General features: G+C 38.6%; 9 protein-coding genes and 1 pseudogene across 17 annotated transcripts in view; 5 read left to right on the top strand and 5 right to left on the bottom strand.

Moving 5' to 3' along the window:
* Window positions 1–36,733: 36,733 nt before the first annotated feature.
* dicer1 (dicer 1, ribonuclease type III) lies at window positions 36,734–58,001 on the bottom strand. 3 transcript variants are annotated; one of them, XM_055053336.1, is made up of 31 exons: window positions 57,872–58,001; window positions 56,561–56,600; window positions 56,106–56,161; window positions 54,913–55,018; window positions 54,613–54,822; window positions 53,782–53,944; window positions 53,556–53,680; window positions 52,461–52,595; window positions 52,220–52,380; window positions 51,910–52,078; window positions 51,184–51,656; window positions 50,486–50,618; window positions 49,775–50,017; window positions 49,551–49,705; window positions 49,332–49,464; window positions 49,175–49,250; window positions 48,414–48,553; window positions 48,154–48,333; window positions 47,855–48,068; window positions 47,307–47,460; window positions 47,045–47,227; window positions 46,181–46,286; window positions 45,931–46,106; window positions 45,008–45,641; window positions 44,781–44,933; window positions 43,721–44,341; window positions 42,272–42,527; window positions 41,713–41,981; window positions 40,348–40,510; window positions 40,192–40,267; window positions 36,734–39,484 (listed from the first exon to the last, which is right to left on the bottom strand). In XM_055053336.1, the coding sequence occupies exons 5-31, from the start codon at window positions 54,724–54,726 to the stop codon at window positions 39,319–39,321; spliced, it is 5,571 nt and encodes a 1,856-aa protein (XP_054909311.1). In that variant the 5' UTR covers window positions 54,727–54,822; window positions 54,913–55,018; window positions 56,106–56,161; window positions 56,561–56,600; window positions 57,872–58,001; the 3' UTR covers window positions 36,734–39,318. The 3 variants fall into 3 exon arrangements, with proteins under 3 accessions (XP_054909311.1, XP_054909312.1, XP_054909310.1); XM_055053337.1 differs by lacking the exon at window positions 56,561–56,600 and having other exon boundaries at window positions 54,613–54,843; XM_055053335.1 differs by lacking the exon at window positions 56,561–56,600.
* A 2,361-nt stretch (window positions 58,002–60,362) lies between these two features.
* On the bottom strand, window positions 60,363–88,317 carry clmna (calmin a). Its single transcript, XM_055053401.1, has 13 exons — window positions 88,077–88,317; window positions 75,353–75,414; window positions 71,006–71,101; window positions 70,835–70,918; window positions 70,655–70,747; window positions 70,328–70,524; window positions 70,056–70,249; window positions 68,739–68,821; window positions 66,729–68,657; window positions 65,875–65,987; window positions 64,723–64,804; window positions 64,587–64,639; window positions 60,363–63,558 (listed from the first exon to the last, which is right to left on the bottom strand). Exons 1-13 carry the CDS (start codon window positions 88,159–88,161, stop codon window positions 63,441–63,443), a joined length of 3,189 nt encoding a protein of 1,062 aa, XP_054909376.1. The 5' UTR covers window positions 88,162–88,317; the 3' UTR covers window positions 60,363–63,440.
* Window positions 88,318–101,095: 12,778 nt separating this feature from the next.
* Window positions 101,096–113,700, top strand: LOC129374661 (NACHT, LRR and PYD domains-containing protein 4E-like). The gene is given in 17 exon segments (XM_055053179.1): window positions 101,096–101,118; window positions 101,396–101,542; window positions 102,123–102,224; window positions 105,239–105,352; window positions 106,383–106,496; window positions 107,025–107,103; window positions 107,257–107,485; window positions 107,837–109,553; window positions 109,555–109,635; window positions 110,407–110,580; window positions 112,283–112,356; window positions 112,359–112,446; window positions 112,993–113,039; window positions 113,156–113,216; window positions 113,218–113,489; window positions 113,492–113,535; window positions 113,537–113,700. Coding segments are annotated over 17 exon segments (3,507 nt in total). The 3' UTR covers window positions 113,678–113,700.
* An 8,195-nt stretch (window positions 113,701–121,895) lies between these two features.
* On the top strand, window positions 121,896–129,063 carry LOC129374682 (protein NLRC3-like; annotated as a pseudogene).
* A 7,216-nt stretch (window positions 129,064–136,279) lies between these two features.
* LOC129374683 (NLR family CARD domain-containing protein 3-like) lies at window positions 136,280–143,785 on the top strand. Its single transcript, XM_055053222.1, is given in 7 exon segments — window positions 136,280–136,439; window positions 136,793–138,428; window positions 138,430–138,591; window positions 139,366–139,539; window positions 141,249–141,416; window positions 141,972–142,018; window positions 142,137–143,785. Coding segments are annotated over 7 exon segments (2,748 nt in total). The 5' UTR covers window positions 136,280–136,402; the 3' UTR covers window positions 142,661–143,785.
* Window positions 143,786–144,272: 487 nt separating this feature from the next.
* syne3 (spectrin repeat containing, nuclear envelope family member 3) lies at window positions 144,273–164,047 on the bottom strand. 3 transcript variants are annotated; one of them, XM_055053535.1, is made up of 18 exons: window positions 163,699–164,047; window positions 161,866–162,023; window positions 159,227–159,399; window positions 156,977–157,286; window positions 156,757–156,912; window positions 156,004–156,363; window positions 155,446–155,582; window positions 152,719–152,893; window positions 151,423–151,605; window positions 149,957–150,100; window positions 149,556–149,690; window positions 148,920–149,081; window positions 147,739–147,911; window positions 147,474–147,663; window positions 146,682–146,825; window positions 145,593–145,778; window positions 144,894–144,944; window positions 144,273–144,783 (listed from the first exon to the last, which is right to left on the bottom strand). In XM_055053535.1, the coding sequence occupies exons 2-18, from the start codon at window positions 162,007–162,009 to the stop codon at window positions 144,601–144,603; spliced, it is 3,006 nt and encodes a 1,001-aa protein (XP_054909510.1). In that variant the 5' UTR covers window positions 162,010–162,023; window positions 163,699–164,047; the 3' UTR covers window positions 144,273–144,600. The 3 variants fall into 3 exon arrangements, with proteins under 3 accessions (XP_054909510.1, XP_054909507.1, XP_054909508.1); XM_055053532.1 differs by lacking the exon at window positions 163,699–164,047 and adding an exon at window positions 162,111–162,302; XM_055053533.1 differs by lacking the exon at window positions 163,699–164,047 and adding an exon at window positions 162,111–162,302 and having other exon boundaries at window positions 147,739–147,908.
* Window positions 164,048–165,258: 1,211 nt separating this feature from the next.
* gabrr2a (gamma-aminobutyric acid type A receptor subunit rho2a) lies at window positions 165,259–201,197 on the bottom strand. Its single transcript, XM_055053139.1, has 9 exons — window positions 200,918–201,197; window positions 196,967–197,073; window positions 184,649–184,716; window positions 183,921–184,144; window positions 176,819–176,901; window positions 170,035–170,175; window positions 168,510–168,662; window positions 168,125–168,333; window positions 165,259–167,333 (listed from the first exon to the last, which is right to left on the bottom strand). The coding sequence occupies exons 1-9, from the start codon at window positions 201,079–201,081 to the stop codon at window positions 166,998–167,000; spliced, it is 1,485 nt and encodes a 494-aa protein (XP_054909114.1). The 5' UTR covers window positions 201,082–201,197; the 3' UTR covers window positions 165,259–166,997.
* ankrd6a (ankyrin repeat domain 6a) lies at window positions 200,971–223,638 on the top strand. Of its 3 annotated transcripts, XM_055053137.1 has the most exons (18): window positions 200,971–201,057; window positions 203,855–203,953; window positions 214,683–214,773; window positions 215,584–215,655; window positions 216,056–216,160; window positions 216,237–216,335; window positions 216,813–216,911; window positions 217,345–217,443; window positions 217,778–217,876; window positions 218,270–218,347; window positions 218,418–218,483; window positions 218,564–218,611; window positions 219,325–219,456; window positions 219,528–219,680; window positions 220,157–220,270; window positions 220,348–220,618; window positions 220,911–221,062; window positions 222,130–223,638. In XM_055053137.1, the coding sequence occupies exons 3-18, from the start codon at window positions 214,696–214,698 to the stop codon at window positions 222,343–222,345; spliced, it is 1,881 nt and encodes a 626-aa protein (XP_054909112.1). In that variant the 5' UTR covers window positions 200,971–201,057; window positions 203,855–203,953; window positions 214,683–214,695; the 3' UTR covers window positions 222,346–223,638. The 3 variants fall into 3 exon arrangements, with proteins under 3 accessions (XP_054909112.1, XP_054909113.1, XP_054909111.1); XM_055053136.1 differs by lacking the exons at window positions 200,971–201,057; window positions 203,855–203,953 and adding an exon at window positions 213,528–213,787; XM_055053138.1 differs by lacking the exons at window positions 200,971–201,057; window positions 203,855–203,953; window positions 219,325–219,456 and adding an exon at window positions 213,527–213,787.
* A 6,806-nt stretch (window positions 223,639–230,444) lies between these two features.
* gja10a (gap junction protein alpha 10 a) lies at window positions 230,445–233,526 on the top strand. The gene is made up of 2 exons (XM_055053141.1): window positions 230,445–231,951; window positions 233,252–233,526. Exons 1-2 carry the CDS (start codon window positions 230,545–230,547, stop codon window positions 233,288–233,290), a joined length of 1,446 nt encoding a protein of 481 aa, XP_054909116.1. The 5' UTR covers window positions 230,445–230,544; the 3' UTR covers window positions 233,291–233,526.
* An 81-nt stretch (window positions 233,527–233,607) lies between these two features.
* Window positions 233,608–240,000, bottom strand: part of bach2a (BTB and CNC homology 1, basic leucine zipper transcription factor 2a) — a 36,554-nt gene continuing 30,161 nt past the window's right edge. For all 3 annotated transcript variants that reach the window (XM_055053131.1, XM_055053134.1, XM_055053133.1), the window contains one exon: window positions 233,608–238,518. In XM_055053131.1, the coding sequence (XP_054909106.1) occupies window positions 238,123–238,518 (396 nt within the window). In that variant the 3' untranslated portion in view covers window positions 233,608–238,122. The remainder of the gene's footprint in view (window positions 238,519–240,000) is intronic.

Raw genomic sequence — 240,000 nt, 5'->3', positions numbered from 1 at the left:
AGCACCAAATGAAATGATATTTTTGCATGTAATGGTTGGATTTAAACATTTTAGTGGAATTGGACAGGTCTCCTGTCAATCACATTAGCAGAGAAAAAACATAACAACCCAAACATTCACTAAAGCAAGATACCAAAAGCAAAACTTAAATCATTCACGCAAGGAAAAGACATGCAAACACCTCACAGAGGGGCTTAGATGTGAAGATCTTATCTAGAAATAAATCCCTCTTAAACAATTTTTCCCTCGTGTTAAAGGTATAGATATTTGTGGGTTTTTTGAACTGATTTAAAACCTACTACAGTTATTTCAGGCCTAATCCTGGCTGGGGGGAAAAAACGCAGCGTAAACATCCAAAAACAGGAGGTGGAGTGTAAAAAGTGTCCACATCAATGACAGGGGATTGCAGAGTTAAAACCTGGCTGTGGGCTGCACACATGAAAACAGTCCAAACAAATCAAAATGCTCTTTAGACATTAAAGTGTGTTTTTCTTCTCTGGGCCTCAGCAGCAGCTCAGGTTTCACTCAGGCTATTCAAAGGAGGCTGAATGTAGACGTCCACTTTTCAAATGGCAGCACGGTACCTGCTATTGAGCCTTTCCTGTGTCCAGTCATTTTCTACTTAAATGGTTTCAATTCAGAGCTAACATCAGGCTGTCAGAGGACAGAAATGGCCCGGGCGCGCTCTTTCAGCGCTCATCAATCATTCATTATAACTAGAATCCATCAGCCAATCCTGGTAATTACTGATTACAGGCAGGATCAGGGAAACACACACACACTCACAGCCCTCTGACTGCATGTCAAGTCAGGAATCAAAAACACATTTTCACATTAGAAGGTCTGAAACGGGCTCTCCGCCTCCCCCTCTTTTCACAGAGGTGCTACTTAACACACTTTGGATTTATAAGAAATTCAAATGAGCTCTGCAGGCTGGCAGCAACATAATGAAACCTGGAATTATTCTATCAAAACAAGGCAGCAGTGTAGAATTTAGACCTCAGCTCTGTCTCTGCACAACACGGCACTTTAACATGTCTTTAACTTGTGCACACACATGTCACAGCTGTGTGTGGAGCCCTCGCTCAGAATGATTTAACACAAGGCCCCATCACTGCTAATAACTCACAGAGCAGATCCACATTCTGGTGGGATCAAGCTCAAAGTTTCAGTGTGGAAATGTGTAACTTCTCTGAATATTTAGAACAGAACTAAACAACAGAGTTAAACAAAGTTAAAATCATCACTGCAGCGAGACAAACTATCTGAATGTTTGTTAATGGTCAGAAGTAACTGCATGTGGATATTTTTCAGGAACAGAAACCAGATCTAAACTGATGAAATCTTATGTTTTGCGAGAAGTCTTTTTCAATGTTTCAAACTTGAATGTCTCAGGCAAACTCAAAGAGAAACAAAACAATGTGGAAATGATAACTTTGAGGAAAATGGAAAATAGCAAGGAAGAGGATTAAAATTTAATTAGTGGCAACTTATAGCCAATGAACACAGAAATCATATACTTCTGCCAAGATGATGATTTTATTAATTGGATCCATGCGAATTATGAAAAGAACTGGTTCAAGCATGGAGCCCTGTGGTACTCCACAGGAAACCCTGCACTGTGAAGATTCATTGTTCAGATGAACAAAGTTTAAACTGCCTGACGAAGGAGAATTAAATGAACTCTGTGCTGTTTTGATTCCTACGATGTGTTAAAGTTTTTCTAATTAAGTATTGTGATCAATTAAAAGCGGTACTGATATATTTCATGTCTTTATATCACATTATTTTTTGACTGTATTGTGTCATAGGGTATTGAATTACATTGTATCGTTTATAATTGCATCATATTGTATTATTGTATGTTAGGATGTATGGAAAAAAAATTTTCAAATGAAATAAAGTTGATTGTATGAGTTTTAGTTATACATTTGTATGTTATCACCACATTCATTTATTTAAATAAATGTTTAAATATTTATTTATCTATGATTGTTTTATGCTGTAACTCTGTTGTGCAAAACCATTTCATGTTATAATATTGTGTTGTATGATATTGTATTACTTTGTATCAAATGATGTCATTGCATTGGTCAGATTTTATGTTTAGGTTTATGTTTTTATTTTGCATTTTGTTGTTCTACACAATTTTGTATCATGTTGTATGATGAAACATTTTGTTTCACTGGGTGAATAAACTGTAGTAGTAATTTCTGCTTTGATTCAGGCCAGAAAGTCAAACTACAGGCCTGGAGAAACGTCAAACATCGTTAATTTGTTCTTGGTCATCAGTTCAGCCTCAGCTGAAAATATGCAACAGAAACATTAGTCTACACTTTCAAACCCATTAATGAATGGGAAATGACAATGAAATGTCTGGTTGAATAAAAGAAAAAACACAAACTATTATATTTTTCATTCCAAAGATGAAGTGAAACAGTTCACAACATTCTTTCTCCTTTTTTGACATCTTTTAAAAAATGCCTCAGCATTATGGCAGCAGTGACTATGATAATCAAACTCCACAGCAACTTTTTGTTTCACTGAATGATGGATGATCTGGAGAGCAGGTGAATGTGACAAATCTTGGTTCTTCCTCCATATTGTGTTGTATGAACCTCCGGTGTCACGACGGACCCCAGCAGCAGCAGAAGCAGCAGCAGCATGGGAAGGAGAGCTCAGCCGCATACAAACAGAACCAGATTGTTGAAACCTGGGAGGTTTTTCCCCGGCCAGCACCTGGTCTGCGTGGGTCCCACCCCTCTCTGAAACTCAATCCAGCAGCTTAACTCTGTGGAGCTACTGGCAGAGGCTCCCCATTAATCCAGTACAGGTGCCAGAGATCCCAGTTTACCCTCTGCAGGGGGGAGAAGACTTCAAATCCCGTTCATGTGGATTTCTGCAGATATGTTGCGTGTTTTCCTACATGGGAGGATTTTAATGTAACCGTACAGTCAGGCAGCAGAAGGTGAGCCGATCCTTTCAGCAAAATCATGTAAATCCCTTAAAAAGCCAGACTCTGGATGAGACTTAAACTCCCCGATCACTTCTTGCCCCTGGAAATTAAACCGGATTTTAACAGTGCTGCCATTGTGATTTACAAATAATTTGACATAGCAGCTAAAAACTTTAATATCCACTGTTGACAGAATGGAATTAGCCACATATTTCCCTCCAAACTTTCAATTTTCTCCTTAGTCGTGTGAGCCAAGCTCTTAATCCGGTCTTTATGTGTCCGAGCATTAACCTTCGTCAGAAACGGGCTGCCAGCCGGCTCCAAGGACCCCACTGAGAGCTTTTCCTGGGCCTCAACGTGGCCTTTGTTGGGGCAGCTGAGGAGGGGCCCCGGGGTACAAGCAGTGTGCCAGCATAAGGGGTTATCCAGGAGCCTGAGAATCAATCCTGTATTACAGTTAAGCCTTGTAATAATTACCATCATTAGGAGTAACTGGAGCATGCAGATGACCAGGCTGCGCTCATAAAGCTGCAGCATTCCTCCAGACGCTTGTCATATACATAATTCAGTAATCCTGGAAATACATATTAACATTCCCCTGCAGCTGAAAACTGTCAGAGCTCGGCCCCACGACTCCCTGGAGTTTCCAGGGTCAACTTCCATATTTCCCCCTTCCTCTCCGTGCCTCAGAGGGAGCCTCGGCATAAAATTTAATATCTGAGCCGGGTTCAGATAATCAATGTGTCTTAATCACACAGAAAAATGTTTGGAGGAAGTCAAAAGAAAACTCAACATTTTGCACATACCAACTGCTTCAGGATAAGGGCATTTAACAGCTCCCTTCAGATGCGTTTTAAAGCTCTCCATGTCTTAAATCGACAGAACACTTCATTACAGCGAGCGTATCTGCTGCGGTAAACAATGCCTGGTAATGCTTTAAAACCTTTACTGAACCCTGACTGCAGCCTCTTCAATTAGAGCGCTCTCAGTGTGTTGTTATTGGCACATAACTGCTGCAGATTTCTATCGCAGGTCGGGTAATTCAATAAGCACAGCCTGGAAGCAGCTCACTGGGTTATGTTCTGGTTAATGTCATACTGTTTTAATGTGCATTTATGGGAAAAATCTGGAAGATACAACAATAAACACAACTTGGAGTCAACAACGGATTTTCTTTTTTTTTGGACAGGGAAAGGAAACGAGAGAGATGTGCAGCAAACGTAAACCACAAACTTCAACCCATGTCCTTCACAATCAGATGCTGTAATGCAAAACAGCATCGGTGGAGGCAAACAGAAAGTTCAGTCTGAACTTATACTCAATCAACAAAGCGAAGGAGAAACGTTTGATAACTTAGAAAAATCTTGTTTTCTTTTATTAGTAAAATAAATTTGTGAGTGAAAGAGGGATCAATCTTTAGCAGCAGTAACTCTCAATAATTATTTTAAAGGATGTTTTTCTTAATGGCATTGCTTCAACTTATTAATGTTTGGAGTCATTTGTTTCTGTTGAGCTCTTCTAAAGCCTTCCTCCATCCTTTCCTATCAAGTTTATGTCAATTTTAGGTCTGGACTTTAATTACTTTCTGTTTCAGTTGTTCTGTTGTGTGATGGCTGCTTTTCCTGATGATGAATCAGGCCAGAAGGGATGCAAATCCTGAAGCAACAGCAGCAGAATCCCGAATCATCATCATCCGTCTCCGTGCTTAACAGTTTGATTGTGCTGTTTATTACAACAAAATATCTCTAGTCACATCTTTTTCAGCTGTGACTAAAATTAAAGTCACATCCTAGATGAGGGACGTAGAGTCTATGATGGAGGTCTTAATCTTTTGTGACTTCTGTGAAAATTGTTTTCACTGATCTTGGGGGGATTTGTAGCGATATTTACCTCAGGAAAAAAAGCTGTTTTAAAAGTTTTTAACTTTACTTTTGAATGTTTTTTCTCCACAGAGGGATCGCCTTAATATAGTTTGAAAATGGACAGTTCAAAGGGCAACCACAATTGATTTTCATTTCATCATAATTTTATCAAAAAAGCAAGGAGAGAGAAAAAAAAGAAGAAAATCAGGCTGAACTAGAATCAAATCTGGGAAAAACCATATCCATCTAGATCAAAACAGAAAATGAATTTGAATGGATGTGTCCACCGAAGCTAAGTAAAAGCAGAACAAGTCCAGAAATAACAGGAAAACAATAATAAAAGGATAAAATTAGGATAATATCAGGATTAAAGCAGGACAAAGCCAGAAGAAACTTAAAAAAAATCCAAATAATATCAGAATAAATCAAAGTGTTTTAAAGACAAAATAACAAATTCTGGAAGTGAAATCCCTGGTGAATTTTTGGTGAAAGAATATTTGTTCTTCATTCCACACTCTGAGTAGAGTACTTGAAGATTTTACTCAAGTATGAGTAGCAATACTTCAAAATAACATTACGTTGTTTTAGTAAGGCTGACAAGTACAATTTAGTAAAGCAACTCTTAAAAGTAATTTATTTCCAAAAAGTTACTCAAGTAAATGTAACTGAGTAAATGTAAATACTTGCTACTCACCTCTCTGGAAGAAACAAGGATAAACTTGAATTAAAAGTAGGACAAACTGGTATCAAACCATAAAGAGCCGATCCTTTCGGAAGGAAAGGAAGGAAAGGAAGGAAATCAGAATAAAACTGTCATGAAATCAGGATTATGTTGTGTCACCTTCCATAATAAAAAATACATAAATAAAACATCACAAAATGTTTTGCATTACACCAAGAAGGAACTTGGATAAATCAGGATTTAACTATTTGCTCCAAAAGCAGGTCAGTGCATTTGATTTCACCTGGATATATTTAGACTCAATAAGTGGAAGCAGGGTTGACCTGGATGGTGTTTCACAACTTCTGCATTTTGATCTAATGTTACTTAAAAAAACTTGACCTAGTGTAATATTGGGTCATTTTTGCATATTTATGAGACCTGTGGAGCTGTTAATGTCTGGTTGGGTATAAACTTTGTTCACACACAACACAAAATGCTTTTAGTGTTATCACTAAAAACTGGTTTAAAGCCCTCAGCTCATGTTTACACCTGCAGCCGAATACACATCCAGCAGCAGGGATCAGTCAGGAATTCAGCACATTAATGAGATCCTAATGGGCAGAATGGATCCTGGCTGGCTTTAGACTGAGAAAGAATGAAAAGAGGAGGAAGAAATGCATGTTTTCAAGTCCATTCACTTTAATTTCCTCTGCAATGAAATAGGAGACTGATACATAAAATATCCATCCTGTTTTGCTTCTATTAAATCAGGGGTGAAATCCGAGCATCCTGCTTCGTAGAGGAGGGGGAATCCTGGGATAGAGTTTCTGTGGCTGTTAAAGAGATTCGGTCTGCTTTGTTGCAGAAACTGTCAATATTCTAGAAAATCAACAATTGGTAAGGCCTGAGTATCAGATCTCCCTCTTATTGGTTTGTGTTGTTTCTCTGTGCTGTTTTCCATCACTCTTCGGGTTTGTGTATCCGGTCGCTAACTCCTGAAGCTGTTCTGTTGCGTATCTTTACAGATGCAAACACATGCAGACTCCAGGCAGAAACACAGAGGCGAGCCGGTTGACTTAAAGCCCATGCAGCGGTTTGACCAAATCTCAATGAGGAGGAACTAATGAGCTGCTGTGTCACTAATCTGACAATAGAGGAGGCTGTAGAACAAACAACACGAAGAGCTTAAACGATTGCAGCTGCATAAGGGGGCGGCACAGCAGATAATGAAGTATTTAAGCTGTAGACGTCAGGGCTTTGTTATAGAAGGCTGGGTTTGTGAAGGATCCATTAATTTAGCATTTAAAGTCTATTTATGTGATGTATAGAAGTTGAATTTAACAACAAAAGTCAAGAAAAAAAGGAAACATGATGATAAATTAACTAACATTTACCAGAGAAACATGTTCAACAGATAACCAATCATCAATTAGATACTTTTTAAAAAGAGCAGCAACATCTGCAGGGTTCTTCTGAGCAGCACCACTGCATTTAATGTTTTTTATTGCACGTAGTGCAAACCTGCTCACTGTTATTAATAAAGCTAATCTAATGTCATGTGAAGTTTGGAAAAAATCACACTCTTCCGCCTCCTCTTAGTGCCTCTGAAGAAATGTGCAGCTCTCAGTCAAAAACAACGAATCAGAGCCAGGGGGAAGGGCTTAGCACTAACAATCAAGCTCGTGTATTCACTGCTTCATCGGCTAATGGCGGAGGAATAACTTACTGTTCCAGAAAAACTATTTTGTGAATGGTAAGGCCATTTCAAGAGGGACTCAGGAAACACCAGAATGGCCTTACCATTCACAACAGGCTCTGCTGATGAGGAGAAACCGTAGCGTAGCAGAGAGGAAAGCACAAGCATCTCATGGGCTTCTCTTCTGAGGTTTTTTCAGGCATGTCCAACTGAGAGGACATTCTGAGGACACTCACAGAACACACTGGAAGGACTATGCATGCTGTCTGTCCTGGGAACTCCTTGTGATTCCCTTTAATGGCATAAAGACTTTGAGATGTCTGAGTTTCCTGCTTTGACCTGTGACTATCTCAAAATGATTTTGGATTAGAGGAAAACGATGGTTGGGCAGATGAAAAGTTTGTAGGGTTGAGCAAACAGTCTTTACAAGCTTGACTTCCAATGCTGTTTTTACCAAATTTGGGTGTGTGGGTGAACTAAAATTCGAAAAAGAAAATATTTCCAGTGTTTTCAGGGAACACCAGAATGAGAGCTTCACGTTGCTTATAATGAATCAAATTGTTGGTTTTTAACTCCGACAGCTCTCCCTCAACAAAGAGATTTAATCTCGAGGAACTCTCTGATAAAATAATATTTAATTTAACTTTGCTATTAGTAATATGTTCTTTGCTACTGATTACATTAATTCTTCCTGGTCTGTGTTTGTAGGGTGTTTTATTGGAAAATGTATGTTGGTTGATCAAATTTATTATTTTGTCACTTATTACAAAATCCCTCCAAGATGGCTATGTTTTAGCAAATTGAAAACCTTTCTGTATTTTATTCTCGCAGTTATATTACGTGTGTGTGTGTGGGTGTGTGTGTGTGTGTGGGTGAGTGCGTGTGTGGGTGTGTGTGGGTGCGTGTGGGTGCGTGCGTGCGTGCGTGTGTGGGAGAGTGTTTGTGGTTGAAAATTACCCATCAAGTTGAGGACAGTTAGGCGATTGGAAAGACTAAACCTCAGAGGCATTTAAAGCTCATAAAGCTGCTGATCTGCAGGATTCAGACTCTCTGCTGTTTCTCCTCTGGCAGCGATTGCACTCACAACACATCACACACTCCGCTCTTCTCCAGCAATCACCACAACATTTGGTTCTGGTAGGTAGGAGATCTGGATCAGGGCTGCAGCGCCATCATCAGCTGCAGCTTTGTCGTTGCTCTGCAAAGATAATAAACAAGAATAAAAAAAACCCTGCAAAAATCTGGTAGTGTGTGTGCGTGTCTTCGTGTCTGTGTGTCTACTTGTGTGTGTGTGATTAGAGCCAGGGCAAACTCTAAAACATATCTGATCATTTTGGGTGGTCCGAGTCACTCTGCCATCTCAGAGATTATGTGTTTTCTGATCCAACTTGCTGCCCTGGCAGCACCCGACCTGCAGGGGGCGATGGTACAGTCCAGAACTGAGGGCCCCGTTTGAAATGGATCTGAAATACGTGAGGACCTGGCGTGAACTGACAGAAATCACACATAGAGCATAATATTTAGCATTTTTCTTATCTGAACACGGTGTAAAACAATCAGGTTCTGCTGGGTCTTATTAGGATTAACTCACATGTTGCAAATTTTACAAAGAGGATTAATGAGCAGAAGCATACACAACAAAAAAAGATTTTTTTCATCTTAAAATTTACATGGAAACAATAAAAAGCTAGAAACATCCAACTATTCATCCATCAATGCTTTTAGGAAATAATTTATTTTCCCTCCTGTGGGTTCCAGGCTCCTCCAGTGGAATGTGATTAGAAAACATCAATAGGAAAATTTTCTGATGAGCAGGAATGACCTCAACTTGCTTATCTGAATGTGGATCAGCAGGAACTCAGCATCACCTGCGGAGAATCACTAAATATGATGTCAGGAACCAGTTACCCCAAAATAAATTTAAAGGTTTCAGAACATCAAACAAAAACTAATATCAAGCAAAGATGACATGAATAAGAAAAAAAGTAGAAAAAATTATTTAATTTTGTGAGCAAGAAAACGTTTTTGAACCAACTTGGTTCTATAAGTTACATTTTGAATTATTGTAATTAATTTAAATTTTGGGAAAGTTGCATTTCTAGATCATTTGAGTATCCAATGAAAAACTGACAACCTTTAAGAAAGTAGCTAAAGCTAAATTTTTGTATCCATTATTTAATGGCCTGTTTTAATTTTCTAATTTTAAATGTCAAGTTTGTATTAACTTTAACTGAAATATCATCACAGTTAGACAAAAAAGAGGTTCAATCTGAGGTTCACTCAGATTAACTGCATCTGAGTGCAGTTAATCCACATAATGTGTTTCAATTAGTGACAAATTTCATAAAATAAATAAATAATATTCTAGTTTTTATTTTATTAGCACTCAAAATTAATCTGAAATTCTTTTTGTCGCCTCTGAAAGAGCAACACATTTTTCGGAAAAGTTACACCTTTAATTGACTTAAATGACCTGTTGACCATTTTATTCTTTTTTATAAGTAAAGCTCTGATTATGTTTCTTTCTGTAGAACAGAATTATGCATGAATAAAAATAAATATATTCTTATTTCATCCACGATTTTCTCCAGGTGGTTTTTCTAATCCAGCTTCATTAAAGTATAATTAACTTGTGTGATGCTTGATGTTTAATTTGATTGTTCAAGGAAGCATTCATTGACAGATTTTGAGACTGATTCATTTACGTACAATGACATAAAGCTCATTCTGATCAATAAGTTGATCAGTTGATCAGAACTGATCCAACATGTATCGCATTTCTGAGTGGCTCTAACAGCAGCTTATAGTTTTGTTTATTTTCCCCCTAAATAAATCCATGTGGCCTGCAGACCGTTCCTATTAATTGAGCAGTAGCTTCGGGTTTTTCACCAGCTTCATCATCTGTGCCCTGCAGGAGTGTGAAGGCGCTTTGACGGCAGCAGCTCCAGCACAACGCTCAGAGATCTGCAGGAAACTGGTCAGGTCTTTGCAGTGAACCCTGCTGGCTTCGTGTACAAACTTCGAGTGGCTGCAGCTGAAATGTTCATGAGCGTGAATAACCCCCCCCCCCCCCAACACACACACACACACATACACACGCACACACACGATCTCACACACACCTCTACCTCCACCCCCTCTGAAAGGTGACAGACGATAGCGGCTGATGAAACCTGCACTTTAACAGCTTCGACCAGATGAAAATAATTATAGAGAGGGAAAGAGCTGGCTTTGATGAGGAGGGAGAGGTCTGAGGCGACCTAATACATAATCAATACAAACATTACCATTCATACATGTCAGTTTATGGAAATGAGCAGTGAAACTCAAACTGTGCTCAGTGTCACTGAAATATAAAGTTGTATTCCAAAGATTCCTATTCTTTTATCATAACTTATTTTTTTAATTCTACACAAAATGTATAAATTACTTATGTTAATGTTCTTTGATTAAATTTATATCATCTTTGTTTAAAAGCAAATAGACTCACTTGAGTAAAAATATATTAACACAACAAAAAATCTGTCTTGATTAAGAAGAATCCAAGACAGATTTAATAAAAGCAGACACCGCATTAACTTTGATAATCTGCAAAACACAAAATCTTTTAAAGTATTTTCTTTCGAGACCTAATTACATTTTATTTCGCTAGATTAAGGGTAAAACGGCTTTTTCGATTCCAAAAGATGCAGGTATAGTCTCAGTGCAAGGATCTGTGATAAAAAAATTTTTCTGCTGCAAGTTAATAAAAAAAAAAACACTTTGCAAAACAATAAACGGAAATAAGCTTATACCCAGAACAATATTATTGTCACTCTGAAAAGAGCCAATCAGTAAAAGTTGTAGCAGTCAGCCACATGTGGAAGCCAGCTACATGGGGCTTTGTCATTCCCACCTCCATCTTCCTCCATAAAGCACCAAATGCATTACAGCTCTGACTTCAGGTCAGCTCAGACATCAGAATTTAATAACAGCATGTCAGCAGTAGATGTAGAAATCTACTCATTTATCGTGTGAACACAGACGTGCACGGCCGTGCTCTCGCCGCACAGCTCTGGGCTTGGGCCTCGGCTGGATTAGATTGTACTGCAGATAGGGAATTACACGGACATGCCTCCTGCCAGACGCCATCGTTTGGTTCATTTTCGTCACATGTGGTCCCAGTTACTGCGTTTGCATTTTCCCTGTGCCACACTTTCATTCACTTTGTTTGCACTGAGCGTGATCGTCAGAGCAGCGAGGAGAAATAAAACACACAAACCTGCGAGCAGAAGAATTTCTCTGCAACCTCACATGTTCGGGAGAAATTATTTCTCAGAGCTTTAAACTTTGGGGAGGCCTCAGATGTCAACACAGATGAAATAGTGAATAGGAATGAATGTTTGAGCAGTGAAAGAATGCTTTAAAAGCATTCCTTTTAGACTGTTTAGACTTTAAAACCAGAGTTTTATTTACCTAAAATCGTTCTCTTTTGAAATCTGAGGAGGCTTGTAATAAATTACACATGCAAGTATTAAAACAAACTTGTATGACATGGATTTATGAATTTTGTCAGAATAAGTTTTTCTATTTTAAAGCTGAACTGAGTAATCCGTCAAAAACCTGTTGATCATTGCCGTATATTAAAAAAAAACACCATAGAGAAACACAATTGTGAGTTTAAAAAGTCGTCCATCAATTGGTTCATGAGCCTGTGTCCTGTTTTGGCTTAAAAAACTCAATGTGAATCAATAAGGAGTGCAATGTTTTTCACTGGAAGAATAAAATCTCTTGAAATAAACTGGAGGGATTTCAATAGCACAGCAAATAAATTCAGGTCAGTTTAGTCCAGTTCAGTTTTTTTAATTTAATTTCAATCTCTGTCAGTTTGCACAATTTAGATTGTTTCATTGTCTTGGCCAAATCAGGAAAAATCAGGAGGAGTCAAAAATTTTTGTTAATTAAGCACCATTTTAAAAAATGCAAGATAAACTCAAGCTTTAAAAGTGGAGCTATACCTTTATGGATGTGTTTACAAGAACGTTGCATGTCCAACATATATCTTGTCTTTAATTTAACAGATTCAATCACAAAATGCTAAACACATTTCAGAGGGCGGCAGATTCCTGAGATTGTTGAGATATTTAGGTTTGATCACAAAACCATCGGAGGGTTTTGTTGCAAAATACTCAACAGGGTGAGAAGAAATTTATTCAGAAAAGAAAATAGAAGCTGTTGTTAATGACTATGCGGTGGTATGAGGAGTTTTACTTATTCACAACCTTCATCCCGGCCTTCCTGCTACGTTTCTGGAACTTCATGATGCTGTTTGTTTTCGACTAAACCTCTCAGGTCACAAAATATGGATTCATTTTGAGATTGAAATGTACTTATTAAGAAACTTCTACGATTGGTTTGGGTGCTGAATACGTACGCACACATTTATGGTTTTTATTTGCCTAAATAAATGGAAAACCAGCTATCCACTCACTGGATTCAGTCATTTTGCTGTCTATCGATGTTTAAAATAAGATGGACTATTTACATGAGCAGCACTTCACCTGGTGATGAATCCGTCAGATCTGACAGAGACGCTGTCACCTTCTGAGTTTTCCATGCCAATAAACATGTTACCTTCACCTCTCAGGGTTGTGTTTTCTCCTCCAGTCAGGCTGTAAGTGCAGGTCTGAATTTCTGGAGTGAAATCAGACTAAATAAATTTTGATTTGTGGAGCTGGCTGCACAGCTGTAAAACCTCCAGCTGTGCAGTGATCTCACAGGTTGATCTCATCAGCTTCTGCGATAAGACGCAACGTTCAGCCTCACTCCGCTCGCTGGGAGACTCTGAACTGAGCTGAGCCTGAAATGATGTGGAGATGATTGGACAGAGGCCTGCCAACTGCAGCCGGCCACACGGAGAGTTGATGGTAGACTGGAGCAGAGCGGCCACATGCTGACTGCAGCAGGGAAGCGCCCTGCTTCTGAAACCGAAGACGAAACGCGGTTCTCCTGAGCTAGAAACCAACCACCCACCACACAGGAAGAGCCCACTCATCATATTTATTATCTTGCACCACTCCGCTTCAGCTGAAGCTTTGGATCACGTCGTATAACCGTCCAACATATTTCTGGGTGAAAACCTTCCAGTGAAATCCGTGTGAATGTACTTTTTTTTTCCCACAGTGACAACCTGATGATGGTGGCCCTCCGCAGGAGACACTCTGCGCCTGCAAAGTTTCCTTGTTGCCAACTTATTTACTCTGCACAACTTTAAGTGGCAGCTGTGAAAAAAGCAGGAAACAAAGAGTCATTCTCAGACCGTGTGGGAACGTATTTTCCACACTGAGTGGGAAAATGGAGCCCACTTTAAGGCTTTTCATATTTCAAGGAGTCAGAGTGGAGAAACTGCAGATACATCATCCTCATAATGACTGTCGGCTTGAGTCAGATGCTTCTCTCTGAGAATTTAAGACGAAGTGAGACTCTTCTACCTCACCTCGACATGGGTTGTTTCCATCTGGGTTTCATCGTCATTTAGACATCTGTCACTGCTAAATGTTCAACCTAGCATTTAAAAATGTTTCTCTTCTGTACTTAAGATGTTTTATTGCATTTATCTATTGCAAGTGTGTTTATTTTTAGAAGCAGGGCATAGATTATTTGGACTTTGTGAACGGCTTGATCAGTCATTTCTACTTATAGAGCAAAAATATATCGCTTGAAAAACCCAAAACAGTTTCTCGACCTCATTCTCCATCCATCCATGAAGCTCCAGTCGGTTACAGTGACTCACTGACTGCAACTGCAGCTTTTCCACTAAATAAGAAACGCAATTAAAATCACATGAGAGTAAGCTTGTTTTTAAATAAATGATCCTCCAGCTACTTTCTGTTGTCTTCATCTTTGTGGTTTGTGCCAGTGGCAACATCCCTTTCTTGCTCATGTGACTCGTGTGAAGCGAAAAAAGTCTTTCTATTGCATTTTTGCTAAATAAACCAATAAACGAAACCAAATAAACACCTCATCCGCTTCAAAACCTTTTATGGAAAGACGAGAGTTTCTTCAAACTTGGCAATTTTCCATTAAGCAAACTTATTTTCAAAATTGTACAATTATATGGCCAATGAAAGCACAGCTGTTGGAATCACAGGTGTGTCTAAAAGGTCCAGAACGCTGCTGTACCGCTGATCCAGAACGCTGCTGATCACACAAGCTTTAAGACATCACGCCATTTATGATGCCCTCAAATCTTTAGACTTAAAAATACTTTTGTTGGTTTGTAAATCACAGAATGCTGTTATTGTGTCAAACTTCCAGACCACTCAGGTCTGGTTCTGCTCTGCATCCCCAGAACCAGAACCAAACACAGAGAAGCAGCATTCAGTTTCTGGAACAAACTTCATAAAAACTGAAAAACTGCTGAAACGCTGAATTCCTTTAAATCACTTTAATTAACGACAGCTGGAGCACAGATTAGTTACAACTTTTTGTTACTTCTCCTTAGAAAACATTTTATGTGTAATGTCTATTGTGTTGTATTTGTATCATATTAAGCTCTTTGAACTGCGTTACTGCTGAAGTGTGCTCAACAAACAATCTTGACTTGACTGAAAAGGTTGCAGGTTTTCAACCTTTTGAGCCATTAAACATAAACTGAATTCCTTGAAGCTGATTTTCTTTTTCATCCCAGTTAAGTTCAGCTCACTAATTGTTGCAGCTGACTCACTGTGCAGCAGTCCAGCAGCTCTGAACTCTCCCTCTCCTCCCACTTCCTCTGGATTAGTCCTGTTTTCTCAACATCATGTTTAGCAGCACATTAGGAGGAGAGCTTGTCATGCAAAGACAACAGTTTTATTTGTGTGGACTAATTAACGCGTGATTAATTAAAGCGTGTCAGGCTGACCGCGGCTGTTGTAATGAGGGGGCAGCTCCCATTACATCATTTCCCCCCCAACTCTCGCAGTGATGTCACTCAGTTTACTCAGCCTCCAGCTCATTTGTTTTCCTATGAGTGACTCTTTTGTTTATTTTGCTCTCCGTGAGCATCACTCGGTGCCAGCTTCACCTCGCCTCTAAAACTCAATTAGCTTAATGTGTTCTGAACGTTGTAGCGGCTCCCACAAAGTGGCCATTAAAACACTGTTTCTGACACGTTGTTTGCTTTGCACGGCTCAATTATCAATGCAGCAGCACCTTTTACTGGACCCCCGGCTGCAACGTTTTAGGAGCTCCAGCTGAAGTCAGATCTGTGATTTTTCAAGGACTTTCCAGGAGAAACCCTGGGGGGCGCTAAACACCTTGGCTGGTGCCAGTTTGAGAGTATCCCAGAACTTTGTGTTTCTGTTAGGCCCCAAAGGAGGCGGCGCAAAGTGATTCTGCTCATGTGTTTCAGATACGGTGTCGTGACCTACCTCCGGGGGCGCTGCTGCGGCAGATGGATTGGACGCAAATTATCTGGCTGTCTTGGCGACTCAGGACGTCAAACTGATAAGATACCGAGTCTGTGTCCACACAACACGATCCGCAATAACACGGCATAATCAAGCAAAGCGGGGAAAACGTGCACTTCCTCAATTACCTCAGAGAGGTAATCATTAAACTCTGCAGGGACGCTGTGTGAGTGAAGGCATCAGCATCATTCTATAAATTCTGCCGAGGGAGGAGAGGAGAGGAAAGGCCAGGTTCAGGGAGAGTGCACGCTGACGCACACGCCTGCAGCCACTTCTGGGTTTCATCTGCTCTGCGGTGGCAGTAAAAAGGCCACATGCCGGTCAGCTCCGACGGCTCGCTCGCAGAAAATAGGATTAATGTGCTGAAGTGTGATTAGAACGCTTAAACACTATTAATTGGAGGGAATCTGGTTGCGGTGCACGTCTGCGTGCTCACCGGGGTGTTCCTGGACAGCTTCCAGCTTAACTGTGCATGCTAACTGTCCAGGATTTTCCAGCTTTCTCCATGGATATGTGTGAGTGCGTGTGTCTGTGTGTGCCATTTTCCCCTTCGCATTTTCTCATAGCCGGCTCGTCTGAGAGCAGATTAAACCCAGCTGAGAATGTTGGTGTAGGCCTGCAGCGCAGCATCCTGGGGGAATAGGCAGGAACCGTGAGGCTGGACTTGGCTCGGCCTGCGACGGCTGAAAACTGCCATGCACTCAGGGCAGGGGTTCAGGTGGATCGGCAGGGGAGAGCGGAGCAATTTGGGGGTTATTTAAAATGATCTATTAAAGCCCTGAACTTTAATCAGGGTTGCTACTACACTGACAGCCATGATTTACCTACAAATCAGCAGAACGGGGATGGGAGGGGACGGATCAGCTCAAAGTGGAACCACTTCATCTGAATTATTTTCCAGGGCACAAAGGTTGAGGCATTAGCATTGATGAGGCCTGAGAAGAGACAAACATGCATTCCGACTTAAACGCCGCAGCTCAGGATCATCTTCATCCGATTTCATTGCAATCCGCATGAGAGAGTTCTCCTTGTCTCTCTAGATTTGGATCAAGAGATGATGAAAATATCTCATCCCAGGATCGGAGCGCCACATGTTAGAGTTCTAACATACAGATAACAAAACAACAAACTGGTTCTGTAACAGCATCCAGCTCCTACAGGTCATTACTGGTGTGTTTCTGTCATTGAGCTAATCAGAAAACCACTGAGAGTGATGCAATCGCCCACCGACTCACTGGCAGGTACAAACACAAATATACAATCATCACGGCTCAGAAGATTGGAGGAAGCGAAAAACTCTCAACTGTCATCCAGAAAGAGATCTTTGTGATCAAAAACAGTCAGGAGGTCTTCACTCTGACCGTTGCGTTCGGATAAACTATTGTTGGGGCAACAAAAACTGCCAGGAAACTGGTTCAAAAGATCGGAACAATAATCATCTCAGATGTGGATAGTGACAGAAAGAACAAGGTCTTCCAGCTGAAATGAGCTTCCTCTGTGGCCAGGAGGGCAATTCAGGGTACAGGTGTTGCATTTACCCTGAAGGGAGCCAGTTGAGGCGGTGCGTCTGTTCCTGCATGGTACAGAACTGCATTTGAAGGATTGTTTACCCCATCGGACTTGGCAACAATTTGGGATGCTCAATGAGAAGCTGCACTGCAAAATCATAAAATCTTGGAAATAAGACATTACTAACTTACATGTAACTTTTCAGCAAGATACAAAAGCTTGTTTTGAGTCAGTAGTTCTTGAATATTGATGAAAAGTACTGGTTCCACTGAGATATTTTCACTTGAAATATAAGAAAACAGTTTTGTTGCTAGAGAAATATGTCTCTGTCCAACTTTTGCTTAACAGAAGATATAGATTATGATGGCAGATGGCAAAAACAAAAGTTTTACAACCACAAATATTATATTGACCCATCAAATAAAAACAAAAAACGATAACACTTTATTTGATGAGCTGAGCAAAAGGTTGAAATGACACTATTATAAACATGACATAATACCTGACATAAAGTGTCATTCTGTAAACGCAAAGTTGACCATTTCAATGGACTTTTAAAGCAAGTTTTAATGCAACTTTACATTAAAAGTGTCACTATTTACCTTATAATGCAAAGTCGCAGCTTTTAATTAATTAAAAGTGCGTTAAAAGGCAATTATTCTTGCCTAAAAGGTAAGAGTCATTATTAGGAGTCTGTATACTGACTGTAATGTCATCTCTCTATGAAACTGAATGAAATTCTATTTAATATAGAGGAGTCACATCTCCTTGATTGTATTCCTTTAGCAGGTCTGAGAATGTAGCCTTGAGGAACCCCACACTTGATGTACACTCACTCAGCTTTATTACAGCTTTCTCACAAGAACATCTTAAACAATGGATCAGAGTCATAACGTCCCATCTAATTTTCAATCACTTATGTTGTTTTTAATATAGTTTAGCGGCAGATCATTAATATTTTGTTCTGATTCAAAAGCTGCTCCTATGTTTCTGATATGCTCTGTTGTCATTAGATGATTGCTAACCTTTTTTTTTTATAATACTGACTGTTGTAATTATCAATACCTTAAATGACTGTTGGGGACACAGATATATACAGTTGTGTGTCATCAGCATAAAGTAGATATTGAACAGAAATGACTCAACAATGGAGCCTTGAGGAATCCCATGAATAACTGGCAAAATACAAGAAGTGTCAATTAACGTTTAGAGCAGCAGAAGAGTCTTTTCTACTTTTCTAAGCCATTAATCGGCTTGTAATAATCAACCAAACACAAAACCATTTCAGTGGAGAGTTTAACATTTTCTCTAGCCGTTTCCTGTGCACTAACTCATGTTGCGCTTTTCCAGAGTCAGTTTCTCCTCTGATTGATCTGTGTGTCTCTGCATCCTTGCAGGATCTGCGGTGTGTCTGGATAACTGGACATTTGAGCTGCTCAGTTTCTGGCAACATGCTGTGTAATTCGACTTGTCTCTGTTGGATTCCTACCTCTGAACAAAGAATTACAGCAGGTCTCATTACAGCCGTTACTGCAGAAGTGAGTTCACCATTGCAGATGTAATACGACAGTTAGGGGAAGAAGATCCTTACCATCCCATAAAAGAATATGGAGTTAGGCAGCTGGAGATAATAAACAGCTGCTGAACACCGTAAAACCTACAGGTTCCAGTAAAAAACATGAAGGGTACCGATAAATATACCCGGATTAATCCTGAAAACTCAGATCATCTGTTTACTGTCAGTCTGAATCAGTCTTGTCTTCTGTCAAGAGGTTGGACGTGGACGGTGTCAACAGAACAAACTACCCACGCAGAACCTCACGGCTCAGAGAGAAAAAACCTTTCAGCCTGTTACTGCAGGCTCAAAGTGCTCCCATCAGAAAATAAGTGGCTGTAATGGCAGAAAAGAAGAAACTAGAGCAGCACTTGGTGGAGCGTTCCAATCCAAATACCCACCATCGATTTGGCAAACACCTTCTGAGTGAAAGAGCTTTACGAGAATGTGAGCTGAATTAACAAAACGAGAAACATGCCTGGAGGTGAGAACAAGCTTTCCAGGCAGAGTTCAAACCTATCCCAGTCTGATTTATAAAGTTCAGATTGAGGATTTGCCCTGACACCGGACTGACAGGCGAGATCAGCTGAAGAGTGTGTTTCTGTTACATTTACAATGATCAGCTAGCAAATTAGCTGTACATGTGGGCTCTTTGCTCTCCTTCAGGACAGACAGGTGGGATCGTGTTCAGCTTGTGGCTTCGCCCTGAGCCAGGACTTACAGGCAGAGAGAACTGAGTGTTTGGTTCTGTTAGATTTGTAACGTTCAGTTCCCTCACTCAGGTCTGACAGGAAGGATCAGCTGATGTGACGTTTCTATTTGATCCGAAATCCTTGTTTCAAAAGCCAGATAAATGTGTTCCTCAGTTGGCCCTCAGTCAAGTCTGACAGGCAGTTTTGGTTGATGCCTGAGGTCACAGTCATCACCTCGCTCCAAAAAGACACTCCTCATAAAACCAACAGCCAACCTCAGGCTGCCGGGGCCTGGACTGTGTCAGTAGTCCCCTCCTGACTCCGCTCCTCTCTGCCTTTACTCCTCCCTCAATGGGTCACGTTTTAATTCCCAGCAAAAGAAGTTTTCATGTGAGGTAGAGCAGATCCCGTGGTGAAGAGTGATGGCTCGGCCCAGACATTGGTGTGTTTTTTGATCCACAGACAACCTGACTGATGCCTGAATATGATTCTGTCTGCTCTCTCTCAGTCATCCGGCTGTCAGAAACAGCCAAGAGTTGGCCTCTTCAGCGTCCGCGTTGAGGTTTTAACCCTGACAGCATTAACGCTGCTGCTTTCTGCTTCTTCCAGGACACCTCTCTTAAAAATTTGCTGCTTAACGGGAAGCTGAAGCTAACAAATCATGCAGAGACTAATTCATAAAACACATGTGAACAAGTGAAAATGTCCCGAAGACGGAGGGATCTTAATGAGGTATTTGGAAGTGACCATGAGGAGAAAGTCGGCCGCCATCTGATGAATGCTGCCTGCGAATGACCCCTCCTGCCACTCTGCGTACGAGCATGATGTGTGGACTATCACTGATAACTCTGCTTGTTGAAAAGCTTTGCTTAAGTGGATAAAAAAATCCCAGAGAGAGCTATCACATGTCTGCTGGAAACCAGAGCTCAGGTTTTTTCATGCAACACTAAATCCCTTTTTCCATCATGAACTTAATGCACGCAGTTTTTTATCTCAGGAAAATATAGAGCGACTGTGATTTGTGACCAGAGAAATAAAAGCGCAGCAGGGAATTAATAAAAGAAATGCTGTTTTTGTAAAAGGACCGTTTCCAGAAGAGTTAGAAATAAAAACACAAAGCAACCATTTCCAAATCATTAAAGTACATTTTTAACTGGACTCGGTTCAAACAAAACTGATGGAGCTGAGAATTATTTCTGCTTGACTTTCTACAGAAGACTGGAAGTTCTGCAGCTTTTTGCAGCAAAAGAGGATTTTATTCTCCTTTAATATATATATATATATATATATATATATATATATATATATATATATATATATATATATATATATATATATATATAGTCTTTTATATTTTTATATGTTTTTTTGAAATTGAAACCAAACTTTTATACTGTAATAATGTTAGTGTGTGTTTAAAAGCTCCACAATGTTTGACAAAAGCTTATTTCCTTGATTTAAACCTAAACAAACTAGCAGAATAGATTTTCCACTAAAGGAAATTGCAAAACACAAAAAGAAACTGCATTTGCAGCCACAAAGTCGGTTTCTCTTACACTGCATTTTGATCCTGAAATAATTTTTAAAAAGTTATTAAAAGTCAAATTTCCAACTCTTCTCAAAAACTATTTAATTGAATTGTGTAAATGCTTTTCATAAACTCTTTTAAATCCTTTTATAAAGTCTTAGTTCTACATTTTATTCTTGGTAGTCTTTAATTCAGTGAGTTTTACTGTGTTTTAACTGTCTGTACCTTTTAATTATTGTATATAATTTTGTATGCTATTCACCATTGTACTTCTTTGCCAGGTCTCCCTAAAAAAGAAATTTTTATCTCAAGAAACTTGAGATGAATAAAAGAAATGTATAAGAGAAAATGTAATGTAGTATTTTACAAAAATAAAGATGTCAACATTTTATTATTTTTCTTCAGAGGCCTTATTAAAAAAACATTTTAACTTTAAAGCCTACTTTTAACTCTACCTTGATCTAACTTCATATTCCTTAATCTGTGGCTGCTGGTATAAACACATCGTTTGTCCAAAAGACAAACTAATTCTTGAAAAGTGAAATCTATCTAATGGAAATTTATTATATCCAATTAAAGTTTTTTCTTTCCACTCCACAAAGTCTGTCTTGGGGTCTCCAAATTCTAAGGAAAGCTCTGGAGTCTGGAGCAGATCAACCACACCAGCTGACTCAATGTAGAAAAGCAGAAACTCTGCGGCGAGCTGATCACCTGATTTCCAAATAAAACCTGACCTGCCATCAGAGGATGCTAATTTTCAGTGATTGTATCTGGATCCTCACTCTTTCAGTCAATTTTCACATCTTAAAACAATCTGTAAGGGTTGGATGGTGGATGGATCCAGAATTTTAGCATTCACTGATCCGATCACTAAAAAATAAATGTAAAAGCATACAAAGGTGAAAATGTTCGCCAAAAAAGAAAAACACATATATTTATTTATAGATTTTGTAGCTCTATTGGCTTCTGTGGACAGATTTAGACAGAAAATGGGTAGAGAGACATGCGGTAAAGGTTCAAAGGTCAGGACTCCAAACTGTCTGCCTACCAGAGGTGCTGGCGCTACCATGTGCTTCCCCACACATCCTGATCACATGTTCATCAATCTGCATTGATTTTACTCCACCAACTCTGTCACCTCCCACAGCGATCCGGTCAGTTCTCCAAGGTTCTGTTATGAATCAGAAAAATTTGTTTTTTAGGCTTATTTTATGTAAATGATTGTGATTAAACTGAATATATGTTTCTCCATTTTAATGGAAAAATATGTTTTTGTGTTGCAGGGTTGTGTTTGTGCTGCAGTCCCACATTTCAGCCTGTATTATGGAAGCTGGAATATTTAGGCTTCAGATAAACAGTCGTCCATTCGCTGCTTTCATGTGTCTCTGCTCCTTTTAAAGCCTTCTGAGCTGTAAGGCCTCATCATCCCTCTAATGCATAGGTAATCACATGGATGTCACTCCCAGCCGCTGACAGGCCAATCGCACGGCCACTCCGGGATCAAAAACATCCGTTTTCACCATGTTTTTCTCCTCTCAGGTTTTATTCTCGCTCCCGTAAAGCCGCTGATGGATGCCAAGAGAGCCTGATGTGACACTGATGGCGGTGGAGGACCGTCATTTCCATGAGTAAAATGTCAGGCCTCCTGTCACAGCTGTCAGCTCACAATCACAGTACCCACTCAGGAAGAAAGCAGCCGAGCTTCTGCAGGTTTATCCTTCCCTTAAAAGGATCAGAAAGCCCCGGGATTCATGTGTGGCCCCTCAGAGGCTGGAGCAGAAGCAGCTCCGTCTGCACGGGGCCCCTGCTCAACTCTGCAGACGTTTCGGAGTCGAGACAAAAATGAAAAGTCATCTTCTACCACCAGAGAACGGATATGCATACATAGAAAGAAAAGACTAAAAATTTAATTTTACCTAACAGATGTAAAATTAATTAAAAAAACATTTTTAGGTTTTATAGGTTTTTGTTTTAATGGCACTGCCTTTATGAAAAGAACAAACTCTTATTTTTGTATGTCCCTGTTTTTACACATTTATATTATAAATATCTTTATTGAGGGTAAAATGGGAAGCTGAGTTAGATTTCTGTTTTGAAGAGACAAACAGTGAATAGCGTTGGATTTAATTCAGATTATAATTGTGGGTTTACGATGTTTTCATGTTTTTCTTACTTTTTCTATTGACTTATTTGTGTAGCGATAAATTAATACTCAATAAATGCATTTGAAACCAGAATGCTACACACAGAAAATAAAAATACAAAAATAGTTGGAGGGCTTCCTCATTGTCTGAAGTTAAATAAAACCAAATTTATCATTTTTGGTCAGTCAAAATTACCCAAATTATTTCTATTTGCTAAATATTAGAAAAACTTTTGGAGAACAGTTTTTGCAGATATTTAAAAAAAATTCATGATTGCCTAAATACAGTTTTGTCCTTCTTGTGTACATATATTTAAAAACAAAAATACCTACAGAAATATATTTTACCTGGATAAACAAAGGGTTTAATATAAAATAAGTCAATATCAGTTGTGTGTAGTTTTATATTTTGTTCTGCACTGTTTCAGATATTTCTGTCATGTTTCTGAGTCGTTGTTTTTCTACTGGTTTTGAATGGGAGAGCAGAAACCTTCCCCCTCCCCGTCCCCTCTCGCTCCGCTGTCTGTGCCATCCTTCACTCACAGAGGACAAATCCTCGGCTGACTGCTACTTGTAATTTTCTTTAGAGTGAAAACAGGGAGCTCAGATTCAAAGGGCCTCCTGTCAGGCAGCATGCTCTTCACTTACCCTTTTTTTTGCATTTCTGCCATAATGTAACACTTCTGCTAAGTGACACATGATTGATGATGGGGAGGAAGGTGGCTTTTCTAACCCCTGTAAGTGCTCTAAAAACAAATTAATGCTTTCATCAGCACAGCTCGTCTGTTACAAGATGTGCTAATAGCTCCTCGTTGGATCAAATTATTTGTGTGTCTAAATAATTTTCAGAAATTAAACTATTAATCATCCCCCGGAGCGGCTGACAAAAGATGGGGCCAGATCGAGCTGGGCCTGCTCTCTGTGCACACCGAGGTGTTTATGGCTTACTTTGTCAAATGGCTCTAATTGCTTAATTGCTCATCTGCTGGTGGCTGCAGCTAAAAGTCGGACTTGAGTTTCACAGGAATTATCCAAAGTAAAACCAAATGTTGCCTTTGAGCTTGATTTTTCTCTTTTTTTTCTCATACACATTTACACTTAGCAGAAAAGTAGCGTAAACTTCCAGCACAGCAGCTCTGCACCATCAGTCACCTGACAGAGGGTCAGCGTGGATCCTGGTTTGGATATTTTTAGTTTCTTCCTGCTGAAGCAGACAGGGATCCACCTCTGTGAGCAACACAAAGGCATCCTGTGTTTTTGGGAAAAATGCAGGAACCTGCTTGGAGGACGAAAGCTCACCTTAAACGCATCGAGTCAGACAGCACAAGATTTATGACGATGGCTGCAGAAATTATGCTTTTCTTCCCCCCAAAGGCACTTTAATTATGTAATTATTTCCAGCTGCTTTTCATTTGCGCCCTCAGTTAATTAGGGCCCAGGGTCCGTGGTTCAAGTGCTCGGCTTCCCTCTCTCCCCGCCTCTTCTGTTCGATGTGTCCAGTTGTCCCAGGGCAGCGGCGGCCCGAGATGATTAGCCAAATCCTCAGAATAACTCATTTGTTATTCTGCCTCCTGCCAGGTCGCTGAGAGAGGCCCCCCCTTCTCCAGGCCCATTTCCTCTGCTCCTTATCCCTCCTCCTCATCAGCAACAAAGCAGCTGAAATATCTCTGTTTGCTTTCCTTATTAGGCCCCAAACGCAGTGAAAACATGAGGAGCGGGAGCCGAGGGGCCCCGACACCTGATAATCGGAATTAATCTCCCCATCATGTTTACAGTCGGCTCCTACCAGCAGCGGCAGGGGAGATAACTGAGTCTCCTCATCACTAAGTGCCAGATTGATATTCAGGTTGAAGTCTGCCGAATCTAACAAATGAAGCCTCGCAGTCGGCCTGATGTCGGTCAGCCACTCAGGGTCTGATTTGAGGGGGAATAAATGGCTTTGAAATGATCTCAGAGGAACGAGTTTTTGTCCGTTTCATCATGGACCTGAAACAGGATCAGATGCAGACTCATGCCGTGGCATTTTCTACGCTGTGCAATGAGAACATGATGTCCAAAGAACTGCATCAATGAAAAACACAGGGTTTCCAGTATCCTTATGTCCTTAGAGCCACAATTTTCAATGGATGACTGACAAACACACACATACTATTAAAATTCAATCAACTACACCAATTACAAAAAATACCATGCCAGTTAAAATAACATGAAATTTGAAACATAAGTGGACATCAGAATATCACATTTTAATACGACTTTAAATTATACATTTTACAAAGCAAAAAAAAATTCTGCAGATGTTACCCTCCTTCATACAGCAGAACTTTTCTTGAATTGAGAGAAATTTTAAGTCAAACGGTGCCTAAAAACAACCAAAATCCGATAATATGCAGATGACAGCCTGCTTTGTTTCATAGAACCTGATTTGAACCGAGACACTTCTACACTGATGACACCCTCTTTCACAAAGCAGAACTACATTTTATTTGAGAAACAATTGAGCAACCCTTTGTAGAGTATTGATGCAAATTCACTTCAAACCACAAATATCTATTAATACATATTCAGTACAAACCCAGGATCATAGTGGAAGTACTTTGCTGCCGACTTTGTGGTTGTTCTACTCAACTAACTGTCTTTGTCCAAAGGGTGGAAAAATCAGTTGTCAATTTTCTATTTCTGTTGATAAGACTTTTAAGTAGAATCAAAGCCTAGATTGGGACGAAGCTGGAAAATCTTAGATTGCTTAAGTTTGGAACGATCTTCAAAAACAGCTCTGTTTCAGACCTTCGTGCCATCCTGAAGTTAAACCTTTTTAGGTTTTTAACTGAAGGTGAAATGTGTTTCTGAATATCTCTCTGTGGTGTTTTAATCTGCACAAACAAGTGAAGTCTATGGTTTCTGTGAAGCTGTTGGTGGCTTTCTGCCACCATGCTGAAAGAAAAGCTCTCAAAGGACCCTTGGTGGTGAAATAAAGGAAGAATAAATAAATCGCCTGTACTTTACAGAAAACAGAAGCAGAGTTCTGAGGTCTGTTTATGCTGCAGGCAGCTGGACACACACATGATGTTTAGGGTTAAAGTTCAGCTCCTAAATGTGGCAAGAGAATTGACTGAAGATGAGTTTTTTGGTAAATTCCTGCTTAAATCACTGATCTGAGATTAGCTTTTCTCTCCACAGCCAGAGATGATGTTGTGTGAAGCATGAAGCTGCAGGATGAATCTCTGCATCAGAGTTTCTGTTTCCCTGACACATCAGCGCGCTGCCACACAAACGCAGCCCTGATTGGGACCATTTCAGGCCTCCTGACAGACTTCAGGGTTAAGATGTTCTGAATTAGATTTGAATTACAACCACTAAATGCCCCTGTCAAAGCTAATTATGGCTGACACTGCCCATGTGTGCTCGACTGGCTCTCAGCTCCAACAAAGAGAGATTGGCCCAGAAATTGTCGCAGTGTTTGGGAGTAATCGGGGGTATTTCTCAGCTCATGATGCTAATCCAGGCTCAGTCTGCAGCTCAGTGTGGAAAAGGCTGGGAGATAAAAACCAGAGTAGAAAACAAGGAAAAACAAGAGGGTTTTCTTCTTGTTTTCAGTCACGTATCAGAGGCCTTTTTTACACAGCGCCATTCTGATCAGCTAAATCTCCCTGAAGGGGCCACAGATGTTTAAGCTCACTCTTCCTGACACAATAATTGCCCAGGGAGCCCAAGTATCCTTAAACAACGCTCAGCGTCCCCAGAAAAATGAGCGGACGATGAAATATATGAAAATTCCTGTGTGAAGCGGTGAAAATAAACAGCATGTCTGAAGTGGCACCAACAGTCCACAGAGAGGGGCTCTGGGCTTTTTCAGGGGTCTGCAACATGAAGGCCGGTGTCGTGTCCAAGCCCCCTGACCTCTCGGCTCCTTGACAGCTCAGGTGTGAAACTTTCACCTTTCTGCTCCGCCTCACATCACACATGCTCGTCTGAAAGGGGTCAGAGTTCATGCTCCGCATCACATGCAGATTTCTGTTGGGTTCAGAGAATGGAGACTCGGCAAACAACAAAAAGTTTCCAGACGCGTTAGAGGTCCAAACACCTGTCACTCAGTGTCACAGGTGAATCATAATGTCAGCTCATCAGTCTCAAAAACTGAAAACTCTGACTGAAATCTGTGGCCCCTGAAGGAAGAGAAACTCTGTACTTTAAAACATTTAGCTTTTTGGCCAGCAGAGGGCGTCAGTTGTACAACTCCCTAAAACTGTTTTGGTAAATCATCGGTTTGAATCCAACAATCAGGAGTTTGTCAAAAACTTATTTATGAAACAACTAAATCCTCTGTTACTGGATGTAAGCAGCTTTACTATTTATTTTAAAGTCTGGTTTAACTTTAGTTATCTGTATTGAATTTTTATTTCTTATTTTGTCTCTAATTTTCTCCATTGGATGGTTTTTTTCTGTTTCGTATTAAATTATATCCATTGGTTGATCTCATAAATCACAAAGACAAACATGTTTTTGGAAAAAAAAAATGCAACACAATGAAACACATCGGAAAGGAAAACAAATGATAAAATACTTCTCTAAAATTTCACCTGCAGAATCATTCCCAAAGACAAGATTAAGTTATTATAAGTTCAGTAAATGAATAGAGACCAATTGATCCTTACTTGGTGGAGTGTTTAGCAAGAGAGTGGTTGTTTGGAGGTTAGAGGGTCAGAGTTATTGAAAGGTGGAGAGTTTAATCAGCTGAAAAGATAGATGTGATGTAGGACAGTTGACTGGTTCAAGGATTAAAGAATGAGTTAGAGGATCGCTTGATGCATTAGTCTAACGCTTGGAAGGTTGGTTTGTGGGAGGAAAGAGGATTGGCTGCAAGATGATTTGGTTGTTTGAAAGACTGAATGGTTGGGAAAAGCAGTTATTGTTTCTGAAGTCTGAAAAAAAAGAAAAGTTGGTTGCAACGTTGGAGGTGCGGTTGGTTGGAAGATGAGCTAAAGAGTTGGTCGGTTGTTTCAAGGTTAGGAAAGTTGTTTGCTTGGAGATAAAGAGTTTGGTAGTAGGCCGCATGGCTGGATGGAGTTACTGTTTCTAGAGTCTATGAGCTGGAAAGTTGGTTCCAAGTCTGGTGGGAGTGTTGGTTGCCAAAATGTTTATTGTGGACTTGTTCTCCCATTATGTTTTACTCACTGATTTCTCTTTTATATAGACAGAACTGTAGAATTGCTGATCCACAAAATCACAAGCAGATGTTAGATTTTTCAGGTCTATTAAAACATTCAGTGGTTTCTCTTTAAAGCAAATTACATTAGAAGATTAAAAACCTGACAATTTATGTCTTACATGGATTTTAATCTTTTAATTTAACTTGTACTTAATGGCGGTTTATGGAAGAAACCTCTGTTAATCCTTTTGACATTTTGACAAATATTACCCATTTTCTTATGAAGGCTCTCGATGTGGATTCTCTATGAGTGTTGAATATTTTAACAAACTACTGTTGTTTTCCTGATCAATTTATTGATGCATAATAATTCTCAGACTCAAACATTGCTTTGGGGATGTACTAAAATATGACTTTATAGCATATTTCCATCAGACTGAGTCCTTTCCTCACTTCCGTTACCAACTTCACCTTCTTCAACAGTCTCTCCTCGTTGCAGTTTAACTACTTTTTTCTGCTTCATATCTGCTTTGCGACTTCTGGCTGTTTGGACACATTTATGTTCATTATATTCGGTTTATAGCAGAGAATAAAATGTTAAATCAGCTCCCTCTGTGCCAACAGAAATTTCTGACTGTTTTTCAAACATTAATGCCTTTACGTCATGTGTTCCAGCCGTGTTATTGTTTGCTCTCAGATATCAGTTAATTCTCGGTTTCGCCGTGTTTACGACGCCTCTCAGGAGTTTGGATGGAATTGGACTCCAACAACACCTCGTTACCCGCTCAGGTACAGTAGCTCTGCTGTTGGTTCTCCCCTTGAACTCCTCAGATGCCCATTTGGTGACGCACTCTGGACCTCCACCGCTTAGATTCAACCCTCCTACTCCGCCCTCACTCCCCAACATGCAGCAGCCTGCCACTGACCTGTGCAGCCCCTCCCTGTGCACGCTGGTGTGTGTTACATACAGCAAGTGCAAATTGGGTTAGTGAGTAATATCCAAGGAACAGGCAGGAAAACAGTTCCAGAGCTGGTCAGGGTGGGATTAGAGCAGCCATAAATATCTCTCAGCTTCATTAAACATGGACAGGACTGGGGGGGTAGCGAGGCTTAGCTAATTTTTTTTTTTACTTTTTTGGTGGAGTTGTTGATTTGGAACGGTTGAGGTGGAGGCTTATTTTGGAGCACTTGCCTCCTCATCACAGGGAGGGATCTCGTCTTACACTGCTGTGGTGCTGTCACCAAAAATCCAGCTCTGTTCTAGACCCTGAAGCAAACAATGAACAGAAAGTTACCAGGGAGTTTTTTTTTCAAAAACAATTGGGACCTACAACTATCCAAAACAATCCCAGTTGCCAACCGTTTCTGCCTAGTTTGTTAGTTTACATCCACCTATTCATACTATAAGTTTCAAACTGCAACTCAGTACATTAAACACTTAAGGCTGATCCAGGGGGTCAACACATAGGGCAGGAGTGGGTACCACCTTCAATAGTTATAGGATAGAATAGAATATGTACTTTGTCAAGTCCTTGTGGGAAATTGTTGAGTTGCAACAGCAAAGATATTTAGAATAAGACAGAATAACTCAAAGTAGTGAACATCAGTGGCATTTGTAACATTGGTTGCAAAAGCTGTAGAAGCAGAACAGATGCTCCATAATTTATCCATAGTCAGCATAATGTACATAAAATACAGAGATGAATGAATGAGTGAAATTTCAAGATAACTATTGTTTGCCAAAGAGCCACAAGCAAGTCTGAGTCATTTTCATCAATAAATTTATAAATAAATAAAATTTACAGGGTAATGCAGCCGACTGACCCACAAAATATTAAAAAAGGTAAGCAGAAATCCATAAAGCAAGCTCTACACAAGAAAAAAGTGCATCTATGAAAAGCATAATATCCAAAGTCTAAATTTATACACAGAAAGAGAAAAGATACAAATACAAAACTGCCAGAGCAACCATTAGCGCAAGATGAAAGTTTTCATGTGTGCAGCTTGAAACGACTGCTTGGATGATGGAATATTTGAAAGGTTGTCATATTTCTAGTATCATGGATTCACAGTCTCTGTATATCAGTCACATATTGTGCAGCTCTAATGACACAGCAAGTGTCATAGAGAGGGGTGGAGACATTCTGTAATGGCACAAAGAAAATAAAAGTGTCTGCAAAATGAGGGTTAATAGTAATGGATATCTTTACTTCAATTTACTGTAATATCTCAGTTACATTTGTTCCTGGAATAATGCACCCCTCAAAAAATTTACCATTCATCAGATATTTCAGTGCAACTTTTTTTTTCAGTATCATGGATACATTTCAAATGGTTGGAGAAGAAGAGGAAGAAGAGCAGGAGTCCTGCAGTCCACGCGGTGGGAAATTGTGTGTTAGTTTAGTCGCAGTATAATAAGTTCAACATGTCTCAATCGTAAGCTAATGCTCACTTTTGTCATATTTTTGTCTGAGAGTTTAACCTCTTGTCCAAGCCATTACTCAGAGTTACCACAGCTCAGAAAGTCACCAGCAACAAGCCAAACAAGTGAACAGAAAGTTGAAGAGATTAGACGGAGCAGCTGTAACAGGCTGCATGTGCACATGAAGGAGGGTTAAAAAGCCTCCTAATAACAGTGTAATATTAGACTCAGACTCTCATTTTTCTTTCAAGAAGTGCATGTGTCATTCTGGGCTCTCTCCTACAAATAGGAATTGAGGGCATTGCACCGCAGTATTTCTCTCTGGCTGCTGAACAGACGGCCCAAATGGAAGCCAGCTTCAATTCGACCGCACCGAAATACCACGAAGAGAAGGAAAAACACAGAGAGCCGAGTTTTGCATATCAGATTATCATCAAGTTGTACCCCATCCCCTGGTATTTAGACGAAGATTTGGGTATTAAATCTCCGCTTCAAAGTGCCTAATTACAGTAAGTCCTGATTTCATGGTCGCAGCTGCAGTTTGTCTGGACCAGGAGATGCTGAGGCTCATCGATGCTCGTATCGATGTCGCTGCAACATCTGGACAGATGGCTTCCTCTGAGCATCATCAGCCACACCGACAGCCTCCAGACTCCAGAGGTTTACCTTCGACGTTCATGTTTGAGCCCAGATCTGCACCTCCTCTCATCCCTCTCTCCTCCTGATCCAATTCATGACTCATGTTAAAGGGACAGTCTGTACCAAATACTGCCATCTGGTGGATGGGTTAAACACAACAGCTGTGTTGAAAACCAGAAATCAACCTGTGCCCAAAGTTTTCAGCCTCCCTCATTGAGCCAGATAGGTTTGATCTGAATATTTTATTTAAAATAATAATAATTTCCGAGAGTCATTTCTGAAACTGAATATAAAAGATAGACCTCATAAAGAGGAGCTATCATCTCGCTTCCTGCTGTCAATTTAAGCCACTGACATTCTAATTGAGAATCAAACCAAAATAGCAAGTTCATTTGGAAATGGAAATGTTGGATTTTTTTATACCAAGAGAAATTAAAAATGCTCTACAAGTACAGAAAGGAGCAGATTCTACATAATAAAAATGAACTCTTGAAGCATCGCTACCTTCCAGCAAGAAGGTTCTGGGTGTCATTCCCAGCCTGGGATCTTTTTGCATAAAGTTTGGGTTTCATGTGTGGGTTTTCTCTGGGTTCTGGCTTCTTCTCACAGTCCAAAACGTGACTGCTGTGTTAACTGGTCTCTAAATTGACGTGTGTGTGTCCTTTGACTGGCTACCTGACTAGGGTGTATCCTCCCAAAACACTCACTAGGGAAGATACCGTATCAAACAGAAGTTCCCCAAGAACGGACCCTTGAGGAACTCCATGTGTAGTTCTTTTTTTCCCTTTTAAGGTTTATAATTGACAAAATCACATTGAAAAAAGATCTAAAAAAATATCAGTAAAATTTCTCCTCCACTGATCTGAAATAATATTTCATTTTAAATATTTTCTCAGTCAAAAGTGAACTGGAAGTAAACTGTTGACTGCAATAGAGGCAAGGAAGATGAATTTTACCATTTCCTTATTATGATTTAGTTTATCTTTAAACAAATGTCACAGAAACGACATCTCTGTGACATATGTTCTGTATTATTGATCATATCTACCTCAAATTAGAACCTGCTGAGGAACAGATGATTTTTATTTTGCCCTGATGAATAAAACCGCAGAACAGGAGGAGGAAAAACCAACTTTCTTCACTTTTCAGACGAAGCTGTTACCGCACGATTGGTGGTCTGAGCTGTTAAACAGAACCAGAAGAGTGTCTTCAGTAGAAGGAAAAAAAAAAATAAAAAATAAACTTATGGATACATATTTCTGTGTAATGGATGTCTGAGTTGTGAGATGAGGCCGGTCCGGTGGGAGGAGATCACATTTGGCTTCTGTGAAACACCTAATTAGCTGCGATGCAGTGACAGCCTGCAGTCTAACACCAAGGCTGAGATGTTCTTCCTATATTATTATCTGCATAATAAGGTTTTTTTCTGACTCCTGTGATGGAGCGTCTCTGCCCATCAGTCCACCTAATATCATACTTTTACACTGTGATTCACCCCCTCCAGTTCGGACTGGCCCCCCACCACTGATGGCATATTTCTCATTATGGTTAAATCAGAGAGATGTGGTGTGGGGCCTAACCACAGCTTATTACCATCATGGCGGGAGTACAGCCACCAATTTACCTGCAGACGAGGTAATGCAGAGGAGAAATAGGCCGACAGGAGCTGAAATGATATTTCTAATTACGAAGCTCCTCTCCCACTGTTTTCCTCGCTGCCTCCGGCGCCCAAACCTCATTTCAATATTTGTTTCTCATCAAACGGAGAGGAAGAGGGCTGAGGCCGAAGAGGAGGACGAGGAAGGTGATACCTGCAAACAAATCAACAGCAGCAGCGGCAAGATGAGGAGGGTGCGTCGTGTTAATCATCTGCTCAAAAGCTGCAGCTTGATTCTAATTTCCTCCTCAACAAAAAACAGAATCAGACAAATAAAAGACATTAAAACCAGCTCAGCCCAGAAGAAATCGGACAAAAGACTGAACAGAAATAAAACCCCACGCTCAGAGCATTTACTCAGACATTAGAGAAACTCAGAAGCTTGAAAATAACCAGAGGAGGAAGTCTATAAAACATCAGCAAAGACACAAATAGGAGGAGAAAACATGAAAAGTAATTTAGATCAGGAGGATGAATGCATTACCAAGGCTATGACACTGATTCTAATCAACACTGGAAAATATTTCATCAGAGGAGAATTAAAAAGTAAATATAAAGCATCTGAACTGTGCTCAGTTAAACACGGGAGGAAAATAAATCTGAGGGTTCCTGCTGGTTTTAATCAAACTGGAAAAAAAGTTTAAAGAAACAGGAAATAAAAACTCAGGATGCAAGTTCACTAATGATATCAAAGTGTTGCAAAGCATAAATGTGATAATTTTTTTTAAAAAAACAGGCCAGAAACTTTGATTCAGATTATTGATCAACACCCAGCAGCATCGTCATGTTGGTGCTCAGGTGGAATTTGTTTTATCCTAAAATAACGGAAAATAAAAAATATTTTAAAAATAAAAATGCAGGTTTGGTGAGGAATTGAGTTTAGAATTTAAAAGTAAAGAGTCAACTTAATTTTCATCAGGACCACGATGAAAGTAACTATGTCCATAAAACAGTTATATGGAAACAAAAACAGAGTTAACTTGAGTCTGCTAGCAGAAACGTTCATGCTAACTCTGCAAAGTGTTTTTCTTTCTTTTAAATTGCAGCTGGTTGATAAATAAAGGTTTTCAGTCTCCTTGAGAATAAATTGTCCAGGCTGACCTGAACAAATCTGACTCTATTATATTGCAAGTTAAAAATAATTGCAATGTGTAATAATTTAAACAGGTAAAAATGCCTTTTTCATTTTTCAGTTACAGATGAGTTGTATTAGTGAGTCTTTAAAAGTTTGTTTTTCTGATCAAACTGTTCAACCAGCGTCGTTTTAAAGCTGGTTGGATTTTGATGCAGATTATATGCTGGAAAATATAATCTGACGGAATTGTTTTTTTATAAGGGCAGATAAAATCTTTAAAGCAAAAGTTGAAAAATATCAAATCTGTTCAAATCTCTGTCTGGAAGCTCAGAAACAGTGAATATAAACATAAATATTATCATAATATAATATTAAAATTCAGTTTTTTAAATATGAAAAAACTGAATATTGAGAAACAGAAAATAGATTTGGAAATAAAGGTGGAGGGGTGAAAAGACAAAATGAAAAGAAGGACTCGGGTAGTTCGAAGAGAAATGCTGAAGCTCTGAACATTTTGACATAAAATCTGCTGCTGCTCGTATCTGTCAAAACGACAAAGTTCTGACTGAAACGGGTCGCAGTCAAACCAGTTTGGTTTCTTGTCCCTCCCCACCTCTTGGGTTCATGGTCTCCTTTGTTTTTCCAGCTCAGAATAAATGACTCATGTGACACAGCAGCAGTCTGCACATCATCAGCACAGGTAATAAGTCACCATTAAGCCTCCCCAGTGTGACCCACCCAGCTCCAGTTTAAACCCCCTCGCCGCTCCAGTTTGACCCTGTTTACTTTCAGTTTACAGTCAAACTTTGCGTCTCCAAGCTCTGCTCACCTCAACGCTCCTCGTTCAAACAGTCGGTGTGAAGAAACTTTCAGCGTTCGTTGGCAGAGAGGGCACTGCCGGGACAGAGGCTGGAAAATCCAGGGAATAATCTTGGAAAACCAATGACGAATTTTAGAATTGTCAAAAGAAATTCCATTTTGTATGTAACAAATACATGATACATGTACACAGGTTTACAAATTTAATTAATACTTCCTTTATTTTACCAGAATCAATCTCCCTGAATGTCCCGACTTCAGATCTGAAGTGAGATAGTCGAATGAGCCACTAAATGAGAGAAAAAGAGAATAAGACATAAAAAAGACAGATTGGATTAATTGAAAATGATTATCAAATCATCACTTCTTGTTCAAAAGACAGCAGGTCCCAAACAGAGCCCTGAGGGACACCATGACCATAACTCTGAAGGTCAACTCAAAACTCCAACATGGAGAGAAAACTGTTCAACTGAAGGCAGATTAAACCCTCTGCAAAGCTTAATCATTCCTGATTATTTCCAATTTTATTACATTTACTGGAATAAAATGAGTGTTTATTACTTATGTGAGATAAATATTACAAGGTTATTTGAGACGATGTTGTTAATCTGAGTAACAAAGACAAAGAAATTCTACATGAGATAAATGTTTATAAAAGTACCAGGTCTGACTCAAGAATTTTTAAAATGAAAATCGTAAGCTAAAAACCCTAAGCCAAGAAAAATTTGTCAAAGCTGTAAAATTTCACAAAAAGTGAAGGAAAAAAATGAATAAATGTTACTAAATGACTGAAGACGGTCTTCAGTGAGTCACTGCTGCTCATTGTGAACAGGTGTTTCAGTCCACTTCCTCTGCAGTTCTTGTTTTCTCCCCAGAAACAGCATGTTTGATTTCCCAATATAACTTCACAATTAAGTCACAGTCGAGGTTCGGATGGCGTCTCGCTAACATTAATTCTGTTGGTCTGGATCCAAGGTGTTGGTGTTTGGGGTTGTCATTTTGCTAAAGCTTTAATTTAAAGCATAACGCGTCTAAGTTTGATGAATTCAGACGATGTCGTTTTGCTCCAGAAATGAGACTGCATTATGGACTTTGTCCTTTTGGTGCTGATCCCTAACAAATGGCCACAGGTAAGAACATTTTACACCAGTAAAATGTTTTATATTTGTTTATACATTTCTCCTTCCCTCAAATCAAATTTTGAGCGAAGGACTCAGAATAATTTCCAATAATTCAACCCTCATTATATTAGCATGAATAAATAATGACCTCATTAGCCAGACTGTCATTAATAATTAAGCTAAATTTCATGGCTGTTTGGTTTCTTTTACTTTACCACACCTGCTAAAAAACTTTTTCTCCTCAGCAATACAATATAAAATTATTTTTCATTACTCCTAAATAAAAACATTTTAAATAAATTAACATAACAACCATAAAATCAACTTCTTTATTCAAGAATCAATAGAAACAGGTTTGGACAAGAGGTTGTGAGGTCTTTCATTCATAACTGATACATTCAGTCTAAGAGTTGCTGTTTGGATAAACTGAACAATCAGATTCTTTTCTTCCTCTTTCCATGGACCTGAGATCAGCAGCTAAGCTCCTCATCTTCGTTCAGACCGTGACCAGCTGACCTGCGGTCAGTCGGTGACCACATCGGAGTCGTTTAAAACACCAGCTTAACGACGCACAAGAATACGTGGGAAGTGACTGAGTTCAGAGCATGAACCTGCTGCCGGGGCCGCTCTGCGTTCGGTCCCCGGGGCCCGATAAACGTGCTGTGAAGCCCCGGCCTGCTGCTCGCTCCGAGGCAATAAACCTGGTGCTGCTGACGAGCCTCAGAGCCGAGCGAGGAGGTGGAGGAGGAGACGACGGGCGGCCGCCTGAGAGTAAACAGGCCTCCAGTAGAGAATAATCAATTCAGAGAGACCGAGCTGATGATCAGGACTTTATTGGAGATATAGAGAGCTACACAAACAGAAACATCCAAAGGAAACAACAAGGTACAGGTCTCTGTGCTCCATAAGGTGCAGACTGTACACCACTGCAGATCGCTGTTACGTTAACGTTCCTGACGGTCCCGCGAACCGACCCCGGATCAGCCCACAACACGGCGCAGACACCCAGCTCTGCTAGAACTGACCTCAGACCAGCCTCTGCATTCACAACAGTCCATAAAACCAAACCTCTGGAACTGAAGCGGATCCGTTCAGTTACACATCGCAGGCCACCACTGCCCTCTGCTGGAGCTCAGTCACTCAACTTTTCCATCATTCTTGTAAATCCTGCAGCTGGAACATTTAGAGGAGATGGAGCTTCATGGGCACTTTTCTCCAGAACATCAGAACCGAAACCACAAAACAATAATCAGAGTCAGTGATTCCTCAATACTGATAAAAAAAAAAAAACAGTACTTGTTCACTTATAAAAATAAACTTTTCTCACGTTGTAAGAGAAATAATAGTAGTTTCTCCATCAGCATTAAGAAATTATCGACTTAAAACAAAGTTAGACGTCTTAATACAAGTATAGTAAAATATTTGCAAATCAAAGTGACTTGGTAAGATTTAGTGTTTGTGCAGTGAGATGTACGTTTGCTCAGTGAGGTCCAGGAACGCAGCCCAGCGCTGGGCTGAACTGATAAAAACATTCAGGTTCTACTGAAGCTGAAACAACAACCACCATCAGATCTCTTCAGATCAGGAAGAAACTGGAGTTAACCGAGGCAGCTAACTAACCAAACAGGAAATTAACTCGGATCTAACCGGAAAGCATGAGCTGGGTGGAGACCTGATCCAAACAGAAACAGGATCTGACATGAGCTCTCAGCAGTTCTCTGTGGTTGGACTGATGGGAGGACAGCAGATCGGCTTGTTCCAGTGCGGGGTCAGGTGGCGACCTGCAGGAACGTTCACCGGCGGTCCCCTCTTCTCCTTCGCCTGCTCCCTTCCGCTCTGACATGAGGTAAAATATGGTGCCAAGTGCAATGCTCTTTGTGCTACATGTTTAACAAAGAAAAAGGAAACGATGAGAGCCAGGAGGAGGAGGAAGAGGAGGATGCAGAGACGTTTCACTCTCTAGCGTCTTGAGTTTGCAGCGGATCCGACAGGCGACCGCAGGCTGCACTCCGCCGGACCGGGCCGAGCCGACGAGCGGGCAGGAGATGCAGAGACAGAGCGAGGTTACCGCGATGACACATGAGCGGCTTTGAAAACTGAGCGGATCAACGCGCTGAAACGGACAGATCCGTCCAGATTGCTAACCGCCTGTCGCTGGATTCAGAGGCGTTTTCTCCATCACTTCTTCTGTTGGTTCAACTTTTTAAAAATGGAAATATACTGGGAAAATATCTGCCTTTAAATATACAGGAAGTGGAAACTAACCGATTTCCAGCTGCTGATCATCTGTGCAGCCTTACCCTTCAGTGGGTTGAATGCTGGTACACTGTACAAACGTGTCCAGCTGAAATGTCGATGAGTGGAGGATTCCCGCTGGAAGGCACTGAGGAACACGGCTGCAGTGGGCGTCGCAGTCACGGAGCTGAGGTAGAAACCACACGGACCCCAGAGTGCAGCCTGATGACCCCCCGACCCTTCCGCAGCAACACTGATGATGCGTCTGCATGGAGCCAATCACTAACAGCTAACCGGCCCTGCGCCCTCTTCCAACGAGTGAAAAGAGGCGGGGCTTCATGGCGACAGATCAACAAAAGGTCAAACAGGGAGGTATTGTAGTTACAGTGCAAAAAAGATGAGAAGTTCAAGCTTAATACAAAAACATAGCACCAAACAAACAGAAAGGAGACGAGAGATGCATGCAGTTAACTGAGGTATTCATGTAAAAAAACAAAAACAAACAGGGCTTATCGACCACATTTAGCAGGAAGCAATATCAATCAGAGGGAATAAAATCCGAAGCTCCGCAGGAATCATTCGGCCTCAGAACGTCGTCGCTTGTTGGCTCAGCTTTGGTAGATCCGTTGCCAAAACGACCGCGCGTTTCCACAAAAGCCACATGGGACCAACTACAGTAACTGGGAATGTTGGGATTCCTATTTCAGGATATGAGGGCGGGCCTTGGCGTCCGAGGCCGCATCATCATCATCGTGGAGTTCTTGTTTACAGATATATTCTTTTGCTTTGCTACGAAAGGGGATTTTGGTGTCAGAGTGACTGTTCAGGAAACGGGTGACATAAGTGCAAACCGATGAGGAGGCGGAGACGGCGAGCCGAGTTTCGCTCCAACAGAGCTTCGTCCGTTCCGGGGTCGAAGCTTGAGGCTCGTCTCACGGACACAGCAGTACACCAGACCTCTTCAGCCGGGACGATGAAGCACTCGTGATCACACAAAGCACAAAGAAAAGATTGTGTCTGCGCAAACAAACAAAAAAAAAAAAAGTTAAAAAAAAGGGAAAAAAAAAGAAACCGGGATGCGACCTCAGAGTGCTCTGCTGTGGCATCTCTACGGAAACACCGCGCCGTTCTCTCCACTAGGTGCTGATGCTTCGATCTACTGGCAGCTCAGTTGGTTTGGACCTGAGGTTGATTGGCTTTGAGACTGCGCAGAGCTCGGCGGGCCGCCGCCGACTTGGCGATCCGGTAGCTGCGGCCCACTCCTTTGAACTTCCCCTTCCCAACAACTTCCACCGTCACGCGCACCTTCCCGTCGTAGGTTCGCTCTGCTGGGCTGTGAACAGGAACAGAACAAATCCACGCTCACTTTATAACATTAACAACATCTGTTTTTACATACATTTTGTAGTTTCAACATACATTTGATACTTGCATTAAACATTAAAACCATCAATGAAGTACAATTTGAGATGTTTGTTAAAATGTACTTCATTTTATAAAATTTAAAAAGCTGCTTCTGTAGGAGACGTAAACAGTGGAAGTAAGGGGGCGTGGCCTAAATGTACCCTGTACATGTAATAAAGGTTTATTTTCTTACTTCTTAAAGGAATATATCCTTGTTCTAATGTTTAAAGAATAGAATTTGGGTCAATTTGTTTTAAAATGCAACATTTAGTCAAAATCAATAAATTCAACAAAGCTGGCGTTTCAGTTGAAGTCTGCAGATTGACGTCGTCGTACTTTTTATGAAAGCTTGGTTATAAAAAGACGAATACTTTGAGTTCACTGAACATTTCCCATTGTAGAAATATTATTTTACTCAAATTACAAATAAAAAAATCTCCATATGCATCAACCATCAGTTCCAGACAGGACACATTGGTGTCTGTCTTGAACTGCTTTTGGGGGCCACACAGAATCAGTCCAAGGGCCACTAACGGCTCCTAATCCACAGAGTACAAAAATCAATTCATGAATATACTATATAAATATGCTTTTCCCATAAATCTCAGAAGATCCCAGATTTTGGGATTTTCTTACCTAAACTTGGCAGTTTCTGGTTCCATCTCCAGGAGTTCCCGGACTGGAGAGCGAGGAACGTTAGCGGAGAATTTCTCTGGAGGGGAACATTTTCCAGTGATGAGAAACGCGGACAGAAACGAGCCGAAGTATCGAAGACAAACTCAGCAGACTCACCGATGAGAGGCCTCATCATTGGATAGTAGACCTGCCACACCGTCTCGAGAGACATCCTGCTGTCCATGTAGATGGCTCCAGCCAGAGACTCAAAGATGTCCCCCATGGCCTTGGGCACCTCGATGTCCTCCTCCTTCTCTTCGTCTTCTTCGGAGCGTCGCAGCTTCAGGGAAACACAAGCAGCTGTTCAGCCCACAAAACCAGAAAAAACAGGAACTACAGACATTTGAAGGCATAATTAGTACTAATAATGCCTCTGATTAACAAGCCTGATAACAGCAAAATCTATCATAATGTAATAAAGTGGGCTTTAAAACAAAACAAAAAAAAGACTAACTCTGCATTTTATAATAAAATAATATTACATAATGTGGCAGAAAGTAACAAAATTAAAAGATTTCATAAAAATTTTCAAGCGATTATTACATTAACGTGGTTTTAATAATGTTTTATTACATTTTGACACACATTGTGCTGGTACAAAGCTGAAGCTGTTGTTACCGTCACTAAGTCATGTAACTCAGAAGAGTAGATGGCCAAAATCATGAGAAAAGACATTACTAAAATATATAAACTACATAGTGTAATATGAACAGAAGATGTGGGTTTAAACTCGCTCTTTGGAAAATTCAATGACAAAATTCACATTTTTATGCGCCTGTGCTGGGAGATATATGTTTGCGAAAGGCTGTTTTTAAACCTGAAAAGTCTGAAACATAATTTTAATTCAAGATGAACTTCTCAACGTATAAATTAAACAATTCAAATGTTAACAAAACATTACATAATTGAAGAATTCACATTTTTTGCCAAATGTGAAAGGAGAGCGTAGCTCCGGGGATTTACAATCCAGTCTCGAATGACAGCACAGAGTATTTTGATTCCAGAGGTGAAATTGGATGACAACATTTGATGCTACAATTTTAAATGAACATCAAATTTATGCCAAAACTTCATCAGCACCAAATAGAAATTATTATAAAAATGCTAGTGTAAGTTAGCAGCTAACCTCTGGACGTTTTGATCTGGATGATAAATAAATTTCAAATTAATGCAGAAACAGAATTAACATGTCCCTCAACTTTGTGATTTAAACTTCTCAGTCATTAAAACAGTCAATCAACAACATAAAGCAGAGTTTCTACATTTTTTTTACCCTGTCTTATATGTTTGTGTTGTTCCTGAGGCAGAAAACTCCTTCCCAGGAACAACCGGAGCAGATCTGGTGCCAAGTTACTGATTTCCAGGCAAATTAAATCCAAATGCTGGCTTGTTGTCGGTCCTGAACCCTCTGGAACATGAAACGGGTTCCTGTATCGGGTTTCTGGCTGGAGGCCTCCGCTGTTCTCAGTAAAGCGGACTCACCTCAGAGTCCATGCCCTGCATCTCGTCCTTCTCCAGCTGGAACTGCACAAAGTCGTCGATGACGTGGAACAGCTCTGGAGAGATGGCCTTAAAGAACTTGTGGTAGTCGTATTTGACGGCGAGCGAGGCGAAGATGGTGTTGTTGACTAGCGCTGAGCGCAGGTCCGTCAGCACGCCGGGCGAGTGCTGCCGAGGGTCTTCGTAAAGGTGCTTCGTTATGAGGTAGTCCAAGATAGCGTCGCCAAGAAACTCCAGCCGCTGGTAGCAATCTGAGGACAAAGACAAGAGAGCTGGAGTTAGGGCTGAGTGAGATAGATTAGAAATAAAACATCTGACTTTTTTCATACCAGATCTGACTTCTAATTTTAATAATTTTTTTTGTCCACTTTCTTTTCTAAAAACAAAATTACAAGAAATATTTTCAAACAGTTTTTGAGGAGAACAGTGATATCAGGAGAAAAATAGACTATTCTACCAGAAATTAACATTTCTACACTCTTCAAAACAATCTATTTATTCCCCAGCTGAAGTCAGAGTCACCCAGTGACCCCAGTCTGACCTGTGATGGTGTTGTAATGGTAGGAGGCGTGGGTGAAGGCCTGCAGCAGGTAAGCCTTGTTCTGAAACGTGTAGTTGATTTTCCTCTCAAAGTTCTCGAACCCCGAGATGAGGTGCTGCAGCGTGCGCTCTGCGTCAGGATGGTCCAGCATGCAGCGGGGCGGGATCTTCAGCCAGCCGTACATCAGCTCCACGGCTGGAGTCAGAACGGCCGGTACCAGCAGCGCTGTGCGAGACCCCCTCTGCACCGGCAGCACCTGCACACAACAGCAACACCAGAGACAGACAAAGTTTTGCCACACTGATCTGGTTTATGCAGGGGTTCAAACTTTTTCACATGAGCAAACATCGCCATGTCAAACTGATTTACAGCGGAAAAATGTTTAAGGGAATAAAAAGAAACAAAATACAATAAACCAAGTTGCAATACTTGAATTAAATGAGTAAAATAGTCGATTCTTTTGTTGGAAAGAGATGTGTAAATAATCTTAGATCCAAAATACAGGAGGGTTTCAAGGTTTGCTTCATTAATAGAAAGAGAGTCCGCTTTGCAAATTTTTAAAGATCTCTGAAAAATAATAAAACATTATTTAATTCTGAGAAATTAAAAATGCATTAAGCCAAGCCTAATACATTTATTATTAGTCTGCTGGAGTGATGTAGTCCTAAGAGGACAACAAAAGCAGGGTATTGAATACTTTGCAGGAAGAAAACAACTAATTGGATTAATTGATTATTGAAATAATTGTCAACTTTAATAATTGATTAATTGCTAAGTGGAGAATACAGACTAAAACAAGGACAGTTTCTGAAAGAACATACTCAGACCAGTAATTAAGCTAAAATATTTTTTCATCTAAGATATTTAAAAAAAAAAACGGAACTTGGTTTAAATTCTGTACAAAAACAAAACTTCTATTAAGCTCTTTTGTACTGATGTCAAGTCAAGCTTTCCACATGTGGCTGTTGGACGTACCAAACAAACGATTGAGAGTACACTAAAGGAACGCCAAGTTATTGCATTTCAGGCAATAAAGGTTTATTTTCTTACTTATTAAAGGAATGCAATTGTTTTAATGTACGTTTAATATTGCATAAAAAGGTCAAATAAATGTGCAGAATGGGCACATCTTTATTTCTATTTGATTAATCATCAGAATAATCGATTATTTCAATAGCCGTTAGACGCAGCCCTGACACTTTGTGACACTAGCCAACATTTCTCTTGTAAGATTTTAATTTGTCTCTAACATTTTTAGCCTGATTAACAGCAAATATTCTCCATCTGTATCACACACCATCACTGCAGAAGCCGCACTTTGGACACCCCCAACTTAGTCTGTTTAACTCCAGAGTTTCTTCAGGATTATGAAGACCCTGAGGCATAGCCCAGTGTTTCCATATTTTCCTTCACTGATTCCTCAGGTGTGATGCTTATTCCCCGTCTCACCTTGAGGCCCAGCGAGCAGAGGAACATCTGGGCGGCCCGCTCTCCACAGCTGGTCAGGTAACAGCCCAGCAGAGCCTCCACACAGTCGGCGATGCTCTTGTCTGCGATGCACTGCTCCGTGTGCAGGTCGTAGGAGATGGACTGCTTCCCGAGCTCGGTGCCGCAGTTCTCCTCCGACGGGTTCCAGAATCCCACCACGAAGTCGTCCTCCTCACCCGCCTTGCTGGGGTCCAGGTAGCACATGGCGTCCCACGAGCTGTAGTCAAACTCCTCAGCCGCCGTGCCGCAGTGCGCCTGCTCAGAGTGCTGGGCGGGCTTCTTGGGGGCCTTCCAATCATAGGAGGAGTCCACGGAGGGGGAGGAGCCTGGGGCCGGGCTGAGCGGCGGACCGAAGCCGCTGATGGAGATCTTCTTCCCGAACGCACCGGACCCCAGCAGCATGTTGTCGATGAATCGGATGTGCTCCTTGTAGTATTCCAAGTCGTCCTCCATGTTGACTTCGTCCTTCGGTTCGTCCTTCAGCATCAGCTCGTCTTCGTCCACGTCTTCACCATCGTCGTCCCTGTCCTCGTCGTCGAAGTCGTTCCCAGACCGCCCATTGGATACCAGCTCCTCTCTCGCCTGGATGGACAGGAAGCGTCAACCAGGCGGTCAACAAGAGGGTTTCCACAAAAACACAAAATCTCACCAAGGACTTTTGATCAAGTTTCTACTTCAGATATCTTGAAATGACACTAAAACAAACATGCATTCTTCAAGCAAGATAAGAGCTTTTTTAAAGCAAATAATTCCTTAATGTTGATGAAAAAGTACAAGTTCCCCAGGCAGGTTATTTCACTTATCACATGGGAAAAATATCTCGTTTTTATAATAAAAATATCTGCCATGAATATTAAGAAATTACTTCAATCAAGCATCTATATCTTGCTGAAAACCTACTGGTAAGTTAATTTTGTCTAAAATCAGGTGTACTAAGGTATTTGCACAAGAAAGTAGACCAAAAATTCTTGGTGAGACTTTGGGTTTTTGCAGTGCATCGCAGCAGGAAAAAGGCTCCAACCTCCTCCGAGTCCACTCTGTCTGAGCTGCTCTTGTCCTGGTTCACCACGTATCCAGGCGGCAACCAGTTGACCGGAGGGTCAAAGATGGACACCACCATCCGGCTGGGAAGCCCTTTTTTCTTCCCCAGACGGTACAGGTTACAGTTGCTCACCTGTAGAACACAAAGAATGTGAACTGCTCTGATTCCTGGAATCCAACACAGCAGCTGACCTCAGTGTGTCTCACCTTCTTGCTGCGCATGTAGCTGAGCCTCCCTTCGTGTGCATCGGGGTAGGTGCAGAACAGATAGGTGGTGATGGCGTGTTTCAGGAAGGAGTCGCCGAGCATCTCAAGCCGCTCCAGGTTGAAGCCGTCGCTGGCGTTGGACAGAGTCAAGGCCTGCAGGATGAGGCCAGGGTTGGGGCCCAGGTTCCTGGGCGAGTCCGCAGCCCGGGACCCGGCTGTGAGGTCAGGGGAAGGTGCTGTACGAGTGCAGTCTGAGGTAGCTTCATTACTGTGGTGTGAGGTCCTCCCAGAGGTACATTCATGGCTGGGCTGACTGGAGCTGAGGGGCGTCTGCGCAGGAACTGAGGTAGCGTCGTGTTTCCATTCAGAGCTGCCGCCGCAGCCTTGGCAACTGTCATGTTGGTGAAGGTGCTCGTCTCTGTGGCCGTCGTCTGTCACGGTAGTGCCGTTAGTTAGGTTCCCCGCGCAGGGCCCCTGTGCAGGGGCTAGGAGGGGCCCCTGGTGACTGCTGGGAAGTGCTAAGAAGGTGAGATTTTGGTGCTTACAATCAACTTCTTCACTGCAGGATTCAGGACAAGGGCAGAGCGTTTTTATGTCGATGGATCTCTTCCAGCCAAAGTCCAGGTTTGGATACCTGCAGACGGAGCAACCTGGCGTTACAGAGATCAGGAGCAGCTGAAATAATCTCGTAAAGAACTCTTAACACTGAATTGTGTGTTAAATAACACACAAAAAAAAAAAAAAAACACGACCCTCATGCCGTTGATACGGGAGGAAAATGTGCAAATTATTTTTTCCTTTTAGTATTTATAAAGAATGAACACCAGGAGGCGCCAGTTTCCTTTTCACCGGTGCAGATAGAGATCACTGATATTCCTATCAAACGTAAGTGAAGTTCTATGGAGGCGGGTCTGCCGGGTCACCTGAAGTCGGGGGGGAGGGTCTGCACCCCAACTCCAGCTTCGGTGGCAGTCTGGGCTCGCAGCTCCTCGGCTGTTAGCAGGCAGTGGAGGCGGTACAGGATGCTGGGCAGACACACGGCTTTCCTCCAAAGGGAGGCGGGAATGGGATGGATGGCACACAGCTCTGGAACCAGAATCTAACACCAGAACAGTAATGAATCAGGGTGAGCAGCTTTCAAAACACAAACGATGAACACACTGCAGATTCTACCTGTTTGTTCTGCAGGCTCTCCCACTTGGCCTTCCTCTTCTCGGCGCTGCTCAGTGGCAAAGCCTTCCCCTTCTGGTTCAGGTGTCGGGGAGTCAACAGGTTGAGTCTAAGGACAGCAGAGATCCGGTCAACTGGAGCGCAGCAGAAACCAGGCTGAAGAGTTTCTACTTTCAAATAGTATTTTGATAAAGTGGATGATGTCAATATTCCCTGATAGCTGCAACTTTTCTCAGCAGAAAGATTGCTACATGTTGTTGAAAAATGTAAAGCAGGGTTAGGTTATAAAACTATATGCCAAGTAAAGACGCTGATGCAGATTATCAATTAAAGAGATAATCTAAAATCGATTAATCTTACAGATCAAGTAACAAATCACTGATATCTGTTGTATTAAAAGGTCTGATCTTCTTTCCTTAACATAAATGCCTAAACCTTTCATAATATACTGAATTTAAAATAACAATTTTGTGTCAGTTTTATTAAATGCTAAAGAGAAAATTGTGGTTTTCTCACATTATAAAACAAAGATGCATTTATAAAATATAACAAAACAGGAACCTCTTAAGTTTATGAGTAGAAAACTAAAATTTGAAAAGAATAAATTCCCTAGGAATAGAGAGATGTTCATACAGATATACCATGTGTGGTTCCTGTTGAGGGAATATTAAAGCTACACTGGGGGAAAGAAGGAATCACTTATTGAAAGAAAACCATAAATTCTGTTTGTAGTTTATAACAAGCCATAAAAGACAATAAAAAGAAGGCACTTTTTCCAGTGTCGATACTGGTAGTGTGTCAGAAATGGGAACGTTAAAGATCAGAACGCAAATGAAGTAAACATGAACAGCTGCAGGAGAGCTTCACCTGGACGAGGTGTGGTCGACATCCAGGAGCGGCTGGTTCAGGTTGGACAGGTCCAGGTTGTATTTTGTTTTGTAATACTCGGCAAAGGTCTCGTACTCCGGCGATGGGAACTTGCTGAGCGGCGTCAGGTCGGTGTAGACGTCAGCGACGTAGAAACGATGTGGCTGGTCGAAGTTCCGATACCTGAGGAGGAAACGACGGACAGCTGTTCAGCGTTTCACGTCGGCTCGGTGTGAAACGTTCAGAGAAAAGCTGGGCGTACCTTGGAATGATCACAGCATCCTGGTAGTCCTCCAGCTTGAAGATGAAGGGGTTCTGCTTGGTGTACTTAGTGGTAGGAATGCCTGTTCGGGCCTCAGACTTCTCAATGTCCTCCATGAACATAAAGTCCATATCCAGAGTGTCGGAGTCTCCAACTGAAGCAAAAGAGGTGGGATGAGGTCAGGTGATAAAAGCAAAATCTCAGATTTTTTTCCAAGTCAAATACAATTTAAGACTGATTTTTTTCCTAGCTTTCTTTACTAAAAAAAAGAAATTATAAATGAAAATGTTTTGAAAAACTGCGTTTCTGCAGGTTTCACAAACTCAAATTTAAGACTTTTTAAGATCATTTTAAGACCATTAGCAACAGAATTTAAAATGTTTGCACTAACCCATGATAGACACAAAAAAGCTAGCTAGCAGTCGTCTCAAGTCACTGAATGTAATGAATGCAATGAATGATTTCTGAGTGCGACTCAAATGTCTGACATTAAAACTATTCAAATGATTAATCGATTAAATGAATTTATCGAGCGAAGGAGCACTCACCAACATTCAGAGGTAGAACGCAATAAGCTGAGTCAGCCAGCGTGGGTTTGAACTCCAGTGCAGGTTTCTCCAGGCGGAGGATGTGGGAGAAGATGTACTGATGCATGCGAGTGATGAGGTCCAGCTGGACAGAGCTGAGCGTGAAGCCCGACTTCTGCAGTTCGATGGAGATTGTCACCTCACCCGAGCGGGTGTACACCGGGAAATGAGGAATCTGCAAAAGCCATGGACACACAAATCATCAGGATCCCAGATGGGAGGATAGAATATTTCCAGGATCGGTGCAGATGGAGACGTACTCGAGGTATGGGTTTGGCAGTCAGGATGCCGAAGCACCGAGTCGTGTCCTCAGGGGGGTACAGCTTTCTCCTGCGGAAGTTCAGCTCATCGGGCAGCGGCGTGGTAAGGACCATCCCGATCACATATAGGAAGTAGGTCTGCTCCGGCAGGGCATAGCTGTCCTGCAGACACTCGGGTATCTGCAGAGGAACAGGGAGTGTCACTGTTTATAATCCAGATCTGATTTACGACGAACCCAACGGAAAGCAGAGGAACGTACGGCTTTAGGGTAGCACTGCCTCCTCTTGGTGGAGCCAGGTCGACCCGGGACATTGGTCTCCTCCTCATCATGGAGGTCTAGCTCCTCCTCGTACTTCACCGTTTCTTTCCCAACAGGCATCAGGTGGTCATCCAGCTCACCTGCAATACAGTACAGAACAGGATGAGCCGACTGATCCAAATCCGCTTTTCTGACTAGGGACGTATCCAAATCAATGGGATATTAGATTAAAATTAGTTCCAATCGATTTACTAATAACATCCACCTAGATCTTTGAGGGACTTCGTGTTGTAGTTTGGCCACCATTGATAAACAACTTTGATTTCAAGGGCTGTCGTGGTGTCAATGCTCTTCATGGAGCGAAGCTTTAACATTCCTTAAAGAGCTAACTGATGGTACTTATGCGTGAACATTTCTCTCTTCTTGTTTCACATATTCTATTCGTTTCATCTTTTATTTTTCTATTCTGCAAACTAGGAGGTTCCTGTTTTGTTATATTTTATAAAAATGTTTTATAATGTGAGAAAACCACAATTTTCTGTTCATTCAGTCTGTATTTAAAACAGCAGACAATGTTAGTTTTCAGTTGTTTAAGTTAAAATAGTGTAATTTTTTTCATTCATCAGAAAAATAACATGTTTTTACTGTTAATCCTATTTGTGACTTGAAAGACAGTTGACCCTCTTGATTCAAATTCATTGTTAGTCGATCGACAAGATCAATCCCCTTTTGCTTAACTCATTAATCAATAACTTGTTTACCTATTTTATGGAGTTTTTCACAGCAGAGCAGTGCAACAGCTTTCTCAGCCAGCCGGGCGCAGTTCATGATGGGACCCTGAACACACACAGACGCGTCAATATGACCAAGAGGTGGAGCTAAAGTTCAGCAGAAGAACCTGCAGGGAAGCAGCTGCACCTTGACGGGGACTCTCAGAGGAGAGTTTATGGGTAAGAAGAGGGTGGACTGGAAGCGTCCATCGCCCGTCTCCACAGTTTTACATTTGGGAGCGAGGTGTGTGAACGGGTCGCTGGGCAGCCGAGCGCAATACCTGAGAACCAGAGGAAAAAAACAAAACACTTTAGCACGAGTTCTTTGTTCAGAACCAACATAACTGTGGAGACCTGAGGGAAGGACCTGTTGATGTGTCCGATGGCCGTGTTGATGGTGACCCGAGGGCCTCCGTCTTCAGACCGCAGGACATATGGAGGGAGGAGGTTATCGTCGTCCAGACTCTGGTCTGCCTCAAACTCTCCTGCCTCCACGGACTTGGAGCATTTATTCCTCAGGATCTGCTCAGGGGAAAGTCACAATACCGTCAAGTTTTCCTCCTCATCGTTTTAAAATCAGATGTAAACTACCTTCTCGATGGCCTTGTAAGTGGTCAGATCCTCCTCAAAGCTCTTGGTCCTTTCAGAGTCGGCCAGCATGATGTAATTGGAGACAGGGGCCCGGGCTCGGCCCTTGGACTGGACGTAGGACCTGTACTCTGTAGGCAGGTCAAAGCGGACCACAAGGTTGCACTTTGGAATATCCACACCTTCTTCTACGATGCTGGTGGCGATCAGCAGGTTGGTTTCGTGAGCTCTGAACTTTCTGAGAACCTGCAAGGAGAAGATGGTGGATGGGATTATTTGTAAATAAGTTAACAACGGTAGATTTAGTTGATTTATTTTCCCCCGGTTTTAGTCAGTCACCAAAATAATTTAGAAAAGTTGTTCTTTATTTTGCTTTAAAAATCAACCATGTCATGTAGTTGGGGTATCTACCTCCAGTGAATCAAAGTCCAAACAACAGTAAACTGTCAACATCTACATAAATACTATATTTTCTTTAAAAAATTGACCTATTTTTTATTATTTAAAAACATTTTCCTCCACCACTCTGGATGCAGTCTGCAGCTTTAATGTGCGTCTCTGCATGTGTGCGGTTGGTACACCTGCAGAGTGCAGCTCCACTCAACTTTCTAAATAACCAACCAAACATTGTTGATCAAAAGCTAATTTCCACCTGCTGCTCTGCTGATTTCAGAGCAGAATCAAGAACCAACATGGCGTGAGACACTGGTTTACCTCCTCCTGTTTCCTGAACTCCACCTCCATCTGCTTGTTCCTCGGCTGGTTCTTCCCGATGCTGTGGCCGGTGATGAAGTTGCTGCTGATGTAAGCCAGCTCCGGGTCCTGCTTCCCTGCCTCTTTGATTAGACTACAAACACAGACTTATATGTTGGTCCTCAACGAGTTTTACAGCAAAAGAAAAATATCAACTTATCCATTCATTTTCTGAAAATCGATAAAAAACTGAATTTTAAATACATTAACAGATGCAAATAAACAACTCGATTGATCATTTAGATAAAAAAATAAACAATTCATTGCTTAAAATTGAGGAAATCTGAACCAGGTGAAGCTTAAATTATGCCACTTGAGGAGTTCTGACTAAAAAAGGTGGTTTTTATCCTAAATCACAAAATCTATTTTACATTTTTGTCCTTATTACAGGTGTGAATATGTTGAGGTTTTTTGTTTTGTTTTGTTTTCAGAAAAAGGCCTTTTTTTGAGTCTGTGTCCTCCAGTCAGCAATTAATGGATTTCAAATTTTTTCACAATTATTTCAATATTTGATTAATCACAATTGATAATTTCAGCCCAAGTAAGGGCTGTTCAGCTGATCAAATAAACCCACTGAGTCTCATTCAGTAAATGAAAAAGCAAATGAAGAGAATCACTAATGAAAACTATTAAAAAATTTAAAGTCTGGATCATCGTACCGGTTCAGAACGACAGCTGTGTAGCGCCGCTCCACGAAGATGATCCCACACAGGATGTTGGTGAACGGGGAGGGAAAGTTGGCCTCTGGCCTCTCTTTGGCCTCCACCTCCTCATCCTCGTCCTCATCCTCCGAGTCGCTCCACGACACATAATTGTCCTGGTTGCGGTTGTTGTACCACTCCACACTCTCAAACTGCTGGCGCTCCAGCGGCTTGTACTCGTGCAGGATCTCAAGCAAGCGCAGCACCTTCGGCGTGACAAACTTGAGGTCCAGGGAGGCGGGGGAGAAGTGCTCCTCGCACAGAGCGTGCACCTTCCGCAGGATGGTGTCGGTGAAGAGCAGGAACTTTCTGTTGAGCTCCTCCTGTTCATGTTTGATGTACTTCTGCAGCTCTCGCACCATGATACCTGCAGCCTTGTCTGCACACCAAGGACCCAGAACCAGCAACACGGCCCGGCAGTCGCTTAGGATCTGCAGAGAAATGGTCAGTTTATACAAAAAGAACCAGAAAAACAAAAAAGTAGTGTTGCAAATAAAAATTATTTTAATAATCGATTAATCTGATAAAAAAAAAGGCACATTCTGCACATTTTTTTATTTAACTACTTAATTTAAATGATACTTTCATCACAATTAATCTGATCATTTGTTCCAGAACTACAAAGAGCTGCTCGTTTCTCATTTTCAGAACCAAAACTAGGATCAGAAACGTCTTTGGTCTGACCTGTTTGGAGATGAACGTGGGATCTCTGTCCTCTCTGGAAAACGGGATGTTGCAGTCGTTGAGGAAGAGGAGCGCTTCATCCAGCTCCGCTTGCAAATGGGATGAAAGGCCGCTCCTGTCCACGTAGGGGCCGCAGTCCAACACCACCTCCCTCGGCTGAGACGTGTACCTGAAACATGCAGCGAATGTTAGATTTTAAAGATTTGGCTGTAAGTTCTGTTTGAGCCTAAAGCATTCAGTATAACTAAACCTCAGTTCTGATGAGGCCCAATCCCACTCAGCAAAACTGTTCAATTAATATAATTCCCACCTGTCGAGGACCACCAGGTCAGTCGCCGTTTCAGCATTGCTTTTCAGGATTCTCTCAAGATTCTGAATCTTCTGCTCCAGTTCGGATGGGTCACACTTCCCATTGAGGATGGAAGCAGTGAGGCCCAGTATTCGTGGTCCACAAGTGCATTCCTCAAACAGCTGCACCCACACACAGAAAGAACAACCATGTTGGCACAGAGTTCCCCGTGAGTGGCTAAGCTTACTGGGAGAAGCCTCACCTTCATGATGTCACAGTAAGGGTGCTCTGTGATCGCCAGGTGACAATCATCGAACACCACCAGGTTGATTTTAGACAGAGGTAAGATCTTGCTCCTTAGAACATGAAGGAAGATGTGGCATGTCATCACCAGCACCTGAGGAAGGAGAAAACTGTTCAGAGGACAGAATCTGAGCAGCATGAACGGAAACAACTTTGCAGCCCAGGCAAAGAATATAGTAATACAACTATGGCTGAAGGATAAATTGTTTTTATCAATTAATCAAATTCTTCGTTTTTGAATTTCACTTTTGGAAAATCTGGAGTTTTTCCTCCATAGTTCAGAGTGATGCCAGCACACCCAGAGCCGCCATTTTGTTTGGCAAAGCTTCTGTTTATTTGGACCTTGAATTCTGGTCGACTCTATGACAGACTATTAGGGCCACACTATGATTTTTAATTACGAGAATAAAGTCAAAATGATGCAAGAATAAATATGCAATATCACACAAATAAAGTTATTTTTTGAGTACTAGAACACAAAAAATAAAAAATTCAAAAGAGTAATATTGAGCATCTTGTTAATTTATACTTTGGTATAAATCTTACAAATAACATTTTGTACAAATACTTCCATTTTTTAAAGCATAGGCATCACATTATTATCAAAAGCAGGACTTTGAGAAAATTGTACAACTGAGTCCATTTTGAAAAAAGAACCACATGAACTCAGGTGCTCATGTCAGATCCTAATAATTTTATTGAAGCTTTCTTATCAACTAAACTTTGCATTTAATTTAAAGAAGACTTTTTTCTGGCAGCTAATTTTCTGAATATAATAAACAAAAACTCTCAGAGGCCCTAATACTCTGTTCTACAACAAACAGAAGAGATGATTGAAATAAACGGCACTTTTTGAAAATACTTTGTCATTTCTTTTTTAGAGAAGAAAGCAAGAAAAAATGTTTTTATTAAAATTGGAAATCGGATCTGGTATGAAAATATTTGAGATTTTATTTTAAAGTCATATCACTCAGCCCTAAATATGTGTGATGTTCATAATAGCCCACTGTGAAACTATCTTGGAGCTGATTTTCCTACAGTAAAAGACGAGCACCTGATTTGTGGATATCTCCTGACTCCATCTCTGATCCGACCAAGCTGACGCCTCCTTCCAGTACTCCCCCACCTGGAGGTCCGAGTGAGTTCTGACAGCAGCCGCTTGCTGAATTACAGACGACACTATATAAAAAAAAATTTCATAAATAAAAAAGTCATTCTCTGTTAACCAACCAATCAGATTTTAACCTTAAAACAAGTGAAACAGGTGTTTTTCGGTTTACCTGAATTCACCAGGAAAACTGTCCTTTTGGCATTTTCCTCGTAGCTCCCTCGGATTTGGTGGGAGAGCTCTTTAGTTAGGAGTACTGCAATAAATGTCTTCCCTGAGTCTGTGTTCAAGCAGACGATAGTGTTGCGTTCAAGAGCTGCTTCGAGAAGTTCGACCTACAGACAACAATCCAATCAGGTAAAAAGGTCATGAATGCTGAACATACACTTTTCCCACATTAAGATTCAAGCACTTTTCAAAGTGGGTTTTTAAACTTCTTCATTACCACACTTTGGAGAATAAACTAAAAAAAGACGGTTTCAATTCACTTTTTACTGTTAATCTCTCGTGACAGTGCTGACATTCTAAAGCATGTTTAGAAATAACTCACACACACCATACACACCTGACTGATCAGAGAACAAAACACTAACAAAATCCTCCAATTTCAAAATGATTGTTTAACATATAAAACGTAGGAAATGTTTAGCAAAACAGATCAATAAGCCATTAGGAATAATTAAACAATCCAAACAAATTGTGTTAAGGTAAATTACCATCCTGCTCAAATTAAACTCTTAAGTACAACATAAAAATAATCTTCTTGCTTAGTTTTCTGGTTTTTAAGAAATAGAAATCATTTTGGTAATTCTAACCAACCTAAGACAAGAAAGGTTTGGTCTGATTTAAATTCAGACATTGAGATAAAAATGTACCTGTGTATTTTTATAAGGTGTAAAAAAATACTTCAAAATGAAAGCGCCCAAACAAAAATTAAGGCATCGAAACGAAGCCTGGAGTTTCACTGCATTACGGGAAATTCAGGAAGGAGCAGAGGGCTTGCCTGATATTTCCTGGGCGTGTAGATGTTGTCATGGATGGCCTCCTGCTGCCACGGCAGACCAAAGAAGGGCCCCATGGGTGAAGTAGCAGGGGTGACGAGCTGCAGGCCTGCCATGCTTCACTGAGCTGAGCTGGAGGTGGAGGTGAAGGGGCTGCGCTCCTCCAGACGTCCACTTATCTCATTTCATCTTCCCCTCTTGACTGAAGATCACTAACAGGACAGAGGAGAACACTGATGAAAACCTAAGGAAAATCTTATTCCAGATTAATCCAGACCAGATTAAACAAGGAAGATACTCACAGGTAACAGCTGAGTTTATCGACGGGCAGAGAACAGCTAATCTGGGCTTCATGGTAACATTTCCGTTCAACTCCTGATTCTCTCCTTCATTTAGGTGGAAACAGACCTAACAGAATCACAGTGCAGAGTTATCCTCATATATTCCATACGCTCACAGGGACAGCCACACTAAGCCTGGAAACATTTAGCTCTTTCAAAAGTGATACAACTGCATGTCCACACATTAAAACTTCCAATCTTAAATGTTTTAGAACAGGGAAGGAGCAGAGGGCTTGCTCCTGGTCCTCGAGGACCGGACTCCTACAACTTTTAGATGTATCTCTACTTCAACACACCTGAGTCAAATAATGAGATCTTTAGCAGGACTCTGGAGAACTTGACTGCATTTAGGAGGTGATTCAGCTGTTGGATTCAGGTGGGTTGGACCAGGGAGACATCCAAAAGATGTCTCCCTGGTTTAGACGATATAAGAATAGTATTCATAATATTTTCTGCAGTCTTATTTCCATGAGTGATCATAAATTACTTATATGAAGAGCAGAAGCAATGTCATGCTAGTTTTATATGGACCGTTCACTGTTCTTTTTTTAATACAACACAATTTACGACTACTATTTAAAAACTGTTCAAGCAAGAAACTGGCAGAAAGGAAAAAATGGTAAAATATGCAGCAAAGATGCTCAGAGAATAAGCTGAACCCAACAATAAGCAGAAAATATGGAACGTATGCGTTACTACAACACAGTCAGTAACATTTGCAAAGACTCCTATACAAGTTTTGCCTCCAGGACTTCAGACTGATGATCGACCTGGTTTAAGGTCAACAATCCAGTTCAATTAGAATTAAAAATGGTCCAAAATGGTAAAATATAAAAGATAAAACATGGGGTTACAGTTATTAATAATAGCCATAATTAATAGGTCAACAGAAATATTTCACATCTGTCCAGATGTTGAAATGATAAGACAAAGTCCCATTATTTTCAAGACAGTGAAGTATCCAGGTTGACGTCACAATGAGTGTTGCCGTCAACCTGGTTCTCCTCAACTTTGGTGCGTTTACTGATCAGAGAAAAAAATGTGACTGACAATTTTTGATCAGGCGGTCTCTGGTGAAGCAGATTAAGCAGAAAAATTGCCTGACCTTGAACACAAGACAGTATTTTAGTGATTTTCTAGAGCGAACGACTCACCGGTCAGAATGGTTCACAAGACAGCAGTCAGACTGAATCCTGCAGGTCTGCACTAACTGCAAAGAAAGAGGAGTTGTGAGAAGAACATTTCAGGTTACTTCTAAAACAACGACACTAAAGGACCTGATGAAATTGACTCCATCAATAACCTATAAACTCGTCGTTTTGTTTTGCAATGAAGAAGGTTAGAGCACAGCCGTGTTAGATCGACCAGCTCTCAGGGGTTCTGGCAGCTCGGTCAGAACCAGATTATTTCTGTCCTGTCAGTTAATTATTTACAAGCTTTTTTTATGTAACGATGAGAATCAGCAGCCAGATTTAATCAACATTGAACTGATGATGTTCTGTTAGTCAAATCGCAATCCTACAGCGATTCTAAAGATCTTCACAGTCCTGATGTGTGGAAACATTATTCTGACACAGTTTGGTTTATTTCTGTTTTTTTTTTTTTTTACCTTTTTTTCCAAGTTGAACTAACGACCCATGCATCCCTGACTGCAGAAACAAAAGTTTCACAATTAATAAGACAGAAAATTCAGAGCAGATCAGAATCAGAAGACCTGGGAGGTCTGGAAGGTTGCTGCTGGACATCAAATGTTCTTCAGGCGATAGAAGACCGACTTTGTAACTGTCTTTATGTGACTCTGGATGTTCATCTCTGAATCCATCAATACACCCAGAGTTCAAGCCTTATCTGTAGTTTCTGGCTGTAATAACTGAAGCTGCCAGATGACTAAATCGTTACACTTTGGGTCCAAAGATAATAACTTCAGTTTTGTTTCAGTCCAGCTGGAGAAAGTTACAGCACATTGATTTGTCCTAAGCATCTGTTCAGTCTCCTAATGACACACTAATGTAGAGCTGTGGATCGCCTGCGTAGTTCTGGAAACCGGATGTCCCTGCCAAAATAAGTGGGAATAGACAAAAGATAAGCCAAAACTGAACTATATGGTGTATCCCTCCTGGAAGGACATATCCTGTGACCCAATAGGAGGAGCTGGAGAGAGTTATTTGGATAATGTTACTGGGCAAATCTGTTACATGGGCACCTAAATAACAACGTGTTGGTTCATTTAGATCTCAAGAAACTGGGTCAATATGGGGAAAAGTGCAGAATATTTCTGATCTATCTGATGCATCTGGATTTAAATAAAATCCCCTATTATTATTGATCACTAACAGATGAATGGAACTTGAGTTTCAGTTCCTATTCACCTGGTTTAAGTAATGTGTTTACCTGCTGATGTCACCTGTCAGTGATGTTCAGGCAGGAAAGAATTGATTTATATCTGTGGGTGAAAGCAGATATAAATCAGACTGGCCCGGGATCAGAACCAGGGGTTCCGCCGAACCTAAAATAACGCTATGGCCCCCCAGCCGGTCTGGGACTCAAACCATGAGTCCCTCGATAAACCGGGAACAGAACCAGGACTCGAACTGGGATCTGCGATAATAGCTTATAGCCTAAACTGAACCAGAACCCCTCAACCGAACCTGGTCAAGAATGTTAGCAATGCTAGCAGGTTAAAATGTTTTTGACCCCGTCTGGTTCCGACCCGGTTCGTGTTGGTGCTTTTTTGTCGACTAGACGTGCCTGTGTGACTGGACCAGAAGCAGGCCCCGAGTCCCCCAGCGTGGGGACGGCCCCGCACCGCCACGCTCCTCCATCATCATCATCATCCTCATGTCAGTGGGCTAACAGCTAGCAGGGCCGCTGTGTAGCGCAGAATATTCCAGAAACACCGAACAGACACGCAGAAACTCACCCGTGGAGTTAAATCCTTCTGATTGTCCCAATAAAAAAACATTTGAACTGGCTCCGTGGAAATCCTCGTTGTCATCCAGGCTCGGTGTCCCGGTTTGTGGCTAGTTGTCCACGGGGGACCACTTCCTTTGCCTGGGCCTCTGCTGCGCTAAATTATTTACGCTATCTGCGCAGCCGTAGTTGTTCAGCCCGAACGCTAAACTACGTAAGTGGACCAGAATAGGCTTCCTGCGTACGGAGTTCACCCGCCTCAGACGGAAACTGCACATTCCAGAGGTGTAGAGAGATTATTTAGGGCCCAGGGAGGCCCCTAAAACACTGAAAATATCTCGGAAATAAAAACGAAGGTTCTGAAAACAACAATGATAATAAGTAACAGAGATTAAACGAGGATGACACAATTATTTTTTTTGCTCCTTTAAAAATGAAATATTTTGAAAAGTAGTTTTTCCCCCCAATATATAAACTGTGCTAATTAAATATTTAAATTATAATGAATTACATTAAATTAAATTAAAGAATAATTAAATAACTTTAAAAAAGGACCATAATCACAAAATAAAAATAAGTGGTTTAAATAGAAGTGTTAATTATATTAGTATTGCTGTCAAGAGCAAATATACATAATTTAAAGTATTATAATTAATAGCAGTTAATATTTACAGAAGTAAAAAAAAACTATGGAGGCACCATCCATCCATTGAGTATACCCACTTCATCTTGCAAGATTGCCAGGGGCCTATTGCCAGCAGGCATTGCCCTGCAATGGTCACCAGTCCATTGCAGGGCAAAACACAAAGACACACAGACATATTATAAGGACAGTTCAGAGAGACCAATGAACTTAACTTGAACTGTGGGACTAAGCTGGTGTACCCTGAGACTAGTAAAAAAGACTCCAGGCTGTGATTCAATGTCACAGCCTTGTACAACTCCTCCAAGGTAAACTTTATAGATCTGGATTAAAAACCATAACATCCAAATTAAGATGAGAAGATGCATTGTTGTTTAATTTGACAAATTCAAACAAAATTACATTAAAATTGACTCCTCTGTGGAACAGATGTTAGCACTATTCAGTACACAAAAATCTGTTTTGTGCCATCCTCAGTATATTTTTTTTAACATGTGATTCTTTACCTTGACACATTTCTTATATCAGACAGACATTGTCACCTTTTAGGGGATCCAGGTGCCTCTGGTGTTGCTGTTTTTTTTTGTTGTTTTTTTGTTTTCCATCACATCACTGCTTCAAACTGGTTCCACAACCCTTTCTTACTTTAGCATTGTGATTATGGCCTGTGACTGCATCCCAAAATGGAGCAAGGGCGTAACATTTCTGGGTTAACTTCATTGCCTCTCCTGCTGATTGCCACATATAAAGAACAAGTAAATTACAGATTAAGAAAACGATATAAAGGAGGCTTGACATCATTTTGTACATTCAGTAGTTTTGTTCAATTGTCAGTAGATGGCACCATCAAACTAATAAAACAATTTTTATTTTCATTTCAGACAAAAAATAAACTATGAGCAGTGGAACTCCCATCAGAAAGCAGCTGCATTTGACACAAAGAGGAGGAGAGACTCAGTTTTTATATTGCTAGTGTACACTAAAAATCATGGAAAATGTTTGCTGGAACATAAATCATCTTTGTGATTGAATACGCTATGCATTGCTCCTAATAACTAACCTGCATATTCTCTCTGTATTTTTAAGCATCCCATATCTCCAAATGTTTGATGGTGTTATGTTGGCTCCCAGTCTCAATCCATCCCCATTATTTTGTTTCTTTGTTGTAGATTCAACAAGTTCCTTATTGGCCAGACGCAGATTTGCTGCAGATTGTTCGACTTCTCATTTCATGTTTTGAATCTCCCATTCCGTCACTTCCCAAAGACGCTCTGCTGGATTGAAATCTGGTGACTGTGGAGGCAATGCATTACAATTAACTCATTCAAGAAACCAGCGAGAGATGATTGGAGCTTTGTGGCATAATGCACTAATGTTTGTGACAATATTCAAGTAGCCTGTGGGGTTTCAACCATGTTTGTGTCGGTACTAAAGTATCCCAAGAAATCATTCGTCACACATTATGCTACCACCATCAACCTGAACCATTGTTGGATGGAGTCATGCTTTTATGTTGTTTACAACAAAATACTGATCAGCAGTTTCCTAGCTACTCAGACCACCTAGTCCTGCACCGATGCACCTTTAAAGTCACCTTAACCCCATTTCTTCTCCCATCCTGATGTTTACCAAACTATTTTCATCACGTCTAGACAGCTGAATATTTTGAGATGTTGCCATGTGATTGCTTGATTGAGTAATTGTGTCAGCAAACAATTGAAATATAATTTTAACTGCTAGTTCATATTTTTAGTTAATATGTTCCTCTAGTGCTCCACCTAGCACCTTTCAAACTTTCAAAATGTGCTAAAGAAATATGAAAATATTTCAGTGGACCAAAAGAAAAAGGACAAATCTGTTGATATCCATATTAGGGGTACTTTAATGCATCAGAAACAACCTAATAAGGTAAATAATATACATAAAATATACTCAAATCACTCACACTGACTGGTTTCTGCTGGATTAAAATGCAAATAAAACAGGATATTAAATGCAGAACTTCAGTGATTTCTGACAATTTTACAAAATCCTTACATATATTTCTTATAATAATAACAGTGCAACAAACAGCCAGAAGATTAAAACCAGTTTGTTTGTGTCATGTTCAGCAGGTCAAAGAGTATGAAAACAAGACATATGTGGGTTATTGGCTGTGCATGTTGCGGGTCCTGAGGGTTGTTGAGTTGGTGTCTCTGATCGGATCGGTCTGTTTTCGTTCCTGAGCAGGAGTCGTGTTGGAGCCGGGTCATGGGGGTTCTGGAGGGATATCAAGGTTTGACCCTTCCTCTGAGTAGAAGTGTAACATTTCTCCTCCAAGTGGTTCTAATGTTGAGGCTGATCACAAACTTCAGTCAGTAATAAGTGTACAATTAGCACGAAGGTGTGTAAATAGTAAATCCAGAGCAGGCACACAGTAGTGATGAAGACAAACTGTAATGAGTAGCCTCTCTGCTGCCCCCCAGTGGACGGAGGACATGCTGCAGGGAGAAGCTTGGTGAGCATAAGAAGAAAGTTCAGTGTTTGGTGGTGGTTTCACACAGAAATGATTAAAATAAAGTAATAATAATAATAATAATAAGTGTTCCAAACATCAAAAATCCATCCCCTCTGTCTTATGATCCACAAACATTCCCACTCAGTCTCCTAAAACACTCCATGCGAAATCCTGCTGAAATCATCTGCTGGTGGAGTTAATGTATCCAACATGATCTTTGGCAGTTTGTTTCTTCAGATTTCCTCTTTACAAAGTGCAGCACCATCAGAAAAGCTCCATCAAACTTCACAAACATACAAAAATCTAGAACTGATCATCTACATTCTGCTCCAGTCTTTTATATGATAGTTTAGTCTCAATGTGTAACAGGAATGTTTGTCCAAAATGTCCAGAGTCAGAGTAAAGGAGCAAAAACTGTAACATGTTCCAGATTTAATAAACAGGGTGCCATTCTCGGTCCATCAATGAGGTTGTGATACAAATATTTTCCTGTATGAAATCAAGATTTGATTCCTTTTTATTTTTTTTATGTGAATAAACTTTTAAATGAATCACATTCACATTATTCACATTCTGAACATGAGGTAAATTCTAGTTCCTGATTAACAAACTGAGCATGCTCAGACTGTTGTTTGCTGCAGGTCAGATACTGAACCCAAACAGCCACAAGGTATATTACCAAAAAATATTTGCTCCCTTTTGACATTTTCAGATTTTATACGATTACACCCACAAACTTCAGTGCATTTCATTGGGATACAACATAAAATCATCCATAATACTGGAGTATTAGAATTGAAAAAGTGACTTGGACGTGGACTATAAACACACAAGCAGGATTACAATGGAACAGTTCAGTTCACAGTATAGTCAGGTGCTAGAATGGCCTAGTCAAAGGTCAAAACTAAATCAGATTGAGAATCAGTGACAAGACTTAAAAACAGATGTTCACAGACCCTCTCTATCCAATCTGACTTGCTTGACATAAATGTCAGCCTCTGGATGTGAAAAGCTGGTATAAACCCAAACATATATCCTTAAGTGCAGTGAAAAGAGAGTCTGCAAACTATTAACTCAGATAATGGTGACATTTACATAATTTTTTTCTATAAAACCTTTGAAAACCAAGTGTAATCTTACTTCCAATGCACAATAATGCGTGATCCATGTTGCACATAATGAAGTTTGTGTTTGTAATGTGACATAACACGGAAAATGTCGAGGAGTGTGAATATCTGTAAGACCCTTTAGAATGTTCTCCGGACAAACTGGAATACATTACTGGTTTAGATGTGGGTGAAAAATCACAGCCAACTTTTACCAACTTTTAACATTCTTTGTCTTCATACATCTTCAGTAATTGTGTTTTATTTACAGATCAGAGATCTGTCAGTGTTACAGCCCGTGAAACACACCTGCTTTGATTCAGTCTGAAAGCATGATTTATTTCCTGGTTCAAGCTTTGCAAAAAAAACCCTAAAACTTTAAACAGGACTTCAAATGTATATATGTTTTCTTAAAGTTTAAATTTCCTGCAAATGCAACAGAAACTTATCACAGTTCACGGCGTTGTGATTCTGCACATTAGCATGCAGACGTAGACCTTCAGAGTGAACAAGCTGATCGATCAGCTGCTAGACAAAATGTCACTGAGTCTGTGCAGAGTGTTAGAGAACCAGTGGAGAATAAATGATGCTCCAAGACGGAATAAAGAAGGAAAAAACCCAAACTTCTGTTAATCTGCTCATGTCTGCAAAGGAGCATTTCAAAACCAGACTTAAAAATGAAATGAGACTGAAGCAGCAGATTTATAGGATGAAAAAATAATGATAAAGCAACTACGCCTAAAATGACCCAAAAAATTACTTTGTAATAATTCATGTTTATGGGGCTATAACAGTCAAAAAAATTACTAACTCAAGTTTAAATGTCTGTCTTACATAAGAAAATGAATATTTATTGATAATTTTTTTTTTGTTTCTTTTGGGTTTTTTATTTGTTTTTGTTTTTTTACAAAATGTTGGCGGCATGTTTTCTCGGCAGTTACACAGAAACCTTTCATAATTTCCATAAAATTATTTTCTCTCTTTGATGATTAGATCTATGTGAGTGATTGAAATTTAAAGCAGCAGGTTTAGTAATTCTCCTAACTTTATGAATCTGTAAATTTACAGTTGTAGACTTCATTGTTTACATAAAAGCAGAACATTTTCTCTTAAAATAACATCATATATATATATGTATATATGTTTTTACAAAAGTAAATCAAAAACAAAATGAATTCAGTCAGAAAGAAAGAATAAAAAGCCTTCATTTAAGCTGGAGTGCAGTCAGTGATGAAGAGGAGAGTGGCAGCTAAGCTCTGACTCAGTGTCAGAGTGTTTAATGTGTGTATGTGTGTGTGCGTGTGTGTGCGTGCGTGCGTGCGTGTGTGTGTGTTTATCGGTTGAGCAGCAGGCTAGGCAGCGTCTTCAGGTCCATCTGTGGGAGAACCATGAAGGAGTAGACCAGCAGCCACAGCAGCAGCAGCACACACAGCTCCCAGTTCTCCCTCCACCTGAAAAACACGTACAGAAACGCTTCCCTCGGATCAGACGGCTCAGGGTTCAGACTAAAACAGGCAGAAGACGTTTGAAAAACAAAATCAACACAGATTCCCGGAGGACTTGTTAAAAATGTCTAAATTTGGAGATAAAAGATTTTGCAGGCAGAGCTTTACAGAAAACACCTTTTGCAGACTGAAGCAACTTGAGACGCAGCAGAAGGTTTCGAAGTGTCACGCGGAAGCACATTTCAACCAGTAACACTGATTCATAGCCGTTTTCCTAATATTTCTAAGTGGTAAGGGTTCCCACTGGTTTTTGTAGATTAGAGTAAAGCCTGAGGATGTTCTTTTCTTTTCAGAGGAAGTCTTGAAACAAGGAAGAAGCAGCTGTGTTGGCAAATACACTTATAAATATAAAGATTTTCACAGCTAATTTATTTTTATTACCACAATAATGCAAAGTTTTCCAATATATTACAGATTGAGTATATAAACAGTAGTTCATTGTTGCTTGGTGGTTCATTTATTTGTTTTACTTCTCCCATTTGTAATCTTTTTCTCTTTTTGTTGCAATACGCTTCATAAGTCGTTTTTAATGTTAAAAGTCAGTTAAAAACTAGGTGGAAATGTAGAAGTATATCTATCCCATCATCATCTTTAATTTTTTTCCCCATCATAAAGAGAAAATAATTGTTTAAGCACATCAGAAGGCTTAGGGTTTGGAACATGAAGATGAAACTGGACCACAGGGTGATTAAATTGAGACTTAGGATCAAGTGAATTGAAGGGGTCCATTTTTATCCCCAGGTATTTTTGTCTTTGAATTCAGTCCAAATGAAGTCAGCAGTTCTGATCCATAATCCAAAATAAATTTGATGATTACAGAATTGGACAAAAACATTCCACAACTCCCTTTCTCCTGCAACATTTCTGCTCCTTCTGTATTTTGTGCAACATGCTCAACGCCACTCTGAGCTTACATCTCTTTAAATAGCTGCAGATAAACAGAGTGGTGCAGAATGTAAAAGAGGTGTCCTCACCATAAATCAGAGTCTTCCGCTTCAGCTCTTCTGGGCGCAGCTCTTGGTTTGTCCTGTCAGACGTAAATAATTATTGTTATTTACTATCAATAAGGCACCAGCGCCCACAGAGGAGAAGCCGGAGGATTGAACTCACCGTGGAGTCTGAGAGGCGACCGCCTTTTCTGTGTCGGAGCACCGGAGGGATGTGGATCTCATCTGGTCTGATGGAGACCGTCCTAAAAATCAAAATCCATCAGTTCAGGTCGCAGAGCGAGACACACCATAGTGCCAGGAAATCCTGACACGTTTAATTTGAAGTCTGTTTTATTGACTTCAACGCCCGACGTGTTTATTTCTCTTCAGAGCTACAGCAGTTCTCATTCATTTCACTTTGGCTCAGTTTCAATTAGACCGGTGATACTGGGAAATTCAGTTCAGTGTTGTTTCATGTGACAGCTGAATGGAAGTTTTCAATAAAATCCTCATTCCCCCTGATATATGGATAGTTTTTCAAAAAATTGCAGATATGGATCATATATCATTCTTCTTCTGATTTTAAATCCCCCACACTGCAAAAACATAAAATTTTATCAAATATTTTTAGTTAAATTTCTAGTGCAAATATCTCATTATATTTGAAAGAAGACAAAACTAACTTAAAAGTAAATTTTCAGCAAGATACAGGAGCTTGTTTTAAGACAATAATTCCTTATTATCTGTGATTGATGTCCCAAATAATAAAAAGACACATTTACTGTCATAAATAAACACAAATATCAAACAATTTCTAAATTAGATCTTAAAAAACTTAGGTCGTACTTAGATCTTTAAAAAAATCTGTGAAGTACTCATCAAATGCAGTTTGTTAATGGGTTTTATTAATACATTCTGGAGCAACCAGTCCTTTGAGGACATTCATGATCTTGATATGGCCCAAATTGCATATTTTTATTCTTGCAGTATATTCATGCATTCTGATGCAGACTGAATTTTTTTCAACAATTGCAAAACCCAAAAAGCTGAAACACGACGGAGTCAGAAAAAGAGGACAGCTTGCAGGCTTACAAACATGAATCCAACTGAAGAACAGGAACCCAGTTAATCTATGATGTAAGAATTAATTGAAGCACATTAGCGTCTATAATCCTCGCCTCCTGCCTTTAAGCTGCACTGGTTCATTCCTGCAGCCCTCTCAGATACATTTCTGGGAACTTGTGAGCAGACAGAGAGGATTTGGGTCAGAACGGTCCCACTGCTGTCCCTCGGGTCTGGTTTGGTTCTCACAGTACCAGAATAGAAGCCCTACCTCAGAGAGCTTGCTTTGCTGTCTGCTTCTGAAACATCAGCGGCCTGCGGAGCCCCGATCGTCACTCCGCACATCACACACTGCTCCTGGGATAGAGGCGAGTCAGGAGGCGTCTGATTGGTTAAAAAAAAGTTAAGATAGCTTTAGCAAAACAATAAAACAGTCAGAAGGAATCATAGAGCAAATCAGAACAAATTATAGGCAATAACTTCTATTTGAAATCTTCTAAATAATAAATAATACCAGAAATACGGTTGTTTTACTTCTTTTTTGCTTTTTGTCAGGCTCAGTAAATTCATTGTTATCAAACAGAGTTCCCTGTGCAACACCACCACACCCACACAGAGTCATTTGCAACATTTGAATTTTGTCCATCAGCTAAACAAACTGTAAAGCTGACTTGATCATTTACATCAGATCGTTCCATCCCTTTCACTATGGCTAAAGCGATCAATCTGATTCAAAGTGATGAATCAATTAAAAAGTATTTTTTTTAACTGCAGATGCATCTTTTGCTAAAAATGATAAAACATTCACTGCAAGGATTCTATTGAATTTTAGGCAAACATTTATTTTCTTAGTTAAAAAAGCAAAAGGTTTATGTTTATTTGCATCTTTTAGTGTCTTTCTAATAATTTATATGAAAAAAGCATAGTAAGAAATCTGCAGAGTGTGACAATTATTTCAGTATTTATCCAATTAATTAAACCAATTAATTGTCAGAATAACTGATAACTATTTATTCACTGCAGCCTTAAACATTTATTTTCTTTGAATGTTTCTGACATCCAGAATCTCTTTAAGGAACGTCATGATCCAGACTCTGAACCCATCAAAAATGAAGGAAATCTTACACAATCCTGCTCTCCTCCACTCAGGAAGTCCATCTGAAGGTCCTCCAGTCTGTCTGAAGGTGGCGCTGGTTGGAGCGCAGAGACGCTCAGAACCGAAGGCCACCTCTGCATGTCTGAGTCAGGAAGATCTGGAGGAACAGACTCCTCTTTGTCTGGGTAGAACAGATCCATGGGTTCAATCCGGTCACCGACCAGCTCCTCTATGGGAGAACGTCTGTCGAAGTGAGACGACAGCTGCTCCAGGTTTCTGGGTAAATCTGCTGATGGAGAACACGGCGCCCCTATCTGACCGTTCAGCTTCTGAGGATCTGCGTCCAGAACCTTCGGGAAGCCGTCAAACGAGTCCAGGAGGTTCTGTGGGCTGTCCTCCATCTCCCTTTCAGTCGGAGTGTCCCGGTGTCCATCAGACGGACTCTTCCTGCCTCCACTAAGATTCTCATGCTGGTTGTCACGTCCATCTTCCTGGGAATTGCTCCCAGGAAGCCCTTCCTCCTGTCTCCTGTTATCGTAGTCACCTTCTGGGTGTGTCTCATCCTGGACACCTGGTTCATTTAAAGACACAGTTTCTGGGTCTGACATTGGTTTATTGTTCTCAGGTATCAAACTGGACGGGATCTCTGGAGGTTCTTGTCCATCAGCCTCACTGAAAACAATGCTTGGTGGATCCGGATCTTGAGAACTCTGAACTTCTGAGTTTCTCTGCTGATCTTTGTGTTCGTCCTGATCAAGTATTCCTGGGTGAGGTTCTGTCTCTTCATCCGGTTCCTCTGGCTCACTGGTAATGGAGATCAGAGGAATGTTCAGACTTGGTTTCACTGAAGGTTTATTTAATGTTTCTGAGCTGCTGGTCTCTTCACACTGTGAGAAGTCTCTTAAATTATCTTGGCATTCAACAGATGAGTCATTCCCTTCATTAAAACTCTTTGACGTATCGTGCAGCTCCTCTAATTCATCCTGTGGAGTTGAATCAGTTTCCTCCTGAGGCAATTGCTCACCATCCAGGTGACTTCCTTCTCCTTCCTGTTTAATCAGAGGAATTTCTTCAGGTGGTTCAGTGGAAAAGAAAGGCTCGAACTCGTTCAATTTATCTAATTTCGCAAGATCTCCAGCATCAAAGCGGTCCAGTCTGGTTTCACACAACCTATCCAAAGGTTCTTGTATTTTGGGAACTGCATCCTGTTGCACAGGAATTTCATCCGCACCCTTAAGTTTGGTTTCTTCAACATCAGCTGGCAAGTTTGGTTCCTGGTTTAGAGTCTCAGTGTTCTCTGATTTCTCTTCTTCTTGGTTTCTCTCAGTCTCCATATCGATTCTGTCCAGAGAGCTCATCCCTTCGTCAATGTATGTCTCAATAATAAATTCATCAGGAGCTCGGTCCTCAACGGAGGAGATAAATCCCTCATCGTACGGCGTTACCTCCACCGGCGTGGCCCGGTAAACATCCCAGGCCGACCCAACATCACATAAAGAGCTGTCACTGCGACTCTCACAGAACCGGTCCGGATTCAGCTCCCCCTCCATCCAGGAGTCTGGAGAGTTGATGGCAGAATCTCCAATCAGCGACTCTGGTACCGATGAGGGTGAGTGAGTGAAGGACTGCTGAGGGGAACCAAAGTCCTGCAGAACGTCGCTGCCGCTCTCTCTGATGGAGACGTCTTCGGCGTGGGGGGGGTCTGACAAAATGTCGTCGCTTGACCACGATCGAGCTGCAGCCACCCTGAAACGCGGCTCCAAGACGCTTCTGTCCTCCGACACTGAGGAGATCAGGAGTTTAGGTGGAGGTTGGCTGGAGTCCTTCTGGAACATGTAGGAACGCTGCTTCACTCTGCTGTGATGGGCTCCGTTCCTCATGTGCTCCGAGTTGATGTCACGGAAGTTGAGTCTGCCCATGGAGACGCTTCGTTCAATCACCTGGGAGGGTTCCTCGGACTGTGAGGGAAACACAGATATTCATAAGTTTTGTTCTGTCAGAGTCAGAACCTGTAAAAGTCTAGAGTAACATTTTGTTACCTCTTGTGTGCCGGGAAAGTGCTCCAGGAACTGGGAAACATATATGATGATGGACTGCTCATCTGGAGCATTTATAGTCACATCTACACAGGAAAAAAAATCAGAATCAGTTTTATCCTCTAAATTTATCCACACAACAGGGAATCTAAATTATTACAAAGAATCTACTTAAAAACCATTAAAATCAAACAATTAGCGAAGCTCAATTATTTAAAGTACTGGACACATTAATGGTGCTGTACATTACTAATTACCAGGAATTTACTCTCAGGTACTGAAAGAGTGTGGAAACCTTTAAAGAATATTTGCATATATAACATATGCACCATCTAATCTCTCATCAAACTTCCTGATCTAACTGGTCTTTTGATGCACCAGTAAAACATTCCTGCTTCTGTATCAGCAGATAGAGACACAACAGCACAAAGGTTAAAATAGGAGCAAACTGGTTTTGTTTCCAGTGAAGAATAAACTGATAAAGCTACAAATAATATCAATACAACACCAGGATGCAGGTTTGGCTGAAGTTTGACCTTTTCAGTCGATGGTTCCACTTTTCTTACTTGACTGCTTTGACAGGTTACATTTCCTTAAAGCTGTGACCAATCATGCAACAGTTTCAACCTTTTGTTTTCTGCTCTTTTTTAAGTACTTCTATGGAGGTGTTTTACTGAAGCTAGTCTAGTGAAAAGTGGAAATCTGGATGTTTGCCTTTTGAATATTTTGAGTAAATAACTCCTCAATATGAATAATACAAATTTCACTGATAATAAGACACTTTTCCCATGTTATAAATGAAAAAAATTGTCAGTGAAACTTTTTAAATCAATATTAAGGAATCGTTTACTTGAAACAAGCACCTTTAACTTCCTGAAAAGTTACCTGTATGTTAGTTTTGTCTTTATTTAAGACGTTTGCACTAGAAACTACACTAAAAACACTTAACATTTTGTGTTTTTGCAGTGTTGTCTGACTGGTCAACAAGATGATGGATTCAAGCATTTTCTATTTAGTTGTTATCATGTAAATCTCATAAACACAGATCTGCTTCGGTAAGTTAAACCTGTTTCCTTATCCTTTTCACACTAAATTAAACCATGAATGGAAACGCTTTCTGACTGGTTTTAGTTGCCTTCAGTGAGACGGACCAACGGGTTTAAAACATGAGTAAACTCTGCGGGTGTATTGCGACTGAGCCTGTTTTCATCCTTGTTTGGTGTTTGATTCCATCTCATCAGAACATCAGGAATGAGTCACAGCGTCAGCAGCAAACAGCGGCTGAGTCACGGATCAAATATGTGAAGCTGTGATTTTTACCCTCAGGCTCCAGCAGTCGCGGTATTCCCAAACTGTAGTGAGCTATCCTGAAGGCGTCCTCCAGGTTCTCTCTGGGAGTCCTCAGCAGGGCCTTCCTCATGTCCACCAGGCTGGAGTCGATGGACTTAATGACGGCCAGGAAGGCCAAACCACTGGTCCAGCTTTTCCCAAAGTCCTGCACGGCCACGCCGTACCTACAAGACCACAAGAGATCAGATCAGATTCAGTTTCATCATCGGTCTGGGTTTTATTCTGTTCTACAGCCAACACACTTCCGGGTTCTCCTCTGGATCCACTGCAGCAGCTTCTTTATGGCCTTGCTGTTCTCCCTCATGGTGGTGGCAGCAGACTGTCGCTCCTCTGACGGCGTGCTGCTGAAGGATGTGTCGGAGTCGGAGCTGGTGGGGATGGATGACAAGCTGGACGAGGAGGGGAACTGGCTCCGGATGTTTCCTGTTAGCTCCTTGATCTTGGTGGAGATGGAGAAGTTCGATTAGACTTTTTTTAAAAGTCAAAAATGTCTGTCACCCCTACATAACTGGGAACAACAGGTCAAAGGAGGGGAATGTAATGAAGATGCTGAGGGAGACAGGAAGTACCTGGAAGAAGAGGATAATATTCCAGATGAGTCCAAGGATGATGGAGGAGTTTCCATCAGCGATGTCGACTGCATCGATGCTGACCAGCTTCACCTGGAAAAACACATGAATCCAGCTTTAACAAACTGGCAGATCAGACAGGAATCAGCTCAACCACAGCCAACCCTCTGAGAAACTCACGTTTCTCTCCTCCAGGAAGGATAGCACCTTGGCAATGTTGTTGAGTCGGAAAATCCGGTGGGCGGACTTCTTGAAGCCGTGGAGCTACGAGACGGAAAAAGAGAGCGGTTACATGGCTGCCCAGGATGTCATGAGTTTACATGTAAATGATTCAAAACATTAAAGTCTGACCAGTTTGCAGCCGGACAGCTCCTCAAGCAGAGCCATGAGGACGTATCCATCCTGGATGTCCTGGAACAGATCCTGGATCTGCAGCGGCGGGTCACACTGTGGACAGACAAATTTTTATTCAGGATTTAAGGTCAAATCTGAACATCTCATATAAAATCTACCCTCATCTTTTTCCAAAACATTTCAAGTGGAAAACCATCTCAACTGTTGCTTGGCTTTATGTTTTATATTCAGGTTGAATCTTTGAAGGTTTTGTTGTGATTTTGCCTATGCAGGGTTGATTACTTACAAGCTTCCCTTAGTTAATAAAGCAGCATATTAACAGATGAGAGTAAAAAAAGGCTATTTGCAGAAAGAACAACACCTTTGTTTGTAAGTATGTTCCACCCAGAACAGTTTTTGCTTTAGCCACTGCAAATTCTGTTTTAAAAAATCCCTTATCAAGCACCTTTAAATACCAATCATTAACTAGTTAATCCAAAAAATAATTAACAGATCAGCTTTCAACTGTTTTGACAGAAGTCAGACAAAAAGAAATTAACTTTTCACATGTTGATGTTAGACATTTTTTTAAGTTGCAGATGCATTCTTTGCTACAAATTATCAAATGTACACTGAAAGAATGCTTTGTTGTTGCATTTTAGAATAAGAAAATAATTTATTTGAAATTTCAAAAATAATAGAGTGGATGGTCTAATGCATATATTATGTGACTGAGGAACTATGGTGATGTGGTTTTGACTTGTCTAAGCTGCAGGTCACAACTATGCCAACTGAAATCCTCCATTAGTCTGGTTTTAAGACTGAATAATTAAACATCGTAGCTGCAGATGGGTCAGGTTCCATAAATCTTCCTGCTCAGAAACATCCAGATGTATCTACTGCAGCAGCTCTGAACACAAACAAGGTAAGGTGATGATGGATGCAGATTATCACTGCACCAGAGAGTGGAGTCTGAGAAACTGAACCCTGACATGAACCTGCTGGGACATGGACGTTGTTCAGGATTGGGGGAGTTGAGGAGCTGGAACGTTCCAAGATGGCTGAAAACAAGTGTTTGATTGTTTAATTAGTGGGTCAGAGCTCTGACAGCAGGCCAGATACACAGAGGGAGAGAAGAGAGGATTATTGTGTCACGGGAGACAAAAGAGACAATCAGACGCTGAGACTCACTGTTCACAAACTAAACTGAGGACAGAGACTGCAGAGGCTGGAGCTGCAGTAATAATAGCAACAGAGCATAATGCAAAACAAAACAACACAACAAATGCACCCAAAAGAGACAGACACTAACTGTGGATGGTGGCTGCAGAGGATCAATACAGCAAACAGTTCATAACTTCATGGCTTGTCAGCAGGCAGCATTGCTTTCACTTCACTGATTCTGTTTCCTCTGAATATTTATTCAGAGCAGAACTGAGTGCTTCTCTGTATGATGCAAGAAAATGTGGTGGTAGCTCTTCCAACTGATCATGTCTGTTTATTACTTATTGAATTGTTTGATTTACTGTTTTATCCTTTTAATCCATTTCATTAAATTTTACTGCTGCAATCTGTTTAATGCAGGAGTTTCCAGGATCAACTTGCATTCATGTGAAAATGGGAAGACTGTGGGAACCGGTCTTTGTTTGCATGGCTGAATATCTCACTTTTTATTGTGATTTATTGATTTTTACATTATAGCTGGGTTGCAATCTTATGACAGTTTACACTTACAACAACATAAAACCCCAACGTATAAGAAACCAATTATTTTATTGATAATCAAGATTACATTGCAAAACAAAGTAACGAAAAATATTAAATAAAAGAACAAAGTACTTGTAATAAAATAAAAATAAAAAATGTGATTCAGCATCAGCTCTGCTGGCCAAGATTGTTTGCACAAACCAGGAGTTTTACATATTAACACAAAATGTATAAACTTCAGAAGAACGAAAGGGTAAAGAAAGAGTATGGGTATGTATATTTATTTATCTTTATAGAGAAAAAGAAAAGGCAGGTTCTGGCAGTGCAAATATGCTTATGTTGTCTGACAGCGGAGTATCTAACAATTCAGGCTGTAAAGTGTTCATTGTTTTCATCAGAGAAATTATGATATGTGTACAAAAATTACAAAATAACAAAAATTACACTTTCTCCATTTTCCCACAAATGAGTTCAAAATGCACAAATCCATATAAACTCCAGATCAATAGGTGTAATGATTCTTTTGCAGTTAAATGGATATTTTAAGAAAAAGGTTCAAAAAAGGAACAAAAAAATGTAACAAAGGATGTGAGCTGAGCTGTAGAAAGTTTTCATAGTAGCAATTCCAACAGTTTTTATCACATTAAGCCGACACAGAACTGCACACGTTCTTTTTTTAAGACTATTCCTTCTCCGTTTGAACACACAGAAATATGTTGCAATTTTCCTGTAATGCTCACAGCCGCCGTTCACAGATCAACGATTAAATCCTGCTGGTTTTCTGGCTCAAAATAGGAAGTGATGTCATTCCAAGACCCAAGTTCTGACCTCAGTTCATCTGAATTCAGACAACATGCCACCTGAGGACATTTTGAAAGACAAACTGATCCAAATTATGTACAGAAATCAAATCAGTTAAATTATATAAACTTTCCAATTATTGTCTAGTTATAATAAAATACTGTAATTTATATATTATAGTAAAATTTAACACAGAAGTGTCCAAACTGTGGCCCCTGCACTGTCTTTGTGACAGCAATTCAAGAAAGATACAAATTTGCATTCTCTTTGCACAGAATGTAGATGGAGACTTTCTATTTTTATTCAGGGCAAAATTGTTATAAACATATTAAAGCCTTACAATAAAAAAGTTGTTGTCCACATCTATATTTAGCAGACTTTTGTGCAACTAGATCTGCTTTTAATGACTCAAACTTAATTCCTCGTTCTAAACAATAAATCCTACTTTTTAAACAAGAAGAAACCTCCATAAGGATGAATATGAAAGGCCACCCACCACAGCCAGCCGAGGGTTTCAGAAGACAGACACAAAAAACACACAGATGCACTGATTTATGAGAATCCTGAGGCAAGTCAAGCCCAGCATAAAAGTTTGGACTTTGTTAAATAAACAAGACAGAGCCAATTTATTTGGACCAATTCGGGACAATGTTGCAGTGTTAAATGAATAACACTGCCCACATCTCTGCTCCCCTATAACTCCTGCCTCCATCCAGACAGTCATTGTTCAGTTCTGGGTCAGAAACAATGTTCTGCAGTGACTCTATCGGACTCTGTGCTTACAGTTAAAATAAAAGGTCAAACTCGGCCAGTATAAATGATTAAAGTCTCCAGAATGATGGAGGTTTAAACAACCTAACATGTCGTTAGTATCTGAATCTATAGACATAATCTGATTATTGATTATCCTGAATATGAGGAAGTTAATGATGTCTGAACAGCAGAAATAGATTTTTACTTTCTTATTGTCAACATGTAAACAGTCATACAGCTGATAAGAAAACAGAGAGTTATTTTGTTTAACCCTCAGTTACCGGCTACAAAATGCAAACTTTACAATCATTTTTTCCCCCAGTAGTTAATTCTCTATTTTACCTGTTTGTGTTTATTTCAGTTTATTGTCTAAAGCTCTAAAATTTGCCTCTCTCAGCACAGGTGTTGATGTAAATGGAGACTTTCTATTTTTATCTGGAGTGAAATTATCACAGATGACGTAAAAAAGAAAAACAGAAATATTACCAACAACAGCAGTTATTTGTCTTTAAATAACCGTACTTTTTAACATCTGTCCAAAAACATTTTCTCAAAAACTGACTTTGCTGCAACCTAATCTGTTTCTAATTAATTTATTAAACTTGGCTAAATACATGAAGTGTTTTCAACCTAAATCCTGATTTTATTGGGCAAAATCAACAAAATGGATCTACAACAACAAATCTAATTACTTCATGTGTTTAAATAAAATACTGCACACTTTATTGGTGAGTAAGCAAAATATTATATTGATGACTGTTATTGATGTGGTGATTTTCATATGCGTGGTAAAAAGTTTGGACCGTCTGCTTTTCCCGCTGATGCCTGCAGCCTGTAACCTGCAGCCGATCTCACTTTGCATGTTTGCATATTCACATTTTCAAAGATCAGACCATAAAACACAAATGGGCTGCAGGTGTCGAGTTACAGCTGACACAGCATGAATGGGTCATGTTCAGCAGTTTCTCATTATGATATCCATACAGGAGCTTCGGGGTCCCACGCCCCCACTTGAGCAGAGAGGGGGCGCTCTCACATAAACGCTGAAGTTTCGGGACAGTTGAACATAAAACAAACTTTCCCTGAGGTGGAAATGGAACAGACCTTTTCTAAATGCAGGTTCATCCATCGAGTGAAGGTCCTCTTCTGCACCACCTCTCTTTCCACTGAAACACACAAACAGGGAGAGCATAAGATGCAGCAGTAATGTGAAGACGACACGGAGATTGTAACATTAAGCAGAATTATTATCGATTCTTGTTCCGCTCCAGTCTTTGAAAGAAACATACAAATTGGATCATTTCCCTGCATCACTCAGAGACAGGATGTTTACAACTGTAGCCACTCGCTGACTCATTTTTATGACATTATTAGAGATAAATTGGTCGGTTTCTATTCATAGCTCACTGTTACACACTAAACATAAACACTTATTAAATATAACAGAAGAGGTGGATTCATGCAGCAACTAATAAATGTTGCATTTGAGAGAAGAACATTTTATTTATTTGATGTTTTTTAAAGATAAAATCAAACTTCCAGTGACTTTTCTTAAATAAACACCTTCGGACCTGATGCACTTAAGCACTGTGTAGCAAGGTAATTAAATTATTTATTTATAACTTCAGACAAAAGCAGGAGAAGCATTTCAGAGGATTTTAATGTCATGTTTCTTGAGAGAAACTGAAAGTTTCAGTGGTTTTTAACAGCAGAAGGTGCAAACGTATTAACATGTTTGTGCGTCAGTGGGTTGTCACATTTAATAATGCCAGATGCTCACACACTTCAAACCAGAATAACTAACTCCAGCTCTGGGAGCAAGAATGGGTAGAAAAAAACTTTCCCAATCATAACTGACCTTGAAAAATATAATATTAGTCTGATTTAAAGTCAGAGAGTGATTTAAAAAAGATGCTATGTGTCCCTTTATGTAGTTTATGTGAGTATCTGGCATACCACATGCGTTTTATCAAATCAGTTCAAATTTGAGCTTCCTTCAAACAGCAGCTGATGTGATCAGAAACAGTCGTCCTCTTTCTTCTCTGCTGCTGACGGATTCGCTTCAAGACAAACTGCATAATCACAGCAAAGTTTATGTTTCAGCTCTAATGTAAAATCTGTGTTTATGGATCCTGGGAGATACAGGATGCTTTTTTTTTATTCTCTCTCAAAGCAGGGAACCTGATGCTGAACAGAGCAGGAAGTGATGGGAGGAGCTCTGAAGCGTTACCCTGGCAGCAGTCAGCTGTTACTCATTTTTATGTCCTGAATGACTCGGCCCCACCCCCCTCGGCACACAACAGGTAATGAGAGCTGGGGTTGCTGTGATGATGTTAGCAGCATCCTGAACAGAAGAGGATCTACTCCAGTGTGAAAACGTGAGGACGGCGCAGCAGGGCAGCCGACGAATGTCACCGATGAAATCAGGAGCAACTTCAGTGATTCTGCTTCCTTTGACACCAGAAACAAGCAACACAGAACCTGAACAGATCCAGGTTTTTAACTGGAAGAATCTAAATATCCAACAATTTGCAGGAAGAGATCCAACTTCCTGGTTTTGTTGAAATGTCCATCAGTTTTTACTGCGAGAACATTCAGAGATGATCCTTTTTTCAACTTGAGATCTTTCACAACCAAACCACTTTTCACTAATCTGACCTGAATTCAACTCCAGTTTCGCCTCAAAGTTCAGAAAGAAATCGGTCGCATCACAATAACAGAAAGAAAAACAAATCAGGGTAACATTCAAAAGTTTAAAAAAAAAACACTGCACAGAGTTTGAAATTACATGTGGAAAAACTCATGGATGGCTTCTTGAAAATATTTCTGTTTGTCACACAGTTAAGCCCTAAATTTACATAATCTGTAACATTGTGACATTTTACTTCCAATCTCAATCACTGAGGTTTTATATTAATTCAGTAATAAAAATCTGAACTTGTTGAGGTCAAATGTAATTTTTTTCTTCATTCATAAACTCAGACAGGAGCCCATCCTTTGCAACACAAACATAAAGACTGGAATGTGTGACTCCACCGACTTTCCCTTTAAGCTGCAGATTAAAACACGGCTGGACAGAAATGCAACCATGTCTGGATTAAAAGATCTTTTAGAAATTTTCTACTAAAGTTTTGTTAACATTTTGTGATAGATGTTATGTAGAAAGATGTTAGCACTTGTATGTAGGTATCTTAAAACAAACTTACATAGTTTTTGTTTGCTGCTTTTATAGTTTTTATGACATTATATTAATAATGTGGTTTTGTGTGTTGTGTTTGTTTCATGGGACTATTGATAGAAATTAGCATTTTGCTAAATTTTGTGTATTTACTTTACTATTGCATGCTTATTAATGTTCACTGATCTATTCTAATAAAAATCAATTAAATTCAGAAAGTTCAGAAAATAATGACTTTGTATTTAGGCTGCAGATTTCTAATTAATGGTGTTCGTGTAGAGACAGGAACAGATTAGACCTTTACATTTTTCAGAGGGAATAAATAATTTATTATAAACAATCTTGACGAAACAACATCTTAGCAGATCAGATTTATATGAAATGCAACTCTATGCTGATTCTGCAGAAACCAGGTGCATAAAGTTTCCTAAAGCAGCAGGTTACCTGAGCCTCCGCTGAGCAAGTTTTTGATTAAAACAGGACACAGTGAGATCAAATGTAATGTTCCTGCTCAGAAACACGTGACGTATCTACTTCATCTCACAGATAAGGCTTAGTGTGAACCTGAGAGCTGCTGCTGCTCATTTGTTTGCCATGCAAACATCAGAGAGCACATTTCTTTACAGCGCAGCTTTTACAGCTCTGAAACCGAGCAAAACAGCGTGAGTAGGAGACAAACCAGGAGCAGCTCAAACATTAACAGGAGCAGAAAAAGATCCAGAGGTTCAGACATCTGCACATCCTGACCTATGGGTTAGTCAGAGTTAATACAACAAACATTTCAGGCCCTACAGAGGCTGCACTCTATGCTTGTTTGTATTATCAGATCCGATAATGGAGGTTATTTATTAGCCTCGGGCAGGAACAGGTGCAGCTCTGCAGCATTACAGCATGAAGTTAGACAGCAGATCAGAGCCATCAGTCACATCAACAACCTGATCCTGATCAGTTTAAATGAATGAATTCTTTCTTTAATCTGATAAAACATGAGTTCATGTAATTAAACAGCATCAGAAATCCAGCCAGCTGTTCCCTAACAGACTGTTTAATGAGTCTGACTGCGAGCTAACGAGACGAGTCGGAGTTTTCCTAACGTCATTAACCTTCAAAGAGCAAACTGCAAAAACACTAAATCTAAACAATGTGTGTTTGGTCTAGTTTTACTGAAAATGTCTTTGTACACTTGAATTAAGACTTAACTACCTTACAAGTAAGGAGATATAGGAGCAAGTAACTTTTTTCAGCAAGATACAAAACTTTTTTAAGTAAAAAGTTTCTCAAAAATGATGAAAGAGCTAAATCCACTGGCAGATTATTTCATTTATAACAAGACATTTTTCACATGTTATAAGTGAAATACTCTGCCAGTTGAACTAGTATTTTTTCATCAACATTAAGAAATGACTTACTTTAAATAAGCTTCTATATCTTGCTGGAAAGATACTTGTAAGTTAGTTTTGCCTTATTTCAAGAGTACAAAGATATCTTCACTAGACACTAGACAAAAATACTTGCCGATATTTTGTGTTTTTGCAGTGTAAACATCTGATTCTGGTCTAAACACAACCATGTCCAGTGATTTCAGTTTATGCAGTGCTGAGGTGTGATTTCTCCCTAAATACAGTCTCTGTGTGAGCCACGTTTCACCCTGACGTCTCTGATTACAGGGCTCTTCCTCCTCGTTCCTGCCTACACGAGGACAATCTGACTCCCAGCCGCAGAGTTTCTCCTCCCGGGTGCCAATTAGAGCCGAGCAGTCGACTTCTTCCTGACGTCCTCCCACACGGAGACAAACCGAGCCTGAACACTGACTCAGAGATGAAAGATGACGGGCGACACCGCTGAGAAACGATCAGAGCGGAGGTGTGAATGTGGCTGCAGGAGTCGCAGGACGAGCTGCGGCGACGGTGAAATATTCATGAGGGATGGGGTGGTGGTGGTGGGGTGGGGGTGTTCCTGAACACCGCAGTGCTGCGTCGCCTCGGTTATGTAAGATCACAGTTCATAGGGAGGCTGAGAGTCTTCATCACTCCATCTGCTCACATGTTCCACCGAGTTTCATAAACGGCTGTTAGAGAACAAGTTTCACTGAAATAATTATGTTATAAACATGATCAGTTGCTACTGCCCTCCCATCACTCCCACGTCTCATACTGGTTTCTAACTCCACGGCTCGTCACTTCATTCATTATTACACTGTGTGATGCTCCTGAGTCAGACTCTCTGTATCTGCAGAATATATGAATGCAAAGCTGGTATTTCTAATCAGATCTACTTTATTATATCGTTTGCCGAAGCCTTGATTTGTAAATATCTCCAAACTGAGTAGTTATACTGATCCACTGCTGGTGATCAATCAATTCAATTTATTTGCCTGGTTTCAGAGAGCTTTACAGAATTTCTTCAAAGTGGAGAACCTTCACTGCAAAAACACAAAATCTTACCAAGTATTTGTCTAATTTCTAGTGTAAATATATTACTACACTTAAAATAAGACAAAAATTGCTTATGAATAACTTTTCAGCAAGTCTCAGGAGATTATTTTACATCAGTAATTTTTTTAATATTAATAAAAAGTTCCATGAATGTAACGGTGCTTAAGAATTAAGGAAAAGTTGGGAAGATGTACAGATGATGACGGATAAACAGACAGAAAGATGAACGGATATGAAACTGATCAGAGTCGGACGGAGCCGGTTTCACTCCTGCAGCCGCTCAGACATTAACAGAATCTATCAGCCGCTTCCATCGCGGTGCACTCCCATCCACATAAACACTTTTCGGTGCGGAAACATTGATGTGACACACTTTTAGCTCTTTAACCTCAGCTGATCAAATGGGTTCAGATCAGTTTGTGTCAATCAGAACATCTACGGAAACCACAGAGAAACATCTGGAGCTGTATCTTCCTCACTAGTTTAAAACCAGACTCGTGTTCTCTGTATCGCTGCTCAGAGTTCAGTGAGCTGATGACACAAACTGTGCTGGAGGTCTTTGACATGCCGTTCCTTCTCAGGGTCTCTGAAGGAGCATTTTTTGTGGAGGTCAGGTTGTGGCTCCATCCTGTCAGAGCCTCGCTCTGTAGCTGCACGCTCCAAGTTAATCCTGATTGTGTTTTAATGGATCCTTATCAGCACCATAAACCGGCTCAGGAGTCCTGCAGCAGAACCACAAATACCTGAAGCATCAGCTGGAAGCAGAGCTGAACGCCGGACAGATAACAGAAGCTTCCAGAGTCATAATTAGAAGCAGCATGTGGGAGAAATGTTTATGTTTCAGTTTTATCTCACAGAGATGTGGCAATTAAAAACCGCATATAATTCATCAAACGCTGAGATCAAAAACCAAGACAACTTTCAGATTTAACTGAAGTATGAAAGACTCTCATCTTGCAGAAATAATCTGAAAATAAAATCTAAAGATCAGACTGAACCTTCAGGAAAATCCTGGACTTTCCTCCCTCTGCTGATGTTCTTTCACTTTTTCTGAAAGGAACTGATAAAGTGAAATTTTATTCACTTTATCTGAGAGATCAAACAGGAAACAAACCTAAAGTGTCTCCATGAAGCAGCACAGAAACAAAGCCGAGCCGTTTCAGCCCAATTTCAGTCACCCTGAGGAGACCGTTTGATCTGTCACATCAGATCAGGTCAGATCAGAGTGAGAGCTCCACGGCTAAAATCATTCTGCAGATTATCAAAAAGCAGCTGCAGCAGCTCGTTACAGCGATTAAACGGAGAAACTCCGGAAGCTCCAGACGCTCGCAGGTGAACTTCCTCTGCAGACACAATATGAGCGGTTCAGGATGAGATAAAGCAGAGCAGGTAGTGAAGGTTTATTTAAGCTGCAGGTCAGACTCAGAGCATTTCCTCAAAAACACAGCAAGGGAAGAAATCACTTCAGTTATCTGGAAAAAAAATCTAAAAGTTCAGTTTCAGAGTCTGTATACGGGCGCACTGATCAATCTTTCGACAAACAAATAGAAATTTCTGGTTTCCTTCAAGGTCTCATCATTTTGACTAAGTAGGTATATATGAAGAGAAGAAAATGCTGATATCTCCTTAACAAGTTTGTACTTAAAAAAAAGAAATTATAAGATTACAGAATCAAAAGGAAATTGGCCTCGAGTCACTATTAAGGCTGGGTGGCAGAGTCGATTTATTGAGCTTTGCTCTACATGTATAAAGTTAACCATTAATTTCTATTGCAACTATTGTCCATCTGCATCCAATTTGTTTAGTTTCTGTGTGTTTTGCAAATAATTTTGTGGCCTTGTCTCAGCTTAGCATTTGTGGGGTCTGATTATTGGTCAGAGGGGTTTGCATTTGCATTATGACTTGCATTTGCAGATATATTTGTGAGTATAAACAGCACAAATTCACAGCTCAAATTGATATAGATCATGTTTCACAATGACAACATACTATGTCAGGATATTAATTTCAAATGCAAGTTCCAACTTAAAGCAGCTACATTATGAAAACGATAAAAAACACAGTTCATCTCACACGCAGCTGAAACCCAGTTAAACATTGAGCTGCATAAATAGTCTTCCAGAAAAGTGTGAACCTGACCATATGCCTTTCCCTTTTTTATCCCACAGCACCTGAACTCACCAGCTACACACCGGCACAAACACAGCAGAGCCGACACAGAAGGTTTTCATTTGTTTTTGGCTTTTAACCGAACTGAAAAAATACAATTCAAAGCCTAAACGGAAATTAAATTTCAACTGAGGACAAACAGTGTTTACAAAAAAAGCACAATGCCATAAAATGTTACTTCTAACAAAAAAGAAAATCTTCACCTGAAGACTCAGCGCTTCCTCGTAGTGTTGGGTTTTTTTTCTGTCAGAGACACACAGTGATGGACAGACAGCAGAAGAGGAGTGAAGCTCAATAAAAGAACAATTAAGACGTCTTGTCAAGATGTTGCTGTCAAAGTATGAAACATTGGTAAGAAGTGCTCAGCGACGCTCTGCCATGTATTTTCAAAAACTATGGCCTCACAGAGCTTTAAGTGTGTGGGTGTACGTGTGTGTGTGTGTGTGTGTGTGTGTGTGTGTGTGTGTGTGTGTGTGTGTGTGTGTGTGTGTGTGTGTGTGTGTGTGTGTGTGTGTGTGTGTGTGCACTCAGGCCTTATTGAAACCACCTGCTTCTCATAAAAAGCAGCATTCCAGTCCAGCCGTGAGCTCAGCGTCCTGACATCAGACACAGAGAGACCAGTGACCTTTCTGAGAGGGCCGAGGTATTTTTAGGGCAGGAAATCGGGAAATGAAGTCACCGTCACAAACTCAGCACACTTTACTCCCTTGAAGGTCCACAAGGCCGCAGCAGTTCGGGTCAGTTTTTTCTGCACATGCTCAGATAGTCCTGTCATGTTTCTGCTTGGACACGGCAGACGGGCGGAGTGTGCACACGGAGAGCAGAAACAAAAGCAAAACTCAGTGTTCCTGCCTCTGAACCTGATGAACACGATCTTCCTTTTCAGAGGAACAGGCCACCAACCGAGGCTCCACATGGCGGATCGGGTTCTGAACGATACAAAGCTAAGAAGAAACAAACTCAAAGAGCTGCAGGAGAATTTCAAATCAGAGGAAATATGTCTGCTTTATTGCACAGTTAACTGCCCAGCCTATTCATCACTGTGTTGCACTTATCCAAAGGTTGGTGCAGTCTTAAATGACTGTTATTCATCCAAACAAAGATAAATAGCAATGAGACTCGTAACAGCACAATGTTAATCAAAATCTGAATGAAGTGTTCGTTCTACAGAGAGGAAGAGGAGCAGATGATGAAGTAATGAGTGTGAGATCTTCTGCTTCAAGGTTATTTTTACCACCATCAGTGAAATTCTTCTAAACAGGAGAAAATTTCAGCTAAAAAGAGCCTTTTATGAAGCATAAACAATTTAAGGAGGCAATGTCAAATTAAAAAACGTATCTGAAAAAGCAGCATAACAACTCCTCTAAGGAAACACTATCACAATGTCTAAACTTCTATAAAAATGTAACATAATCCCCCCTATGGATATAGTGTAACTGATGTAACAACTTCTGATGATACAATGTAAATATATAATAACTCTTCTGGGGACAATGTAGCAAATCCTTTAAGAAGAAACTAAAAATGTAACAATTGCTCTAAGAACGCAGTGTAACAATGTAACAACACCTCTAAAAATGTAAGAACTTCTCTACAGTAGGAATAAAATTATGTAACAACTTCTCCAAACAAAGCTTTTACATAACTGTTACATTGTAACCCTCCTTTCTAGACGGTGAATTATTTATTCAAAAAGCAAATAAAATTTTATTTGTATAGCACATTTCAGCCGCAAGGCATTTCAATTACAGTCTCTAAAGAACTAAACAAGCAATGTAAGAACGCCTCAATGCTGAAAATCTATCTTTTTAAAAAAATAATGTATCAAAGTTTAAAAAAATAGAAAACATTTCAACATCCTGTTTTATAAAGTATTACACCAACTTCTCAAAAGAAAATGAAACATACAATAGTGACAACTCCTCTAAGGAGACAATGCAAGAATCTGACAGAATAACTTCTCAAGAATTACTTTGACAAATTCTTTACGAAACAGTGTGATATATCCTTTTTGACAACAATGCAACAACTCATCTACATAAATAAAGCAAAAAAAAACAATTTTTAAAGGAACAAAATGTAATGGCATCCATGCTATAGTGACACTAAACTTTAAACACAATACAGACAATAAGTCACTTAGAGATGACTTGAAAATTAACACGCAACTGAACTCATGGATCAGATTCACTGTACTGATAAAAGTAATAACAAAAACAGGTCAAAAGATACAGATCAGTATCAGACAAAGAAAAAAAATCAAACCAGTCTGAGTTCATGAAGTTCAGCAGAAACATGAGGAGCAACGCGCTCAGAAGCCACAGTCTGCTCACGCTCCACTGTCCACATCCATTGCATCATGTTTTGGGTTTCCTTTCTAATTATGTTTTGCGTTTTTATTTCAGTATTGTTTCCTCCTACCTAAGTAATTAGCATCAGGCAGTCATTAAAGCGGTTTCATACACCATCGCTTAGCTCACAGAGAAACGAGGCAGCAAGTAGCTGGTATGAGATCCACACTTTAACTGCCTGCTTAAAAGGAAAAAACAACGCTGTTTATCCCTGTGATTAGTTGCAGACTGGAAACTTGTAGTTATTTTTTCTCCTAGATAATAATCTCCAAGCAAAACAAGGTGAAGCTGTACGCATCAAATTATTCATGAATGGCTCTAAAATCTTGATGAAAAAATGTTATAATGTACAAACGTTTCTCCTGATAGTTCTTATCTGAATATTACGCAGTGTGAGCCTCGGTTTGGATACTGATCGCTCCTCCGGTTCCTGCAGCTTCGGAGGTGGGAGGCAGATCTGTGTGGGATGTGTGATGTGTTCAGCTCTGATCTTTTCCTCGACTCGTTGTGTTATGCAACAATCCCCCGGTCAGTGTTCTCACTGCTTCCACTCATCAGATGCTTCAGCCCACAGAGCTGCAGTGACTGGAGTCGTCAAAACCCGAGTTTGCAGGAACAGATCAGGGATGTTTGGATCAAACGGGCCTGGAATCTGATGCCTTTCCATTGAAAAACACTGATTACAAACAGGGCTGACACATCCAAAGCTCAACCTGAAACAAACTGCAGCATCTATTTACTTCAGCACTTGATGAAACCAACCAAGCCATCAAACCAGATCCAGGTTTTCACCAGATAATGAGTAACCAGTCAAACCCTCAATTTACAGGTTGACGCTATAAAAATTATATACAGTCATAACCTAACAGTACTGACCAATAAAAGGTGTCGCTTCGTCGCTTCATGGTGTTGTTTAACACATCACTGTGCAGAGAAAACACAAGTGATGAGATCAATATACAGATTCCTGCACCGTCAACCAGTCAATAACCCAATACTGCAGAAAAACTAAAGCTTTGTTAGAGAACCTGCACAAAGAATCAAATCCACATTTAAAGCATTGTAAAGGTACACTCTGGTTCTTTATTTATGAAGTAACACCCACACAACATAATGTCTGGAAGTAATCTGGATTTTAATAAGATATTGGAAAAGTCTTTGTTCATAACTACTGGGACGTGATCTTTATTCTGCGGGTGCTGAATAAACCAGGAGATGAACAACAGACTGAACACTGACTGGACTACTGAAGAGTTGCGGCACAATAAACACAGGATCTGCTGGCTGATTAACGGATGACGCAGAGCGAGTTCGGCTCAGAAGAACAGCTTTGGTCATATAATACAGATGTTGGACTTGCAGCTAAATCTGACTAGATATGTCAGATATTACACACCTGACAAAAAGTCTTTGCACACCTTGACTGCGCTTTTCCTTTTTGTCATGCTACAAACACAAACTTCAAAACATTTTATTCAAATTTTATGTGAATGTAAAATATTTTATGTAAAAATATTTTAGAAGAAAGTCAAAAAGTTGAGACACCTTACAGTAAAATCCACTGAAACCAGTAAGTCAACCAATTAGGTCCACTCTAATTATTCCGTATCTTTATAGAACTACATAGGATCACAATCCTGTAAGGTACACAGAGCTTTATGATTGTAACATTATTGAAATGTTAAATGTGGTTTTCTGCTGCGTTATCAGGCTGCTACATCCAGATCTCACAACTCAGATTTTTTTTTTTATTCTTGTGTTTCATACTTTGCTCTCTGGTGATCCAGCATGAAAGAACAGCAGGCATAGCAGTGCAGACAATATCTATAAGTTATATAAATTGGACACTCTTCAGCTGATTTAGTTTCAAATTCAATAATTTTTAAAGCTGATGTTTCAGCCTGAATTTCCTACTGTTTTTTTTTTTTTTTTTTTTTTAGTTCTGACGACTAAAATAGGAAGATTTATGAATGAGAAACCCTTAATTAGGAAATTGGCCAAATTCCAAATTATGCAAAATGATGTAATATCAATTGGCTGACACTAGATTGCAGCAAATAGGACATTATGACCTACACAGAGATAAAAAATAAAAAAAACAGTTTTTGATAGAAAAAATAAGGAGTCTTATTTTGGAGAGACAGAAACTCACCAAACATGTTCTTCATGTTTGTTCTGCAGATTTTCTGCACAGTTTGAACTTTGAGGAGGTGTTGGGTGCAACTCCAGCCTTCAACAAGCGGCATGGCTAAAGTAAGGTCCACAAACAAGACAGCGGATCAAAGAAAGCTCTTTGTTATGCCGTCTGACTCCAGATTGTTCTCTAAGACGATCCAACTTTCTATGATTCAGGACTGTGTGAAAGCTCAGTTTGTATGTTTCCACAGCAACAGTTGCTCAGCGTAACCCTCATCAAAGCACGTTGTGTTTTCTCTGAAGCAAACTTCATCCCTGCCAACGTTGGAGTGTTATTTTTTAATAAAGAAATCAGATTCCTGAGGTTTTCCCCCCTCCTAACTCAGGATGGAGTCTCTGCAGGTTGAACACGTCTAAAATTATCAGGATTTATTTGTAGTCGAGATAAACCTGGATTCCAATTAAAGATTCAAATCAGTTTGTGTTTGTTGAGCTGCTTTAACCGCTGTGACAAAAACAAGGCGGTTCAGTCATTCAGTGAGCCAGAAACAAACCTGTCAGCTGCACCTGACAGCTGTGAACCCTGAGCACCGAAATATAAAGTCTCTGAAAATCAGATCACCAGACAAATATTTTACACCGAAAGCACCACAGCTTTATTTTGAAGGAACCTCATTGTTTATTAAATTAATGAGGCATAGATTAAATACTTACTCTGATATAAATAAGATTTTAGCAAAAATACACTGCTCAAAAAAATGAAGGGAACAGTCAAATAACAATCTGAATGAATGAAATAAATATGAAAATAATTTCCACCTGTTGTCTATTCCATTTGCACAACAGCAGGTGATATTGATTGTCAATCAGTGTTGCTTTCTAAGTGGACAGTTTGATTTACTTGGAGTTATATTGTGTTGTTTGAGTGTTCCCTTTATTTTTTTTTAGCAGTATACTATAATAAATACATTTTACAAAAGTATTAACCTGTTTGGTCAATTACATAACATTATTTTTAAAATGAATATGAATAATGATGTTTAATTTTATATATTCCAGCTTCTGCTGCTTCTTTAACTGTTAAATTATTATTTTATTATAAATATTGAATTATTTTTGTTTGCTGAGCTTTTATTTTATTTTTCTAAAACTAAACCTGATGTAAATATAGTCCCTCCGCCCATGCGCTGCGGAAGGATACCTTCAGTCCACACTGGTGGTCGCATATCGATCTATAGCTTATAAATTAGTAAGCAGGTCACGTGCAGCGGATTATTGTTGTGGGACCCTGGTGGTTTATGTTGGCCCTGGTCCCGGCCTGGTTCTCTGATCTGGGCCCGCGGGGGAAGGAAGGTCAGTCTGTAAGAATGACCAGAACTCCTCCATCACTGGGCCGAACCTCCAAACTTTGTCACGCACGGTGCACGGGGAGCTGCGCGCTCCTCGGGAGGAGGAGGAGGCTCCTGGAGCTCCTCTTGTTTGGTCCCCCTGCTCCATCCTGAACTAAACTTCCCCATGCACGCTTTCCACTGTCCTGGTACCGACCCAGATCCTCCTACCTTGCAGGTTCTGCACTCGGATGTCGCTGATCTGTCCGATAAACTCCTCCCGCTCGAACCAGTCCTCCCAGCGGTGTCCAGCCATCCGGACAGCGCTTTCGGGATCCGCGAGGGACACGGAGCTCTGCGGCCGCAGGAGGCTGCAGTCTGGTATCCGGCCGGCCCACAGAGACACAGCGGACCGCTCGCATCAGCACACCCTCATCCCTGCTCCACACTGCGGCTTCTTCCGTCTCTGCACCGCGCTCAGAGCCACCGAGCTCCGGGAGGAGGAGGAGGAGGAAGGAGCCGCTGCACCTGGTTGGTGTTCCCGAGGTGGGATGGAGCTGATCCAGGCCCCGCCCCCCAGATCCACCTCCGCCTTCCTGCACCCACACACACTGGAAGCATGAGCCACACGTACACATGCATTGAACCATAAGATGCTCTCTCTCTCTTACACACAGTGCTAACCCTGCAGTTATAGTTGATAAATTATCTGCAGCAGGTGATGGATATTTATCAGTCTAAAAGTCCAAAACCAAACATTCAGCTGCAGCATCAGATCAGCAAATATTATAATTAATACATTAATCAACAATAAAACGTTGTTTGAGACTCAGCATAAATACATTTCTGGAAAATCAATAGCTCAATTATGCATTTATGGATAATAAATAAGAATTTTAATGACCCTGCAACAACACAGGGGCCAACAGTGAGAACTTAAAAGTCTAACAGTGCAAAATGGGTTTAATGATCTTCACACAACAAGGGCTGTAATTATGGAGTTATTGTGAAGCTCTGGTTTAATATTACAACGTGAAAGCAGACAAACAGGACGGGAATACAAATCCAAAAAACACCATTTATTCCCTGAGTGACAATTTTATCATATTATTCAACAATACAGCAGGATATTAAAACAAATATATGCACTGCAGGGAATGACAGTAATGCGTGAATGAAGAACAAGACAGAATAAGATCTTCAACAGTAAAGGAAAACACGAACAATTTCTGTCATGTTTCTGGAAGATTGGTCTGTCCTAACCTACGATCCTATCACAAATCTATGTTCTGTTGTCAAGAGAGGAGAAAACCAGAGCCAACGATCCAGATGAGCTAAAAGCCATGAAAGCAAACTGAGCTTGTGTCACACCTCAGTGGAGAAACAGAGTGATTGCATCCATGCCATGCTGCACTGATGCAGTAATTCATGTAGAAGGAGGCCACACTAAAGTACTGAGCTCACATACTGCACAGTTCATGGACATAATTTTCAGTAGTGCTTTAAAAATCCCTTTTTATTGGTTTTATTGTTCTAATATTCTGATAAATTATGATAACCATCAAAATGAACATAACTACTCAATCATTCTAAGAAAAAAATAAATGATAAACAGTATGAAAGTTTCACTTTCTTGATTCAGTGACTCACATCTATTGAGTGTGATCTATGAAATGTTTTCCATCCCAGCAGAAGTAGAAATATGATTCCATTGGCTTTAAATAACTTTAAAATATGTAGGCTTAACTTTGTACGTGTGCCTCCGGATTTGTCAGTCTGAATCATAAATGTTTGATTTTTCTTTCAGGCCGCTGACCACACACAGGTCACAAAGTTTGTTTGTATCTCAGTTGATGTGCATAAAACCTCATTATGTCTCTAAAAACCTTCTGCTGCCAGGGTTTGGTCACAATGTGTTCCTCTACATTTGTAGGTCTTTCATTGCCACAGATTAACCAGTTTGGTTTGAACTTCATCTGATAAAAAGTTAGCTATCACTATATTAAGAGCTACTGTTCAGGTTCAGTTAAATGACGTCAGGCTCTGATGCTTTTATGTTTTACATCTGGATGCAGCCTCAGAATATGCAAGCAAGTAAACAATAAACATTAAACCTTAAATATTAAAACAAATTCTAAGGATTAGATTAATTACAAAGACTAACCTCATTATTAACCACGCCTTGTGTTCATTCTACCAGTAAAGGTCCTGCAAAAGAAAAATAATGCAGATAAGATTTAGACAATGCATGCAGAAAACCAAGGTTTTGGCAGAAAACTGAGTCATTGTCTTGGTCTGTGGTTTTGTCTGAAGCAAAGAGAACAGTTTGTGTCAGATTACAGTGTGTAAAACGCCGATAAACTTGTTACACATCTTGTTTCAATATAGAGGAATGAAGTAAAAAAAAAAAGACCAAATGAAACAAAAAATATTTTCCATCTTTCAATATGTGCTGCTGAAAAACAAAGAACTGATATTGGTGGGACAGAAGGATTAAGTTAAAACACTGTTCTTGTGAGTTCTCCACATCATTTTTCTTCATCTTAATGCTTTAAAGGTGTTTTAAATAAAATCTTTAAGCTGTTCTGAAAATGACACATTAGTGATAATAAAAAATAAAGCTTCAGTTAACATTCAGGTCAACGAGATTCAAAATATTTAAGTCTAGGATGAAGCTACCATCAGGCAATTCAGCTCATCTGAGAGGGTTTGACATTTCTGTCTGTTTCACCCACACCAGCCATCAGACTCCGAATGAACCAGATCAGAAGGAGGTTCTGCAGCTTGTTGACTCATATCCACACTCATCAACCTCCAGGTCCTCCTGGACAGCGTTCTGTTTTAGAACTGGATCCGGTTCAGCTGAGCCCACACAGCCGCAAGCAGAGGAGGAAGATACAGATCAGATTCACCAGAACAATCTGGTACCGCCACAGGGGTGCAAAATCACCAAAATCAGTCTAAATCACTTCAACATATGAAACAAAATGTGTTTTCACCTTTTTAACACTGAGTTCCCTTAAATCAAGGCTAAAAACCCACCTGTTTAGATTTGCTTTCAACTCATAATCACTGCAACACTGACCAAAATATTTCATGTAATTTTGATGATCTTTTGTTTTAAAGCATTTTAAACTGACATGTTGCAAAAATGTGCTAAACAAATAGACTTGATTCATTGATTCCCAGTTAATTTTACATCCAGTCAACTTTAGACAATCTCTTAATGTTAACAGGTAAAATGTTATTAAAGGAGGGTTGATTAGTTGCACAAAGACATCTTTTCTCCTGAGGAAGCATGTGAATGAGAGAATTTAGTCCTTTCTAACAGGAAACAACCTCCAGCAGAACCAGAACCAGAGTCAGGAAACGGGACTATAAGCCATGATGGGATGGATTTTTCAGAAGACAAACCCAAAAAACAGGCATCATCTTTACCAGAGATAATCTATTTAAAGCCATCTGATGCTTTTGGTCCAGAAAATAATCAGATTTAAGTGCAAAAGGTTGAATTTCATAAAGATTTCAGTCCCTAAGAATCAAGTGGATCCAGTCATTTCTTTTCAGAAAGGAGTTGGAGTCCAGTTTTGTCCTCAGTCGTCTCTGATTCACCACTTACTGACTTCTGGTGTTATTCTGACTCTGAATGATTTAACAGCCCTGCAGAAGAACATTGTGTGATTAACAATGAAATGTCAGCTGACGAGACCAGAGGTTGATGATAATTGAACAAATGAAGACACAGAAACACAAAGACATAAGGTTTCCTTCTTCTGATGGTGGATTTACCAAAATATTTAATGCAGAGCATAAAAATCCCTCTATTCGGAAGTTCCCATAACACCTTGCTTTTTCAATGTATGTACCAATATCTTAACAGAATTACTAAATATAAATGTATTCTTAATTGAAAAGTATACATAATGTATTATATTATGTTATATACTTAATAAATTATGCATAATATATAATTAAACATTAATTTGCTGATTATGTTATGAGTGGCATCAGTGATATTAACAAGAAAATGCATAAATCTCATAAATCTCAGATTACAGTCACAATCATACAATTTATATATGAACAGGGAGTGGGAATAAATAGCATTACTGTTTTTTCTAAATATATTATTATTATACAAAACATTAATTGGATTAATTAGAAAATGTCTTGTTCTTACTTTATATAAATTACTGTATATTTGTGTAAATCTGGATGTATGGCTTTGGTCTTTATTTACCTATTAAAGGGAATTAAAAGCATATTTTCTGTTATATGGCTCAAAATAAAGCAATAAGTTGTAAACAGCAGTAAGTTCCAACCTGTAGCTGCAGGTAACAACAGTTTAGCTGTAGTTTTCCTCCAGCTGCATCTCCTCAGCTTCCTGCTGTTAACATTCAGCAGGCTGGACTTTCTTCTGGCTCAGAAACGGGTTAGCAGGGCAGAATCACGACCTGCAGGCTCTCAGCCAATCAGCAGCGAGAACACACATGGTACTGCAGCTATAATTAACCGACGATCTGGATCTGAGACCAACTGCTGGACAGGTTTCAGTCATTTCCTTTAATTGAAGATGCTTTTACATGAAATCAGAGGTTACACTGTAAAATTAACTTCATAGAGAAAAATCTTTAAATATAGATGAACAACATCCAGAATCTCTGCTGCTGTTATCGTCCATCTCAATAAATAAATTTTTTATGTAGCTAATGCAAACATTCGGTACCAATTTATACTAGCAAATAAATGTTTGTGAGTTGAGCTCTAAAGATTAAAATGTGTGATATCAGATCGTTTATGGAGTTGTTTTGCAGCAGATTGGTCAAAACTGACAGCGAATAAAGCTGAGAGGAAACTCTCTGCTTCTTTGGCAAATACTGAGCTCCAGATGGCAGCGCAGCTCGGTTGGACCGGCTCAGAGGTAGAGGAGGGGCAACCAGAACCAGATCATAATCACACAGACATTATGTGATAGCTCCACTTCACATTCCCTAGAAAACCAACCTGGTCCCTCTTTGACATCAATTTAATACAAACAACTCAACATAAATCAAATAAGCAACATTTTAATTATGAATATATGCAGCACATTATATTCCAGTTCAACATGTAGCCTTAAGCTCCTTTAGCTGCTCCTAAAATGTTACATATAAAATTTTTTGCCACCTTCTGTCATTTCTGAGGTTTTATTAGTCAGCACACAGGTTTCAGAGAACACCTGATCTGACACCACAGGTCCAGCTCATCAAAGCTCTGACCCGACCCAGAGTTTACTGATCAGACTGAGTGGGAGATTCAGGAATGTGACCACAAAGCTGAAAGTCCTAATGCTGTTGACCTTCATCAGCTATCATCTTTATGAAGATGTTTGTTGAATCTTTGTAGAGTTTTACACAGAATCAGGTTCTGCTAAGCAATAATTCAGAGGTTAACCAGATGAAGCATAGCTACTGGAGTATAGAGCAAATAACCCTGTTTAATTTTTGCTTGATGGTCCAACTGACAGAACATCTGATCTTCCTGTGCAATGATAAACTTTCATCTGCTAAAATGGGAACTCATTCACTACACTTGAAACGACTTGCTGGTTTTTTTTTCTTTCTTTTATCTAAAATAAATGGAAAATGTTTCTTTGTCAGTAGTTGGTACATAGAAATGCCAGACATGAAGTGGACATAAGTCTGACAGAGTCTGAGGCTGCCCTCTAGTGGAAATCAGTGGAAGTGCATCACTGTAAAGTGTTTGTTGAGTTGAGTCTTAAATGAAAGTGCATGAAAGGAATGAGTGACTGTCACAGACACCATGATAAATTGATTTTGAACCTTTCCAACCTTCATTGTTGTCTATGCACTGCTGTAATTCATCAGTTTATTATAAATATATAAAGGGCTTAAATAACATAGTAGCTTATGTATTTCAATCTTTTCACAACTGTGAAACTGTGCTTGGAATTAACTGGCCTGTTCAAATTCATGTGTAAAAATGTCAAAATAGGCTTTCTATAATTTAAGATGCCTTTTATAAACACCAAACAAAGCAGGGCAAGTTCTGCTATTTTCTTAGCCACATCTTACGGCAAAACCTTTGTACACCGAGAGCTTCTATCATACATATCTCACTGTCCAGTAGTATCAGTCAGGAGAATGCTGCAAACAATTTCCAACACTTCAGATGTGCCATGGAACAGCAAAAAAATGGCATCAAGAAGTGGAGAAATTTGTTCAACACTGCCAATACTTCCCTCTACGATGGATTAAAATCTGTAAACTGGTGTGTAAAGGATTATACCCCTGAAATCTGACAGATTTGAAGCATTTTTAAAAAGAGCATTGGGAAATCATTGCCACTGCCCACTTCATGAGGAAGACAATGTTGTCTTTCAAAAGGTCTTTTGCACTTCAATCAGAAAAACTATTTTGGGAATGTTGTTCAACAACTTACTTTGCTCTTCCTCCTACCAGTTTTCTTCCTTCACTGGTGACAAACAAATTCCTGTAGCAGCTCATCGTGTCACAATCTGTTTGAGACCTTGAGTGGAGAGTATCATGTTCTTCAACACCAAAACAGTAAGTTTGCTTGGCTTTAGGTTGTACTTTATCATAAACTCTTTTTGTTTGAGTCTGTTTTCTGATTCAAGGAGAAAACTTTCTTTTTATTTTAACACATTGTCTTGCTTTTTTTCTATTCTGAAGACAAATGCAGAGGTTGACTAAAAGATGAAATAATTTAAATCAAGTGTATTTTTTTCTGATAAAACTGATTAATGTTTCTAATGTCTTGAATTCAAGCTTTGGTTTCACCATAAAACTCAGAAACAAAAACTTCCTGTTGACTCGATTGAAACGGGTTTGATTCTATACTTAAGTTTGATGGAATAGGTATATAATAGATGTTTTAAAGGTCTATTACATATATACTCCACATGTTGAAAGTTAATGATAGTTTTATATAGAAATAGAACATCATTTAAGTTAATGACTGAGTTAAACAATGAAAATAGAGTTCTGGAAACCACCGTTGAGAACAGAATACTGTGGAACCGCATTAATTACATCGCAAGAGGAACATGTTTTCAACTGAAATGTTTCCTTGTTGGCACTAACTCTCTGACAACAAGATTTGTGATGCACAAAGAGCCTCTAGTTGTGATCAAAGCACCAGTAAGCAATTTTATAATCATAGAGAGATTGTTGGACGTGATGAATTTAATCATAATATTCATTTTCATGTCTGAAACCAAATGTGTTTCCGTGCACAACATAGCTACACCATTATAAAGTAGTACAAAGTCTCCAGTTTGAGTTAACATATTTTACAAGAAAATAAACAATTTCACTTAAATAGAAAAGTCTATACATAATGTATTTGTATATGGAAGGACCAGGGATTCCTATTTTCTGTAAAGTCTGTCACTGATATTTATGATTTATTTTAAACAACATTGAGAATATACAAGGAATAAATGTTCTTAGTTATGAACCAGGTTGCTAAACATTTTTTAAATAATTTTTATTATGATTATGAAGTTGTTTTACAGCTTGATATTTTCGGATGCAAGCTTAGCTATTTATATAACCTGTTCCAACATTTTTTTTTTTATCAGAATGAATGAGATATGTGCCCCTGCACCCTCCAGAAGGGATTTCTTCAAGGAAAGGAGTCCTGACTTCAGTTCAAAGGCTTCTTCCTCACCAATGGGGTGAGTTGTAATTAATTTGATGTACACGGATTTAGCAGGTAATTTCTTGCTAGCATGTTTTTATTAGCTGACGCTTTTAAAATATTTCTCTGTCTTTTTATGTGAATTTATTCTGTGTTAAGTCTCTACAAACAGTAAAAATGTGAAGAATGAAGGTCGTTTAGGAGTCTTCCAATATCAAGGTTAACATTTTTGATCTTGGACCTCACAAAGTAATCTGTGACCCTAAAGAACTATTCTTTTCAGTCAGTTATTGTTCCTATATTTGTCCAGGACAACACGATTCATCAGGCACTATGATCAAGAGTGATTGATGATTAAGTCTGAACAAAAACTAAGAGGAAGAAACAAATTAGAAAGAACTCCAGCAAAGCATCAGTTTATAGCTGCTAATTCTTTTTATTTTTAGGGAGACTAACTGGCATGCACAAATCCGTCAATGGGTGACTAACTTGTTAAATCTGAGGCAAGATTTCTGTACAACAATGTTCGCACTATTGCAAAACGCATAATATTTAATAATTCATTTGTACTAATCATTGACTCCACCTTTTATGACCTGAATATCAAAACAGTTGAAATGTGTTGTAGTAGCTAATTTTTGTTAACTCAATCAGTAACATTTAATCAAGACAGCTCAGTCTGTGGGACTCCCAACAGAAAATAGTGAACATGATTCACTGGGATGTGCATTTTTAAACCAACAGTAAAACATTTTAAAATTTATAAAAATTATTTGACAACTTCTTCAGCTCGGTTATCAAAAGCTATATTTTTGTGAAAAACTTGCAGCAACATTGCTTATATTCCAGCTTGTCAGAAGAGATGAAAAGTACATAACATTATACATTCACAGTGAAAAGGTTTCATCTATGTCCTGGCCTTTTTCTGAGAGCTACAGTTACTTGCTTATGAGAAATTAGGGCCAGACTCAGAGTTTTATTTTTAACACATCAAAATCATAAGTCGCAGGACTTGGAACCAATTGTTGAAAGAACTGTTTATTTCAAGGAACCAGACTTACTGAGATGGTAACGTCAGCGTTGTTCATATTCAAATTTTTTTTTGTCTTTTAATGACTTTACAGTAGATCTATTCTTGCAATGTGTTTTTTGTGGTGTAAAAGGTGGGTGTGTACTGTATGCAACACATTGGGGTGCTGCACCCTTCCAAATGATGTGGATGTTTCTTTTCTAGTCGGCATTTTCTGTATTGAACAGCTGTTTGCATGTATGAAATGATCAACAGAGGAACAGCATTGATTAGACGGCTTTGCGCTCTTTTACCTCTTCTCCTGATGCTTCTCCTCCTATGCAGGTCGCTTAGGCACGCACCCCTTTGAGAACAAACTTAAACATGTCTTTATTTGTTTACTTTGCAACTGGGATCTAAATATGCAAAGGTAGGAAAAAAACAAACAGAAAATGGCAGAAAGATAAAGATGTTGGGAGGGATGAAGAAAAGTTTTCAAAGTGTTTGGTAGACATTAGATCTAATACTAACATTAGATCATGTTAGTATTGACATATTCAGGTTAGCTTAAAATGACAGGTGGCTGTTGTTCTTGCAACTATTTGCTGTAGTTGTTGGTCAATTTATAATATAACAGATAATAAAAAGCAAAATAAAGATTTAAGTTTATGTGTGTATCAAAGAAATTAGTCCTAAGTGTCACTACAGCCTGCAGACTCATAAAGGTTGGCGATGCTTGTTATAGAACTTCGCAGGGAACACTGGAGTTTAAATGTCTTTACTCAGGATAACATCACTGCAGTGGGGTTGTGATATATTTGATGAGCCAGAACAGATGCAGTGTCCAGTCAGTAACTGTGATCCAACAATGTTATCAATCAAAATTAAAGTTTCATTTTTCTGTGGATTGACTACTGTATTTTTTAAAACCTACTTAACACAAAATGTATGTCTTTCAGATTTGAAGATGTGAAAAGAGGACGACCAAGGAAGAAAAGGGAAAGAGAAAGGCAGCAGGTTGGTATAATATTAGGTGGAAGTGAGGAAACACCTACTTAATGTCAAACAATTTTAAACATTATTTTTAAAAAATGTACTAAGGTCTTGTAGAGATTATCTTTTCTCCAACTAGGGCTGTAAGGTATGAGATTGAAGAAGAGTCAGTGAGCTAAATTTAAGACTGAAATGGAGCACCGGTTCATTTTCATGCTTTCCTTATGAACGAGCGTAGCAGTAATAACAACCTAACTAATAAGTTGTTTATGGTAAATCATAAAGCTGATCATTTATAAAATATGACTCACCAAAGCTGTTTTTCTTTTTACTTTACATTACTGATATTTTGCATTTTTTTATTCAGGACTCATCTGGAGCCTGATGATGTCTCCAACAGAAGTGAGGGAGACATCACTGAACCCACTGTTACAAATGGATCAAAACAGTTGAAACAAGTGATGTCTCCACTTCACCTTACCTCTGAATGGAAAACCTGGAATCTTTAATAAATTGCCCCAGTGAATGATGGATCAGCTGCTGTCTTTTTCCCCAAACTGTCATTTTATTACAAATTCTCAAATCATAAAATAATAAAGTCATTCAATAAACATTCCTTGGTGAAATCATTCCCAGTGTCCATTTGTTATTTTAAAACAATCATAAAGCATCCACTTCAATGAACAGCGTCAGTTCCTATCAGGAGTGACAGCATCACAGGGTTAAATCAAAACATTTCAACAAAAAATTTAAATCTCAGATTTACATGAAAAAACACCCATTTCTCAAGTGCAGCAATATTTTTAGATACTATTTCCATTGAATTATAATTATACTGAAAGCGTTAATCATGTTCCCACTGATATAATTAATATAGACATGACATTACACCATCTCATGCTGCAAGGAATAACACTGTGTCACTGGCTGCTATGGGCATAAAAGGGAAGAAACTCATGGTGTGGTCACCATCCTCCTCTGACCTCTGACCCTATTGAGAACCTTTGGAGTTTCCTCAAGCAGAAGCTCTGAGGGTGAAATGCAGTTTGTATCAAAACAGCAACTCTGGGAAGGTATTCTCTCATCCTGCAAAGAAATTCAAGCAGAAACTATCCACAAACTCACAAGTTCAATAGATGTAAGAATTGTGCAGGTGATATCAAAGAAGGGGTCCTGTGTTAACATGTAACTTGGTCTGTTGAGATGATTTCATTGAAATAGCTTTTGATGTGACCACTTAATGCTGCACATTCAAAGAATGACACTTTACAGTTCTATATAACCCATAAAATGTTTAGAAAATCTGCTGTACATAATGATTTGGAACAGTGCATTTTGAGATTTTTGATTTTTGAAATAAATGCTGTTCCCATGGGGAGCTTTGTTCAGTAAAATTAGATGTACAATAGTTCATTACTTGAAAATTATACTGACCATCATTTGCATTGAACATTTAAGAAAATCTGAGAAAATATCACTTGCAAAATAATTTGAAACATGGTGTCTCTGACAGGAAGCAAGACTTTGGAAACACCATTTCAAGAAAATTTACAAATGGTTCTTGTGAGTTCAAAAACCATTTTCAAGAGCTGCTGCCCTGGTGTTATAAAAGTTATTTTTGTTCTGATTGAATACATGTGATTCACCAGATTTTTATATTACTAAGCTTCCGAATATTTTGAATATATGCAGAGGAGGTAATTAATTTAATTTCTCTCCTGGCTTCAACAAGAGCATATTAATATGAACAGTTTTTATGAACAAAAAAAAAGAAGAAAAGGCATTTCTGATATTATTTTAGTCACATCTTACGGCAAAACCTTTGTACACAGAGAGCTTCTATCATACATATCTCACTGTCCAGTAGTATCAGTCAGGAGAATGCTGCAAACAATTTCCAACACTTCAGATGTGCCATGGAACAGCAAAGAATGGCATCAAGAAGTGGAGAAACTTGCAACATTGCCAATACTTCCCTCCACGATGGATTAAAATCTGTAAACTGGTGTGTAAAGGATTATACCCCTGAAACCTGGCAGATTTGGAGCATTTTTAAAAAGAACATTGGGAAATTATTGTCACTTCAAAAGGAAGACAGTGTTGTCTTTCAAAAGATCTTTTGCACTTGAATCAGAAAAACAATTTTAGGAATGTTGTTCAACTTACTTTGCTCTTCATCCTACCCAGTTTTCTTCCTCCATTGGTGACAAACGAATTCCTGTAGCGGCTCATCGTGTCACAATCTGTTTGTCTCAGATCTTGAGTGGAGAGTATTGTCTTCTTCAGCACAAGACTGTTGGACCAAACTGTAGGTTTGCTTGGCTTTAGGTTGTACTTTATCATAAACTCTTTTTGTTTGAGTCTGTTTTCTGATTCAAGGAGAACATGTTTTCTTTTTATTTTGACTCTTATTGTTTTTCTATTCTTAAGGGGAATCCAGATTACTAAAATATGGAATAACTTAACTAATCATGAGTATTTTTCTTCTTCATAAAACTGATTAATGTTTCTAATATCTTAAACTCAACTTTTGCTTTCACCATAAAACTCAGAAACAAAAACTTCCTGTTGGCTCCTGAAATGAGTTTGATTCTACTTACGCGTTGATGGAGTATATAATAGATGTTTTAGAAGTACCAGTATATCACTTTGTTTCTTTAAAATATACTGCGTATGGTGAAAGTTCGTGATAGTTTTATATAAACATAGAACATCATAATCTTAGTTAATTACATTAAACGTCAATAAGTCCTGGAATGAGTCCTGGAAACAACCGTTGAGAACAGAATGCTGCAGAACCGCATCAACTACAGAGCAGGAGGAACATGTTTTCAACTGAAATGTTTCCTTGTTGGCACTAACTCTCTAACCACAAGATTTATGATGCACAAAGAGCCTCTAGTTGTGATCAAAGCACCAGAAAGCAACTTTATAACCAGGATCTGACTACAGAGACTGGAGGCTGTGATCAATTTATTCATGAAGTTTTACAAAGTGACTAATATCAACTAATGACTGGTTGATATTTTGTCTGGATAAACTTTGGTGGTAAACACTGACTCTGTAGGTGATCTTATACTGATGTATTTTCTGGTGATGTTGAGCTGTAAATTAGTTTATTGTTCCTGTATTTTGGGTGACAGATACATCTGAAGCAATGTTTGGTCTGATTTGAAGACAGAAATGATTTAATGTTGAGCATATTATATTTAGTGCAAAATAAACCTTTAGAAAGCATTGTCTTCTATGTAATCTAACATTTATTTCCAGTCAGATTTTCTGTTATAAAATTATCCAAAATAAAATGAGTAAGTCGAAGGTTGATACTTGAATATGGATGAAGTGCTTTCAGATGTCAAACTGAGTTATTGCAGTAGGTAATACAGTACTGCAGCTCCATGACTCCATCTAGTGGACAGATAGTTGAAGTACAGCAGTCTCTTCAATCAGACTGAATTCAGTTGTTTTTTGCAACAAAGCTGATCCAAAGAACGATTACAACCAATGTGTGGAAAACTAAATTTGTGTTTCCCCTGCAGATCAAAAAGGAAGCTGTGTGAGCTGATGTGGATGGAAATTCAGCACCATGACTGAAAACAGGAAAAAAAAGTCAGATGATCATCTCTTACTCTTCATTGTTGTCACACATGGTTCATGTAAAGAAATGAAACAAAACAATACTTTTTTAGTATTTTACACATTTTTACATCTTTAACAAACAGAAGTGTTTTAATTGTAGAAAACAATTAAAATTGTCAGTCAGTCAGATATTCTTCAAAATCTGTGGTCCTGCACCTCTAGTTTTATCTTTAAATTCTACATTTCAATAATGTTGATTATACAGTATTTATAGAATCTAATTCAATATCGTTTTTTTTTTATTCAGGACTAAATGGCAGTCAAAACCTGAACCCACTGAACCCATTAAACCCACTGAACCCATTAAACCCACTGAACCCATTAAACCCACTGAACCCACTGAACAGAATGATGCCTCCAAAGACAGATCAGACCAGCCTTCATCCTCAGACAGGTGAGCTGATTTTGATTGTGTAAAATTTAATTAACATGCATCTATATGTTAATTACATGCTGACTGATAGATTGACCTTATAAATTTTTGACTCTTTCAAAACACTTTTATCTGACAATTTGACAATTATTCTGCTTTTAAACCATCTAACATAAAACTTATTTACCAATGTTTGATGATGATGAAGTTCTTTTACAGCTAGATTTTTTTTTAAATGCAAGCTGAACTTCACGGCTTTTCTTTTTATGTTCTTAAACATTTATATTATCTGCTCCTACAGTGTTTTGCATTATCAGGATGTATCAGGAGAACGTTTTATGTCCCTCAGAAGCAAAGAAGGATGTTTAGGTTTAACATTTTTGATCTCATTGATCTTGGGCCTATCAAAGTAATCTGTGACCCACTGTTTTTTCTGTACTTAACAGCTGGTTGCTCTTGAATGAAATGATCAATAACAGGGGAAAAGCACTGATTAGGCGCCCCTCTGCTCATTTACCTCCTGTCACTTCCCTTGACACACAGGCAGAAAACACACAAATTCAACAGCTGGTCATTCATTGAGCATTTGTTTTTCATTCAGGACTCGTCCGCAGTCAGAACCTGACAATGTCTCCCTCTGCACTGATTGGTCCAAAGACAGGCCTCCTAACGTTAGTGAAGACCAGCCTTCATCCTCAGACAGGTGAGCTGATTGTGACTGTGTGAAATTGAATTAACATGCATCAACATGGGCTGATTGACTGAGTGATCAATCTTTTTGACACTTTCAAAACACTTTTATCTGACAGGTTCACAATTATTCTTCTTTTAAACCATCTTACATAAAACTTATTGACCAATATTTATTTTGTCTCTGAAATCTGAGTCAACAGTTCAATGCGATTATCTGTCCACTGTCTCCTCATAGGATGTGTAACATGATACAATCAGCCTGATTCCTTTAACAGATCACTAACTGATGTTTAATGATTAACTGGATTTAACCACATTGTATGAAAACTTCAGCTGACTTTCATTTGATGTGACTGCATGATTGGGTTGTATCAGATTTAGTTTTATTGATTTAATATAATTTGCACTGAAATGGATGAATATTTAAGTAGGGGTTACCACTACACAATTCATCTGAACTGATATTAAGTGAACATTAAAATATTTGAAGCGTATTTAAGTATCAATGCAAAAACATTTCTATTCACTGTGAGCCAGTGTGACTTTCCATCCAATCAACCCTCACCTTCTAACAGGTGAGATATTTCTAAAAGCTTTACTCAAACACTTTTTTGGACACATTTTACAAGGAAATAAACAATTTCATTGAAGTAGAAGAAATAAGTTGTTTATGGTGAATCATAAAGCAGATCATTTATAGAAAATGGGTCACCAATGCTGTGTTTCTTTTTATATTACATAACTGACATTTTGCCTTTGCAAGACTTAGAAAAAACAGTGGATAGTATAAAAAGCATTTGTTGAAGATTTTATTAAGTTCCTTTAAAAAGTATACAAGTTATTACTTAATAAAAAGTATACATTTTAAATAAATGTTGCAAATATCTTAATTCCTAAAACAGTCACATATGTTTAGTAAAGCACTTCTACAAATGTTGCTGATTAAGGTTGACATCAAAGAAATAATGTTTTGTGTTTAAATGTCTGTAATTGCTGCTACAGTAGCTCATCCATAATGTGTCAATTGTCCCTATCTGGGTTAGTGCGGCTGCTGGAGCCTCAGCTGCTTTGAATGAAGGCAGGGACACCTGGACAGTTCTCCTGTCCATTACAGGCCTCCTAACGTTAGTGAAGACCAGCCTTCATCCTCACACAGGTGAGCTGATTGTGACTGTGTGAAATTGAATTAACATGCATCAACATGGGCTGATTGACTGAGTGATCGATCTTTTTGACACTTTCAAAACACTTTTATCTGACAGGTTCACAATTATTCTTCTTTTAAACCATCTTACATAAAACTTATTGACCAATATTTATTTTGTCTCTGAAATCTGAGTCAACAGTTCAATGCGATTATCTGTCCACTGTCTCCTCATAGGATGTGTAACACGATACAATCCATTACAGAAACACTGAGAAACAACCAAATAACCACACCTCCAATCACAGCCAGACAATATTTATCACCTAGAAGACTCTCAAATAGGATTAAAAGTGAGAACTCTAAACTAAGATCTAAAAATAGTTCACACATTTTTACATCTTTATTTAACACACAGCTCACAAAAGTGTTCTAATTCTAAAATACAGTTAAAATTGTTTAAAGGACATATTTAAATTTTTAACAACTGATGACTGTGATATTAATTTCAATATCTGAAGCCATAAATGTGGCTCAAAGAACAACATGGCCAACTCAGAACCAAGTAATGATAACAAAGTTTCCAGTAGAGGTAAGAAGGTAAAGATTTACATATTAGTCCAGTAAGGAAGAGGAAGGTGGAAGATTGTTGTCTAACAGGAAGTAAGATGTAATAGGACTAATATAAAGTAATATTGATTATCCAAAACGTACAGAATTTTCTTCAGCATTTATTTTCATTCAGGACTCGTCCGCAGTCAGAACCTGATGATGTCTCCCTCTGCACTGATTGGTCCAAATACAGGCCTCCTAACGTTAGTGAAGACCAGCCTTCATCCTTAGACAGGTGAGCTGATTGTGACTGTGTGAAATTGAATTAACATGCATCAACATGGGCTGATTGACTGAGTGATCGATCTTTTTGACACTTTCAAAACACTTTTATCTGACAGGTTCACAATTATTCTTCTTTTAAACCATCTTACATAAAACTTATTGACCAATATTTATTTTGTCTCTGAAATCTGAGTCAACAGTTCAATGCGATTATCTGTCCACTGTCTCCTCATAGGATGTGTAACATGATACAATCAGCCTGATTCCTTTAACAGATCACTAACTGATGTTTAATGATTAACTGGATTTAACCACATTGTATGAAAACTTCAGCTGACTTTCATTTGATGTGACTGCATGATTGGGTTGTATCAGATTTAGTTTTATTGATTTAATATAATTTGCACTGAAATGGATGAATATTTAAGTAGGGGTTACCACTACACAATTCATCTGAACTGATATTAAGTGAACATTAAAATATTTGAAGCGTATTTAAGTATCAATGCAAAAACATTTCTATTCACTGTGAGCCAGTGTGACTTTCCATCCAATCAACCCTCACCTTCTAACAGGTGAGATATTTCTAAAAGCTTTACTCAAACACTTTTTTGGACACATTTTACAAGGAAATAAACAATTTCATTGAAGTAGAAGAAATAAGTTGTTTATGGTGAATCATAAAGCAGATCATTTATAGAAAATGGGTCACCAATGCTGTGTTTCTTTTTATATTACATAACTGACATTTTGCCTTTGCAAGACTTAGAAAAAACAGTGGATAGTATAAAAAGCATTTGTTGAAGATTTTATTAAGTTCCTTTAAAAAGTATACAAGTTATTACTTAATAAAAAGTATACATTTTAAATAAATGTTGCAAATATCTTAATTCCTAAAACAGTCACATATGTTTAGTAAAGCACTTCTACAAATGTTGCTGATTAAGGTTGACATCAAAGAAATAATGTTTTGTGTTTAAATGTCTGTAATTGCTGCTACAGTAGCTCATCCATAATGTGTCAATTGTCCCTATCTGGGTTAGTGCGGCTGCTGGAGCCTCAGCTGCTTTGAATGAAGGCAGGGGACACCTGGACAGTTCTCCTGTCCATTACAGGCCTCCTAACGTTAGTGAAGACCAGCCTTCATCCTCACACAGGTGAGCTGATTGTGACTGTGTGAAATTGAATTAACATGCATCAACATGGGCTGATTGACTGAGTGATCGATCTTTTTGACACTTTCAAAACACTTTTATCTGACAGGTTCACAATTATTCTTCTTTTAAACCATCTTACATAAAACTTATTGACCAATATTTATTTTGTCTCTGAAATCTGAGTCAACAGTTCAATGCGATTATCTGTCCACTGTCTCCTCATAGGATGTGTAACATGATACAATCAGCCTGATTCCTTTAACAGATCACTAACTGATGTTTAATGATTAACTGGATTTAACCACATTGTATGAAAACTTCAGCTGACTTTCATTTGATGTGACTGCATGATTGGGTTGTATCAGATTTAGTTTTATTGATTTAATATAATTTGCACTGAAATGGATGAATATTTAAGTAGGGGTTACCACTACACAATTCATGAACTGATATTAAGTGAACATTAAAATATTTGAAGCGTATTTAAGTATCAATGCAAAAACATTTCTATTCACTGTGAGCCAGTGTGACTTTCCATCCAATCAACCCTCACCTTCTAACAGGTGAGATATTTCTAAAAGCTTTACTCAAACACTTTTTTGGACACATTTTACAAGGAAATAAACAATTTCATTGAAGTAGAAGAAATAAGTTGTTTATGGTGAATCATAAAGCAGATCATTTATAGAAAATGGGTCACCAATGCTGTGTTTCTTTTTATATTACATAACTGACATTTTGCCTTTGCAAGACTTAGAAAAAACAGTGGATAGTATAAAAAGCATTTGTTGAAGATTTTATTAAGTTCCTTTAAAAAGTATACAAGTTATTACTTAATAAAAGTATACATTTTAAATAAATGTTGCAAATATCTTAATTCCTAAAACAGTCACATATGTTTAGTAAAGCACTTCTACAAATGTTGCTGATTAAGGTTGACATCAAAGAAATAATGTTTTGTGTTTAAATGTCTGTAATTGCTGCTACAGTAGCTCATCCATAATGTGTCAATTGTCCCTATCTGGGTTAGTGCGGCTGCTGGAGCCTCAGCTGCTTTGAATGAAGGCAGGGGACACCTGGACAGTTCTCCTGTCCATTACAGACTTCCTAACGTTAGTGAAGACCAGCCTTCATCCTCACACAGGTGAGCTGATTGTGACTGGTTTTGAGTTAAAACATGTTTAACAATGATTGAAAACTTTAAAATATCATTTTATAACAATGTGTTATTGAAAGATTAGAAGATTAATATTTGAACACCACCTATAAAATCTTAAAAATGCAAGCATAAAAAAACTTAAATAAATAAGCAATGCTTAGCTTGGTGGGGACACATATAAAGCCTGGCGACCCACCAGGCTTATTTTCTATCTGTACAGGAAGGTATAGACTCATAATTCATTTCTGAGCACAGGCACAATGCTACGCATCATCCAGTGACATCAGAAGGCAGAATTGAAATAGACAACATTGTAATACAAGTATGAAGACTGAACCTTTCAGAGTTTCAGTACAACTGATGGTGTTCTGAAGGTTAATCTCCTGCTCTTATATTTTCGTCTGGAAATTCAAACACAGATATTAACTTATGGAACTATACAGTGTGATTGTTTTTTTGTTTGTTTGTTTGTGGCTTGATAATGTGAGTTAATTCTTCATGATTTCTGTACAGATTAGATGAGCTAAGCTCAGAGGTTCCCAGTGGCCAAGCTAAACAGCACACTGGAGAACAGTTGGAATCTACAATTGAGGTCTGTACATCTACAACTACTAGTTTACATTCGTCCTGTTCAGAGACATGAGACCACTGTTTTATTTTTTATTTTTATTTAAGATTTCTAAAATCTTAAATTTGGCACCACAGTCTTAGTCTGATAATTATTTAATTTATTCATTTGTTCCAGCTGCTGAAGGAAAATATTGTAACTTATGTGAATGACGAGCTAAAGACAATCCAGAATCTCCTGGACCCAAACGATACAGAGTGTTTAGATAGTCCGTGGGAGTTTGATGCAGTGTTAGAAGACAAGGATGAAGAGCTGAACAGGAGCAACAAGGAGGCACTTTTAAAGATCGCATTGAACTTTTTGAAGAAAATGAAGAAAAAGGATCTGGCAAATCGTCTGCAGAACAGTAAGAGAATTTCTTCAAATATTACACATGCTGAAGATGGTGTTGATTTTTATGTACATGTTAACTCTAAATATCAGAAAATAAGCAAAATGATTTTTTTCTTCTTTCCTAAAGCTGTTTTCCCTGTTGTATGTACATAACCAGAAATGCTGACAAAAATGTTTCGTACAAAAGATGTAACATCTTCAAGAAACAAGAAAGGACATTCATTTTACTTTTATTCATAGCACTTTAGACATTAACAGTCAATATTTTATTAAAGACACAAGAGGTGGGGTAATAAAGTTTGTATGTGCTTTATTTAAAAACTTACACAATTTTAATGAAGTACTTATTTTTGTGTTTATTTAGAACTTTATGCTGCAGTTTGCCAACGTAAACTGAAATCATCTCTAAAGAAGAAGTTCCAGTGTCTGTCTGAGGGAATTCCTAAAGCAGGAAACCAAACTCCTCTGGATCAAATCTACACAGAGCTCTACATCACAGCGGGAGGAACTGGAGATATAAATAAAGAGCATGAGGTCAGACAGATTGAAATAGTGTCCATGAAACCGCAGAGACCAGAAACAACGATCAGACTTGGAGATATCTTTAAACGCCCACCTGGAAGAGATCAATCAGAATCAATCAGAACAGTGATGACACAGGGAGTGGCTGGCATTGGGAAAACAGTCCTAACTCAAAAGTTCACTCTGGACTGGGCTGAAAAAGAAACCAACCATGATGTTGACTTCATATTTCCATTCACATTCAGAGAGCTGAATTTATTAAAAGATAAAAAATTCAGTTTGGTCGAACTTGTTCATCACTTCTTTACTGAAACTGAACAGATCAACCAGTTTGAACAGTACCAGGTTCTGTTCATCCTTGATGGCCTGGATGAGAGTCGACTTTCACTGGACTTCCACAACAATGAACTCCTGACTGATGTCACACAACCTGCCTCAGTGGATGTTCTACTGACAAACCTTATCAGGGGAAACCTGTTTCCTTCAGCCCACCTCTGGATAACTACAAGACCTGCAGCAGCCAGTCAGATCCCTGCTGAGTGTGTTGGCCTGGTAACAGAGGTCAGAGGGTTTACTGATCCACAGAAGGAGGAATATTTCAAGAAGAGGTTCACAGATGAGATGAAGGCCAACAGGATCATCTGCTACATTAAGACATTACGGACCCTCCACATCATGTGCCACATCCCAGTCTTCTGCTGGATCACTGCTACAGTTCTAGAAAATGTGTTGCAAACCAAAGAGAAAGTAGAGTTACCAAGCAGCCTCACTGAGATGTACATCCACTACCTGATCGTTCATACCAAAGTGAAGACAGCAAAGTATGACAAAGGGAAAGAAACTGATCCAACTTGGAGTCCAGAGAGCAAGACAATGATTGAGTCTCTGGGGAAACTGGCTTTTGAGCAGCTGCAGAAAGGAAACCTGATCTTTTATGAAGAAGACCTTAAAGCATGTGGCATTGATGTCAGAGCAGCCTTGGTTTACTCAGGAGTTTTCACAGAGCTCTTTAAAGAGGAGAGAGGGCTGTACCAGGACAAGGTTTTTTGCTTTGTACATCTGAGTGTTCAAGAGTTTCTGGCAGCTCTCTATGTCCATCTGACCTTCATCAGAGATGGTCATAATGTGATGGAACAAAAACAAGCATCTTCCAAGATCTGTGCAATTTATAGCAAACCAAAACTAACAAATCTCCATCAGAGTGCCATTAATAAGACCATGAAAGATACAAATGGACATCTTGACTTGTTCCTCCGCTTCCTCTTGGGCCTTTCAGTGCAGACAAATGAGAAACTTCTGGAAGGATTGGTGACACAAACAGGAAGTAACTCACAGACCAACCAGGACACAGTCCAGTTCATTAAGAAGAAACTGAACAATAAGTTGTCTGCAGAAAAAACCATTACTCTCTTTCATTGTCTCAATGAACTGAATGATCACTCCCTAGTGGAGGAAGTCCAGAAAACTCTGCAGTCAGGGAATCTCTCCACAGATAGCCTTTCTCCAGCACAGTGGTCTGCTCTGGTGTTCGTCTTACTGACATCAAAAAAAGATCTGGACGTTTGACCTGAAGAAATACTCTGTTTCAAAGGAGGTTCTACTGAAGCTGATGCCAGTTGTCAAAGCAACCAACAAGGCTCTGTATGTACAATTATATTCAAACATACACATTTTAAATACATTTATTTTTGGCAAACAAAGTCAAATTTCTGTTAATTAAAAATTTCTGTCTGAATTTAAATTAATTTAAAATGTCATGACCATTTTTTCATTATTTGCTTTCATTTTTATTTAATCAATGATGTCACATCTCTTGGTGGATTCCAGGTTTAGCTGCAACAAAATCGACTCCCAACTGGTTATTTGGTTTGTTTGAAGCTAAACAATAAGAGTGAATTTGTAACAAGGTTGTGACTTTACCCCAGTCACTCCTACAACATGTTAATGTGTTTTTGGGCAAGAAATTCAACCCCAAGTTCAGAACCAATCTGTGTTTTTGTGTGTGAATAGGTGAATGAAATGTAAAAGCACTTTGAGTGGTCAGTATCACTAGAAAAGTGTTTTATCAGTTTAATCATAATCTTTTGTGGCATAAAGATATGAACAGTACCTTGTAGTTATAAAAACAACTAGTAAAAGGGACTTATTATCCAAGGGTTTTGGATAATTGATGCATCTACAATGTTTTCTTCGTACAGTATAAAAAATATATAAAAAGTATGTGCTAATAGATAAGTCACATTTTTCCTGTGAGAAATATTTTACACCACCACCACAATGACCCAATTCACAAGAAAGACATCATAATAAAGCAAAAACATCCAATAAAATGTGGATATTTATTTGACTGTTTCAGTAAAATAAATAAATATATTTTTTTTAAATAAATAATATTCTTATTTTTACTTTTAGGCTTGGCGGCTGTGATCTCTCAGAAGAGAGCTGTAAAGCTTTGTCAGAAGTTCTCAGATCTCCGTCCTCCAGTCTAAGAGAGTTGGACCTGAGTAACAACGACCTGGAGGAGGCAGGAGTATCGGCTCTAGTAGAAGGACTGAAGAGTCCACAATGCAAACTGGAAACTCTGAGGTCAGGACCATAACTTGCCAGAAAACTTTGTTTGTTCCATCTATATTTACCAAACACATAGCACTTTCTCATACAGTTCTTTTGTAAATTTAAAGTCATGTAAAATGTTATCTACATTTGCTGTATCTACCTTATTCATATAATGCTTAACATTAGTTGTACTCAATATCCAGCTGAATTCTTACCTGTAAACAAAATATCTGCTGCAAAACTTCTGCAGATAAAAACATAGGGAGCTGAAACAGTCTCATTTGTGGCTCTTGTGCATATATGAATCTTGATCTCTGCATTAGTGAATTATGAGACTGTTTTAGTGCCATAAAAACATGATGTAACAATTTTTACAGGTTAATTGGCAAAATACAAAGATATTGATGCCCATTGTGATGCCCACATCACTGAGTTTCGGTTCTAGGTCAGTCATTAAAATGCAAATGACAGCCTGCTCGTGTCTTGTAGTTGCAATATTATGAAGACATGAAAATAATAAAATCTCATACTGATGTGGAGATTTCTATTATTTTAATTCTGCTGACTGCGACAGACTGGCGACCTGTCCAGGGTGTACCCCGCCTCCAGAACGCAGCTGGAGATAGGCACCGGCACCTCTCGACCCTGTTAGGGAGAAGGGTGACCAGAAAATGGATGGATGGATAATTCTGCTGAAACCACAGCAGAATTAAATATTAAAGCTGAATGTTTTAAGGGCTTATTTTAATGGCAGGCACTGATATACTTTTATTAATATCATAAAATTATTCAGCTACAATATTTATACAATTGAATTTTAGCCTATAAAACCTGATAATGTTTCTTTGCATTATGTGGTTGGGCTACAACTTATTACAACAGTTTAAGAGTTTTCTTCTTGGTTTTTTATTTTAAAGGGGATTAGATATCTAGGGATCAAATTTAAAATGTTCAGCCACATTAATCTTTATTCTTCATTTATTGAAAAGCAATGGAAACTGAACCCAAGTTGAATGAATGTGTTTGTTGTACTTTGGGTTGGATCAAGCTCTCTCTTAGGTCCTTTCCACTGCAGAGATCCTCTGTGTTGTATCCACAACGTCTCAATTTTCTGACCAATCAAAATGTTGCTTTTTGATGGAAAACAAAAAAAAAAAGTATTCACCAATGACGTAAGAATAACCTGGTTCAAGAAATGAATGAGAAAACTGAGAAAGAAAACTAAGGATTTTATTCAGTTTGTTCAGACCTTAAATCTCATATTGTATGAAAGGGAAGATAAAACAACTTCATATTATATTTCAACAACAAAGTGATTCAAACTGCATAAAAACAGGAAACATCAAAGAAGATGACATTCCAGTATAGGAATGAAAAGTAGGAATACAGACTAGTAAACAACAATGTTCACCTTATTATTATAAATTGAAAGTAACAGCAAACAGAAGAGTATTTCTTCTTGATTTAAAGGAACTCAATGTTGTTGTTTTTTGTGCAGTTTTCTTTAAGTTGAAAGAAGATTTTAGGAGCATAACTGAATACTGACTCTCAGTAAGGCTGTTATTAGCATCTAATCACACCTTAATATTAATCTATTTTTCAACTAACATAAAAAATGGGTTTCATTCTTATACTACAGAACATAAGTTTTTCTTTATTTTTTATGAATGTCTATTTTATAAATTTTATATACTGTAATGTGATCATCTTTAAATAATTTGTTTTTCTGTAGATTGTCAGGCTGTCTATTAAGTGACGATGCCAGTTGTCATCTGGCCTGGAGCTTTGGCCCCGACTCCCGTCTGAAGAGCTGGATCTGAGCTACATCAACTAACACGCAGGAGAAAAGATTCTGACAGATAAAAAATCTGAATCCAAACTGGAGACTGTCATCAGGTAGGCCCAGATATACATTAAGTATAGGTGTATTATTTGGTATTTAGTTTTCTATTCATTCACCTCCTGTACATATATAAAATAGGGCTATTATACCTAATATAATATAGGGTTTAGGTTATTTATCAAACGCCAACAATGGACCATGTCATTCTTTTAATTATTTATTTATTTATTCTTGTGGAAAGCAAAGTTATTGCTAAATTTGTTTTATTCTGACATATCAACTTGTTACATTGTTATTTCAGAAATTTAGCTTCATTATTTCCTCCTCAAAAGTTATTTGTGTTTATTTACAGTCTCTAAAACAGCTGATCTATTTTAAAATTACAATTTCAGGTTCCAAAACAAACTTAGAAACATTAACCACACCAAACTACAATGTCATGTAGCAACTTCAGGACATAATTGCTCTATTCAAATCTTGTACAGATTTTCTCTCAGTGAAAATTAATCTGTGTTCAAGATCTTCCAATAAAACATTGTTTGCATGCTGAATTGATGGCCTGACATTCAACCTCTGTTCCCTATGATTCTGTGCTGCAGATTGATGCCTACAGGATCAAAATGGTTGAAACCTGGTTTCGGAAAATGTAAGTATCCGACTATAATGCAACATCCACATTCAAGTTATTTGATGTTTTATTTCTGGAATAGTCCAAGAGTCAAAAATAATTACTAATTGGATGTGGTTTTCCCTCTTCATCAGATTTATGTCAACTCAAAATTGATAAAGACACAGTCAGCAAAGATCTCACATTTTCTAACCAAAAAAAGAGTAACAAACGAGGAAGCAGACATACCGTATCCTGATAATCCAGCAAGATTTGATAATCCTCAACTGCTTTGTGAAAATAAACTAGAAGGTCGCCATTACTGGGAGGTCAAATGGAAAGGAAACGTTTTCATATCTGTGACTTACAAAGGAATTAATAGAAAAGGAGACAACGATGACTGTGTGTTTGGAGGGAACAGTCAGTCCTGGAGTCTGGGCTGCTCTGATGGTGATGGTTACTCTGTTTGGCACAATAATGAGGAAAAACCCTTCACCCTACAGCGGTCTATGAAAGAGTAGCAGTATATGTAGAACCATGAAGCTGGCATTCTGTCCTTTTACAACAAATCCTCTGACAAACTGATCCACCTCCACACCTTCAACACCAGGTTTACAGAACCTCTTTATCCTGGGTTTACATTATGGAGTCCCGGTTCCTCTGTGTTGCTGTGCTGAGTGTAAAAAGCTTCATCTCAGAGAAACCTTTGACATCCTAACTGATGATGATAAAGTCCAAACATCACAGTACTTCAGACACAAATTACAGATGCATTTTTTTATTTTTTAACATAATGTCTGTCCCTTATCTATAGGTCATTTTAACAGGAATTTGAGTCTTTTATTTTCTATGTAATAAATATGTTTTGTGGTTTTCTTTAGACAATAAAATCCAAAGAATGGAGGGCAGAAGTAGCTTCAGTAGAAAAACTTTAGTCTATATTCAATTCTTAATATGAATTAAGCCGGTTCTCTAATATTTCTGTGAAGAAATAAATTAGCACTGGAGTCTCAACTCCCAGAAAAAAGCCATGTTTAAACATATTTCCATATAACACCAATAATAGTGTAGGAATGAATTCATGAGACTTTGTATAAATAAAACTTCACAATTCCCTTTAGATCTGTTTTGGGTTTTTTTAGATAAAATTGCAGTGTTTTAAATGTAATTTTTTTTACCTATTTGATCTGCTACATTTTGAGTTAATCAGAGTATTTTATGATTTATACATTTTTATTGTTATCTTAAAAGTGTAAGAGTATAGCATTATAGCATAGCATGTTGCTGTGCTAATTTCTCACCTTGTTAGGATGACAAGGAGCCAGATATTTTCTGGATCCATATCTATATGTTGGGGTTTCTGTTGTAAATTAATCTGTAAAGTTTAGTCTTAAAGTAGTGATGATTGTTTTTCTGTTAATCATATTATACTGTCAATAAACTGTGTTCCAGAAAAATAACCGTCAATCTGTCCCTCCATCGGCGCTGTCCTCTGCTCTCATCAGATCCTCACTCACTGCAGACAAACAAAACACTTACAGCTTTATATCTCACAAATACTTCTGTTACATTCACTTTCACTCAGACATCATAAACAGTACGTCATACAACATATGTATTAATATAAACTGTAATTAATGATGGGTAATTATGGCTTTGCTGAAGCACAAACTGCTGATTTAAAACATAATTCCTCACTTGAGGCTGCAATGGCACAAATCTCAAGTAGGACATCAATTTTCATAACCTCTGTATACATTTAACTTATATTTTGTGCAATGAAACACTTAATAAAGTCACTGCATTAATGAGATATGCTCTACTAATACAGACTTATGTAGTCTTTTAACAGAATTGGTATTAAATGTTATTTTAGGATTTCTGCAAACTATGTTGTGTTTCTCAATTGATTTAATATTTGAACATGTTTGTTATGATCATTATTTTCTTGTAGTCTGTTATCCTTTTTTGTTTTAGATAGAAATGTGATATTAATTTACTTGTCACTAAAACATCCTATTCTCCAAAAAAGACAATATCTCTTCTCACACGCTGTACTGAAGCAGAAATTAGCAAACAACCTCTGAAATATTTTGGTTCAGGAAACAGCTTGAAGAAATTCTGATAAAGCCAATTAGACAAGAGTTTAATGATGTTTCTCCAACTGTAACCAAGTAACTTTTATCAACAGAATAAGAACATCTCAGACTGTTCAACAAATGATCAGAATCTTTATTTAGATAAGAATCAGAAACGTTAAATAAACAAGAGAGAAACTTAAAACCTTATAATGGTATAGATTACAATAAAACACACAAAAAAAAATAAAACTTCATCATATGTTCTGTAATGTTACATAAAGGTGTCACATGATTGATGTGTCACCGCTTTGATGGATTGCTGAATCACATGATGAGTCAGAGCCCATCAGGGTTCAGTGTAGTGGCACTAAATGGCATCTTCAACATGGTCACCTGCAGGCAGGTGAGCTGCGGTGGGCGTGGCCAGCCTGACATGGAGTTACTGTGCTGCAGGCTGAATCAGGATTTGTTTGGTATGAAAGTAAAATCAACAGCAAACAGCAAAACACTGCAGAGTCTTCATGCTGACTGAAGGTGGAGGTCCGTCACTGTCCCGGTTCTCATGTGGGAGGAGGCCCGTCGTAGCGCAGCATGACGTTGAAGGATCGGGCGAAGTTGTTGGAGAGCGAGCAGCTGTTCCCATCGTCCATGAGCGGCAACAGGAAGGCGAGGAGCAGCAGAGCGAGGAAAAGGAGCCACAGAAGAAGAGCCAGACGACAAATCCTGTACAACATCCCGGGTTTCTGAAAACACAGAGAGAAGATGGAGCAGCACAACTCCACATGAAGCAGTGATGAGATGATGTGTTTCGATGTTTAAGTGACGTAGGACGGCGTTACCACTATAACGTTACCTTTTCTGTTCTTGTTTCAGAAACTGTCCCCTTTACATTCTCTGCACCTCTTTGCAGAGACAGAACATCAAGTATTAGATTGTTTATCTCGACTCCGTGACTCAGAAACAACACAAAAGTACTTTTTTTCAGTTTGTTTGATGAAAATCTCGATAAATACACATGAATTTTACAAAAATTGTCAAATATAGTAATTGTGTGCAGTTCAACTATACAAATCACACTTCTTCATGTGACTGGTGTCCAAAAGAAGCACATTATAAACAGGAATTAGCAGTATTTGTGTTTTGTGGGGCAACAACTGCAGCCATACAATTACCAAAAACAAAGTAATTAATAGTTATTAATGTAATTTTATCATTATCACAATAGTACCACAAAATAACATTATGTCCATATTCATGAAGTTCACTAAACATAGAATGACTAAAACCTCCTTTAGCAGCAGAAGTAAATTTGCACTGCCCCCTGGTGGTACACATAAACAGTGCACCAACAGCTAAAGCCTTCATCAGCATCATCTTTATGAAGATGTTTGTTGAATCTTTGTAGAGTTTTACACAGAATCAGGTTCTGCTAAGCAATAATTCAGAGGTTAACCAGATGAAGCATAGCTACTGTGGAGTATAGAGCAAATAACCCTGTTTAATTTTGCTTGATGGTCCAACTGACAGAACATTTGATCTCTCCTGTGCAATGATAAACTTTCATCTGCTAAAATGGGAACTCATTCACTACACTTGAGACGACTTGCTGTTTTTTTTCTTTCTTTTATCTAAAATAAATGGAAAATGTTTCTTTGTCAGTAGTTGGTACATAGAAATGCCAGACATGAAGTGGACATAAGTCTGACAGAGTCTGAGGCTGCCCTCTAGTGGAAATCAGTGGAAGTGCATCACTGTGAAGTGTTTCTTGAGTTGAGTCTTAAAAGAAAGTGCATGAAAGGAATGAGTGACTGTCACAGACACCATGATAAATTGATTTTGAACCTTTCCAACCTTCATTGTTGTCTATGCACTGCTGTAATTCATCAGTTTATTATAAATATATAAAGGGCTTAAATAACATAGTAGCTTATGTATTTCCATCTTTTCACAACTGTGAAACTGTGCTTGGAATTAACTGGCCTGTTCAAATTCATGTGTAAAAATGTCAAATAGGCTTTCTATAATTTAAGATGCCTTTTATAAACACCAAACAAAGCAGGGCAAGTTCTGATATTTTCTTAGTCACATCTTACGGCAAAACCTTTGTACACCGAGAGCTTCTATCATACAGACCTCACTGTCCAGTAGTATCAGTCAGGAGAATGCTGCAAACAATTTCCAACACTTCAGATGTGCCATGGAACAGCAAAAAATGGCATCAAGAAGTGGAGAAATTTGTTCAACACTGCCAATACTTCCCTCCACGATGGTTTAAAATCTGTAAACTGGTGTGTAAAGGATTATGTACAAGCAATATCCTGAAATCTGACAGATTTGAAGCATTTTTAAAAAGAGCATTGGGAAATCATTGCCACTGCCCACTTCATGAGGAAGACAATGTTGTCTTTCAAAAGGTCTTTTGCACTTCAATCAGAAAAAACTATTTTGGGAATGTTGTTCAACAACTTACTTTGCTCTTCCTCCTACCAGTTTCTTCCTTCACTGGTGACAAACAAATTCCTGTAGCAGCTCATCGTGTCACAATCTGTTTGTCTCACACCTTGAGTGGAGAGTATTGTCTTCTTCAGCACAAGACTGTTGGACCAAACTGTAAGTTTGCTTGGTTTTAGGTTGTAATTTATCTTAAACAAACGCTTTTTGTTTTATTTTCTGATTCAAGGTGAAAATGTTCTTTTTATTTTGACTCTTATTGTTTTTCTATTCTTAAGGGGAATCCAGATTACTAAAATATGGAATAACTTAACTAATCATGAGTATTTTTTCTTCTTCATAAAACTGATTAATGTTTCTAATATCTTAAACTCAACTTTTGCTTTCACCATAAAACTCAGAAACTAAAACTTCCTGTTGGCTCCTGAAATGAGTTTGATTCTACTTACGCGTTGATGGAGTATATAATAGATGTTTTAGAAGTACCAGTATATCACTTTGTTTCTTTAAAATATACTGCGTATGGTGAAAGTTCGTGATAGTTTTATATAAACATAGAACATCATAATCTTAGTTAATTACATTAAACGTCAATAAGTCCTGGAATGAGTCCTGGAAACCACCGTTGAGAACAAAATGCTGCAGAACCGCATCAACTGCAGAGCAACTGAAATGTTTCCTTGTTGGCACTAACTCTCTAACCACAAGATTTATGATGCACAAAGAGCCTCTAGTTGTGATCAAAGCACCAGAAAGCAACTTTATAATCATACAGAGATTGTTGGACATGATGAATTTATTCATGAAGTTTTACAAAGTGACTAATATCAACTAATGACTGGTTGATATTTTGTCTGGATAAACTTTGGTGGTAAACACTGACTCTGTAGGTGATCTTATACTGATGTATTTTCTGGTGATGATGAGCTGTAAATTAGTTTATTGTTCCTGTATTTTGGGTGACAGATACATCTGAAGCAATGTTTGGTCTGATTTGAAGACAGAAATGATTTAATGTTGAGCATATTATATTTAGTGCAAAATAAACCTTTAGAAAGCATTGTCTTCTATGTAATCTAACATTTATTTCCAGTCAGATTTTCTGTTATAAAATTATCCAAAATAAAATGAGTAAGTCGAAGGTTGATACTTGAATATGGATGAAGTGCTTTCAGATGTCAAACTGAGTTATAGGAGTACGTAATACAGTACTGCAGCTCCATGGCGCCATCTAGTGGAGTGATGGTGAAGTACAGCAGTCTCTTCAATCAAACTGAATTCAGTTGTTTTTTGCAACAAAGCTGATCCAAAGAACGATTACAACCAATGTGTGGAAAACTAAATTTGTGTTTCCCCTGCAGATCAAAAAGGAAGCTGTGTGAGCTGATGTGGATGGAAATTCAGCACCATGACTAAAAACAGGAAAAAAAAGTCAGATGATCATCTCTTACTCTTCATTGTTGTCTGTCACACATGGTTCATGTAAAGAAATGAAACAAAACAATACTTTTTTAGTATTTTACACATTTTTACATCTTTAACAAACAGAAGTGTTCTAATTGTAGAAAACAATTAAAATTGTCAGTCAGTCAGATATTCTTCAAAATCTGTGGTTCTGCACCTCTAGTTTTATCTTTAAATTCTACATTTCAATAATGTTGATTATACAGTATTTATAGAATCTAATTCAATATCGTTTTTTTTTTATTCAGGACTAAATGGCAGTCAAAACCTGAACCCACTGAACCCATTAAACCCACTGAACCCATTAAACCCACTGAACCCACTGAACCCATTAAACCCACTGAACCCATTAAACCCACTGAACCCACTGAACCCATTAAACCACTGAACCCATTAAACCCACTGAACCCACTGAACCCATTAAACCCACTGAACCCATTAAACCCACTGAACCCATTAAACCCACTGAACCCACTGAACAGAATGATGCCTCCAAAGACAGATCAGACCAGCCTTCATCCTCAGACAGGTGAGCTGATTTTGATTGTGTAAAATTTAATTAACATGCATCTATATGTTAATTACATGCTGACTGATAGATTGACCTTATATAATTTTTGACACTTTCAAAACACTTTTATCTGACAATTTGACAATTATTCTGCTTTTAAACCATCTAACATAAAACTTATTTACCAATGTTTGATGATGATGAAGTTCTTTTACAGCTAGATTTTTTTTAAATGCAAGCTGAACTTCACGGCTTTTCTTTTTATGTTCTTAAACATTTATATTATCTGCTCCTACAGTGTTTTGCATTATCAGGATGTATCAGGAGAACGTTTTATGTCCCTCAGAAGCAAAGAAGGATGTTTAGGTTTAACATTTTGATCTCATTGATCTTGGGCCTATCAAAGTAATCTGTGACCCACTGTTTTTTCTGTACTTAACAGCTGGTTGCTCTTGAATGAAATGATCAATAACAGGGGAAAAGCACTGATTAGGCGCCCCTCTGCTCATTTACCTCCTGTCACTTCCCTTGACACACAGGCAGAAAACACACAAATTCAACAGCTGGTCATTCATTGAGCATTTGTTTTTCATTCAGGACTCGTCCGCAGTCAGAACCTGATGATGTCTCCCTCTGCAGTAATTGGTCCAAAGACAGGCCTCCTAACGTTAGTGAAGACCAGCCTTCATCCTCAGACAGGTGAGCTGATTGTGACTGTGTGAAATTGAATTAACATGCATCAACATGGGCTGATTGACTGAGTGATCAATCTTTTTGACACTTTCAAAACACTTTTATCTGACAGGTTCACAATTATTCTTCTTTTAAACCATCTTACATAAAACTTATTGACCAATATTTATTTTGTCTCTGAAATCTGAGTCAACAGTTCAATGCGATTATCTGTCCACTGTCTCCTCATAGGATGTGTAACACGATACAATCCATTACAGAAACACTGAGAAACAACCAAATAACCACACCTCCAATCACAGCCAGACAATATTTATCACCTAGAAGACTCTCAAATAGGATTAAAAGTGAGAACTCTAAACTAAAATCTAAAAATAGTTCACACATTTTTACATCTTTATTTAACACACAGCTCACAAAAGTGTTATAATTCTAGAATACAGTTAAAATTGTTTAAAGGACATATTTAAATTTTTAACAGCTGATGACTGTGATATTAATTTCAATATCTGAAGCCATAAATGTGGCTCAAAGAACAACATGGCCAACTCAGAACCAAGTAATGATAACAAAGTTTCCAGTAGAGGTAAGAAGGTAAAGATTTACATATTAGTCCAGTAAGGAAGAGAAAGGTGGAAGATTGTTGTCTAACAGGAAGTAAGATGTAACAGGACTAATATAAAGTAATATTGATTATCCAAAACATACAGAATTTCCTTCAGCATTTGTTTTTCATTCAGGACTCGTCCGCAGTCAGAACCTGATGATGTCTCCCTCTGCACTGATTGGTCCAAAGACAGGCCTCCTAACGTTAGTGAAGACCAGCCTTCATCCTTAGACAGGTGAGCTGATTGTGACTGGTTTTGAGTTAAAACATGTTTAACAATGATTGAAAACTTTAAAATATCCCTTTATAACAATGTGTTATTGAAAGATTAGAAGATTATTATTTGATCACCACCTATAAAATCTTAAAATGCAAGCATAAAAAAACTTAAATAAATAAGTAATGCTTAGCTTGGTGGGGACACATATAAAGCCTGGCGACCCACCAGGCTTATTTTCTATCTGTACAGGAAGGTATAGACTCATAATTCATTTCTGAGCACAGGCACAATGCTACGCATCATCCAGTGACATCAGAAGGCAGAATTGAAATAGACAACATTGTAATACAAGTATGAAGACTGAACCTTTCAGAGTTTCAGTACAACTGATGGTGTTCTGAAAGTTAATCTCCTGCTCTTATATTTTCGTCTGGAAATTCAAACACAGATATTAACTTATGGAACTATACATTGTGATTGTTTTTTGTTTGTTTGTGGCTTGATAATGTGAGTTAATTCTTCATGATTTCTGTACAGATTAGATGAGCTAAGCTCAGAGGTTCCCAGTGGCCAAGCTAAACAGCACACTGGAGAACAGTTGGAATCTACAATTGAGGTCTGTACATCTACAACTACTAGTTTACATTCGTCCTGTTCAGAGACATGAGACCACTGTTTTATTTTTTATTTTTATTTAAGATTTCTAAAATCTTAAATTTGGCACCACAGTCTTAGTCTGATAATTATTAATTTATTCATTTGTTCCAGCTGCTGAAGGAAAACATTGTAACTTATGTGAATGACGAGCTAAAGACAATCCAGAATCTCCTGGACCCAAACGATACAGAGTGTTTAGATAGTCCGTGGGAGTTTGATGCAGTGTTAGAAGACGAGGATGAAGAGCTGAACAGGAGCAACAAGGAGGCACTTTTAAAGATTGCATTGAACTTTCTGAAGAAAATGAAGAAAAAGGATCTGGCAAATCGTCTGCAGAACAGTAAGGGAATTTCTTCAAATATTACACATGCTGAAGATGGTGTTGATTTTTATGTACATGTTAACTCTAAATATCAGAAAATAAAGCAAAATGTTTTTTTTTCTTCTTTCCTAAAGCTGTTTTCCCTGTCATATGTACATAACCAGAAATGCTGACAAAAATGTTTCTTACAAAAGATGTAACATCTTCAAGAAACAAGAAAGGACGTTCATTTTACTTTTGTTCATCTAGCACTTTAGACATTAACAGTCAATATTTTATTAAAGACACAAGAGGTGGGGTAATAAAGTTTGTATGTGCTTTATTTAAAAACTTACACAATTTTAATGAAGTACTTATTTTTGTGTTTATTTAGAACTTTATGCTGCAGTTTGCCAACGTCAACTGAAATTGTCTCTGAAAAAGAAGTTCCAGTGTCTGTCTGAGGGAATTCCTAAAGCAGGAAACCAAACTCCTCTGGATCAGATCTACACAGAGCTCTACATCACAGAAGGAGGAACTGGAGAGGTCAATAAAGAGCATGAGGTCATACAGATTGAAATAGTGTCCATGAAACCGCAGAGACCAGAAACAACGATCAGACTTGGAGATATCTTTAAACGCCCACCTGGAAGAGATCAATCAGAATCAATCAGAACAGTGATGACACAGGGAGTGGCTGGCATTGGGAAAAACAGTCCTAACTCAAAAGTTCACTCTGGACTGGGCTGAAAAAGAAACCAACCAGGGCATTCAAATAATATTTCCATTCACATTCAGAGAGCTGAATATATTAAAAGATAAAAAATTCAGTTTGGTCGAACTTGTTCATCACTTCTTTACTGAAACTGAACAGATCAACCAGTTTGAACAGTACCACGTTCTGTTCATCCTTGATGGCCTGGATGAGAGTCGACTTTCACTGGACTTCCACAACAATGAACTCCTGACTGATGTCACACAACCTGCCTCCGTGGATGTTCTACTGACAAACCTTATCAGGGGGAAACTGCTTCCTTCAGCCCACCTCTGGATAACTACAAGACCTGCAGCAGCCAGTCAGATCCCTCCTGAGTTTGTTAGCATGGTGACAGAGGTTAGAGGGTTTACTGACCCACAGAAGGAGGAATATTTCAAGAAGAGGTTCAGAGTTGAGAAGAAGGCCAACAGGATCATCTCCCATATGGAGAAATCACGAACCCTCCATATCATGTGCCACATCCCAGTCTTCTGCTGGATCACTGCTACAGTTCTAGAAAATGTGTTGCAAACCAAAGAGGAAGTAGAGTTACCAAGCAGCCTCACTGAGATGTACAGCCACTACCTGATCGTTCATACCAAAGTGAAGACAGCAAAGTATGACAAAGGGAAAGAATCTGATCCAACTTGGAGTCCAGAGAGCAGGACAATGATAGAGTCTCTGGGGAAACTGGCTTTTGAGCAGCTGCAGAAAGGAAACCTGATCTTTTATGAAGAAGACCTTAAAGCATGTGGCATTGATGTCAGAGCAGCCTTGGTTTACTCAGGAGTTTTCACAGAGCTCTTTAAAGAGGAGAGAGGGCTGTACCAGGACAAGGTTTTTTGCTTTGTACATCTGAGTGTTCAAGAGTTTCTGGCAGCTCTCTATGTCCATCTGACCTTCATCAGAGATGGTCATAATGTGATGGAACAAAAACAAGCATCTTCCAAGATCTGTGCAATTTATAGCAAACCAAAACTAACAAATCTCCATCAGAGTGCCATTAATAAGACCATGAAAGATACAAATGGACATCTTGACTTGTTCCTCCGCTTCCTCTTGGGCCTTTCAGTGCAGACAAATGAGAAACTTCTGGAAGGATTGGTGACACAAACAGGAAGTAACTCACAGACCAACCAGGACACTGTCCAGTTCATTAAGAAGAAACTGAACAATAAGTTGTCTGCAGAAAAAAACATTACTCTCTTTCATTGTCTCAATGAACTGAATGATCACTCCCTAGTGGAGGAAGTCCAGAAAACTCTGCAGTCAGGGAATCTCTCCACAGATAGCCTATCTCCAGCACAGTGGTCTGCTCTGGTGTTCGTCTTACTGACATCAAAAAAAGATCTGGACGTGTTTGACCTGAAGAAATACTCTGTTTCAAAGGAGGTTCTACTGAAGCTGATGCCAGTGGTCAAAGCAACCAACAAGGCTCTGTACGTACAATTATATTCAAACATACACATTTTTAAATACATTTAATTTTGGCTAACAAAGTCAAATTTCTGTTAATTAAAAATTTCTGTCTGAATTTAAATTAATTTTAAATGTCATGACCATTTTTTCATTATTTGCTTTCATTTTTATTTAATCAATGATGTCACATCTCTTGGTGGATTCCAGGTTTAGCTGCAACAAAATCGACTCCCAACTGGTTATTTGGTTTGTTTGAAGCTAAACAATAAGAGTGAATTTGTAACAAGGTTGTGACTTTACCCCAGTCACTCCTACAACATGTTAATGTGTTTTTGGGCAAGAAATTCAACCCCAAGTTCAGAACCAATCTGTGTTTTTGTGTGTGAATAGGTGAATGAAATGTAAAAGCACTTTGAGTGGTCAGTATCACTAGAAAAGTGTTTTATCAGTTTAATCATAATCTTTTGTGGCATAAAGATATGAACAGTACCTTGTAGTTATAAAAACAACTAGTAAAAGGGACTTATTATCCAAGGGTTATTGGATAATTGATGCATCTACAATGTTTTCTTCGTACAGTATAAAAATATATAAAAAGTATGTGCTAATAGATAAGTCACATTTTTCCCTGTGAGAAATATTTTACACCACCACCACAATGACCCAATTCACAAGAAAGACATCATAATAAAGCAAAAACATCCAATAAAATGTGGATATTTATTTGACTGTTTCAGTAAAATAAATAAATATATATTTTTTAAAATAAATAATATTCTTATTTTTACTTTTAGGCTTGGCGGCTGTGATCTCTCAGAAGAGAGCTGCAAAGCTTTGTCAGAAGTTCTCAGATCTCCGTCGTCCAGTCTAAGAGAGTTGGACCTGAGTAACAACGACCTGGAGGAGGCAGGAGTATCGGCTCTAGTAGAAGGACTGAAGAGTCCACAATGCAAACTGGAAACTCTGAGGTCAGGACCATAACTTGCCAGAAAACTTTGTTTGTTCCATCTGTATTTACCAAACACATAGCACTTTCTCATACAGTTCTTTTGTAAATTTAAAGTCATGCTGTAAAATGTTATCTACATTTGCTGTATCTACCTTATTCATATGATGCTTAACATTAGTTGTACTCAATATCCAGCTGAATTCTTACCTGTAAACAAAATATCTGCTGCAAAACTTCTGCAGATAAAAACATAGGGAGCTGAAACAGTCTCATTTGTGGCTCTTGTGCATATATGAATCTTGATCTCTGCATTAGTGAATTATGAGACTGTTTTAGTGCCATAAAAACATGATGTAACAATTTTTACAGGTTAATTGGCAAAATACAAAGATATTGATGCCCATTGTGATGCCCACATCACTGAGTTTCGGTTCTAGGTCAGTCATTAAAATGCAAATGACAGCCTGCTCGTGTCTTGTAGCTGCAATATTATGAAGACATGAAAATAATAAAATCTCATACTGATGTGGAGATTTCTATTATTTTAATTCTGCTGACTGCGACAGACTGGCGACCTGTCCAGGGTGAACCCCGCCTCTCGCCCGGACCGCAGCTGGAGATAGGCACCAGCACCTCCCGACCCGTTAGGGAGAAGGGTGCTCAGAAAATGGATGGATGGATAATTCTGCTGAAACCACAGCAGAATTAAATACAAAGCTGAATGTTTTAAGGGCTTATTTTAATGGCAGGCACTGATATACTTTTATTAATATCATAAAATTATTCAGCTACAATATTTATACAATTGAATTTTAGCCTATAAAACCTGATAATGTTTCTTTGCATTATGTGGTTGGGCTACAACTTATTACAACAGTTTAAGAGTTTCTTCTTGGTTTTTTATTTTAAAGGGGATTAGATATCTAGGGATCAAATTTAAAATGTTCAGCCACATTAATCTTTATTCTTCATTTATTGAAAAGCAATGGAAACTGAACCCAAGTTGAATGAATGTGTTTGTTGTACTTTGGGTTGGATCAAGCTCTCTCTTAGGTCCTTTCCACTGCAGATCCTCTGTGTTGTATCCACAACGTCTCAATTTTCTGACCAATCAAAATGTTGCTTTTTGATGGAAAACAAAAAAAAAAAAGTATTCACCAATGACGTAAGAATAACCTGGTTCAAGAAATGAATGAGAAAACTGAGAAAGAAAACTAAGGATTTTATTCAGTTTGTTCAGACCTTAAATCTCATATTGTATGAAAGGGAAGATAAAACAACTTCATATTATATTTCAACAACAAAGTGACTCAAACTGCATAAAAACAGGAAACATCAAAGAAGATGACATTCCAGTATAGGAATGAAAAGTAGGAATACAGACTAATAAACAACAATGTTCACCTTATTATTATAAATTGAAAGTAACAGCAAACAGAAGAGTATTTCTTCTTGATTTAAAGGAACTCAATGTTGTTGTTTTTTGTGCAGTTTTCTTTAAGTTAAAGAAGATTTTAGGAGCATAACTGAATACTGACTCTCAGTAAGGCTGTTATTAGCATCTAATCACACCTTAATATTAATCTATTTTTCAACTAACATAAAAAATGGGTTTCATTCTTATACTACAGAACATAAGTATTTTCTTTATTTTTTATGAATGTCTATTTTATAAATTTTATATACTGTAATGTGATCATCTTTAAATAATTTGTTTTTCTGTAGATTGTCAGGCTGTCTATTAAGTGACGATGCCAGTTGTCATCTGGCTGGAGCTTTGGGCCCCGACTCCCGTCTGAAAAGAGCTGGATCTGAGCTACAATCATCTAACAAACTCAGGAGAAAAGATTCTGACAGATAAAAAATCAGAATCCAAACTGGAGACTGTCATCAGGTAGGCCCAAGATATACATTAAGTATAGGTGTATTATTTGGTATTTAGTTTTCTATTCATTCACCTCCTGTACATATATAAAATAGGGCTATTATACCTAATATAATATAGGGTTTAGGTTATTTATCAAACGCCAACAATGGACCATGTCATTCTTTTAATTATTTATTTTTATTTTTGTGGAAAGCAAAGTTATTGCTAAATTTGTTTTATTCTGACATATCAACTTGTTACATTGTTATTTCAGAAATTTAGCTTCATTATTTCCTCCTCAAAAGTTATTTGTGTTTACTTACAGTCTCTAAAACAGCTGATCTATTTTAAAATTACAATTTCAGGTTCCAAAACAAACTTAGAAACATTAACCACACCAAACTACAATGTCATGTAGCAACCAAAGGACATAATTGCTCTATTCAAATCTTGTACAGATTTTCTCTCAGTGAAAATTAATCTGTGTTCAAGATCTTCCAATAAAACATTGTTTGCATGCTGAATTGATGGCCTGACATTCAACCTCTGTTCCCTATGATTCTGTGCTGCAGATTGATGCCTACAGGATCAAAATGGTTGAAACCTGGTTTCGGAAAATGTAAGTATCCGACTATAATGCAACATCCACATTCAAGTTATTTGATGTTTTATTTCTGGAATAGTCCAAGAGTCAAAAATAATTACTAATTGGATTGTGGTTTTTCCCTCTTCATCAGATTTATGTCAACTCAAAATTGATAAAGACACAGTCAGCAAAGATCTCACATTTTCTAACCAAAACAAAAGAGTAACAACGAGGAAGCAGACATACCGTATCCTGATAATCCAGCAAGATTTGATAATCCTCAACTGCTTTGTGAAAATAAACTAGAAGATCGCCATTACTGGGAGGTCAAATGGAAAGGAAAACGTTTTCATATCTGTGACTTACAAAGGAATTAATAGAAAAGGAGACAACGATGACTGTGTGTTTGGAGGGAACAGTCAGTCCTGGAGTCTGGGCTGCTCTGATGGTGATGGTTACTCTGTTTGGCACAATAATGAGGAAAACCCTTCACCCCTACAGCGGTCTATGAAAGAGTAGCAGTATATGTAGACTACAAAGCTGGCATTCTGTCCTTTTACAACAAATCCTCTGACAAACTGATCCACCTCCACACCTTCAACACCAGGTTTACAGAACCTCTTTATCCTGGGTTTACATTATGGAGTCACGGTTCCTCTGTGTTGCTGTGCTGAGTGTAAAAAGCTTCATCTCAGAGAAACCTTTTGACATCTCTAACTGATGATGATAAAGTCCAAACATCACAGTACTTCAGACACAAATTACAGATGCATTTTTTTATTTTTTAACATAAATGTCTGTCCCTTATCTATAGGTCATTTTAACAGGAATTTGAGTCTTTTATTTTCTATGTAATAAATATGTTTTGTGGTTTTCTTTAGACAAAAAAATCCAAAGAATGGAGGGCAGAAGTAGCTTCAGTAGAAAAACTTTAGTCTATATTCAATTCTTAATATGAATTAAGCCGGTTCTCTAATAATTATTCTGTGAAGAAATAAATTAGCACTGGAGTCTCAACTCCCAGAAAAAAGCCATGTTTAAACATATTTCCATATAACACCAATAATAGTGTAGGAATGAATTCATGAGACTTTGTGTAAATAAAACTTCACGATTCCCTTCAGACCTGTTTGTTTTTAGTTAAAATTACAGTGTTTTAAATGTAATTTTTTTAACCTATTTGATCTGCTACATTTTGAGTTAATCAGAGTATTTTATGATTTATAAATTTTTATTGTTATCTTAAAAGTGTAAGAGTATAGCATTATAGCATAGCATGTTGCTGTGCTAATTTCTCACCTTGTCAGGATGACAAGGAGCCCAGATATTTTCTGGATCCATATCTATATGTTGGGGGTTTTGTTGTAAAATTAATCTGTAAAGTTTAGCCTTAAAGTAGTGATGACTGTTTTTCTGTTTAATCATATTATACTGTCAATAAACTGTGTTCCAGAAAAATAACCGTCAATCTGTCCCTCCATCGGCGCTGTCCTCTGCTCTCATCAGATCCTCACTCACTGCAGACAAACAAAAACACTTACAGCTTTATATCTCACAAATACTTCTGTTACATTCACTTTCACTCAGACATCTTATATAAACTGTAATTACTGATGGGTAATTATGGCTTTGCTGAAGCACAAACTGCTGATTTAAAACATAATTCCTCACTTGAGGCTGCAATGGCACAAATCTCAAGTAGGACATCAATTTTCATAACCTCTATATACATTTAACTTATATTTTCTGCAATGAAACACTTAAATAAAGTCACTGCATTAATGAGATATGCTCTACTAATACAGACTTATGTAGTCTTTTAACAGAATTGGTATTAAATTTTAGGATTTCTGCAAACTATGTTGTGTTTCTCAATTGATTTAATATTTGAACATGTTTGTTATGATCATTATTTTCTTGTAGTCTGTTATCCTTTTTTGTTTTAGATAGAAATGTGATATTAATTTACTTAGCACTAAAACATCCTATTCTCCAAAAAAGACAATATCTCTTCTCACACGCTGTACTGAAGCAGAAATTAGCAAACAACCTCTGAAATATTTTGGTTCAGGAAACAGCTTGAAGAAATTCTGATAAAGCCAATTAGACAAGAGTTTAATGATGTTTCTCCAACTGTAACCAAGTAACTTTTATCAACAGAATAAGAACATCTCAGACTGTTCAACAAATGATCAGAATCTTTATTTAGATAAGAATCAGAAACATTAAATAAACAAGAGAGAAACTTAAAACCTTATACTGGTATAGATTACAATAAAACACAAAAAAATAAAATAAAACTTCATCATATGTTCTGTAATGTTACATAAAGATGTCACATGATTGATGTGTCACCGCTTTGATGGATTGCTGAATCACCTGATGAGTCAGAGCCCATCAGGGTTCAGTGTAGTGGCACTAAATGGCATCTTCAACATGGTCACCTGCAGGCAGGTGAGCTGCGGTGGGCGTGGCCAGCCTGACATGGAGTTACTGTGCTGCAGGCTGAATCAGGATATGTTTGGTATGAAAGTAAAATCAACAGCAAACAGCAAAACACTGCAGAGTCTTCATGCTGACTGAAGGTGGAGGTCCGTCACTGTCCCGGTTCTCATGTGGGAGGAGGCCCGTCGTAGCGCAGCATGACGTTGAAGGATCGGGCGAAGTTGTTGGAGAGCGAGCAGCTGTTCCCATCGTCCATGAGCGGCAACAGGAAGGCGAGGAGCAGCAGAGCGAGGAAGAGGAGCCACAGAAGAAGAGCCAGACGACAAATCCTGTACAACATCCCGGGTTTCTGAAAACACAGAGAGAAGATGGAGCAGCACAACTCCACATGAAGCAGTGATGAGATGATGTGTTTCGATGTTTAAGTGACGTAGGACGGCGTTACCACTATAACGTTACCTTTTCTGTTCTTGTTTCAGAAACTGTCCCCTTTACATTCTCTGCACCTCTCTGCAGAGACAGAACATCAAGTATTAGATTGTTTATCTCGACTCCGTGACTCAGAAACAACACAAAAGTACTTTTTTTCAGTTTGTTTGATGAAAATCTCGATAAATACACATGAATTTTACAAAAATTGTCAATATAGTAATTGTGTGCAGTTCAACTATACAAATCACACTTCTTCATGTGACTGGTGTCCAAAAGAAGCACATTATAAACAGGAATTAGCAGTATTTGTGTTTTGTGGGGCAACAACTGCAGCCATACAATTACCAAAAACAAAGTAATTAATAGTTATTAATGTAATTTATCATTATCACAATAGTACCACAAAATAACATTATGTCCATATTCATGAAGTTCACTAAACATAGAATGACTAAAACCTCCTTTTAGCAGCAGAAGTAAATTTGCACTGCCCCCTGGTGGTACACATAAACAGTGCACCAACAGCTAAAGCCTTCATCAGCCATCATCTTTATGAAGATGTTTGTTGAATCTTTGTAGAGTTTTACACAGAATCAGGTTCTGCTAAGCAATAATTCAGAGGTTAACCAGATGAAGCATAGCTACTGTGGAGTATAGAGCAAATAACCCTGTTTAATTTTTGCTTGATGGTCCAACTGACAGAACATTTAATCTCTCCTGTGCAATGATAAACTTTCATCTGCTAAAATGGGAACTCATTCACTACACTTGAAACGACTTGCTGTTTTTTTTCTTTCTTTTATCTAAAATAAATGGAAAATGTTTCTTTGTCAGTAGTTGGTACATAGAAATGCCAGACATGAAGTGGACATAAGTCTGACAGAGTCTGAGGCTGCCCTCTAGTGGAAATCAGTGGAAGTGCATCACTGTGAAGTGTTTGTTGAGTTGAGTCTTAAATGAAAGTGCATGAAAGGAATGAGTGACTGTCACAGACACCATGATAAATTGATTTTGAACCTTTCCAACCTTCATTGTTATATATGCACTGCTGTAATTCATCAGTTTATTATAAATATATAAAGGGCTTAAATAACATAGTAGCTTATGTATTTCCATCTTTTCACAACTGTGAAACTGTGCTTCACAACTGTGAAACTCACAACTGTGAAACTGGCCTGTTCAAATTCATGTGTAAAAATGTCAAAATAGGCTTTCTATAATTTAAGATGCCTTTTATAAACACCAAACAAAGCAGGGCAAGTTCTGATATTTTCTTAGTCACATCTTACGGCAAAACCTTTGTACACCGAGAACTTCTATCATACAGACCTCACTGTCCAGTAGTATCAGTCAGGAGAATGATGCAAACAATTTCCAACACTTCAGATGTGCCATGGAACAGCAAAAAATGGCATCAAGCAGTGGAGAAACTTGTTCAACACTGCCAATACTTCCCTCCACGATGGATTAAAATCTGTAAACTGGTGTGTAAAGGATTATGTACAAGCAATATCCCTGAAATCTGACAGATTTGAAGCATTTTTAAAAAGGACATTGGAAATCATTGCCACTGCCCACTTCAAGAGGAAGACAATGTTGTCTTTTAAAAGGTCTTTTGCACTTGAATCAGAAAAACAATTTTGGGAATGTTGTTCAACAACTTACTTTGCTCTTCCTCCTCCCAGTTTTCTTCCTCCACCGGCAATAAACAAATTCCTGTAGCAGCTCATCGTGTCACAATCTGTTTGTCTCACACCTTGAGTGGAGAGTATTGTCTTCTTCAGCACAAGACTGTTGGACCAAACTGTAAGTTTGCTTGGTTTTAGGTTTTATCTTAAACAAACTTTTTGTGTGATTCTGTTTTCTGATTCAAGGAGAACATGTTTTCTTTTTATTTTGACTCTTATTGTTTTTCTATTCTTAAGGGGAATCCAGATTACTAAAATATGGAATAACTTAACTAATCATGAGTATTTTTCTTCTTCATAAAACTGATTAATGTTTCTAATATCTTAAACTCAACTTTTGCTTTCACCATAAAACTCAGAAACAAAAACTTCCTGTTGGCTCCTGAAATGAGTTTGATTCTACTTACGCGTTGATGGAGTATATAATAGATGTTTTAGAAGTACCAGTATATCACTTGGTTTCTTTAAAATATACTGCGTATGGTGAAAGTTCGTGATAGTTTTATATAAACATAGAACATCATAATCTTAGTTAATTACATTAAACGTCAATAAGTCCTGGAATGAGTCCTGGAAACAACCGTTGAGAACAGAATGCTGCAGAACCGCATCAACTACAGAACAGGAGGAACAAGTTTTCAACTGAAATGTTTCCTTGTTGGCACTAACTCTCTAACCACAAGATTTATGATGCACAAAGAGCCTCTAGTTGTGCTCAAAGCACCAGTATGCAATTTTATAATCATACAGAGATTGTTGGACATGATGAATTTATTCATGAAGTTTTACAAAGTGACTAATATCAACTAATGACTGGTTGATATTTTGTCTGGATAAACTTTGGCGGTAAACACTGACTCTGTAGGTGATCTTATACTGATGTATTTTCTGGTGATGTTGAGCTGTAAATTAGTTTATTGTTCCTGTATTTTGGGTGACAGATACATCTGAAGCAATGTTTGGTCTGATTTGAAGACAGAAATGATTTAATGTTGAGCATATTATATTTAGTGCAAAATAAACCTTTAGAAAGCATTGTCTTCTATGTAATCTAACATTTATTTCCAGTCAGATTTTCTGTTATAAAATTATCCAAAATAAAATGAGTAAGTCGAAGGTTGATACTTGAATATGGATGAAGTGCTTTCAGATGTCAAACTGAGTTATAGGAGTACGTAATACAGTACTGCAGCTCCATGACTCCATCTAGTGGACAGATAGTTGAAGTACAGCAGTCTCTTCAATCAGACTGAATTCAGTTGTTTTTTGCAACAAAGCTGATCCAAAGAACGATTACAACCAATGTGTGGAAAACTAAATTTGTGTTTCCCCTGCAGATCAAAAAGGAAGCTGTGTGAGCTGATGTGGATGGAAATTCAGCACCATGACTGAAAACAGGAAAAAAAAGTCAGATGATCATCTCTTACTCTTCATTGTTGTCTGTCACACATGGTTCATGTAAAGAAATGAAACAAAACAATACTTTTTAGTATTTTACACATTTTTACATCTTTAACAAACAGAAGTGTTTTAATTGTAGAAAACAATTAAAATTGTCAGTCAGTCAGATATTCTTCAAAATCTGTGGTTCTGCACCTCTAGTTTTATCTTTAAATTCTACATTTCAATAATGTTGATTATACAGTATTTATAGAATCTAATTCAATATCGTTTTTTTTTTATTCAGGACTAAATGGCAGTCAAAACCTGAACCCACTGAACCCATTAAACCCACTGAACCCATTATACCCACTGAACACAATGAACCCACTAAACCCAATGATGCCTCCAAAGACAGATCAGAACAAACTTCATCCTCAGACAGGTGAGCTGATTGAGACTGCGTAAAATTGAATTAACATGCATCTATATGTTAATTACATGCTGACTGATAGATTGACCTTATAAATTTTTGACTCTTCAAAACACTTTTATCTGACAATTTGACAATTATTCTGCTTTTAAACCATCTAACATAAAACTTATTTACCAATGTTTGATGATGATGAAGTTCTTTTACAGCTAGATTTTTTTTTAAATGCAAGCTGAACTTCACGGCTTTTCTTTTTTGTTCTTAAACATTTATATTATCTGCTCCTACAGTGTTTTGCATTATCAGGATGTATCAGGAGAACGTTTTATGTCCCTCAGAAGCAAAGAAGGATGTTTAGGTTTAACATTTTTGATCTCATTGATCTTGGGCCTATCAAAGTAATCTGTGACCCACTGTTTTTTCTGTACTTAACAGCTGGTTGCTCTTGAATGAAATGATCAATAACAGGGGAAAAGCACTGATTAGGCGCCCCTCTGCTCATTTACCTCCTGTCACTTCCCTTGACACACAGGCAGAAAACACACAAATTCAACAGCTGGTCATTCATTGAGCATTTGTTTTTCATTCAGGACTCGTCCGCAGTCAGAACCTGATGATGTCTCCCTCTGCAGTAATTGGTCCAAAGACAGGCCTCCTAACGTTAGTGAAGACCAGCCTTCATCCTTAGACAGGTGAGCTGATTGTGACTGTGTGAAATTGAATTAACATGCATCAACATGGGCTGATTGACTGAGTGATCAATCTTTTTGACACTTTCAAAACACTTTTATCTGACAGGTTCACAATTATTCTTCTTTTAAACCATCTTACATAAAACTTATTGACCAATATTTATTTTGTCTCTGAAATCTGAGTCAACAGTTCAATGCGATTATCTGTCCACTGTCTCCTCATAGGATGTGTAACACGATACAATCCATTACAGAAACACTGAGAAACAACCAAATAACCACACCTCCAATCACAGCCAGACAATATTTATCACCTAGAAGACTCTCAAATAGGATTAAAAGTGAGAACTCTAAACTAAAATCTAAAAATAGTTCACACATTTTTACATCTTTATTTAACACACAGCTCACAAAAGTGTTCTAATTCTAGAATACAGTTAAAATTGTTTAAAGGACATATTTAAATTTTTAACAGCTGATGACTGTGATATTAATTTCAATATCTGAAGCCATAAATGTGGCTCAAAGAACAACATGGCCAACTCAGAACCAAGTAATGATAACAAAGTTTCCAGTAGAGGTAAGAAGGTAAAGATTTACATATTTGTCCAGTAAGGAAGAGAAAGGTGGAAGATTGTTGTCTAACAGGAAGTAAGATGTAACAGGACTAATATAAAGTAATATTGATTATCCAAAACATACAGAATTTCCTTCAGCATTTGTTTTTCATTCAGGACTCGTCCGCAGTCAGAACCTGATGATGCCTCCCTCTGCACTGATTGGTCCAAAGACAGGCCTCGTAATGTTAGTGAAGACCAGCCTTCATCCTTAGACAGGTGAGCTGATTGTGACTGGTTTTGAGTTAAAACATGTTTAACAATGATTGAAAACTTTAAAATATCCCTATAACAATGTGTTATTGAAAGATTAGAAGATTAATATTTGATCACCACCTATAAAATCTTAAAAATGCAAGCATAAAAAAACTTAAATAAATAAGTAATGCTTAGCTTGGTGGGGACACATATAAAGCCTGGCGACCCACCAGGCTTATTTTCTATCTGTACAGGAAGGTATAGACTCATAATTCATTTCTGAGCACAGGCACAATGCTACGCATCATCCAGTGACATCAGAAGGCAGAATTGAAATAGACAACATTGTAATACAAGTATGAAGACTGAACCTTTCAGAGTTTTAGTACAACTGATAGTGTTAAGATAGTTAATCACCTGTTCTTATATTTTCTTCTGAAAATTCAAATTCATGTAACTATACATTGTGATTGTTTTTTGTTTGTTTGTGGCTTGATAATGTGAGTTAATTCTTCATGATTTCTGTACAGATTAGATGAGCTAAGCTCAGAGGTTTCCATTGGCCAGGCTGAACAGCACAATGGAGAACAGTTGGAATCTACAATTAAGGTCTGTAGATCTACAAGTACTGCTTATATTAGTCCTGTTCAGAGACATGAGGCCACTGTTTTATTTTTTATTTTTATTTAAGATTTCTAAAATCTTAAATTTGGCACCACAGTCTTAGTCTGATAATTATTTAATTTATTCATTTGTTCCAGCTGCTGAAGGAAAACATTGTAACTTATGTGAATGACGAGCTAAAGACAATCCAGAATCTCCTGGACCCAAACGATACAGAGTGTTTAGATAGTCCGTGGGAGTTTGATGCAGTGTTAGAAGACGAGGATGAAGAGCTGAAACAGGAGCAACAAGGAGGCACTTTTAAAGATTGCATTGAACTTTTTGAAGAAAATGAAGAAAAAGGATCTGGCAAATCATCTGCAGAACAGTAAGGGAATTTCTTCAATGACACATGCTGAAGATGTTGGTATTGATTCTAATGTGCATGCTAACTCTAAATATCAGAAAATAAAGCAAAATGATTTTTTCTTCTTTCCTAAAGCTGTTTTCCCTGTTGTATGTACATAACCAGAAATGCTGACAAAAATGTTTTGTACAAAAGATGTAACATCTTCAAGAAACAAGAAAGGACATTCATTTTACTTTTATTCATATAGCACTTTAGACATTAACAGTCAATATTTTATTAAAGACACAAGAGGTGGGGTAATAAAGTTTGTATGTGCTTTATTTAAAAACTTACACAATTTTAATGAAGTACTTATTTTTGTGTTTATTTAGAACTTTATGCTGCAGTTTGCCAACGTCAACTGAAATTGTCTCTGAAAAAGAAGGTCCAATGTGTGTTTGAGGGAATTCCTAAAGCAGGAAACCAAACTCTTCTGAATCAGATCTACACAGAGCTCTACATCACAGCAGGAGGAACTGGAGAGATCAATAAAGAACATGAGGTCAGACAGATTGAAATAGTGTCCATGAAACCGCAGAGACCAGAAACAACGATCAGACTTGGAGATATCTTTAAACGCCCACCTGGAAGAGATCAATCAGAATCAATCAGAACAGTGATGACACAGGGAGTGGCTGGCATTGGGAAAACAGTCCTAACTCAAAAGTTCACTCTGGACTGGGCTGAAAAAGAAACCAACCATGATGTTGACTTCATATTTCCATTCACATTCAGAGAGCTGAATTTATTAAAAGATAAAAAATTCAGTTTGGTCGAACTTGTTCATCACTTCTTTACTGAAACTGAACAGATCAACCAGTTTGAACAGTACCACGTTCTGTTCATCTTTGATGGCCTGGATGAGTGTCGATTTAATTTGGACTTCCACAACAATGAACTCCTGACTGATGTCACACAACCTGCCTCAGTGGATGTTCTACTGACAAACCTTATCAGGGGGAAACTGCTTCCTTCAGCCCACCTCTGGATAACTACAAGACCTGCAGCAGCCAGTCAGATCCCTGCTAAGTTTGTTAGCATGGTGACAGAGGTTAGAGGGTTTACTGACCCACAGAAGGAGGAATATTTCAAGAAGAGGTTCAGAGTTGAGAAGAAGGCCAACAGGATCATCTCCCATATGGAGAAATCACGGACCCTCCATATCATGTGCCACATCCCAGTCTTCTGCTGGATCACTGCTACAGTTCTAGAAAATGTGTTGCAAACCAAAGAGGAAGTAGAGTTACCAAGCAGCCTCACTGAGATGTACATCCACTACCTGATCGTTCATACCAAAGTGAAGACAGCAAAGTATGACAAAGGGAAAGAAACTGATCCAACTTGGAGTCCAGAGAGCAAGACAATGATTGAGTCTCTGGGGAAACTGGCTTTTGAGCAGCTGCAGAAAGGAAACCTGATCTTTTATGAAGAAGACCTTAAAGCATGTGGCATTGATGTCAGAGCAGCCTTGGTTTACTCAGGAGTCTTCACAGAGCTCTTTAAAGAGGAGAGAGGGCTGTACCAGGACAAAGTTTTTTGCTTTGTACATCTGAGTGTTCAAGAGTTTCTGGCAGCTCTCTATGTCCATCTGACCTTCATCAGAGATGGTCATAATGTGATGGAACAACAACAAGCATCTTCCAAGATCTGTGCAATTTATAGCAAACCAAAACTAACAAATCTCCATCAGAGTGCCATTAATAAGACCATGAAAGATACAAATGGACATCTTGACTTGTTCCTCCGCTTCCTCTTGGGCCTTTCAGTGCAGACAAATGAGAAACTTCTGGAAGGATTGGTGACACAAACAGGAAGTAACTCACAGACCAACCAGGACACAGTCCAGTTCATTAAGAAGAAACTGAACAATAAGTTGTCTGCAGAAAAAACCATTACTCTCTTTCATTGTCTCAATGAACTGAATGATCACTCCCTAGTGGAGGAAGTCCAGAAAACTCTGCAGTCAGGGAATCTCCACAGATAGCCTTTCTCCAGCACAGTGGTCTGCTCTGGTGTTCGTCTTACTGACATCAAAAAAAGATCTGGACGTGTTTGACCTGAAGAAATACTCTGTTTCAAAGGAGGTTCTACTGAAGCTGATGCCAGTGGTCAAAGCAACCAACAAGGCTCTGTACGTACAATTATATTCAAACATACACATTTTTAAATACATTTAACTTTGGCTAACAAAGTCAAATTTCTGTTAATTAAAAATTTCTGTCTGAATTTAAATTAATTTTAAATGTCATGACCATTTTTTCATTATTTGCTTTCATTTTTATTTAATCAATGATGTCACATCTCTTGGTGGATTCCAGGTTTAGCTGCAACAAAATCGACTCCCAACTGGTTATTTGGTTTGTTTGAAGCTAAACAATAAGAGTGAATTTGTAACAAGGTTGTGACTTTACCCCAGTCACTCCTACAACATGTTAATGTGTTTTTGGGCAAGAAATTCAACCCCAAGTTCAGAACCAATCTGTGTTTTTGTGTGTGAATAGGTGAATGAAATGTAAAAGCACTTTGAGTGGTCAGTATCACTAGAAAAGTGTTTTATCAGTTTAATCATAATCTTTTGTGGCATAAAGATATGAACAGTACCTTGTAGTTATAAAAACAACTAGTAAAAGGGACTTATTATCCAAGGGTTATTGGATAATTGATGCATCTACAATGTTTTCTTCGTACAGTATAAAAAATATATAAAAAGTATGTGCTAATAGATAAGTCACATTTTTCCCTGTGAGAAATATTTTACACCACCACCACAATGACCCAATTCACAAGAAAGACATCATAATAAAGCAAAAACATCCAATAAAATGTGGATATTTATTTGACTGTTTCAGTAAAATAAATAAATTTTTTTTTTTTAAATAAATAATATTCTTATTTTTACTTTTAGGCTTGGCGGCTGTGATCTCTCAGAAGAGAGCTGTAAAGCTTTGTCAGAAGTTCTCAGATCTCCGTCCTCCAGTCTAAGAGAGTTGGACCTGAGTAACAACGACCTGGAGGAGGCAGGAGTATCGGCTCTAGTAGAAGGACTGAAGAGTCCACAATGCAAACTGGAAACTCTGAGGTCAGGACCATAACTTGCCAGAAAACTTTGTTTGTTCCATCTATATTTACCAAACACATAGCACTTTCTCATACAGTTCTTTTGTAAATTTAAAGTCATGCTGTAAAATGTTATCTACATTTGCTGTATCTACCTTATTCATATGATGCTTAACATTAGTTGTACTCAATATCCAGCTGAATTCTTACCTGTAAACAAAATATCTGCTGCAAAACTTCTGCAGATAAAAACATATGGAGCTAAAACAGTCTTATTTGTAAATCTTGTGCATTTGTGAATCTTGATCTCTGCATTAGTGAATTATAAGACTGTTTTAGTGCCATAAAAACATGATGTAACAATTTTTACACGTTAATTGGCAAAATACAAAGATATTGATGCCCATTGTGATGCCCACATCACTGAGTTTCGGTTCTAGGTCAGTCATTAAAATGCAAATGACAGCCTGCTCGTGTCTTGTAGCTGCAATATTATGAAGACATGAAAATAATAAAATCTCATACTGATGTGGAGATTTCTATTATTTTAATTCTGCTGACTGCGACAGACTGGCGACCTGTCCAGGGTGAACCCCGCCTCTCGCCCGGAACGCAGCTGGAGATAGGCACCAGCACCTCCCGACCCCGTTAGGGAGAAGGGTGACCAGAAAATGGATGGATGGATAATTCTGCTGAAACCACAGCAGAATTAAATACAAAGCTGAATGTTTTAAGGGCTTATTTTAATGGCAGGCACTGATACTTTTATTAATATCATAAAATTATTCAGCTACAATATTTATACAATTGAATTTTAGCCTATAAAACCTGATAATGTTTCTTTGCATTATGTGGTTGGGCTACAACTTATTACAACAGTTTAAGAGTTTTCTTCTTGGTTTTTTATTTTAAAGGGGATTAGATATCTAGGGATCAAATTTAAAATGTTCAGCCACATTAATCTTTATTCTTCATTTATTGAAAAGCAATGGAAACTGAACCCAAGTTGAATGAATGTGTTTGTTGTACTTTGGGTTGGATCAAGCTCTCTCTTAGGTCCTTTCCACTGCAGAGATCCTCAGTGTTGTATCCACAATGTCTCAATTTTCTGACCAATCAAAATGTTGCTTTTTGATGGAAAACAAAAAAAAAAAAGTATTCACCAATGACGTAAGAATAACCTGGTTCAAGAAATGAATGAGAAAACTGAGAAAGAAAACTAAGGATTTTATTCAGTTTGTTCAGACCTTAAATCTCATATTGTATGAAAGGGAAGATAAAACAACTTCATATTATATTTCAACAACAAAGTGACTCAAACTGCATAAAAACAGGAAACATCAAAGAAGATGACATTCCAGTATAGGAATGAAAAGTAGGAATACAGACTAATAAACAACAATGTTCACCTTATTATTATAAATTGAAAGTAACAGCAAACAGAAGAGTATTTCTTCTTGATTTAAAGGAACTCAATGTTGTTGTTTTTTGTGCAGTTTTGTTTAAGTTTAAAGAAGATTTTAGGAGCATAACTGAATACTGACTCTCAGTAAGGCTGTTATTAGCATCTAATCACACCTTAATATTAATCTCTTTTTCAACTAACATAAAAAATGGGTTTCATTCTTATACTACAGAACATAAGTATTTTCTTTATTTTTTATGAATGTCTATTTTATAAATTTTATATACTGTAATGTGATCATCTTTAAATAATTTGTTTTTCTGTAGATTGTCAGGCTGTCTATTAAGTGACGATGCCAGTTGTCATCTGGCTGAAGCTTTGGGCCCCGACTCCCATCTGAAAGAGCTGGATCTGAGCTACAATCAACTAACAAACGCAGGAGAAAAGATTCTGACAGATAAAAAATCTGAATCCAAACTGGAGACTGTCATCAGGTAGGCCCAAGATATACATTAAGTATAGGTGTATTATTTGGTATTTAGTTTTCTATTCATTCACCTCCTGTACATAGTGTATATAAAATAGGGCTATTATACCTAATATAATATAGGGTTTAGGTTATTTGTCAAACGCCAACAATGGACCATGTCATTCTTTTAATTATTTATTTATTTATTTATTTTTGTGGAAAGCAAAGTTATTGCTAAATTTGTTTTATTCTGACATATCAACTTGTTACATTGTTATTTCAGAAATTTAGCTTCATTATTTCCTCCTCAAAAGTCTTTTGTGTTTACTTACAGTCTCTAAAACAGCTGATCTATTTTAAAATTACAATTTCAGGTTCCAAAACAAACTTAGAAACATTAACCACACCAAACTACAATGTAATGTAGCAACCAAAGGACATAATTGCTCTATTCAAATCTCATACAGATTTTCTCTCAGTGAAAATTAATCTGAGTTCAAGATCTTCCAAAAAACATTGTTTGCATGCTGAATTGATGGCCTGACATTCAACCTCTGTTCCCTATGATTTTGTGCTGCAGATTGATGCCTACAGGAGCAAAATGGTTGAAACCTGGTTTCGGAAAATGTAAGTATATGACTATAATGCAACATCCACATTCAAGTTATCTGATGTTTTATTTCTGGTGCAGTCCAAGAGTCAAAAATAATTACTAATTGGATTGTGGTTTTTCCCTCTTCATCAGATTTATGTCAACTCAAAATTGATAAAGACACAGTCAGCAAAGATCTCACATTTTCTAACCAAAACAAAAGAGTAACAAACGAGGAAGCAGACATACCGTATCCTGATAATCCAGCAAGATTTGATAATCCTCAACTGCTTTGTGAAAATAAACTAGAAGGTCGCCATTACTGGGAGGTCAAATGGAAAGGAAACGTTTCCATAGCTGTAAGTCACAAAGGAAGTAATAGGAAAGGAGACAACGATGACTGTGTGTTTGGAAGGAACAGTCAGTCCTGGAGTCTGGGCTGCTCTGATGGTGATGGTTACTCTGTTTGGCACAATAATGAGGAAAAACCCTTCACCCCTACAGCGGTCTATGAAAGAGTAGCAGTATATGTAGACCATGAAGCTGGCAATCTGTCCTTTTACAACAAATCCTCTGACAAACTGATCCACCTCCACACCTTCAACACCAGGTTTACAGAACCTCTTTATCCTGGGTTTACATTATGGAGTCCCGGTTCCTCTGTGTTGCTGTGCTGAGTGTAAAAAGCTTCATCTCAGAGAAACCTTTTGACATCTGTAGCTGATGATGATAAAGTCCAAACATCACAGTACTTCAGACACAAATTACAGATGCATTTTTTTATTTTTTAACATAAATGTCTGTCCCTTATCTATAGGTCATTTTAACAGGAATTTGAGTCTTTTATTTTCTATGTAATAAATATGTTTTGTGGTTTTCTTTAGACAAAAAAATCCAAAGAATGGAGGGCAGAAGTAGCTTCAGTAGAAAAACTTTAGTCTATATTCAATTCTTAATATGAATTAAGCCGGTTCTCTAATAATTATTCTGTGAAGAAATAAATTAGCACTGGAGTCTCAACTCCCAGAAAAAAGCCATGTTTAAACATATTTCCATATAACACCAATAATAGTGTAGGAATGAATTCATGAGACTTTGTATAAATAAAACTTCACAATTCCCTTCAGACCTGTTTGTTTTTTAGTTAAAATTACAGTGTTTTAAATGTAATTTTTTAACCTATTTGATCTGCTACATTTTGAGTTAATCAGAGTATTTTATGATTTATACATTTTTATTGTTATCTTAAAAGTGTAAGAGTATAGCATTATAGCATAGCATGTTGCTGTGCTAATTTCTCACCTTGTCAGGATGACAAGGAGCCCAGATATTTTCTGGATCCATATCTATATGTTGGGGGTTTTGTTGTAAAATTAATCTGTAAAGTTTAGCCTTAAAGTAGTGATGACTGTTTTTCTGTTTAATCATATTATACTGTCAATAAACTGTGTTCCAGAAAAATAACCGTCAATCTGTCCCTCCATCGGCGCTGTCCTCTGCTCTCATCAGATCCTCACTCACTGCAGACAAACAAAACACTTACAGCTTTATATCTCACAAATACTTCTGTTACATTCACTTTCACTCAGACATCTTATATAAACTGTAATTACTGATGGGTAATTATGGCTTTGCTGAAGCACAAACTGCTGATTTAAAACATAATTCCTCACTTGAGGCTGCAATGGCACAAATCTCAAGTAGGACATCAATTTTCATAACCTCTATATACATTTAACTTATATTTTCTGCAATGAAACACTTAAATAAAGTCACTGCATTAATGAGATATGCTCTACTAATACAGACTTATGTAGTCTTTTAACAGAATTGGTATTAAATGTTATTTTAGGATTTCTGCAAACTATGTTGTGTTTCTCAATTGATTTAATATTTGAACATGTTTGTTATGATCATTATTTTCTTGTAGTCTGTTATCCTTTTTTGTTTTAGATAGAAATGTGATATTAATTTACTTAGCACTAAAACATCCTATTCTCCAAAAAAGACAATATCTCTTCTCACACGCTGTACTGAAGCAGAAATTAGCAAACAATCTCTGAAATATTTTGGTTCAGGAAACAGCTTGAAGAAATTCTGATGAAGCCAATTAGACAAGAGTTTAATGATGTTTCTCCAACTGTAACCAAGTAACTTTTATCAACAGAATAGGAACATCTCAGACTGTTCAACAAATGATCAGAATCTTTATTTAGATAAGAATCAGAAACATTAAATAAACAAGAGAGAAACTTAAAACCTTATACTGGTATAGATTACAATAAAAACAAAAAAATAAAATAAAACTTCATCATATGTTCTGTAATGTTACATAAAGATGTCACATGATTGATGTGTCACCGCTTTGATGGATTGCTGAATCACCTGATGAGTCAGAGCCCATCAGGGTTCAGTGTAGTGGCACTAAATGGCATCTTCAACATGGTCACCTGCAGGCAGGTGAGCTGCGGTGGGCGTGGCCAGCCTGACATGGAGTTACTGTGCTGCAGGCTGAATCAGGATATGTTTGGTATGAAAGTAAAATCAACAGCAAACAGCAAAACACTGCAGAGTCTTCATGCTGACTGAAGGTGGAGGTCCGTCACTGTCCCGGTTCTCATGTGGGAGGAGGCCCGTCGTAGCGCAGCATGACGTTGAAGGATCGGGCGAAGTTGTTGGAGAGCGAGCAGCTGTTCCCATCGTCCATGAGCGGCAGCAGGAAGGCGAGGAGCAGCAGAGCGAGGAAGAGGAGCCACAGAAGAAGAGCCAGACGACAAATCCTGTACAACATCCCGGGTTTCTGAAAACACAGAGAGAAGATGGAGCAGCACAACTCCACATGAAGCAGTGATGAGATGATGTGTTTCGATGTTTAAGTGACGTAGGACGGTGTTACCACTATAACGTTACCTTTTCTGTTCTTGTTTCAGAAACTGTCCCCTTTACATTCTCTGCACCTCTCTGCAGAGACAGAACATCAAGTATTAGATTGTTTATCTCGACTCCGTGACTCAGAAACAACACAAAAGTACTTTTTTTCAGTTTGTTTGATGAAAATCTCGATAAATACACATGAATTTTACAAAAATTGTCAAATATAGTTACTGTGTGCAGTTTAACTATACAAATCACACTTCTTCATGTGACTGGTGTCCAAAAGAAGCACATTATAAACAGGAATTAGCAGTATTTGTGTTTTGTGGGGCAACAACTGCAGCCATACAATTACCAAAAACAAAGTAATTAATAGTTATTAATGTAATTTTATCATTATCACAATAGTACCACAAAATAACATTATGTCCATATTCATGAAGTTCACTAAACATAGAATGACTAAAACCTCCTTTTAGCAGCAGAAGTAAATTTGCACTGCCCCCTGGTGGTACACATAAACAGTGCACCAACAGCTAAAGCCCATTCTACCAACAAAATATAAAAGTAACTATTGTAACATAATATCACTGCTGGGCATCATAAGATGCATTGTTTTTAACTGGATTGATTTGAGGTGAATTTGGCCTGATTTATCTATATAAACAGGATAATGGTTTTGTTGTGAGAACTGACATTTATGGTGTTTTGGAGTTATAAATGAACTGAACTGACCATTAGCTCCAGATCATTTCTCTCATTGAGTCCCAGATTGTTATCCATTTCCTTCAGCTTGGACTTGTAGAGGGTCCAGCGGTATCGGAGGTTCTCCAGAGTTTCATCCTCACCCTGACTGCTCTGATTCTGCCGGAGCAACAGCTGAAACATCTGCTGACCTTCAGGCAGCCTGGATCTCAAAGCCTGTAGCAGGAGAGTTAATTACATATCATTGATTACTCATCTATTATTAACATATTAATACAAAACCATGTTTGAATAATGAACAAAACTGACATGCGGCCTGGGGAAGGCGTTTAATCCCAAGTTGCCTACGATCTGCATGTCTGTGCATAAATGTGAGTCTGAATGAATGAATGAATGAATGTGAAACTCTTTGAGTTTTCTGTAAATATGAACTGCAACATGTTTGCACATTTCCAAAACATCAAGCTAAAAAACGAGACAAAAAGGAGGTTGGAATTAAATTACGGAAAGATGAAAGCATGAACTCACCAAAGTGTAGTTCATTATTAAAAAAAAAAATTATAAGAGAGAAAATATTTGATGGTTTTAAGGATAAATAACTTCAAATTGTGTTCTGGATGTTTTAGTTTTGTGGTGCTTTCTTTCCTTTTATGCTTCTGTTTTGTGATTTTTACATAGAAAAAATGAAACATTTTGAGATATGTATATTTTGCAATGATGTATAAAGTGTCAGTTTAACGGTAGGGATAAATATAAGCCTTGTGCTTCTGCCTGCGTCTTTTCTATCAAGTTTTTAAAATAGTGGCAATATTTTGAAGTGTGGGTGACAAATTATTCGATAACTGACTGAATAAATAAATTAAAAACAAATAAATAAAATTCTCGACATGTTATTTTTCATTTATAAATATAATTGCATTTTTAGCATGTTAACATAACACTACTTACATCTTTAACATGTTAAGATATGAATATTTATAGTTAGCAATACCAATATATGATTAATATGTGATTATATAGTAAAAATTTACATCAATATGTAATAATATTATTATATTTTTTTATAATTAAGAGACATTTCAGCCTTTTTAAGAATTTCACTTCATTTCAGTCTGTTACCTGCAGGGTTCCCCGTTGGGTCTGGATCTCCTCGGCACTGAGGGAACTCTCATTGGTTCTGGTTGTCGTCATCAGAACTTCATCCTCTCTGGACAGCCACGCCTCAAACTCCCTCCAGTTGATTTGGTTTAGATCTCTGCTGCCCTGCAATGGCCAAACACAACCTGGGTCAGAACCAGAGCCGTCACTTCATGTTCACTTCATGTTCACTTCATGTTCAGTGTGCAGCGCCGTTAATCCAAACAGATCCGACTAAATCCACTGAAACGTCAAATCAGAAGAGGTGAAAAAATCTGGACTTTTTCACTTACGATACCGATACTGATATCTGAGGTTCAGTGTCGGCCGATACGATCCGAAACAGAAAAACAATGCAGATGTTTTTCACACTCAGACATATAGATCTACTGAGTTACAAATTTATTGGCTAAATCTGCACCGGTATAGCAATGGGCCAATAACTCCACGTGTCAAAACACAACTTTAATGTGTTCAGTCGACACAATTGGAAGTAAAATAAGTAAAAAAGGGAAAAAACCTTTTAAGTCAATTCAGCACCGGTTTTCCTGAATCGGATCGGAAACGGCTGATACTAAACCTCAGATATCTGTTTGGGGGAAAAAGTGATTCAGTGCATTTTTAATCCAGTGTTTCAAACTTTTGCAAAATTTTCTTTTCCAGGATTTTAAAGCATTATGGAGAAAAACTCTGTGTAGTTCTGAAAAGTTCTATAGAACCAGTGAGGAAAAACCAGATCAATATTATTTGACAGGGGCAAAGAAACATGTTTACCCTCCTATCTTCTTCTCCTGAAGACGATGCTGTCGTCGCCTCGCTTCCTTCTCTTCTTCCTGTGATCCTCTGTCTGGGTCCATCTGTGACGCAGAAACCCACTTCCTGCTTTATAGGATGCGGTTCTGATTCAAACCGTCCAAAGCTCTCTGCTGATCCAGAGCGAATCTCAGTGGAGCCGCCCTGCAGCCTGACAGAACAAAAACACTCAGTCTAGTGCCGAGCAGAACCTGATCAGAACCAGGGTTTGGGTTGAATCAGTTACCTGTTCACATTCAGGCTGAGTGTCAGCAGGTCGTTCCAGCGCTGCCTCAGCCGCTCCATGTCTTTCTGAATGTGGACCCGGCCGTCCGCTGAGGTTCTCTTCAGAACCTTCCCACCCTGAGCCTCGATCTGCTGCAGGTGGAGCTCCTTCTCTGGGAACTCCGCGAGGAGCTTCTGAGGAGAAACATGGAGGAGAGAGGAGTTCAGGCTTTCATCAGGAAGAACCTTCTCCACCCTGCAGAGCTTATTTCTACGGAAGAGGATTAAGGACACTGAAAAAAAAAGAATTCTCAGAATTCTGACTTTTTTTCTGAGAATTCTGACTTTTTTCTGAGAATTCTGACTTTAATCTGAGAATTCTGACTTTAATCTGAGAATTCTGACTTTAATCTTAAAATTCTGACTTTAATCTCAGAATCCCATTGTAAGATTTGGATTCGTAAGGGGAATGCAAAGCAAATTAATTTGTATAGCACATTTCAGGCTCAATAATTTATAGATAATTCAAAGAGCTATACAGAAAAATCAAGAGTAAGATTTTAAAGCAGAGGTTAAAAACACACTCATAAATAAATTAAACAAGCTAAAATAAATACAGTATGTAAATATTCTAGAAAACGAACTTTTTAATTTCTAATTTATTGAATTTAACCATGACTATTGAGTCTGAGGCAGCCAGGAGAGGAAGAAAAATGCTCACAGGTGTAAGATATCATTTTATGTTCTAAAAAAAAAAAATCTTCTCATCTAAAACTTGCAAATAATCTGAGACAATGCTCCTTCCTCTGACCTTCCTCTGTATCGTTGGCTGACTGTTACAACATTCAGATGTTTAAATGTTAATCTGAGCTGAAGCCTCAGAGAAAATATTTGACCGATTCCTAAATCTGGAGGGTTTCTATAAAACATCACTGCTGGACTTTAATTCTTCCGTCATAAAAACTGCATGTCAGAAAATCTCAGGGTTCTTTATGTTGGGTTGGAGTAGCTGTGCCGTTACGCTGCGCAGCGGAGATCCAAACACAGAACCGGATCAAAGCAGAGCCTTTTCGGTTCAGTTATCAGAAACCGGTCAGAACCCACTCAGCTGGTTGTTAAAGGTTCTGGTGATCAGGTTCTACTGGGTTAGCAGAATGGACGGTCTCTCTCTCTCACTCCTTCAGAACTGATCGTAAAACTGACCTGGGCTTCGGGTCGGCGCCCCTCCACAGTCCATCCTCCTGTCGGGCTGCAGAACGAATCCAACTTCTGCCTCATGACCATGATCCACTTCTCCATGTTCAGGAGGTCGCCATGGAAACACTCATGGTCTGAGACGATGTCATCGCAGTCCTGAACTTTGACCTGGACGAGAAAGAAACAGCAGCTCTGATTTGTTCACTTGTTTTCAGAAAGAAATAAACAAAGAACAAGAGAAAAAAGGAAGGACGGATGAGTGGCTGAATGGAAGGAAGGAAGGAAGGAAGGAAGGAAGGAAGGAAGGAAAGAAAGAAGGAAGGGAGGGAGAAAGGAAGGAAGAAAAGAAGGAAGGAAGAAAGGAAGGAAGGAAGGGAGAAAGGGAGAAAGAAAGAAAAGAAGGAAGGAAGGAAGGGAGAAAGGAAGGAAGGGAGAAAGAAGAAGGAAAGAAAGAAAGAAGGAAGGGAGGGAGAAAGGAAGGAAGAAAAGAAGGAAGGAAGGGAGAAAGGGAGAAAGAAAGAAAAGAAGGAAGGAAGGGAGAAAGAAAGAAAGAAAAGAAGGAAGGAAGGGAGAAAGGAAGGAAGGGAGAAAGAAAGAAGGAAGAAAGGAACAAAGGAAGGAAAGAAGGAGGCTCTATCTCACTGTGACTCTCCGGTGAAGCTCTGACCAATCAGCACACAGCTTCTCGTATTGGGTCCGGCTGCTCTGATTGGAGGAGACCAGCTTCTCCAGAACCGTCTGCTGGGCCTCGCCGTCCTCCAGCTCCTTCTGTAGAACCTGAGACCCGGAAAAACACCAGGAGAGTGATGATGTCACACCTCAGAAGAAAAATGTCCTTCAAAAAAAAACAGGGCTGGTTGAGACCAAAGCACCAAAATGAAGAGTTTTGATTCCAGTTTTTGGTGGAAAAAGAAAGAAAAGATCAAATCAACAAATCGTGTTTATAGAAATTATTGAGCTCGTTTAAATTTTTCATGCAATTAATTGATTTATTGCTTCTTACAGTGAAATCAAAGCGCCTGCTGTGGCTTTATTGATCTCACCAGCATCTGCTCCAGCTGGCTCTTCTTGGCCAGGATGTCTGGCTGAAGAACATCAGCAGCCAGCAGCCGCTCTCTGAACGCCGACAACGTGGCGAGGATCTGCTTGTACTCTTCGTCAAAGTCTTTGGTTCTGGAGATTAAACTCTGACAGACAAAGAGAACATCAGAACACGTTGGAGGGAAACTGTCTGCTGTGACAGGCTCTGAGACGTTTCATGTTTAGTTCACTGACAGAAGGAGATAAACTTCTCAGCCCCTCAGACAGGTAACTCAGAGAACAGGTCGCTGTATGTTTCTGGATTGTTTATTATTGATCAATTCGGCTCAAACTTTGCTCAATCAGAAACCGGAGAGCTGTCAGAGATCTCTCCGTTCGCAGCGGCAGAATCCAAACTGAGCAAATATCAGAGGAGTTTCTGTTTCCTCTGCGAGAAACAGGAGCTGCAGGCTCTGAAAACCAAACATCAGCTTTCTGATGCAACTTTGACAGAGACAGAGGAAAGAATACAGGATGAGTTTCCAGCAGAGAGATGGGAGGGCTCCATCCTTAAAACGCAGCAGGAGAGAGTTGATGGATGGAGCTGCTGCGGTGGGAAACTGCAGGTATAGTTTGAGGAAGGAAGTTTAGATGCTGAGGTTAAAGAAAAAGGGCAGCAAAGAGAGAAGTTTATACAAACATTCACATCCATTTTTTATGTTTTCAGCAGATCAATCAGCTCAAATTTCATCTCTGGAGATGCACCAAATCAAACTTCTACTTTTGCTGCTGCAGGTTATTTGACAGGAGTCTGAACTCAACAAGAAATGGAGCAATTGCAAGATTTAATTTGTGAATTAAAGCATTGCTAACCCTTATCAAATTTTTATTAAAATCAAAAATATAGCAAAGATGAAACTGCTGGTTCACAGACTCAAAAACAATTTATCAGATTAATTTTGACAAATCGATTACCAACTAAATAAAAAGGTCAAAACTGTGCAAAAATAAGTACATCTTGCATTTAAGATAAAACAGCAGCAGTTTTCCTTTACCTGATTTAAATTCTGTAAAAATTAAAATCTCTTAAGAACTTTATGCTAACCAAATATGAATCAGTTAATCCAAAAATAAACTAGATTATTTTTCTAGTGAAAAATAATCTAGTGACACAGCAGAGAAGAGGAACCATCTTAGTTTTTTGGGTGTCACACTAGGATGTCCCCATTTTGTGGCTTTTATTTGTTCTTTTCCAATTAATGTGGAATAATCTAGTTCAGATTTGTGCATCTCGAAAGTGAAGCATATTTTCAATATTTTATGCCATAAACTGAAACTTATGGTAGAGCATTTGAAGTTCATTTTCTTGACCACTAGGTGTCCTTTTTTAACACTGCTATTACCTAAGCAACAAATTGATTTATCTTTTGAAGTAAAGGTCACAGTTTTAGCCTCAACCTTCCCTTCCCACCCAGGTGCGCTCAGGTACCTCCAGCCTGTTCTTCCTCTCCAGCAGCTGGCTGTGCAGCAGCTCTCTGGTTCTGACGGCGGCGCTCAGCTCCCCCTGAAGATCGTCAGAACTCTCAGTACCGAACACCGAGTCCAGCAGGTCTCCTTTCACCTGCAGCAGACTCAGACGCTCCTGCAGCTCGGTGCTGTTCTGCAGGAGACCCTGAAGGAAACGACGGAGGAGAGAAATGATGCAAAGTTAGAGGTGAGACAGAAACTTTGAGCTGAAGCTGAGCAGCTGCACAGAAAACATTGAAACATTCCTGCTAATGTTTTAATCTCCATTATGCTTCAGTTTTCATCAGATTCTGCAGTGAAACTTTCAGAGTCTGAATATTTCTGGTTTCCTCTTTTTACATTTCATCATTTCCATGTACAATTTATGACTAAAATCAATGAAATACTTGCTTTTTACTAGTCCTGGGTGATATGGATGAAAAATAAAATTTTGATTTCTAATTTTTTGTTCTCACTTTTCTTCTTTTAAAAATTGCAAATGAGAGAAAAATATCTTTTATTTCAATAAGTCCTTGTGTGAATTGACCTGAATTCGAAGCTCAAACAAATGGAATCTGTAAAACATTTTCTCAAACAAAATGGTAAGTTTCAGGTGAGTTAACATTATTCTAGAAACCCAAGAAGTGCATTGTTCAAAAATAAATAAATGGAGATTTTCCAAAAATGTAATTTTTCAAGAGAGCATTAGTGACGTCAGACTTTGATGTCGGTTGCTTAATTTAATATCTGAGATTCTTTATCAGATTGAAGCCATGGCTTTATTAGTCTGTCCAAAATAAATTGAATCATTTATGTCCCTATAAACCTTCCATGTTACAACAGGAAGGGCCCACCCCAACCTGTTTCTACATTTATGTGAATCTCAATGAATGACATTAAATCAGTAGTCAGATGCAAAGCATGAAACCTGCATCACAGAGAGTAAATATATTTTAATTCCTTATTTCTGTTGATTTTAATAAGATGCAACCAAAGAAAACCCAAAATCTAGTTCTTGTGGAAATAATAATATTACATAACTTCAATAAAAAATGCATTTTTAATCTTAAAATGTTGAAAATGTGATATTATTGCCAGCACAAATATCACAAAGAATGCTGACTTGACAGTAGACAGTTACTGACACCTTCAACAAGGAGGCAGATTGCTAAAGAAGCTGAATATTCACACAAAATGCTTTGAGCATATTAAGGGAAAGTTTAGTGGAAGGATGATATTTGCTAGAAACATCATCAATATCATGGAGTGTGTGTTATACCTGGATCTTCTGCAGCAGCATGGCCGTGTTGGAGAAGTCGTTGACATTGTTGGAGGCCTCCATCACCTGAGAGACGGAGTTTGCCCACTGAGAGAAGTTGAGCAGCGGATCCCGGAGGAGACTCCTCAGCTCCAGCTCCGACTCCGAACAAAGTCTGGAAGCTCTGCTCTTCACACTGAGACACAGAGACAGGCGGAGGACGAGACAGCGGACACAGTTTTTAACAGACAGCTCTGACACCAGTCTGTGTTTTTGGCGCTTCGCTTTCAGACTGCAGTGGGATTCATTTCTCTTTGCTCAGTCGGATGATGAGCGCTCTTTAAACTTCACTTTGCAGCTTCGAAAGTTTGGTGTGACTCACCACTTCATAAACTCTCTTCCCTTTCAGAACAAACAAATCTAGAAGGTTTAGTTTTATCTGCTGGAAATGAGCCTTTTGAAGCCTCCGTTCAAGGTGAGAGTCAAAACAAACAGTTATTATTTCCTGTTTCTCCATGGAAACGGAAAACAAGCTTGGAGCTCGTTGCGTTCAATTTGTTGATCCCTAATAACCTTCAGCTTTGTTCAAACCCAACAGATTTCAGAAAACATCAAACTGAGGCCGCAGAAGAAAGAAAATAAAACGTTTACGTTTGACAACAAATTAAAAAAAACTCTTTTAAGCTAAATGAGGAAGGTGTTATTATGAAAAACAGAGTTTTAGTGATGCAGAACACTGACATGCATCAAATATCTGGTCCTGCTTAAAATCTCATCGGGTAATTTTTGGTCTATTTTGGTAAAAGAAAAAACTGCATAAATATTTAATGGGAAGAAACAAAGCTAAAATTCATGCTACAACTAAATTAATGATTATGTTTTATCTTTTTGGTCAAAAACAAACCAAAAGGTAATAATGTAATACAGACAGATACAGGAGATCCTTCCTGTCTTAACATGAGTCAAAAGATTAAAATTAGAACTTATTTTTCTGTCAAACGTAAAGTTCAGAAGTTCTTACTTACTTAATTAACATGCTTTTATTTTTCTAGCATTTCCAGTTAAAGCTGTGTGGACTTAACTAAAAGAAAAAATTATTATCCTGTTTAATTAGCTATATATTTCACTTTGAGCATCATAATACTTAGTTTGGTCCAAATTATTCATGCAGATCTTTAAGCGATCTTCAATCCTCAAAAGACCCAGAGCATGAATATAAATGATGAAAATAACTGAAAATGAGCTCAGCAACTATGATAATTACTAAAGATTTTAAAAAGTATGGTAGTTTTTCAGTCTACTGATGTGTCTTCCATATAATTTTATTGTCTTGTCATAGTCTTTGATACTATTTTTATAGAAACTGTAATTAGGGGTTAAACTGCATCCACTGCGATGGCAGCAGCTTGCAGGTCTGAGCTCAGCTTCCTCCCACACTGCGATGTTATTCAAAATTAAACAGAACGTAAAGAAAAACCTGAAAAAGCTGCATAATTTTTTTTTACCTGGAAAGTGTTTCTTAAAAACAATTCAGGATTCATTTTGCCTCCATGTGTTAAACAGGAAGCTAAATCACAATTGGGCGTAAAGACAGAAGCATAAGAAGCACTGCAACATGCAATGACCGCACACTGTCCTCAGTTTCTTTAGAAATGCCAAAACTGCTCGTCTCGACTCGAATAATTTCCCTGTTTGCTGAGCTTTTAACACGCTCAAATCGAATGTTTCCCATTCCTGAAGAAATTTGCTTTAAGAGTGATTTTTCAGAGCTGTTCCATTCATTTGGTGGAGGAGCTCCCCCTGGTGAATGATGCAAGCTGTGGAAATAATGATGCTACTGCACAGGTCAACAAGAACACACTGAATATAAACCACCTGCGTCTGGCAGTATGTTGATATTTGTGTTTAGACTTTCAGGTTTTACTTCAAAGTGTTAAACGGTGAAACGTTTCCTCAAAAACACAAATTGTGGGAGAAAACCCATAACTCTAAGGAAAGTAGTTCTCTTTGGTAACTTGCATAAAATTTTTAATGCAGGTTTTTTATTTTTAATAGATTTTTCAGCTTTAGCAGAAGTTGACTCAATGAATAGTAACAATAGCAGCATCTTTTTTGGACAGCAGGGGGAGTTTGTCTTTGTAATTTATTTAATCTGAGGGTTTATTGGATTGTTAAACCCAAAAATTGGACATTTTTAAACTCCCTTGTCATAATTTCCCATAAATATACATTTTTTAAGGAATTTTTCTATTTTTTCAGGTATTAGGAATTAGGAAACTTCCCAAAAATCTCCTATTTTTTAAGAAATTTTGAAAAAAGGAAATGCACAGACCAGAACTTTGTGGCCAATTTCCGATTTTTCCATATGCTGCTACAGATTTTGGGTTGATATTTGCATTTTTTCATCTTCTCTTCCAACAATTTGGAAATTCATCCTCAGAAACTTTTCTGAACAAGTCACCGTCCGGCTCTGATACGTAAACAATCAATCAAATCCACTGAGGTAACTAACATCAGACAGAATAAGAAGGACCGGCTTCAGCTCAGCTTTACATAAATTTTACTCTCCTTTGTGTTAATAATTTACGTTTTATGGTTTCAACATGTTTTACAGCTGCTTTCATCAGATCAGATCAGTTAAATCAGCTGAGAAATGGAAACGGTGTGATTTTATTTTTTTTTATCAGAGAAATTTACCAAAGGCGGTGAAACACCTCAGCTGAAGGTTCGATCGCAGGTTGCTCCTACCTCTGATGCTCTTTAACGACCGCCAGGACGCCGTCTGTGAGGTGGCGAGGATCCTCCGAGAACCGGAACAGATCCTTCAGCTGAGACTTCAGCAGCTCCACCTGAGACTCTTTACCTGCCAGAGTCTTCCTCACGTCCTGAAACACAGAGGAGAGACTCTTCAGGCTCCCGGGTCTGAATCTCACACAACCCCGTCCCGTTCCAGCGTCTCCGCCTCAACAGTCCAAATCTTCAAATCAAACAAAATTGGTGCCAAATGTTGCTGCTGCAAAAAAGTTTTGTTTGTGCCGCTATCGTTTTAAATGCTATTAATGAATATTTCCAGAGGTTATGAAAAATATTTTTGTTTCAGTCAAAGTCTGTAGTACAAAAGTTTTAGCTGCACAAACTTAAACATCAATTAATTGAAATAAAGTTTGTTTGATTTTGTAAATGTGGACCAGCTGGTTGACCTTTGATGACCTCTGGAAACATTTATTAATTATTCTAAAATGATAGCAGCGCAAACGTTTGACACCAGGTTTGTTTAATATGAAGAAGCTGTGGAACTTCACTTACTGAGTATTTCCTCCACTGCCCCTCCATCTGCTCCCCGGTCATCTCCATGCAGCTCTTGGACTCCAGGGTGTCGACCAGCTCCTGGTCCAGTTCCTTCAGCATCTCACTGATCCGGCCGATATCCTCCCCCAGCCGCTGGCACCGGGTCACATACTGACTGTGGGAGTCTAAGCTGCAGCGCAGCCCCTCCTCGGCCTCACAGAGACCCTGCCGCAGGCGCTGCCAGCCCAGCCGCAGCTCCTCGGCCTCCTCCTGCACGGCCTCGGCTCCCGCCGGGGACGTGTTGGCCCGAACGGCGTCGGCCACGCCTTCGATGTGCTGCAGCGTCTTCTCCTCGCAGTCCACGCTTTCGTCAAAAGTCTGAGATAAAGAAAGACGTTAGGGAAGGGCCGTTACTTTTTTCTATATTTAGCTGACTTCAATAAAACAGATAAAAGTCCATTTGGGTGCAGCAAATTCTGTTTTTTTATTAAAAGTTACTGCATAGATGTGGCTCTACTAATTATCTTTAGGCTTGATGGTAAAAACATTGACACTTTGGTAAAAAGTTAAAATAAACTGCAACAGACGGTGCAGAAATGCATTTAGGAATTCTAAATATAATGTAAAATATTTAGATTTAACTCTGTCATCAATACCCAGCTAGAATTTCAATACAGATATTAGGATCGGATCGGTGCCTCTCAAGTTTCTCTCTCTGACCTGGAACCGACCAGCAGACGCCGACATGCTGTTGGCAGCGAATTGACTGACCTTCAATGCTCTCAGTTTGTTCTCCGGCGTTTCTTCCAGCTTCATCAGCTCCGTCAGCTCTTTGGTTTTAGACACCAACCAGGACTGGAACTTCTGAACGTGGCAGTGGAACATGTGGTGCTCTTCGCTGATCTTCTGCAGCAGCGTCAGTCGCTCCTAACCAAACAGGAAAATGCATCCATGACCCGGTCAGGATGAGCCGATGTGTATCGTGTCTTACCTGGGCTCGGTCTCGAACTTCCACGTAGTCCTCCTGCAGCCTCTGCTGGGCCTTCGCGTCCACGCTGGGATCCTCGGTTCTGCTGTGCAGCGCGGCCGCCTCGTCCAGCAGCCTCTCCAACAGAACCGCCTGGCTCTTGATGTCGCTGACAATCACCATCTGCTGCTCCACCTGCCACAGCTTCTCCTTCAGGCCCATCTGCAGCTCCACGTCCAGGTCCAGGCTGCGGCGCTGCTTCGTCAGCCACAGCTCAAACTCCTCGTACGCCTTCAGGTACTCGCTCCAGTGGAGCCACACCCACTCGATCCGGCTGCAGAGACAGAGACGTGGGATGGACTTTACTTTAGAAATGTGTTTTAATTAATAAATAGCTTTTTATTCATTTTAAATAAACTTTTTCAGTTAAAATTTTTTCATTTTTAACTTTTAAAAAATAGGCTGTTTTTACAAGTTTTGTATTCCAATAAACTTTTACATAAAACTATTTAAAAGTTAACAGTCTGGTGATTATTATTATTTGGGGATTATCAGATTAATAACTCGATATCAAAAGGTGTTTAATTGGAGATTTTATTGTTGTTTATACAGAATTTTAAAGCTAAAACTTTCATTTGAAGAGTTGTTTTCTTTATATATTAAAGGCAAAATGTATTTATTTCTGTGCAGTTTTGACTGAATTAATGCTCTGACATTGTTCTATTTGCAAAGTCTGTTTACTCCAGTTAAAGATTAATCTATCACGAAATTAGATTATGGTCATTTTAATAATCGATTCATCAGATTAGTCACTTCATCTCTAATTTACTTCATTTAAACTTCCACTCTGTAAAACAACCAGCAGGGTCAGAAATCTCAGACCATCTCTGCTCTCAGCTGGTTTCAAATTAGTTTCTATTTAAGATTTGAAAAGGTATTTAATTCAGATGCTATTCAAGCAGCTCCTTGTTTAACTCAAATGTTGAAGTGACATTTTGGAAAACATCCCAGTTGATTTGACATTTAGTTAGACTGCATGCTGACAACGTGGCATTACAGGCTCTTTAGCAGCCGCCTCTCTCTGTTATCTGTCTGTTTCACATGCGAAGCCCTTTGAGATGTTTATGTTTCCTGCCGTGAGGACATCAACCTCTCATGATGTCTTCCTGGCATTTTCCTCCTTTCTAAATTGTTTCTTTATTCCCAGAGCGAGAAAATAAACCCGGTTCTTTTATGTTTCAGGAAAACAAGCAGGTTTAAAGGAAAACAAGCAGGAATCAATGTTCTGATTTACTGGAAAATTATTCTGTAAGACGATTCACAAAAACCTCTGCAGACAAACAACTGTGAAAAATTATTTCACACGCAAACTCCAAAAAAAAAACCCAAAAAAGGTCATATTTTCATCTCTGATATGAGTTTTTATGTCAGAGTTGAAGATGCAGCTTGCTCTCTGATTGGTCGATGGATTCCACCTGACAGGTGATCGGTTCTCAGGCGTTTTGATTGACCTGAAAACAATCCCGGTATTTAAATGTTTCTGCCAACACTGAATTCAGTGATCCTTCCTCTTTTATGTTTATTTACAGTAGCGTCTCTCTGGACTTTGACAGTTCCCCTGAAACTGTTTGAGGAACTAAAAGACTAATATTCTATTAGCTGAGTTGTATATAACATTTATTTTAGACAAATTTAATCATATACAGTGTTTCATGACTGATTTTGCTGCTTTCTATGTGAGTTTTTAACTGTTATTATTAATTTTGTCCATTGTTATTGCTGCTCATTGGGAGCCGTTGTTGTTATTTATTATATTTAATTATGAAGTTAGTGAACTGCTTTTAACCACCAACTTCATTTCCTCTTTTCTTAGAACAAATACGGTGAACCTAACTGTGTCTGTCATAAAGTCAACCTACTGGAACTGAGATAACATTGAAAGATTCACATCCAAATGTTAAAGAGAAGGAGGAAAAATTTCATTGCAGTTCGTTAGGTGTTTATAGCCTGGAGAGTTTTTTTGTTGATATGGTGGAGGAAGGATAAATAATATAATGATAATAAAGCTTTAGGGATAAGTAGAAGCAATTAACATGTTGGTTTAGTATTTAGAGCCGTAACTAATTTGCAGTGCTCATCCCGAGAAGAGCTTTTAAGTAAACAATCATTTACATGCACACCAAACAGAAGGCAAAAATGTTTATCATTATAGCTTTTGCTGCAACTAAAATGCAGCAAAGTTTACCTCCAACACACTGATGCACTGAAGGTTACCTGTGACAGTGGACCATGTAGGTGGTGGTCTCATCCCACTGGTTCTTCAGCTCCTTCAGTTTGGCATTGGTGCTGTTCCTCAGCTCTTCATCGGCGCTCTGCAGAAGCTTCTCTGCAGCCATCAGCGCCTGGTCCACTATCATCCGACCATCGTGCGCCAAATCGTGGATTTTCTACAAAATCACACGTGAAAAAAGTTTAAAATCCAAACACCTTTCAGCATTTAGACTCCTGTCTCTGGCAACAGGTAGTTCTTCAATTATCGCACAAAACCACCATCTCCTTCTTGTTTCTGTGTTCCTATAACTTTGTTCAGATGTTCAGGTTTATTCTCCTCTGAAAAAACAATAAAAATCAGATTTTTCTAAATCTTTAAACCTGATTAAGATTAAAAAAATATTTTCTCCTGAGATCAAATTAACAAGTTCAGCTCACATGGATCCTGGATGTGAATCTCTAAATCTGTTGCAATAAGCAATTAATCAATGCTTATTGCATTGATTAAAGCAATGAATAATCATTTAGTGATTGTCACTAAATGATTAATCACTTAGTGGTGAGTGATTAATCATTTGCATGTTTGTTTTTCTTCTTTCTACCAAAGAGACTTGATGACCAAAGTATTCAGTCTGGTGCATCAATCTTAACTAAACCTTTTTTGAAGAAAATTTAGTTTACAGAGACTTCAGCATCCATTTTATTTGTTTTAACACAAGTTTTATTTATTTATTTTATATATTTAAAATGTCTTGCAGTTACAAAGTTAATTGCTCATTAGGAGAAAAAAAATTGTACTTCCATTATCATGTCATTATCATTATATTACTTGAAAATGATCTCTAAACAACAATATTCTCATTTATCTCAATTATTTCTGGGTCAATTTGTGATCCAGCAAACTTTGCTACCATGTTATACAGTGAAGCTCAGTGATGACGCATGACGACATTCAGGAACTACAAATACATGTGAGGATATTTGTAGCACAGCAGTAAAATAAAGATCAGGCATTAAACTGGCGATTCTACCAAATAAAACTGAGATAAAACTCGTTCAGAGCACAACAGAACATAAACTTAAACAACATCCTGCAGAGATTTGCCTTCACCATTCATTCTTGTCCTTCATGCTTTTCCTGAGATTCATTACTTTGTGCAACAACTGAAACTCAGTGCAACAGCAGCCAGAGCCTAAAGGAAAATGTTGACAGATCTTCAGGAAGCCTGGAGACTTATTTAAATTATTTATCAAGATCACTTGAAAAGGTAAAGTAAAGGAAGCCTTTCTGTTGTAGCAGCAGGTTCAGAGTGAGGAGGTTTTATCCCCGTGAGTTGGATGAACATAGAGAATCAGGAACTCTTTGTAAAAATAGCTTTTAGAAAAAAAACAAGAAAAACACTGCGGCCTTCTCAGAAACAACAAGTCTAAGAGAAGAACATGAACTCAGATTTAGTACCTTTATCAGAATCAAAACAGAAATCAAGAATTTCAATCTGGTTCTGCCGCCTGTTTCTGCAGAACAGCTGACAGACTGCAGTTTTTATGAGGGCGAGGCCTTAAAGTGAAAACAGGAGCCGCAGCAACTCGATGATGATTGATGTTGTCATCAGGTGCAGGAGCAGATCTATATGCTCTATATCTATTCACAGTCTGCAGCAGCTCATCACGGAAAGCTTAAGCTCTGCTGGAGCAGCGATGCAATTAATGATTCTGACTCCAGTTAGGGCAACACCCAGCAGGGAGCGGCTCATAAAACTGCATGCATTCGTGCAACCACTATCAGATTGTTTGTACGGTTGCTTAAAGAATACTGATTGAAACAGAGATGAGATTCCCAGTTAGAGCAAATCAAACTGTATCTCTGTTCCCTCTCAAAGTGACTATTGTCCTTCCTTGAACAAGTTACAATGGGTTTATGGGCATTATGTTTGCACAAAATCATTTTTAGATATTGGGATTTTAGTCAGCTCAGACCCTAACTCAACAAGTTGAGTTAGGTACAGACAAGTTGAGTCTGTACCTTTAAATGCAAATGAGCTGCTGCAGGCAAACTCAATGTTTGCACTTACGTGTGAAAATGGCTGCAAAAGTGTCAGCAATTAAACAACCATGCATCTTTAAAAAGCATTAGTAGGGCCTCCTGCACAACCAACAAAAGCATGAACTTACTGCTAACGACTGATTTTCACTTATTTAAATAGTTGGGATGTTTTTAGAAGTAGTTGAGACCCAAATGAAAGTTAAAAAATGTGAATTTTTCATGACTAGTCCTCTTTTAAAAGCAGATGAAGCTGACTGTAGAGCAGCTGAAGCCCACCTGAGAGCAGATAACCAATCTGAGAACAGGTAGAGCGGGTGCTAAAGCAGGAATAACTCACCTGAGAGCTCATCTTGCTAAGTGAAATGAGCTCTTACTTATTTGTGACATTACATTCCAAAGATCTTAGAAATGGCTCATCTTCCAGTCACCACAAGACATCTTTTTTAAGAACTTTTTGGAAGGAGTTGAGACCCAAATGGAAGGACAAAAACATGCAAAATGTGCCCAGCGGGTTGGGGTTTTTAGAAAAATCCTACCACATATCCGACTAAATTCTACATTCAGACAGCGCAACCTCATCAAAGAAAACCCGACACACCTCGGTTTCCCTGAGTCGGGCCTCCAGGGCATCTCGTGGTCCCGCCGTGTTGTCATTAGCCTTCAGCTGCTCCTCGATGCCCTTCATCCACGCATCAGCCTCCTGCAGGCGGGCGGTGAACTCCTGCTGCTCCTGCTGGGTCATGGCCGGACCAGAACCTGCAGAAAGAGGAATAAATCAGAACCAGCAGGAACATGAAGCTGTTCCGTCTCTCGGGTTTAATTCCCTGCCCATCAAGGTGTAACCTTCAAGTTGTGAGTCAGAGGTCTGCATTCTTCTTCTTCTTCTTGATTGTTTTCCAGTAAAAACTTCATTAATTCTCCTGCAGTTTGTTGAGGTGGGAAAACAAAAATCCCAGGAATACTCTGTGTGGCTCTCAGGTCTGTGGAGGAACTCGTTGTTCCCTCAGGAGCTGCAGCTGGAACGTTAAAAGTTAAACTGCAGCGAAACACGAAGCTGGGAGGAGCCAACAAAAAGACTTCTCCTTTGAGAGGCAGCAGAGTGAGAGCGGTTTTCCTGAATGACTCACTTTAACCACAGCAACATTCCTCTTGGTTCTTTCACACCACGACTGCAGAAATTCTGAGTAACAAACTTCAATTTGGTTCAGATGGTTAATGCGTTTCACTGAGGTTTTAACTTTGCAACTCTGTTGCTCTAAGGAAACAACCAGAACTCTCAGTTTGGACCTTTCTGAACTCGGCCGCTTCCAATTAGTTCAACTGTTTTATTGTTGTTGCCTCACAGTTAAACTTCACAGGTTACAATAATGTGTTTTAAACGAACAAAAATAATCTAAAAATGTCCTCTCAACATCTGGTTTAGACATTTCTATATCATCAAAAAGAGTCTCCTCCTTCATACTAAATGTTATGTATGTTTTGTATGGTCTAAAAATTATTTCCTTCAATCTCAGAACTCCAACTTTTTGCTCAGGAATCCAGGGAATTATCATTTTAATCTCAGAGAATGTAAATATCAAGGTCAATCTCAATAATATCAACTTTAATCTCAGGAATCCTGCATTTTGTCTCAGAATTCCTACTCTAATCTGACACAGAAATCTGGCCTTTAATCTCAAAATTCCAATTTCAGAATATATACTTCAATCTCAGATATCTTGCCTTTAATCTCTTAATATCAATCTTAGAATATCAATTTGATATCAGAAATCTTGCTTTAACTCTAATAATAATAACTTTGATCTCAAAATGCTGGTTTTAATCTCGGAATATTGACTTTAATCTCAGAATTCCGACTTTTATTTTAGAATTCTGACATAAACTTTAGAACTACGACTTTTTTCAAAATTCTGAATTGGGAGATTAACGTCAGATTACTCCCCCCTCCAGTAATCCTAATCCTTATTTCAATAAATTATTTTTTTAAAAATTTTAATCTCTTAATAATATGATGCCCTGCACCAATTGGATCAGGCAGATGGTTCCGGTTCTGTCAGAAGATCAGAGGAAACAGGAAACTCTGCAGGAAGCAGATCAGACCTATCCTGACCTTCATCAGTCTGCAGCCAGAACCGGAAGCCCAACAAGAGACCACAGTTTGGCGGCTTCCCGTTAGAGTGACGCAGCTCTATGACGTCAGGTGTGTTTTGACGTTAATCCACCTGAGCCTGAAGGACAGGTGAGCTCTGATCTCAGCTGATCAGGTGTTACAGAGACTCTTTAACAGGAAACAGAGCGCTGGTATGTATGCAGCGACCCGGAACACGCCGAACAGCTGCTGCTGCGGCAGAACCGAACTCCGTCTGGGTTCGGTCAACAAACAACGAGCAAACAGCGCGTGAACAGGTCCAAAAGAAACACGAGCACTCACAGCTTCCGGCTCCGAGCGGTTCTCCGTCCGGTTGCTGCACAGAGTTATCAAAACAGTCCCGGCGGGTCGGCGAGGACGGGAAACTTCCTGCTGACAGGAAGTGGAGCTCTGCGCTGCGTTCATGACCGCTCGGAAATTAAGCAGAAGCTTCGGATATTAATCATGACTGCAGGATTTTTCATCGCCAAATAAAATTGGTTGCATTGAGTGATGTTTGAAAATGAAGAAGCGCAAATTAATATTTCTGTTCCCATAATAGAAGAATAAAATAAGTCAGATTCACGTCCTAACAGAGAAATCCGAGGATTTCAAATGCATCAGGTTCCACCGAAGTGAAACAAAACAGTTTGATTGTTTTATCTCTACTAAAAGATTAATCAGCTGTATGTTTACATCAAGTCAATAAAGTTTTTGTATCTCCCTCTCTCGTTGTTTTTTTTTTCTCTGAATAAAGTTTTTGTTGCATTGTATTTGGTCTCCACCTCATTGGGAAAACATGCAATATGTGGTTGCACTGGTGAAAGCTGCAGTAAAATTAGCAATTAGAAAGTGTTATGTAAAAAATAAATCCAGGTAAACACAAAGGTTTTATTACAAATAAATTTATCTGGCTAATGTCTGCTGTTTGATTATTGATATAATTTAGATTAGTTCCTAAAGTACTACTATTTTACCACATAGTAAATTATTTTTATCCTACACTAGCCAACTGTTGACAACCAGAATCTGAATGCATTATCCTTCAATAATTAACCAGCAGTGACTGCAGTCCATGCAGTTGTGCAATTTGTTATAGTTTAAAGTGATATGGCTCATTTGATTAGATGAGAAGATTAGAAATACCTTTGGAAAATAACCTTAAACCAGGTGTAAAACATTTTCCTTTAATCCCATATTTCTCTGTTAAAAACGTTTTTAGTGGTGTAATCGTTTTCATTAAATGGAAAATCATCACAATTAAGAGAATAAAGTATATACAAGTTGTGTTTTAAAGAGTGATATGAGATACTTTAAAAAAATAACTTTTCAGTAAAATATGCAGTTAGTCATCTAGCTGGCTAATGTAATGAAAGAACAAAGCGCTGTGCTGCACATGGCCTGAAAGTAGTTATCAGATTTGGTTCCAGTAACTAAGATATTGTAAATTAACAGAGGATGCACATGTGAAACCTTTTGCAAAGGTCTGATTTTGTCTTGCATAAAGTAGACAACATTTCAGAAAACAACAGTATTTTCCTTCAGGAAAATGTCCATTTATCAGATCCAAACCAACTGAAGCACTCTTGGATCTAATGACTCAAAATCTAGGAGTGTCTTTTGCTTTTTTAGCAAAACAGCTTTTTGTATTTCCTAAGTTTATTTTTTCTTGTATTAGAATTACTTTTGAGATTAGACCTGATTCTAATCTCAGGTCTTATCTCGGTCTGATATCTGGCAGAGTCTGATGAAACGACTATAGGGTTTCTCTGTGGAAAGAGATTCAGACTGAGATGTTAGAGGAATAGTGAGAGCAGAGAAGTCGGTTCAAATCCATCTGAATCAGAGGCAGAGTCAGTTTATTACAGTTATATTTAATACATCTTGACCAACACAGAAACATTCTTTATGTCAGATTTAACCAGTAGAAACATTTCACCGATAAACTCAAACACGCAGCTGAGCGTCAAACCAAAACTCTTCATCACCTGGACATCTGAGCGTCTGCAACAAGATTCGATCTCAGTAAACAGTTTCCTTTGACACATCGACATCTCAAAGATTCAAAAACATTTCATCATCTGTGGCGACGATAAATGCTAAACATTCATGTTTAAAGACTCCCCAATAGATTTGGTGGAAAAGCACCAAGACCTCCTGCCAGCTGGCAGATGTGAAGCTGCAGACAGATGTGCAGCCTCTGCAGACAGGTGTGACACTGTTGTCAGAGACACCAGATGCGCAGACTCTGCATCCCGTTGTCCAGATGTGCAGCTTGATGTAGAGCCGCCGAAAAGTGTGCATCCACTTCAGAGAGGTGTGCTGTTGTGGAGAGACGTTGCCAGATGTGTAGTCAAAGTCACATCTTGCACTAATACAAGCTTTTCAGACAGATGTTGAGCTGTAGACCGATGTGAAGTTGCAGAAGCAGGTGCAGTCAGAAAGATGCATACAGATGTGTTGCCTGGTCTCTGCAGTTCATCCAACGTTGTTTTTTCTTCCCATAAAGAAGCAGTTTATACTCTTTAAATGAGTCATTCTTGATATTCTTGATCAAATATAAGCTTTAAAAACACTCACTTTGTTTCAACAGTTCCTTAATCTACACAATACAAACTTTATTTTATAATACACTGAGGTTTAGTGGAATAAACTAGTCCAGTAAATAAGCACAATAAGTGTTTGGTCAGATTTGACAAACACACTTCTCAGCCGTCAGATCTGTGATCTGATCTGTGATCTGATCTGTGGATCTGTGTTTAGGTTCCATCGTTGCTCACACAATGATCGACTCTTTATAAAACACAGAATTAAGATCTTACAGGAGCAGCAAAAGTCGTAATTGCTGGAAATCTTTGTACTCTGTGAAAACTCTTATCCAGAAATCTATTAAATTTATTAGTGTTTGTGTCTCCTCAACTCTGAAAGCGCTCCATTCCTTAACGGCATGTGAAAAACTCTTAACGGTTATAATTTCAGCTGTGTTTGTTTTCTTGTTAAATATATTCTGTAATAAACACCATCATCTGTGGAGGACTAACAAAATAAAGCATCCCCATCCTCTCCATCAGAAATAACTCGCGTTACTGTGACTGCCGCTGCCAGGTGCTCTGTACCTGCTGCCGTCTTTCACATCTGAGACTTTAAAATTTCCTGAGGTTGAGCTCAACATGTTCAAGTAACTCAAAAGTTGAATTCTACAAAAGCCAATAAACCAAATCTGAGCGTTTTACATTCAGCTGGATTAAAACTTGGAATTTGAACAAAACCAGTTAATTTTCAAACCTGAGATGTTTTTCTTTTTTCCTGTAAATCATCTCTTCAGTTGCAGATTTTAGTTGTCGTGAACCCAAACATTCATAACTGACTGTAAGAGGTAACACCCCGCACAGTTTGTGTGTTGCCTTGCTTTTACTGTACAATATTTATGAACATTCAAGCTGCTGTTGGAAAGAAATTAAACCCAGAAGCAGGACTCTGGAGATGTTTTCAGAACCTGAGGTTCTGCTGGACTGCCTGCTCTTCCAGCGTAAGATAACCAACATTAACTTTTCATCTCCTCCAGGTTCATCAACTTCCACCGTTTGACCCCGGGCTGTCAATCAGCAGTAAACCGACCAGTAGATGAGGTTGAAGAAGATGTACGATCCGGGGAAAATCATCCGGGAATATTTATCGATGGCGTGCGTGTTCTGGATGATGTTGAGGGCGCGGAGGCTCTTCCTCTTCTTGATGCCGGCGGACTCTGTGCTCATGGACAGGTGCACCACCATGTGCTCTGACTTCTCTGGGACTTTCTGCTTCTCCTCGGGTTCGTCGTCGGGAACCATCGGCTCCTCTGTGTAGCCGGCCAGGCTGTTGGTGTCCGCCTCGCTGTAGGTGCCGTCCAGCATGGTCATGGTTCGTGTTTGGGAGATGCTGCAGGTGCAGGGCAGCGACTAGGAGGTAAAAAAAATTAAAAAATCACAAATCATGAAGACGACTGTCAACAAAATCTACATTGACAGATTAAAACTGCAGAATTTATTGTTGTCAGATAGATTTCAGTTATTGATGGAAAAAAGACTAACAGTAGGACCAGATTTGTTATTTTTGTTATTTTATCTATTGTTTGTGCCACAAGAAAATAAAAAAATATCGGTGAATTCAACAATAAGATTAAATGCAGTTATTATTTGCAGCCTAGTGATATAAAAATTATTTTAGCGTAACTGGGAATGTTTATCAAGAACATTATATATGTGCTTGCATCCAGTAGCAGCCATGTAGTTGCCTAAAAAATAAGCAATACATTTTTTTTATTTTTTTTATTAAAGCACTTTGAATCGTCCTGCAGCTGAAATGTGCTACACAAATAAACTTCAGCCAAAACTTGAATGTAGGCAAATTGACCTTGAAGAAGAAAGAACTGATTACGGATAAAATACTGCAAAAACACAAAATTTTATAATCTAGTTTCTAGTGCAAATGTCTTAAAATACTTCAAATAAGACAAAATTTACTTTTCAACAAGATTTAGGAGATAATTTTACACCATTTAATACCTACCTTTCCATTCATGGGCAGGATGTTTTTGCTTTTTTTAATTGTACAAAGTTCCCTAAATGTCCTGTTAGTAAATATTTCCCCCACTTCTCCATAACACCTGGAACTTTCAATATGTAGGAAGTTATTTTTGCAGTTGACCAGCTATTAAAAGAGTGCCCCTCAGATTACAGGTGTAAGTCACCTGAGAGCGCGCCCTCTCCCTCATCTTGCGCTCGCGGCGGTCCTGGACGGTGGACAGGTAGTTCACAGCCGCGTACTCCAACACAGAGAGGAACACAAAGACGAAGCTGACCCACAGGTAGATGTCCACGGCTTTAATGTAGGACACCCGCGGCATGGAGGCGTTGACCCCGGTGATGATGGTGGACATGGTCAGCACCGTGGTGATACCTGCACACACACACACACACACACACACCCACACACCCCCCCCACACACACACACACACACACCCACACACACACACACACACACACACACCTGCTCAGTCTGACCACCAAGCAGACAGCATTCCCCGAGAAACTCCTCAAACAGTCGGCGTCTCGGTTCTGTCAGGTGTTTTTACCTAGCGAGACTCGGGCCGGCACAGCCCGTCTGTCGATCCAGAAGGAGACCCAGGACAGCATCACCATCAGCGTGGCGGGGAAATATGTCTGGAGGAGGAAGAAGAAGATGTGGCGCCGCAGCGTGAAGTTGATGTAGAGACGGTTGTACCAGCCTGCAGACACACAGCGAGGGGTCACAGGTCAGACAGAACCTTTGTTCCCTGTTTTCCAAGTTTGTTTTCAAAGAAAGCTTTACTTTAAGAAGAAGAAGAAGAAGCCTTATCAGCGTGACATGAAATGATCAAATATTCATCACAACCTCCCAGAACCTGTCAGACCTGCTCTTCATCGCTGACTGAGTAACTTTCTGTGTTTAACAGCTGCATCGGTTTATGTTGTTCAGAAGTGATTTGAGACGCGTTTCATTTCCTGATGCCATAATCAGGACCACTGGTCAATGAAAGGGTGACCTTTTATACTTCCTTGAACAGGTTAAGACATGTCTTAGGGCGTCACAAAACATGTTCATCGCATTTCCTTGAAAAAAAAAAATCATTCTCATTTAATCAGATTTTAGTGTGTTCAATTCTGCCTATCTTGAGGGTCTTCTGTCTCTTTAAATCCAAATAAGCTGCTGCTGGCCACGCCCCCAAAACTCAACAATTACAGTGCATAAAAATGGCTGAAAACAGATGTGCAATTATACAGTCATACATCTTTAAAAAGTAGAAATGGAGCCTCCTGCACAACCAACAAGAACACAAAAAGTGGTTTTATGGATTAAAAAAAAAACAATTGTCTTTTCCAGCAGCCATTGTACGGTTAGCTTGGGTGATTGTACGGTTAGCTTGGGTGATTGTGTCAATTGTTAAATCTGACTTAACATTTATTTTCTAGACACCAAAAAAAGATCTCAGTGTACAGATTTTAGACATAGAAGGTGCAAAAAGTGAATTTAATTGACATTTTATCCTCTTTGTTCTTAAACCGCAGCTTTTTATTCTGCAGGGAGGGAAGAGCAATGTTTTCTCTTGGGAATAAAACATGATTATTCAACAGCAACAAACATTTTCATTCATTTTTAACCCTCCTCTTATCTGCTTTACTGTCTGAACTGCAGATCCCGCTCTGCTGTGGGTTTCTGTCAGACTGGAATGGAGGGGGAAAAAAGCAGGGAGGTGAAGCTAAAATAACAACTTTAATAAATAAAGAGGCTGTTGGGTAGAAAACCAAATAGAAATTTTAAACTAAGACTCAGGAGTAAGGGGTAATGCTGAAAACAGCATGATCCAACAGGGGGAAAAACAAGAATTAACAGAACAACAGAGCTCAGGTCCAACAGGGAAGAAAACCAGAGCAGAAAAAGCAGCTACATACTCTGAGCTAGATTTTTATAGTCCAGCCCCTTTCACAGCAGGCAGTAAAAAATTATTACCTCCAGCTGTTCTAGTTTCAAGATTAAACAAGTAGGCAGAATGTGATAAAAGTCATTTTCATGTGATTCCTCCCAGGACCGAGCTGCCGTGGCGATAATTAGATCCGTACCCGTGCTGCTGTAGAAGGCCAAACGGGACGTGGTGTGAAACTTCTGGATGAGGAACTGGGACAACGAGATCCTGTCGTCGGTGCTCAGAGACTCGTCGCCGCTCTTCCAGTACAGCATCAGGTCCTCGTCCGTGTACGCGTCTGGAAAACATCAGCAAAAACATGAATCGCGTGCATTAGGCAGCGTTTATCTGCAGGAGTGAAACAACGAAGCTCCAGATGAGACAAATAAGTAAATTTTTATCAATATTGAGGAATTATTTACTTAAAACAAGCCTCTATATATTGTTGAAAAGTTACTTGTAAGATATTTTTGTCTTATTTCAAGTGAATTAAGATATTTGCACTAGAAATTAGACTGAAATACTTAATAAGATTTCATCTCCACTTTGGTTTTGGGATGATTTTGCTCTGTGTTTCAGGGCTGAATCCACTGAGAAGCTGTTTTACGTCAGTTTCACAAAGCAAACAGCACTAATTACATACTGATGCAAACATGTCAAATTATGTCAACAAATTATAAATAATATGCACTTGTTTTGCATCAGACTTCAGCTTTCTTCCTGTAAAAATGCGTGCATGACTCTCCGTCACAAACACAGCTGATAAATTCTCATTACAGCACTCAAAGAAATCTGAAGCTCAGTTCAGTTTTTAGACTTTATTGTCCATGAAGGACAATTTGCTGCACAGTTGAAACACAAATTAAAAAAACAGAAAACTTCATTAACAGTAATCTTTCATAACCAAAAAAAAAAAGTGGGGTCATTAGAGTCTGAAATTTAACAATCAAGATAAAAAGCATCAAATTCTGCTTTTCTACATAATGCTGGTCAAGGGTACCTGCATCTATTCTGCAACTTTTATATGTTTTGCTTCTTCAAAATGCCTCAATCAAATGAATATTTATTGGGGGAAAAAAAGTGTTTTTGGTTTCTCTCATTGACAATATAATGTTCGGTGTTTGCTGTCTCCTGCAGGGAGCTTGAGGTCTTCTCTCACCTCCAGTGTTTCCAAGACTGGCTGGACTACAAAGCAGCCACATTATTTTCATAATTAATTTGATTTCAGTGCTGGAAGTGAAACAGAGTCTGCTTGATTGCTCCACAGCCAAAACATTCGAAATGTGAATTTACAAAAAGGCCTCATGAAGAATTTTAACAGGCAATTCAAGCATGAATTTTCATCTAACGCTATTTCAAATATGGTAAAAGATCAGAGTCATCAAGTAGACTGAACATAAAAATATTTGCTGAAAGTTGGCTGCAAAGCAGGCTTTACAAAACGCAAGTTAGAGATGAGAAGGCGAGTTCATCCTATGATTTTAAAACTTTTCCCTAGTCTTTGATTTGTAGGTAAGACAGAAGCACTTCCAGCTAATATGAACTTTATTCACATTACATCTGGATATTCTATGAACATTGTTTATTTGAACTGGTTTTTATTAACAGATGACTCAGTTAAGGGTCTGCATCACCTTTGCAATCAGCAGCGAAACGTTTGGTTTTAGAAATGCTGCTATGAATAATATTCTTCTGGTCAGATGTTTGTGTCGGCCCAGAATACTCTGGTGAATAAAATATATATTTTTTAAATGTTTTAGTATTTTATTATGTTATTTCCTTATTGTTACATCAACACACCTGCTGTGTTTGTGGCTGAAATGTGATCTGATGCAAAAATAGATGCAAACTGCTTCCTTCTACTAGTGTTTGAGTTTGCATGCATTTAATGCAACCCATGTTCCTGAATCCAGTGTAGAAATAAAGCAATGGAAAAGCAACTGATAAAACAGAGGAGATTATACTGCTATGGATATTTTCCATTCCTCATGTTTTGATTTAAACGGCGCCTGATGCATCTTCTCATGCTTTTACCATTTGGCTCTTGCAGATCTGGTTAAAGAGGGAGAAACCAACCGAGCTTAACTTTTTTCTGACTGAAAACCGCAAAAAATTCAGAGATTAAAGGAGCTAATGAAGCTGATTGTGAATCATCTGCCACCTGCTGAGCCTGATGTAACTTCAGCCGTAGGATCTTGAATGTCTCTGATGGTTCAAACTGTGCCGAACATGATGTGGAGACATGAGTGGAGCTCCGTGTGGTCAGATCCTCACAGTTCAAACTTTTAGAGACCCACTGAGATGTTAGGAAGAGCTCCAGTCTTCAGCGGCACAGCCTGCAGGCCTGTGCATGGTGCATGCTGCAGGTCCAGCAGAGGGGAGCTGATGGGTCTCAGCTCGCCGCAGTGACAGTGATGTTCTCTGAAGCTTGTTTGTTAGTAATAAACATGCTCCTGCAGCCATCTTCTTCTTCTCTGCTTTGGAACTCATTAGGAGTGTGAGACTATGCCTCCCGCTGTGAGCTGCTCTGAACTCCAGCTGCTGCAGACGCTGTGCGAATTTGGGCTTTTATCTCTGTTTCTGCTAATTTTACAGCTTTCCAACTTCTGTTGATGTTTTGAAGCTGCAAAGAGCTTAGACTGGGGGAGGGGAGAAGAAGGGTGGGGTGGGAGAGATCCTCGGTGAAACGGGCCCTGGTGGCTGCTGGGAAAGTGTTTGATGTCTCAGAAATAAAGACATAAAACTCAAAGTTTGTGCTTCATGGTTTTCAACCACCTTCCATCTTCTGGTAGCATGCATCAGTCTAACTGCTGGAAATAAACACCGAGAGATGAAGATGGAGATTTTTGCCTCATACTAGTTCATTTAAAGTCTTTTAAATTCATCATTTCAGTTCAGAGGACATGAAAAGCTGCAAGTCCACTTCGGTTTAACTTTGCAACACCACAGAGTCGCCCTAATGGGGGATCAGAGATTCCTCTTTGATTTTAGTTTTATGACTACTAAACTAAGTTAATGCACAGAAGCTGAAATGTGTAAACATTATTTCTCCAAATCAAAAGCATCCAAATAATGTGCAGCAAATATTAATTTCTGCTCTTCTGAGTTTTATGAAATGTTCAGTGACATTTTTTTTTTCCAACTCAGAGTTATGAAACCCAAACAAAACAAAAAGTTATTTACTCCATCATGATCTTGTGCATGGGTGAAAACGTGCTGGGCAATTAAATTTGACTAATTGCAACCTCAATTTTTGACTATGTGAATCTTTTTATGTTACATATTTAAATAAAACAAGCTTAAAGTCACACAAAAAATAAGGTGCAGTTCTTTAGCTTTAGTAATAATAGTGTTATAGCCAATAATATCTATTTGTTGTTGTTTCCATTGTTCCTTTTTCTTTTATGGTTTTAAAATATACATTAATATTAAAAAATCTGATATTTTAATTTAGAATAATGTTAATGTCGTCCCAAACGTGATTTCATCCCCAATCGAACCGAGTTTACCGGATATCAGGCGTGTAAAAACTTTGAAATAATAGAGAAAATAAACTAAACTTAAAGTCTGATGACACGCTATGACATCACAACAGCCTCCAAATATCTGAAGTATAATAAAAAGTAACCAGCAGAGAGAAATGGCTCTATCTTCAAAACGTTGTCTACACTTTTGAAGATTAGTTTCTGCTGGAAAATTGTTTTGCTGCGAGTTTTCTTCTGCTAAAAGGAAGCGGTTGACACATCGTTGCTCGAGGGAAAGAATTGCTGCAAATTCAATGACTTGTTGTAATTAGTTAAGCTTCCTTAGATACGTTGGTGTTGAGCCATTTCAGTTGAGTAATTGTTGACTAATGTTTCCTTAAAGCTGCTCCAGAATCAGTCAGTCACTTCTCTTTTTTCCTTTGTAATCATCCTTCAAAGTTTATACTTTCTCTCTGTCTTTCATTCTTGTCAGATATTCATTCTTGTGGCTTTCAAAGTTGAATTTGTCTTATATTTTTTTAAATTGTTTTTAGTCTAAAATCTGTTCTTATTATGATTCTTTCCTGCCTCCTGCCATGCAGAACAAAAAAGTCTTTGTGCATGATTTGGAGAAAAGGTTATCCTGTCACAAATTATTGGTTTTACTTTTTTTACCATTAAACTCATTTTAATATGAGACGGGTAAAACCTGATGAAATGCAAAAGGTGATGTTATAAATGGTGATGTAGTTTATTAGAAGGTTAAAAAAAGAAAAACTGATCAGGTTTTTGGGAAGAGGTGAAAGTGAAATCAATAATTGACTGTTAAGAATAAGTTTACTGCAAAAATAAAAAAATTTACCAAGTATTTTTGGTTTAGTTTCTAGTGCAAACATCTTATTAGTCTTGAAATAACTCAAAATTAACTTTTGAGCAAGATAAAAGAGCTTGTGTTAAGTAAATAATTCCTTAATATTGATGGAAAAAAGCACTTCTTCTATTGCCAGATAAATGAACTTATCAGAAAAATTTCTTGCTACAATAATTTACCAACAAAACTAGTATTTTTGTAAATCAATATCAAGGAATTATTTATTTAAAACTTCTATTTCTTGCTGAAAAGTGACTTGGAAGTTAGTTTATTTGCTCTATCTAGTCAAAAATACTTGGTAACGTTTAGTGTTGTTGCAGTGATCAGTTTAACGAGTCAAACTGAGATTACTGCAAGATTAATGGAACGGGCAAATCACTTTATAGACATCTCAAAAAGTTGACAAATAGCACAAAAAAAATTACAAAATGCAAAGTTAATTCATTTTAGATCCCTGAGAAACAGAGAGCTGTTGTCTTAAGATGTGTCTGCCCACCGAAGGAAGGAAACACAGAAGGTTTTACTACAGTTTCAAAGCCAGTTATTATCCCTGAGGCCAACCATCAGAAAAATTACAAAAAAAAACCATCTCTAAATAATGTTTACATTAATTTTCTAGCATCTAGCAAATAGAGGAAATTTTGGCAACTCCAATTAAGCTAAAATATGAAAAGTTCGTCTGATTTAACTTCAGAATATGAGAAAAAAATGTGTGCCAGTTCTTGTTAACTGAGTTGTTTGCACAGCCGTTATAAGGTTAGGGGGCAATTACTTTTTATTTTCTACTCAAGGTAAGACCGGTCTAGTTTAGGTTTTTTTCTTTAATAAATATAATTTTCTAAAAAAAAAAATGTATTTGCTCTGATTCAGTTAGTCTGATTGAAAGAAAAAAGAAGCAAAAACATAAATATTATTCCACGTTACTGAAGGTGTTCACCTCTGGAGTGCAATGAGGGTGAAAGCGAACAAAGCTGTTGACTCACACAGCATTGCTGAATTGTGCACTGACAATGTTTTGGCACATTTTCCTGACATTTTGAAACGCAGGCAGAAATGTCTATAAACAGATTTCTTCCTAATTGGAAGCCTGCAGACAGTAACGCGGGTTCATCCGGCTCTTCTGCAACACCGTGATGAGAGCGATGCCAGTACTGCTGAAACTTGTGGGCGTTGTTTTGGGTGATGGGCCCAGATCAAAATCCCCCAATGCTGGAGAAAACCCAGCGACGGATCCCTGAAGTCATAATCAGCGACGCGCCGAGAGGAAGGTGCTCGAGATTTGAATAGCGGCCAAGCAGCGAGAAATATTAAACGGCAGACGGATAAAATTCAGCCAGGTTAAGACAATAAAACATTCATGAACACGAGGCATGCAGGGATTTGTGAATGCAGTTGCAGCGGTCGCATGCTTTTGTTGACTTTCACATTTTATTCAAAGCATATTCAAGAAAGTTGAGTAACACTTGGAAAATGTTGCTTACGTACGTATTTAATCCCCAACTTACAAATAAATAATCTTAGGACCTAAATTTCAAATCTCTGCTTGGATATTTTTGCTTATTTTAAATGCACGCAGTTCTCTAAATGTCCTGTGAGTAAATATTTTCACCCATTTATCCATAAAAACTGGAACTTTCAATATCTGGAAAGTTAGTTTTGAAATTCACCTTGAAAAGAGTATCCTTTAGGTTAATTCTCCCCATTCAGAAACCGTGGGAATTTTTCAGATAGCGCAAAGTGTCGCAGAGTTACGGTGCAGTAAACTTGACCGTTCGGTCTGGAAGGCTTTGATGATCAGTTTTCCTGTGATATTAGCTTGTTTCTCCTCCATTAGCACACCTCAGCACACTGGAAATCTTGGGCTTGAAGAACAGAAAGCGCTACGTGGAGGAGTGTGTGAGCAGAGCACACACAAGCATGATTGGCAGCACTAAGACTTGCCTCCTGGCTCTGATTGGTTGCTTTTGACTGAGAACTGTAATCCTTCAGACATAGAGAGGAAGCAGAGGAGCTTGATCTTTTCATAAACTTCCTATTTGATATTGTAACAGTTTTAACAAATATGTAAAAATGTATTTTTCTAAAAGCTCCACCTTTAAAGCAACATTTATAAGTTACATTTCCTCTTGTGCGTTGAATTGAAAACAGTTTCTACTTTCACAAACAAACCTTCACCTCTCTGTCATCTCAATCATTTCAGCTACAGGTGATCAATTCACAGCTAATTATTATTTATGTTTTAATAGATTAAACAATAAAAAATGTTAATCAAAAACAAACCTATTGTGCCAGAAGAAACTGATTTTGATTATTATGAATGATTTGAGGTTGAGTGAGTTGGAATAAGTGCTGTTAATTTTGTTTTTTAACAGAGAAAATTGCTTTAAAATGCAAATTGAAACAAATTAAATAGGATTCAAGGGTTCCATTTTTTCACCTTTTTGTTGTCAAAAGATCTTGTTGCTTTGACTCCACGTCGAGTTTAGCAGAAAAGCACTTAACTGCGTTGTTGATCTTGAAATGAAGGCCATTTTTCTCTCGCTGTGCTCTGATAATTAAAGTCATGTTTCATCTGCAGAGTGTCAGAATCGAACCCGTTTACTCACAGCTCTCCAGCTCCAGCGAGCAGGTCTGAGAGTCCAGAGGGAATCGGCTGAAGTCCATGTTGCACGCCGCCGTCACCGTCACTCTGCACGGACACAAACAGCAGCAGAAACTCAGGCAGGAGGCAAAATCTCAGAGAAACTTTATATGCAGATGCAAACATCAGAATATCCCCCCAAAAAATTATATTTCTTGACCTTTCTGAATATTTTGTCACATCATAACCACAAATTTTACAAACAACTTTTATATCATATAACTTACAATCCTAAATAATTTCACATAAATTCCTACTAAAATGAAATGTGAAATGAACCGAAGTGAAACAACGACACGACAAAAATGTTTTATTTTTTAATTTGTTACTTTCGAAGATCATTTAATGCATTACTCTAATTGTCCCATAGGGGGCGCTTTCCCCCAGTCGCTCAAAGTGCACCAGTTCCCACTCAGCTGGAAACACGTTTAGTTAATAAAAGTCTCAGCAGCAACACTGAAGCAGAGGATCAGCGAACGGATGGAGTCCCGCTGTTCGTCTCTCTGAAGTTAAATCCTGACAAGATGAAATTAATATTCAGCAGATTTTTCACGCTCGGCTCATCGCTTTGCCACTTATTGATCTTTAACTCATCTGATTCCTGCCGCCTGTCGGGACCCGATGCAGCCAGAACAGCCTGCGCGGAACTGGGACAGATTTCCCGACACGCAGCGGGGCAGCTGGAGGCTCCGAACCGAACCGGAGCAGCGGAGAAACCGAACCTGACGCGTCATCACACCGTTTCCCCCCAGACCCCCCTTCACAGGTAGATAACCTGTGGATGCGTTCCCATAACAACTGTTACGATGGCAACTGGGAAGCTGAATGCCGGTGCGCTATTGCGCGCGGAAACCTCTGCGGGTTTAATGCAGCGGAAAAATGCACTTTGCAAATGGCACAAAATAAAACAAGTTACATTTAAGTATTATAAAACTAAAATAACTTGTTTAGTTAATCTGCAGACCTTTTGACATCATAAGTTGTGATGCAAATAAGACATTTGGTTCAGACTTTAAGCAAAATTCTTACATTTATCTGAAGTGTCATTCTCATCAGATTTATTTTTTATGCCTTAACAAAAACAAAAGCGTTTTATTTCTAAGCCTGCTGAAGAAACATGGTGTCATCAGAGCACATTTTATTTTTCACCAGTGAAATCAGCTGTATAAATATTTTAAATGTTTTCTTCGGTTCGCTCGAGCAGAAATGGAGAAACGCCTTTGCAATCCAGATTCCTCAACCCTTTCAAATAAATAACTTGTTTTATGGAATCCACCTAAACTGATCAACTTGAATGAAGTTACTTTCCCCTGAAATCTTTCATTAAACAGGATGATTTGTGTCGGAGTGGATGGCTCTGGGAAGAGTTTATTTCTGTAATATTGTGGTTTTATTCAGCTGTTTTGTGAAGTGCAGCTTCACGTTTCATTTCTGGACCTTTTCTCTGAGGATCCTCCGCCTGAGAAGACGGTTCCTCCTGCAGGGCTGCCTCAGGACGTTTCTGCACACTAATTACCTCAGGTTTTCTGAATCATTCTCACTTTTAAACTGCAGACACTCCAATGTGTCCTTCATCGCTGTTTCACAGAAATATTTCTCATTGCTCATCCATATCTCCAAAAGCCTGAACCTTTGTAGACCTTTCTCTTTATGTTTAATCCTAACTTCCTGTGGCGAAACCACCACTCGCTTTCACCTCTGCTCTGTAAACCAGGCTTTCTCTTTTCTCTTTCTTTATGTCAGAAAACATCGGTGAAGAAACAGAATCATAAAGTCCAGGGAGTACAGCGGAGAGGTCAGGGAGGAAGCTGTGGAGAAGCTTAAAGCACCTTTTGGTTAAAAAGAGATTCTCCAATCTTTGAACATCAGGGTTCAATCCAACACATAAAAACGGAAAGAGATGGCAGACAATCTAAACTTAGGTAACAGTCTGCAATAACTTGGCTAAAAAATAGTTTAAGAAAAGCTTATCTTTTAATTATAGATGTATTAACAAATGCAGGTTTTTAAAATTATGTTCCTGCAACTTCTCTGTGAATTTCTACAAATAATAACACTAAAAGACCTAAGAATATTTTTATATATCTGTTTTTCTTCTTATTGGATTGGAATCTATGTGCTTTTTTGTTTTTTTCTACCCTGCAAAAAAATTTACAAATAAGAAATAAATAAATATTTATTTATCATCCTCTTTTTTTCAAAATATTATGTCCATCTTTATTTTAAATCCTAAAAATAGAGCTGCAATGGTAAAAGATGTAGTTTTAGAAAAGTTGATATTTGTAGATATTTGTCTACATTTATAAGAGGTTTAAAAAGTTATATACCAGTTGTGACCCTAAAAAGGGTATTTTTTTGTTTGTTTGAGTGTTTGTTTATTTGTCTGTCCTAAGGACAAAATGGTTCTTCGGGTTATAAAGGTTGCAGACTCCTGGCCTAGACAAAGTCCATCTGTAAATCAGATTATGAATCTGTTCCTTATATTCTGAGTTTCAAATATCATCCAAATAACAACAGAAAATTTCAGTCAATTATGTGCTAAATAAGTAGACTCATACCAAAACCCCAGCAGCTGTAGCAAACACTGTCGCTACAAGCCACACTTTTCAGATTTTTGTGTAAAAAAAATTTAAGTTAAGCCATGCATCCCATTCACAAATGCACAACTTTGTGTTGGTCTGTCACATTAAACCATGACAGAAGTGGCTGAAAGATGAACAAACCTGGAACGATTCAAGGATATTAACACTTTTGCAGTGTTTTAGTTTTTCCGTAATCCGATAAAAAGTTAACAAAAAAAGTTCAGAAATATTTTACTTGTGTTCTGAAAGGCCTTTCAAGGTACTCAAGGTTAACACAGAATGTTTTGAGTATCTATCCACACAAAATTGATTTGTTCAGAATCACTAAAATCAAATGTTCCTTTACTTCTTTGCCTTGTTGTATAAGCTGAGCAGTCACTAAAGGCTTTAAACGTTTACGAGCAAATCACTCATTTGAATCCAGAGGAGAACATTTCCTATCGAAGATGACAACTCATCTTCACCCACCAGCCAAATTTTAAGCTACAGACTTTTGCTTCATAACTTTCTTCATTCTTTGTGGCAAAGATTCAATGAGATGCTTGACACACCTCTGAGATTTCAGTTCATGCCAACATAAAACCAGTGGCTGCAGATTTGCTGGCTGTTCCACCACATCCCAAAGGTGCTCAGTTGGATGTATCTCTGGTGACGGCGGAGGTTTAATTAAGCAGGTCGGCTGTTTCTGAAACACTCCTCCAGTTTCTACAGCAGCTCCACAATTAAAGGTTCCAAGTCTCCTCCGTTTTCCCCTTTATGATGCTCATTTTGAACTTCACCACGCCATCTGTGAATGTTTTGAGTCGCTGCTACGTGATTGGCTTATTTACAATTAGTGTTAAAGTAATTGTAATACTTAAAATTTGCATTTTATGTGTCTTCAGTACTTCCGTTTGGGTGTCAACTGCTTCTAAAAATAGTCTGAGTGCTTAAAAGACGTTTTTTGTTAAATTAATATTTTTGGAGTCTGGAAAATGAATCGTTTTAAAGCTTTCAGATTACAAAGTCGCACTGCCATTACCTAGTAACCCTAGCCAAGCCTGGAAAAAGAAAGTAGCTGAACCAGCTTAATTGAATTGATTCATTTGGTAACAATAATTCAATTAAGTTTATCCACCTTAAGTTTTTATATTCATTCAACTCAGTTTACTAAGTTTATCCAACTCCATATATTAAAATCATTCAGATCAATTTATTTTTTTTTACTGAATTTATTAAGCATGTTTAAAATGAGTCAGTCTTACTCAAGTCATTTAGTTTACATCAAATAAAAACTTAAAGTTCAGGGTCTGTCTGAAGCATGCGTCATGAAGTCAGACATAGGATACAAACACGGCTTTGATTCAAACACACTTTTGAAAGTTTACTCTTAGAAGTTTTCTCTAGAAGCACACTTTTTAGGCGATACTCTAAAAATAAAGTCTAAAAAGTGTATTTGAAACAATCAAGTTCTGGAAAATTAGCTATTTCAAAAACCTCTAGATTGCTGAGGCACTATCGATTTGCACTGGCAACCCAAGAGGAGCCCCAGTAAATGTGGTCAGCTGGTTTTACTGCTGTATGCACAATGGCTGCTGGAAAGGTCAAGGGTTTTGATGTTGACTTACCATCCAAAAACCGCTTGCTGCATTCGTGTTGGTTGTGCAGGAGACTTCACTAATGCTTTTCAAAAATATTAGTGAGCAGTTATAACTGCTCACATGTTTGCAGCCATTTTCACATGCAAGTGCAAACGTTTGAGTTATAGCAGCAGCTTATTTGAATTTAAAGGCACAGACCTTAAATCAGCTCATTCTGAAAGGAGAACAGAGCAAACTAAAATCTCATTATCTTGGAATAATTTTCTGCAAAAACAAACAAAAAAAAGCAATGAATATTTTTTGTATAACCCACAGACCTATCCTAACCTCTTCAAAGAACTATAATAGGTTTCCTTTAAATATTTTAACAGGTATTGATTGCTAAGTAGCTGCTGGATGTATATTAAAAGGATCCCAGATTAAATATAAGCAGCATTTCCTCCAGACTTTAAAGAACTTAAGAAAAACCTAAAAACAAAGAGGAATCAAACGGCTCTACTCCTCCACTCAGAGGATTGTTTTTTATGTGTAATAAAACCATGAACCCATCAAAAACAAACAACTCTGATGGTTTTCACAGTACATGTCTAATAATATAAATTACCAGACATATTCTGTGCACCGCTGGAGCGAGTTAGTGTTAACATCCACAGCTTGTTAAAACCCGATAGCAGAAACTGAAGCCATAACTCCGAACACGTCTGAGCCGCGACGTGACTCGCCTCCTCGTCTGCAGATGTTTCATGTTGCTGAAATATTAAACAGAAGCTTTGTTTGCTGCAGACGTTCAGAGGGAACAAGTAAACTTTTCAGGGTTGCAGCTCATTTATAATACTTTCTAAACTGCAGAAGTGCAACCTGTTTTGTTGTGACATCTGCCATATTATTTCATTCATTAAAATATGAATATTAATGTGCAGTCCTGGTTCCTGTAGAACTAAAAACACCCACAGCTGCTCTTAGATCCAAAAAGGAAGCAGATGTTAGTTACAGCAAGTTCTCAAATTAAAGTGAAACCTTCTGCTCTCCATGAACTCAGAAATGTCACAGTTTGTTTCTGCAACAAGTTCCCAGTGAAGAAGTGCGTTTCAACCATGTAGCATTGCTTTGTTTTGCTCCCATCTACCGATTATTTTACGGTTCTTTTAGAAAGTTAAGAATGAGAAGCAGCTCATGCACAAACATCTTGTGTCAAGATCAGACCCAGAACACATCAAATGTGGTTAAATAAGAACCTGGAAAGGCTTACTGAATATTAACAGATTTGCTTGAATTCACTTCCTTTTAAAAAAACATGAACTCTGAATGTTAGAGTAAAATCTTCACTCTTTTCAGCTGCTTCTGTGGTTTCAACATTGCCTACATCAGATGAAAACCATCATGCAGACAAAACATGTTCAGTCTCTTGGAGAAATGCAGCAAATTTTCTGCAGAAAAATTTTACAGATTTGTTTTCATTCTGGCAGCATGCCTAGCTTACATGATGGATGTAGTGAGAGTGCACATGAGAAGCTCAGAAATAAGGAGAAAACCATTTCCAGTGTGGACTAAAAGCAACGCAGCATCACGATTGCTTCAAAATTGGAAAAAAGTTTTCTTCACAAATTTTCTGCAATCTCAGAAAATCAGCCTCATCAGAAAATCAGCCTCATTTTGACGGGTCCTGTGAGTCACGAAGGCATATTGAGGCTGTATATACAACCTCAATATGCCTTATTGATTTAAAGTTTTTTTGATGCAGAAAACCTTAAATCTGGACCGAAAATCAAAACTGAATTTAAAATTTTAATTTAGATAGATGGTTCCTAAAATCAACAACAGTGGAGTCTAGAAATGTTTTCTGAAACCAAAGCAAATAAATTTAACGTAATAAATATATCATTATTATGCTATGAATGTTATGACAATTAAAACAAGTCTCTTCCACTGTTATTTTATGAGCCAGAAGGGTTTATGTACCACTCAAACTACAAAATCCTAAATGTAGCTCTGACGAACAATAAGAGATCAAATATGCAAGGAATAAAGTGTACGCAGAAAATTAGATTACAAATGTAAAAAAATGTGTTAAATGGTCAAATGCTGCGAAAAGAAATTTTCAGGTCTTGCAAAAACAGAGAATAAAACAATCTGGTATTGAACAAAGGAAACCTGTGAGCGTTTTACCACAAAAGAAGCTCAAACAAACCAAAAACCAAAGGAAAAATAAATACTGAACTAAGAGAAATAAATTTTGGCATGAGGGACATAACAAAAATGAAATATGAGACGAAACATAAAGAAATGAAGCACCTAAATGCAGGACCAAAACAGCAACAATAAACAGAGAAATTAACCAAATATGGCAAGACAAGAACGTTAATAATTCATCAAATACAAACAAAACCAAACACTTAAGGATTGGGACAACTGAAGACACTTTGGTGGAAACACGGGTCCATGCACAGGCTTTTTACTTCTGCTGTCAAATTGCAGAATTTCAGTGTTAATTAATATTTACAATGAAGATCTAACAGCAATATTTACCTTAGTTTGTTTTGCCTCTGAGTGAAGGGGTAATAAAATAAAATAAAATAAAATAAAATAAAATAAAATAAAATAAAATAAACTACAGGAATAGATTCAAACATCTTCAGTTTAAATGAAAAAGAAATGTTTAGATGCCTCTGGATGAAGTAAACTATTAAAGGAAATGGAAAAACATTGTTGTGCAGAAATGTACACGACCAACTACAGAAAAACTTGACCAAAATAAGGTAGAGGTTGTTTGTTGTGTGAACATTGTGTAAAATTTGTGAAATCTGAATTACTTTCCTGTTATGAGGCGCTAAACGTCTGCAAACTTTGCGCAAAACTCGTCCTCCACAAATCCACTTTCTGATCTCTAAATTAAAACATCACTGACCTTAAACTGTAGAGGACATGTCCGTCCGGAAACACACGCAGCATAATGTTGTCTGTCGTCGTGTCGTGGATGAAGGACCTCTTGGAGTGGACGAAGAAGACGTCCGGGACCCAGATCTTCTTCACCAAGCGGCCATCGAAGGTCATGCTCTTGTTTGTGCTGCTGGAGAACGACAGGCGCTCGTCCTTCCAGTAGTGGCGGAGGTACAGCGTCATGGTGAAGTCCTGGTGGGACCACAGGGTGGAGTTCAAGCCCAACATGAGCAACAACGGTGGAGATTCTCCAACAAAACTGTCCTTAAATTCAAACTTATTCAAAACTATAAAATCCTGTTTACAATAAATTGTCTCAGAACATATTGCGATAAATGATAATATTGTTGTTTTCTAGCGATATAATATCAATAATGGCATCATAACGCAAGATTCTCAATTATCAATAAACTCAACATTAAAAATTAAACAATGAAAGACATTTGAAATATTCAAAATAAGTAAAGAAAACAACAGAAACAACAAATAAAATTAATCATAAAATCTCTGTAAGCAAAAACAGGGATAGCTGGGACCAAAGCACCAGACTTAAGACTTTTATCATTCAGTTTTTGGTAAAACGAGAGAAAAACAAAAATAAATCAACCAAACGAAAGTTATTGAGTTTCTTTCCAATTGTCATGCAATTAAATGATTTATTGTATAATCTCTAATAATCTGGAAAACAACTCATACCATGTCAACTTCAGAGATGCTGTCTAAGCTCTCCACCTGGACGTCCACGCCAACAGGGATCGCAGGACCTGCAGAGGGCAAAAGGTCACAATGTCAACAAGAATATAAGTGAAAAATACTTGAGCTTATGGGATCCAAACCGCTGTGAGAACCAGAACTGGTGCTCCAGATCACAGTGATTGGCATCATTTCTGCAGGGCTGAAACTGATGGTGGAGGCACAGAAACCTCCAGTTTATACAATATAAAATGGTAATAATGGCATAAAAATACCAGAACACACTCTCAAGGACCAATAAATTAAAATCTGATTCACATTTAACACTGAACTGGAAGACAATTTAAATAAATGAACAAAACAACAAAAATCTTCCACTGAATTTGGCTCTCCGGTGAGGAAGCTGCAACTAAGACCAGGTCTCAAAAAAACACCAAAAGACAACTCCTGGGTTTCTTTCTGTCTAAATCCAACAAGAACAATGTTGTAAGAAGTTGGATGAGAATATTTTTAGACCACAAGACTGACCGTAGGAGGCGATTACGGCGCTTTTTTCCAGGAAGCAGAGTAATCGCCTCCAAAACATTGTCTGACACATTTAAGAGTTGTGATGATCCTCAGACGTCTTATATTGCCTCTTATGACAAACTCTAGGATTATAAAACAGTGGAGAAAAGCAGGGTAATCAATATAGACATGTGTTTTAGGTGATTTATTCTCTTACTGAAGCTTTCCAGAACATTTCATCTAGAAAGCCTCAGAGCATCAGTCACAGCAGGCTTCAGAAATCCTCATGTATCTGAAACAATAGATTACGAAACAAACAATGAGTGTAAAAAGCCCAGTCCTTCAAACAAAGACAAACATTCAGTCTGATTAGCGCTGAACCGCTTTCAGAACGTAAATCTCGCTCAGACAGGCTGGATGTGATGCTACCGCCGGTTTCTGGGTCCCAGTCTCATTTTTCTGTCTGCTCTGGAGTTTGCGGGGTGACAGCTGTGGGATGGTGGAACAGATTGGTGCTAATCTGAGCTGTAAACAGAACGAACCGCCTCCAGCTTAAATCTGCAGCCGCTGGGCCTGGCATGCCGCCTGGCAGAGCTGCGATCAGCCACACCGGCTGAAGCTGACAGTCTCCGCAAAGCAGACTGTTTCTGGAGGAGAAAGACCCGTCGACACCCATCACCGAGAAAAACTGTTGCAGCAGCACAAACAGGAGGGGAAAGACGAGGCTGATTAAATGAAGTGTTTTACAACCTCACTGAAGAGCTTTGCTGTCTGACATTAGCTCTTCCCCTCAAGTCATTACTCTCACTGCTAACCATTTTAATCTGAACTGCAGTGATCAATAACAGTCCGATTGTTTCATTTGATGTTCAGAGTTTGACTCGATAATGTAATTAAGTCTTCACAGAGTTCAGGTTGGAGCTGCAGCTGTCTCGCATTCCCTCGCATCATTTCTAAAATGAGCCTCGAACGGCAGATAAAAATAGGAGGGAATTTGTGCATTTCAGTGATGCATTTATGGCCCTCTAACCTTTTTATGAATACTAAGAGATTAGAAAATGCTCAGTGGCAGCGCTCCCACAGTGAGTGTGACTGATGGCTCCGCTGAGTGTTTCTGAATAAATACTAAAAGCAGGAAAGCAGAGAATCTGTGATGGGGTGGCTGGAGCGCAGAAAACAAACTGTCAGATGATCGGTGTGTAACACAGATCTGATAAACGCCTCAACCTTTATTATAGAAACATTGAAATGTTTTTGTTCACAGCACAACTCTGTAGTTTCTGTCCCAATGTTTGCCATTTTTATTGCTTTTTGCAGTTAAGACAGGGGTTAAAATGAGGTTTTCAAATCCAAAATAGGTTCACTGGAGGTTAGGAAATCTGAAATGGGGTAAATCTGTTAATTTGTCATTGTGATGGCTTGAAATTCTGCCAGCTTGTGAGGACAAGACAGGAATCTAAATGTAGAACCAGGAGAGAGACGCAGGTTCACGTGATCTGGAGGGGTGACGTACTGAAAGGAAAGTCAACAAAGAAAGTGGCATAAGATGATCAGATGGAGAAAAATCTAAACGTGAATTCACGCTAATCCTGTTTGGTTCGCTTTAATTGAACTCTAGTTTTGTTTGGGGAGGTCTGAATGCGTAACCAAACTCTGCTGTGGACCAAAAAACGCAAACTTTCAACCACAAAAATCTGACGCTTCTTCATTTCCGTTTACATTTTGCAAAGGAGAAAGTTGCAGACATGTTTTCATGTTGTTTCTGTCAATAGTTCTTGTTGCAGCGCCACCACAGGCGAGGAGAGGAACAGGTTTTTCAAATGGTTTGGATCACTTTGACAGTGCGGTGTGAAAGCAACTCAATTAATATTCAAACATACTTTATTGATATCAAAGAGAAATTAAATCCCCACACCACCTAAAAATTTAACAAATATTGTAATTTTTTCTCAATCAAACCGAGTTTAACAAACAACTCAGACATGGTGAATGTGGTTTGCTGATGATCAAGTTCAGCTTTTAGGCATCATAGGTTTTATCAAACGCTTTGCTCGGAGTACTTTAGAAGCTGCTGGTCTTCTGGGAGTTTCACAAACAACCGTCTTCGAGGTTCACAAAGAATGATCAAAAACCAGAGAATATCCAGAGAGCCACACCTGTGAGGCCAAAAATGTGCTATTGATGTCAGAGGTCAGAGGAGAATACAGGCAGACTGGTTCAAAATGATGAAAGAAAAACGTGGCTTAAATAACCACATGTTACAACCACCGCTGACAGATATGAACACCTGAGGCTACAATTCAGGCTCCACAAGACTGGAGTGTAAGGGGTTGGAAAAATGCTATGTGGTCCGATGGCTCTTGATTTCAACAGCTACAGCAGCATGTGAACAAATGCATCCAATTTCCTGCATCAGTAAATCAGACTAGTGGTGGTGAAAAGGTGTAGATATATTCTTGCTTCAATTGAGCCAAACTTCCATAAATATTCCTGACCATTTCCATCTCTTTATGACAACAGAGTACCCATGTTTTGATGGCTGCTTCCTGCAGGATGTCAGGAACTCAAACAATCTCAAACTGGTTTCTTTACTTTGATGAATTAGTTACAAAATATAGGACAAATGTGTGACATTTTCAGATGAAAAGAAATCTCTGAGGATGGGCAGCTCGTTGAATTTATGCAGAGATTTATGACTACAAAAAAGGGATGCGATTGTGCGAACAAAATGTACCTATTAAAGTGCCAGCCAATCAGGGGAAACTGATTCGAGAGGGAAATCGGAAAAGCAAAAACAAAAAACTAGATTATTAAATTTCAACTCAATAAAAACAGATTTAGACATGTTTCCAATTTCACAGTTGTTAAAACAATTAAAGCTTTAAGTTTAATCACATTTTATTATTTTAACTTCATTCTAGTGAATGTTTATGATATCAAGCAATAAAAAATAAGCTTTATTGACGTGCAAAACACATTTAATGGATTGATTAGAGCACACGACTCAGGTCTGGGAATGACGTCGCTCCGATCCTAACCTGCTCCAGTTGCAGGTTCTGGATGATGCTCACGAGTCTGGATGCATTATTTCTTTTTACAAATATTCAGACATTGAACAAATAGCCGTGCACTTAAGGACCAAAACAACAGCGCAAATAAGCAGAAAATATCATCACAGTTTTTGCAAAGCATGAAACTCATTCATCTAGCTAAAGCAAGCAAAATACCACAATGCTTCTCCAGTTGTCCTAAGCTAACAGCCTGCTTTAAAACACAGTTTAATCATATATTAGCATGATAATTAAAGATAAAAGGGGTTGAAGACAGTTAAGGTAGAGAAAGTGGTGAAGAATGAGAAACAAGAGTAACTTAATCAAATGAAATCTGTGCAATTCTGATTGAATTTGTTATTAATAACAGGGAGATGCTAACGTTGGCTCAAATGAGAGCTCAGATAAATCTCAGGACAAACACAGCGCCGAAAGTCGACAGAATATTCTGTCAACATCACCAGCAGAAAAATACCCCGGTTTCTGCCTCCAGCGCAGCAATCAGCTGCTGATTATATCACCAATTTTTACACAGCTACTAATATCTACTTGGGAAGATGAGGGAGCATTTCTAGGCATGATTTCCCCCATAATGTTAATTGTTTCGACCCCTGCAGGACCCTGGTGGTTAGGCTGAACATTTACCTTTCAAACACAACACTGCTTACCGATACGGGACACAAGGCCTTTTTTAAACCCTGATTGCCGACTAACTCAGTTCTGCTCTCCACAGGTTTGCTGCCACCTTTTGCTTTGTAGATTATTTTTACCTGCACATTACAACATATTCACATGAATCCTCCATACACCACTGATTCATATCGAAGGTTTTAACCTTAATTAGTGTTTTATAAATGTTTATTTCAGAATACATTTTGTGTTTGCCTTTTTGACTGAATTTGAAGTCAATAATATTGTCAATTATCCATTTTTCCCCCAAATAATATTCTTCTGGTCTCTCTGATGACATTACCAAAAAAAAAAAAACAACCTGGCAGAAATTCAGAAAATTTAGAAGAAAAAAAAGCAATTCTTTATTTATTTCTCTTGCAGTTGTTGTAAGATTATTGTAAAGTTTTGTTGTTTATCTAAACAACAAAACTTAATATTTTCCTCTTAGACATTCATGTTGACTGATTTTAGTATAAGTATCTTCAGTCACAATTCAATGCTTTAGGTCACCAAATAACTTTCAATGTACATACAAAACACAAAGTGAATTTAAAATTGTGGAGGAATTTTGATCAAAATAGTCTTAATTTAGACACATTGAATCGTTTTCAAGCATGAATAACCCGCTTTAGGTCAGGCCACAGCTTCTCAATCAAGTCCGGTTTGAGTTGGCGTTAGTTTCTGAGAACAATGTGTGTCTTTATGACGACTAATTATATTTTTCTTTTTATGAAAGAAGTGCTCCATTTAGTGAAACTCCCAGGGAGTCCTGCTGGTTTGATTAAGTGTTTTTAAAGAAATGGTTTTGTTTTCAAAGTTTTGCCTTAGAAAAGCTTCCTATGCCAACATGTTTAGGGCCAGAGGCTGAGCAGGATTTAATTAGTTACGTTCAGAGAGAAGAGTAAAGAACCTGCAGATATCATTTTGTTTTAGGAAACCTCTAATCGTAACACAAAAACTGAATTGAATACAGTAAAACAAATGATTGCGGGTGTAAGCTCTCATGATGGAGGCCATTTTAACCCTTAAATCCAAATTGTAGGATTAACAGCTATTATTTCTGGTAAAGTTCCCTCCTGAGCTCATCTCAAACTGCCTGGTTAGACAGAATAGCAGCGTTACGTAACAACATGACTGCAGCCATCGATAGTGACGCTGTCCTCCTTTCTGGATGACTTTTTTAAAGTGAAACACAGCGACTCATTATTCATTCTCCGCAGTCTCCTCGGCAGACAGCCTCCCCCTGCATCTCTCCTAATAACCCCCAGTGTGAACACCTTTCTATCAGCGAATGTGATTACTGATGTGGGACAACCGCAGCTCAGCCAGAGCCATGGCTGACATCCAGCTCCCCAGATAACGACGAAGCAGCTGGTCACTCCTGCAGGAGATGCATGTTAGTGTCTCATCAGAAAACTGAGCTGAGCAAACAGTTTGCATGGGTTCAAATCCCCTTCAGGTGTTGGTGGCATAAACGAAAATCTCCCTTTTATCCTGGGAAGAGTTGCAGAATCTATGAAATGGTCAAAGCAACAAAAATGATGCAGCGCCTCAGACCTCGAATAACGCAAAGAAAACAAATTCATATTCAAATAGAAACAACAAAGCTAATGTTTTAACTCAGGAAGAGTTCAGAAATATTTGGTGGAATAACTTCAGGAGGTTTTCGATGGGGCTCTTAAATTTTTCCAAAGCTGTATGTTAAAAAAAAGCAAGGAAAGTGTGAAAGTAAAGAAGTTCAAAGCAGACGAGAACGCAGATGAAAGTTTCAGAGTGTTGAAGTGCAGAGCTTCACATAAATCAGACGCAGCAAAGTTTCCAACTCCGATTTGAGTTCATTGGTGATTTGTCAGGAGAAAAGGAGGACAAGCATTGTTGCTCTCATAAGCATGAGCATTAATATTCACATTTCTCCAGATAACTGTCACCAGAAAAACTTTATCAACCTTTATTTAATCAGGATAAAACCCCTGAAGCACCTGTGAGTCATAATTTTCTCTCTTATGAAAGGGGTGTGACACTTTCCATGAGGACTTTTCATTTTACAGGACATGTTTTGAAATTAAATACATGATTTGTGTTTCACAACTTTAACATTCTCAGCTTCTCTTGCTCCAAAATACTTTGGGTTCAAGTCAATAAAATGCTGCAAAATCAAGCAAAAAGCTGATATCTGGAATATTTCTTATATGCATCCTCCAACCTTGAACATCAAGCCGCTTGTACAACACTGACAATAATTGTGCTGCTTAAATTTTCAGCAAGAATGAGAATAGAGCAGAGTAGGAGTAAAACTTTGCAGAATAATTCGACTGCACCAAAAACCTCTTCTTCAACACCAGAAAGAAAACACAGTACCAGAAGGACATGTCACTACGTGCCAAACAGAGCAAGCTCAATATCATAAAATATTAACAGTGACATATTGTAAGATCTAAGATTTAACAAATGTCAGACTGCACAGTTACTTGCAGCAGCAGAATAAAAAAATCCAGAGTCCAACAATGAATAGAAAGCAAGTGCAGGTATTAATGTCTGATTATTAAATTCAAACCCAAAAATGTAGGGGAAGGAAATCAAGGCAGCAGAGGAAGCGCTGATTATTAGACTAAAATTGTTCTTTTTGTGGATAAAGAACCACTTTTCATCCCGGCTTCACATGCAATATTTTAAGCAAACAAAATAATCAGATTTTTATTTTTTTTTTATGTTCAATGTTGAGTCAAACACTGAAGAGTTTTACACGTTTTCTTCGCTAAACGAAGTTTGCAAATCCTTTGGTACACATTTAGGAAGAACAAAAAAAAACTGAATTTTAGTTTATTCTCAGCACAAAAGCAGGATTTGAGTCACTCTTTCTCTGGAAACACCTGCTTTATTTTATAAATGACAGAAAAGCAGATTTGGGTGCATTGGGTGCACTGAATAATGGTCAAATTTAGCTCTAAAAATAGTTTGGAAAAGGTGAATATTTTTATTGGGTCTAACTGTTTTTGTCTGCTGTTCTAAAATTGCATTCGGGGTCCATAGAAAATCACGCCTGGTGCACAACAACCTTCTGGTTTTTAGCTCTTTGTTCACTCTGTTTAGTTTGTTTTCTGCCTTTGATTCCCTCCATTGCTTTCGCCTTGCCCCGGCCCTGGGCAGATGAGTAAAAGACATTTAACAATGGATGGGTAGAAATGAATGAATTCATAGGAGATTGGCATGCATGCAACCCGATGGATGATGGGTAAGTATCATACGAGGAAAGATGGATCCATTAAACTAATAGGAGACATGAATCCACCTCTGACCTGCAGTAAATCCTCGACACTGAGCAGCACACATCCGAAACTCTGCAGTCACTTAGCAGGAAACGAGTTGGGAAGTGGACAGGCACGGGGAGACGTAGCCGTGGGGCTTTCATCTGGTTCCTTTCTGCTCGGATTAACAACAAGCTTAATGTGTTATTTTACCCAGGATTAAGAGCAGTAATACACCCCACATGCACCCTCCAACAGCGACTCAGTCTGAGCTTGTTAAATATGTCTGTGTGTCCACCTACATAGTACATGTGCAACAGTCCTGAGTTACATGCAGAGATGATGAGGATTATCTCTTTGGTTGCATAATGGGGCATGTTACTACAATGTGAAAAGCCATATGATGTGTGTAGACTGGTGAGTTCAACTCTTCAGATTATTCAGAGGTCAGAGATTCACAAAAATAATTCAATATGACAAAATAATAAGTCTGTTATCAGGCAATTTGTAAGAGTCTTGAACGTTTTTAACGTCTTGAATCTGCTGAGAATCAAACATCTGATTTACAGTCTGTTCAGATTAAAGGTGTTTTTACACCTGATGGTCTGGTGGATTTGGTTCAATTGGGGAGCAAACTCGCAACACTTGTTATATTTTCCAAACTCTTTCAAAAACCGCTTCCCCTCCTCGCCTGTGGTGGCGCTGCACCAAGACCACTGAAGGAAACGACAAAAACATGAGCGCAACTTCTTTCTTTACAAAATGTAAACAGAAAGCAGTACTGCCACATTTTAGCAGTTGTAGGATTTCTCTTTTTTCTTTGGCAAAAGTATGCAACTCAGTTTTTTTCTCTAGTGCCAGACTCACTCGTTTGTTTAGGTTGTGTTTACCCAGAATGCCCTGCGGTACTGTTTTAGTTCCTCCTTCTGAAGTGGTCTCCACTCCGCTTGAATCCATGTTCACACTCGAACTGCGCTGCAGCTCACGTTAATCAAACTGAAACTTAGGTTTACAGGTGGACCAAACTTAGCTGTTTTGGTCCACATCAGAGTTTGATTTCGCATTCACACCTCCCCAAACTAACCAGACTTTCTAAACAAACAAACTATAGTTTGACTAAAGTGGACTAAACAGGGCTGGTGTGAATGCATTCTAAGAAATCAGTTCTACAGTTCGTGCATTAACCCTCCTCCTCCTGCCACCCACACCTTTCCATTAAAGCCCCACCTTTGTTTTTGCTTCGGGCTTTCCTTTGACTCAAACAAAATGGTCATAAAGAAGAACTTTTCGGGTGATATGCAGGATTTGAACTTTTTTAAAGTGGCACAAACTGATTCTGTAAAAACCATTTCTTAATGCAGTTGTGAAGGCTTGGGTCTTCTGATGGACTCTAATGGAGTTATTCATCAGCCGATTTCCTCTCTGACCACAATTTTTATGCTTTGAAGTATCTGTATCAGTGATGAGTAGATCGCCTTCACCATCAAGGTTCAGAAACTTCAGAAAGGTGGCCACTCTTTGCTTATCTGACATGTGGGAGTATTTCAGAGTCTTAAGTTTTTCCTCTAAGCAGACCCAACAAGTCTCCTTTGATTTCTCCGCAGACTGACGAGAAGCACCAACTTCTTAGTTGAAAACTGAGCAAGTCCTCTGAAGTTCCTCGCTGATGAACTATGTTTAGATCCAACTCAGCCCTTTAAAATCCAAAGAAGAGCAGATTAAACTGGAGTTTGTGACACATCTTCACATCACACTCAGAACAAAACCTGTGGGACGTTCTGAAAGCGTCTGAAACTGGAGTTAAAAGAAGGAACGGATCAAGGTTAGTGACACTGTCAGCTGGAAAAGAGTCTCGGAGTCTGTTTTCCTGGTGATAACAACAACAACACCGAAGGGAGGGGGGAAAGACCAGGAGGAGGAGGGCGACGTGGGAACATCAAAGCAGCCACCATAACACAGGTTCTGGAAACGAGGACCCGCGGGCCGCCTTACATCAGGTTCTGGTTTATTGATACCTGCAGGTCACCACAGGTTCTGACCCAATTTAAAAGCCACTTCATGCTGGTCTTCTCTGAGGCAGCTGAAGGCTTAACGGCCATAGAGCCAAATTCTTTATTTTCCTTTCATGAGCTGTTTAAATATATATTTATGCATTTGTATGCTTTTACTTTTATATGTCACTTTTTTCTCCTTAAAACTTCAACAGTAAAGTCAGCTAGGAATACCAAATTTGTTGATGTTTGCTAAAGGCCATAACTTGTTGAAAATCAGACGTTTACGCAAATTTTCTTTAATATTTGGTCCACCGCAAAAAAGAAAATAATTTAACTGCTTCAACTGGTAACAAGTAATTCAATTAAGTTTATCCAACGTACTTAATTAAGATGGTTTCACTTGACAAATTTAAGTCAGTCTTCAAGTCAGATCTAAAGTAATAAAATATATTTTAAGGATTTTTGTGGCTGCTAAGACAGAAAAGTGGGAAACGAAAGAAGGGGAAGAAATGTGGCAAAGGCCGGGAATCAAACTTGCATCCGTACTTCCATTTTGGGTTTTTCCTGCTTCTAAAAACAGGCAAAGCACTTAAAAATAAAAATAAAAAACACCCAGCTGTTTTTTTGGCTGAGTGTTAAAAAATAAGTTTATGACTTTTGGTGTCTGAAAAATTTGCCGAAGTCTCACCTTGTAACCCTGGTGAACCCGTTACCTAGCAACCCCAGAGGAATTCCGCCCGTCTCCTAGCAACCCCGGAGGAATTCCGCCCGTCTCCTAGCAACCCCGGAGGAATTCCGCCTGTCTCCTAGCAACCCAAGCCGAGCTCAAAGACGTCAGATGAATTATTTCTGTGTGTGTTTGCAACGTCACACGTCAATAAAACTGTTTTATATCAACAGGTGTTCCTACAATTTATTCAAATGTTGTAGACGACCAGAAATTCAAAATATGAAACTTATAAAGCCATGACATCATCACTCATAATTTTTTATCAAATTACTTAAATGCATAAAAACTTTGGTGGATGTAAAATTCTGCCATTAGTAGAAAGTTGCACAACTCTGAAGAAAGGTCGCTCTTGTTATTTTGACTTTCAGCGATCCGACCCAAAACAGGAAAAGTTTGGTCTGATAGATAGAAAAAAAGACAGAAATAAAAACGTTATGTATATTTTTACACATTTTATCTGGTTTAAGTTTTACTTATTAAGCATAAATATAGTTCACAATTCTTAATAAATTTATTTGTCGTACTGGGCATATTACTCAGAAATGGACAGAAATAAGAGTTTAAAGTCCTGTTGCGACCCGGAAATGAGACATTTACTTTGTTTCCATGTGAGTGACAGGACCGTTGCCGTTTGATTGCAGACCAACTCGGATATGATTCGGATCATCAGAGCCGAACACAAAAACTGACATCAGCTGCAGCAGTGCAGGCAGACGGAGGATTAGCATCAGGGAAAAGGTCGGAGCAGCAGACGGTAATCTGAGAGGCTGAGAACGGGTCATTTCGGGTCAGAACCATCAGAAACCGCGGAGATTCCCTGCCGAGAGCAGTCGATAGAATCTAAGTAGGGGTTCAAACTGGATCAGGACCACGGGGTCAATGTCTCCCAATATAGTTTGGTGAATAAATGTTTCTCTGACTCATTCAGAGTCTTGACACGTCGGTTCTCTCTTCCTACCAGCCAGAACTCCGGACTGGATCAGCACCCAAATTCTCTTCTATGGTCAAACATGCCCTGATAACTGCAGCTGCAGGACTTATATATTCAATTCGGTCTTCGGCGTAGCTGGGATTTAGTCAGATTGGTTCAGCCTCAGTTCTTGCTGTGCTTTTGTGTTCAATAAGTTGAATCAGCTTTGCTCTGCGCTGCTCCAATGAACACCGAGACTTTCGTTTGGACTGTCCGGAACCTGACAGTAGGAACGAGGCAGCGGATCACAAATGAGTGTGGAGGTTTATCTTCAAGCAGAATGACGACCCTAATTGCACAGCCGGAGCTGCAATGAGATGATTAAAAGTCCGTCTAATCTTATAGCTTCATCTCTTGTCCACTGAAGAAAAAGCATAAATCTATTTAACAGTCTCCAGACTCGATCACTTTAAGATGTAGCTGAGGTAATGTTACGACAAAGCATTGATCTTGAGGGGATGAATGCCATTGCACAACAAAATTATTCAGATTTTTTTAAATGTCTATTCGCAGTTCCGCATTCAGAGATTCACCGTTGTTTTTTGTGGAGCAAAACTTCTAATTATTCATGCAAAATTCTGCTATTTGGGTATTTTTATAGATCTCAAATGAGAGGGTTGTCATTTTGACTGTCAAAAAATTCTATCACAGTTATAATAATGACATATTCAATGCCACATATTTTTATTCCTTTCAACTAATATCCACAGAGAGTCTATATTGTGCCATCACACATCAAACAGATGAATACATGAATTTTGATTAAAAACCACGGATTGTTGCCCCAATGACCCCAACGACCCCAAGACGTGGCATTTCCTGACCGTTGCACCAAGACTTCTGGAGGGTTAACATTTTGTTTTATGTTTTGTTACTATAATGCATAAGATCCTAAAAAAAACATTGTATTTAGTGGTTTTGACTTCACAAATGTTTGCTCTAAACATTTTTTCTTCAGATTAAAGCGACTTGTGTTTTTCGTTTTGTGCAGATTTTATTGAACCCCTCTGTTCTCACCTTCAGTTTGAGACAACAATGTCTGCTTAATCTGATATTTCACACCGACAATGAATCTACCAAACCTTTTAGGTAATCTTCTATGACCTTTTTAACGTTAGACATCCCAGTACACCGTCCAACACCTCTCCCTTACCTCCAAACGCCGGCCTCATGGTGAAATCGTGATCATCTACTTTGAGAAGATGCTCCGTCTTGGTTTTTCTGGACTTGGTCACATCTGGAGGTTTCTTTGGCAGAGAGCTGGAGGAAGAAAACATGAGAGGCAAAGAGATGAAGAAACAACTACGGAGAATAACTGATGATAAATAAAAAGACTGCACTCATCACAAGCAAAACTGCAAATTGTTTCCTCTCAGGATGAATCTCCCGCTCAGGATCACAGGAAGTCTGATCTCCAACAGGGTGAAGTGCTCCACAGTGAAATTACAGCAGCTTTACCCCGCATTTCGTCATAAATAAGGTTACTTTTGCACATTTCACATTCAGTCAGCAGATAATTTATCAGCATGAAACCAGAACCTCAGCCAAAGCTGCTGGTTTTTCTGAAAAACAGAAATACAATCAAATATTCCTCAAAACAGCAGAAGCAACCAGATTAGAACATCAAGGCTTCAAAGCATTTCAGGAAAAACATCGACTCTGATGAGTTCTTCAGAAATAATTGACAAAAATGAGAGATGAAATGAGTTCAATCACCATTTATCTTTTACACACGTGCTGATATATCCAAGTTTTTCTTATTTTATCACAAATACATTTTTTAACCTTCACAGGTAATCAATAAAGTTTTGCTTCAGACATGATTAGATGCATTTGAACAGAGTTTGTTTGGAGCCTGGAATGCGTTCAGAATATGGAAATTGATTCTACATTCAGATTCTGATTTAGACTAGAATAGAAATTTATAAAATCAGAACATTCTCAGATCAGAATATGAGATTTGGTCAAGTTTGGAACTTTTTCAGAATAGAATCTCAACAAAATATTAAATTTAAGCATTTTGTTAAGACCTTAAAGGAGCCTTACTCCACAAACTTCACACTTTGCATGTTTTTGAACCTCCATTTATATCTCTGCAGCTTCTAAAATCAACCCAAGCGCTTCCTCCATTTCCTTTCTCTGGATGTTCATCATAGGAGAACAAAATGATGCAAAATGTACGTTTTGCACAGGCTTGTTCTTCCATTTGGATTTTTACTACTTCTAAAAACAGGCAAAACACTTTTAAATATAATAAAACTTATATTTTTGGTATCTGAAAAACAAGCCATTTCAAAAGCCTCCAGATTATTATGTCACTTTTGATGCACTGCACCATTTCCTACCAACCCCAGCGGAGTCCAACTCATCACCAAGAAGAGCTCCAGCACAATTGGTCTGTTGATTTTACCACCTAATGTGTTTTGTTGTTGACTTACCATCCACAAACCAATTTCTATATTCTCGTTGGTTGTGCAGGAGGCTCCACTTATCCTTTTCAAAGATGTATGATAGTATAGCTCTGCATCTGTTTGCAGCTTTTTAGAAGTGGGGAGCGTGGCCAAAATAGACAGAACTGACCTGAATAAAATCTTATTTTGTGCAAAAAATTGAATGAAAATGTTTTGTAGAAACTATAAACTTATCCTAACATCTTTAATGAAGCATAATCGGTCACATTTAATGCCAAAATTGAAGACTCCATCATTAGAACAGAAGAAAGAGGAAAGCGATGGGAGTTCAAAGATTCATGAGTTTCCCTAACCTGTTATATTTCTAGTAAAAATCTTCCCACCATCTACAACTTTCTGTTGCTATCAGGCATCCAGAGCCTCATCTTGCTCTCTGGTAAATGTTGAAAATGTTTTACTATTGTGGAGATAATCCAATTCTGCACTTACTTTATATTCTGATTAATTTTTCACACTGGTATGTGAAAGATCCGGAAGAAATGTATTTGTATAGCATTCATTATTCTATGAAATAAAACCGTAATGAGATTTTGCAGATTAAACCTGAGAACCCTGCTGCTGGGAGGCATGAAACGAATAAGAAGCAGAGTATTTATTTAGAGAAATGTTTGCTTCCATCAGGTTCCGGGTGTTTACTCTCAGCTGTCGATAATCCATCTTATCCATGCAATTATTACTGGAACAAAATATTCTGCTGAGTTTCAGAGCTCAATAAGTTAGAAATAACTGAATCTGAACATGAACTACAACTCCAACTGGTGAATCTATTTAGATAACTCTATATCAGCCGGCTTTATAGACTGACTTATACTGCACTGTAAAATAACACAGACAGAATTGGATTGTACCAAATAAAATTTAATTTGCTCATGTTGGGTTGCATTAAATTTATTTGACTGCATATTTCTGGACATAAATTGGACCCATTTATCTTTTAAAGATCATTTGGAGACATTAGTAGTGAGGCCTAACTGATGTCTGAACTTAATTGAACTGAATTGTGTGAGTGTAGTGCAGTCCCACACAAAGCATGTAAAATAATCTTCCTGTTCTCAGCAGCTCCCCATCAGCTGCACAAGCTTAACTCTTATTTTTGGGGGGGGAAATGTCCATATGAGTCATGCTTAAAACTGAAACTGTTATTTTTCTGAATGCTAATGTAACATGATTCAAACTTTTGCAAAAGAAAGTTCCATTTTTGGCTCAACAAAAATGTTTTCTCCGTTTGTGGATAAAGATTCTCAGTTTGTAACTCTTTCCAGATGGAGACCAGTGAATTTCTTTATTGTCTGCTCTTGAATTTCTTTCAATCAGGGCAGGATGTGTTGCTCACTGATGTCTCTTAGCCTACTTCATGTTGACAGATAGGTTTAAACAGAAATTATGACTGGAGGTCAGTAGGGAAACTAAACTCAGCAGTCCAAAAACTCTGGTTGATCACAGTTAATTCATTATCTAGGAATGAGAGAAACAGATTCTAGTCATCTCAAAACTGCCTGTTGTTTTTATTAATTTATCTTCACTTGACATTAAAATTGTCTGACAATCTGAAACCTTTAACTGTGACAAAAATGGAGAGAGGGAGTGCAGATAATTTATGACTTTAATTTAAATTAAAAGAAACTGATAAGCCAGATCTATTCAGTCTGAAACTTGTTTGAAATATTAATTCAAATCACAATATAATATATTAACATTAACATTATACATTCAAATATCGCAGGGTGTCACTCAAACAGCTGAATTCAGCTTCTCTCACCAGAAGATGAGCATCTGATTAGGAAACTCTTCAGTTCATTCATTCATTCATTCATTCATTCCCTTTCTTTGTACATAACTCATTTTGAAGACAGACTTGTTAAAGCCATCAGACAAATTATAGAGAGAAAGAATATATAAAGAGAGAAAGAGAGAGAGAGAGAGAGAGAGAGAGAAATTATTAGAGCTTCTCACCCCGGTCAAGTTCTGATGTTATTCTTTCATTTATTTAATCTTTATTTCACCAGAAAAATGCCATTCAGATTAAAAATCTCTGGTGCAGGAGAATCCTGGCCGAGGATGTTAACATTTTAGCAGCTGATGACCAATTAGGGAGCCTGGCTGCTGATTTAATCCGGACGAACAGGTCGATCTTTCTCCCTACATCAGATTACCAAAAAAAAATCGTTCAGGGGTTCTGGATCATTTGCTCGGAATAAGTCACATTAACAAAGACATCCCAAAAAAACAAACAAAAAAAAAACCTATGGAATCTGGAGTCTTATGCAAGAATTCCTGGTGGTTCGACCCAAAAGCCATCCGGATGCTGAATGTGACACTAATTTGAGTTACGGAGCTAATTTGTGCTGAAGGATATGCTGCTTACTTCCAGAAACTGAAAAAGAAAAATTAATCCGGGATGTTTTTTGAGTCAGACAAGAACTGACAAGAGAACTTGTTGAATGAAATTGTAAATTATGATTATCCAATTAAGCCGAATGCGTATAATTTATCCAGAGATGTTTCAATAAATCTATTAAAAACTAAAGAGCTGGTAAACTTCTCCCTCAGCCATCATTAGACTGACTAAACCTTGACAGCGCTCCATTTCTGATTCCCCGCCTCATCCATCTACATCATCCATCTGCACTTACGCGCCGTGCTTCTGGGTCTCCTCGGTTGCCGTCCATCTACGGACACGCTGTCGGTGCTTGCGCGCCTCCGCGGTTCGGCTCCGACCCAGCAGCAGCAGCAGGAGCAGCAGCAGCGAGAGGAGGAGCAGAGTTCTGTTCAGGTAAGGCATCCTGACGGCGTCCATCCACAGGTGAGTCCCTGCAGGAGCATCATCCTCCTCCGCACGCGAACCCTGTCATGGTCTCCGTCACGGTGTGATGTCTCTCAGCATCTGTGGACACACTCAGGAGCGCGCGCACACGCCCACTGTGGGATTATTCAGATTATGGCTCCTCATCATCATCATCACCATCACGGGGCGGGGTGAAACATTTCCAACCTTTGCAGGGGCGGAAAGAGACTCTGTACGGCCGCGGGCACCAGAAACCCACCAGATTGTTTTACATCTGTACATAAATCATCATGGAAGAGATTTTTCACTTTTTAACATTTGGTCACCTTACAAACGTCAACATGCTTTTCAAGCGTTTTTTGCGAATAGATCAACACAAAGGAAAGCATGAGTGGAAGAGAAAGGATGCATGCTTTTCAAGATGTTTCAATCCAATTTGATTTCATTCATATACATTCATTCCTGTTGTTTGTAATGGTAATTCAGTACAGCAAGCTAAGTTATCTGAATCTAAGGAAACCCAGCAGATTGAATCGAGTGATAAATATATAAAACTTATGGGAGGCTTATGTCTTCAGCCTCTCAGGTCAATATTTTGTAAGAAAGAAAAGAAGAACCATTTGCTCCAGTTTTAGCTGCAAGTCTTTTGGGGGGTTGTCTCTTCTGGATTTGTAAGTTTAGCTCAGTCAAATTGGATGGATTAGTTCAAGTCTTTCCACAGACTGTGGGCTTTGATTTGAATTTACATTTATATAGACCAACCTATTGTAGCTCTGTCTGTAAGTTTAATGTCTTTCTACTGCAGGGAATGTGACATTTTTTCCCCAGTCTCATCACTTTTTCAACCTCTGGTAGATTTTCTTCCGTCTATAGTCTGCTTTTACCTCCATCCATCTTCCTATCAACTCTGGTAAGGTTCTGATCACTATTCCCACAGCATGACGCTGCCACCTCTGTATCCTACTCAGGGTCTGGCTGTCAGATTTCTACTGACCTTGTCGCTTTAGGTTACAAATACAGGCATGAATAGTTTCACCTGAGTTGTTTGATCTTGCGTTTTGTTTTGTTGTATTTTTTTTCAGCTATTCTTGTTTTTGTATTGTTAATATATTTAACTGTTTTCTTGGTATTTATAGTAATTCTAGCTATATCTGTGTCAGCTACTACATTGTATGTGGTTTTGTTTTATTCTGTGGTGTTTCTTTCTCTGATACTTCCCTTTACATCGGCCACTTATTGTGTTGATGCACCTGGTTCCACTCATCACCTTTCCAGCCTTTATAAGCCTTTCAGATTCTTTCACTTATTGCAGATCCTTTACTACGTCAGACCTTATGCTAAGTCTGATGTGTTTGTCTCTTTCTGAATATTTCTTTGTGAAATGTTAAAGGTTTTAGGCTATTATAGTTTGCAGTTGATTTGTTAATTTGGTTGATTTATTTAGATTATTGTAAGACAAAACTGAATAAGAATGCAAAACGCATGTTTCACATTATTTGTATAAGAAATATTTTCTAACTGTTGATTTCTGCATTTGGTCTATGAGTTTTTAAGGCTTGACAGATTGATGATGACTTCATCACTGTTCATTTTTTAAAAGATAACACCCCCATTCCTGCAGAAATTACTCAGTGCACTTCCTGCCGAACTTTCTTATCTATCCAATTTTAGAATAATTTATCATCATCCACTCATTAAAAGCATGTTTTTTCTTTGCGTTCCATTTTTACGATTCAGCTACTTCTTTCTGTCAACAAATGCTTTTGTCACTGTTCTTCAAAACCACCAGAAACATCTTTGTCCAACTATGAAACACTTTCTTCCCCTTGCTGTGAAAATCAATGCTTGTTAAGTAAATGAGGACACATATTCATGCAACACTGGATCAATACCTAATAATAGGACGTATTTGTCTGGATTTTTGAAACTGTCACATCTGTTGTATCCGCACCACTTATATTAACTGGTTGGTTTCTCTCCATCTCAATCGTTGAACACCTGGATCTTTCAGTCTGCAGCAGGTTGTGGCTCTCCGCTCTGCCAGACTAAGAATTATGTAAAAAATTCAGCCTGTGGTGTCTAGATTAAAATGGGCTGAAGGCTTCTGGTTAATTTAGCTGCAGAGCTCTCAGCCGCCGCTTTTATTCTCTGGCTGGCTGTTAACGGGTTTAGTTACGGGTTACTGTGGAGCAGCACAAAATTTCTGAACACAGCTTCTGATTTCTGCAGCGGCATGAATCATCCAGCAATGTCTCCAACCTCAATGTGAACATTTTAACTTCCAAGGCCTGTACAAGGTTATAAACTCCAGTACAAATCGCCATGAATCAGATATTTATGGTGAAGTCATCCATGTTTCAGGGTTCAGCTCAGAGCAGGTTTGGTATTATTGGTCAGAAACAAGTTCATGATATGTTGCACGTTGCCTTTTTGCAGACTAGCACAGGAGGAATATGGAGCATTTTGCCAACAGCTGAAGTAAACTGCTTGTGTGGGGGGAGAAATAAAATCACATCAGTTCAAAAGCACAAATAAACAGGATCTAACAATAATTTCAGTATTTTTCAGTTTGTTTTATAAATGCACAATATAGTTCCAGTTAGTTATATCTTTTTCTCATTAATTACTGTTTTTATTTGTCCCAGTAAACAAAAAATGTTTTCTAAATTTTGATTTTTATTATTTCCTTGGTTTTAAGTCAGAACAGAATCTTAGAAAAACAGAAATCTGCAACCTCAGAACTTGAAATGTTTTTTTTTTGTTTTGTTTTTCGTATTGTGAGCAGGCTGCAGAGGATTTAACCAACAATCAGCACAAGGACAGAACACTGGACTAGCAACTGGCGCAAGAGGACAACTTGAGGAACGATATAACGTAGGAGAAGGTAGGTCTGATTATTGCTCTGGAGATCAAAACAGTCTCATAAAGCTGTGTTCACACAGTAGGCAAATGCGACACAAATCCGATTTTTAAAAGCAAAATCTAGCTTTTTCTTTGCAGTCTGAACGGCCCGATTCTATAGAAGAGGATTCGGGCCACCGAAAAAAAATAGATTAAAGTCTGAATTCTGAGTCTGAATTCAGTTCAGACTCAGAATTCAGAGATTAATGTCAGAATTCTTTTTCTTTTTCTTTCGGGGCGGCCCTAATCCTCTTCCGTACGATTCTGACCAATTATTATCCGCCACAAATCTGATATGTGCCACTTTCACATGTGATAATAATTCGGATACTTATCCGATTTTTTTTTCTAAGCATCTACTGTTTGAACTGTCGTTTCGCTTTTATAACACTGATGTGAAACACAGTCATAATTCCGCACCATACGCTGTAAATCCGGACGTAAAGGTGAAAATTATGACAATGAAATAAAATCCCAATCCCACCACATCTGATTCCTCTATAACGATGGATGGATGGATGGATGGATGGATGGATGGATGGATGGATGGATGGATGGATGGATGGATGGATGGATGGATGGATGGATGGATGGATGGATGGATGGATGGATGGATGGATGGATGGAGGATGGATGGATGGATGGATGGATGGATGGATGGATGGATGGATGGATGGATGGATGGATGGATGGATGGATGGATGGATGGATGGATGGATGGATGGATGGATGGATGGATGGATGGATGGATGGATGGAGACCTACTTTGATGATGTCACCATCTTCACAAATATAGACATTTGGTTGTCTATACGCAGTTTGTTTGCAGAATGCCCTGAATGCATTTAAATCAGAACGTAGCATTTACATGCCGTGTTACTGGATCTCTTTGCAGATCATCACACTTACAGGTAATCATCTGGAGCCTGTTAAAGTTCCAGCTTGGGTGAAAGGTCACTCACCCTTCCAGTCATTTCCTCCTCGTACCTGACAGCTGCATGATGAAACTGCAGTAATTATATGTCTGCAGCTGAATTACCTCCATTCACGCAGATGACAGCTGTAATTCTGCCCTGACTGATCAGAAACTCTGAATTAAAGCTACTGAATTTCATCTCCGACGTCTCCGACGGAGATCAAATCATCTGTCGCATTTGAATAATTACAATGATACTTTTGATTAAGTCTTTATTATTCACCTTTCCATTATTAGAGGGCATTCCTTCAGAGCCTGCAGAGACACGTGATGTGATTCGAAGATCTTTCAGCAGAACATGAAGAATTTCTTCGCCTTAATTTGTCAATCCAGATTAGTGATGGGATTTCAGGCCAGTCTGCAGCTGCTCTTTCTCTTAAAGACAATCATCTTCCTCCTCATGCTCACTTCACATGTGATCTCATGATAACCCTGCAGACTTATTATAACAGACTAAAGAATAAATCACGTTTGAGTTGTTTTAGCTTCTCTTTGTTCTTTTTGAGGCTAAAGTAAAAGTTTTTCCTCCCATATAAAGTGTCTTGAAATTCTTTCTAAAAACACTAAAAACACCAAATTTATTGAATTTTATTGAAATTTAACACAAAGTAGGACATTCGTGGTTCATGGTTTAAAAATGACATCCAGAAAACAAGTGTGTGAATTTCTATTCAAACCTCTTTGACATTGACTTATTAAGAAAATCCAGCACCAGATTCCACCTGTAAAAACGTAGCTCTATTGTAAATGCCTCAGAGGTTTGTCGAAAACGTCTGTTTCCTGTGTGGGTTGCTCCACGTCATTCAACGAAAAGGTTAAAGGTCATTCCGCCTCAAATTCAGGTGAAAACCTTTACCTCTGCAGTCGGATCTGACAGATTTCTTCTCCTAACATTTTCAGATGGAGTCAGGACACATTAGTTAAAAATTAAAAACACCAGGTTTGCTAACATCAGATATCTCTGAGCTGTCAGGTTTTTGTGGGACTGACAGTTATAAAACAGTGTTACTAAATGGTATTTTCCCCGTTTCTTTTACTAAATCCATCCTCTCTGTAAACCATAAAGAAATCTGTTTGTTTTTCTGTCTGCAAGTTGCTTCAGACAAATTTTATTGTTTAATCTACGTTCAGTTGTTGATCTCATCTCCAAAGTTCACATCTCTCCGCTTTAACTCTTCAGCCGGTGGACTAAAACTCAACAATACAACCATAGATTATTATAATACATTGTGATTTTATGTAATCGCTCTCGTGTTGCTCTGGAACTGACCACATGAAGCGGCAGATTTGTTTTATATCCAGATGTGCTGTGAGGACACAATGACATCAGGATGATTTGACAGATTTACAGGGAAACTTCTCGCTGCTTCCCTGGTGCAGAAAATGTCTCAGTGGATGAGTCCGGCTTCTGACCAAAGAGAGACCCGCAGAGTCGTGCAGGATGGTGAGAAATGAAATCACATCTCATCGGCAGTGAAAAGTGTCTATTTTCAGATCTGGGTCACAGCAACAAACTGCAAAAAGCTTCTGTTCAGAACAAAGACAGTGATGATCCTCCTGGGAAGAGTTTTAGATGAGGAATATTTCCCAAACTGTCAGTTACCCTCGGTTGGTTCCCAAAGGGAAGAAAAGCTGTCAGGCCGTTACAAATTGTTCAATATTTCCTTTTTTTATTCCTTTTGGTAGTTTATTTTCTTTGGAACACTTTGCTTTTAGTTTGTTTTTGTTTTTTTTTGGTACAAAAACAACAACAGAGAGACATAAGACATCAACAAGTGTTACATCATACGAGAATTAATGGGGACAAAAAATGTAGAAGGGGGGGGAAAGAAAAACAACCCAGCAAAATGTGCATTTCCCAGTGTAAACACTGAGGTCTAAGATCATGGCAACCTTATCTCATAGTGACAGAGCAGTATAACACCATCTGTGAATAATAATGTATTAAAAGTGACAATCTATGGACTTCACAAAACACACTCATTACTTTTATCACACGTTCTCAGATAATTAAATTTTAGTCTGCTCAGTTCTGCCTATTTGATCTCATTTCAGAATGAACTTTTTTAGGGCATCTTGTCACTTTATATTCATAAGAGTTGCTTCCCCAAACTCAAAGTTTACATATGAAAATGGCTGCAAAGAGATGCGCAAATATAAAAGTACCTATTTGACAAGCATAATTAGAGCCTCCTGCACAACCAACAAGAATGCAGCAAATAATTTCTGGATTGTAAAGTCAACAACCAACAATTATCTTTTCCAGAAGCCATTGTACAGCGCAAACAGGTCATCACTACATCCATGTTTCGGGTCTGATTTCTAGTTTCCAAGCTATGCGTTGACTCTAGATTGTTCCTCTTTTGAAACAAAGATGATAATTTCAGTTTTGTTTCTGTTCAGAGGGAAAGTTATGGCACCTCCACATTTGTTTAAAGCATCTGTTCAGTGCTGATAAAGTGATAAATTTCTCAGATCTCTTGTAAAACTCCTCAGGCTTCCTTTGGATCTCCTGTAGACTGCAGACTTCCCACAGTAACCTGGATGTTTTTCCCTTGACGGGTCAGCATCATTTTGGAAAAAACGGAAAGAAAGAAAAAGAAGTGCAGTGCAGAGAGGATGTTAGGCGGATCTCTGGAAACAGATAAAACACTGAAAAAGGTCCAGTTGTGCATTTGTTCCAGTTTCTACTCATCATTTCAGCCCTCAGGCTTCAGCCAGATTAAACTGCTTTGATGTGAACGTCATGCATACATCAGAACAACATCTATACAGCTTGACGGACGAACTGTGGTCCTGAATGGCTTCATTTAGAAAAACAACCCTATTGGAGACCCTTCAAAGGAGCATCCTGTCGAATTAACTGAAGTTGGGTTTTAAAACGAAATGTTTTTCTCCTCGCAAACAGAAACCAGCTGCTTGTTCTTGTCAGCGAGTTTATTGTGTTCAGAGGTTCAAACAGAATAAATTCCTATAGAATAAGTTTATTTTACACATGTTCTCACAGGGTTTATGGATGAAGATAAAAAAAATGTCAGATTTAGATGGTGGGGATCATGTAGTCACACAATGAGGGAACTGTCATAAACATGTTTTATTCACCCGCATCTGCTGTTGGTGAATAAATTTCATGATCTTAATATGATCCAAATATCAACTCTCAGCTTAGACGAGTTTATCTCATTAAAAAAATTTATGTTATTCCAAAGCTTGAACGTTATCTGATTAGCATAATGTTTAAAATTGTTACACACAAATTCAAGGTGAGTGTTTCTTCTCAGGGTTGCTTTAAAATGTGTCAGACAGAAAATCAGAGTCAAGCTGAGATCTGCAGCCCGACTGTGGAGCTTTGACCCCTCAGATGCTCAATGTGAGAATAAAAGGTGAACAAAAACACACTTTGCTCTCAGCTGACCCAGCAGATGATGGTGGAATGAAAAACTCACCTCACTGGACGTCAAATAGCTTTAAATAAAACCAGGATTTCACTCAGCTTCAAAGAAAAATCTAAAACAATTGCTTTTGTTGTTGTTACCTGAACATCTTTAAAATGCTACAAGCTCATCAATTTTCAGAATATCTATAGATGTACTTAAATATTTAAAGGTCCAGCTCACCTAATGAACTTAGCTGGGTGCAAACACAACTTTAAATTAAACCCTGCAGCCCAGTTTGACGGTAATCAGCATTCAGTTTACAGGCTCAAAACAAAAGTTTGATCTCAAATAGACAGAAAAGAAAACCTGCAGAAGAGCTTAAAGATTTGTCAGTAACTTTTTGGATTCTTTTAGAGAAACTTGTTACGTAACAGTATAAATAATTTCTGAATCATCTGGATGATTCTTTGCAGTCGTCTTACATCATGTCACTTCTTAAAAGGGCGTTAAAGACGTCAAAGCTCCACACTTCAATCCCTTCTCAAACATAAAACAATAAGACAGCTGCCAATCTTCCCAGGAGTCTTCTGACCTTGAGATCAGACCATCAGAAGAAAAAACTACGAGCTTAATTTCAGACTTTACAGGCCTTAGGTAGCAGGCTAAATGTCAAAGTTTATGAACGAACAAACAGAAATAAACTGAAGCATTCAGGCTTGTTGGAAAGGACTGACGGAAAAAACTCCTTTTCTCTAAAAAGAGTTTTAAAAAAGTGAATTGCATGCAGAATAACTTTAATAAACTGGAGAAACATTGAAAAGAATAACCGAAGGACTTCCATTTCAAAAATTGCAATATACAAAGAAAACTTGAATTAACTTACTACTGTTTATCCCTCTTTGTGTCTTGTCTTTGTTGTGACCTGAATTGGTTGGTGCCTGTTGTCCTAAATATGTACCGAATATGATTGTTTCATCCTGAACATGTTTTTAATCTATTCTGAATGTGTTCAGGTGTTCCTGAATGGATTTTGAACATGTCTGTGTGCTATTAAATATCTCCTTAAGTAGCTCTGTGTAGCTCGCAGACATAAAATCAAATGGTCCTGAATAGATTTTTAGTGTGTTTCACACACACCTGATAGTCCATTGGACTCGGCTCACAAAATCTATTAGATTTACAAAAATAAAAAGTCAAACTCGTGTCCTTCCAGTTTGTGTTGCTGTTTTGAAGACTGTGTCCAGATGTGTTTCGGGTCCTGATGTTGGGACCTGCTGCTGGGTAATTAAACACCTCTTCCCTGTGGGTTGATGGTTGTTAATTAATTTAAACGTGTTGAGACTCAAAGTGACAATAACCTCTGCAGATTAGTTTAATATCACGTCACAAAGTTCGGATCATACTTTTCTATTTCAGATCATGCTTAACTCCATCTGGGATCAGAGTAAAATGACCGTTAAGTCTAAAAAATAAAGAATCAGAGTCAACAGACCTCCTTCCCCCCAAACCGCTCCCTCCTCCTCTGCATCTTTAACAGCGGCAACAGATGTGAGGCTGAACGACTCGGGACCCGTGGCGCCAACATGTGCCGTGTCTGTCTCGGAAATCCCTCAGAGTTTTTCTCTGAATTCAGAGAACAAAGGAGAAGCTGGTGTGACAGTTTCAGGACAGTTGGAGGTGATTTGGGTCCACATGGTACCAATGACCCTGCAGAGGAAAGCAAACAGAACATGTTTCAGTTACTGACACTGTTTTTTTCAGGTTGGTCAGAACCAAACAGAACAAGCAGAAAAGAGTTACATTGAGCCAAAAATGTTCTTGTTTCTATAATCAGTGATGGAAAAAACACTCAAACAGCACTTCCTGTCTGGAATGTTTCTCCTAAAAACCTCAAAACTTCATCTTCAGATTTAAGTTTTCAGACCTGATTTCATTCAGTCTCAGTTCACTCTTAATAAAAATCCCTCAAATTATTTAATAGAGTTTCATTAACATTTTCCTAACACACTTTTTCCTTCCACTCAACTTTCAATAAGTATGCTAGATCTTTTTCCACGATATTCTAATTTGGGGTTTTCATTATTTGCGAACTATAATAATGGCAAAAATAAAGGTATTTCTACAATATATACGAGTTTTGCTCTCTGACATTATTGACAAGAAATGTAGAAATGATGAAGCTTTAATGTATGGCTCATAAACGCATAAAGATTTAATCAGCAACACAAAGTAAGGCATAACTGTGAAATCAAAGGAATGAATGCATTGTTTTCAAGCTCTTTTGCACATAAGACCTGAAAAATGTGGCATATATTTTGTATTCATCCCCATTAGTCTGATACCCGTAAATCAAAAACATGACACCTCTCCAATCCAAACAGCCAGTTTTGCTTTTTGTCAAACTGAATACAACTTTAAAGTCAAAACTATAGCGTGGCCTTTTTAGGAAAAAACGTTCACCCAACCCACAGCATCATGCTGCCTTTACTATGTTTCACAGTGAGGATGTTGTTCTCAGGGTGACACACAGTGTTAGATTAGAGACAAACGTGTTTTAAAGTGTGACAAACTAAACAATGAAAGTTTCTGACCCAAAATGAGCCCCTGGTTGAATTTGAATGAGAGCAAATCTTTGCTTGCGGTGAAAAATGTTGCATAACGTTTCATACTTCTTTTGATTTACTTAAACAGAAAGTCATTTAGCAATGCACGTCATATCATTTTAATTATTTTATGCATCCACTCTTGTCTGTTTTGTGAGCTCTTTCGGTTTTAAGGTAATGTAAACAACACCTCATTATGTCTAACTAAATCAGCAGGAATTGCTCTGATAAATTACACGCAGATTTTCAAAACTCTGCATGTAATTTATCTCAGGACAAAGAGACAAACTCCAACATCCTATTGGAGGCAAGAACTGGTTATGTCCATCCTTCCTGCCATTAGGTCCCCCTCTGTGACCCGGGGAAAATCTCCGAGGAAGTAAGGCGAGTGCAGAGCTCAGGATGAGCTGGAAATCCCAGATGTGGGAGCGCTCAGGCAGCACAGCCGGATTATAGCCCCGAACATCAAATTGTCTTATGTAACACATTGTAATGCTGACAGCAGCAGCGGCGATTACATAATCTGACCTGGAAAGGAAGAGATGGCATGCACGTGGGCGTGCACGCTCACTCTGGGAGATCAAACCGCCGTCATGTGACCCGATGCACTCTGGGCTGCAGTCTGGGACAGTTTTCCATCAAAACTGATGTGAATGTTTAGCTGCAGAGATCCCAGAAACTAAAACTCAGTGTGTCGGTGTGGATTCATTATCGGATCAGAACTCTGCAGGCAGAAAGTCCGGCAAAATAACACCAGAACCTGACTATCAACCTAGAAAGAATTCCTTCTTCCTCAGAAAATGTTTTAGTTTAGCACAGTAAACACATTGGGTGCCTTTGAAAAGTCACAGTAATAAAATAAAAAATAAAATAAAAAAACAGCCATAATTTGGTTTATTCAGTCTGTTATAGAGAAAAAAAACTGGGTGTTTATTTTTCAAAACAATATTATTTAGTTCCAACTCAAATATTTATTTTCTGAGCTAAATATTTAGCCCAGACTTTTGTTTGATAAATATTTGCTAAACTAAATATTTATGTTGCCAGCTAAATATTTAACTCATAACTGAAAATTCAGTCCATGGTGATTTTGTTAGGAACAGTGAATGGTCATATTTGGGGGGTTTTTTGCATTTAGTTTGCAAAATTGACATTTAATTTGGAACAAAATATCTTTAGGAAAATTAGCTTTCGAGCTTAATATTAATTTTGAAAGCTAAATATTTAACTTAACATTTAGTTTGGAAATCTGACAATTAAAAATGTAGGAATAAGATGCTAAAAGTACAACTGAAAAATCAAAACCCACATATTTTTCTTTATGACAAACTAAAAAGAATCAAAATACTGCTGTCAATTTTTTGTTGTAACTTTACAAACAGCAACTCGCGGGTTGCTTTGGTTTGTTAAAGAACGTTCAGTCCGAAGCATTTTCAGCCACAGTCTGCAGAATAACAAGGGATTAGTTTCTGTTGAAAGAAAAATCAGTTGTCAGAGGAGTTTCACAGGGAGCTGTGCAGCAGATTAAATCTGACAGAGAACATCTCTGGAAAATAGTAAAGCAGCACGAACCTTGCTCACCCAGCTGGCATCCGTGGACGAGTTTTATGTTGTTTCTATTGGGAGACATGTTTAATTTAGTCACAGCTTTACAAAGAAAAAACTCAGGCATGAGAGAGAATGGGAATTTAGCAGTTTCTGCAAAAATAACATCAACACTGAGCTGTGATGATGATGATGATGATGATGATGATGATGATGATGATGATGATGATGATGTGGTTGATGAGAATTGTCTTAGTTACAATGACGATAAAAATGATACTGGTGATGATGATGATGATGATGATGATGATGATGATGATGATGATGATGATGATGATGATGATGATGATGATGGCATTAATGATGATGATATTGCTGATGATGAAGATGGCAATGATTCCAATAATGGCATTGATGATGATGATGATGATGATGATGATGATGATGATGATGATGATGATGATGATGATGATGATGATGATGATGATGATGATGCTTGTTATGATGATGATTATGATGATATTGCTGATGATGAAGATGCCAATGATATTAATGATGATGATGATGATGATGATGATGGCATTAATGATGATGATGATGATGATGATGATGATGATGATATTGCTGATGATGAAGATGGCAATGATTCCAATAATGGCATTGATGATGATGATGATGATGATGATGATGATGATGATGATGATGATGATGATGATGATGATATTGCTGATGATGAAGATGGCAATGATTCCAATAATGGCATTGATGATGATGATGATGATGATGATGATGATACTTGTTATGATGATGATGATGATATTGCTGATGATGAAGATGCCAATGATATTAATGATGATGATGACCATGATGATGATGATCAGCCAATGAGAATCTGGTTCCCTTCTGTAGCGTCACAGAAGAAACGTCACAGTTTCTTCTGTGGCGTTTCGCTGACGTCACGCCCGAAACCAATCAAACGCTCCCTCCGCTAATTGTTGGAGTATAAAACTTTCCCTGCATGTGTAGAGGCTCAGATTGAGCAGATTAAACGTGGATTGAGTCTTTTAAAGGTTTCTCCTCCCATTAAAACCGGTGCAAGTCCCCCCTCCTCCTCCTTTAATCTGCCCTGCGCTGTGACATCTGTCCGCGTCTCTGCGCGTCTTCCTCTCAGTGAGTGATCCGCTGCTGCTGCAACTGCAACTGATGCTGCAACTGATGCTGATCCTCAACACAACCGGCAGAAAAAGTTTCTTCTAAAATAAAAACTGATGCTCCTTTTTCCTGCCGACGAATCGGCCGTCTCTGTGCAGGATCAGGTAAATCAGCTTCCTCTGACTTATTCTGTTCAACAGTTTCTGATTCTTCTGCAAATCCTGAGGGGTTTGCAGGAATTTAAGCCAACATTCTCAATCCTAACTCTTAGACACATCGTTTAGGGTGGAATTATGCAAAAGTTTCGTGATTTTCTTCTTTAACTCGAGCTGAAGTATGAAATATAATGACTTCGCCTTAAAGTTTTGGCTGCTGTTAAGGGATGAGGCGTTCACTGACATTATGGAAACAGGAATGATTTCGTTTGAATTTTAAGTCATTTCCTCTCCAACTTAACAATTGCTCAATTTCACTCTCAACTCGCTGATTTTATGACCGGAGAATGACTTTTAGAAACAGCAGAAAGAACTTAAACAAAACATGTGAGCCTCACCTCTGTGAAAAGTACAATGAAAACCTCAGAAATAAAATATCTTATTGTTGGATTTACCATATCAATCAATGCACATATCATTCTTTACATAATTAATGCCCCACACTGGGGTTAGTTTGATTATATTTCTGCACTTTTCACCTGTTGTTCTGGTCTTGTTTGTATTGTTTACATCAATATAAAGGTAGAAAAAAAAAAAAAGAAAAAGTCCAATAAAATGGACTCACCCAGAGAGATGACAGAGAACAACAGAGACAACAGAGGGATTACTCACGACTTTGTTCTGTTTGGAGACATGTCCAGGATTAAAGGCTCATTCTGACCATCAGCTCTGAAATCCTTTATATTTCTGATGTGAAGAGGAAGATTAAAGGGTCTGACCAGCAGAATCTCAGCCTCTTGCAGAACATTTACAGCATTAGGCTTTCACAGAGTTTTTCTCTTCTCTTTCCACCGTTTCTTGGTTTGCTCAGAGATTATTTCTCATTTTTCTCTTTCTCCTGCAGGTGCAGCGGCTGAATGGCGGCGTTCTGCAGCAGAGACTCTGTCAGATCTTCAGACGTGGAGAACTTGGTTTGCACGCTGAGTTCATCTGAGGTGACGCCTTCATTGAGATGGATTCCACACATCTACTAAAATATTAATACAAAAAGTCTGCTTCAGTCTAATTTGAAATTTAACGTCACTTCACTTTTTTTCTACAGGGAAAAAACAATTCTGTAATTTTTCTCAACATTCTGATTTTTTTCCTTAGAATTTTGTTTTAAATCTCAGAATGGTCTTTCTCAAAATTCTGAAGTTAATCTCAGAATTCTGATTCTAATTTCCCAGAGTTTTGTTTTTTTTCTCAAAATTCTGACTTATTTCTCTGAATTCTGATTTTCTTTCTTATAATTATGACTTTAATTTCTGTATTCTGACATTTTTCTCAGAATTCTGACTTTAACCTCAAAATTCTGATTTTCTTCCTCAAATTTTAGATTTTCTTCCCCAAACTTCTGACTTTAAATTCTGAGATTTTCCTGAAAGTCTTGATTTTCTTTCTCTGAGTTACGAGTTTGATCTCAGAATTCTCACATTTTATTCAAAATTCTGACTTTTATTTCCCAGAATTTTGTTTTCTGAGCATTCTGACTTTTTCCTCCAAATTCTGACTTATTTCTCTGAATTCTGATTTTCTTTCTTAGAATTCTGACTTTCACCTCTAGATTCCGATTTTTAATTCCTCAGAATTCAGATTTTTATTTTCACAGAATTTTGTCTTTTAGATATTATGACTTTAATTTCAGAATCCCAACTTTAACCTAAGAAATTTTACTTCATGCTCAGTTTTCTGACTTCTATCTCAAATTTCCGTCCTTTTTTTCCTGGAAAATAATAATGTGCTATATGTTTCTGTGACAACAGGGAGTAGAAAACTCTCCTCACATGAAGGTGGTCCACTGCAGACCTGGAGGCGATGAAGTGGTCCATTCAAAGGTTTGGAGGACACTTATGAGTTTCTGCAGATTGAATATTTAATACTAACTGTTTGAATCGACAGGAAACGTCTAAGGACCGCGTGCTGAATCAATTTTACACTTATCCACTGACTTTGACATCTTTGAACTTGCACAACTTGGATTTTTAAAACTGTTAGGCAGAAGGTCATGACCTTTTTTTTAGCAATTTGCAGCAAATTCAAAAGAAAAATGTGCAAAATATTAATTTTGAGTAATAGATCCCTTTTAAAGCTATATAAAGCCACAAACATTTTGACACAGTTTTGTCTTCCAGGTGCATAAACTCATGTGTGCATCTGGTTATCATCTATAAACGTAATTTACTGTGAAATCTTTGACGTGCATCAGGTTTAGAAGTGTGGCGGTTTTGGTTTCAGATGTCCAGGTATCAGACGGCTCTGCACCGAAGCGCCATGGTGGGGAACAGCGAGACCATGGCCGCTCTGATCGCTGGGGGCTGCGCTGTGGACCTGCAGGACCCGGTAAGTTCTGATCATCAGTGTTTAGTGCTACAGATCACGTTCCTCCATTCTGACTGCCGTGTTCTGTTTGTTTGAGCTTGGAAACACGGCGCTCCATGAGGCGTCCTGGCACGGATTCACACAGTGCGTCAAACTGCTCGTTAAGGCTGGCGCTGACGTGCGCGTCAAGAACAAGGTAATTAGAGGAAAACTCATCTCAGCAGAGACAGAGAGACTGAATTTTCAACTCTGAGATTTCCACAACAAAGCCTCTATTGTTGAAGGGGGAAAAAGCTGGAAAATATACCGGATCAGCTCCTGAGTCTGAAGTTTTAGAGTTCGGTAAACATCCATCTTGTTTCCAGTTTGCAGAGATTATAATTCCATGACTGTGTAATGATATACTGAATAAAGTCAAGACCTTTATGATCTGACATTTCTGTTACTTGAGCCTCTGATTGGACCAGCAGAACACCAATTTAATGCAGTTGTTCTTAAATTAACCTGCCAATCAGCGGGGGTTTGTTCTGACCGAAATAAACCCACCAATCATCCTCACTTATTCCTGCAGAGCCTCTCAGGCCGAATGTGAAGTGATTTCTGATCTCTACCTGCAGCAGGAACTGAACTGACCGCCCAGGGTTCAGGTCTCGGTTTGTTCTGAGTGTTTCAGGCGGGAAACTCGGCCCTTCACCTGGCCTGCCAGAACGCACACGCTGCTACTGCTCAGCTGCTGCTGCTCGGAGGTTCGAATCCCGACGCCAAGAACAAGGTGGGAAAAGACAACATATCTAGCAAATCATTAAAAGCCAGAAATATGTCACTTATGGGAATGAGAAGATTTAAACTGCTGAGCAGTGCATGTACAAGCCTGATTGACAGCTCTAAGACCGTCCTCCTGACTCTGATTGGTTGTTTGGATTTGATTTCTTCACAGTTTATATGTCTCATACGATACTGTCACAACAGTAAATGTTTTTGCAAATATGCATATAGCACTTAAGTTACATATTGCAGCTTTAATTCCCCCTTTTCTCCCTTATGATGAGTTTGTTTGTGTAGCAGTCTGAGGCTACTAGAGCTGCCTAATGCTCCATTTTGAAAAAAATATATATATAAATAAAAAATAAAATGATTCAGGTCAACAAAAGAAGCGTTCTGTTTCCAGTCGTCCCAGTCAAATAAAACCAGTGCTCCTGCTTCAGGTGGGCGATTCCTGTCTGCATGTGGCTGCTCGCTACAACAACCTGAACCTGCTGAAGATCCTGCTGAGGTCGCGGTGCCGCTTGAATGAGACCAACCAGGTGACAGCATGCCTTCTTCCTGACACTTACAGACAATTCAACATCAATCAAATTGTTGCAATCATCCTCTGCTAATTTAGTAATCGATTAATTGTTAAGTGGCCTTTTTTGAGCAGTCTCAAACGGGCAATTTGCTGAAAGAACAACATATTCAGAGCAATAATTAAGTTAAAAATACACATATTTGTATTTGAAAATTAGATAACCCTTTTTTTGTAAATATATTGCACTAATAGTCAACATTACATTAAATGAATGCCATGCTATTTAATTGTAGGCAATAAAATGCTTTTCTTCTTACTTTGGTTCTGGTTCTGGTTCTGTTGGACTGCAGGTTGGAGACACAGCTCTTCACGTCGCATCAGCTCTGAACCACAGGAAAGCTGTTCAGCTTTTACTGTCAGCAGGTCTGGATGTGAGAGTCCGGAACAACGTAAGACTTTTTCATTATACTTTAGTTTTACTTCATTATGACTTTTATGTCTAATTCAGCGAGTTTTAATTAATTCACTAGTATTTATGAGTCATTATTAGTTAAATATGATTTAGTTTTAGTTTAGCATTTACGACCTACAGTAGCAGTTTTAGTTTTATAAACACGACATAATTCCAGTTACTTATAGTTTTCCCTCATTATTTACCATTTTTAATTGTTTCAGTTAATGAAAATGTTATTTTCAACTTCAGTTTTTGTTATTTTGTAAGCTTTAGTTGACTTGGTAACTTAAACTGAAGAATGTTGGAACATCTGAAGCTAATCCAGGTGATTCATTTAACTCATGTCAGAGTTGAAGTGTTTCCTGGCTGACATGTTTTCCTCCTTCAGGCAGGGAAAACAGCGCTGGATAAAGCCAGAGAGCACCAGAGCAGACAGGTGGCTCTGCTGCTCTCCAAAGTTCCTCAGGTTCATTAACTCACTTATTCATCAATATTAAATCAAAACATGTCACCAGAACGAGTGTTCCTCCCTTCAGGTACGTTACATGAGGAGAAAGACGATGAGGAAGCCCAGACTGAGACCGCCGACTCGACCCGCCAAAGTAAGAAACAGAAAGTTTAAGATCAGGTTCAGAATCATTTGAGGAGTTTTGCAGTGTTTTTTTTTTTCTCTGGTTTCCAGGTCGGCGCCTTGAAGATGGAGCAAACAGAACCCAGATCAGGCGGTGAGGTGAGTCATGAGCTGAATCCGGTTAAATCAGAGTCAAGCGACTTGGAGTCAGATTAGAGTCACATGACTTCGATAAGGCTGGAGCCAAATGACTTAGAAACCAGAAACTCAGGAGAAAAATGATGAACAAAAAGCAGTTTCACCTCTTGGACTCGAGGCCTATTTGATTATTTTAGTTTTAAATTGGCAGTATTACATATTTTCCAGACACATTGTGTCATTTCACAACACAATCAAATAACCACACTACTTTTAGTAGTTATAAAAATGCTATATGTAAAAAAATATGACTTAAAAGTACATTTGACTTTGTAATTTAAACACCTTGAAATTGGGCTTTTGCCTCTTTAAAATTCCAGCTCTTTCTGAAAATCACCACAACGTGGCTCCTCTATTAACCCTTTAACAATGTTTTTTTTTACCAACGTTTCACTGAGAAATAGCTTCTTTCATGAGTTCAGCAATTCTACCTGGTGTTTGCTAATTGCTGCTGGCTAGTCGGAAGGAGCTCAGTCCAAGAGTTAATGGAGAATGTTGTTCTGTAATAGGGAAGCTCAGAAGATTGGAAACTGCAGCTCTGAGGCTTTGGACTTGCATTCCTTTAATTGACTTGAGACTCTGGAATAATTTCCAAAACCCAGAGAGTAAACTCCCTTCCTAATCCCAACTGTGACACAAATCCTGCAAGCAGTGAGACTTTGACGTCTCTGCAGGAGCTGGATGCAGAAGATCTCGCCTCAGGAAGGAAACACAATAAATCGCAGAAGGACGAGTTCTGGGATGAGGGTGGAAAAACGTTTCAGCTGTACACTCTGTACAGAGACAGGGAGGGCAGAGTTCGGCAGGTTGGTCCAGTCCAGTTCAGAGCTTACAGGTTCCTCAGGAGAAGATTGAGTAAATCTCTGTTTCCTGCTAGGCTCCTGCCAGCGGCTGCATCTGCGAGTCTCTCCTAAAGAAGCTGCAGGGCGATCTGACGACCACGAAGCAGGAGCTGAGGCTGCAGATCCTGCATGTCCAGGAGGAGCTGCACAGCCAGATGGACAGGATGGAGCGCCGCAACAAACACCAGGTTAGCCTCTAATGATGCATTTCAGTGACGTGGGAATTGGGAACTCGGATCTGGGTTTGACGTCAGAACCGAAGTAACAACGTTCACGTTAAGAGGTCAGAATGTCAACATGGCTGTGTCCATAAACGTTTTCTGTCGCTCTTAGGAAAATCGTTTTACTTTATATTAGTGTTAGCGTAATGCTAATAAAATGTAAAAATATGATTACAAGAACAAAGTATTAAAACATTAATTTTAGAAACATTTTACATTTGTGTCTTCTAATTAAATACGTTTCCACCACATCTTAAAACTTGATGCGAGGAGCGGCCATATTGAAACGCAAAGTCCACTTACAAGTCATAACGCCATTCCAGTTGAATTTCCCAGTTCTGAGTAACCGCAGCGTCAATCTGATTGACCAAATCCATGAAAATCTGAAGAATCAAAAGATTGTGAGGCTTTCAGGCCTTCGTCTGCTTTGTTTCTTTGAAAAGCTCAGGAAGTTGGAGATGTTGATCCAGGAGAAAGCAGCGTCTGAGAGGAGGAGCCTCACATCCAGGATGGAGCAGAGAGCAGCACAGGACCGAGCAGAAGCTCTGAGGAACCAGGTACCATCACCTGACCCAGTTCAGCACCTGATCCCCTGGGTGTGACGCCGTTTAGCAGCTCTTTGCTCCGTCTCCAGGACGCTCTGAGATATGAGCTGAAGAGCTGGTGTCTGTCTCTGCTGGAGGACTTGGACATCTCAGTTCCAGCTGAGACCGTTTACCAGAACCTGCTGCTGTCTCCGTCCGCAGCAGAAACGGACCTGGAGTCGGTGCCGCTGCTGTTTTCCGGAGACAGCAGCCCTTGTGTGTCCGCCAGCACCCTGACACCCGGAGGATCTGAGCGTTTGAGGCTGGCCGAACCGACCGGGAGCAGAACCTACTTCGAGATGAAGGTGGACAGGTGTGCAGGTACGTGTAACATTTATAAATTAATAAATACCAAGGCGAAAATATTATCTTGGAAAATAATCCTCCTTTTTTGTACTTTAGGCCAAATTATTGTTGTTACACATTTTTGACTGTGTGACTTTACAAACGGCACCACATAGACGAGCACAAACTTAAAACAACAAAACTATAAATTACTTTTCCTCAATGACAGATCAGAACCAGAACCTAGAAAGCTCAATGGACCTCTCCACAGTCTCTTCTGCCCCCTCCTGGCTCCCAGCAGTACTGCAGAACCTTCCTCTCTCTGTAGATTACTCCGAGAAACCCTCCAGCAGCACCAGCACCGGTCCACAGGAAGAGGGCTGGAGCTCCAAAAACGACACCATGGTCCTGGAGTTCCTCATGGACCGACCTGCTGACCCCACATTCATTCAGGAGAGGAAACACCTGCATGCCATGGAGGTGAGACTCCCATTTGATTTTAGATTGGGAATTCAGTTCGATTAAAGGACCAAAGTTACAACGTTTGTTACATTTTCAGTTGCTGTGGTTTATTTTCTCACTACGCTGTGTTCAAACGACCCAAACTAATTAAAAAACCTGTTCCCCTCCTCGCCTGTGGTGGTGCTGCAACAAGAAGAAGAAAACATGAAGGCAACTTCCTTCTGTACAAAATGTAAAAAACTGACTGGTGTCAGATTTTACTGTTTGAATGATTTCTCTTTTGTCTTTGGCAAAAGACAATGAGCCACTTTTCCCTCTAGTTCCAGACTTGCACATTTGTTTTGGTGGTATTTACCCAGAATGCCTTGCGCCGTCGCCCACCTCCTGATTCCTGACCTCCAGGGGTCTCCAGAGTTCACTTCAACTGAACCAAACCTTGTATAGAAGTGAAATCTCTTGCAGTTCAAATGCATGTGTGAACCACAGCAAAAGCAGGAAGTGGACTACAGCACAGGGCATTCTGGGTAAAAAGTCTAGCGCTAGCAAGAGAATTTGTTCATGGTCTTTTATCAAAGACAAAAGTGAAATCCTACCAACACTAAAATCTGACGGTACTCCATTTTTGATTACATTTAGCGAAAGTAGAAGCTACATGCATGTCTTCTACTTCTTCTTTTCTTCAGTAGTTCTTGTTGCAGCGCCACCACAGGTGAGGCGGGGAACAGGGTTTTTTTTTTATTATTTTGGGTGAGAACAGCTAAAAACATAAAATGTTGCAATTGTAGTCCCCACTTGAACTTCATATTCATATGAGGACTTTGACTAGGCCATTCTAACACATAGATATGGTTGATCTAACCCAGCAGGTCTTTGCTCTGGTCCCAATGTTCTGCATGTTTTCGGTACTTTATTGATACCTCATCTCACTTAAATAAATTATAATTAACATATTTTTTGTAGTATTTAAGCGAAGTAGCTAAAGCAGAATCACATCTGCTGGAGCAGCTAAGACATGAAGCACAGCGGCCCTTCAGGACCAGCCAGTGAAATTCTGCTGACTAACTGAAGCTGTCTTCTTACTTTAGGTGACTCAGCAGTTCTTTGACGCCGTGTCGGCTCAGCTGGAGCGCTGGTGCTCCAGGAAGATCCTGGAGGTGGAGTTCCAGTCGGAGCTCAGGGCCCAGACGGAGAGGAAGGAGATGCTGCAGCGAATCGGAGAGCTGGAGGAGGAGCTTCACCGGCTGCAGACCAATGAGGAGAAAGAGTGCTTCTTGAGACCGAAGAAATCAGATTTTAACTGAGGAATGATGCAAAGTGTTCTCCCAGCAGACCTTAGCTTCACGTTTGTTGGAGACCTTCATGTTTGTAAGATTTTATCAGGAGAGTCTAAAACACTCTGTCTTTGTCTCCAGGAGATGAGGGTTCAAAGGGGATGTTCATCACATTTGTTGCACAAAATCAGTTTTACATAATTCTGCCTGTTTTGAGCTCCTTGTAGAACAAATGGATGGGCAGTTATACAACCATGTAGCTTTGAAAAGCAGAAGTGGAGCCTCCTGCACAAAATGCAGTGTTTTCTGGATGGTAAATCAACAATAAAACATTTCTCTCTTGCAGGAGCCATTGTACAGTGGTAAAACCAGCTGACCAAATGTGCTGGAGCTCATTTGATAGGTACGGGGTGGGGTTGCCAGATAACATACAGTTACCTGTTGAATATGACTTAACAATTGGGAGGTTTTTTGGAACAGCTCATTTTCTAGACACCTTAAAACATTAACTTATTGCCAAAGAACGGCAATAAGTTAATAAACCACTGGAAGAAACAGTGTTTCCCCCAGTGTATTATAAGCCTGGCGGGCTACCAGGCTTTCCTTGTGCCCCCGCCAGGCTAAGTATTGCTTATGTATTAAATTTTTTGTTTAATGTTTGCATCTTTAAGATATTATTTTTGGTGTTCAGGTATTAATCTTACAATCTTTCAATAGCACATAATAATCAAGTGATATTTTTCAATTTCCTGTCACCTTTAAAGATTTTTAACTCAAAAACACAATAAGCCGCTGAATGAATGACTGCCCTTGCACCCAACTGAGCTTACAAAGTTTTCTGGGAGAAAACCTTGCACTTAAGTTTTTAAAATTAGTTTAGATCCAAATAGAAGCATGAAAACATGCAAAATGTAAATTTTGCACGATTTTTCTGCTGTATAATTGTGATAAACGTCTCAGCTTTTGTAAAATCCCAGAAGGTTCCTCATAATCCATTCCATCAAGCGTCAAAACAGGAACCTTAAGAAAAATAAATAAAACCTCAGAGTGTCGGTTGATGTAAAAAAAAGAAGAAAAAATGCGAATGTTTTTCTTTCATTACAGCCTGATGCACGCTCTTCTCCTTGTGCTAATGAGCCGAGACAAGTGTAGAGTAATGTTGAACCGTATTTTATGTTGATTATTTGCTTGTTATCTCTGTAGAAACACAAAGCAGAAAAGTTTTTTTTTTCTCGTAACCTTGTTTCTGTATTTTGAGTGGAATAACACAGCTTTGCTTAATGCATAAATAAAAACTGCACAAAATAAAGTAGCTAAATATTTGTCCTCTGTGATTTATTCAGGGATAGTTAAAGTTTAATCTGAACCACCACCATCACATTTGTTATTTAAAAACTCCATAAATCTAGTCTTTATGTTTTTGTGTTGTTTTGTTTAATTATTTTTTACTTTCTTTTTTTTTTTTTTTTTTTTTTGTCCTATTGGGTTGGATCACAACTGGCCAGTACCTGTCATTGCTTTTTTGCAGAGCGGGGGAAAACAGTATCAGACCTGAACAGGTGAGTTTGAGACCTTCAGCTGCTGAAGAGCTTTGCTCACATGCGCCCCCTGGTGTACAAATTAAGTTCTGCGGCAGGAAAATCATCTCCTCCATGCTGGTGCCAGAGTACCTGGAGAAGATCTGCCCACGCACTGGGAGAAAAAGTAAAATCCATTTAGAAAGATCACAGGTTGTGATTGAGACCTGGAACCTTCTTGCTGCAAGACAACAGTACGAACTGCGCCACCATGTGGCCTGCAGGAGAAGGAACGAGAAATAACGCAATTTTCAATCAAACTCCTGAACATAATTAGAACACACCAAAACATGGCCGCCCGCCCAACTGATGGGCCAATAACCTCTCAAAACTAAAACTATTTGCCAAAATCTGACCTTTTATAGAATAAGAAAACATTTTGCTGAAATAAAACACACGTGGTGCAATTTTCTTTAAAAATGTCCTCTGGTCAGAGAAGTTAAAACTGACAGACTTGCTACATGAAAGATGGTGGTAGCATCATTCTGTGGGTAAAGGTGGGGATTTATTGTGTTGTTTATCAACTATTGTATTCATAAGAATTTTGACTAATTATTCTCTTGATAGATTTCAGTCAATTATGTAAAATCATTTTTAATTCTAATACAAAAAGTTGCAATAAAATTTGAAGTGCATATCAATTATATCTACTATGGTGTTGCCTTTTTAATTTTTGACTTTTTGAAAATTTCTAAAAATTTCAGATATTTTTTCTAGCAACTGTTTGACTTTTCAAACTCAGAAATGTCTGAGTTTTTCTCCTTTTTCCTAATGCGCCACAGTATGAGAGCATGATCCAAATGCAGTTTGTTTGTTTTTTTTATGATCTGAGATTACAGGGCAGAGAATGAGTGGGCGGGGCTTTCACGCAGTGGGCGGGGCTCTGGTTGTGTAACCCAATGATCCTGGTGTGACATCTGGCGTCGGGCCTCCGCGAGCACACCGCAGCTTCTGAAGGGAAAATCAAATCAATGCTGCATCGACCGCATGGGGGCGCGATGGAAACCTAATTAAAGGCCCTGCAGGCACAGCTGGTCGTTTTCATGCAGACCGAGCTGAAACATGCGGCTGTACAGTGATGGAGGGCTCAGCGCACAGCAGGACGCAAGGTTTAGTCTGAGCTCATCACGGGATTTCAGGAACACGTTGATCATTTCCGTGGTCAGCTGCTGCGAAAAATGCAATAATGAATCACTTCCTGTCTGAGCATTTAATGCAGCGTCGTTTAAAACCTCAATGAGGTTTCAGTATTGATAAAACACATCTGGATTCCCAAACTTTTCACATTGACACCTAAAAAAACAATTATTTTCCTTTATTTATTAAAAAATAAGTATAAATATAGAATATAATAGCATCATAATTTTTTTTCTTTGAAAATAATTGAAATTTTTCTAATTATTTCATGGGACATTTACATTTATTAATAATCTGCCAGTCAAAGTAGCACTTTTTCATCAATATTAAGGAGCTTTTCACTTTAAACAAGCTCTTATATCTTGCTGAAAGGTTAATTGTTAGTTTGGTCTCATTTCAAGTTTATGGCAATATTTGCGCAAGACTATGTTTTTGCATTAAATAATGTTATATGATTATTTCTTTTTGAACATTTCTTCTCAGAAGAGGCTATTTAACGCTTTAATCTCTCAGATTTCATCATCTGCTGTTTCTTTTCTTGTTTTTGTTTCTCAGATCAAATTTTAATTCAAATGAAATAATAGTTCACTAGGCAATTATTTCACTTATAGCACACGCGTCAAACTTAAGGCCCGGGGGCCAAATCTGGCCCGCCGTAGATTTTTATATGGCCCTACAAACTCCAAATTACATCAATAAGTTGCTAGAAGTTTTCACAAATCTGCAAAATTCACACAAAATCAACAAATCTATACATTTTATTCAGATTTTACTGCACATTTATTGACAAAAACATTGGGCGTCAGTCGGCCTTACTTGATGTCAAGTTATAGTCCATAATTAATATCACATTTCACATCATACATTAAAAATTCCTTACAAACATTTCTAAATTTGCACCTCAAAATCACTAAAACAATCATAAAATCGTGCATAAACAGCTATTTGTTTATTTGATATTGTAACGGTTTAAAATATCAGTAAATATATTCTGGCACAACCCGCCCTTTAAGAACATCCAGATTTCTGACATGACCCGAAATGAAAATGTCAAGTGAAATATTCTGCCAGTTCAACAAATACTTTTTGTATCTATCTTGCTAAATAACTCACTGTGAGTTAGTTTTTTTTTTATTCCAATTGTTACAAGATATTTGTAGTACAAAAATACTTGGTAATATTTTGTGTTTTTGCAGTTTTTTCATATTTCTTGTCACTGAGATTAAATCTGAGCTCAGAACTTCACCTGGCTGAGGCGAATCTCCAAGATGCGAGTGAAAAACGTACTTCAGTGTCTCTCAGGCCCATATGACGATCCGGACTGGAGTTGGCACCCCGACCATGGGAGCAGGGTGGGGGCAGAGACCCGGCAGTAGCTGATCAATGCTCACATCCTGTGAACCCTGCATGTAACACGGCAGAGCGTTCCCAACACACACAGACACACAGCTGCACAGCGGAGGGAACGGCACGGCCGCTCGGGATTAGAACCCAGGGAGAACCGAGCAGCCCCATGGGGTAGAAGCATCCCTAATCGGCGTTTTCCCAGGAATTACTAACACGAAGCCATTCACATGGAGGCCCAGAGGGACAGAGGACCTGTGAGATGTAAGCTGCTGTTTGCATGTTTGTGTCAAGTTGTGATGTTCGATGTTTAGAGGAAGCAGAGAAGACAAAGTGAACACTGAGGTGCCGATTCCTGTTTTTTTAAAAAAGGTTTTGATATTTTCTTCCAACTGTTGCAGCGTCTTAGTTCAACCACTGACCATCCACTGCCCAAACAAAGCTCATACTGCGGTGGCCCTCAGGGACAAAACACTGCAGCAAATTCCTTTTATATCATTTGAGAAAACTTAAGACAAACTGCAAACATTTAAATAAAGAATTTTGAGAAAGCATTTTCCATTGCATTGGGATTTAGAAACAACAAATCTTCTGAATTTACTTTCAGGTTTTGGTTGTTTGTTTTTTTGGATCTTTGAAGCTGAACCAGAAGCTGCAGCATTTTCCAATGAAAGTAAAATAAACTGAGCCAAACCGAAGCTCCTGTTGGTGAAACTGAGCAGCAGCAGGTTATATAACATCCAGCCCGCAGCTCAACTATGAAGGTCGACCCCCTCAAACTGTCCAACAAGTGATCTGTCAATGGTTTCCCCAGCAGAGGTTCACCTGGACGGCTTCCCCTCACCTTTATCTCAAACCAAAAGCCTTCAGATGTGATGCTTTTAATCAAGATTTGGTCTTTTACACTCATGACTCTTTTTAAAACACTCATCTAAAAAAGTATTTTAAATATTTGAGGGTATCTATCTATGCTACAGAAAAGAATTTCATGCCATTTATTTATTTACAAAGAGACAATATACAGCATTTCATTGACCTTTTATACAGCAATGGTACCAGGTAACAGCAAAAAATGCTAATTTTCACCTGCTAATTGTAGATTGATATAATCAAGAATGGCTTAATAGATGAGAAATTGTGATTAATTATATTCATATCTGATAAGTCACTTCTCAGATCTCACTAAAGCAAAGCAAATCAAACTACAAACAATTTGTAAAACAATTTATTTGCCGCAATCAATATTAAGTGCACATGTGATTATTTAACAGCCATATTTTTGCCATCTGTTCAAATATTTTTCTTCAAGTGCCATTAATCCAATCCATGTTACAAGTAAAAAGTTATTTGCTTAAAAAGTGTTTAATTTAAATGATGCCAGAGGTCTAAGATGCTCCACTGAAGACTACAGATATTCATGCTTTCTGAAGCTTCCCCACATTTTAGATGCATGTTTTTATTTTGTTCAACACGTAGAAGTCATCAGTTCAGTAAACAGACTCCAGCTGTGTGTATCTCAGAGCTTTTCTAAGAGATGCTTGGAGCAAGTTTGTTGAAAAAACAATATTCCAAGCAACAACTGAAAGAATGTGACACAACTGCAAATGATGGTTCACCTAAACAAACTAAATAAAACAAACTAAATAAACAACAATCCTGGGCGAAGATCCATTGAGAATCAAAGCATATTTATGTGTTAGAATGATATAATGAAATTTTGTTTCTTACAAACTGGTTAAGAAACAAAACTCTCTTCAACTGGACAAGTTGGACTATTAAATTTGGAAATATCTTGTTGTTTTCAACGAACATATAACTCTTCTATCACTATCACCCAAAACAACCGGTCCAATACACATTTTTATTGTTTGCAAATATTTTAAAAACAGGAAAGTAGGTGCAGAAAACATCTGCATGGTCAGGATTAGGGCCGAGACGAATTCCAAATTCCCCAAAGAAATTCTATGCTACAGCATTTTAGTTGATAAAATAATTATTTTCTTATTCAAAAAATGGAATTGAATTATTTCTTTATTTGTATTTTTTAATGTATTCCCAATATTGCATAAAAAGGTATTAAATGGTTAACGGTTAAACTTCAGATTAATCGATTAATCATCAGACCAATCGCCCTCCCGACATCTGTAGCCAAGCATGCTTTTCTTTGAGATTTGTCTAAACAATATTGCTTATTTTCTGTTAACTATCTGGTTGTAATTTATGTCTGAGAGCGGTGGATGTATGAAAAAATAAATTATGTATTTTATTCACTTATCTGACTGAATGTGAGCTGCTTTACAAAGAGGAATGGACAAAAATTCTTAGATCTCTCAAGAAAAACTGTTTCTGAGGTCCTGACTCAGATAGGCTCAACATGCATCCACATTTTGAACTATTTTCCTCATACATCAAAATTATATAAAATATTACTGTCTGTAAAATAACATCCTTGAAACATGACAAAAATGTGAAGTGCAACACATATGATCATTTTTGAAGCGTTATTTCTGATATGATCTGGTAAAATAATTTGTTCAGAAGCTGTGAACTGAGGAGACCCGATAGGAAAGTCCTGGACCGCTGCAGCAGCCAGGGAGGGACTCAGAGGGGAAATTTGGGAGGGACTCAGAGGGGAAATTTGACCGACATGGTTTGTATCCAGCTGTGGCCTTAAAGGGAAGGTCACTGCACATCAATACAGTGCTGTTCAAAGTGATCGCCTCTATCCTGTGATGGCAGTGCTTTCCTATGTGGTGCCAAACCAGCCATCAACACAGCAGATGATGGGATATTTATTCACCAGCAGTCATTTTATCTGATTTTTGCCAAAATCTATTAAAAAGAAGGTAGTTTTGCCCCTTCAGCAGATCAAATATACCAACAACACCTCAGTGTTTACCTCTAATCATGTTGGTAAATTTTGTTTTTATCCAGTTCTGATAAATACAGTTAAGACTTATTTAAGTTGATTCAATCAAATTGTTTTTTCTGACTAGAAACAAGACAAAACAATGTGGGAATCCCCAATATATTCACATTATTATCAATATTAGTGAATCATAGTATTTGTTTGCTCATGTTACAGTAGTAATGATGCAGCAAAGGATTGTGGGATGTTTCACTGAAGCAGAGAGGCAAAAGTCATTGGTGTGGTATTTTTAATGCTGTCAGAAAGGTATGAAAATATATTTAATATTGCTAAATATCAAGTATCCACCACAACAGCAACATATTGGTCCGACTTTTCATATCAGTGCATCCCAAAGACAATGTAAAGGTATTTTGTAAACAATATATTTTTTAAAAATATCGAGAAAAATACATTTTTATCTGTTGGAAATTATTTTTTTTTCAATAATAAATGGAAATTCTTTACTGTCATTAAGACTTCTTATAATTGCTGATCTGCTTTTTGCAAACGTCCACAGGTATTTTCACGAGTTATACCACAGATTTAAGGCAGGACTTTTGCAAGGCCACTCCAAAATGTTAATTTTATTTCCAGTCAGAGGAAACAAGATAAGGCAGAATCTAAATCTGCATAAATAAGGTTGGGCTTAAATGTATGTGAAAAATAAAAAGCATAATTGTCTTGCAATTCTTTTGACTTGGAAATAAAACTACAAACGCTCTGAAGAGTGATGAAATTCTGCAGGATTTCTAAATATGTAACCATAAGAAATAAAAACATGTGTTTTACTGCATGTCATTCTTTAAAGCAATGTTTTTCAAAGTGGGCACTTTTAAAAAGCTGGATGGAAGATGAGGACACTGCTGCAAAAAATGCTCTGAACTCAACTAAAATCAGAAGGTGAAGAAGTCAATAATCCTTTAGATTATCTGCTCAGTGTGCTAATGGTAGAAAAACAACACACCAACTATTTATTCGCCGTTATCTCAGTGGCTACGCTAACAAATAGCATTCACAATAGGTAGCAAAGCAGAGACCAAGGGTAGAGCACTAAGATCTGCTTCTGGATCTGATTAGTTGTTTCTAGTTGACACTGGGATTACTGGGAGAAGCATGCAAAAAATATTTTTAACTAAAGTTACATATTACAGCTTTAGTTTGTTTTACTAAAATGAGCCTGGACCTCTATTTGAATCTAACGAGCTGCGTTTGTGTGTCCTCAGTTTGACTATGTGGCTTTAAAGTGGTGAAAATCTGACCATGGGTGACTGGAACCTGCTGGGCAGCATCCTAGAAGAGGTCCACATTCATTCCACCATCGTAGGGAAGATCTGGCTCACCATCCTCTTCATCTTCCGCATGCTGATCCTGGGAGCTGCGGCTGAGGATGTCTGGGATGACGAGCAGTCAGAGTTCGTCTGCAACACGGACCAACCAGGCTGCAAGGCGGTCTGCTACGACCGGGCCTTCCCCATTTCCCTCATTCGCTACTGGGTGCTGCAGGTCATCTTTGTGTCTGCGCCCTCTCTGGTCTACATGGGCCATGCTCTGTACTGCATCAGGTCGCTGGAGAAGGAGCGCCACCGGCGGCGGATCCAACTGAAGGGGGAGATGGACGAGGCAGAACTTGGACTGGAGGATCACAAACGCATAGAGAAGGAGCTGAGGAAGCTGGAGGAGCAGAAGAAGGTGAAGAAGGCTCCTCTTAGAGGCTCTCTGCTGAGAACCTACATCATCCATATCCTTACTCGCTCTCTGGTGGAGGTTTGCTTCATCCTGGGTCAGTATATCCTGTATGGAATCCATCTGGAGCCCCTGTACAGGTGTGAGAGGCTACCATGCCCCAACAGTGTGGACTGCTACATTTCCAGGCCCACAGAAAAGTCCATCTTCATGTTTTTTATGACCATCATTGCTGGAGTTTCGCTCTTCTTGAACATTTTGGAGATTCTCCACTTAGGCGTCCGTAAAATCAAACAGACTCTGTATGGAGAGAGGTACACTGAAGACGACAGTCTGATCTACAGATCCAAGAAGAAGGCGTCCTTACAACAGCTCTGTGTCATGAGCAACATTTCCCCTCACAATGGGCCTCTGACTCAGACCTTCAAGGTGATTCAGGAGGCTGACATGAAGCCTCTTCATTACACGATCCACGATCCGCCGAGACACAACAGCTTGGTTCATCTGGGTCAAAGCGGCTACTGCTGCCCTCCAGCAAGGATGACACCCAGGTCTGTAGAGATCTGTGCAACTCCACAAACCACTGAAGGTCCAGAGGTCCACACAGTGACCCTGGACCATCATCCAGCATGGAACTCTGCCATGTCCACAGTGGAGGAGGACACAACCAGCCAAGCAGGAATCCAGGAGGAGCAGCATCCTCAGCCCAGCCATTTGGACCCTGTGCTGTCCGGGAGCACCATAAGGCCTGCAGCCATCAGAGCCATCAATGAAGAAGAAAGACGACAGTCTGCGGTCAGCGACTTCCTGATTCCAAACCCCAGAAGGACCAGCTTCATGATCAGGCCTCCGTCTGAAAGCCTGTCCTCCATGAGCGCCTCCACCAGCCAATCGTTGCACAGCTCGGAGGAGTCCGATGAACTGGGATCTCTCCAGGGAGACATGCCGATGATGCCGCCAGCAGGAGGCCGGCGAATGTCAATGGTAAGCAGAGATGCAAAAGGTTCAGATAACGCTCAATCTGTGAAATTAGTGGACCCTTGCCTACTGGCTGGTTTTCTGAAAAGCATATCAAAAATGTGCTCTGAAAATGCAGTTTCAGAAGTTGAAATACAAAGACACAATGCTATTTGGCAGGCTAATAGCTAGCATTAGCAAAGAAGCCAATGAAAGAGCATGTTGCTTCTTCCTTTGCACTGATTGACTGTACCGCCAAGAGCGTCATGAAGGAAGTCGGCAAATACTAGTTTTTGTTGTTTCCATGGTGTGCATTAAAGTAAATCAAGGTATATTTCATGTTTTACAATCAAAAACAGGCAGCTATAGTCACATTTTAGCTATTTCAGGGTGTTTGTGGTCCCTAACCTCCATGATTACTGTCCACTGTAGAGGATAGAGTATTTTTACTTTGACGGCTGTTGATGTTTAAGAGCTTCTTAAATCATTCATCCAGATATACCATGGTTCAACCAGTGACTAACTCTGATGGTAGTGAGTAAAGGTACAGAAATGATCTTTTTTTCTTTTAAGTCAAAAAAGACGAGAGAAGAGACAATCTAGCTTTTTAAAATAAGTCAGGGTTTTGTAAGAGCATTTCATTCACACAGAGAACAACCAATTAAGGAAAGACAGTGGCTCTCAGCCTGACAGTTCAGCGTAAAGCTCAAATATCATTCTCTTGTATGAGAATTATCTGCTTCCTTCAAGATGGTACTGATCCAACATTTTGGTAGAATCTGGTCTCAAAGAATCTCTGGTATAGATTTGTAATCTGTGATGCAAAAACTAACTAGGAGTAAAACATCGGGGTAATTACTACATTTTGCTTTTGCCTCTTGATTGATTTTATTTACTGATAACTATAACAGCTTAAGACGGGAGGCTAACCACCTTATAGCCCAAGTTTCCCAATCCTGGTCCTCAAGACGCACTGTCCTGCATGTTTTAGATATTTCTTTTACATAAAACACCAGATTAAGAGCATGCCTCGGGGAACAGAGGCAAGCTGTCAGTTCTCAAACAGAAAAAGTTAAAAACTGGGAACATTGAGATAAAAATCAGAGATTAGTCTCTGCTTCAATCAGAAGAGTTCAAATGTCTTGGTCTTTTGTGACTTAGTGATGATGGGATGGTGCAGAAGAAGCACATAGTTGGCTTGGGGCTTCATACACTCAATTACCGCTCATCACCACATGCATGAATTAGTCCCGTAACATGTTTACCAGAAAGTGATCTGATAAGTTTGCTGGTGTGGTGTAACATCCAATGCGTTTGCCTCTTTCAGAGCATGTTTCTGGACATTTCCTCAATCATGAAGAAGTGAAGAGACAAGGCTGAGTTACAGCAGCCGGAGACAAACTGTATCAGTGATCCATCGATTCTCAGAGCGAGTCCCATGCGGCCAGGATCAGCCATGATGAGGCAGCGGATGATTCAAAGTACCTCACGAAGTCTGCCGGACTGTTTCACTGCCAACAGGATCGGGCTTAAAGAGGATCTGCTTGATTCTGTAACTCTGAGTTTTTACGTCAAGGACAGATTCAGTCTGTGTAAAGTCATTTATATGAAAACCCCTGCAGTTCATTCAGATTTAAAACAAGAACAGAACCACTTGAACATATTTAACCAGAAAACACCATCAACAGTCCTCATGCTTTTATTTCTCTACAAAAACAATTTTTTTTTGTTCCTGTCAGACCTTTTTTTTCTTATCAAATAAATGGGATGTGACATGTTGTTCAGTTTTTACAAAAGCCAGAGAAACCTCATTCAGAGACTTAAAAAGAAAAGTTGCAAATAACAGTCATCGGTTAACAGTTACACAAAACAGGTAAAAATGGTCCACAAATCCTACAAAGAAGTACGCAGAGTAAAAAGTTAGAAACACAGAGTCTGTTGCAAAGGAGAAATGCTGAAAATCCAAACATGGATTCTTCTCGTTTTGTTTTTTTTATCTGGTATCAAGTCCAAATGTCCCAAAAGTTCTCCTGAACGGCCGATGCTGCTGCAGAATGTTCAACTCAATAACCGAACTGCATCTCAATCCAGAAACTCAATGTTTATGGACTAAAGTCAAAATGTACATTGGTATAATTTTATTTTAGGAACTCCTCCTGAAGCAAGAAAAATAACTAGCCAACATTTTGATGTGGGATGTAAGTGGAATTTGCTCAGAATCCATGTGGGTTCATTGTGTGCAACTTATTTTGGCAACTTATCAACAGTATCTATAAAAGATAACCTGGGTCTTCAATAGGCATTATGGAAATTAGTAGAAATTGCAAAACATATTTAGGACTCGTATTGGTTCTGCTTTTTACCCAGAGTTGCTCAGAACCAAACCTGTTTATGCTGCTGCCTCAGGGTTATTATTTAACTAGCCAATAATGACATTTGGACCAATTTTTAGCCCATTTTCAACCACCTATACATGCAAAGTTGTTTGATCAAATGACTTTAGTATTTTTTCTCAAAATGTTATCAAAACATTGTGTATTTTAAAATAAACAAAATTTAGCCTGAATTATATGTTACAGAAGAAAAAAAATAGAGAAGACAGCATATTAGGGCCATTATAGACAGAAAAAAGGAGAAGTAAATTAATATTAAAAAATAAATCTTGGACATTTTTGAGTTTCAAAAGTTGAACATTTGCAAGAAAAAAACTGATTTTTTTTGGATTATTTTAAATAGTCTAAGATTTTTTTTTTCTGAAACTGGAATTTGTAAGTATTTTCTAGAAAATTTTCTATATTAATCTAAAAGATTTCTTATTTTTTGTACAAATTTTAAACCTTTGGAGCTCAAACATTTCCAAGTTTTTTTTATCTAAAAAGTTTAGTTATTCTGGAAAAATGTTTTAAATTTGGAACTAAGAAATTTTCTGTATTTTTCTAGAAAATTTCCCAGATTCACCTTAACATTTCTCAATGTTTTTTCTAGTAAACTTTCAACTTTTAAATATCAAGTGTTTCCAAGCTTTTTTCCAGAATATTTCTAATATCAATTAAAATTTTTCGGAAGTTTTTGGCAGAAATTTCTATTTTTTTCTTTTTTCTATTTGCGAAGGCCCTAATATGTTGTTGTGTAATAGTCAGGGTAGGAGGAGGTCAAATATTACAACAAATAAATAAGTCCAGATTAACAAGAATTTGATCTGCAAAGAACCCAGATAAATAAATCGGGGTGAATACAGCAGCTTCAAATGTTTACCACCGTTGTAAACATCTCCAGTTGTGGGTGGGTGTCCACAGTGACCCTGTGACCCTACTGTGGACAACAGGAGGCCAACTGCAGCGCTGCAACACGTTGGAGGCTGAATCAAACAGCAGCAGCACTCTGTGCAGCCACGTGCTCCCGCATCGACTTTTCAACACATGAATTTGGCATCCCAACGATCAATACTGTACCACAGTGTTTATTTAAAGAACAAACTGGTGTGTAAGGACAAATTGATCACCGCCTTGACAAATTTACATGATATGTGAATTTTAAAGTTGCACAGACATGGAGAGCAGGGCGTTTGGGCTCTATTTTAGCAGCTGCTGCAGAAACTGGGAGCAGGAGCAGAAACATCTACTCTGGTGAAAGAATATACCTGAATTCCTGAATGAGTTAATCCTAATCCTAACAAATCCAACCTGCACTAATTACGCAAATCTTCTTTCTACAGATATTTACATAAATTCTGGCTGTGAAAACAAGGGGAGTTCCAGCAAAACTCAAATATCTAAGCTCATCATGAAGGTATTAGTTGTGTTTTTGAAGTCTGATGTTTTCCCTGAAACACAGGGCAAACTTTTTTTAATAAGAATGTTAAACTGCAGCTTAACTATCAAATCTTAAAAATACATTAGCAAAACCCTAATAGACACGTTAAAATAAAACAAGTAAAAACATAAATCCATCCATGCATTTTGAGTCTGGTTGAATCTTATTCTGCATTGATATTTCCTTACAAATTAGAGTGAATTGTGTCACCTTCCCAAAATATGTGGCCTAAGTCATTTTTTGCCAGAAGTGATTTAAAAAATAAATACATTTTTAAAAATCACAAAAGATGATTTGGATTTTTTTTTTCAGATAAATCACTTCGCAAAAGATGACTGTTTTTTTTATGTTGTTGTTGTTGTTTGTTTGTTTTTTAGGAAATTGATGACATGACAATATGTGTAATGCTGTTTCCAGCAGGGGGCAGCAGTGAGAGTCTACTAAAAACAGGATGTGCTTGATGATCGGAGCGATCAGGAATCAAATTATTTCGTTTAGAGGCTTGATTTTCATGCTTCCTGTCAAAACTACAACAACTGCTTCACTAAACAGAAAAATAAAAAATAAAAATAAAAACGTGATTTCCCGCCAAAGTCCTTTGTGTCGTTGAAACGCCATCCTGACCGTTTTCTAGGTAACCGCCATTTCCCAGGAAGTCCCAATAAACAGCGGCAGTTTGTAAAACAATTTGACCGCCGTGATGCACACATTGATTTTCAAACTGGACAGACGAGAGTGAACTGAAGTGAGAAACTGAAAACACCGAGCCGGGATGTAAACCGACTGCGTTGGGGTCAGTTGCGGGGGGCGACCCACAGCTGTTGCCGTGGCAACGCTGTCGTTCCTCTGTTTCAGCCGTTTTTTTTGTTGTTGTTGTTGTTGTTGTTGTTGTTTTTGTAGATTATCCGACTGTGTTAACGCCTAAAATCGAGCTTGAACCAACATTTAGATGTCATCCGCGCTCCACCACCGTGCTAAGCAGCTGGTGTGTGAAGATTGTGATGGTTTTGCTGATTTTTTTTCCCGTTACTTTCAAACATGGTGGCGTCCGTTACGGCCAAACATGGCGACTTTCGCCATAATGGCCAAAGTAGCCATTTTGGCTAACAATCTTCAAGACGACTCCATGTTGTTCTGTTGTTGAATCTTTTAATTTGGGAGTTTTCTTTTGCGATATACTTTCACATTAGTCTTTTGTTTTTACAGATTTATTGTTTTTATTGTTCGTTTTTTGATAATTTACACTTAAGTTTGATGAAATGATTATTGTTTTCATAGGTGATGATCATCTCAGTTGTTTGTATGCTGCTCAAGGGACAAATTCTCAAGTCATACAGACTTTTTATAATATACATATTCTACTGTAGGAATCTTTTAAATATCACCTTAATAATAATGATATCTGCCATCAGAAGGTCACCCAAAAGTTTGAAGAGTCATATTTTATAAGAACCTTTTGTTCCAAATTGGGATGAAGTTACAGACCAAAATTTGCATTTTCAAACTCTGTAATTCATGAAAAATATTTAACAATAATGAAAAGTAAACTGATTTTTGATCAGTTTAAATTGGTCTGTTTACAAATACAATTTGATTGAATCTATTGTGCAAATATCACTGCAAAAACACAAAATCTTACCAAGATTTTTTGTCTACCTCATTATGCATGATAAAACTAACTTACAAGTAACTTTTCATCAACAACAGGAGCTTGTTTAGGCAAATAATTCCTTAATGTTGATGGAAAAACTACTATTTCCACTGGTAGATTATTTAATTTATAACATGGGGGAAATATATTGTTATAAGTGAAAAAATCTACTTGAACTTTTTCCATCAACTTCAATGAATTACTTACATATTCTCTGCTGAAAATGTTACTTGTAAGTTAGTTTTATCTTATCTTACTTGTAATAAAGTATTTGTACTAAAAACTAGACCAAAATACCTGGTAAAATGTTGTGTTTTTGCAGCGTATACATCAGTACTTCCATGTTTTCCAAGAAAACAGCTCCACCAAATGCTGGAACCTCTTTGCCAGACATCAGCAGGTCAAAGTTGAATCATTTTGTAAGCAGCAGCTCTCACTGGTTTTAAACTGGTTTTCTTTTTTAGACCTACATGCAGCTCTGAGGCTTCTTCTCCTTTTTAGAACCAGTTACACTTATTTTTGTAATACTTAAAGAGAAGTTAAGGAGGAGAAAACTGAACAGTTTGTACATTTCCTGAGAAAAAAACGTGATAAACGGGAGAATGGATCGTTTAAAAAGAGGAAACAAGCTGCCAACTTGCTCGTTCTTACCTGTCCAAATAAAAAAAATGCCCACCTCTGTTAGTACTGATGAGATCATAGGTGTGTCAGACAGGTAAACAAACCGGTTCTGCTCAAGACGAGTCCTGCGTGTCCGGTTCTTCCGTTGTGCACTTCACAGTCATCTCCTGACAGAAGTCCACTGTCACTGTGGGGCTACACAATTCCTCCCTGGATTCCAGAACCACTGGACCGTCTGAGTTCTGCCCCTTCCGACCGAATACGTCCTGGACTTTCCGTCTGCTCTCCAGCTCCTCAGAGTTCTCGCCAACCATGCCGGATCTGGGTTTCACGGGGTCCTGGTCCGGACAATCTGAGGTGAGGTCGATAGTGGCGGAGGCGTGCGGAGTCTGGTTGGTTTGGACCTCTCTGCACACCTGCTGCGAGAGGAAGGAGAGGTTCTGCCAGAGCTCGGACATGCAGACCTGTAGCTGGTTCCTCTCACTCAGCAGCTTCTCCTTCTCAGACACCTGCATCCAGAAAACACACAACTGGGTCAAATGTCAAAATCAGCACAAGAACACAAGCTGAGAGTTCCACCGTAACTCACGATTACTTTAGTTACAAAATAATCCATCAGTTATTCTGGTGATTAATCAGATGAAATAAACCGACAAATTCTGCATTTTTTTCAAAAAAGTAAAAGGACTCAATTCAAATAAGAAAATAAACATTTTATTGAAGAAAAATATAAACATTTATAGCAAAGGATGCACCTGCAACTAAAAGCATACTTCTAAGCTAGGCCCTTTCACTTGACTTAACATCAATACAGTACATATAAGTATAAAGGCGTGTCTATGGGACAATTATGTATTTAATGGCCAAATATGGGACGACTCCCTATTTTACGGGATGGGTGGCGATCCTATTCAGGGTTGCTGAGATACAGTTTTAAGGGCGCTGGAGCGGAAAACCACAAACGCAAAAGTTCAATCACATAGAAATCTACTGTTAATCTCTTCATGTTAAATAAATAAAAAGTATGACTTATTATTGAAGTATTTAGTCGTTATTTCAGCTTGACTCATGCAGAACTGATCTGATCGTTTCCATAACAACGATCAGAACCGAGACCTTGCCTCAGACCTCCAGTGACCTCACTGATGAGGTCATAAGAGACATCATGTACATCACAATAGATCAAAGAAGATCTAAAGCTTGCAAGTCTTGCGCGCCAACACTGAGCCCATAAAGTTCTGTCAGACAGTCAATCAGCAGCAACAAAAATGTCGAAGTGCTCCAAGAAAATCCATTTTCCGTGCCTTGAGCCACAAGTCTCACTTGACTCCAGTGATGAAGACTTGACTAAAGTACGCGAGGATGACCTGAGTGAATCTGACTCAGAACTGGAGCAGGAAGCCCAGATAATTCCTGTGACAGCGGGGGAAATCAAAGAGATGCAGAGACGGCTGCAAGATTCATTGGAAGAACAAGAGCTGCTAAGGAAGAAGGTTGCAGATAGTGAGATACACATAGAAGCACTGAAACGGGAATTGAGAAAAGAACACCAAAGACCTCAAAGAAAGGTTGAAGATATGTCACCTGAGTCATCTCACATTCCACCACCTCCGAAGGACAATGACACTCTGTGGAACACTTATTGGAAAAAGTTGTCAAATCAATTTGAAGATTACTTTGGAGATGTATTCGTCCAGCCAGAGGAACCAATTGCAAAGAAAGAGGACAAACTGAGTCCCAAGAAGTTAGAAGAGAACATGAAACGGGCGGAACGAGATGCCATTCCGCTACAAAATCTTTGCAATAATCTTGACGCCCTGTGCAATTGGAACTCTCGACACCTGTCTCTATTTTGGTTTGTCACATACCTCTACACAGCGTGGCATGGCTGGACCATCCCCATGTTGCTGCTGCTATTAATTCTCCGCCTTTCTTTGAATTATTTAATTACAAAAGGCTGGAAGATTAACTGGAACATCGTCCCGGAGCTG

Source organism: Poeciliopsis prolifica, unplaced genomic scaffold (assembly GCF_027474105.1).
Source record: "Poeciliopsis prolifica strain line A6 unplaced genomic scaffold, Auburn_PproV2 SCAFFOLD037, whole genome shotgun sequence".
Taxonomy (NCBI): Eukaryota; Metazoa; Chordata; class Actinopteri; order Cyprinodontiformes; family Poeciliidae; genus Poeciliopsis; species Poeciliopsis prolifica.
This window is presented reverse-complemented; position numbering and strand designations above follow the sequence as displayed.

Bases quoted from the DNA above. Each gene is read 5' to 3' on its own strand.
- gja10a (XM_055053141.1), top strand. From the start codon at position 230,545: ATGGGTGACTGGAACCTGCTGGGCAGCATCCTAGAAGAGGTCCACATT. The intron at 231,952-233,251 runs GTAAGCAGAGAT...TGCCTCTTTCAG, and splicing joins GAGGCCGGCGAATGTCAATG to AGCATGTTTCTGGACATTTC.
- syne3 (XM_055053532.1), bottom strand. From the start codon at position 162,138: ATGCAGACCTCTGACTCACAACTTGAAG. The intron at 162,024-162,110 runs GTTACACCTTGA...CTCTTTCTGCAG, and splicing joins CTCTGACTCACAACTTGAAG to GTTCTGGTCCGGCCATGACC. The intron at 150,101-151,422 runs GTACCTGAGCGC...TTTGTCTGTCAG, and splicing joins AGAGGAAGAACAGGCTGGAG to AGTTTAATCTCCAGAACCAA.
- dicer1 (XM_055053336.1), bottom strand. From the start codon at position 54,726: ATGGCAGGCCTGCAGCTCGTCACCCCTGCTACTTCACCCATGGGGCCC. The intron at 49,706-49,774 runs GTAGTTTACATC...TCCCCTGAGCAG, and splicing joins CTTACAAGGCCATCGAGAAG to ATCCTGAGGAATAAATGCTC. The intron at 41,982-42,271 runs GTCAGACTGGGG...CTTTGTCCTCAG, and splicing joins CCATTACAACACCATCACAG to ATTGCTACCAGCGGCTGGAG.
- gabrr2a (XM_055053139.1), bottom strand. From the start codon at position 201,081: ATGGACGCCGTCAGGATGCCTTACCTGAACAGAACTCTGCTCCTCCTC. The intron at 184,717-196,966 runs GTAAGGGAGAGG...TGCCCTCTGCAG, and splicing joins CATGAGGCCGGCGTTTGGAG to GTCCTGCGATCCCTGTTGGC. The intron at 176,902-183,920 runs GTCAGTGATGTT...GTGTCCGTGCAG, and splicing joins CATGTCCTCTACAGTTTAAG to AGTGACGGTGACGGCGGCGT.
- clmna (XM_055053401.1), bottom strand. From the start codon at position 88,161: ATGGCTGGACACCGCTGGGAGGACTGGTTCGAGCGGGAGGAGTTTATC. The intron at 68,658-68,738 runs GTAACAAAATGT...TTTCCCTCACAG, and splicing joins ACTTTCCCGGCACACAAGAG to TCCGAGGAACCCTCCCAGGT. The intron at 64,640-64,722 runs GTGAGTTCAATC...TACGTCTGACAG, and splicing joins GTCGCCTCTCAGACTCCACG to GACAAACCAAGAGCTGCGCC.
- ankrd6a (XM_055053137.1), top strand. From the start codon at position 214,696: ATGGCGGCGTTCTGCAGCAGAGACTCTGTCAGATCTTCAGACGTGGAG. The intron at 214,774-215,583 runs GTGACGCCTTCA...CTGTGACAACAG, and splicing joins GCACGCTGAGTTCATCTGAG to GGAGTAGAAAACTCTCCTCA. The intron at 217,444-217,777 runs GTGACAGCATGC...GTTGGACTGCAG, and splicing joins GCTTGAATGAGACCAACCAG to GTTGGAGACACAGCTCTTCA.